The 251,460-nt window shown below is 38.5% G+C and overlaps 2 protein-coding genes across 5 annotated transcripts; one reads left to right on the top strand and one right to left on the bottom strand.

The window, feature by feature from the left end:
* Window positions 1-43,848: 43,848 nt before the first annotated feature.
* Window positions 43,849-162,123, bottom strand: ATP11A (ATPase phospholipid transporting 11A). 4 transcript variants are annotated; one of them, XR_014616996.1, is made up of 31 exons: window positions 161,778-162,123; window positions 104,891-105,013; window positions 93,886-93,975; window positions 92,682-92,762; window positions 91,089-91,196; window positions 88,212-88,340; window positions 87,596-87,699; window positions 84,895-84,945; window positions 83,357-83,421; window positions 82,891-82,972; window positions 81,450-81,600; window positions 80,056-80,253; window positions 77,494-77,667; window positions 75,952-76,115; window positions 75,600-75,671; window positions 74,017-74,090; window positions 73,679-73,782; window positions 71,818-71,999; window positions 71,102-71,353; window positions 69,059-69,233; window positions 67,729-67,831; window positions 67,327-67,472; window positions 66,293-66,352; window positions 64,577-64,704; window positions 62,706-62,841; window positions 56,902-56,967; window positions 56,512-56,615; window positions 54,583-54,748; window positions 53,053-53,141; window positions 47,887-47,993; window positions 43,849-47,252 (listed from the first exon to the last, which is right to left on the bottom strand). XR_014616996.1 is itself a non-coding variant. In XM_084226218.1 (30 exons), the coding sequence occupies exons 1-29, from the start codon at window positions 161,814-161,816 to the stop codon at window positions 53,064-53,066; spliced, it is 3,405 nt and encodes a 1,134-aa protein (XP_084082344.1). In that variant the 5' UTR covers window positions 161,817-162,123; the 3' UTR covers window positions 47,875-47,993; window positions 53,053-53,063. The 4 variants fall into 4 exon arrangements, 3 of the variants coding, with proteins under 3 accessions (XP_084082343.1, XP_084082345.1, XP_084082344.1); XM_084226218.1 differs by lacking the exon at window positions 43,849-47,252 and having other exon boundaries at window positions 47,875-47,993; XM_084226217.1 differs by lacking the exon at window positions 53,053-53,141 and having other exon boundaries at window positions 43,849-47,993.
* A 39,142-nt stretch (window positions 162,124-201,265) lies between these two features.
* TUBGCP3 (tubulin gamma complex component 3) lies at window positions 201,266-249,934 on the top strand. The gene is made up of 22 exons (XM_084224038.1): window positions 201,266-201,482; window positions 212,015-212,122; window positions 213,896-213,963; window positions 216,470-216,547; window positions 217,154-217,371; window positions 220,821-220,993; window positions 223,701-223,819; window positions 226,923-227,048; window positions 230,516-230,584; window positions 234,178-234,310; window positions 235,622-235,788; window positions 237,215-237,325; window positions 237,718-237,826; window positions 241,615-241,804; window positions 243,089-243,224; window positions 244,033-244,101; window positions 244,853-244,988; window positions 245,889-245,977; window positions 246,113-246,244; window positions 246,633-246,773; window positions 247,322-247,438; window positions 248,856-249,934. The coding sequence occupies exons 1-22, from the start codon at window positions 201,407-201,409 to the stop codon at window positions 249,012-249,014; spliced, it is 2,724 nt and encodes a 907-aa protein (XP_084080164.1). The 5' UTR covers window positions 201,266-201,406; the 3' UTR covers window positions 249,015-249,934.
* Window positions 249,935-251,460: the final 1,526 nt, after the last annotated feature.

Raw genomic sequence — 251,460 nt, 5'->3', positions numbered from 1 at the left:
ACAGACTGGTCTACAAGTTTGAAACTGATGCTTTTAACACTTTTTATTTCCAAAGATCATCTTGATGCCTACTAATCTCATTGTTGCAGGTTTTTGCTGATGGTGAATTTTGCTCAATTCTCCCACTCTTCTAATCATCCCATTGGTTTTATCCTAATTTTTAACCAACATTAATGAATTGTTCATGGCTGAAAGAAAAAGAGATGTTTTTCATCATGTTTAAAAGGACTGTGCTGTTATTTAAGATAACGTTTCTTTTTTACACATTGCATATAGCAGGTAAGAATAGCAGCCCTCCAGAGGGAAACAAGTGGACACCTGTAATGAGCTGCTCATAACTCTCAACAATACAATTAGAGAGGATATGAACTAAAAAAAGTTTTTAAGAGGACACAACAAACTATCTTGGCTTCCTCTGCCAATAAAATTAATTTAGATAAAATTAATTTAGATAATTCATTTACTACAGAATTTCTCATTATTTCCACTTAAAGTATGACAGGCCCACAGCAGCTCCATGTATTAGATATGACTAGAGTCATACATGTTTCCATTTCAGTATTAATAGAAATGACAAAATGAAGTCTTCAGTCAAGCTTTTCCATAACAAAGTATTACCACTGAAAAACAGGATCTGTAGGCACTTTGTATGCAAAAAGTATTTTGTTTATGTGACTGCCATTTGAGACTGCATTTATGCAAAGGAACAAGTGATGGGAAGCAAGACCGCAATTACCAAACCAGGCTCTTGCCATTCTGGTGGTGACCCAAGAGGAGCAAATGCATGAGAACAGATCTCTGCAGGTGCACTGGGATGGCTGAGGCTTGTTATCAAACAAAAGCTGTGTGACCAAATTGCACCCACAGACAGCCCAGGGAGAACTCCAGATGCCAGACAGCCAATGGGATTTGTTACTGCAGCAAGTTAAAGGCCTAAGGCATTTTTGCATATGCAGAACGGCAAAGCTCACCTCTAAGATTACACTGTTTCCTGGTGCAGCGAGAAGTGCAGCAAACATACTCATTCATAAGCACCTGCTGCAAGAGAAGATGACAGTTCAATCCCAGATTTCCCTGAGTATCCTGACTCAATTCAATAATAATTTCATGTTTTCCTTGGAGAATCAGCAGACTGCTTAAGCTTCCCATATATCCAAGGTCCATCTTTTCATGGAGTTTCTCAGTGAAATAAAAAGGAAGACAAAAATGTAGTGAAGAATTTTACCACATCACCCAGTCAACTTTCAGAATCACAAGCACATAATAACTAATACTTGTGCAAAATGAATGGAGAACCCTAATACATTAGCTAAACCTCAGTTACACCAACAATGCCACTTCATATACACTTTCTACACCTTCAAACAAATTCCAAACATGCAAAGTATGAGCACAGCATCCACATGAAAGGTTTAGTTAGCTGGACAGAAAGTTAGTTTTTATTAGCTAGCAATAAGTGGGTTATTTGTAATCACGTACTTGTTTAATAATTTTCTTTCATGGAAATCAGGCAGCCTGAGTAAGAAGCTTTGGCATAGCTTCTCTACTGAATGAAACAGAGAATATTTCAAGATACTTAACCAAATGTGGGATTACAATCTCTGCTGGTTTGACACAGGATCGTCCACGGCTTCATGAACAACCTTGAGTCAGACTAAAGAAACAGACTTCAAACTAACTAAAATCAATTCTTAACAGGAAAACCCAACTGAGCTTTCTTGCAACATGAAGCAATCCAGTATGTGACCATGAGCTATGTATGGAATCAAAACAGTCCTGAAAATACATGACTATATCTCAGGGAAGAGCTACTGCACCTTTCACTCATGAAGTTTTCACTTGATCCCCACACCCCTTTGGATCATCATGACAACCATGCCATGGAATTAAACATGCCATTTCAGTCCCACACATTTCATGCCTAATTAGAATTTTATAGTAAAAGGACTGATGCCCAGTTCTAGCACTGAGAGTCTGTAAATACAGTAGGATATGTTGTAATTTTTCAAATACAGTATTATTATTTTTTAAATTAAAAATTCAAGCTGCTTCTGGAATTCTGATTTTTAACTTCTGCAAATGTATTGTCTTCAGCAAAATATCTTCACCAGTCCCAGGCAAGCCCCTGCTGCATCAGAGGAATTCATAAAGACATTTGAGGAGTACACAGCCTTTCAGTTCTGTCTTAGAAGTTAAATGCATTGGAAACATTTTTTGTCTACTGGTCTATTTCAGTGAAACTGCAAAGACAATAAGAGAGGCACAAATGTATTTAATTTAATCAATCGATTTCCATTGCTGCATGGGTATAATTTTTGACCTGATTTGTATTGACTTTTTTCTAAACTTCTATTAGATTTGAAAGCTCCAACAACATTATTTTTTCCTTCGGTTCTCTACTTTACTCTGGTTTTGGCTATAGTTTTCAGCAAATCCTGCTCAAGCACAGCAACATCACACATATTTTATTTCCAAACAGTTTCACCTAAATACAATGACCTAGTTTTTCAAGAAATGGTGGCTATTTTGAGTGTTTCAGAAGTAACACACAGCTATCCACTCACATATGGGGGGGGGGGGGCAAACTGATAACCATAAGTCATTAACATATAATCATGTAATCAGTTTTGCTTGAGCAAATGATACTAAAAATTTCTCTGCTAACTTTATGCTAATCTTTGTAACATCAGTTATCAGTGAGTTCCAGAATTTAACTATGTGCTGTGTGAAAAACTGGTTTTGCTTAAACTACCTTCCTGGAAGTTTTCTATGTGCCCCAGTTTCTCTTTTGTGAAGCAGTGGAAAAGAAAAAAAACAAACAAACCCAAAAAAACCCTACAGGAAATAAACACTCTCTTTTCACATCCCCAAGCCATTCATGACTATACAGACTGCCACTGTAGGTGATATTATGTCTCCTCCAATTGCCTGGTTTCCAGACAGAAAATTTCCTACACTAATTAGTTCCTATTTGTATAAAAGCAAGCCCATACCTCTGACCGCCTTCACCGTTCCTCCACGTAGACCAATTCTACTCTAACAAAGGGAACAAAACTGGACATGGTACTCCAGAAGCAGGCACAGCAGAGATTACTCAGTGACATAAGGACTTTGTTGTTCTCGGTTTCCCTCTCAGGGGTTTGTAATGTTTTGTTTGACTTTAGGACCAACACTGGATGCCAAGGGAGCTGCTGCTGTTTTCAGGGAACTACCCACAGCCAGTCAAGGGCTCTCAGTGAGGGTAACAGTTTAGCTTACAGAATTGTATTTTCTTTTCTTGTCTGCATCACTTGTAAAAGCAATTAATTTCACCTTCTCTACTGATCACTTACTTAGCACCACCAACTTATCCTCCAACAGTCTGCACTCGGCACTGAATTCTACTATTTTGAATAAGTATTTTCACATATTTGCAAACTTTCTCTTTCCACACTTTTTTCCATTTCCAGTTCATTAAGGATTATGTTGAACAGCTGCAGCAACCCCTGCAGAAACCCCTGCTTTTTCTCCACCAGTAACCCTCCCCTCCACCCAGACAAAACTGACCACCTAAAGCAACTCTCTATTTCTTATTTTTCAGTCAATTACTAATCCACAAGAGGGCTTGCAATTTAACCCACAGAGCCTAAGAGTGGCTGCAGCATAAGGAAAATTCCGTATTGACTATAAAGTAGGGCTACAAGAAACGGAAACACACCGAGGTTTCCCTGCTGCCGCTTTGCACGGGCCCTGCCCCATCACTTGTGGCAGAGGGAGGAGGCAGAGCCTATGGATGGTTGTGCCTGTGCAGCTGAATGCCCTGCCAAACATCCCTTGCAGCTTTTAGAGATGCCACAGGGTCGGCAGCAGGCAGCCAAGCCTGGATGGCCCCACCCAGCACAACCCAGAACTCTATAGACTGGGTGGGTGGGCAGAGAAACTGCAGCACCCGGGGCACCACTGCTCTCCAAAGACACTGCAGACATAGCCAGGGAGACTTACCTAAGCTGGGCTCCTGCAGAGAGGGAAGAGACCCATTGAACGTGGTTTTTCATAAATTTAGGTCCTCTCAGATCCTACAAAAAACTGCCACATAAACCCGCTGCACAAGGGTGATACTGATCCCCAGCCTTAAATAAAAGGGAAAGAAGAGGGAAACAGGACAGTTGATATGAAAGATCCAAACAGAAAATGCATTTTTAACATTTCAACCTCCTCTTGGCATGAGTTCTTCCTCCACGAAGAAAAGGGATTTTTCCCTTTTATTTCCCTGAATGACTGAGTTCTCTTGGTAATCAGCCCAGTTAGGCTTTATTATGTAAAGCATCTGGGATTTGAAACTGGGATTCATAAGCAGAGATGGCAGTATTCTGCTTTTGGCAACACCTCACTCTTTCACAAGGAGAAAATTGTTCCTAGATTCACAATCTCAAGAAATACAGAGAACTTAGCAAATACATGGAGGAAGGAGGAAAAAAAAAAAAAAATCAAAGTTTTTCTCCTTAAAAACTTGACACTCAAAACACTCATACAAAGCCTTGCATATGGGCAAGATTCATTCATAACATGAACACAGACTAAAGAGGCTTTCAGATGTGCAGGAGCAGTTAATAGAATAGTTCCATCAAAATTATGCCTTGTCTAATTAATATATTAATTTACCAAATCTCCATCAAGTCCTCAGTATCTCCTCAAACTCAATAAATTTTTCTTTGAGAAAGTATATGCCATACAGCAGAGGTCCTAGCAGCTGCTGTCCAGGTTCCCTCATCTGGGATGTGTGACACCCCCACACAGGGACCTGGCTGAGGTGACACCCAGATCAAGTACTCAGCAGCAGGGGCAAAGCTTCAGCCTCCCCTTCCTTTTCCATCATTGCTCAGGCCCAAGGCTGGTGTGACTAGTGAAAGATACATGAAATGCAACAAACATACTCATCACTATTTGATTACCTTTTCTCCAATGTAGCCCAATCTTGCTACAATCCAGCTCCCTGTACTTTTGGTCTTCCCCAAACATCTTGCCTCCCCCAGCAGCAACTGCAATCAAGCCTCTCCTTAAAAAAAAAAAAAAAAAAAAAAAAAAAACCAAAAAAAAAAAAACACCAAAAAAAACCCCAAAACAAACCAACCCCCCCCCCCAAAAAAAAACTCCCCCGCCCCAAAAAACCCCAGCAACACAAAAGCAAAAAAACCCTCCACATCAATGAGTTCTTAAAGCTTAATTTAGTTACTAACTTTCCCTATTTTGTTTCTTTCATAACCTCTGTCACCTTCACACTAGAGAAGCATTCCTCATACTGCTGTGAAGTTTTGTGGTAAGGCTCCTCAGCCTGAATTAACTAAAAGTGATTGACCAGATCACAGGCTTCAATACTTCCTAGCATAACAGGCAGGATCTTCTTTTTCTCCAGCCTCCCTTGCTTGGATGAAGTGACATTTGAATCTCTTCTACTGGTCTGCTGTATTTCTGAAGAGTACCAAGTTACTTTGTAAGTGCTTCATTCAGATTTCTTCTTTGTCCTTTTTTGCCAGTAATTATTGCAGAGCCAACAGCCTTGAAAGAGTTTATTTAATGTAACACCTCCAGTTGCCCCTGCTCCAGCTGAGGGTGTTCCAGTCTTTTATTCTTCTTCAGACTGAGGAGCTAAACTACCCAGATGTGCCCACAGCTGCACTCCTCTAAAAGCAGGCATGGCAATAAATGAATGAATGTTGCCTTTTGCCAATGCAGTGCCAAGTAGGACCCTTCCTTTCTAAGTTTACTGAGATATCTTTACAGATGAAGGAAGTACTTTGTGTAGGAAGTGAGGAAGACTGAGAACAGGAAGCATAAAGGTGAGCAGGGAATGAATTTGCTGCAAAAAGGAGTAATATGGAAGGAAATGAAGCATCACTGTTATTTCCTTCACTGGGACACTTTCATATATATGTATAGTCAAAGGAAAAGCCTCACAAGGGAAACTACTCCAGCCCCAAAAGAAATGAAACCACAGTACTTTAAATGTAGAAAAATAACACAGTGGATGCCAGGGAGCTCTGATTTCAGAAGATCAGCTACTGGTACCATGATCATTAAACAGATGGTAGAGCATAGGTGCAGAGATGCCACAGCCATATTCTTCCACAGACTTAGTATTGTGTATGCAAATGCTGAAATTAAATGGATCCAGAAAACACACACCTTTTGTCTTCTGTTGTTAGGGTGATTTTCTTTTCAGAGGAAATGCTGGATGAGGGGTCATAAAAGTAATTTCTTCCCTCCAAAAGTTTCTGTCCAACATTTTTTTAGATCTCAAAACTTTGAGGTATCCTAAAAAGTACTGGGCTTTAAATGAAATTATTTGTATGTGTTCCAATTTTAGTATTAAAAGTCTAAATTTTATGACATGCCCTACTTGGTAAAAATCCCTATTTCAAAAGAACAAGCTGCACACATAAAAGTTCACCAGGTCTACCATTCAAGTCAGGATTGATTTAAAACACTCAGAAAATTTCTCTGTAACAGAAAGTGATATTTAACTGCCCCATATAATTGTTAATTTTACATACAATCAACTACATAAAACCTACTCAGAATAAAAAAGCAGGGTTTTCCCAGGACCATTCAATTTGATTACACAGACTAAAACTGAAGTGCTTACCCCTGAGGAACAGGCTGACAAATTTTAACACAGATAAAGGGCTCAGTAGAAGGATGTCAGCTTTAATTTGGAACTTTTTTTAAATCACGGAACCATTAGGTTGGAAAAGACCTTTAAGATCATTGAGTACAACCATTAATGCAGCACTGTCAAGTCCACCTATCCTCTGTGTCCCTAAGTGCCACCTCTACACAGATTTTAAATACCTCCAGGGATGGAATGGGATGGAACTTAAAATGTGATCGCCCTTTTTCATTCGTACATCTTAAAAAGCAGCATTCAGTACAGCTTTAGGGTGACAGAAAGCTTTTCCCTTTTTCATAAAAGGAAGTTATGCAATGCTCAGGGAATGCAGTGAGGTGGGAAGATTCAGTTTGTGGCTGGTCTGGCTGAGCCGCTGACCACCCCACACTGGGTACTGCCCTCCCTCCTGGAATGCACCTCAAGCACTCTTAAAGGACTTGGCTTTCTCTTAATGCAAAACAGGAACATTTAAAAAATCTTAGAGTAGGAAAGTAATCTATTACTCATCTAGAAATCTATTTTTATTAATCATCTAGAAATAGGAAAGTAATTTCCAACAACCACAAGGATATTTGATCTGCAGCCAAAGAGGCCATGCCCCAGACAAGATCTGTCTGGGTGCAGAATGTTCCCACTCATCACAGGTCCTGCAATGGTGCTGCTGTGTCCTTTACAACAGAGCTTGAAAACTTCTCTCTGTTTCCTTACCAGATCTATTGCCCTCTCTATTTTAATGCAAACAATCCTCAGTAAATAAAGTAGCATTATTTTCTTATTTTTGTTGGTGGATGCTTAATACAGCAGGTAGCATCAAAAGTGGCAGAAGATTCCAGGTAGGGAAAAAATTGCCTCTAGAAAAGGCATTGTTCATTTCTTGACAAGCAAAAACCACTATGTCCAATTTACAATGATTTGTTGTGTTGGGTGTTTTTTTTTTTTTATTAGGATATGAAATAGTATTTTCAGATCCCCTTTATTTTTCATTTAATATTCTTCATGGAATATGGTACTTCTCACACAAGCCAAATTAAACTGATCTTTCCTGGGAGATGATCTGCACAAACCCCTCAGCAGATGAGGGAAAATGACTGCACTTCAGTTTACAGTTACTCTGCTGTACTATGGTAGAACTGTCAGAAAGAAAAAAGCATCTAGATTTCTTTATATTGTAAGCTGAATCCAAACCACCATTTCATGCTTCCTTGAAACAGAAAGACTGAATTTTTGCTTCAACAGGCTTAGGGGTAAGCCACAAGAGATATGGAGTAGAGAAGTCCTACTGTTAATCTTCTCAAATGACCACAGTCAAACTGTTACTGCTTTGGAAAGAAAAATATAAGCAAGAATGTATACATATCCTTGTTTCTTTGACTACATACCGTTGCTGCTTTTTCTTCTTTTCCCTCTTTGACTCTTCAGAATTATTTCGAATCCAAAACAAGGATTTGCTTGCCAGTGAAAAACTTAATACAATGCTGGGGGTTTTTCACTTACTTAAAATGCAGTAAAATTAGGTGCTTTTTGATTAAAAAAAAAGGTTTCCTGGACTTCACTTTCAAATAATTTAAGCTTTAAAATTACTAGATACTTAAAAAAAAAATTATTAAGAGTTGGCCCATAAATCCACAAAAATTAATGCACAGGGACACACTAACAGATGCTTCCCCAGAATAGAGTACACCATTTCCTACTCTCCAGCTCAGGAGACATTTGTTTCTAATCCTACCCAGATGCTGTCAGGTCAGCTGCAGAAAGTTACTGGTAATTTATCTCCAGAATGACCCAAGAAGTGCAATCAAAGTATCTTCAATACTGATATTTTCGACAGTTGCTTTGTAATCATGCTGCTCCTGCACCTTATCTGTTTTCATTGAGTCATGTCATGTTTCATAAGACCAAAAAGTTTAAAGTGAGATTTTAAAAAAATTTCAGGTTATGTATTCTTGCCATTTCTCAAATGCTTCAAGTTTGTTTCTGCAAAATTTTGCTCTCAGCATTCTTCTCTTTAAAAGATCAGTTTCAACAGGCTGTAAATTACCCCTTCAGCTGCCAGCTCCCTCCCAGAGCCTCAAAACATCAGTGCCATGGCAAAGTCTGGATCCCTGAAGAAGAACACTTGGATCCTCTTCACCATTCCTACTTGTGTACCCAAGAGGAAGAACATTTTCAGGGTGGAATACTGTCAGTGCATCAGCAGAGCACAGACAAGCAGCATGGAGAACAGCGAGGTTAGTGTTATGAAATGTAATTTAAAAGAAGAATTCCAAAGGGCAGCATAAAGATGAGGCCTGAGGATACCAGATACCATGGAAGGCCCAACTTGAAAATTTACCTATAACAAGACCAACACACATGAAAAGAAGAGTCTTTTCAGCCCCTGGAGACTGATCTGCATTAGCACCCCCTAAGATCCATTTACTTCCTTCAAGATCTCAACCAACCCTTTAGAGAAAAACAAGACAGGCATTAAGGAAATAGTCACTTCTGCATCTGTAGTTCTTAGCATGGTAGGATCTGTCATTGCTAGCATCCCCTGTAACAGAAGCAAAAACCATTATGTAACTTTGTCTGGAAGGCCCTATTTTGTAAAACCAAATAAATGCCATAAACAATAACATAAACACAAACCAACCTAACATAAACCATAAACAACCTAACAACTAATGTTTGAAGTCATGTCACCAAATACAGGAATCAGAGATTCTTTAAGTATCCAAAAGCTTTCCATAGCACAAAATTACACGTATAAACTGCTTCAGCTTTCTAAGTGTCAGATTTGTCTTCACTGTCAGACGTATTTGCAAATGGATATGTTGTAATTATCCGTGGTGCAGTGGGTTGCAAGCAAAGAGCTATCAAAAGCAGAGTAGTTTTAGATGGTTCAACTTTTGTTCCCTCACAGAATGAGGCAACATGCTGTTCAAGAAACTAAAATGTTTGCTCTACAACAGAAAAAATATTTTCATTGTCTACATTTTTCAAAGTGAAGGGGAGTACAAATCTTACAAAGCAAGAAGGGGAATGATAGGATTCAGAAAACAGAACATGAATAACTGCATTGTAGAATAGTTATTTCACTCTCCTTTTGTCCCTTTTCTTTTTCCCTGACATTTGCAAGGGAATATTTAAAACTAATGCCTGCTCTCCCCACCTCCTCAGTCCCCCAATAGGCTCAGCTTGTACACACAGAGCTTATAGACCCTTCTGATGCAATACTAACTTAGAAGACCCAAAACAAATAGCAATAAAAGAAAGTACATGAAAACTTCAAGTCTTTTCTAGAGAGAGCTCTTTAGAAAGATATACCTCATTAATGACATTCAATGTTATCTGTGGGGGAAACACAGTAAAGTCTCAGATTCAAAGGTTGTTTAATACTCATGAATAAGACCTCAAATGCAAAGAGTTATGCAAACTCATACATAATTTCATGTGAACAGCTGCCTCCTTTAAGAAAGAAAAAGGAGTTTATGAAACATTTTAAAGCCTATTTTAGAAAGCAATCCCACAATGGAGTCACTGCCAGATGGCTATAATATTTGACAAGCTACAGACAATGTTTTGTCAACATGTGTTGGGGTTTTTTATACTGCCTAGTCTTAGTACTGTATGTTATTTTCCCAATAAATACAGGAAACCCCTTTACAAACAGAAAGGCAGTCACAAATGTGAGTTGTAATTCATGTACTTGTGATCCATGTACACACAATGAAGGGATGCTAAACGTACTTGCTGAAAAACAATCCAACTCTTTAACAATACTTGCTCAACAGAGTTTCTCTTTCTTAAAGTACAACAATACAGGTTTAAAATTATTTTTTTCTGGTATAATAACATAACCACACTTTTCCATAGATTTTTTTTTTTTGGCTCAAACAGTTGAAGCTAACCATAAGCATCACTAAAATCTTCTAACACAATATATGAAATCATACTCCTTTCAGTCAGAGCAAAAATACTCATCTGTGAGAACATATACACGTACCCCATATTGAATTACTTAGACAAATAAAACCAATGCCCTGCCAAAATTCTATTATATGGCACATGTACTAGCAATTCCTTTCAGCAGCTCTCTGATCTCCAACTCCAAAAAGCAGTTAAAACTCAACAATATGCAAACAATAGCACTGAGCTTTAAAAGGCGAGATTTTAAGTGTTCAGAAAACAAGATGCTGTAAGGAAATATTTACACACACATACAGAGGCCATGTTTAGACTTGTAAATACCAACCTTTTTTGTAGTTTTGTCCAAAATCCAAAACATGTTGCACATCTCCTTTAATTAGGTATTTAATGCAAGAACAGCATAAATGACACGGCATTTGAGAAACTCATGTATCAAAAGGTCCAAGTGTGCATGTTAAACTCTCCCCAAATGCAGTACAATTGACAGGCTTAGTGCAGTGCATTTAGATTTTGCAGTGAACTTGTTACCAAGGAAACCAGCAGCTGCAGGTGTTTTCCCATACACCAGGGAATGAAAATTCAGCAGTGAGCTTATCTACTTAGTATTTTAGTCACACACTTTTTTGGTCTCAATAACAAACTATTTCTCAAACTCTGTCAGATGACCAAACTGCATTAAAAAATAATTTAAAAAACCTTCCCCTACCCATGACCTTACTGAACAGTAAACAGCACCTTTAAACGTTTTTTTCTTTCTTCTCCTCCAGCCCCCTCTCCAAAAGTGCCCTACCTCCCTTGCTTTGTCTCCTTCAATAAAAGTGTGCAAAACCCACCCTGCGCAATGGGTTTTCAACCCAAAAAGTGCTCTAACAACTTGGCAAGGCTTCAGCTCCCAAGAAACAATGCTGACTCAGGAGAGGCTAAAGAAATGCCTATTCTGATCATAGCTTTTCAAAATTCACAGCATAGCTTTTCAAAGCTGCACCATGCTACAGAGATATCATCATGATTGGTATGATTCATGCTTCTTAGGATGAAGATGAAAATACAAAAACTTAGTAAAACCATAATGGAGATGCAAGGTACAAAATCCACTTTCAATGCAGCTCTTCCACAGGACACTGAATCAGTAACTCACACAATGCTTACTTCTCATTTATGATACAGATTGGAAGGCCAATATATATCAATTAAAATACAGGCACTGTATTTGTTTTTTAAGCAGTCTCTTTTCTCTGAGTAAGATGCTGGAATATTTATAAATCTTCTGAGATCCTAAAGCATTTTCCTACTTGTCCTCTTTCAGTGTTACTGAATCAACAGCAACATCTACTGGGCACAGAAGGGCAAGATTCAATTTCTTGAAAGAGATTAAAGGATCAGGTACAGAAGCATAAAATACTTACAGTATCTATTTCTGGATACTTTGGCATCTCTTTGGCAGTCACTGTGAAACCAGAAATGAACAAAACTTTTAAATATGCATTTGCTTTCTCTTCAGAAGGGAAACAAACCCAACAGAAAGATGGACAGAAGGATGGCACTGACTCCTGGCTGTCTTTGGGAACACCATATTACATAAGGACAGATATATGACAAATAACATATTACAGTTAGGAATATTAGATACACTGAGCTAACAGAACCAGTTGACAAGAATTCTGCCAGTAAAAGTATTTAAATATTCTTCAAGTTCATGCAAGGGAGAGTTTTATTATGAACCTTTTTGCTTTCTAAATCTGTTTTCCCTCTTTGCTTAATAATTACATGGATTTGCAAAATAAATAAATAAATAAAGCAGACCCCACCAAACTGATACCAAACAAAGAGCAATGACTAAAAACCAACCAAATCAGACCAAGCAGAAGTTCTTCAAAACTTCACAAAGAACAAGATGAACACATATAAACCTAATAAATGCTCAGAACAAGGATTCCAAAGAACTTTGCCCTAATAACACCCAGTATTCACCTTTCATAATAGAACCTACTGTGGGCTAAATTCCCTAACTAGAACATAATAACTGGAACCTTGTGAGAGGAGCACAGGACAATCCATATTTCTGACACGCTCACCTAAGCAATCCAAAGCAAATGACAATGGGACAAGCTCAGCTTCATCCCTGTGGGTGCCCTTCTGCAGGGGCTGGTGTTTCACCTGCCTGCTGAAAGGCACACACCTATCAGGGCTCACAGTCACAGCCCTTGCCTGGATTTTGACATCTACACAATTCCCTCTTTTAAAATGCAATCAGATGAGAACAGGATCTCTGCTCCAAGCACTCACCATGCACCACAACACAAGTGATTATTTATTAGAAGTGTAAGTGCTAGTGGAAACTGAGAAAACTCAAGACTTTCCTATTACAACTTGGAGCCGCAGTCAGCAGCGATCCAAGCTTCCCCTTGCTACCATCCCCTCTGGTCTAGTGCCTTCAATTCTTCAATTCAGTGTCTTCACCCAGGAAGAGCTCAGCAGCCAGACTGAGCATCCTCACAGACTTCCAGGCTGAGGAGGAAACTGGAGAGATTCTTTTTCTGGGCGAGTGCTCCACTCACTTTGCTGTGGTGCATGTCAGGAACCCCAATGCCATTGCACCCCTTCTGCATGAAGCTGACTGCCCTGCCATTTGAGAAACCAAATAAGGTGTGTGCAGGGCACATGAAGCAGCTCAGGAACACCACACACACCAAACTGCAGACGGCCTTCTCAAGGACAGCAGCTCTGTGCTGCAGCACATATCACAGTTGTGAGTCACAATACACAGGGCATCATCAAACAACTTCAGATGGCTTTAACCCAAACAGAGTAACATCACACCACACCAGAAGGCTGTAAGAGTCTGCCCTTCTTGTTCTTTAGCCCAGCCTTTTATCCCCCTGCTGTTCATGCATTGCACCTGTGTGCCCTCTGCTCCCTTTGGGGGTTGGTCAGTGCCCCTGGGCACTCCATGGCTCATTGCTGTCAGTGCTGTCACCTGCTGCTCACAGCTGTACCCACTGGGGATGAGGCTCAGCCACAGCCCCACTCCCAATCACCACAAACTGTGTGCCAACAGCTCTGGGCAAAGGTAAGAGGCAGTTCAGTCCTCATCAGAAAAACTGCTGAAGGAATTACTCCCTCTCAGACTTCAAACACTTGAATGCTACCAAAGAGCCCCAAACATTGGCACTGTTGTCCCACATGCTGCTGGGGAGCCTCTTCCTTTGCAGTGCAGGGAACAAAGTCCAGCAGCGCTGCTGGAGCCCCACCAGTCGGTAACACAGGAAAACCCAACTGCTCCACTTGGGACTGGTCCTGGCTGCACGCACAGATGTCACTTTGATACCTTCTGTAATCTTATGGATAGCCTTCCTATGTAAACATGTTTGCAACAGTAAAAAGGGCAGGCACAGGCCCTTTTCTGTGCAATGAGGGATGCCCAGGTACACAATACACCACATGAGACCATTGCTCTGCACTGAAACCACACAGAGGCACAGTACAGCACACCAACAGTCAATTTCAATACAGCATTACAGAATATACAGTCTGTGTCCTACAATGTGGTGTTTCTCAAAAGAAGCAATAATAGGGAAGGGAAAAAAGTACAAAAGCAAATATGGGTAATGTGGCATTTTTTCTGTATTTTTTTCCCTACTCCTGTGACTCCAAGCCCTGTCTGTGAAAAAAAGCAACAGTATTTCACCTAGAAAAAAATCTGTCCACAACACAAAGAATGCTAGTGAAGAAGATTTCAGGCAGCATTAAGAGAGCTGACTGCTTCTAGGCCTACCAGCCTTGTTTCAATTGGGTTTTTTGGCAATTCCTGACATCATTACAGAGGTCCCCAATATGTTCTTTGCACATACCTGACCTCATGCATGTATCCACACACCTTACTGCAAACAGAAGCTGCTGGCAAGACTGCCTGCTTCTCAAGGACTTGCTCCCTACCTCAAAGAAACCTCAGCAGATGCACCACTAATGAGTTCTCCCCAAAACCTTCACCTTTGGACAGGTTTCCTTGGCAGCAGTTAATCCCAGGTGCCTTATTTTCCACTGAATCCATCATTTTCAGTGTAGCTGTTTTTCCCCAAGATGATTTTCATATGGAAGTGACACATGTTGCAGGGATACCACAAGGCCTTCCCCTCCTTTCTCCACACACGTCGTAAATAAGTATATTTCCCCAGGTAAGTCTTGGCAAAACAGGTAGCACAAATTTGACAGCAGGAAATTTTCACTGACAGACTCCAGATACAACATCAAATTTACTTCCCTCTTCTCTGTATAAAGAGTTGTTTAGCAATGTCATTGGAAAACATATTAGTCTGATCAACAATTACTTAAGATGACATTTGAAGACTACAACAATCTAATTATGTACAACAAATAATTTTAAAGAATCACAATTTTTCTAATGATCAACAAATAGGCTTAAATAGATATAAGCTGAGCTGAGAAAATAAAACTTCTCACTGAACAACTTAAATTGCTTCTAGCTATAGCAGAAAGCAAAACTAGAGTTGAAAAGAAACTTCAATATTTGATTTCATTATTCTCAGCTCTTTCTGTTACCAAAGTTTCCTCCTCCTATGTAATGAGGGTTTGACTTCCTAAATGGCTGAGAGAGAGTGCACTGATTAGCCCCAGAAAATCTGTGCATTTGCATGAAACAGCCCTGAGTAATTCCTCAGTGCCAGAGGCAACAACTGAACCAACATTTAATCTGGGTATTGGCTAGAACTGAGGCAAAGCAATTTATTTCCATGACAAATGGTCCAGCACAAACAGTCCAGCTGGAAGCCTCTGAGTCTGGGTAACCCCATATTTTCCCTACAGATACATAGATGACACTGATATGATATTAAGGCAACATGTGTGACCTTGTCACTCAGATGGTTCCTACTGCACCTATCCAAGACCTAACATTTACATTCACAACTTCTACATCTTCCCAACCCAAGGAGCAAGTGCCAAATCCAGCAGGCAGCCTACCCTTACAGAACAAGCCAGTTTCTAACACAGAGTTTGGGTTTTTTCTGTTTACTTATTATAATCAAGCAGATTTACAAAGATATCAACTGCCTACAGATGCAGGAAAATAGGATTTACAGAATACCTAAGGAGGTTAGACATGTAACCCCTCTTGAATTTCAATTATGCTGCTGCTTAGACACTTTTCCAATTTCTTTGGAGCCACCTGAGGCACTGAAAGCACAAAGGTACTCATGTCAGGGACTGAACAGAATTGACAAAGCTTTCCTGCTTTAGCTTCAGCAAGCATCTATTGCTTCATCCTGCACTAAGAATATCTGAAAGGCAAAGCATAATTTAAATAAAAAGAGAAAGATTCACTACATTCAGATGTATCACAAAAGCTAGGAATTTTCTCAATAAACTAAATGTTACTGCTTTCCCTTCAGATTAAATGGCTATAGATTTTAAATAGATTATAAACCAAAGAACACCTATAACTTGTGCTTGTGACATCTCTCTGAAATATTTCTCAACAGAGTTCAAAGAACTTTGACAAAATAATTAAATATGCTTTCATGCCTTTGATAAGAGCTAAGAGCAATTTCAGGCAGGACCATTTCCTGAAAATGTTTTGTTTTTTTTTTTTTTCAGCAAGCAGCAGCTGAACTGAAAATCCATCAAGTGCGGCACTTACAAAGATAGAGACAGAAGACAGACAGATAGATGGACACATATACACACACACAGAATTTTACTTCTGACATTGCCAAACTCCTCTGCATAGCTCATTTTTAGCTGGCAATGCCTTTTTTTACACTAATGAGGCTTTTCTGCTCTAACTTCTTGAACTGAACAAGAAGTTATTTTTATATATTCCATATCTGCTGTAATTCCCAGGAAATAGGGAATTAGAGTAAGATGTTTAATATTAATTTCATTTAAGAGGGTGGTTAACTTGTACAGCTTAGAAGTCTTAAGACGAAAATCCTGACAAGACTCCTACTGATTTTAATCAGACTGGATTTCACTGCTCTATTACTCAAAGCAGCAACATGACACAGAAGAGGTTTACCACGCACAGGCTTTCTTTTCCACGTTGTTAGACAGATTATTCCAATTAGTTTTAAACGTGTCTCATTTTGAGGAGTAAAGCTCATAAGAATTTGCCAAATTCCCTCAGTTGAAACCCAGTTTTAATAAAAAGCAGCTCCTTTAGCTAACACATAAAAACACTGGCTCACAAACACATGCTGAGACCAGTACCAGTCCCAGAGCAGCCAGCAAAGGAACAGGCTTGTAAAGACATTTATAGGAAAATAGCCTCCAAAAATGGGAAATGGTAACTCTGCACACATAATATTTTCTGTATCTTACTTGGGCATGCACTTCACATCAATCAAAACACTAGTACCAAACAGAAAGCTCTACATGGATTTTCTTATAAGCTCCACAGCAAAACACAACCAGTCTTTAAAGGGCAACCCACTGATACCAAAGAGATAAAGAAAAGTGCACTGCAAAACAAATAGCCTTTTCTGCCAAAAATTTGTGCTGAGCCCAGATCTATGTTCTTAAAAAAAGAAAACAAATCCCAGGTTCCCCCTCCTTGAGCATTGTGACAGATGCCACCAGGGACAACAATAGCTCCCAGCTACGTGCTGGACCGTGTATCACTAAGTGGCTTGTGTATTATGGCTTAGAGACTCATGCCCTAGTTGGCTTGTATTTAAAGGTAAAAAAGGTCATGGGCTATTTAGCACCTGCACAACTGAGAAGCAGACTGAGGCTGAGAAGTCTTTAATGCCATCTGCATTCCACAGAAGATGTACCAATGTTAATGAAAGTGCATTGGTGTCACACCCATGAAACAAAATGCTCTTCTTGTAGACGCCTCTGGAATTCTAACAAAGAGGAAATCTTCAATTGCCTCACATATTTTGGTGTTGACACTTTATTTTTTTGTATATGCAAACAACCTCATAGAAAATACTCAGTATGATATTCATAGCCACCTTTTTCACACGTACCTTCTAACTGTACCAATCTATTTTATAAGTTATCCCCTGCAAAGAAAACTTTTTCATGAAGTTGTTAGTGGAAGCATACTGCAATGTACACAATTTTGCCAATTAAAATTAAACTTGTATTAAGACAAGTCTGATTAAGCTTCTTGGAGAATATAAAACAGCTCCAAGAATCAAGGAACTTACTACATATATTGCATAAATTAAAGACTTCTCCCCAAAAATGCAATAACACTTCTAGCTACCAATAAAAGCAGCTTCTAAGAGACAGACTTCAGTTTCTTCGTTTATAAGATTTTCTAAGGTTGCCTTTGTACACTATCAAGGAATAGAAAGGACTCGATCCAAACAGCACTAACTACTGTTTTTCAGATAAATCACTTAATTTAAAACAGTATAGTTATTGTAACAATGAATACCCACAATGTTAACTGGAAATCTTGTATTTACACATTTCTGAGGAGTGGAAGCGAAGGGCTAATACATGTAGCAAAAGTTATACTACGGGTTCTCAGTAAAACTGAAGTTACCAGCCATACAAGTGTTTAAGAGAAATGTTGTTTTTCCCCTCTTCTGATGCAGGTGATGAGTCATCAGTGGTCTTGATAATGTAACCTGAGCATCCTGTTCCAGTCATGTTGCAGATGTATATAATTCTTAAAGCTGTCACCTTCAGTAATGCCACTGAGAAGTACCTAAAAGGGTGTTTATGTATGGAAAACAATGCAATTTAACATTTTGAGATGATACCACGCACATTTCTTTCAAAGAGCATGAGTGTAAAAGACGAGCATTTCAAGTGCCTGTGAGTGCAACAGCTGATATTGTGCTTTGCAGCACTGCTACAAGTATTGGAATTGGTACATCACAGTCACTTTGCTGTCTTTTCAGCTGCCTTGTAATTTCAGATGCAAAAATGTCAACAATCAGGTAAATTGATAAAATGGCACACATTTTATAATTTCAAATTGTTAAAAAATATTTTCCTACTCCTTAAGTATGTCATCTTAGGTAAGCTTGGATTAAGAGAATTCAGACTTCAGTCAGTTGTCACCTGCATTCTTGGATTCTTCAAAACCTGGGCAGAGTCATGATAGTCCCTTAGTTTTGTAAAAGCTTTGACTGTAGCACCCTCATGGCTATTTCCTACTACTTCAGCAATTACAGCTCCCAAAATGTAACACTACCAGATCTTGAGCCCATCCAAAGTTTCCTCTGCTGCATCATGGCAGGAGGCTAAAAACCCCTGCAGTAAAAGATTATATTCCAAACAGACCTGAACTGAACAGGGGAAAAAAAATCCAAACAAATAAAGAAAAGGTGTCAACCATTTGAAGGGAGAGAGAAAATAAATAACAATTGGTGTATGTAAATAGGCCTCCGAGCACATCACTCCTCAAGTCTAATTCCACACAGGTAGAACAACATAACAGGCACTGAGAAAATACAGAAATATTAATTTTTAGTTTTTTAAATTATTAGTAGTAAAGGCTCATTACTGTCTTTGATGCCTCCATTCATTTCCAGTATCTTTCCATTTTTCAGGCTCTGCTGAAGACAGGAGAGGGAAGGCTGAATTACACACAGCATTTGAATTGAGCCAAGAGTACACACAAGTTGGTCTGATACTGTGATGTTCCCATCTCACTTGTGCTCTGCCCCAAGCTGAATTTTGCATGCTGGTTCATCTGTCCCTTTCAAGCTCGACTCTTAAAGCTTTCAAGATGCAGTATCTTCTCTGTGTGTGTGTACCCACAGACACAATGAAGACCTGATATTAATTATAACTTCTAGGAAGACACTGCAGTAAAAATATTGCTGTTAATAAAGTATCAACAGCACAGCAGATGAGTTCCTGGGGAGGGAGAGGGAATTAAAACTTCAGCAACAGCAACATATGGTTTAAATGAAAGCAGAAAGATGCTCTCCATCATACAGTATTATTAGTCTACATGGGAGACTAACACTCCTCACGTTTGCTTTCAGAAGTCAAAAATAACAAGAGAGAAAACTCCAACATTATCTTCCATGGCAGCATCTCTCTTTCCCATGGGAAGACTCTTAAGGATGAGTTTCACAGAACAAGGCACTATGGTTGCCTTCACCAACAGAAAAAATACCTCCTTGTTTTCTTGAAATAAATATTTGAATAAGTATTAAACTAGAGTAAAACATCTTCCCATTTTAAATGTTCACCACGTTAGCTCTTTTCAGACCAGACTCTTTATAGCAGTCCCTTGATAAAGTCAGAAAATCTTAACATAAAAATTGCATGAATTAAGAGCACTGATTTGTTAAAAATCAAACCCCAATAAAATATCCACAAACAATGATTCAGTCAATCCTCAATACTAGCAACAACATACTAAACATGGCACAGAAAACCTTTCTTACTTCATTTACTAAAGTTTACGAACTTAAGCAGAAAATTATCTACCACAAAGCTTCTCATGTAGTCTCTGCCTAGTTCTGGGAAAGCTCCTTTCCCAGTCTACACACTGTTGTCTTCAAGTCAAAATTAAACAAACATACCTTTTTTTTTTGAAAACTACATCCCACTTTTTCCAGGGATAAAGACGTGCTTTGCAGTTTCAATTAATGGTTTGCAATTCAGCTGTCAGGCCAGACATGGATATAATCCCCAATGAAAAATCTGCTACTTCTCAGGCCAGGAAACTTAGTTCAGAACTTCTTCCACTAAACCTCACATCCCTTTCACATACACTGCAGTGATAGAAGAGCAGCAGCCACAGCTAAAAGATGAAATTAGCATAGTCAGGTATGTGTCAGCTAATATGGGCAGTCTCATGCCTATGAAGTACAGCTCCACACTCGGCTCCTGGTCTGCCTTCACTGCTCTCATTTCAATCCCTGCAGTTTACTCAGCTTCCCTTGTCGATAAACCAGCCAAGCATTGATTCACTGACGCTTCAGCAGAGACTAAACATGCAACTTCAACCCAACACAGCTCTCCCCTGAATTTCTGGGGAGGGGAAGTAGCAATTTCCCATTTGTGGAAGCCCTCCAGATGACACAATAGAGAACCATCTTTCTTGTGACTTCCTACTCCAGGCCTGCCTTCCCGAGCCTTCTCTGTTTCTTCTTCTGCCACAGAAGCACAGTGCTCTTAGCCTGGCTTTAATCACTGAGATGGAATCAAGTACACCCAGCTCACCTCCAGCAGTGGCTTGTTTCACTAGAGACTTCATTAAGAACAAGCTAGAGACTGCACAAACTCTTTAAGTAGTTTGTTTAACAACTGCCCCAATTAGGTCTAAATCTTCTCTGCAGGAATCAAGTCCACATTTTCTTGCTCCTATTCTAATAGTTATGGACAACAAGAAAATTGAAACAAGCAAATATTCATCTTCCATAAGCAGCACAGATCTCCAGTAGAAAGTCAGAATATGTGTGATTTCCCTTCAGTTTTCTCTTGTAGTCTAGATACACACCTTATTTCCACAGAAATCATATCTGATCAGCCCTGACATCATCCTCTGGAATTACTGCAGGGTTTTTTGCATCTTTCCTTGTTGCCTTCAAAAGAAACCTCCTTCTGGCTGAGACATCACTGGTACAAAAGCAAAATGATTACTCTAATCACTGCTTCCTGTTAAGTCAGAGCAGACTATGAATCATTCTGCAGTAGCAACATCATTAGTTCGCTCCAGCTAGGACAAAGGAGTCATATCCTGTTTTATAATTGTGTATGAAATTTTAGTATTTTAGCAAATTCCACCTTTACCGTTTTGGAACATCTTTCCAGCTTAGAGAGGTTTGCATAAATATATTTAGGTATTTAATTACCTAATTAAATTTAATTACCTAAGAGGCTTTATAAAAACATTTTTCAAAATGAAATGAAGATATGCTAATAAAGACCAAATGTCATCAGATACAACTGCTGGTCAAATTATAAAATTACTGTCCACGTGCACTAGTACCACAGAACAGCTTCTATTCATATGTGACAACCTCCTGCATAAGTAAATGCAAGATCAGATGGTACAGTAAAAAAAAAAAGCATGCTTAGTCCCAGCAACCATAAACTAGCACTCACTACAGTTTTCTGCTTATGGTCCACAGCCACAAAAGTAATGTGATATGGCACAGCATATTCTCAGCAATTTCTCAAAACTGTGATTTTAAAACTATAGGAAGGTGTGCAAATAGCAAGTCCTGCCAACGGAAGGTAGGTCAGGTTTCTCTGGGATGGCTATTTTTTGCTAAACAATTAATTCGTGAAATGATTTTAATTTCTTAGAACAAGCATCGGTCCTCCCAAGTACAGGTTTTCACTGGCTGCTATTAAATGTTTGTTTTCATGGTGACAACCAGCTCCCTCCACTGAATACTCAGCTATTCCTTTCCTTGGGCTCCCTGTCCTACTCTCATTGTTAGAGATAAGATACAAATGCTAAAATTCTTGAAGCCATCCGTCCTCTTCTTAACAGTCTGGCAGCCAGCCAGCCAGTTTCAAAATATGCCATATTTTTCTCACCTGCCACAATTTCTGTCACCTCTTGCTTATCTTGCACAAGCTGCATGGTATCTGGCACCACAACCTGATGGTTGGTGTCTTCTTCTTTCTCTTCATTAGGCTGGTTGGCTGTTGCAAAACAGTTGCAGCTTCCAGTCTCTTTGCACAGGAGCAGGGTCCGATACCAGTAGTCAGACATGAAACCTCCTGAGCTGGTTTCTGAAATATAACAACAAACAGAAAATTGTTTTCTGCAAAACATCAGGAAAAAAACTAGCTACTTGAAAGAAGAGGCTCAAATGCTAAGGATAACAATTGCATATGAATTATCATGTCTTTGATTTTATTTGAAGAAAACATATGTGGCTTACATGAGTCACCCATGGTGACCCAAAGTAAAAAGTTTGAGTTCCCTGTAATTTCTCAAAATGTTTGTATCAAAAGTCAGGAAGCTAATATAAAAAAAACCCCCAGTATACAAGTATCAAATCACGTGTGATCTGCATAGGAGCAAAAAAATCATTATCACTCTGTATTTTTCACAGAACAAATCAATATTGATCTTAAAAGCCAAGTTTATCTAAAGCCAAAGTTAACTAGGTGAAAGAACACACCAGAACATGGATTGTCAAAAAAGTGAAAGAAAAAAAATAATGATAAAAAAGGACAAGATACTACAATTGCCATTATATGGGAGGCTGAAATTACAGTTCAAAGTTTTCATAAATAAATTAACTGAATGAAACCTTGCCACTTGAAATCTGTCAGGAAAAGAAGATGCTTTGATATCTGACACAGCACCCAGGTCCTTCACTGCTGCCCTCTTCCTGAGGGGAAGGAAGCAGCAACAGTTCCCTCAGCCTAGAAGGAGCTAGAAATTACCAGGCCTATTATATGTGTCGGCAGGTAAGAGAGCAAGCACATCCTTAAACACCTGCAAGCTTCCCAGTTTATGCTAGAGAACTACAGGGAGGTTTGTTTTTTAACATAAACAAAAATCACCCCTTCTTGAAATAACAACTAAAACAGCATTAACTGTGAAAGATTTTGTCCACATGAGGAAACATCTTGATCTTTCCAAGATGATCTTTCCCACTGTTAAAGGTAGCTGGGAACTCTGCAAAGTTGAATCATTGAACAGTTTGACTCACAAAGCCCAATCCACCCACAACTAGCAACTCAGTGAGGTTGCTCAGAACCCTGTCTAACCTGACCTTGAATGTTTCCAGAGATGGGACATCCACCACTTCTCTGGGCAACCTGTTCTAATGTCTCACTGCCCCATTGTAAAGCAAACAAACAAACAAAACCCAAACAAACAAACAAAAAGCTCCTCCTTTCCTACATCTAATACAAAATCAATCCTTCTTCAGTTTAAAAATATTATCCCTTTTTCTATCTCCAAATGCCCTTGTAGAAAGTCCCTCTCTAGATTTCCCACAGGCTCCCTTAGCTACTGGAAAGTGCTCTAAGGTCTCCCTGGAGCCTTCACTACTCCAGACTGAAAAACACCAACCATCTCAGTTTGTCTTCACGGGAGATGTGCTTCAGCCCTGTGTCCATCTCCATGGCCCTCCTCTGGACTCACTTCAGCATCTTCCTGATGTTGGAGACCCCAGAGCTGGATGCAGCTCTCCAGGTGGGCTCTCACCAGAGAGAAGGGCAGAATCCCCTCCCTCAGCCTGCTGCCCACACTGCTTTGATGTGGCCCAGGACTCAGTGGCTTGCTGGGCTGCAGGTGCACATGGCTGGATTGTGTCCAGCAGCACCTGGACACTGCCTCATCCACGAGCAAGCCCTTCTCAACAGGGCTGCTCTTGAGCAGCTCATGCCCCAGCCCAGATGGATACCAGTGGTCGCTCTCACCCACGTGCAGCACTTTGCCTTTGGCCTTTAAACCACATGAGATTGCCAGGGGCCCATTTCTTGAGCTTGTCCAGGTCCCTCTGGATGGCTTCCTGTCCTTCAGATGCGTCAACAGCACCACTCAGCTTGGCGTCACCTGCAGACTTGCAGGGAGTGCAGGCAATCCCTTTGTCATTGGTGAAGATATTCAGTAACACTGACCCCAATGCAGACCCCTGAGGGACATTACTTGTCACTGATGTCCATCAGGACTCTGAGCCATTGACACCACCCTCTGTCTGTGACCATCCAACAAACTCCTCATCCACTGAACAGTCCCCCATCAAATCCAACTCTCTCCAGTTTTGAGAGAAGAATGTTGTGGGCCACCATGTCAGAGGCTTTACAGAAGTCCAGATAAATGACATCTGTAACCCTTCCTTTGTCACTTGATGTGGCCACGCCATCACAGACAGCCACTAGGTTGATCAGACAGGACATACCTTTGGTGAAGTCATACTGGCTGTCCCTAATCACCTCCCTGACCTCCATGTGCCTGAGCACAGCTTCCAGGAGGATCTGTTCCATGATCTCCCAGGCACAGAGATGATGCTGACAGGTTGGCAGTTCCCAGGGTCCTCCTTTCTACACACTTTGTAAAGATGGGTACAATGTTTTCCTTTTTCCAGTCTCCTGGGACTTCACCTGCCATGACTTTTCAAATCATGCAGAATGGCTTGACAACATCAGCCAGTTCTCTCAGGACTCTGGGACACATCTCATCAGGACCCATACTTTCAAGCTCCTCTGATGGTCACAAACCTGATCTTATCCTACAGTGGGAGGAACCTTGCTGTCCTGGTCCCCATCTTGCAGTTCATCTACTTGAGAAGCGTGGGAAGCAAGGCTGCCAGGGAAGCCTGAGCACCTCAGCCTTCTCCTCATCCACTGTTACCAGTATGCCAGCCTTGCTTATCAGCAGGTACACTTTCTTTGACTTTCCTTTTTTTGGCTGATAAACCCATAGAATCCCTTCTTGTTACTCTTTGCATCCCTTGCCAAGTTCAGCTCCAGTTTCACCCTGGCCTTCCTCACCACAGTCCTACAACTGGACTGCATCCCCGTACTCTTCCTAGGATACCTGTCCTTGCTTCCCCTGTACTCTTCAGGAAATTACACCACATCCAGGGATGGGTTTGGTCCCACTCTTCGCCAGAAGGCATATAGGCAAGAAAAATAATGGTCCAAATCTCCAAGCACAAGGGACCTGACAGGTTTTTCCAAGTCCATCTGGAAAGCACCAGGCACAAGTAGGGGAGATATGCATCTCCCTGGGCAAATTTAATGCTTTTTAGAAAAGAAGCAGATGCACAATCTTAATTTGTCCTGCAAGCATCAGAATCCAAGTGTTTCTAACGTATCTGTTTCTAGCTGCTGATTAAATTGAGTAAAAGCATCACTCCAGACCATGGATATTAAGTCTGCATTCTCTGTATTACATTTCAAAGTGTCAGTTATAGCAAAATCCATTTTAAAAGTCTTAATATAAAAGTTCTATCTGTTTAAAAAAAGGCAAAAAAAGACACATTATTTAGCACCAGATCCCTCAGGAATCACCCGTGAAGAATAAAGTACTCTCTCTGGCACTTACTGCAGTGCTTCAACAGAAGAGAAGATTTCCAGATAAAACACCCTTCAAGTATTACAGCAAGGTGCACCTTCTCCCCAGCTTAAAGAGAGCAATTTTGTTTTATTTTAGACAACATACTGCCACTTCCTCAGTTCTCTTTGCTTATTTCCAGACTTTGGCTTTGCAGTGCTTGTCAGAGGGTGGGTAATGGAGTTAAAAGCAAATTGCTCAACTCTTTCTATAGCTGCTGTACTGGACAGGTTCATTGCACACATCCTCCTTGCCACACAGAAAGTGGCAAACACTTCCAGCTGTACTAATGCACATTCTGCTAGTAAATAATGTATGTAGCAAATAGGACACAGTTTTAAGCTGCTTCTGCTTCTACAACTGTCTGGCATGACAGGTGCAGTGACAGGCAAAAGTGTGCACAGGGGGTTTCATTAAAAAAGCACTTCATAGCAATTCAATTTTTTTTTTAATTCTGTGGGAGCAGGGGGAATTCTTTCAATTACCCTTACATCTGAGACACTAAATAGATTTTACTTCTTAAAGCCACTTAGTGAAGTCTAAATTTCTCCACTTCTTACCCCAAGAACTGGGGCAAAGATGGAGAAGTCTTCTCTGCAGGAGACAAGAATCCCAAAAACTGAAGTTTTTCTCCCTGCTTCTGTGCAAGGTGAACTGAAAAGCAGCTGGATCTATGCTTCAGAAGTCAGCAAATTACTCTAGGAATGATTTTTTTAATTTATTGCCTTTCTTTAAAGAATGGAAACTCCTGAAGATTACGAAAAATAATTATACACAAACAGTGCATAAAGGTGTCTCTATGCAGTTAAAGACATGCATTTATAACCTTAATCCTTAATTACTTTCTGATCCACTGATCATCTTGATTTTAAGAATGGTAATGTGAACTTAGATCTTAAGAAAACACTTTAGGAGCTCTAGGGGCAAAGAAGTTGGGGGAAAAAATATATGAGGGCTGAGAGACAGTCACTGTATATGTTTGTCACACTTCCATGAAGAGGGGCAGCTTGCATGTTCATAAAATTTTTGACCAAGATTACCTAGAAAAAGGGAAATATAAAAAAGAGAGGAAAAAAGAAACCACAAAAAAATCTTAACTTTTTCTTTTGGTTTATCAGCTAACACAAGATGTTCCAATAGTCAAAGCATCCCTAATGGAGGTACCTCCTCTTGGATCACTGCAGCGACACTGAAGACACAAGTAACTTTTCTTATTATTTCAAAGCATCCAAAGATAAAGTCATACCCTCAGTCAGCAAAAAACTGGGGTGATAATTATGGAAAAAGCCCAAGACTGAAATCTCCTTTTGACATTTGTAGATCTGAAAAACTGCTCCCAAACCTCAGTTTCATGTGCTAGAACCAATACTGCTTGAGAGTTTGAGTTTTTCTGTTTGCTTTAAATTAGATTGCAGGCATCAGATCTGGTGAAATACCCAAGGAAAAGCAGGGTCAGACTCTAGATTCATTTGTCAGGACACAAAGGCACTGGTAGACTTCACTGCAGACAGGACCTCTCTACCTGTAGGCCCATGAGCTGTACATAAGTAATAATATTCTTAATACCCTTAATTCCTAACTCCACATTACTCCTTAATTAAGGTGCAAATGCTTCCTAAAACAATGCTTATGAAACTCAGACAAAAGAACAGTTTTTCAAGGTAAGAATCCTATTTGAATCACTTTGCATACACATTTCATTGAATTTACTTCAGTTTTCCATCCAAAATCCCCCTTTATTCAAGAATAACATTGCAAAGGCAGTAGTTAATTATTATCTTCAAATGTAACCAGATTACATAAGGTACACAGTTATCTCAGAAACTTAAGTCCATGTTCTGCAGCCACTTTACCACAGCAGTTAAACCCAACTCCCAGGGTCCCCATCACTCTCAATCCATCATCATGCACTGTTACTAGATAACTGTTGCTGACACTTGATGTAATTTCTTCAGCCATTTCCCTGGTGAAGGGCATTATTTCTAGTCAGGTGTAACACAAACATTTAAATATATCTCCCTTCTAAGACCACTTGTGTGATATTTTCAGATTGTCCTGTGAATTAGCTCCCTCAGCATTTAATCGGTGCAGCATTTTACTGTGCTTTCGTCATTGTTCCATTTAAGTCACTGAGAAATAAAATATATTTGTGTGGGGGAAACCACTCCTAATTCAGCACCTACTAAGATTTCACACACTTATTTTCCATAGACACGATGACACTTAATGCCAATGCCCTTAAAGAAAAACTGTTTAATATCCAGCCTGGATGGCAGCTTTAAACTTAGTAATTCACCAAGCTCAGTACACCCACATCAACAGAGATAGCAGAGTCCAGATGATGGTGTAAGAGCTCATCCATGTACCCTGCAGGTACATCCAGGTACCCTGCAGGACAACTGGACTGGACACCAGTATCTGTATAATAATATCTCTCTATTTTAGCATGGATTAAAATACACTGAATGATATCTTAACCTGTTTTCTGTTGAGAATCAATCTTATTTCAGGTGTATGTATCTGTCTGCAGCCTTCTTCCCAATTTTTATGCTTTGCAATGCTGGCCAGCAATTCTTCCCATCACCCAATGCAAGGGGAAAGTGCAAAATTCATCAGACACACATTATGGCCCAGGTTCCTCCCATCTGAGATCAGTTATGAAACGGAAATGTTTAAGTTAAGAACCTACTTAACTCACATGACTTCAGCATTCCATGCAGTAAGAGAGATGGGCATCCTCTGAGGTTCATCAGCCCCTTACTTCAACTCCAGAGAGTCCAAGGCAACTGCAGATCAACCTGAGTTTTTATAATGAAAAGTCCCACTTTTGTATACACTACCAACAGAGTGCCACAAAGAATGAGTCACATAATAAAAACAATAAAACACTTTAGGATTTCAGTGAAGTCCATGAAATGACTCAAGTTCTTCCTATAGAGATATTGTATTTCTACTCTTGCCCTTCTCCCAGTCCTTTTACATTTTTTTTTTCAGAAAGATGAAGAGGAAAAAATCAGCAACAAAGCCCCATTCTAATCTCTCTCTAGGGCATGCACAACACCCTCACATGTTTTGAGTCAAAACCAATTTAAAGACTAATTTTTTTCTCATTTGGAATTGGACTGTGATCAACATTTAAGTTGAATACTAAGCAATCCTTCAAGATAAAGGGTCTCATTTTGTATTTAAAAGCCTTTCACAAAGCATTAAAAGTCATCAACAGGCTGATGTAGAAACCACAAATTTCAAAGAAAATGCTAAACTATTTAGCAAGAGCTAACCTGAGACCTCTACAAAGGAAAAAAATCAAATGTGCTTCATAAGAGAAATGCCTTCTTATTTATACAACTTTTTATCCTATAGGTAGCCACTTCTTTGAGAAATGCTTACAAATTTAAATGAAGTCACTAAGCTGTCTTCCTTCCTCGTTTTGTGGCAGAAAGCTATAAGAAGTTCATTTTTTGTTAGTCAACTCAGAGTTGTGCATTATATTTTAAGACCTCTAACAAAAGCAATAAAAAGATAAACCTAGGATGACAGAGGGTAGCTGAGTTCCCAAGCCTTGAGCAACCTTCCCTACTGCCTGACTCTACCCACTGCACACAGGTACAGGAGAAGTTTCAAGTACTCAGCCAAATTCTCTTCAGAGCTACGGGCCCAGGGCTCACCAAGCCATCCATGGACTGTCTGAGCAGAGCACGAGGACAAGGAAACAACAGCTCCATGCAGGAATTAAATGGGACATGGACAAAGCAACTGGCTGTAAGCAATATCACCTGAGCTGCATCCCATGTTCTACACAAACCTGGACCTTATACATGCCACACTTCCCCTTTGCAAACAGGAAAGAACAGCGCTTTCAACCTTTATACAGCATGGAATTTGAGAAGTGGCTTGTTGTTCCTTCTGTACAAATGTGATGCCTAATGCTGAATGCAAGACTTCCATATTTCCAGTGAGTATAACCAAAGAGAAGTCAGTCTGAGGAGTGTTAATGTAAGTGTGAGAAAACCTCCATATTATAGAATTCCAGTTGCCTGGAGATCATTATTAGCAAAAGCATAATTTTCTTAGCTTTAAAACTCCCACCAAACCACCTACATTCCTGAAAACTGAGCTTTTGGAATTAGATATCTAAACTTTTCCTCCTGCCCCCTCATACAGCCCCCACAACCCCAGCTTTCTTTCCCACTTATTTCTCTTTCCATCCATGAGACGTCAAATAAAATACTGGCCTGAACAGGGTGTCTTCTAATGCAGCATGAAGAGCAGCTTATACATCTCTGAAACAGTTCACTGTATCTATTTTCACTCAGATCACATTTCACAGATTTTTTCCAAGACCCCAGAGAATGACAAGCCAGGTTTCATTTTTAGATGAAGCCTGAAACACAATAGAAGCTGATAGTGCTGTACAGTACTCTGTGGAAAATGAGGTGGTTTCGTACTTGACCCCTTATTTCAAGGGGCTGACAAATCTCCCCTTGTTCAAGCTGTTGTCATGATAAACCCAAACTCCCATCACACCAATGCATTATTCCATACACAAAGCCATGACAAACACAAGATGCTGCCCACCAGAATGAGGACACTACACAAATCCCATTTGTTTAACTCAGTTTGCTGTGACCAAGCACACAAAACCCAACTCCCAGACTAATTCAGTTGAAAGAAGAAAAATACACGCTGCTTTCTGAAGGTTAGAGAGTACGTGGCACATTCTGCTTTTTAATTTATTTATCATGGGAACAAGCATCCCAGTATTAGCAGTTCCTCTTGAAATCAGAACTTGGAACATCTAAGATCTTTCTCTGCAGAAAGCTCCAAGGAGAGTGCCTTTGTTCAGTGACCGTAAAACAGGAGTACGTGCTCTGCTCAGCTTCGACGACACAGGTCCCTGAGAGATCACTTGGGTCACTTCATACCACCAACTTGCTGACAAACATATAATAGGTGTCCAGTTTCAAAGGGCCCACAGAACATCTACTCCACATGTCCCTTCTCTTCCTCCTCCCACCCCCACCCCTCACCAAACCCAGCTTGTGGCAGATCAAAAGCATTTTGCAATAACCCACCAAGAAAACCCTCAAGACTCGTCGCTTCAGCATTCAGTCTTTTACCATCACACACACAGAAGGAAAAAAAAAGACATGGCTGAGGTTTCCTAAGGCTCAAGAAACCCTCCCCAACTGCCTGCCTACAGAGATGGAGAGCACTGCCCATCCTGTGCCTGCAGAATTCGTTGAACCTAAGCACAAGGTAAAGGTAATGCTTTAGGAAAGAGGAGGCAAGTTCTCTTCCAATTTACTCAGATTTAATTTCCTGTTAAGTAACCATGATGAATACTTCCTAATGAAGTTGTTATAGGTTTACCCAACAGTGTAATTTTGTTAGAAACAGCAACAGACAACTTTAATTGTGAAAGGAGCACTGCGTTCAAAGTTTCAAGTAGATGTATGTTTTAAGACGATTAAATCTGGTAGCTATTTTCAAGCTCCTGCAAAGCCTCAACACTGCACACAGGTGGCTGCCTTCAAGACTGATTTTACAGACCTCCATCATTAAAAAAAAAAGGTCTTTCCACACAACTTCTGTAATTACTTTTGTATAGCCCAGTGCCAAATCAGTGAAGCATATCACCTCTGGAAGCCATCTGAAACCCAAGAATAACAAAGTTCAACACAAAAAAAAAATCATGTGCATGACCCAGACCTCCCTACAGAAGGGATAAGAATGGACAAGGGGGTTGTGTGGTAGCAGCCAGGCCCAAAACACAAGAAAAGGACATGCAACATCAAGTACAAAAACAATGCTCAATTCCCTACCCTACCACGGTGCCTTTATTAGACATGTGCTTTAGCACCTTCTTGCTAAAGGGTCCACAACAAATGTTCTTCCTCTCCCCTCTTACTAAAACGACGTTTACTTCTGTTCAGAAGAGCATGCTTTCTCTTTCAACACACTAACTAAACTCGCACAGGGTAAGTACCTTTAATAAGTACAGACCCTGCTACTGAACATTAAACTGACTGTTCCACTCCCCAAGGCAGAAAAGCTCTGTTTGTACTAATAAACTCCAAAAAAGACTTATGATTATCATTAAGAGGCAACCTACAAAAGATCTTAAAGAAAAAAAAAATTGGCTTCTATTTATTTGCTTTCTGAGTTTTTCTATTTCTCTGCTAGTCACAGCCTCAGTCATTCTGAAATCACTAAATCAAACTGGCTCTATATAGGAAATAAAGGGCTTGCAAGAGCAAATAGGTTCTTGCCATTGCCAAGTCTATCGAGATAAAGTTTTAAATTCCTTTTCAGGGTTTTTGGCTAAAAATATCTTTAAACAAACCTTTATTTCTTGTTTTTAGATTACAAACACTTAAATCTCCTTCCTCTTGTAGATACAAAAGAAAGTAAAAAAAAAAAAAAAACACACAAAAAACAAACAAACCCAAAACAACAAAACCATCGACAAACCTACAAACATAGCCAGCAAATTTATTTTAATAGTCCAGCCCCAATGAAATACCAAAGGGAAATAAACACCACAAGCGGCAGAAACATCCTCTTTTATAGCCCCTGTGATTAACCATTGCAGGTAACACCAGCCAACAACACCCCGCATCTAAAACACCTTCTTCATACCAAAGGAGCGCTTTGTTTCTCCAGTTCGGGGATAGAACTCGGGGATGCAATTCGGGGAAGCAACCCCAAGGGCACAAGCCCTGCTCGAACCACCGCAGGGCAGGGCAGGGGCAGCCCCCGCTTCCCCCACGCCCCTCGGGAGGAGAGGGCATCCCGTGCCGAGCGCCACGTTTTTCATTTGTCCGCTCGTTTTCAGGCAGGTTACCGTGCTTGCCTTTGTTCGGCTTCCTCCCCCAGCCCGGACCCATGGCCGCCGACACTGAGGGGGGCAAACCGGAGGGGCAGGAAGCGCACGGCGGCGGGCAGGGCAGGGCAGGGCAGGGCAGAGCCGCGCGGGGAGCCCCGGGGAGCGCGGAGCGGCCGCGCCGCCCCACACGCGCGGCTGCCCCGGGGCGCGGCCCGGCCCGGCCCCGCCGCTCCCGCCGGGCTCCCGCGGCCATGAGGCGCCCGCCTCACTCACCTCGCCGCCCTGCCCGGAGGACCAGGTGGCCGCTGCCGCCGGCGCTCAGCAGCTCAACCGGGCGAGTGGGGCAGCGCCTCCCGCCGGGCCCGCGGCGCGGGAGGGAGGGAGCGGGATGGGATGGAGTGCGGGGGAGGCGCCGCCGGGCCCCGCCCGCGGGCGGGAGGCGGTGGAGAGGGGCTGCCTTTTGTCCGGCTCCGATCCTCGCCCCCGCCCCGAGCGGGCTCCGCGGGAGGCGGCTGGGGCCCTTGGTGTGGCGGGGCGAGGGACCGGAGCGCTCACCTGGAGCACCTGTCAGGGCTGGGGAGGCGCCGCCGCTCCTCGGCGCCGGCTGCAAAGGACAGGTGCTCCCCGGGCGGGGAGGGCTCTCGGCGGCGAGGGGCTTTGTGTGCCTTCTGCCGTGAAAAGTGGTTGTTTCCAGGAAAGCTGTTGCTATCTGTAGGAGTATCGCCTCATCTTTTGGGGAGCTGTGGCGCTTCAGGACATGGTTTAGTAGCAGTGCTGGGTCTAAGGTTGGACTTGATGATCTTGGAGGTCTTTTCCAACCTAAACAATTCCCTGGTTCCTCAATAGCGGAGAGGAACACCGTGTGCCACGTGAAGTTTTGTAGCCTCCGTTGTGATGTTTCCTGGTGTTTCAGTGTTTGGCTCCCAGCGTTTTGTTTTGCTTTTACTGGAATGTGTATACGAAGGTAACAGCACTTTTTGTGTTTACATCTTGATCAGACAGCTGGAAGTGGATTTGTTTTCCCATTACAAAAAGAGAAAAGGAAAAAAAAAAAGGCAACAAGTCAACCAACAACAGGTTTTGTTTTTTTTTTTATTCAGGTACCCCCAAGCATTAAAACCTTTGCTTTTAAGCAAAACACTGCAGAGCTTGTGCTTTTGTGTGCTGCGTGTACAAGCACATGAGAAATGGGAGATGCAGAGATGCTGGTTTCATGGGGAGCACCTGAGGTGTGTCCCTAACTGGCCACAGGCTTTCCCAATCTCCACTCACGCAGTCAGCATCTTCAATGTTGCTCTCTCCATCCCTGCTGCAGCAGCAGATGTTTACGTTCATGATAATGCAACTGCAAGTTTCAGACACTAAACTTTTCAGGAAAAATATTTCAGAGCTGAGGACAAAGTAGGGCCAGCACATATTTTATGCACTTCCTTTCTTGAGCTAGAGGCTTCTGATTTTGAGAAATATACCAGATTACAGAGATATAGTGTACACTCGTCTTCTTAATAACCTGAAATGTTCTTTTTGAAGCCAAATGACCCAGAGTAGTGTCAGGAAATGGCTTACAGAAACAAGATTTTGGGATCAAGCATCTTCTAAAGGGAGCTTAGCCCAAAATGTGGATAAAACAGAACCTGAGATGCAAGCAGGTAACCAAGTCAACTTAGCAGTAGCCATGGTCTGTTCTCCATAAGATGTGCTCCAGTATGTCATGGGGAAGAGTGACCCTGTGACACTTCACTGTGAAACAGGGGACTGCAGACAGAAAGTGCAGATTCAGATGGATCACTGTTTTTTCCTTTTTTTTTTTTTCAGTACCTCGCAAGAACATTTTCATTCTGGTTGAAAATATCTGGTTGGTTGTCCAGGGAAAAGGGCCAATTAATGATGACATGAAAGAGCAGAGAGGATGCCTTAATTTGGAGATACTGTCAAAAATATCTTTGAAAGAAGTCTCTGAAGCACAAGGGCGGCAGCAATCAAACATACAATTTAGATTTCAGTTCTCTTTGGTGTTGGAGGCATTTTTTGCTCTCTATCCCTATAGCTACCCCTACAGCAGTAAACTAAATGGGTCTGGGGTTCAGGCTTAAAGCACTGCACTGATCATCCTCTGTGGTGTCCCTGGTGAGGTGCTGTCCTAGCAAACAGCAGTCCCTGTGGGTCCGTGTGTGCCAGGCCATTCCCAGCAGGCTGTCTGCCTGGAACTGACCTATTTCAGGAGATAAGAGTTTAGTTGTGTGTATGAAAGCCACGTTGTGCCAGCTGGTTCCTGTGCCAAAGGACGGTTCCTGACCTGCTTTTTTTGCTAGTAGAAACATGAGGTTTTTGACTTTTGTGATTCCTGCTGTGTTGTGTGTCAAACCAGAACTTTAGGAACCGGCTGGATTCAAGCAGTGAGAAGTCAGACTGAAGATCAGAGCATTTTATTGATTGAGCAGGATTTCTGCAGAAATCTTTGCACAAAGGAAGATACAGTTGCATTGGCTAGTAGTATCAGAGTTTATGGAATAAATGGGTCATATTATGAGTAGACTTTTATTATGAATAGACTCAGAAATGTTATTTCTTCTACATTAAGTAAAATATATTTATTAATACAATATTGGCTTTTATAAGACTGCTTACTCTATGGAAAATACTTTTGTTTTGACTAATGCTAAGAAGCTGGGGCGAATTTCAGTAGGACCAGTTAAGTTTCAAGCAAATGTCAAGAACAGATGGCATTTAGGTCTGAAGAAATTAATAAAGAAAGAAAGTAAGTCACTAGAGCAAATGTGTGCTTTCCTATTACAACAGATGAAGTTAAAAGTGTGTTGGAAAGAGGATGAATTTTCTTAAAATATCTGTCCTAAATATGAGGAGTAGTGTGGGATTCCTAGGAATTGTAAGTGCAGTGAAGTATTATGGCTCTAGCAAGTACTGTACCACAGAGCACCTCCTTCACACACGTGTACATGGTATTTCTGATGCTGTCAGTGTGAAAGTTTATAAATTAATATGGGGCTAGTGTTGATAACTCCTTTTTTCAACTTATACAAAAGCTTGGACAAGACCAGAAGGATCTAATGAGAACAGAGGGCCAAACTCACTCATCTCTTGCACAAATGGTGAGGATTATGGATAAACTCTGCAAGGTGTTTGAGACTCACTGGCATAGCTGTGTTTTGGGAGTCTGGCTGCAAAGGCAGAAAACAATATTTTCAGTGAAGGAAGGACCCGTAGTCCAGGAATTAACTTCTCCTGACCTAGTGCCCTGTGTCTGTTGCCAAAATTGTCCAGAACACTCTAGAATACACGTTTAGGACACAGTCTTAAGTTGCACTAGAGAAGGTTTAGGTTGGGCATTAGGAAAAAAGTTTTCACAGAAAGGTTGGTGGTACATTGGAATGGACTGTCCAGAGTGGTGTTGGAGTCACTGTCCCTGGAGGTGTTTAGGGAAAAAGCATAGTGGCACTGGACATGGCACTGAGTGCCATGGTCTATTTGACAAGGTGGTGTTCAGTCACATGGTGACTTGATGATCTCAGAGGCTTTTTCCAAAATGATTCATTCTGTGATTCTGTTACTTTAAATCTCAAGGAGTAAGAAGACATGTACCAAAGAATCTAAATAGGGAATCATTATCATGTGCACAAAATCCAAGTGAGAGCAGAACTAACTATGGCACTATGGCATGAAATTTTCTTAGTATCAGCTGTACCTGTTTCTGCCAGTTATGAAGTCTGGAGGGGCTGCACAATGACAACCAGTTGGCTTTCAGGAACAGATTACATTAATTGGGTCTATCAAAAAATCTGAGACCTTTACTGAGCAACTGGTCTGAACCACAACTTTTATTTGCAGAAGTTCTCCAGGGTAAGTTAGGGAGATTTTTGAAACATACCAAAAATAAAATAGTAATGACTGGATACAGGCAAGAGGAATTTTTTTTTTATTTTTTAAATTGAAAATGAGTCTTTTCTTTATAATTATAGCCATAATTAGTGAATGATGTAAATCAATTCTGATTAAAATTAAGGCAGTCTTAAAAAAAACCCAAACTGAGCAATAGAGATAAAACACAGGGCTGAAAAATTTTAGTGGCAAATATAGTGAAAATGTGAATAAACTGGGAAAAGGAAGAGTCAAGACTTTAGAGAATTCCATTGGTAAGCTGCACAATATCATGTTTTTACAAGATGTGAGCAAAATACGTTACTAAAAAATCTAGCCTGTCTTCTTATTACACCATGAACATTAACCTGACTCATAGGTTCAGGGAACACCATTGCTATCATACTTTGCTTTCTGATGGCTTAAACTATCTCCAGAAATTCTGCTTTCTCTGGTATGACATATTTACTTTAATGCAAATCCTAGGAACTCAGTAAACATAACACCAGTCTCTCCATAAATATTAGAAAGACTGTTGATTTCAGGGTTACTCTAGGGCTGAAAATTCAAGCTGAATGTGCTACAAATACCAGCAGAGGCCATGGTCCTCCTTTTAGCCTATAGTAAGTTAGATTTTATCCAAAGCCTGCAGTGGAACATTCAGCTTGTTATGGCTGGATATTCCTTTTGTGTACACCAGAGTTCTTGATGAAACACAGAACAATTGCTATAACAAATGGGAAAGGAACTGGCTTGGGCAGGAATCAAATGGACAAGACGCTCAAATATGTGTAGTGAATAGTAAGAAAGCTAATTAGCTACAAGAAAAAATCTTTGCACACCAACTGCACTTTGATGCCCTCCCTGAACTCTGCTTATTCAGAAATCAGTGTACAAGCTTGGGATTTAAAAACCAGATGGTCCAATGAGAGATTTCTTGTCACTATTTGTGTGAAGACACACAGGATTCTGGAGATTAAGTCATCTTTTCTAAATCTCCTACCATTTACTGCCACAATTCTCTAAACCAGTCACTGGAAAAAAAGTGGAGATACATCTTACAAGACTGGAGTGTATGAGGAATGAATAAAGCAGGACAACATTATCACCAGGGAATCAGGTAATAAAAGGAGAATCCTTTGGTGGGACCTTCCTATTGGAAGGTACTCAGAAACCCATTGCAATAAGAGTGGGGACCAAGGGAAACTACAGCTAATGTGGAGAAAGCCTCTCATTTGCATGGCTTTAAAAGGGCAGATTAAGAAACTCTTCTGATCTTATGAAATCTGGAAAGGTTATTTTTTCTGTGCTATTCCATTCTAATTGAACCAACACTGTGGACAGCAGTAGGAGCAAAAGGCAAGCAGAGTTCATGCAGCTGATGTGCCATAGCTACCCTGCACAGCAGAGCTTCCAGAAAGGGCCTGGAAGAGCAATGCAATTTTAAATGCCTGTCACAAGACAGGAAGTGGTTTCCTGCATGTATAGGGAAATCTCCAGGGCAAGCATTCCCCATATTTTGATTTAGCAAATATTCATTCTGGAAGTGGCTGTGGAAAATCTGTCCTGTTGTTTACCTGGGTGGTTGGCACAGAGTCAGACTCTTCCACCACTCCTGGAACATATCTGACTTGTGGAGCACATGATCCTCTTTCCTCTCCTCCCTTCCTTCCTTTCAGGGTAACAAGTCAGACGAGGTCTCCTGTTAGCAGTCCCACAGGTGTTAGAGGTATTGGGAGGACTGGGAGATCTGCCTGTAGCCCCAAGTGTCTAAATGGAAGGAGGAAGATTCCCTGGCTAGAGATTTGGGACTCTGAAGGTGCTTTGGTCCTACAAAACTCTACAGCTTCAAGCTGCAAGGTCCAGACCTTGTCAGCTAAATAAATTAACCCTAGAATGTGCACTGGGGACATGGCCAAAAGCAGCAAAATTCATATGGGAGGGTGAAGCTGTACATTCATCCCACTAATGGCTTGTGCAAGAGCCCCAAATTCTACCCTTGCTGTTCATATTGCAAAATTTCTGTCTCTGTGTCTTTGTTGTCATAGTGACAGAAAGCACCAAGAATATTCTATGGGTTTTTTCTTTGTCATGGATGCAGAATATCCTTTGGCATCTATGTTTTCTCTCCCTCCTGGTTACTTTTATCCTTAGCTTTCCTAAGAGCTAAAAAAAAAAATAAAATTGAAATAATTAATGGAGTTCACTATGCTTATTCCCAGTAAATTAGACAGTAAATAGAAACACATGCAAACAAATACAATAAGTACAATACATACTAAAGTACTTGGGCTGAATGTCATCATTAAAAACATGTTGTAGGTACTATTTGTTTTTATTTCACCCAACAGGAAATCTCCTGCTGGCTGTAATGGGAGCTTAGACACCTGCATTTAACACAAACAGCTGTAAGTGCCTGAACCTGAACCTCAATTTGGCTTCTTGGATCATATTTTGAGGTTGAGTTGTCCCAATACACAACTCCCACTTAATTCTGCTTCTGCAAAGAAGAAGCAGAGAGGGAGAGGGGACTGGAAAAGTTCCTGGGACTAGAAACATGGTGTGCTTTGGTCTGCAGTATGTGAACCAGGAATTTCAAAGTCACAGGTGCTCCTGTCTTGTTCTGTGGGAAACACAATCAAGGTCAGAATTTTGGGCTGTGCACCAAGGAACAATGAAATGAAACAATGAAGACTCACAGTAAAGGAAAGAAATTGTTTGAGATTGAACAAAAACCATGGACTTTCTTTAAAAATATTATTAGAGCATGTTAGTTTTGAGTACATCTGATGTAGTGGTAGAGAGAATAAATGGATTTGCAACCCATGAACACTATAAGAAGAGTGGTGTGACGTAGCAGAAAGATGAAATGTCTGTTAACAGTAATGTAAAAGGTGAGGTGCAGGCAAAGGTTCAAATGGACATTCATCAGATTTACAGGCCAATCCACATGAGAGGATGCCTGAACTCTACTGTGGATCAGTGAAATTTATTTTTATGCCACTCTAATTAACTTTCCTAACTCCCAAGCTGACATACTTTCATGTAACACCTGCAGTGTCCACACAGAGATGAGAAAACACAGCAGTGACAGGAGTACTGTGGGGTTTATAGTGCCTGGCAGCAGTAGCCCAGGCTTTTTGCACAACATCCACTTTTCTCCCTAAATCAGTAAAATTCCAAACTTAGTGTCTTGGCTTAATACCTGGATATAAAATTAATTACATCAGGATTGGTAAGTGCGTATCTTCATGAAATGTAAGGGGAATGTAAATCTTCATAGACTGAAACAGTTAAAAAGTTAATAGTGTGGTTGGCAGTTAACCTCATGGAAAACACAAGTAGCTTCTAGCAACAACTCTTAAACAATAAGTCAGGGTGGAGCCTCCTTGAATGAGAGGATTAGTTGCCAGTGAAATTAAGATATATCTCAACTTTCTGTATTTCAGTGTTCATACACATTTGGAAATAAAGTGTTGACAGATGGTTCTCATTAACTACATCTGGATATATAAGATGCCAAAGTTAAGTGCCTTATTCAGATAGGATAAGGAATAGTAATAACAATAATAACAGATATGGAATTCAGATAGGATATAGAATATCCAGATTTTCAGATAGGATATAGAATATCCAGATACTCATGGACTCAGGATAATGGCATATTTCCCAAAGTTGATTGAAGGATATAATTATGATTGATGCAGAACCAGATCAGTAGGAGATCAGAGTGAAATTTATCTTTTGAATATGGATAAGAATTTCCTGGGTGGCAGTGGTATTAGAATTTTAATAGCCATTCCATTTCTATTTTAGCTTAAAATCTTTGGGTATGTATGAAAACAGACCTTTTTTCTTGTCAAGACAAAATTGTAGGACACAGGTAGTTTGCAATAAATTAACTGGGTTAAAAAACCCTTTTTTTCCCAATACCTTCAAATCACAATTTTTTATGAGGAAAAAAATAAATTTAGTGAGTCCCATGAGACCATGGACCCTTTTGAAACAATTTGAATGAATGGACTCAGTAGGGAGAAGGTTAATTTCCCACATATGCCCAATTTCAGTAAAGAAAAGAACAGATAAGCTTACTTTGAAAGTTAATTTGCTGAGGAAGAGGCCTGGGAAAAGCAGGATGAAGATGAATGATTATGTCCCACATGAGATGAGGAGACACAGAGTTTGTGTGTTTATGTGTACATGATCAAGTACTTTTTGTGTAAAAGCAACCAAGGCAAGTAACCGTTGTGGTGGTGACCACTTTACTTCAGATCTGCTGGTTTGCCTGCTGAATATTCCTGAGAGCAAGAAGGAGAGAGATCACTCTTGTTAAAATGCATGGAACTATGTTTGCCCAATCATAAAAGGAATGGTTTTTATTCCTTTCAAAATTAGGCATGGTATGTTACACAGACTTCTAGGGGAAAGGGAGGTACCCCAGCATGCCAGGTAAGAGGCAAGGGGAAATGTAAACATATGTATGCCATTTTCTACCTATAGGGAGAACAAGACAATAAAGTTTGAAACTTTAAAAGTTGAACTCTAGGTGGACAGTTCAAGGAAGGTGGATTCCAAATCATCTGCTGTGTGTTGTATTTGAGAAGACAGAGAAGCCTGACTCATGTTCCAGTACAATCTACAGTGCAAAGATCTTCAACTTTTTTCCATCAGGATCAGCTCCTTTCAGCACAATGATGCACAAGCATGGCTTTTGTGCTAAACTAATACAAAATTTGGACTTTCTAAGAAGAGGCACTTAAAAGCCAAGTGAATCCAACTATTACTGAGCTCTATCACTGCACCAGTGTGTTAAGCTTTGTGATGTTGTGCCTGAAAGCACTCAGGAGGAGAAATATTTCTTTCCAGGCTATTAATTCGAATGAGATTATATACACTACCTCTTCATAGCTGGGAATAAACAATTAGATTTCAACCTAATTAATATTGACAAGTTTCTCTAGCGATGCAATTTTGTTCATCCTGGAAGCAGCCTGTTCAGTACTTCCTAGAAAAATGCTCCTATAGGCTGGCTACTTGGTTGAAAGGATTATCTGAAATAAAAATCAGCATACCACTTGATGGCTTGATCCATGGACCAGGATTTGTTTTCCTTCTCTTCTAGAGCCCAGTGTTTATTAGATGGCAAGATTCAGATCTTTCAAATTTGGTTAACATTTCACCATGAAGAATCTTTACAAAAGATGTCTGATATATCAAGGTAAGTGGTTGATCTACTTTTGAAAAAAATATTTACATTCCTTATTTTGTTAGGAAGAAAAACATATCCGTTTTTCTACATTAAATAAGAAAAGACTCAGCAGTTCTCCTTGAAATAGGAAGCCTCTGAACCTAGCAGGACACTGCATCCCATGTATTTTTAAAAGCATAATGCACCATGAGATTTCTTAACCAGAATGAATAATGGAAAACAACAAGCCTTTTGGTGGTTTAAAATTGAATACTGTTTGTCACCTTTAAATGGAAAACCAACACTTAAATGATTAAGACTCAACATTAATTTACTGCAGACTTGCCAGTTAACAAAGAAAGATCACACAGTGCAATTTTCTTTTAAAAAACCTTTTAAACCCAGATGGGGACATTAGGCACCTGATAAACTGATCTGTATAATGAAGGAAGTTAATGGATATATCCCTATCTTATCACTTCCTAGTGTAAATGAAGCCTTTAAACGGGTATGGGTTTTGCTTTAGCATTTGAATAAAATGAAAATTAATACACCTGTATGTGCAGTGGAAACACACAACAACAAAGCTTTAATAGAATAGTCAAATACTGTTTCTAAATTCCTGTAGAGTATCACTTGAGGAAATCTGAATATTTGAAAAACAAAACCAAGGAACTTCAGTCTGTCTCCAACCTACCTCACTTCACATCAAGATAACCTTCAGGAAAGATTTTATGGAGCACTGTTGCATATATTGCAGAAATATTGAGTAGCCTTACTGCAGAATATAAAAACCAGTTTTCAATCAATTCTATAATGTAGCTTACTAAAAGAGCATAACTTAAAAGATAATGGAAAACATATGGTATTTGATTGAGAATACCGTTTGTCACTTAAATTACTTTCTATCCTTTCTTCCTTTAAATAAGTAAATGTAATTTTATGCGCAAAATGAAGTTGTGTGGTAACATGTCTGTATGGGTACTGTGTTCTTCCTGAAATCCAGATACATCATCACTTTTTTTCTTTCAAAAACAGTTTCAAAGTAATATCCTATCTAATTGCAATCTATGCATTTTTTCTTCTTTGCATGAATAAAGGGAAAAACATCTTCCATATTTACACAGCCCCTTCAAACTACCTTCTCTAGGAGTTCATTCAGTAGAAGCACAAAATTTCTTGATGTACAAAAGGGAGATAGGTACAACATTCTTGTATTGTTTAGATAAAAATCTCATATAAATACAAACCCATTCCTCTGAAACCTTTATTATGGGAAGTGCAAAATCAATATAGAAACAAAGGCCTAAGCATTCTACATTATCCTCAGAGCAGCAGAAGGAGGGACCAAACCTGACACCCTGAACTGCTTTGTGGAGGCTTGTCTGGGATACCTTCACCCTGATGGAACCAATGTACTTTGGAGCCTGTAATGGTTTTGAAACTGAAGCAAGTTCTGTGAAATTGTATCACCAAATAAAGTAAAATCCTGGTCTTTCCATACACTCAGCTTCTTCTGTAAGAATATATGAACACTGCTACCAACTCAAGATGTCAGAGCACATTGTTTTTTACTTTAGCTTCTTTAAATTCACAACATTACAAAAGAAAAGAGAAATAGCTCTAGGTACCTCACACAGCAGAACTGCAAGGAAACGTAGCAGACTTTCTCAGGTGTAGCTTATGAGTTTACCTTGGAAAGAACTTTAGCACTTAATCTGTGCAGGAGAAACAAAGCTCTCCTGGACTGGTACCAATTTCTATTAGTTTTGGAACAACCCCCCATCCCCCAGCTCATATTCCAGCCTTCTTTGAATTTCTCTTTTTGTTAATTTGCTTTTTTTGCTGTCTACACACACTATGAAAATCACAGAATTACAGAACTGGTAGGGTTGGAAGGGACCTCTGGAGATCACCCAGTCCAATCCTTCTACCAATGCAGTGTCGCCTACAGCAGCTGACACAGAAATGTGTCAGGTGGGTTTTGAATGTCTCCAGAAAGGGAAACTCCACAAGCCCCCTGGGCAGCCTGTTAGTGCTCTGCCACTCTCAATGTAAAGAAGTTCTTCCCCATGTTGAGGTGAAACTTCTGTTTTAGTTTAAGGCCACTGCACCTCATTCCTATCGCGGGGGACTGCTGAAAAGAGCCTGGCGCCATCTGCTTGACATCCACCTATGAGATATTTATATGTATTGATGAGATTCCCCTCTCAGTCTTCTCTTCTCTAGACTAACAGGCCCAGCTCCTGCAGTCTCTCCTAAGAGAGATGCTCCAAGTCCCCTTTGTCATTTTTGTGGTGCTCCGCTGGACCCATGTATGGTATGAGAAATAAGTGTGAGTACAAACATATTCAATAACCAAATCAAACACTCATTCTGTTTTCTTTATGTACTTACATTTTATTACAGAGTAATATGAAACCATCTCATATTCATACTAGAATTACTGTAATTACTTGTGAGCAAACTTAAACCAGTCTTGAATGTTTATATTTATTGCAAGCAGATTTGTATCTCCTGCTCATATATTCTACATAAGGATCCAAAATGTGGCTGAATATAAACAAATTATATTTGGTTGTCTACAGAAATAAAAGTTAAAAACAGCACTGAAAAGAAACTTTACAGTAATGTATTCAAACACTGACTCTTCAAATCAAATGAATGAAATAGTATAGAATAATCTGAACATTAGATTTGAAGGCTGATTTATTTTCAAATAAATGCACCTAAAATTATTCAATTAAAGTAAGTGTCAGTATTTGGTGTGCTGATGACTACAGACATCTTTAATGTTTAAAGCACAGATAACTACCCCCAGCCCCATACAGCAACTTTCGCAGATTCTACTTTACATTAGATCATGAAAGAACCTCTAAAATGCAAAGTGTACATAGCACAGAATTTATGTCCAAGACAATGCAGATTGAAATCCTGTGAATTTTCATCTGGTAAAAAATTAAAGCTATATAAAGTGATTTTTTGATTATTCTGCAAAGTAGAATCATGTATGTTTTCACTTTTGTAATACTTCCACAAATTTCCATTAAAGCTTTTTTAACAGAGACAGTAGCATGAGCACAAGGATCCCACTGGCTTCCAAAAGAAAAGTAGTGCAGTTCCTCAATTACACTATTTTTTTCCTCTTATTTTTGCAAGCCAGCTGGTTCAAGACACACAGGCTAATGCAAGCAAGAAAGTAAATGGTAAGCTTTTACATTAAGTGGCTGAACAAACAATTATTGTACATGGTAAAACAAAAAAGACCTTTTGCCTCAAGCCACTGCAGGAATATATGAGCTTCCGTGGCCAAAAAGCTTGAAATACTTTCTAAGTCTTCACATACATTTGGTTAGTGCTTACCAGTTTCAAGACATTTATAGAAGCAGTTATGGAGACATTATGCTGTTAAAGCTGCAACAATTTAAATGAGGCAAGTTAGAAGGTTACATACATTTTTAGACTTTTCCTCTTTCTTTTTTTTTCTTCATACATAAAAATCTGTCTCCTTTCAGTGTCCCACCCATAATAAAACACTCTAATGGATTTTGATCTAATTTCTACTTTTTCATCTTTTATATATTTTGCAGTAAAACTCCCAGGTTAACACCTGCTGCAGTGGACTAGGTTTACATGGCAATAGTAACAGGGACTGAAGCAAAAACACATCAAGTGAAGCCAAATTGATGTTTTATGCTCATTTCATTAAACAGTCTATTTTAACAAACAAACAGCACCAACTTTTAAAGGTAAAAGTATTGCTAAATCAAAGCAGAAACTTCCACTTAAATTCAAGCATTCTTTCTCCTCCAAAAAATGACATGTTTAACTAAAATTTCTCAAACGTATACAGATGTTTCAGCCTGAACAATATTGTCAACAATATCTAAGTGCAGGGCTACATGAAGTTTGCAATGAACTGCTTTGTTAGTAGGCAGAACAGGAATGCAGCATTTTCAAAAATATCAAGCAAAAATTTCCTTATTTAAGGCTAAAAGATAGAACTCACAAAGTAAAAAAGCAGGAGGCTTTATAGAGTAAAAAAGCTAGCAGTTATAATATAGCACTGTAAGTACAGCGCTCTAATCGCTGCTACCACAAATCCCAACAAAACTTCAATAACTTGGGTGAGACTCATAGAGCAACAGACCTGTATTCTAATTTGACATTCATTAGAATTTCAACATTCAGCCACAACTCCACTCTAAGCTAAATTTAAGTGGCCAAAACTTATAGTTATAAAAAAAGCCTTCAAAACATATACTTAAAAAAAATAGAAATGGTGTGTTAACAAATGTATGCGTAAAACAGATTTATAAATAGCTACAGTATGAAAAATATTTCAGTGCAAAGGCAATTTTAAGATTTCTAAAAAATACATTACAAATAATTTGTTAACTACACACAAGAAATTTGTCACTGCTACTGGTATAAAATGTATACCCATATTAACTTTTTAAAAATATATACACCAGTGTTTTATGTAGGGGACGGTTCTAACTGACCAACATTCAAGTCTGCAATGGCAAGTATGTGTACACACACCCACACATGTGTATGTATTTCAAAATGCTACTGCTATAAGGATATTCTTTGAAACTTAAAAGTGCTATATGTTAAATTATAAAAAAACCTTTATCTGTGGTGCTCACTGTTAGACTTTGTAAAATTCTGTTATCTTTGGTATACTGAAAATTTCATAACTCACAATCTCTGCTTGACCCAGGGCATTTTAATAATAAATCACTGTTTAATATGAAAACTACTCAGAATACTGTGAGGGACATTTCCCAGTAAGTTGATTTTTCTTTTATTAAAAAGTAAAGTAGTAAGTAAACTTATTTTGCCTCTGTTTTCTCTTGTTAAAACATAAAAAGGGAAATAATTTTTCTCTGCCACCCTTGACCACATGAAAGACAACTAACAATGTCTTGGCCAGGTCTGATTCCAAGTATTTTGTTTTCACACTGAAATACATTTTTAGGTAATGTCCTCCCAGAGGTATTGAATGAGGATGGCCATTAACCAGCTGTAACCACCAAGGCAAAATTGACTGAAATCGCATTACTGCTTCAGATATTTTTGCACCCCAAAATAAAACACTGGACTAAAGAAACAACACAAGGATGCAGCTAATAGTTGAACTACTGCAAGGTAACATAAATGTAGCAGAGAAAACAGAAGTGCAAGTTGGCTGTCATTCTTAAGGGAATTCAAACAGAATCCTTGCAGTCAAACTAGTTTCTCTATCCCACCTGTGGTTCAACTGTTAGTGAGCAGTTGTGTGCCACCTCGTGGTTTGTTTGCAAAAGCTAACAGTTGTGTGCTTTGTAATACATCTACCAAGCCCATTAGCCAGTATCTAACCATACACGCACACAAAAAAAATCAGAATTAAGAGTATGAATCAAGATAGCAAAAGATACTCATCCAGAAAAACAGCTTTTATTTTTTTAAGAAAAAGAACCCAACAAACTGTGTCAAAAAAAGCTTAGTAAGTAATACTTTCTGCTATATGTATTTTACAATCATAGGGACAGGAAGTGAGAACACAAGGTAATGTGCATCTTTGACAAAGTCGAAGATGTTTTAGGCAAAATGCTTACATTCAGTTTATAAGTAAATACCAACACTGGTGATATTTACCTGTTTAACAGCCAACTTGACTTCATATTGTGTGTGCATACTCTACACAAGGATCGTTTCGCCTATCTTTCTACAGGGAAAAACTAACCAAAACCATACATAGCCCTGATTTGGCCACTTACAAGGAAGTGAACATTAGAGAGTGTTTCTTGAAAGCAGATTTGCACAGAGGAAACACCAGTTTGTTCTACAGAAAGAGCAAAGAAAGAAAAAAGGACAGAGGAAAATCAGAAACAGCACTTGTTAAATATGCTTTGGGAGAATTTCATTTGAGATAACTGAGACAATTGCTCCTGGCTGAAAATTAAAACTGTTGATCTCAAAATGTAGGTCACTGACTGAAACTGCACTTCAAGTAACAAAGAAAATCACTAAAGATGACAGAAGTAGTAAATACACAGAAGTCTTGACACAGGATGAAGAGAAGTTTTAGTGCTACCAGTCTCACAGTACCAGACTGTGCAGATTGTTCATTGCTCCAGTAGTTCAAAACATAAAAAGAGGCCTATTGGCCTGGAAGGGTTCATACTTCTAGCTCTTGATCCTGTTTTCTCAACACTACCTCAGACAGCAAAAGCCACATATAGTTTAATATGTCTCTGTGACACATCTCTTTCCTGAAAAAATAAATAAACAAAACCAGTTTTTAAAGGCTTGACTTGGTGTTCTGTCATATGGACGTTTCCAAACCTGACCCACTGTAGTGGTAGCCTGCACTGGAACGCCAGTGCTTATTTGAATAGCCAAAGACAGATGGAAGTACTGAATAATCAATGCCTCTCCACTGCGTAAACATCACTTTTTTAGAATGAGAATTAGACCTTCTTGCTGGGGAATTGCTGCAGTCACTGCTCCTGTATCTTGGGCTTTTCAGACAGGCAAGAGGTGTGAATTCCGAGATGTGCTCCCGACAGTGCCTCGATGCCTTCTGTTAAAGGGAAAAAAAGAAACAAATACACAGTAAATAGACAATCTTGGAACCAAAAGTATATGATTGTTTTCTTTCACAGGACCACTGTCCCCTTGGTATAATAACACCTTTCCCCAGATCACCACTCTGGATATTTGTTTCATGTCAAAGTATAATCCCTCGTGTTGCTTTGCAATCAACCAGTTTCAACATGATTAGTTTTATACTAAGATCTACAGAACCAGGCATGATTTTACACTTAACTTCTAAACCTGACAGTGGGCTCTTCAGAGAAGAGATGAAGACACAGAGGCCTGTCTTCAAATGAAAGTGTTTTAAATCAAGGTTATGTTTCATTTTGAAATTTCTCCTGGTACATCTTTTTATCCCTGCACTTCTTATGTAGAATTTTAAGACAGGACAGATTCAAGTACTTTGCCCAGTAGTTCCAAAGAGAGGAAATCCTTTATGGTCAGTTTGTGCTAACAGATGAAGGTTCCAGAGTTTAATGCACATGCTTTGTACTTCTAAGCAGTACTGAATTTTAGACTTGCTTAGGTTACATGTACCATCCATACAGGCAATTTATACTGTACATCTCAGTACTATCTTGGTCTAATTGCCCATTAAAATTTATCTTTCTCACATAATCACTCCACACTCCGGCAGAATTGGCACTTCCACTCAGGAAATGCTCAGGACTACAGAACACCCACAGCTGCATGAGAAGAGCCTGGATGTGTGCACAAACTGAAATAAAACTAGCACAGGCCTTCCCCCAACGAGTTTATGAAATTCTTTTCACTAAATGCACATATAATTTCCAGGTATAGAGGTACAGAGGTTTTGTGATGGTATCTAACATATAAATGCATTATAAACATGGTTCAAAGCAATGTTATTCTTCAATCTCTCCATGAATGCAATATAAATCAGTTAATCCTGTATTCTTATCACACCCTTCTTCACTGTTAATCAGAACACAATACCAAAAGGACAAAATCACAAAGTAAATATTAATGATGTAGCTTATAGAACTTTGGCTGCAATGTAACATGACACTTTAATGCCAATCACAAGTTTGAAACACTAGTCTAGCATAACCTAGAGTAATCTGAAAGCTCTCTTGAAAGCACACTCTAGGAAAGGTCACAAAACTATCCTAGACTGATCACCACAGTGAGGCCTGGGTTCTTTTAAACACATATAGACCAAATAGTAACATTATTACATAAACATTAGCAGATTTGGTTTGGAAATGTAAGAGGGAGTAGTCATACAATTTGGTAACTAATTTTCCTATTCTTTCAGCTAGAAAGTGAAGCATTTTAGTTACCATAGATAGTTCTAAAAATAAAATGTTTTTTTCTACACATGACTCCGAGACAAGAGCCTTTACCAAGCCTGAAGCTAGTCAAGGAAGTTGGTGTTTTCTACTGCTACTTGTGCAACAGTCATTAAAAGCAAATCAGCTACTTTAGCTACCTTCAGCTACTTTAAAGTTAAGTTCTACAGTACACGTGACATTTGTCCTTTTCACATACTGCTAACTTTGCACTTTCACTTAGTTCCTCATGTGCTGCTTCTGGGGTCAGGAGAGTATGAAGGTACTGGAACAGTCATGGCATCCAGGTGGGAAACATTAGAGTGTACCTTATTTGTTTGTCATCAGTGGCATAGCAAGGATATAACTTAAAGCAGAGAACTTCATTCTGCTGGCCTTATGTTTGGGGAATTTAGTTCACTGCTTATGCTGCTGTCTCAGATATTCAGCTGAACTATCACACTTCTCTCTTCACCTGAGGGAGTAACACAGCAATGCCCTGGTCTGTACAGAACACAGCACTGTGGCAGATGCTGTCAGATGCACAGCCCCAGTCTTCTGACCCAAGGTCCTATTCACAAGTAACTTGCTATGATTATCTCCACATGTTAGCATCTGCACTTGGTCTATATACGTACTCAAGAACATGAAAGATGATGGAGAAACTGCTCCTGGGTAGGAATTACCTCTGACTTTATGTATTCTACACTGTGGTGTAATGTGAGTACACACTGCAATAATGAATGCAGCTCTTATAGAAGAAATGTCACACAACACCTATACATAATACACTGTATTTATAGGACATGAATACAGGTATATCGATTTATTGGTTTGCTTTACATGATTAACTTTCTGAGACAAAAAGATCTTACCTGTAGCATGGAACATCTCTTGCAAAAACTAGGCTCTCCAAGTAAAACATAATGATTTTGTATCAATACTGATAAAGTACATCAAAAACTCTGGAGGAAACAGTTGATTTGTAAATAGCACCAAAAGAAATTAATCCAAATTGGCAACACGTACAGTACTGTTACCTAGCTTTGATCTAATTATGGCTCGGAAGGTGAAAGATTTCCTTCAAGAAGTGGCCCATCGCAGCTCGGCAGTGCATTTTGGCCTGTTTTATGTCTCATACTCTTCTGCAAGGATGAGGAAAAACAGTGAGACTCTTGATGAATACAAGAAATGTGAATGAATTTGTACCATTTGGTAACTCTTATAGCAAAGTCCTGTAAAAGTGAGGGATTTTCTGACAGACTTAAAAAGGAAAGGTTATCCAGTGTAAAACAAGGTTTCTATTGCTGGATCCTGAGATTAATCATTTGAGGGTGTTTTTAATTCCATTTCAAACTCTGTTAAAAAATTACTCTCAAAAGCACTAAATTGACTAAGTACTGTGGGCTGTGTGTCCTGCCCCTCTAACAATAACCTGCACTGAATGGGAGAGGTGCCTGTGGTAAGAGGAGGCCAAATTGATCCTACATTAAGGAGTGGACATCCTGTTTCCCTGCTCCCTGGAACAGCTGGCACACTGAGGGCAGTGCCCCACACAGAGGTGATGGGGTGGTGCTCATGAAGGCTGACTTACAACTTCATTACGCTATGGGCAGAGGGGGCCGGGGAGTTGCCAAGGACACTTCTTCCAGAGCATTCCAATATTGCAACAGCAAGATCTCTTGCTTTGTTCCCTCAGAGGAGGAGCCTGACACGTGACAAGGCAGCAGTTTGCTGGTGAACACTTGTCTGAGCACCTAGGGCAGTTGTTCTACAGCAGCTAAGCCCATTGAGGAACAGAAGAATGATGAATCCCCAGAGAAGCTTCCCCAGGCAAAAGGACCACTTTGGGTTTCCCCAGGTGCAGCAAAGGGTAAAGATCTCATAACATGGCTGATGGCCCATGCTTGTGACTGAGTGAAAGCAAAGTAAAAAAATCATCAGTCAAAAACAAAGAGAAAAAGAAAAATATTTCTTTAAAAGGGATGAAAGTACAGAAGTCATTTACAGCTCAGAAACTAAACACCTGATAATTCAACTACCAAATACTTGGAATTGCTGAAACACTGTCAATCAAAATGAAAATTATAAAAATGAAAATAGGATCATTTAAATTGAATTTATATTTTCCCTAACAGAGAGGCTAAAATTCTGCTAATAATGAAAGAAAAATAAAGAAAAAATAACCAATGTAGATAGGCTATATTAAAAAAAAATCTCCTATTGCTTTTTAAAAGTAAAAGCTGAAAGAAACCTTGCAGCTGTACAGTCACCAGTTAAAGCACAAAATTCAGTCTGTCATTGAGCCAGAGTTGCAGAGACCACATGTATAAGAAAAAAGCAGATTTTGACCAAAATTACCAAAAGGCAACAGATTCCTCCAAAGCTTTTGCAGAATTAATGTTTTAGCCCAAGAAAGACAACAGTTCCTATGTATATATATTTATATCAATATCCATATACATGAACACATATATATATATATACATATACTTGTATGCACATATATGTATCTGTATACACATATATGTCTGTATGTATATATATTTATCACAGAAAAGCTCTCTGAAAAAACCCCAGAGCTATATGAGGAATGTTTAAAAACATCCAAACGTTAATGATGGTAAACAATCACTCACCACACACTGGAGTGACTCTCAAATAACTGAAAAATCTGGAAGTATAAGAACTGCTTCAAAGGCTTTATGCATTCTTATTGCCTGAGTAGAACTAATTTAGTAACCTGGGAAATGGTCACTAGTCCTATGTTTATCTTTTCAATTGTTCCCGAAGCCCTTTTGTTATAAAGAAAGCAGTATCACTTTTAGGAATGCAGTACATTTAAAAATACTTATTTATAAGCTCAGTTCAAACCAATCTTAAGAAACTTAAGAGACAATTTTAGTCAGAATTTTCGATAGTGAAAAAAAATGTATTTTCCCCCTGATTTACATAACTAAACTTTACTGACTATATATTTTTGAGGGGGAACGAAGGAGAAAATACATTTTTTATCTTAACCACTTAAGAAAGAAAGATATAAAATCTGCAATGGAAACCAACAGTCTCTGAATATTAAGTAAAAAACAGTTTTCTCACAGACTGGAGGGGAAACAAGATTTACTAGCATTTCTTCTACTTTTACATTAAATAATGTTATGAACTTTGAGGCCTTGAGTTGTTTTCTTTCTAGAAAGAGCACAGAATTTCATAAAAGGGAACATAAGGAAAGCTCAGTTTCAAAATGCATGCTTGGAAAAGAAAAAAGTGCATTTTCTAGCAGCAGAGAAGATACATTAATATATTCCAAAGACTGCTTAAGTGGCTTCCAGTACCACATTTTCTGTATGATGCTAGCAACATCAGCCAAATCAGAATTATCACTTGTTTGTGTGGCCACTATCCTACTTATTCAGGTACAATGCAAACACAACATGCATTCATCTACAGACAGACCAATGATTAAAATGGGAATAAAAGAATCATAGATTCCTGAGGCAGAAACATTCTGTAAAATGCAGCAAGAACAGTGACAAAAATTGATAGTGACAGTGATGGACTGTGACAACAATTCATACAATTTTTCAGATACTCAAAAGGAAAAACCTGTACTACTAAATTGCATTCCTCAAAATATAGTTGACATGAATCACAAATGGAGATAATGAGTATGGTAAATAACTTCTGATGATTAACTTTATAAAGTCCTTTGAATGAAATGGCCAAGCATGCAGAAAGGCAGAAAAAAGTCACCTTTTGTTCCATTAGAAACTTAGACTGCTTGAAGTCTGAGAAAGCATAAAGATGGTGGACTGCTCAACAGAAAGGCACTGATGTTTAGTCTGATTTCCCCAGAAGATTGTAGGAAGCAACCGAGCACATCATTTATGTTTAAAGCAAGGTAGCAGTTATTTAGACAAAGTGGATTGGAAGACAGGAAGAAACAAAGAGAGGAAAGAAGAAACACAAGCGATATAACTGGTTAAAAGTCACAGATCTTTGACTTAATATTAAAAAGTGAATATTGTCATTGTTGAGCCCAAAGTCTGCTTTACTACTGATTCATTTTCCAGTACTAATATACAATGTCTGTAAGAAATGCTACAAAGCCTTTGGTAGGGGTTTTTATTTACTAGCTTGTTTCTTGACCTTAACCCTTGCTCATTCTCTCTCTTTAGACTTTCAAATTAACTATTCAGAATCTATACTGAGGGCAACTTCTTCTACAAGTAGTACATATGACATCTAAGATCTCTGAATGAAAAAACATTAAGTACTGATCTGCCTGGGAATGCTTTCCTGCTATTCTTTATTCTTTCCTGAAGCAAGGCATTATTACACCTGTACATTCTAGGAATACAAAACAGTGGCAGAGGGTTTTACATTTACCACAGGGATATTTTATTTTCCTTGGTAGCAAAGTTCCTTTATTCCTTTCCTCTTAATGCAAAGAACCTTTTCAATTAAAAAAAAAAGCTACGTAATCCCTTTTGTTGATGGGAACTCATTCTTGTAACCTACTGGTGGCAGCTCATGGGCTGAAAAGGGCAAGGGCAGTAACATTAAGTTTAAAGTTCAGCACACTTCCACTGTCCTTCACATTCCAACATATTTAATAGGTAAAAGTTTACTGGGTTTAAAATACAGGAAACCTTTTCTATTCATGTCCCCAGCACAGCACCATGGTTCCCACAGAACCTGGCTTCCTCTCCACCCTCAGAAGAGATTGCCTGTATTTACACAGTCATTTCTCCTTTTGGGCTGATCAGATGAAAGGAGAGAATAGATTTTAAAATTCTCTTCTCATGGGCACAGCAAGGCACATTTATGTACAAATAATGGATCAGAGTCGGCAAAATGTAAGTTGAAATATAAAAGAGGAAAAAAACTATAAATAGGCTATGAGTAAGTTTTAATACATGTGTTTTTGTAGCAGGCATCAGCATGTTATCAGATATAAGTGCCTCTTATCTACCCTTTTGGAGATCCCAATCCCCCTGCCTTTCTTATATCCTCAAATCAGAAATCATGTTGAGCCATGTAGCTGTCTCCCACCATCCTCATCAGCTGATTTCCCTGTGGTTGCTGGTAGGGAGGCACAAGTGTTGCCTCAGGATTCAGGTTAATGCCACCATGTAAATAACAGGCAGCATCTTTCACCATATTGCACAGACACCACAGATGGGAAACCTCTGCTTTATTCTTATCTCTGACCTTGGCCTAGGTGATTAGACACTTGTAATACAAAAAATACCTAACTTCACAATGAAAAAGATTATTTACCTGGATTCTTTCTGTTGCTGTAGGCCACAACTCCCTGTATAAGACCTTCTTCAGAACATCTGGAAGAAGGCTGACAGTTATGAGCAGAATTATACCCAGCCACGCAGGACCACTGGACAGCATTTGTATGAACACGTAATACATCCTCTGATAATTGAGAAAAGGCCTGGAAGGAAAAAAGATAAAATAATTATTACATTTCAATACACAAAAGAAAGGCTGACAGTATTAAATACAAGAATTATGCTAGTGGTGAAATACTTCAGGTTCAGTTTCCCAGTTTGTTCATCCATCCCAGTCTTCTCAAAGGGAGCTGGTGCTAACCATGCACTATCTGGAAATAACTACCTTCCTTCTGCCTTCCAGGCTGCAGGAAATATTATGCTGTCCCCTCCCTGCCATAGTGTCTCTCCCTTGCAAAGATAAATTAAGTTCATTCTTAATGTGTTTATGCTCTTCCATGTATCCTTATCTTGCCCCAGGTACTTTCCACCTTTCTTGTTAGTATCCCACCCACCCTGGTCTTTGCTAAGGCACACTCCTTTGTATGTATCTTCAGACTAATGCTTGTTAACCACACTTCTTTTCATACTTCTCAGGCTCCCATAAGTATCTCTAATACTTTCATGTTATGCTCCTCATCCTATGCACCACATACTTATCTAACCACACTATTAATACCTTCTCTTCCTAACCTCCCTGTATCCCATGCAGTTGGATGATCATTAAAATGCCAGCACTGTATGGTACTAGGAACCAGAGGCCATAATCACTGAGAGCCAAGATCAAGAGACAGTTTGCAGCAACATTGCAGTGTAAAACCAGCAGGGCAGTCTCCTGACAGTTTTCAAAATTTGATAGTATTTGCATACTAAAAAGGTAATTAAGCTGATATACACTTTTATGTACACACAGACACATCTTGAATACACAGCAAGGCTGGTTGGAAAACCATTGGGAAAATGTCACTTCTGCAAACTGATGCTGAAGGAACTGAGATCTGATACTGCTAGAAAAAAAGAAGAGGCAGCTAAATATCCAAGGAGTTAAGAGGTAGTTACTCATTTGCAAAAGCCATGCTAAATACAAATCCTTTATCTAAATTAAATGGCATCTTAATCACCAAGCAACAGTTAGCCCCCTCCTTCTCTAGTCCATCAAAATATTGTGAATACAAAGTAGAATTGTAGTTAACTACTAGCAGTAGATAAAAAGATGGCCTTGTAACTGAGAGCTCTACAAGCGTGAAACAAAATTTCCAGCTCCTGATGGCAATCAGGCACAGTAAGGAACTGAACTTGTTCCAACTTGATTTCCTTTCCAAAAATTTCAGTTTCAAGTACGCAGAACTTTTAATAGCAAAACCCCCCAACACTTTAAATTGGCTGTGCACAAGAGCCTACAAAGCTTCTTACCAACATGAATAAGTAGGTGATCAGACACCTACAGTAACTCCACTTTGCTAAGGAGCCAAAACAATGAGCTCAAACACAGGACTCTTGGACTTCCACATGACTTTGATATTGAGTTCTGCTCCCTGTCTCTAGTTTGACTGCTAGAGCAGTCAAGCCCAGCAGGTAGGTGGGTAGTCACCTACTGAACAGACATAACCTATTTTGTGACATTTTGACTCAGAAAGGCAATATCAGCTCCTTGAACCAACCTTTGGGCTGCTTTTGACTGACACTACTGAAATAAAACCCAGTGGTAGTCTGGGGTCTGATATTCTCCTTGCATTCTTCTTTAAGAAGATTTTAGCAGACATTCATTGACAGAAGAGATGAGCACTCTAGTTAGCAATTATGATGTGTTTAAAATAGAGTTCTGCATTATATAAAGGCTAAATTTAATTCTGTGACAAAAAGGTGAACTATAACAACTTTGTTTCTGAAACAACTTTTGCAATGCAATTAGTATTAGGGTTCATACCAAATAATTCCTCCCCAGAGCAGAGAAAAGACAATGTAGAATACCAGTGATCCCCAGATCACGAAGTGATTTATCCACGTCCAATAGTGTGTATCTATTGCAAGCTGAAAAAAAAGATATTATATGATGTTATTACTATCTAGACTCAACAGGAATTCCCAACAGGAGATAAAACAGAATTATACTCTTTGAAAATAGGGAAAAATTCTGCATAGAAGTAGTTAAAAACATCTTTCAAGTTTGAGCACAGTTAAGAAGGCACAGATAGCAAACTCTCCATTTAAAGTAATAAAAAAATGCATGGTGATATAAAGAAACCAATATAAATAAGCAACAATTAAAAAATAAGTTTTAAGAAAGTTTCAGTGGATAAAATACAGCATACCTTACCTTAAATGTAACCGTGAATACAAGCACAGTAAACACCACTGTTCCAAAGGTCCAATTTCCAAATATCTATAAAAAATGGTCCAAAGCAGTTATAGGCAATATTGTCCACTATGTTATGAATTGTTCAGAGTAAACAACTTAAAGCTTAGCATTGCTTTGTATCATGACCTGACACTTGAGCAAAAACTGAATTCCTACATGATCTATGCAGTGCAAAGTGCTCTGGTTTCTTGCTCTGTGTGGACACACCTCAGATTTCAGACAGACAGAAAAAGACCACAACAAACATTCTGTTCTGAACTTGAAGTTCACACATATATTTCCTAATAAAAATCAAGGGTAGCACGATTTACAAATCACTGAGATTGAAAAGCAAACTGCAGTCATTTCATCAGTCTTCTTGGATGTCATCTTTTCCCTGATTTCCCTTCTCTGTTGGACATCCTTGGCATCCAACAATTTCTTGGAGATTCAACAGCATGCTATACAGATAAGAATGCTATAACCATACAAGTACAAAAACGTCCACATATGTTTTAAGATAAACCACTTTTAGATTGTGTTTGATTTTCTTCCCACTTGCATAATGACATAAAAACACCTCTGCTTTTCAAGTGGGCAGAAATGACCATTAATGCTGACACAGGGAAGAACTAGTGGCGAATATTGTCACAGAGGATTGCTTGGCCTTCAGCAGCTACCAGATGACCAGGCTGAGGATCCAGAGAAATACTGGGAAAGTAAGCAACAGTTAGGATGCTGTATTTTAGAAGAGACTGTGTTTGATTCACGGCATTGCACCCATGAAAGAGAAGTGTCCAAGAGATCCAAATTACTTTGAAAGATAACTCTTGAGATCTCATTAACTCCCTTCAAGATCTCATGAACTGCCTTCTGCAGTTACAACTTCAGGAATGAGACAACTTCCACACAGGCATGGAATTTCAGCAGAAGATCCAGTTGGCAAATTAGGATGTTACTGCATGGACAAAAAGGCAAAATGGGAGCATTCAAGAGATGACAATATGGGCAGGCAGCAAACAGCATAAAAGCAAAAGAACCAATCAAATATAAAACTCAGCTTGAACTAGGATTACTGAGGGGTGTTGTGGGGGACAGAAAAGATATTTACAGATATCCTTGCTTCAAAGGAAGAATGCAAGCCTGCTGATGGAGTGGTAAGACAACCTGGTAGAATGTTTCAAAATGTTGAATTACTCAATACTCTGGATAATAGTCTTCACTAACAAACCTCCTCCTTCCATTTAGCAGCAAAGCTTGGGAAGAAATGAAGCAGGCAACAGTGTGGGATCAACAGGTTGAGTCGTTTTAAGAAGGAAAAGCAGTAGATGCGATGTATTTTGAGTTTAACAAGGCATTTGACACTTGGACAATAACGAAGCAGGGGTTGGCTAAATGGACTACTAGTACAGTTTAAAACTGGTTGAACCACTGGACTCAAAAGTCCTTGATGGATGGTTGGCTTCTGGTAATCAGTCAACCACACTAGGAACAGTGACTGGGCTGGAAATCGTGGAATATCCCTATCAGTAGCTGGATGGTGACAGAATACCATGAGCAAACTACCAGGTGGCATAAAAATAGAGAACAGCTGAAATAATGAATGACAGAGTTTCAATCCAGAGGGACCTGTGCTGATTTGAGAAGCAGGCTAACAGATACCTTATGGAATTAAATAAGAAGTGCAAAGATTTACACCTACGACGGAGTATTGACTGGCTGTGCAATGGCCCTGCTGAAAAGGAAGTGGCAGTGGGGTTATGTGGACTACAGGCTGAATACAAGCCTATACTGTGCTCTCTCTATAAATAAGGTAAACTGCACAGCAACTGGAAGGAACATGGCCACTGAAGAAAGGTTATTATTCCCATCTACTCAGCTACAGTGAGGTTCAACCAGGAACACCGTGCTTGGTTTTGGGCCCCTCCACTCATGAGCAATGTAAAAAAAATAAGAAATGATTGGTGGCCTGCAACCAAGGTGTTTAGCAGCCTATGGCTCTTCTGCAAAGAGGGGTGGAGGAGCTTAGTCTGGTGAAGGGAAGGTTGAGAAACAATCTAGCACCTGCCCACAAATGTCTGAAGAACATACAGGTATGGTAACTACAAAAATGAAGAACTGAACAAATTTCTCTTCAACAACAAGAAATATTCTGCTTAGGTATTGTGAGAAATTTTTCCACCATGAAGACAGAAGAACATTGGAATAGGTTGCCCTGGAAGGTAATGGAATCTGCATCTTCAGAAATACTGAATTTGTGAAAAAAACTAGACAAAGCCTTCAGCAAATTGATTTTAATTAGCCCTACACAGAGCAGTGAGTGTAACTGGATTATGTCCAATCTACACTTTTCCATATGAGCTCACCCAATATTACATGACAGGGTATCCATGCGGGAAGATGATCACACAAATATGCTCTGTGTGAAAAATTTTGAATGAAGACCACAGCCAGCCACAGGACATAAATCAGTAGAAAGCTAGGCTAAGATAATGCAATCAACTGGGAATGGAAAAAAAAATTAAAATAAACAAATGACTGGCCAAAAGATTCATTATTCTCAGTAATCATTTCACTATTTTAAAACTACTTACTGTGTCACCGAGTCTATTGAACACTGGATAAAATTCAGAAAACCTTCTTTATTTGGATCTTTTACTTTGATATGTAATAGGCTCATGCCATCATTATATTTTTTGTGACCTAAAAAAGTCTGTGCATTCAACACCAGACAGGAATCTGGATCAGCAACTTCCAATCATGCAATTTATCAACTTTCTTCTTGCAGACAAATTTTACAATATTCTCTTGTCATATGTAGCATCTCTCAGAGAACCTAGTGTCAGTCTAAGTTCTTCATACTGAACAGATGTGTCCATACTTGCAATAAAAGTTGCTAGATGAAATAAAGAATTTGAAACAACCTTCCTATGTCTGTTTGTTAGGCTAGAAAGAAAGCATTGCTCTGCAACCAAATCCCTTATCCACCCATCTTATTGACTCAGAAACTGAGGCCCCAGTACAGGGACAAGATCCATAAAGTTGCTACTTTGGCACAAAGAAAGGTAAGCAAAGCAGTATGGGAAGGTGTCAGTTACAAAAATTTCACTATGTTTTTTTAGTATTGAATGTCTCAAGATACTACTCATGCCTTCAGGCAATGAATCATTCTTCTGTAAGTCTGTTTGTTAACATCTAGTTTATTTACAAGTATTTTTCTATGTTCTGCTCCCAGCCTATCCAAGACTTCCCTTCCTCCTACTGTGACTTTGTTGATCTTCCATGTTCCAGTTCAGCATTCCGCTCACCTATCTTCCTTCCTGCTGTTTTGTATCTCTCATTCAGTTATTTCTTTTAACTTAGTCTCTCTGAACCCAGCTTAATTGCATTTAATGTACTCTGTATCAAATGTGAAAATAAAGAAAATCACCCAGGAAATACATTTTATTATATGGGTAAACTAAAATGACATTTGCAATCTGCAATGACTTCTACAGTGCCTTCCTTTCTTCTTACCTTTTTTCTGTATCTGGTTTCTAACTCTATGTTTTTGCAACACCAACCATGATGTCCTATCCATAGTGGAACACCATACACACAAAGCAGTATCACAAATTATTAACAATTTATAGGAGATAAATCTTTGGCATCTTAGTTTTGTTTACTGAAAAATGACCAAGGGACGCATTTAAAAAGTAGATCTCAGTGATTAGAAGTACACTTTCCCATTATTCTATAATATCATACTACAGGAAGCAAATAGTTTCAAACTAATTTCTAAATACTGTGAAACATTTTGGGGGGAATTGTGTTTGGAAGCAAGCTTAATGGTACATTCATTTTAGTCTGACAGGCATCACTGTATGGGAAAGATCTTGACTTAGGTAATTTTTTTACTAGTTTTGCAATAACAGTGCTTAGTTCATTTGTGAGCGGGGGGGGGGGGGGAATCAAAATTTTTTGCTTCAGTATCCCTTTTAACAATCTGGAACCTGACTTGTATCACTATGTATCACTTATGGCATTAGTATTCTTCATTGCTTTCAACCTTTTCCCTGTTCAATAATAACACCTTGTTGCAGTAGCAAACCTTTCAAACCTTCAAATTCCTCACTGACTTTTTCCAGATGTAAGCATAATTTAAAAACTGGGAAATAACTATCAACACCTATTAGCATTCATGTGTGCAGGAACTCATGTAAGTGTCTCTCACTATTCCTAAACACTTAAAATTTTCAACCCTTTAAATCTAAAATTGCAGCTCAATATCTCTCAAAGTTTTATACATAAACACAGGCATGCATCTTCAAAATAATGACAAATTTTTTATCACAGACATTGAAGACTCAGAATGTCCCCTCAAGCAACACATTATCTTCAAGTGTTAACACGGGTATCTAGTTGTAAACTTCAACATCTGAAATGTGAGAATTAGGCATTAATCTGGCTTTCGAGCCTTAGAATTAGATTGAATGTGTGCAATGGAAGACAACTAGAATTTCAGAAAGGAACTGAGTCAGAATATTTGCAATACAAACTGTTTACAAAATTGGTACAGGTATGGTAACTCTAATTTTCAGCACCATAAGTACATGGTGATGAAGAATTTTGAGCATCTAACAGAGAACATAATGATACCAAAAAAAGCTATAGTGCAGTGTACAGTTCTGTCTAGTGGAAGCTCATTGTGTCCTTAGGAAAAATGCTTTTTAACAAGTGTTCTCTCTCCTGCTAGAAGTTCATTTCCCTGACAGATGTCACAAAGGTGGTTTTTAATGATATCTGAACACTGCATTTCTAGCAAATGTGCATTTTATATACAGGCATCAAAATTGTGTTGAGTTTATTTTCTCTCTCACTTTGAGGCCATTTTCTAAAGCCATTAAAGCACATTGTAGCATAAACTGTAAAAGATCTCTACAGCAGAGAGCCAGCAACAAAATATAGGTTACAGAAAAGCATACAACAGAATAACAAAATGCAAGGAAGCAAAAAGCTTTTTTAAAGTTCAGGGTTCTTTACCCCACCTCATATACCTCAATACACTTTGTATGAAGTTCCTTTTAAGTACTTATAGAGTAGCTATAAAGAACATTTTTAACTGTAGGTTTAAATGATATTTTACTGCTCTTTAACAGTTTAATTTAAGAACAGTGAAAGATGAAATGGATATCATGACAAATCCACAATAGTCTTACCATGTGAGTGCTGGTTGTCATTAGCTGAGGATAGGAAGAGAAGCAAGTAGCAAAAAGAAAAAAAGCACACAAATAAAATAGACCAAAGTATCAATGGATAAAATAAATAAAATGCAAAAGTTCATAAAATTTGCATTCATGTGACTGCAAAGCAAGTAGAGATAGATTATTTTAAGCTGCTATATGTCAAAAATAATTAAACCATTAAAAAGCTTGTTATATTTAAGATCTTTTATGATCATTCATAACTACTCTACTAAGAGTCTTTTGATATGTTAAACAGATTATTATCAGATGCATGTTAAGTATGAAACTGAAAAGTTACTGTATAAATTCAGAATATGTGGAATTTATGTTATATATTCCTCCTAATTAGTATCCAATCCTACGTCTCTGCTTACTAAAACACAGTATGCTTTATTGCCCAGTTCAGATTTTACTAAACAGATAACCCATCTATCCCACAGTAACTCATAAAAAAGTTATCATCTTGCATGAAATATTGAAGAAAACAATTAAAACTATGTTCATTTTGCAATTGACATTAAAAAAAATTACCATTGACAGATGAAATCCAACACTAACCTGTCCATTGCTGGTCACAACTGTGTTGTCTAACAAAAAATAGGCACCAAAGAAAAATACCACAGCATCAAACACTCCTAGGAATGTCCAATAAATAAATGCACGCCAGCGCAGCAAAGCATTCTTGGCAACATCTCTGTGTGAAACAAGAAATACGTATCCATTATCAGGTTTGAAAATCCCAGATAAATGAGATAATTCATATTGTTTCTTGAAAACTACCACATTTCCACATTACAACTATCTACCAGTTCAAATCTAACTCCTTCCTCAAAATGCCCTCTTAATTTATTTTTATTTAATTCTTACTAAACCCTTTTTACTGCTCCCTGTAATTCTGCTTATTTCAACAATGGCAAACTCCCTGTGGTGTACCCATTTACTTTTCAATCTTTCTAGAGAAGGTATCTCTTCTTCAGTGCCTGCTGTGTATGTCATGATCCACTGCAGATATTAAATGGAAACACTAGAGGTCTCTGGAGACTTTGCTTTATTTCCCCTAGGATACTTTTATACAGACTATTGCAACAAAATAAAACTTTAATTTCACGTGGAATTTGAAACAAGGGGTTTGTAGTTGGCTTGAAGCTTCAGGTCAAATAGAGTTTCTTGAATGTTTTTCCACAAAAAAATACAATATACAGGGATTTGTCAACAACAGAACTCTTCACTAGCATGCATTTTCTTACTACAAAAAATCTTAAATGTTAGAATTTGAGTTCTTCTCCACAGAAGGGGTATGTATCAACTTGGCATATAGTATAGAATGCATCAGAGTAAATCAGGACACAGTAAAATGAAAACCCTGAGTTACAGAAACATTTACTACCAACCAGTGCTTCCATCATATGAACTTCATAAAGACTGTCTGATGACCTTATAAAGCAATTTCTCCCCAGAGATTAACATTACAGACTGCAAACCCATATGTGGTCAACAATAGCCTCACCTGGCCCAGAACAACTACCATTGCCCAAAACAGCTTAGCAATAGGTTCTGTTAGGTATCAAAACCCAGAAATTTCTGACAAATAAGCTCTGCTAGCTTTCATAAACCAAAAAGAGGCTTCTGAACTACCATTTCTAAATTAAAAACATTCAAAACATCAAAGAGAAAATAAAAACATTACTGTTGAAACTCAACAGTAATCTCTTGTATTCCTCTTCAATTTCATTGGTAAAAACATATCCCTACATTGATTAATGTTTGGGCAGCTAATATTACTTCTTTCAAAGAATGTTTTCCTTTGATTATCTACTGTTACCCCTCCCTGAAATGTACTGCCTTTGCAGCTACAAGGATCTCAAACTAGACACTGTTCCTAATTTCGATGGCCAAATGCAGTTAATAGGCAAGAACTGTATTTCAAGTGGCTAAAAACCTAAACAAGTCAATTCCAATGCCCAGAAGTGAGTCAACAATGCAGGGGATAATGCTGGACACCTGCACAGAATACATACTCTGATACACTCTAACAATCTTTTCTTTCAGAATAAAACATGTATCTAGAAAAAAACAACATGCTTTTTTTAATAAAAATACTTGTGTTCTGCATGGTTCCTCCCCAAGGTTGGAGGAAATAAAGAGCACTAAAATAAGTCTCCTAATTTGATTTTGTTAAAGATGTGATTTCTATTTTATTCTCACTCCCTTTGTAGCAAGTGCATGGTGTGGTTTGTAAACGTGCATACAAAACTACATGTTTATCTACTGTACTTTGTAGGCCATGCATGTGGTCTTCAACCCTTCTGTTGCAGTTTATCTGATATTGATGTATCCTTGTGGTACAGAAATCCTGAGGACTTCCACTGTAACAGACACAGATCCCACAACTGAACAGTCAAACTTTGAGGTACAGTGTTTTATTTTACCTGTACAGGGAAGGCTCTCTCTTGAGTGTGTCTGGACTGACATGTTGTTCCATTAGACTGTACAAGAGGATAGGAAGGGAGGTGAAGCTGATATTGTACAGTGTTAGATACGCAGTATCATATAAAGTCTGTAGATGGAAAAGAATTAAATCAACTACTTTAAATTTAAAATTAAATCTTATTTTAAAATTAAATCCTCTGCATGAGACTTGATTTAAAATGAATACACGAACTTCTGCACACAACCAAAGTTATATTCCTTCAGAATGGAGGCAAATACCCCTGAAGAGCTGCTAACTGATATAGGACACAACTCTTCACTTGTATTCCTTTTACCTGGAGAAAAAATATCAGCAGAAAAATCCATTTCATGGACCAGTCTGGTCCATATACAGCCCCTCCTATTGTATCAGTGGGAATACCAACTCCAAAGTACCCAAACTGAAGAGCACATTGCTTTAGAGGCAGAAATTCTACCCTGACACAACATCCATGATATCTCACTTCCCTTTTATCTCCTCAATGTTTATAAAATATGATGACATTCAGAGAAGAAGCAAGAGCACTCCAGAGGTTTTTCAGCTGTGTATGACTGCAATGAGCTTCCCAAGAATCCCAAAGATGAAACATCCCAATGTGTCTTTGATTCTTCTTCTCACTGAGATGCTTTTTCACATATGTATCATCAGTGTACCCTCAAACCTATCATTTCACCCCACAAAGTGAGCTGTTTATTTCTCAAAATCTATTTGGTAATCATTTATTCTGGAAAAATTGCTATCAAAAACCCCTTTATGATTCAAAATTATATTTATCACTTAAAAGGATCAAAATTAAGTTAAATTTTCGTAACACATGCTTTCATATCTAAATCGTAATAATGCTTTATAAAAACCTACAAAGTTTTCAGTGGTCATTTGAAATGGAAACCAAAACAGAAGAAATAACTCCTCCATTTTAACTCCTCCTGGGGCTTTCTTTCAACTAATTCAAAGCAATAGCACCATTTTCTCCCAATTAAATCCAACTCTCACTCAATTTAATACTGAAAACATAAATCCTTTTGGTCTAAATTCAGTCATGCATTCCTTTGTTTTTTGCTCCCTCATTCAGAACAAAGAAGAGGTAGATCTTTTCTACACAAATTAGGTGAGAGCAAGGGAGAAAGAAACAAAAATTTAGGAAGGCAAATACTTGATCATCTCCTGAATGATGGCACTTTTCTGGTGAGCAACAGTTCACTTTTCCTCCATTTTTCAGTTTTTATATTTCCTTTTCAAATAATTGAATGCTGCTATTCATCTGAAATTTGTAATGCATAGCTGTTCGTGCTAGAGAAGACTAGTTTATTGTCTCATTTTCATTCTGGATTCTAAAAATGAACAACTGATTCAATTACTCATCTTTCAGGATTTCCTCTATTCACATCCAGTAGGCTTAAATCTAACTGATTGTACATTTCCCACAGACATTTCACTTTTCACTGCCATTTCCAAATATTGTATTTCTGTATTCCTTGACTTTAACGCTGCTTTTATGATAATTCATAAAACTGACTTCTGTAACTTAAATGCAATTGCTACTGAATACCATAAGAACCAAAAGTGATGTTGTTCTTTGTAAATTAACACTAAATTCTCAGGAAGATCCTTTTTTCTTTTGTTACGAAAAAAGCAAAAGAGATAATATTACATTGATAGAAAAAGATCAACTAACCTGTTGTGAAAACCCACAGAAGAACTGATATAAAAACTGAGGAAAAATGAAGCAGACATTCTGAAAAACAAAGTGACTGTTGTCAAGCGAAATGCAAGCACCAATTTATATACAATATGATAAATTTGCATATCACAGTTTTATAACGATAACAATAGTGAGCATTGCAGCAACAGTAGACAAAGCTACATATATTAAATCCCAACAGTCACATCTTGCAGTAGTACTGATAGAAAAAAACCCACTTAAAATATTTTCAAGACAATACTACAAGGCTACAGTTTGAAAATTGAAGGGCAGTGAAATTTGGGATCCAGGAACACAGTTCAGTTAAAGCAAAGCAAAAAAGGGACATTCCACAGGAGGAGATAAACCATGATAAGCAAGCATGGATGCTCATGGATTAGCCCGGTTACCAGCAAAGCAACTGTAACTGTAATTCTAGCTGTAACCTCAAATGCCATCTTCTCCCAATTATACCTATAGTCAAACACTAGAACCCTGAATTACCTTGTGACAGTTCCTTTCTATAATCTTTCATTGCTTACCGAAAGAACTTGGACTGGATGCCAACATTTTGAAATAAAAAAAACCTGTCTAAATAGGGGGATGCTCACTACGAACTTTCTCCACCGACACTATCCTATTGAATTTAGCATCACTTAATCTGCAGTGATGTCTAAGTTCTCAAATACTATTTACAATGTGCTTTAAAAGTTCACTATAGAGACAACTTGGAAGGTACTGGAAATAAGCAGACAATTCTGAGATGGAATTTGCAGGATATGAAAAAGTAAGTTGAGAATTTTGGTTTTAAATGTAACATCGACACAGAATCTATCTACATAAAAGCTATTTCACTTCATGTTCAGAATAAAACCAATAATCCCACTTCAGCACTACATCTGGTATTCAAGAAAATCTCTCTATGGAATTGTTCCTGGTTTGTACCATTAGCTGGAAAAACTGTATATAGTCAGATATTACCATTTATGTTTTTGAGGTGTATGTAATTGGAATAAGCATTCTCCTACCTTATAAAAGAAGTATTGCACAAGTTCAGATATCCTAATGTAATAAAAATGCCCATGAACAAGCAACATTTTTTTCAAATGTTTAAATTTAGGTATTGCATAGTCACTGTTCCTTGCTGCTTGACGACCTTCTTTGCCAATGATTCCTTTAAAAAACAAAAAAGAGGAGAAGCTATTGAATAACTAAAGAACTATTAAAAAGATACAATTAATTGCAAAATTATATAATAATGCTATGGTACTGATGTAATGGGAGATCACAACTATATCTCATACAATTCCTAGGATAAATACACTAAAAGTTGTCTATAAAATATATAAGCTGATTCTTTGAGATTGCCTATTTTCAAGAAATATATGGGTTTTGTCATTTTACTTGAAATAATATACTAGTAAGCTTACCTATACCAACATGTGCTTCTAGAATCATACTGACATCATTGGCTCCATCACCAATTGCTAATGTGATAGGACGTTCTTTTGATAACTTAATCAACTTTACAATCTGGAAAAATAAGAGTGTTAGAAATTCTCCTCTTAATGGTATGTTTATTTTACGTAAGTGTAACACTAAAAACAATTTACCAAGACAATTTTATAAGATATTCTCTGAAGGAACACAAAAGCAATGTTACTCAATGCAACAGCTAGGCATAAAGATCACCGTTTCTTCATGTTACAAAGAATTTGTTCCAAACATTTTTTAAATACTTCCAAACTACTTTGAGAGAGATGGGACAGGAGGAAGGAAGAGTGGAATAATGGAAGATGTTGTTGAGATTCCTTAATGCTGTGTCAGTGCATCAATAAATTAAGAGGGTTCCAGAGACAGAGGGCATCATTTCAAAGAAATCCTGAAATGAAAGACTAAAACCTTCTCTTTCTCATCTGTGTTGAACTTTTTTCTACATTTAAGAAAATATATTGGACTCTGTATACATATAAAAACCACTGACATAAAAATTATCCAAAAATTTGACTCCAAATCTCTCCATTACAAATTATCACCTCTGTAAATTTGGTACCAAGTCAGATGCAACTAAAAACTTCCAGATAGTTATAGTGCTGGCTAAATACATTTGTTAATGTGAATAAGGGTTACATATGCTGTACCTGCACGCTGAGAAAAAGATGATAAACTGAAAGAAAAAAGGAATGCATATTCCAGTACTTCTTTCCTTTAAAAGTTCTTCAGCTATCTTGAGAGGTTTCAGTAATGGAAGGATATATCTTTACTTGATACAAACAAGAAATGCAATAGAGTAAGGTATACTTAAACATGGTAATGGACACACTTTTTGTCTGGATTCTTCTTGGCTTTCCACTTAGGTTAAAAACAGAGAAAAAATATCACACTGCAGTAGTAAGTAACACAGGTTCTTATGGCATCATAAGAGTAGACTATACAAAGCTTGTTAGGCTAAAAAGAGATCAGTTAGTTCATTTATTAAATATATTCATATTAGCATGTACCAACCATAAAATTTGAATAGTATGTAGCTAAATCAAATTCAGATGCACAGCTGGCTGCTGTTTTAGCAACACCATTTAATAAACTGCTTGCCAGCAGAAATTCTGCTCTCCTTTTTTTTTTTTTTACATTTTTCCATTTTAGAAGATACAAAAATGAATGGTAGCATCTTAAGTTATCATAGTAAGTCATACAGAGTATTAACCTTCAATATTTACATATGTGCATTGCGAACAAGCAATTATGAAACTAAACACAAACCTGTGCTTTTTGCAGGGGTGCCATTCGACAGCATAACACTGCAGTGCAGTTCCTGCAAATATTAAGAAAGATCTCTCTGTAGTTACCAGAGCTCCCATCGTGTCTTGGTTTCATTATTAATGATAATGCTGCTCCATCAATAATTAAACCATAATCTTGAGTATCAGCTGAAAGTCTGTTTGGAGATAAAATACAAACTGTCACTATAAAATTCTCCAACACATTTAAAATCTGGCAATAAGAATTATGTAAAAATCAATTAATGAAAAAATAATGAGCATAGAATACCACAAAGTTAATACATTTCTAAAGGCAATTCCTTGTATAAGACTGATATTTACAACATCTTAAAGTTATGGATTACATTGAAAATATTCAGTGCTTCACCAGTTTGAATGCATAAATCTGATACCTCAGTGACTTGACCAGTGAGTATAAGTGTACAACTAATGACTTTTCAGTTTGGTTTGAAAAGGTTCCAAGAATTGCAGTGAGGTAAACCAAGCTGCAGGAATAAAGTTAATTTTGCAGCACACTCCATAACACAGAGGAAAAATAAGTTAAAGGGAAAGGCCTTTGGTACTCTGATGAGGAAATATTTTTTTCTTACAGAAGTAAATTGTGCCTTGAAAGAAATGCCTAAAAGAAACCTGTTGGCCCAGATGGATAAAGCCACTGTCTACATCTACAGTATGGATATTTTGCCTTTAGAGTAGTCACTAAGTCAAATACAGGTTTACTTTTATTTGTAATACTAAAATAATTATTTAAATTTCCTACAATATTACAAGATATTCTTACCCATAAAAATCTATTACCAGTATGCCTGTAGTAATTTGAGCACTGCTAGAAGTGTAACCACAGTCACAGGAAGTAGTTTATTCACTACTTTATCATACTCTGAACAATAGGGAAGATAAGATGGTCTGGACTGCAAGAACCATTTTCTGTGGCATCCAGACAAGTTATTTCAGAGCACCCTTGCATCTGCCTGCATTACACAGCAGCCTCAGGCTCCAGGTCAACAGTGAATGTTGTATAAATGTACACTGAGGTTTATTTTTACTCTCTCTTCAGTGTTCCAAGGTTATACACTACTGTGCACGGGATTTCAACAAACATGGTTTCACCAACACCAGTGTTTGTGAGAAAAACACATATTTATTATTATGTATTTTAGGCATCTCCATTTTTTTTATTAGAACAGAAGCTATTTTTGACAAGTAAGATAAAATTCTGTGAAATACATTTAATAACAGTTGCCAGATATTTTCACCACTTTGCTACCATTGGCACAAATAGGGCATTGCTGCTGGGGTACAATGATATCAAATGAAAATATTTCATTATGAAGTTCAAGCAATGTACTGAATGTTTGGTGTATTATAGTGAAATAGTTTTAGCCTGAATTTGAACATATAGGTAGAATCCTGCTTTTACTATCTTAGTACTATTCTCTAGCTCTGGAGATAAAGGCAAAATAAAAAATATCCAAAGAGCTTTAACATGTAGAATTTGGCATTGCACCAAAAGTTAAACACACATGTTTGATCACACCTTGTAAGACCAGTGGTACTTAAACAAAATGGTACAGATGACATGGAGAAAAATTACTTATTTAACTGAATAGACAAATGTTCTTGATTAGATCAATGGGGTATAAATTGTAAGGAGAGCTAAGAAAAATTACCTGGTCCAGAGATTTAAGTTGTAAGGCTATGAGTTATAGAAAATCTCTGCTAAAATAGTATCATAAATGCTTGTTAACTCATTGCTAATAGTTTTATGGTGGAAAAATTATTACAGTATCAGTTGTGATTTTTCTTTTAATAGTCAAAATAGTACCAGAAATGAGATAAAGAACCATGACTGAAACCCTAAATTTATCTAAACAAGCTTATACTTAATTGCCGCACAATAATTCACACATCAGCAACAGAAACTGAAACATACTGCTGTTCTTAAGGTAATTGGTCATAATTCCATTGTTTGCAAAATGCCCAGAAGCCCATTTCTGGCCTGAAAATCCAACTTTTTCCTTACCCTGAGAAGGTATCCCTGGTTAAGCTGCCATTTTGTCTTATGACAGTTTTGTTTAGGTCAAAAAGCACATCGTGTAAACTCTGCTCCTCAATTTTCTTTGTGGTTAGCTCAAGTATTTGTGTGTTTCTTCGGAAGAGTTTGCAAGCGTAGCAAGTAGCTGCAGCAGTCTCCATTTTGTCTCCTGTCAGAACCCAAACTTTAATTCCTGCTTTCTGGAGTGCTTCAATAGTGTCAGCAGCTTTTTCTTGTAGCCTGCAAAGTCAATTGACAGCATACATTGATGGATCGCTTGGAAATGAGAAAGGTCTTTAATGAAAGATTTTCATAAACAAATAAAAAATTTCAACAGAAGTTATCAGATCTAAGAATTTTCCCCAAAGTAGGACTTCAAAAATGTTTAGGGGACTAGTATATGTTTTTGAATCTTTTTAAGATGTAAAGATTCTTCCTTCATTTCCTCAATACCCATTTTGTAGTCCTTCCCTCTGAAACTTTTGCCTATAACTTGATCAATAAATTATTACATGGTTCAAATACACTTAACTATTATTAGTTGCTCACTAGGTTATAAAGTTACCAGGTGTAACTTTAGTAAGCTAAGGGTGAGGAATCAATTAAAATAAGGGGTTTCCCAAAAGTTCTCTAATGCAGAAAAAGTCTTCAATTACTTTGTCATCATCACTGAAGATAAGAAACTAAGAAATAATTAAACTAACCGATCTTCAACAGCTGTAGCACCAAGTAATATAAAATCTGTTTCTATCTTCTCATAAACTTCTGCCAATTTCTTATCCCGCTCCTGAAGGGCCAACTTGGCACTCTGAAGCAGCTTCTGTACATTGTGATATTCTTCTGTTGTGAGCTTCTTATATGCAACACACAACGTTCGCAGTCCCTCCTAAAAATCACAATCAAAAGAAAGAAAATGCATTTTACAAAACTTTTCTTAGATTTCTTGCTGGTGTTTATGCTGGAGGATTTGAAAAAGGAACATGATGAAGTGACTAAGTACAGACTAGTTCAGTATAGTATAGATTAGGATATGGTTCAGCTTAATTCTGTTTTGCTCTAGAAGCAGTTACAACCTGAGGGACCAACTTCAATCTCCAGAAGGTAAACAACCCAGTGATCCAACTGGATATATGAGATTACAAGAGAAGGCAAAGTCAAGGTAAAGGTTTCTTTCCCTCTGTGTATAATTAGGCAGGATGAGTCAGAATAAATAATAATAATAAAAATAGTAGCTCTGCAGAGTCTGATTTTGATGCTGTGCTGCAGCAGATCCACAGACAGGGACCAAACATCACAAAGAGAACTGAAAGTGAAAATCCAACTGTACCATTTCAATCAAATGAAAACTAGAATTTAGCTGTGGGTGTTCCAGACTGCATCAAACTTCTGGACTGAGTGATGAATAAGAAAGGGAGTATATAGACTGTGTAAGGCGGGGAGAAACACAGTAAGGTTTTGCCACCTGAGTTATATATTGCTTCTCACAACACCATTTAATTGGCACTTCAGCTTCCTTAACTTTAATTCATCCAGAAGGTCTTTGTATAGTCACTTATTACCAAACCAAGAATGACAATTATTAAAATATCTCCCTGCCTCTTGAAATTTATAAAAGCAGGTGCCAGGTATTTTCTTTGAGAGGCTTGTGTGTGTAGGAGCCAGTCCTATTTCCAGTTATGCAGGAAGAATAAATAGGTGCTGGTCTGGATTTCTTTCTTGACAGACACTGAATGGATATGATACGTAAATACTTTTCAATTTCATTAGCCTCTTTTATTTGTAATTATCAGACAGCTGTCCCATAAAATGAAGCTCAGTAAAGCACTTTGAGAGCTTTTTTGCTTCAAAACAAAAGCAGGTGGCACTGTAGCGGTTTTTTTTCACACATATTTGTAATAATACTTTGTTTTCAGTTTGAGTACTGAATGCCAGCAAATTATATTCTATGTAAGACTGGCATTTGTCCTGCATTGCAATGAGTTCTGCATATTTTTGGATAGAAAAAAAATTCAATACTTGACTACTCCAAATACTACTTTCAGGTAAAACCAAGTTCTAAATTTCTTTTGAAGATGATCAACCAGTTCATAGCTGATTTTTAGCAAGCAAAAATATAAGATATTGATGATCACTGCACTGTCTCCTCAGAGTTTGTAAAGCAATCAAAGGCAGCAAATCACAGCTGCTAAGGCTGTGAAACTAGCAATAGTTTTTACAGAGATTTACTGTTTTTCACTTTTCTTCCGTTCAAAAATTAATTCAAACCACAATTGTGAAACTGCCATACTAACGAGCTAACTGATGACCTCTGGTTTAACATACAGTTGGGCATATCTAATGTATTCATATTGCACCACAACTGACATTTGGAAGATGAGATAGAGGACAGATGCAAATAAAGGAGTTAGACAGACTGCTAGCCACAAAGCCTAAGCGAACCTTGGCATAGAATAACCTTGGCTCCTGTAAAAACAAATCTGTTAGCAGAAAAAGCAGGAGGTCAGAACACTTAATTTCTTTTGGACACTGATATCATGCGAACAGATCAATAAAATGGAATCTTACCACTGCATTGCGTTGTACTCGGGCTCGTACTTGGTCAATTTTACCTTCTTTAACCCTAGGAAATATGGAGGAATCTGCTCCCTTACAAAACAGAAATATATCACCTAAAAGAGACAGCATATGGAATTCAAAATGACCAAATATACTTTCTTCAATAAACATCCAAATTAATAAATCTTCAAAATGCTTTCTTCCAACTTTTTGGTAACATTGCACTCATGCTAGTACATGGTCCCTTATTTTATAAAGAAAGGCATACAGACTGTGTTTAATGCTTAAGTCTGATAAATCTGAAACAAATTCAAGTGGGACAAAAAAATTGAACAGAACAGCCCTACCTGTTGAAGATCTAACGATTACACTCATTCGCCGTCTCACAGAATCAAAACTGAAAACCTCCAATAATTCAAACCTGAAACATAAACAGAACTATTTTCTACACAACTCTTTTTTCCGATTCCTAAAGTGGTTATTATAACTTCAGGCATACAAATAAAACATTTCTTCTAACATGGAAGATTATGTTGAGTACTAATGGAGTATGGAACTAGTACAGAATGAAACAGCAGGTTGCAAACAATAAGTAAGGAAAGCCCTAAGCTCCTAGTTACTTGAAACAGAACTTGTGATGTCCCTAAGTATCCTCAGAGGTATAGCCCCTCTAATTTAAGTAGAAGACTAGAAACCTTGCAGCAGAGCACAGTACTGATTATAAAGTATGTTTCTATGTATAAGACTTAGACATAGCCTTAGAATTTGAAATGCATGCTTACACCCAAATCTTTATTTTATATTTTTTTATTTTTTATTATTCCTAATCTCCCAAAAGTGCTGCACTAATTCCATAATCTTGCTCAAATGTTGATAGATTATTTTTCCAAGTTAAAAAAAGGTATTTCTTTTTACTGGTTTTATACTTGCCATTATTTCTATTATTGGATGTTATCACATGTTCCTTTCCTTTTTAAGAGGAAAAATTAACACAAGATCCTGTTGCACTGTTTTGGTTTTATCAGTTTGTATCCTTCTATCATTTACTCTCTTCCCTATTTCCCTCACGAGAGCCTCCCTTTTTCCAGAGTAAACATAAGCAATCCAATCATTAATCCCAACTTTTTCATCTCTGTCCAAATCTGCTTGTTTAATTAAGTACTTCAGTCCTAAGTCCTTTTAGGACCCTAGAACTCAGACCTGTGCAAAGCTACATCAGGCCTATGTCTACAAACTGTGATGCATTTGGGAGAAAATTCTCAATGATTACAGTGATTTCTTCTGAGTCACCAAATGATACTGATTCCAATTCTTATGAGCTGATCCTAAAAAGTCCCCATATTATCCTAAAAGGAGGTAAAGTAACAGCAGGGTTCCTATATTTATTTGTGTCCAAGAGTCCCTGTACAGTCAGCAGAGGACCCAAGCAGGAGGATACAGATATACCAGAGAATTAACCATGTAAGGTAAGGTAAACCAGCAGACATCTAGAGACATGTAAGGTAAATTTTCAAGGGTATGCACATACCACGGAACAGCTGTACTATTTTAATGCTATTGAAAGTTTGACTCATATTTATGTTCCACAAAATTTATTCTACAATATTACCCTCCTGTAAATTCCACAGATTATCTGTGAACAGCAAATTGGGCACACAGCATTTTCTATTAAGAATATATAAAACCATCAGGAACTATTAGATTAGGTCATGAATCTCAAATCACACCTTCATTGTGTTGTATCAATATTTTATACTGCATATAATGTCAAAAAAAGTGAAAGTAATTAAAATTACTAAATTTTCTTTATTTTTCTACTAAAATGCAAGGTTCTTGGCTTTCCTGACTTAATTCATCTGTAAGGAAACAATGGTTCATTAAACACATCAACAAAAACTCAGTCTGTCTTGTTATATTTTTAACCACTCACTTTTCTATGTTATTTTCCCGATTTAAGATTTCCATGTAATTTTCTTTCAGCCTTAGATAGGTGTAACCAAGTCTGTAAAATGAAACACAGAATAAGAGAATTAATGCAACAAATATATAATTATCCAGTTTAAGGATTGTCATAAGGATTTAAGACGGAGCCCACAACAAAGCAACACCAAAATCCCAAACAGGTTTTAGGCTATGAGTATTCATGAATATTCACGTCAGGAAAGCAATCAGCTGAAGATTACTTGGCAATTGTTACTACAATTTTTGTTCCGAAAACAAATTTGAGATTCAGTGATTAGATCTGTAGTTTAGAAAAATATAATACCTAAGTAGACACATACCTCTGTATTCCTTCGACTAAAGCAACTTCATCAGGTGATGATGATATATATATACAAGGTTTTCTTGGTACCTGGTTTTTCTTCAAACCATCTACGCTATCATCATCCTTTACCTGAACAGTGTGGCAGAGACAAAGAGCTCGGAAAAATAGTTCCTCTCTCTCCTGAGAAATAAAAGGAACGGTTATCATTACGTGTTATCACTTGATAACTCTTCTTTTTGGAGGTGATTGATATTACTGATTACTGCTGATTATTAATCAGACAAAGGCAGGCTCCTTGAGGGGAAGCCAGGTCCTTCCCTGTGGTAAGCACACAATTGTGTCACAGTCGTCTGTACCCTTAGGACTGCGATACCAGTCAAGCTAATGATGCAAAAAACCCCAAGCGTGCATCTTCTACCTCCTCTGAATGCCTATATGTAGCTAAAGATGTTTTTTTCTTTACTTTTGCTTAAACTTTAACAACTTGTATTAAATACTAGTCAAGGTATCATTTAGAAGTCCTGAGCTCACACAGAAGGATGGTAATACCTGGAGCACAGGGCTTACCAGGGCTTACAGATTTCAATCTCTTGAGCAGCTTGAACACCCCTCGGAACTAAATAAATTACTGAAGTGCACATACCTGGGCAGCTCCAGCCAACCACCTCTTATATAATTTCAGATGATTTGGTAATGACAGCTCCTGACACCAGAAAGAGATCTCTATTACATTGGTACCTGTGTGTGTTACACCTTTATCTTTGTGCCTGAAACCTATTCTTCTGTGCTGTTAAATACAAACTGTCTGTGACATTGTGATTCCAAGATAAAAACTCAGCATACCTTGGGACCACATTCTGAGGATCATGGGTGAGACACATAAGGCTGCAGAATTACACCAACATATTTTAAAAGACCTCATTTTATCACAGTGAAGGGTATGATATGAAGTGAGTGTGAATATGATGCTATACTAAGGTAATAAAAAATACATTGTACTTTGCCTGTGATTATCCTGCCCATATACACCCTGTTCACCTGTTGACATGTGAAGATTCCTGAACTTTCAACTAATTTTCAACTTTCAACACAGCAAATAGCCACAATACATACATGTGGCAGGCAGCACACCTCAGATGTGGCTAAATTAAGTCACATTTTAAAGTAATTTAATTTGATCATAAACCATTCTCTGGTCACATTTTCACTGAGTGATGACTAAATAAGTGATTAAGCTCCCATTTTCCTCTTTGAGGATTTTCCTGTCTTGCTTTCTCAGTTTTAGCTAAGGTTAAATGGAAAACAGTTATTTGTGTCTGTAGCTATTAACCAGACAAAGTTCTATATTTGGGTTTTAACTCAGCTTAATAACTGCATTAAAATGAGAAACTTCCCATTAAGACTTAAATCTTAACTAGGAAATTAAAATGTCAATGCAGTTATCTACTTTGATTAGTAAAATTCAAGACTGTTAGAATTCTAACATTCCCTTCATCAGTACAGTTCAATTTTCATGTTTCATTGTAAAAAACCAAGAACATAGAAAGAGTTATCATACCTTTCCACTACTTCCTGGAGATGAATCAATCATATCAATGCCTGTAGAATCATGGAGGACTTGGCCATTGCAGATAACATGTGGTACATAAACATGTCCTTCAATACAACATTCTACAAATTCCATATTATTCTCAGTTAATGTTCCTGTTTTATCTGTGAAGATATACTCAATCTGCAAATGAGCACAAAAAAAAAAAAAACAACACAGGAATGTGAACAGACTTTTCCAATGTCTCTGAACAAAACTGGGCTACACCTTCCTTTGAAAATCCTTATGCTCTTTTCAGAAAAGGAAGACAACAATTTCTTTTGGCAGTTATCTTCATAGAAATATAGGCCCTGAAAGATTTTATCCCACAAGAGTATCAAACAATGCTATCTTTTGCCTCATAATGGATGCAAATGATGTTTTTAACCTACTTCCATTCTTCTCTCCAGCTCCTTTCTAGTTTTTAATGTCTTTCTTGCTGCAAGACAGGTATTTATAGAAACAAAATGCATACAAATTTCATTTCCCAGGCATTATTATTTAATGCACATGCCTGGATGTGGATCAGTTACTGTCAGAACAGTCTTTAGGGTAGTATCAGAATTCCCCACTACAATTATGTTAGTTTAAATCAGGATTGTGGACACATACAGTTATACGCCTGGGCACTGTAATTGCCCTGGAAACGCTCATTTTGTCTCAATATTGAATTTTTCATTAACTTTATCTTTTACAATGAGCCCCAGTGCTTAAGTCTAACAACATTAAAACTAAAACCAAGATCATAACTATCAACTAGAAGAACTAGATTGGCTCAATTTTGGATCCTGGATGTAGGTATTGTATACATACTGGATGTCATATTTGATAAACTAAGAAAATTAAGTAAGGTAAGGAACTAAACACTGAAAATAAGGCTATTATTTAGAGTTCATCAGATTGTTTATCAAACTTCACCATTTATGTAGTGCACTGAGCAAACTGAAAACCAAATAAATTTTTGCTCAGTCTTCAAAAACATCATTAATTATCCACATTTTCCACTGAGATTGACTTTTATAAAATGCACTAATCTGAAAAGGCAAATGCCAAATTTTATGGTGGCTTTTTATCTGTGGACAAAATACACTCAATTAAACTTTTTTCTGAGTGGATAGGATTTATATGGATTTTTTTCATCTCAATCCCTACATTCAGTTTCGTCATTAAATTTACAAAATGCTATCAATCAAGTAATTCAGTGTGTTGTCTTGTGTTTCCTCAAGTTCAGACAGACCCTCCAGTTTCAGGTTGTGCCCACTGCCTCTAGTCACAACTGAGAAAATCCTGGCTCTATCCCCTTAGTACCCTCCCATTCAGGTATTTGTATAGATTGGTAAGATTTTTCCTGAACTTTCTTTTCTCCAGACTGGACAGTTCCAGCTCTCTCTACCTGTCTTTGCATGAGCCATAGGAAGTCCAGCCCATTGGCTGTCTTTGTGGCCCTTCACTAGGTTCCCTCCAGTATGCCCATGTGCCAGTACTGGGGAGCCCAGAGCCAGACACAGCACTCCAGGTGAGGTCTGGAGAGGGGTAGGATCACCTCCCCTGACCTGTTGGCAACACTTTGCCTAATGCAGCCCATGATACCCTGGCCCTCTTTGCCGTAAGGACACTGCTGGCTCATGCTGAACTTGATTTCCATCAGGTCACACAGGTCCTTTCCTGCAAAGATGCTTTCCAGCTGGATGGCTCCCAAATCATTCATGATCAGGATGGGAGCCATACTGACCCCCAGTGTACACTGCTAAATACTGGCCTCCCACTGTGCACTGCTGACCAGCACTCTCTGAGCCTGGCTGTTCACCCCCTGCTCCATCCACCTCACTGTCTGCTCATCCAGGCTGTAATTCAGCAGATCCTCTTTCAGGATCTTATTGGAGGCAATGTCAATTGTCTGCCATAATAATGAAATACCTGGTACCACCCGTAATCCAAACAGATATGTATCCTTAAAACCTTTATTACCTGCTTGACTAGAAAAAAATACATCTTATTTATTTATTTGAAAAACCTATGAAAACATTTTTAACTGAGATCTTAAATACTTTCTCAAACAAAATTTATCTGTATCTGTCTCAAGGTGATGATTTTCTCAACACAGAACAGAATTTCTTTCCAAAAATGAGGCGGACAACTGATCATTTTAATGGATGAAACTTGTGTCTGGAGATGCAGTGTCAGTCTAGTCAGACAAAAAGGGATTTTTTTTTTTTTTGCATCTAACTTTTAATCTAAGGAAGCTAGATGCTTATATAGTTTCCCTCTATAATCAACAGAGAGGAAGTGTTTATTCCTTAATACTACCGTAATACTGATTGAATGTCACTGACTGGGTGAGAAATCAGAATTTTTGATTTTGAAAACAAAACATCTGATTTTATTTTTAAAATTAATCAGCACTAAAGAAAACGCACACGTAGCTGCAAAAAACCTCAAAATAAAACAGTAAAAAACCTTGAAGTAACAATTTTAAAATAAAAACTTACAGTAGAAACAGTTGAAAAAAAAGTATAATTCAACAAAATTTACCTGTCCCAACTCTTCATTGAGGTCAGAAGTGTTCACCAGTGGGCCTTCACCCATACCCTCATCAAACATTTCCTCATCCCATGCAATGAAATAAGAACCAAGAAATTTCTGCATTTCCACAGTGACATACATGGACACAGGAATAATGTAGTTGAAAAGAACCATGAATGCAAGGAAGTCTGTAAAAGCTTGAAGAAACTGACAAAGAAACAAGATGGAAATATTGATTTTTCATGTACCATTAAACACTGCAAGATTACTACATGTATTTACAAATCAGTTTTTTCAAATAACTTTTGAACAATAAGAAACTTCTTTCATAGCTCACAGTTCAGCACAGGATGTAAACCTTCATGATTTATAACATCACAACTGGCATGCAATAGAGCTTTTCCTCTGAAATTTGCATTTTTCTTTACAGATATACAGGTGTAGAATGCCATTACATAGCATTATTGTAAAGTTCTGGAGCAACCAATGAGCATGGCGAAAACTTTCTGGGGAACAAGGGAAACATTAACATGTACATTCAAAAATTACCAAAAAAATAGCATAGTTCCACAGAAACTCCTTCAAGGATTACCAAATTACATAACTTTCAGGAAGCATTTCATAAATAAAGGGCTTCCTTTCCCTCTCTCAACACAAGCAGAATGTATGCACATAACCTGGGTTCAATTTTTCAGTGGGGGTGACTTGGTGGAGCTACAGTCAAGCCGCTGAGCAGGCTGAGACAGTGCTACTGGTGCTAATGAGAACTCCAGAATGCCTGCCTAGCATGTGCTCCTCATGCATTTAGGGTAAGGAAGCAAATTTTCCCCTAGTCTGACTGGGAGGATTTAGTGAAATAAATATTGTGCTTTCTGTAGGGCAGGGTTCAGTTCGCTGCTTCAGATCCTCTGGGTATCCATTCAGGACAATGTCCTCATTCCTGTAAGAACATGTGGCACTAGTGACTGATGCTCTCTGATGCCTCAAGTGCTCATAACAGAGCAATATGAAACCAAGCTTTTGAGGGCCATTTTTATGGAGATTCCCACAGTGGATAATTTTGACCATGTCTCTTACAGGACTGCCAATGGCTGTGGGATTCCTTCCAGCCCTTGTATCTTGGTGAGAGGTCAATTCTTTAGTAATTTATATAAATAACAGACAGCTCCAAAACACTTTCATGAAAATTTCTATATTAAACTAGAGATTTTCTCATCAGTTAAATTCACACATACAACTTAAGGGTAGAAATTTAACATATAAGCTTTCTGTAAGAACACTATCACCACTGTCAGCAAAAAAGCATGACTGGTAAGTGAGCAGGCTGTATATACTTTTCAGTAGAATCTCTATTAATAAAGGGTTTTGGGAAACTTTCTTGGTATTATAATTTATTTCCATACCAAATTTCTTTTCTTGTCATGCTCTGTTTTCTGATTGTACCATGGCTCATCACGAAATGGTTCACTCTGCCAGGCGTACTTCAGAACAGTATTTATTAGTGCTTTACTGACGAGAATACAGAGGTATACAACAAGAAATACATTCATTGATCTAAAAAAAAAAAAAGGGCAAAATAAGAACTCCATTAGCATATCAACTACAGAGTTTATTAGAAAATGTTATACTCAGTCTGTTATACATTAGTCTAATATTTGCTGCAAGTCTAACAATGCTAAGACGTTAAATAACTCTTCCAAAGCGCTTTTCCAAAGAGGAACAATATTACTGCATTAAAATTTACAACTGCAGTATTTCCTATTTTTAATTTTTTTTTTTTTTACTTGTTTCCAAAATGTGTGCGTGTTGCTTCCAAAATTACCAAAACTACTATATTAGTGAAAACAACAGTACAGATAGAAGCATAACAGAATAACTGGGCTTGAATCTGCAGACCTTCTCACGTCACTTCGCTGAATCATTGTCAGATCACTCACATAAGTACTTTTATAGAAATAAAAAAACCAAAAAAGAATGTTTTGCTACATAGTTTTAATGCTTTAACTCAAGGTAGATCTAAAAAAAGAGCAAGAGCACTTTGCATTTAAGATTATATTTTCATTTATGATGGGCATGAACTAAAAGCCATGGGTTATACACCAATAACAATAGAAAGAGACACAATATCATTGCTCAGCCACTGTGTAAGAGAAAGGCTGTCAGCTGGTCAGTACATTTTGCCTCAATCAATGACATCTTGTTTTTCACAAGGCTGGACACTTTACTCAGAGCTGGTGATTTCAGATAGAGTAGGAATAGAAAAAAGTAAGCAATCAATGTGAGCTCACGCCTTAAGGATAGCACTGTCATACTTTCCCATCATATATGTCTGTCTGGAACGTGTTAATTTTAGCTAAACCATGGAAAACATGTCACAGCACTGTAACACAAGCACTGTTACTGCAACTGATCCAAAGTGAAGTGCATTAAAAAAGTTGTTTTTACTGAATTCAAGACTTAATTGCAATGAAAAGCATTGAATGCTAGGATAATAAAAACCACAACCTCTGAAAACTGCCAGTAAATGTACTCTAAACAGTGAAAGAAAAGTCTTATAGAACAACAAAACATCATACATTACAGAGCTAAGCATTAAATCAAAATGTCTGTATTTTTTGAACATCTAACAAGAATAATTCGGTATTGAGGACCTCATTTATATAGTGTTATGTGACTTACATGATAAGTAAAAAATTAATTAAAAATAAGCAAATTTTAAGTCCCTTTACCTCTTTTCTTTCATTTAAATGAATGAAACATACACTTTCAGAGAAAAAAAAAATCTGATTTGCACTATATAAACACGCAGCTTTCAAACCCCAAAATAAGTATTACATATTTTACTTCTCTACAGCAGATCGCTTCTGTGATTTTGATTGGTAATTTAATGCCATCTTAGTTTCCATGCCAGTGTAGATAGCAACACCTGAAATTAGACAACTTGTTTTACTAAAGATTGCACAGTGTAGTAACTTCAAAAGAGCACAATTCATTAGATTATTATACTCTGTCATTTCTTTAATCCTTTAGTCAGAAGAAAGAAACCACAGATTTGGATGACAACCCAAAATTAGAAATGGCTTAATTATCTTGGTACTTGGAAATTTTAAGCAGCATTTACATCCCATTCCAGTCACAGTTTCCAACTGCTAAAGTATTTCTATGTAACAATGTTAAACATTATTAAAAAGTTGTAAAACAAGTGATGCAATAGAAATCATAAGCTCAGTAGTAACTGTAAGCTTGTAACCTTGTTTGATGTTTGCTTATTACTTCAGGGTCCATTAAAGTAGTCAACAGAAATATTTACCAAAGATTTTTTCTGTGTTCTTTAAAGTGGCTCCTCTAAGAAGCAGATTTTCAGATCCTAATGGCCTGCAAAAGGTTAAGTATTACAAAATTTAAACGTTTACAGAAAACCATCAGACCTTAGTGGAAGTCACATAAAACAGGAACCTTGTTATACTAAAAACCTTTTATTTTAACAAATTACAAGGCATATTTAAAATTTTTAAGTGAAAATTAAAACTAGATAAACATGTGCCTAAAATTAAGATGACAATTTCACAATTCAAATCTTAAACCAATGCACCTAAACCCCACATATATATTGGTAGGTACCCAAATAAAGACTCACCATCCTAATTGTACAGTACTTATTTTTAAAAATATTAGTTCTATTATTTTTTAGGCTTATATAAACTATAGCGTCCTATATGTTAGAACTTTCTAAGGACAATACACTCCTCCATTTTATTTTAAATGGCATACAAGATATTTTTGATACTTGCTGTAAATATTTTTCAAAATGCCGATAAATATAACTAAAATAATTTATTGAAGAGCACAGGAATTAATGTAAGGACCTCAATGAAGTTTAAATAATATTTTGGAACATGATATGTACATTAATCATCATATGAGTTCAAAGCCAAGGACTACTTCACAGACAGACTGCATGCAGAATTGTCAGATTCTATCTATACAGCAATGAAAAAAACAAACCAAGAAGTACATTCAGTGTTTTCCAATGTCATTCCAAGTGCAATTGTGTGCAAACTCCCAAAAAAAAAAAAAAAACCAAGAAACTCCAAAGAAACAGGGGTTTTACATCAACAATGCTGATGTAAAACCTGAAACTACTTTCAAGAAACTAGGGGAACAATGTTACATGAATGACCCAGATCAATCGACAGTTTCCATAGCAGACTGTGACAGAAAATAACATATCTAAAGACATGCTAAGGTTAGGAAGGCAATTCCTACTCCCCACCTGCTGGGATCTAGGATATCACCCCAGCAAGCAGCTTTTCTCTCCTACTGCTTTGCCTCTTTGTGACAAGAATCAGAACAAAATCAGGTACAGCAAGTTGGATGTTGCCTCTCTTGAACACACAGGACTATGGACATTTTACACAGAAGTAAAAACATACCTAGTAAAATTACACAAAAAAAATATTTGACATGTTCAAACCCTTAAGAATTTAAGAAAAATGAAATACACAAGTGATAGTATTTATATTGTTTAGTGCACTACCAAGATCTCACACTAATGGGGCAGTATTGTATAAGTGCTGTCAAAATCCTATCAACATCATTTACCAACTAAATACATTTCAGATAAAATTGAAGTTGCATAAAGACATTAAAATACTTAAGAAGAGAAATATGATTAGAAGATAAAAATATCAATTATTTACGAAATAGCAGTCTGGAATTTTTTAAGAGAAAAATATTTTATCATTAAAACATAGCAGCACAATGTTGGTGAACCAAAGGTAATTCTCATTATTGATACTTATTGAACTGTGAAATATTTAAATGTGCAGAAACTCTGGATTTCCCCACCTTGCAATAGGCTCATTCCTATCATGGTAAACATTTATTCGACCAACAAATCTGAAAGGGAAATATACAAGTAGTTTAACAGTACTGCTAATATATTATTTAAAAAATATTTTCTAGAAAATATGTATCACAGAGAACACTTTCCAAGTGAACAGGCTCCAATTATCCAGAACACAAACAAGAACGTAAGAGATACATCTAGATATACACTTAAAACATGTAAATACAGAAATACAGAGAACAGTAACTTGACAAATTTTGCAAATAAATAGGTGTAAAAAATAGGGATAAATCTTCTAAGTAGACTCATGAAAAAGAAATAAAAAGTCTTATTCCTTAAACTACCTGAGATAAGTCAGTGCAATTACTATATTTTTCAACATCTAAACCCCACAGCTAAATTAAAACCAAAGCAAACCAAAGCATGGAGCTAGTAAGTAATTCTTCCTCTTAATATCTGTCAGCACATTTTATCTGTATGTGGTGGCTTGACCCTGGATAGCAGCTAAGCACCCATCAGCCTCTGGCTCCTTCCCTCCCCAGCAGGACAGGGAACAGAACTGGAAGAGCAAAAGTAAGATCTTGACAGTTTAATAAGTGAAGGGAAAAAAACAAGTGACACAAAGGCAACTACTCATCACCTCCCAAGAGCCTGCCAATGTCCAGCCAGTCTCCAAGCAACAGCTGCTTTGGAAGACTGCCTCCTGCCCCTGGTTCTATTGCTGAGCATGACACTATATGGCAGAGACCCTCTGGTCAACTGCGGTCAGTCATCCTGGCTGTGTCCATTCCCAGCCTCTTGCCCACCCCCAGCCTATTTGCTGGAGGGGCAAAATGAGGAACAAAAAGTTTGACACTGTAAAAATTTGGCAACAATAGCTAAAACCATGTTGTGCAATAAACACTGTTTTAGTCTCAGAGCAACAACACTACACTACACTGGCTGCTGTGAAGGGAACTGACTTCATTCCAGCCGTAATCAGTACAGTGTATTTGCAATACCACTGTCCAAGTGGATAACCTAATGCAAAAAGGATTAAGCTGGACATCAGGGTTCTCAGTGGTAGAGGAAACTGTGGGCAGCTGGTGGGCCTGTTACCCCGACATGGACCCTCTGAGGCTCACAGGAGTGGTAACTTGTGTGCTTACAGAACATACAACATGGCAGGGCCACATCTGAAGACAATAATGTACAGTTGGTTATTATTAACAATAATGCACAGTTATTTTGCATCATGATGCAAAATAACCACATGCCTTTGGAAAAGAAGATTCATCACTGTTTTGCTGAGAGGTAAAATTTCAAGTTAGAATCAGCAGAGATACAAGCTGACTACCAAGAAACATTTTCATTATTTTGTGTCAACAGCTATATCCCACAGAATTTCACCATCTATAATAGCATGAGTTTCAACTTGCAGTCATTCACTTTGAGAGCCAAGTATTTAAAAAAAGCATCAAGCAAGTGATGGACTTGACACTCTGAAAAACCTGTTCTCAAGCAGATTTCTAAATCAGCTTCTTAATCACCAAGATCACAGAAAAGAGATGCCTTCACACCTCAGAAATGAGCAATGTTTTTTCTGCATCTTCCAACAGTATTTACTACCAAAAGAGTGCATTTTAGCTTGACATCATATTGTTTTCTGTGTATTATTTCAGCTATTTTTTCCTGTGGCAGAAAAAAACAAGTGTTTTCTCAGTGGTATAGGATTTCTTGTATTACTATTAAGAAATAAACTTCAAAAGGGGCTTCTCAAGATTTCTCATTAGGTTTAGTGGAATTGTGTACAGTTCTTTTTGTAAAATACTGAGTATTGTATGACTTTATGCAACTCTAAACGTTTTTCTTCATGTACTGCATTGAAGTGTTTCCCTAATCATAATGGCTTCATGCTGTCATTAGCCAGTATTTCAAAGCCTATGGTATGAGGCTCATGGTTAACAACAGCAAATGGAAATCTGTATTTCAAATAGTCTTGACAATTTAAATTTTTTGTGGCTGACATCCTTTCAGATCTGATCAGATTGACAGTGGCTTTACTTTGTAATGTGACTGATGAAGTTCTGTACCAGGACTAGAAGTGCTCGTCATTTACTTACTGTGCATTTGTGCTAGACTGTTACTATAATCTTCAATCTGCAATATCTTTGCAAGAGTCTTTTGAAGCCACTTCATTTTGTGAGTGTTATTTCAGTCAAAACTAGATAATATAATCTGTAAATCCATTTAACTGGGTACACATAAATAACAATACTTTGCAATATGCTGAAAGCAAAGGAGTGAGTGCCACAGGCAACTTCTCCATATTGTGGAACACCTCTTCCTCTGGAGAACCTCAAAATTGTATGTGACATACAGAGAAGGTATGGGTGCCAATATCAAGAAGTATACTAAGTATTAGTAAATCTTAACTTCTTCCTTTTTTTGTATTGAAAAAAAAAGAAACTGAAGTTCTAAAATTTTCACTACATTCCTCAGTGGACTGCTTTGTGCCATCCCCTTTGGAAATCACTACCCCAGAGCACACCTAGGGAGCTACCTCCACAAAAGGAGCATGAATGGAAGACATACCTGACTTCAAGCTCACTCTGGGGCTCACTCTAACCAGAGAGATGCAGCCAGTACACTTTCATTATGATTTTTTATGATTTATTGCTCAAGAACCTTAAATGAAACAGGTAAGAATTATTGTCTTACTTATAAAGGTCAGGCTGAGGTTGTTCACATTCAATGGTAGCATGTAGTGCATCGATTTCCTGTTCATTGTGAAACGCCTTTGTGTCTTGAACAGCATAGTAAGTCTGGAATCAATAAAAACATGTAAGTAAAATAAAAAAGAACAGATACACAAGACATTAATCTGTACATACACTGCAGCTCAGCATGAAATTTACTAACTTATGTAAGAGCTCATAATTCAAATATGAAGCATCTCTAAATGCTCCTATTTGGGCATCTTCTTAGATGGTCTTTCCCAACCTTTTTTTTTTTAATGATTATACAGTAATGCAAAAGTACCTTGCAGTGTATTCATAAATCAGGTCACTATGAAAGCATATAAGTACAAAACATTTGTGTATTACCACTGTAATCTGCATACCTCTACTGGACACAAACAAAATCACAAATTAATGTCTTAAAACTTTTTATAAAATAATATTATTTTAAGAGAAATGAAGTCAGATGGTAGAAACATAAATTACACAAATTAGTGGACCTGCTTACATATATAAGCATGAAGTCATATTGTGGTCTGTGTCAAAAATTGAAAGCAAACTTTGCCTTAGAAAGAAAACGTAGAATATTTAATTACTTTGTGACTGGATTCACCATCCAAACTAGTTGTTGTAACAAAACATGTTCCATCTCCTCTACTACTCGACAGGAATATTAAATCACATGGGAATGTTTCATTTTCTTTTACCATTACAATATCTCCAACCTAAGGAAAAAACACAAGAAAATAAAATGCATGTATGTAGAAGCCCCAATTTCAGATTTCTTAGATTAACATAAATATTTTGAAAATTCAGCAATTTTCATTTACACCACCATTTTACCACAAGAGTAAAGAACTACAAAGATATCTCTGGAAAATTGAATTATACCTTGTAGAATGACCGAGATCTACTGTTTCTGGCTCTCCTCTCAGGATAACCACCCTGCAAGTACTGTCTTGTTAAGTTTTGCAACATTATTTGAGAGATGGAAGATATTATCCTTGTTTTAAGACTAAATACAAAAAAACAGCAGGAGATACGAGCTGCTCTTAGACACAGCTGAAAAAGTGTCAGAAAAAGCCAGCAATTTAATCTGCTGATGAAAACAAGATACATTCTTAGCAGAATTTTTGACTAGAAGTCCATCCTATTCTTATCCATGTTTAAAGGTGAGCAAAATAATTTTGATTCATGGAAACACAGGCAATATTTTACAGTATGTTAGAATATTGCAACACAACAGCCAACCAATTACAAATTAAAAATATTCATGCAAATCATTCAAGAAAAATGAATTTTTCTACATTTCTGGAGATTAAACAAGTGGCAAAGACACATTCCATGTTCTAAGAATATCAGGGTTTTAATAGAAATCCCATAAAAATACATAATTTTTGCAATTTTTCATGTAGGTCAACATCTGTTCAATATACTTTCATGCCATACTTTATTATAATAGGACCCAGCTTAATCATTGCTTGTTATATCCTTATAAAGCTAAATTCCACTATCCTTGCAGTTCACAGGAGTCACTTAATTCCAGTTAAGCAAAACAGTCAGATAAAAATCAGCAATAGTAGCATCTAAAAATAAAATTTTAGAATCATTATAAAAAATTAGATTTATCTAACTGTAGATATGAAAAAGGCTTTTTTTTTCTTAACCAATAGCCATGAAAAATTGCAGATTGTACACATGGCACAGAAAAACACAAACTCTAAGCATACCTGCAACAATCAGGTATGAAATTTTCATTTTCCTCAATCCAAAGCAAATAAAAGCACTAGTAGATAGCATCTTAATAGAATTTAAAAGCTGTTCCAGTATTTGCCAGCTAAGGATGCAAAGGGGACAAGGACAGGTTCTTTCTGGTGGAAAGTGACAGCACCTGAGGCACAACCTGGAAGGTGGGAGGGTCCACCTCATTTTTATCACACTGGTGGCTGAGCACTGGAACAGCTGCTCAAGGGAGGCAGTGGAGTCCCCATCCTTGGAGAGACTAGGAACCTGTCTGGAGAGGATCCTGAGCAAACAGCTCTTGGTGGCCCTGCTGGAGCTGGGGGCCGGACCAGAAAACCTCCAGTAAAATAAAGTAGAGCCACTGTCAATGCCAACCTCAACCATTCTCTGATTTTGTGAAAAAGAACTCCATTTTTTAGCAATCCTTTTTTCCCTTCTTTAATGAAGTGTCCTCAGGCTTTAGGTGCAGAGGGCCTACTTTTTACAACCTAGTCTGTTTTCTCATGCAATATAGATCTGAGAATTTTACCCATTTACAAATAGACACAGATATCCCTTTCTATCCAAGTGTTTTCAAGGTCTGTCTCTCCTATCATTTAGGGGAGAAATTAAGAAAATATGGGTGACATATTAACCACTAAAATTCAAAATCTAGTTGCATGGTACTTGACTATTTTTGTTTGGAATATTTAACTGGTTAGCTAACACACCTGAAATTCTCAATGTGATGTCCTAATTTTTTTTTTTACTAGGAAGCCCCAGGCAGAAGCTATCGCACTCAAATGGAAGGTCACAGCAGAAAGGCTGTGAACACTGTTGATACACTTATGCCCAAAACCAGCAGAGCAGAGAAACAAACATCTTAAAACAAACATATTAAAAAAGAGAAAATTCCAAATAAATATCTATCAAATTTTCTGAATTCTAAAGAAAATAATGTTAAGAGGTTAATCTGCTCACCAAAAAAAAAAAAAGGCAAAAAAGGCAGCAAAATTAATTTCTGAAAATATGCCAAAAGGGGAATGTAGCAGCATTCACAAGGTCAATGGAGAGACTGTGATTTGATGGGTTTTGAGAAAATATTTAGAATGTGTTTTGTCTGTACGTATGCATATATCTCTACACATAGCACTGACTGTCACAATCTGACTTAAATAAACTATTAATGTGCATAATTGTAATTATACCCCATCCCAAAGAGTGCTTAAGGCCAGGTTGAATAAGGCTCTGAACAACCTGGTCTAGTGCAAGGTGTCCCTGCCCATGGCACAGGGATTGGAACTAGGTGATCTTTACAGTCCCTACCAACCCAGAGCATCCCATGATTCTGTGATAATCACAGTGGGCAGAAAATAGAGAAAAGATAAATCATGACAGAAATTTTAAGTTAAAAATGGAAAATGAAAGTAACATTTACGGAAGGAGTTAGTTAATTCCAGCTAAGCAAAATAGCCTGATAAAAAACCAGCAATAGTAATATCTAAAAATAAAATTTTAGAATGATGTTAATAAATGAGATTTATCTAATCTCATTAGGAGTTTAATTTTATAAAAGTATTTCATTCAGAGATATAAAACTAAAAATTAGTATACAGTAGATCTAATCATTAAATGCAATAAATGCTGCACCATCACAGTACATTTCTGTAAACCTTGTTTTATGGGTGAAGTGTACAAGAAAGGTGAAGTAAAATCTGACTCACAAAACCTGTTAAGTCATAGTTACTTACTCTTAGCTTTCGGCTTTGCTTTCTAACCAGTTTTCCATGCTGAATGAAATGAACAGGGCAATGATTTATTGCATTGTCAGCTTTATGTCTCAGCCAATCTTCATAACCCTAGAAAAGAGTGAAATGGAATGATGCAGCGATGCACACTTGCCTATAAAGACACAGATTAGCTCTAACTTGTAAGAAAAATTTTAAGAATTATCCTTGATCACTGTAAGGGAAAAAAATATTCTCACTATTACAAATGAAGTTGTGATCCATGTCAGGACTACAGCTGTGCTGGAAATCTATGAAAAAGAGCATTCATGGTTACAATTAGTCAAACAAAACCACATATTTCAATAAAGACATCTGGATGAATAAGGGTTTCGAAAGTGTAGAACAGTTTCTGGTATTTAAGTGATTGTCTCTTGCTCATGCTCTCTTGACTCGAGTAAGTGCACAGTACTCATAAAAGCAGTTGCCAAGAAGGCGGTAGTGTAGGCAATACATTTTGGAAGAATGGGACTTTATCCTGTAAGATGATAGACATGACATGACAAAAGGTTGTCATATTTGATGACTGTCTTACATTTAAGCCAAACCTTTTAACCCTATATACAATATATAGTTGCGAACAATTTTGTTCTGAGAAACTTTGCAGAGCACCCTATTTTTAGTGCTCAATTACCTTATGAATTTGTGTTTTATACAAGCAGACAAACTAAAGGATAGGGAATCTGCAACTTTCTATTGAAAAGGTCCTGCCATATGACAAAGATTGGGATTGACAAAGTCATCAGTGGTTAAGTGATGGAAAATACCACTTGTAGTCCATAGCATTTTTAGATCTAACTCTCTCGATCACATTTGAAAATTCAATGCAGAACAAAAGTATCACTATCTTGGATGCTCTGAAAAATAATCTGGGAAAGTATAGAGCCTTGATAATTTTAGTGTAATATACTTCCAGGGGTAGGTATAGCTCCTCAAGAAGATCCCAAAATGTACACAAGTTGTTGGGAAGAAAAATCAAGGCAATACACAGAACTGCAGTAACTGGCACAGCCTGTCATAACCCAGGCTTTGGTAGGTCACTACTAACAGCAACACTTTAAAGTGTAACATTTAAAATCTTAAGAGTGGGAAAGTCACACTAAAATACTAGCTCTTGCAAGTACCACAACTTTTGCTCAACAAGAAATGCTGAATTCAACTACAGAACGTACTCAATATGCATAGTTGTCACCGTAAAGAAAGAGAAACACAACTCTCCATAGCTTCTTTGAAGACCCATGAAGTCTGCATTTAGCATAAAGACTGTGAAGTTATCTATTAAGGGACAACTGAAATTATCCTCTGTTTTGGGACCATCTGGGGTGGAGTTAACTTTCTTCACAACAGTCCTGTGCTGCTGTGCTTTGCTTGGTTACACCCCAGTGTTTTGGCTACTACTGAAGAATGTCAACATCAAGGCTTTCTCTTCAACCTTCTCCCACAGCAGACCAGCAGGCTGTGGTGGGTAAGAGGCTGGGAGGGGGCACTGCTTGAACAGCAAACCCAAACTGACCCAACTCTCTCTTTGGTTTTATTTTTGCTCCCTACATTACTCACCTGTTTGATAGCTGTGACAGTGATGACAAAAAAAAGTGGAAGTCCACTTGTAACTGGACTAGTAGGTGTATCAATAATTAACTGCAACAAAAACAACAAGTATTTTCTGGTTATATTTTTGTGAATGTAAGCAGTCAATCTTTCAATTAAGATCTTTCAAGCAATTTCATCAATATGTTACAGGACACCAAAGAATTTTAATGAAAAAAAAAACAGTACTTCAATAAAACTTGAAGAATGTGTACTGTACTGGTAAAAGTTTGAAAACTGGATTCTGTAAGAAGATACAATACTGTAGTTAGATCACATTAATAACAGATGTTAATGCCTCGCAAAAATATTTGCTAGCAAGGGAAGTGTTAGACTGGAAAGCTGCAGCTTTGGAAGCAAAATTACGGAGCACCATTAGAAATTAGCATGGCACTGGCTTTACATGCTATACAATAGAGATGTTCTTATGCACACAAAGACTAAATTCTGAAATATTGAGCTGGGCTTCTGCAACTATAAACAAAGAGGCAGAATTCACAGAGGGAGTGCAAATAACAAAATCTAAGTTGTGCTGAGAATCTGCACTGCTTTTTTTCTACAGAATCTGGTCTGCAAAGTAATACAGCTCTTCACTTACTAAGATTTTTATTATTTAACACAATAAGTGACTGTGACAGGTTCAGAATTAAGACGCCTATAAAGCAGCACACTAGGTAATCATGGAACTCATTTCAAAACCAAGTATTTATGTACCTGCCTAAGCAAGCATCATATCAATACCTATTATTTCAGTTCTGACAGGCTTTGATCAGAGTACAGTTAGAAAACTGCAATCAAAACATTATTTTGTTATAAAATATAGCATTTTTGCCGCACAAAGAAAACTTTGTCATGAACAGAATTTATAGTAACAGTTTTACTGATCTGGATGTTTATGACAAAATAAAAAATACAGACATTCGTTTCAATTTTTTCAAGATATAGGTCTTGCTGTCCAGCTAGCGTGGCTGTCAAATTCTCTTCAGATTAATTTCAATTGACAACCTTGAAATTAAATAAAACCCCTTCTGTCATTTCATCAGTATTTAAAAGGTTTTCTAGGTGCAACCATTTACCTCCATGGTCATCAAAATCAGGTAATTTTAAAACTTTTTTCAACTTCTTCCTATTTTAGAAAGAGCACAGAACTTACTGGGAAATGAGGAGCACTTACCTGAACAAGGAAAATGATGAGAAAATAGAAGTTTGCTATTCTTCTGAATTGCTCAAACAAATTTTTTGGTATAAAGTTCCAAAACGTGTACTGAAAACAAATGCACAGATTATAAGCGTTTGTGAAGAAAATATCATTCACATTCAATTTCATAATTCACATTTCAAGATTAAACTAAACAAGAAGCAGGAGTGTTTTTGTTACTTAGTTTAATAATTTACTGAATATGAATCTTAACTGACAATCATGTATTCTTAGAATAGTACTGTTTTCCTGAACTGTGATAATCTTTGTACTAAGGACTGTAATAATTTTTTAACTAGCAACAAAACTTGTCCAGAGTTAGCTAGTTATGGAATGGTTTATTTAAGCTGTTAATGGATTTTAAAAGCACCTTTGTAATTTCAAAGAGCACTTTTAATTCACTTTTATGTTGTGTTCATGACTCCAGATAGGTGGCACTCAGAGTTAGCTACACAGTCATAGCAAGACAGCCAAATAAAAGCAGTCAGCTCTTTTGTTCCTTGGCAGGGACACAAAAATACTCAAGATAAACTACAGTGGTGAATAAGAGTAAGTGGCTGCATATTTCTGTACTGATCTTACAAATTACCTTAAGTGTTGTAAAATGACATAAGAAACAGTACATGAAGCTGCAAACAGAAAATGTGAAAACTTCAAATTTAAAAAGTCGTGTAAAAGTGATAAAGGACCTTAACATCATCTAGTCCCCATCCACTGTCCTGAAGCAGGTTCAACTACAGTGTTTTTACACAGCTCACTTTGTAGATCCAGCAAAACATTGCAAGGATTGCTTATTGGAACACATGTGAAAAAATGTCAGCTAAAATTGTGTGAAAAGGTTTGAAAAATGGCTTGAGAAAACTAGCACTGCATCATCTTATTATCCAAATTATCCTTTGACACATAATAAAATGACAACTCCAATAAAACTTTCATTTCAAACGAGATGGGGTAAGAAGCTTATCCTAATTTATTTGCTCTGTTACAAATGTGCCTTGTCTCCTCTTGGCAGACTGCACTTATACTTGCTGATAACCAAATTATTCCATGAGCTAGACATCTTCTGAATTTGGCCCTGAAGGCAAAGACAGAGCTCCAGAAGGAAAAGTACTCTTATTACATCTAGAGACAAAAAGTATCCAGGAGAATTATGCTTTAAATGTATACGAAACCCTATTATATACAGCAATCTTTGTACTTCTTGGGTGTTAAAGCCTGAACATGTGCAAGACAGAGGAATGAAATATTCTTCTTCTGTCGTGTGCCAAAATTCAGTACCTATCTTAAATATGCCCTAAGTTACCACTTAATCCTGTGTAATAGCTAGTTCAGTATTAAATCACCCGTGAGCAAGCCAAAACTCAGGCATGCCGACATGCAACAGCTAGAAAATCAAGTGTTCTAGTCTTGCAATCAGAACACTTTTCATCAGACAGGAATGTAGTTTGCACTACTCATTATCCAGCTACATGGAATTTTCAGAGACAATGAGTTAGACTTGATTATTTTTCCTTGCACAACAATGCTGATCATTCAAAACTCCTATTAAGATAGATGACCATATGGATTGTATTCAATGACAATAATTGCATATTTTCATCATTATCAGGAAAGTTAGCTCTGTTTTTTAATTTTATCAATTTATTTTTTTAAGAATCTCTGCCTGCTGGGAAAGAAAAGTGAAAAACATTTGTTTCCATTTTTCTGTTTAGCTCTCTTGATAGAAACACTATTTTTTCCATGGTGAAGGATCTTCTGACCATTAAAAGTTCAATGATTTACACAAGCCCCCCAAATGACCATTCATTAAATAAAAATGTAATCTCTTATGTAATAACTTCCACTTAAAATCTCCTAGAGGGTTTTTTGACAAAATGCCTGGTAATAGCATTTTACTGTTGGACTAGATAATTAAAATATCTGATTGAGGAATCAAGTAAATAAATTGAATCAACAACCCAGAAAAAGGTTTTTCACCTTTACCTTTAGTTTCCAATTCTCCTCATATTCCAACCTTAGTTCACTCCTTTCCCTGCCAAGCTGTGGTCTACCACAGCTCCACCTTTGATCAGCAACTCTCTTAGGTGAATAGAAGTGAATAACATGGGAACAAATCACTTTAATGGTTGAGAAGTGCTTCCTAAAATGGATGATGCTTTAACACAGACTACTTCTTAAAACTTTATTTTCAATCTGACAAATTTTTAGCACTTTACGACTCTGGGTTTCAGGCATACTAAGTATGTCTTTATTCTGCCCATTCATCTTCAACAGAGAAGTAATGATTTTTGCAGTTTAGGCAAGAAAGAACACTAAGATATCTAGACAGACCTTCCCCTACCCAAGCCATCAGTAGCTCAGAGCAGTATCTACAGATGGGCAAGTAATGTTTAATCAACACAATCACTCCTCAGAGAAACCACCGAGGGGCTGCCACTCAGAACAAGATTTATCTCATGACTGCTGCAGTCAAGGCAGTTTCTCTACCCTAGCTAGGCAGGAACAAAACAAAAATTTTTAAAGGAAAGTCATTAAAACCGACCATATTAAATCCATCGGATTACTGTGCTGAGAGTTAGTACTATCATCTCTCTTCTTCAGATAATTTCTAGTCATGCTCTTTGTAAACTCTTAAAAAGTGGTTTGTGTATATTTAACGACTTTTTTTTTCACTATAATTCACTTGAAGGAAATAAGTTTATCCAAACAGTTACACACTATTTAGATAAGCTTTCAAGTTGGAGATGGCTTAAATTATCTTTTCCAAATGCTACCGAAGACCCACAGGCCAGAGCGCGTGGGTGTTTTTTGCTTACAGGAGGTAACACATCAGACACAAAGTAGTAGTAGTAGTTATGCATCCAGCCAAAAGAAGAGCACATGGTGCCAACAGATGCATCTGAAGCACTGTGCAAAAGTCTGTAAGATAAATCTGATGTCAAAACAAGTAGATTTTCTTCCCATTTATAATTGCAGTAGCACCTGCAGTGCTGGTGTATTTCTGCACTCATGAGCATGTCCATAGTATTCCCACTCATGCCTCTGGCTCCATCTTGCTCTTTACTAATACCATCTTGCTTTCAGCACCTCCAAGGTCAGTCACACAAATTTCAAAATGTAAAATACAGTGTTCTTGACACTGTACTTTGACCTTTCCATTTGGTATCCACATGCCAGAATTTTGGCTCATATTTCAAGCTTCTCTTTCCACCCTAAGAGGCATATATTTTCTTAAGTAAAAGTAGGGTTTCTTAAGTAATCACTTTACATCAAAAGCTGAAGCTGTAAGAAAAAGCACTTTGCACTGAGTTTTGTCAACACCTGTTTCATACTGATTATTTGTTTTAAATAGTCACTACCTCTCTTCTAACACACCCTGATTTCACTCTTTTCACTCAACCTTTTTGACTGCTTCTTGTAAATGCTAAAAACTACTACAATAAAAACATCTACAATATTGATTTAGCCCTAGTTCACAGACATCTTCCTATGATGATTCTCATCCTTTTTGCAAAAAGAATCCATCCTGAGGACAACAAAATCTGACTAGTGTAGAGAAAAGCTGATCTTGCATTCATTTGTGTCCATGGTGACTTCAGTATTTTTAATGAAAACATTTTTATATCAATTACCAATAAATAATACATGCTTAAAGCTGCAGTTTAAAAACTAGATTGCAGGAATGTGTGCATACCATGGAATGGTTTTGGTGGAAAACAACATTCAAGATCTTCTCAAGCACCTAGCCCCAACTGCCCTGCCATGGGCAGAAACATGTTCCACTTGACCAGGTTGTTCCAAGCCCCATTCAAACAAACCTTGAATGCTTCCAGAGATGCAGCATCTACAACTTCTCTGGATAACATGTTTCAGTGCCTAACCATCCTCAAGGTAAATCTAACCCAACCTCTATTAAGCTTCAAGCCCTTCTCCCTTGTCCTTTCACTTAACACCTTAGTAAAAAGTCCCTCTCCAGCATTTTTGTAGTCTCCTTTTAGGTACTGAATATAACACTTTACATATAACACCACCTTACAAAGTGTTACATTACTAAAATGACATAAATATTACATATATTATATATGTATAGGTAACCCTCTTCAACAGAATAGCTGAAAAATCTGACACAGTTTCTTTAAAGGTAATTTTATTTATAATAATATTACTTTTTTTGAAACATGATTTGTCTATCTATATAGAGAACTGGTACAGAAAACTATTGCAAAGGGTACAAAAAAACCCCAGGAAATCAGTAATTATCTGAAATCATAAGAAGTGAGTTGAGTGTGCCTTGTCTAAGTCAAGTGACTTGCTTATAAACATATAGGAAGTTTATAGCAGAACTCACCTATATTCGTTGATGTATTAAATTAATATTAAGACTTTGACTCAAAGCAAAAAAAAAAAAATAAGATTTCTGTGCTTATATGCTACTCAACAGAACTGGAATATTTTGAAAAGTGTTGTGCCATATTTATGACAATTCGGAATGAATGCAGAAAGACACAACAATATATTAACAAAAGCATTAACATATGCACCATCTGCACAGTGTTTATCACTCCACTGATTGAGGGACTAAGGCTTCTCCACATCACAAGGCCATTCACAACACAAGAATCAGTGAAAGCTCTGCTACATGTAGGGCTTTTACAAGTGAATAACAACCACCAGTACATTCAGAGAAAGTGAAAAAATGAAAAACAGATTTGGGGAAGTTACATCAAATGGCACACTTGATAACTAAGATACATATTTTGGCATAGGATTCCTTAAAACCAGTTGCTGATAAAACAGGATTTCTATTACAAACAAGTCTAACTTTAGCAGTCTCTGTTCAGCAACTCCCAGTCTTATCAAATAGAAGCTATTAACTCCAGGAACTCCTCAGACTAAGAAATCCTTCAGCATCTATAATTATGTAATTATAATTTGAAAAAAGAAAAAAAACCTTACAGCAAGGATGACTGACTGAAGACAGAAGTCACAGAGAATACTAGGAGAACAGAAGAAAGAGCATGTGAGAGCAAGAAAGCCTCAATTTCTCACTTGTACAGAGAGAAAAATTACGCCTGTCTTCCCTGGCATTAGGTTTGGATCTGTTGTTTTTCTTTCTTCTTCTGCTTCTCTTTCACTACATGAACATTCCACACTGCTACAAAAACTTTTTTAAAAGCTCTGTTAGGGGCAGTAGCAGGGCAGAAGATAAAATATTGCTAATAACCCTGGACTGAGCCATGGGAAGGTTAAATGGCTTCTCCTGGGAACGCAAGGGAGGTTGCAAAGAGCCTCTGACCTGGAAATCCCATGCTGAGCAGGATCAGAGCAGATCAAGAGCAAAGAGCTCTTTCTTGCTCTCTCTAGACACTGACAGTTATCCCCAGAAGGAAATTGTATTATTGTGCCTGGAAGAAGTGCACACTCATGCACTCCCATCACAGCTCAGGTACTGAAATCCCTCAGCTGGCCCCCTTGAGAGTCCAATTGATTCTGAGGCATTTAAGCTTTACTGCCAGCCAAGTCCATTTACTCTTCTCATCTCTAACAGCTCCTGCCCTGCTCAGTGTCTGGCAGGGCTGGGCACACCTGATCCTTCAGCCCTTGCAGCATGGGATCTGACCTCCTGCTTCCCCCAGAGTGCCTGGGAGGCAGGGGATTTCCCAGGCAAAATGGAAAGCTCTGTGTTCCAGCTGCATTCAGAGCAGATCAGTAAAAGGCACACACAGCGCTCCCTGCTTTAGTCCCTGTCCCATCCACATCTCTGTCTACCCAGCCTCTCTGCCCCCCGAGGGTATGCTACACAATCATTTATTGGCTTCACAAACACATGACCATGCCTCTTTCCACTGGGGGCTTTGGACACTCTTCTGGCTTTCAAATATCATTGCTCAGGGCTGTGTTTGTACTCATCTTGAAACTGCTACGTCATGACCCTAGAGAGGTCAAAGGCTTCCAGTTGTGAAGCAGTACCTTGGAAAGTGTGGGACAGCCTAGGTTTCTGCTGGGTTCCAAGTGGCTCATCTTGCTAGAGGTGGTTTAGTATTTCCTTAAGCTTCAGTAAGTATTAATATTCTAAATGTGGCAACAAAATGAGAAATCAGAGGAGACCCAGTCTTTGTATGTTTATATGAGCAAGTGCTGCAGGGAAGAGGTACAGCACAAGGGCATGAATTTCTGCTGAAAGAACGGAATATTTCAACAGCATCTGCTGAAACATGTCAGAATTACTTAACTTTATTAAACTATTAGTTATGGCAATTAATTGTGAGTCATCTCAATCAGATTAGCACTGAAGGTAGCTAAGTTTTGCCTGGCAATGTATAGGATTCCCAACACACAGCATTATTGTCTCCGGAAACTATCATAGAAACCAATGTTTAGAAACCAGTGTTTTGATCAGTATTTAATGAAAAGTCCTCAAACAGACAACTGAAGACTGCATTATTTGCACAGCAAAACCAGTATCACTTCTGATCCATGAATACAGCATACAGCATTACAAAGTAGGAAATAACAGTAGTCCAGTTCTCCCATGTGAGTTCAACTGACTGCTTTTCTATAAGGAAGAACAGGAAATAAAGCTACAGCACAAGTGAGCACTTTGTAATTTCATGTATCATTTAATTAGAGTGGCATCTCTTTAGGGCAAATTCTTCAAGTACTAGCTCTGCAGCCACTGTAGAGTCAATCTTGCATTTCATGCAAGAGTCATATCCCACTACTCTTCAGTATCATCTCCCAGGAGCATAAGCCTTGCTGTCTCCAGCTACATTGGTGACATAAGTGGGTTCTGTAGCTGTAAAATTTCTCTTTATTGAATGATGAAAGTAAAAGTTTGCAGCTGGACATGACCACCGAGGCAAAGCATTGTATGTTGATTATCCACAGACTGAAATGAAGAGTAGAAGCCTCTGTAAGTCTCCTTTACCCAACTTCCTCTGTGGGTAATATGGGGGGGTGGGCAGAATCTGTTCTCCTGCCTAAAGTTTGTGGATTTTTAAATTTTGTCAGGTGTCTCTGACACACAGGAAATTCTCTCAGCTGTCATTAAACAAGCAACTCCTATCCAGGAATTTTTGGCTCTTTCTTGTGGTTCTTTCTTTATGGGCTTGTGGGTTGTTCTGTATTTTTTTTTTCCAAAAGCCATAAGCAACTAATTAAACATGTTCCTATGAACTCCATGTTGTTGTATCAAAAAAGATGTTATTTTCAGTACAATTTTTCCCTCCGTTCAAGAGAAATTTACACATCCAATCAGTCTTCAATTCACTGATTCCAGTAGAACAAGAAGCAAATCCCTACTTTGTCAACAAATGAGCTCCTTGAGGCATAGCAATTCTATAAAAGTATTAGATTAACTTCAGGAAAAGGGAATTTGGATGTTGAAAAAAATTAATAACAAGCTAAAACCACCATCACGCCCCTACATAAATCCACAGTTTGCTATGTACTGAATGATCTGTGCATGATTCCACTGGTTTGGGAAATGGGACAGACCAAACCTGAGCAAAGGCATGAGGCAGCTTTTACATAATTATTAAATGGGCTCAGGGCTATTCCTTCCTCCTGGAAAGGAAATATGGTGGAAGACCACCAATAGGAACAAGATTATAAACCGGGGATAACTGTATTCCAAAACCTTGAATTGGACAATGACTAACTCAAATTAGCAGGAAGTTCTAAAATGAAGGCTCATAGCTTCTTTTGGCAAACATTTTTATACAGTTGAACTGTTCTTTATTCTGAGAATTCACATGGGCTTAAAAGGTATTGAAGGAATTCACAGAGGAGAAATTCATTCAAGACTACTAAATACACAATCATATTCCCAGCACAATATCATGAAGCCTGAACCTTAAGGAAGTTTTGTACTAAAAAGTTATTTTATAAATTATCTGTTTTTTCAAAAAGTAAAATCCTGTTTCAGAAGGAAATGCAATTGTTTCTTACCAAGTTTTGGTAGCTGCTGTAGCTGCCTAGTTTAACTTAGTTTCTTTTTAACTTGTAAGTTCCACAAAAAAGTAAATAGTATCAAAAGTGAATAATTTTTTTTTTTTTCAGAAAAAGGCAAGTCACCTCCCTGCCAATTCAATTACTTTCTTTCTTCTATATTTGAAACATTGGAATTTTTCTACTAGCTGATATTTTTCCACGATGAAGCACTGTCATGTGACAAATTCAATCAAGGGCATATAACAGCCACTTCAAAGGCCAACACCCAAGGCAGCTGAAGCAGCTAAAAGTTAAATCAACAAAAGGATACATGTTATAAAGGTCACTGTCTGTAGAAAGTAAAAGGAACTGCATGTACAATCCAAAAGACACAAGTTTTTGTCTTTGACTACTTCAACATCCACCTTTTGCAATATATTGTTAATATCATAACTGAATTAACACATCGAACCAACAGAACACTTTTGTCTAGACAAGGTCTTTCCCTGTACTATTTTTCACAGTCAGGAATGTATCATTAGGCAGAGCATTAATCACATTCCACAGCAACACTGCAATGTACACAAACTATCCCTCTGCACTTGAATCAAAGTATTATCTTGCTGACACCAGGAAGCCTCTGGCGAAGCATAGCAAAGTGTACCTTTGGAAGGACCAGTAAAGCCTAAGGTTCGCATTACTGCAAGGTGATGTCTTTTTCAGGGCATTATGACATGACATTTTTAGTAAAGCAGCATAGAGACAGACAAATTGATGTCATTTCCTTATGCTTTTCAACTATCCTTTTTAGAAACTAATTTTATTTTAAATTGGTAAAGTCCGTACTTGAAAGTTTAGAGTTTCTCATGCTTGAAGAGCAATCGCAGACCTTCTTACATAAGCATTAAACACCTATAAAAGCCCAGCTGAAAGTTACTGTCTGTCTTGCTGATGAAAGATGAAGGAAGCATCCTTCACGGTTGAGGTAACATTATACAGTGTGCTTGTGAGCATATACCTTTACTCTTAACAATTATGGATTTGCAATCTTAATTATGCACATTTGAGCATTTAGTAGGAATGTAATGTCTGCATTCCCTACAGTGTAAGAGGTGCCCCCTTCTGAGGGTCCATAAGCAAGGGGTAAGGACAGGTGAAAGGGCAAGAGGAAGCAGCTCACAGAACCAGAATGAATGCGAGTCAAGCCACAACAGTGCCTTATTCAGCTTGTCTGGGATGGAGCGTGGGAATAATAGAGCTCACTTGAAAGGAAGTTCTCATATACACAGGAAGTTCTCGTATACAGGCAACAGCTTTCAGCAGTCTGACAAACTCCTCAATATTATAAAGCATTTACATGAATTCTCTTTCCTCCTAAAATATCACTACTGCATTTCCACAAAGACAACCTACATTTTATTTTTAAATGAGATAAGTTTAATCAATAAACAGAAAAATTGAGAAACCTCTTGTATATATAAAATGGATTTCTACTAATACTTTTTATTCATGAAAGGCTATTTACAAATACAGTTCACAGCTAAATAGTTTAACATTTAAAATATTTAACTGAATATGCTTTATATTCAAATAAAAATATAGTAAAGTCTCTGTCCTGAACTGGTTGAAGTCATATATGTTTACTAATTGCTGGCAAGGATTCCTTAGTTCAATGCATGTTTAAGTCAGACTTTAAAAATCTCACTCAGCAAAGCAAAGCAACTTGTAACTTCCACTAACTTAATATGTCAAACCATAGTTGAACAGGATGTTATTCTTTCAATACAACTACCAGCAGTAACTTCAATGGCTTTATTTACATACATCTCAAATGAGATTAAAAAAAAAAGGAAAACGTCACAGGAGCACAAAAATTTGCATTAATTGTGTTTACTCTTCCATAATTCAAAAGACAATACAAACCAATGTGTGGAGCACAGGCTTTCCCACTGTACCAGTCTGACTGCACTTCATCTGCCTTACCATTCAAGCATTCTATCTAATTAAAGATGCCTAAATATTACACTGCTGCTTAGTACACTTTGTACACTTCAAAAGAAGTATGGTAAGAATGTAGCAAATAGAAAATCTCACATAAGAACTGACACACTTTCATTATGTTAACGGCTGGCAAGCGCTCAGGTCCACAAGAGTAATCACTGAGTTCCTTGAGATCACAATGCTACCAAGGTTCTTAAAATGGCTGAGGATTTGAGACACTATTCAAAAACAAATTATCAGTAAAGGAGATATAATTTTTAATTTATTATTTTGTATTAGCTGAAAGTGTGAGCTCATGAAGATTAAAATCTAAGTATACTGCAAACCTGGGAGTTCTTAAGTTGTTAGCCATACATCACCTGCAAGCATTCAAATTTCTATGCCACAGCAGTAAAAACCTTTGGCTAAAGAATGCCAGCTGGAAAGCACCAACATCCCAACTGCTCACAAAAAGCTGCTGGAGCTTATAGAAGTTAAAACTAACAAATTGAGGTAAGTGACAACTAGAAGATTTCTAAACAGCACAAATGTATTACACTGCCAAGATTTTAAGTATGATGCACTTTCATGTGAATAAAGAAGACTGTTGACAAAATCCCACAGGAACAGTAAGAGCTTTTGAAGGGAATGACACTTAGAGTAGACGGAGTATGATGAATCTAAATGCTCAACAAATTAAATTACTTCTAGTACTTTGAGGTATTGCTTTCGAGTACAAAGGATGAAGTCTTTCTTTAGGAAGATTTTTTTACTCCAGGATTGCCTCAAATGAAAATTGGTTTTTTTCCTCTGTTGAAAAGCTCATTATTACTCAAAGACTGCACTATACTAGGTACTACAGTAAACATGGGAGAAATTATTCTATTTATATTCATTTTAGAGACAAATTAGCAATTAGTTTCACCAGAATAAATCTGAGATATTTTCATTTTATCTTTTCTGGTTGTGGAAAGGAAAAATATACAGGAAGCCTAGGAAAAATCTTGAAAAAAAAAATAAAAAGAACTTCAGCTGATTTATCTAAATGACTGAAAGAAAATATAGGTACCTTTGATGAGACTATTCTATTATCTGGAAATCTCTGTGGAATGTATGCTTCAGCGCCTGGAGGTGGCTCACGATGCCCAACATAAATAGTCCGACTGTCCACCCAGTTCTCTTCTCCAGCACACTATGGGAGAAAAAAAGAGTTACTGTGTCAGTTCACCCAGTATTCCTGCAGTAACATGAGTCACACACTGAATTAACTAATCACATGCCTGACCCTCTACACATATACAGTCAGCAGCACATGATCCCTCACACTTTTCTCTATCAGCTCAATACCACCAAAACACCTAAAGCCAAGTCAAATGTCAAAACTCGGCCTTAACTGCACTTCACTTTCCCACAACACAATGAAGGAGTATCCATGAAAACCACTGTTCTTTTTCTGTTTATAACTGAAAAAAGGGTGAATCGTTTAAGACCCCCAGTCAAATTAGGTATTTAGTAAGTATTTATGTTTGTTATGCTTTTCACCACTAATAAAAATCTGTGCTAATCAAAATATTTTAATATATGAAGCACTTCCTCTTCTATGAAAGCTGTAGAAAAAAAAAAAGGTGTACCAAATTTTCACATTCACATCAAACTCTAACACACCTATAGCTTCCCCAAAATTACTATTTCTGTGTTCTATTAACTGTAAAAAAAGTACTTACACAAAACCAAAATAACCAATTTTTAAAACTTAGAAGTAAATTTTTTTGGGGAACATAGATATAAAATGACCATCCCGTAGTCAACAGTCTAATTCACATCCACCTTATGAAAAACATTTCTGAAGCACAGAACACATCCCTAACACTTGGAGAAGCCCAGGCATCAGCAACCTTGACATCATCATATGGTCAAATCTGAAGTAATTTAAATGCGTCATAAGTTAAACTCAAAACCTCTGCTTTATGTTGCACTGATGCATTTACACATTCTTTCACTAAGCATATTCGAGAGAAACTTCTTTTCAGCATCCTCAACAGGTACATGGTATTTAGTACAAGTGCTCCTAGGCACCCGTGCTTGTCTGCCTCTAGAGCAAACTAACCCCCAACAGTGTGACTTTGTTAGTTTACACAGCCAAGGCATCATTTCACACAGCAGCTGGATGTACCTGTGCAGTTCTTGACAGAGTTTAGTCATACAGACATGGTTCCTTCTTTTTTACCTAGTCTTAATGTCAATAGTTATAGGTCCATTTACTTTACTAATACACACTTGGATATTAAACCTGAAACAAAATTTAGTTCTCAAACTTGAAAAACATTCACCCTAACATTTTCTTCATCAATTCACATCTGTGATATTTTTCCACTGCCCTTAAGTGCAACAGAGCTGAAGATCACTTTCTACATAATTTACTGGGAATAGACATATAAAATCTTGCAATACTCCGCACATTTGGAGCAGTTAAGCTAATAAAACAATTATCTCTGTGATGTGCATGACTTTCTTGAGGTTGGAGGGAACATCAAAAATATAAAAAGAAAACCTATTGGACACAGACTATTAACCACAAAATAGCTGAGCAGAAGTCATCAAGTCAAATGTAAAGTGAAGTAGAAGGATTAAAGAAAAGCAACTTCTGCCATCCCAGAAGTAGATACTAGAAGCAGACACAAAGGACCTAAAAATCATTACTTGATTCTTACACATGACAGAAAAATTAAGGCATTATCTTCAGAAGACGCCAAAGGACAAAATTTCAATACTGGGCATAAAACTAAAGCCAAAAGTAAACCCCATGTCTTTCTTATGTGTTATTCTACTTCCAGTAACTTGAAAGGGTCACTCAATACATTATATGAAGCTGTTCACAAAGGAAGTAAAAATGACAGCCCCTCAAAAGACATACCAATAGCACAGTCTGGACTTATGCTAAGCCCTGTAACTGCCCCCGGCTCAGTGGGAGTGCACACACATTTCTCCCATGCCACAGCTAGCACAGGCTCGAAACTAGGACGTGAGTTGGTATAAAAATTGCATTGATTTTCCAGTCAGACAACTTCTCCCTTACCACCAAGTGGACTTGTCAAAAAGTCAAGTGTCATTCGGCCCGCTCCTGAAGGCCAGATAACATTCTTTGAGCAAAAACATTTTGGAAGGAAGTAAAGCCTGACAATGTTTCTATACTCCACCTTACTTCTACGGCAATAACAAAACATGGTATCTTTACCATTTTATCAGTACACAGTACTTTTTTTATCTTGTCAGTGCACTAAATGTACAGTGCACACAAATTATCTACTGTCACTTGCGTCACTTAATACTCCTAGAAATACAAGGGAATGTGAGATATTCCTGTAAAATACATCAAATTGTACAACATTTTTTAGTTTTTCATTAGGAAGGACATTCCAGACATAAACGCAGCACAAAGATCACTCCTGATAAGTGAAGTGCTTAAGTTCAGAGATGATTACCTAAACAACTAATGGGAATACCACACGAACTTTGGAAACAAAGAAGACATCCCTCAGCTTCTACTTTCCTCTACAGAGGTCCGGCTTGACAATTTATCTCAATTATTATGAACCAACCCAAACAGCATGACAACAGTCTTACCTCAAAAAAGCATTTTTTAAAGTTTCTCTGCATACACTGAGTCTTCATCATGACTCAGTTATAACAGGCCTCCAAAATTACCTATAAACCTGGGAAGACAGAGCTCTAAACAGCACCCTCCTGCCATTACTGTCAGTATTTACAGGTCTGATAGCCCTGAAGTACTGTGTCAACACTAAGTAAGCCAACCACTCTGGAATTTGTGTCCCTAAAGCAAGGCATTACTTTAAGCATCAATATAAAATAAAGACAATCTCTTCTATTAGCTTAATTTCATCTGGTTTTATCACAGATTGATAAATTTACCACAAATGTATAAAACCATATCTAACTTCAACTATCTGCTAGCACAAAACATTTTTTCTTTTTCACTATGTTAATAGGTTATAGAAAATAAATGCATTTTACCAACCTAATTCAACAACTTCAAACCCCCAAAACCACTCCCAGTACAAGCGTTAAAAAACTAAGCATGGGAGAGTAAGGCTCTCTTTGCCAGTGAGGCAGAACTGCAATACACAAAGTCAGATGCACTGCTCATTATGGCAAGACTTGTGTGAAGCAGGAAAAGATACTTTTAGAAAAGCAGCACTTGAAGCCAGGATGTGGGCCACATAGAGAAATCAAACTACAGCAACTGAATGTCCTGTAATGCCAACCTCCAAAGCCAAACACCCTGGTCTGACAGTTCTTTTAGTGTTCTGGTATTACAACTTACAGAATGTCACCAGAGTCACTGATAAAAGCAGTCTGATGCCACTGCCAGAACAACAAACTACATTAACTTCTATTTTTAAGTTTCACTGCTTAAGCCCATTAAGAATATGTTCAAGAAACAATAAATATACCTTAGCATTATCTGCTTCTATTTATAGTGTAAAGCTCAATGTACTGAGACCTAGTTTTATTGGCACATCAATGAAATGTTACATAGCTTTTACTCTTTCAAGCAGTGTCAGCAACCATGAAAGCAAAGACCAGCAAAAGACTAAGGCACAGAGACAGAAACTGTTAACGGGATTTTACGTTAAGAGTTTAAGCATTTCTGCAGCTTGGTTTTTTTTCTGATTTTAAAAAAATCAAACTGAAACTAGCTTGAGATTCACCTTCATGCTACTCCAGTAATTTTTATCTAGATTTAATTTAAACAAATGTATTGCCTGAAAAGACAAGGGGCTTGGTATTCAATGGGTGACAGCAAAAAGATGACAGGAAGATGCTAGTGCGTAGTTGCTGGAAAAGTAACTGACTTGGAAAGATTCCAAGTCGTTCCCCATATTTTTACTAAAGAGATTTAACATATGATTTTGAAATCAGTGGAAGCACTGAATGACACTTCCTGACTCTCCACTTGAACTATTAACTCAGGCATAAGTACCAGCAACAATCTTCAATATTTTATTTTCTCTCCAAATAATATTAATGCAAACACTACTCAAATAAGTTAATGTGCACTAAGTACAGCTGAAAACTCAATCAATCTGCCTTGGCCAAGCTCAAAGTACATTTCATTGAACAGTATTCTCTTCTACTTTTTTCTAAATGTTTTTTGATTAAAAGAGATAGTGCACTCTAACCACAGATCTGACAGCAACAAATTCTCAGCATCAGCTATATCCTTGTTCATCCAGGCTATGACTCCTTTCCTCCACACAGAAGCACTTTACACCAACAGAGGCAGGCTTTCCTAACAGCCTGGTGTTTTACTCAATCACGAATATTTGATGTCAATTAAGCAATTAGCACCACTGTTAAAACTGCACACTGAACACACAGCTGCTCAACCACTTTGGAGTTTTAGGATAACAGATACTGACAAGCCATTATCACTCAGAATCTACAGGAAGAACTAATAGTGCACAGTGTGAAAAAACATTCACACATTACAACAGCTCTGCACTGTTGTAATGGCTCTCAGTTTCCAATTTTTCATTCAGTGAAGAGAAACAACTTCAATATCTCAAGGCTGTAATTCATTAAAGTGAAGAGAAAAAAAAAAAGTTGTTTTCCTTTCTAATACTGTAAGGAAACTATGCTTATCGTGCAGTATTTACCAAGCCATGAGACCACATACTCTCATCTTTGTCTCTGTCAAATGTTCTGATACCTGCTCTTTTACACTTGACACCATTTTGCAGGAAGAGTGCAGCCATCTCCCTTCGCAAACAATGGCACAGCCTACAGATTTTAATGTCATCTTTCCAAATCCAGTCCTTTTAAGGTTATATTTGAACTATAGATAATAAAAATCCACATAAAGAAATAATTTTTAAATAATCTATATTTCCTAAAGTTGCTAACCAGTAAAATTGATTAAACTTTTAAATAGTCCACTTCTATAAAAAAATTCTAATTTGTATGTATGTATTTGTGGAGATAAAGGATGAAATTCTCATCCATTTAAAGGTTCTTAGATTTCAAATGATAGGTCAACTCACAAATACCTATAGAGAGAGCACTTAAGCTTTACATTTTGTCCACAGAATTATACCAGCCCGTCACATGAATTTGCCAAGCTCAGAATGACGAGTATAATATTGAAAGCTGTTCAAGTTCTCTTTCGTATGAATATAGAAGAGTACAGATAAAAGAATTCATATAATTACCATCAGATTTTATATTCTGAAAAAAGGCTACCTCAATATGAGACATTGTAAACAGAAAGGAAATTACGTCGAGTCAAGGACATAAGCCATTAAGTAACTAATTTAATGGAATACCAAAATGAAGTTCTTCAGATGCAACCACAAAAAAAACCCAAAAAAACCAACAAAAAAAAAAAAAAAACCCCAAAAAACTCTCCCAGAAACTGCTTTGACTAATTAACATATTTCCTACAGGTCACCCATAAGGGGATCTGTTGCCACAGATTATCATAGCATTTCATTTCAGCAAATGAATTTTAAATCCTTGGATGAGGATTTTTGTCAGAAATAACATTTGAAGTCACAGAATACTGGATTTAAGTGTATGCAAAGGGAAAAGAAAGAAGATATTACATTCTTTAACTGCTAATAGATTATTTTATTTATAACTCTCAGGGAAAAGTTGTGATTAGAAGCAAAGGCAGGTACATCTTAACTACAGAAAATGGTGCCAGGCCCTCAAGTTTCCCAACCAAGCCATATTCTCCACTACTTGGTGCATCCTGGTTTTCTGATCTTTCCTTCCACCTCCTGCAAGGGTCTTGTGCATGCAGACAGAAGGGGAAATGGATTTGTAGTAATAGGCTGAAATAAGTTTTTGTGACATTTTTGAAGAGGAAATGGAAAAGTAAGATGACAAAATGATGCAAAATTCTGTAAACCACAGCTGTTAGAACAGACATTGTTACAACAGCAAATGTTCCAGTTTCTGTAAAATACCTAACATTTTTACGTCTGTCCTTAATATAAATTTTATTTCAGCCTTCCAGTTCCTGTCTCCTTGAGCACCATACTTAGAGTACCACATTTCTGAAGCTATCCTAATAAAACTATCCTAATAAAACTATATTCCAGTTGTGTCACATGAGCTGGCAATGGGACACTGCAATATAGCACTCTGAAGACAGTCCAATTCTCCCTTCTGATTTCCAGTTTGGAACATGATTTTTATCTAAATTCTCCATACTCTGTACTTTGAATGGTTGAATAATTTGACCTCCTAGATGACAAAGCCAGTGAACTGCACTCCTCCTAAAAAAGGTAACAATAATTCTTTGTTTCACATACATAAAAACTCACCTTAGTTACTCAAAGAAGACAGATCTTTTCTAAGCAGTAAATTTAAATTCCAAATACTGCTGATATACTGGCCAGTTAGGTATAGCTATTTCTGATGTCTGTGCTTTCTCTGCAGGCAAATCTTTGGTTTCCCTGTTTCTTTTCATGGGAAGTAACAATAAAAGTGGTAAGGATAAGAGTCTTCTATTCCATCCTAAAATACCATCTTCATCTAGTTTCATAGAATCACTGCAATGATGGTAAGAAACTAGATCTGTGATGTACATGAGTTACTGGACAGTGGGAAAAATGCTTTTACTACTCTTTTCTTTCCTGTCAATGTACCAGTTTTGACACATTGTGCCCCTTGTTGCCAGTGGGACAGGGACACTGTGCGCCTCTGGCTCTTCTGCCCAGGCCCAGTCAGGGACTGCCTCTACATGGAAATCCTTTAAAGGGTCTCACTTGCAATTAGAAAGGCAAATGAGAAAAAAACTACACTGCAAAGTGCAGTGGTAAGAGAAACTAGAAGGCAAAGTGTCACATAAGACACAGGATATTTTACAGTCTTAGTACTTAAATTAATTAAAAATCAAGTTTATTTCTAAGCAGCTCTAGACTAACATCTGAAATTAAGCTTTGCAGAGGAAATTTACAGCTTCCTTAGGTGCCAAGAAAAGCTGTAAAAGAAGAGCAATTTAATTTTTTTAAAGCAACTGAAGGCCACTAAGATCTACATGCAGTGCCAGTCACTCAGAGTATCTACAGAGATATTTTCAAGAGAGTTGTGTAGATAATTCAGAATGCAGAATTTCTTCTTTTACTCTTTGTTGCCAATAGCTCATTCTGTTCGCAGTAATCCAACAAGAAAAGCTATCAAATTTTCAGGGCAGAACACGGAAATTATTTTTTAAATTATATTTACAGATTCTAAAGAAACAGGATGGAGGGAAGCAAGTAGCAGATTACTTTCATTCATTCAAAAATAAGTAATAAGCCTACAGATATGCCACACTAGTTCTTTTCTTTTAAATTAACATTATTAATTAATTATTAAGTAACTAAATTATTAAGAAAAATCAAGCAAGAATACCTGTTGTGATTTTTTTTCTGAGGAACAACATAATGCATAGAGACAGTATGCATCAGCAAGATTTACAAGATCAGATGCAATGAAATCCATTCCTAAATGGTATTCTTACAGGAGCTTCAGATAATTCAAAAGAGACTGTACCCTAAAAATATGCTTTCTATTTAGAACAGTAAATTACCATCAGACATGGTCAGAACTAGCCAGAGTGACACCACCTTCCACTAGGATTTTAGCAAACAAAAGGGCAAGAGTCAAATTTCCCATGTGAATTCCAGGACAAAGATAATTAAAATATATGGACTTCTGCATTCTTCTTTATCCTTAGTACAAGGGCTGCGAAAACACCTCATCTACATGTTTGCTGGTCTTTACATTGTTCAAGTAAACTATGGATGAAAAAATAAATAGGATAGTTAATTATTGCACTATGCATTCTATTGACACACATCTGAGAAGCAGGCCTCTATTCCAACTTCTACTAGAAAAATATAATGTAGTTTTGATGTCAAGAAAACACCTCCCACCATTATAAACCTTTGTCATCACATTTAAATCTGTAAAACACGTTCACTGCCAAGTAGCAACTACTGAGTATCTTAATGACCAGTGCCTGTTAGACTTCCAAACTATTTTCATTCCTAAGTGGACACAGAGCTAGTGAAGCTATGATTCTAGCAGAGAGAAGACGGGACAACCTTCTTGTATTATATTATGATTATGATACCTGTCCTGGGTTGTAAGACATGTGTGTATTCTATTTGCCATCTGTCAGAGGTGGGGCAGTTATCTTCTGTTAACTGGCCAGTCTTCTTTATCTCTTCCACAAACCAATCCTCCTTCCAGGAGATATCTTCTGTTAAAGGGCCACTGAGCATCACTGCATGACTGATAAAATTACATCATCTCATTGTGAGATGCCCAGGGGGAGGAGCCAAGCATTCCTTCCTGCATATAATCTCAGATTTGGAACACCAGAGCAGCCTTTTCCCACTGCATTGCCAGAGGGGTAGCTGTCTTCTCCAGTGGAGCCCCAAAGGAAGACCAGGCCCATCTACACCACGATGGGACCTTCAGAGGAAAACTACACCCTTCTACAGAATCACTGCGCCAACAGAACCACACCTGTCACTGCAGGAGCACTGCAACCACCATATAATCAGACTGCTACCAACACCCTGACCAACAGGCTGTCAGGTCATTTTCTGATTCTGCTCCTTCATTTCCATGCTTTCTGTTGCACATAAGCACCAAATCTGATGTTATGCAAATTCAGCTTGGTGAACGCACAGACACTTTGATAGAAGGAAGGACCCTAATTACAGATGGCTATAAGGTTAATGAAACATTTATTTGGACCTATTTCAAACACTTTCAACAAACTTCAAACTCTTACAAATACAATAGTATTCAAGTACAGCTCTCAAACATTCAAGGAATATAAAATTTATGCTATAACTTCTTCCTATATTGCAAAGCAATGCCACGTGTTGAAGTACTTCAGGGGAAAAAGCCAAAAAGCCATAAGCTGATTGAGGTACAAAGTCACAAACTATTTTACAGTTTTACCTCCTAACACATAGGTGTTACTGATGAAATGCCACATTCAATCCTCATGCACAATAGTGAAGATCTTTTAAATTTTCCAAAATTAGTAGGCATCACGATGATAAATCTGACTTCAGATAAAGCCGACATTGATGAAAGACAAGAATTTTAAACTTATAAAATGACAAAGAGGACATTCAGTAGCTTTGAGTGTTCACATCAGGACTATAAGTAAACCTACTTATGATGCATAAGAAGTTTATGACACCAATAACCACAAGATTTTAGAACCCCTTTTGTTTTCACTGCACTTAAGGAATGTGAATTCCATTAAGATTAAACATTACTTTACAACTCTTTTGATGCAGTAAGCTTTTTAATATTTACTTTTACTCTCAAAGAATGGATTTAAAGACTTGCAACTGAACAATCTGAAGTACAATAAATATTTCACAACTCCGTTCTTTTACAAACATCAGAAGACTTCAAGAACTTCTACAGTAATCAGTCAAGTATTTACAAAAAATAAACTTTATTAGCATTTGCTATTAGCTGTGTTTTAGAAGTTGGATATTCATACAAAATCATTATTTTACATAAGAGCTATTTCTTTTGTCATATATAGTCACATATAGAATAAGATATATATATAACATTTAAAAAAAATCATTACAATACTGACTGCTTAGTTAGAAGCTAGTTGCCAACTGCTAGTAGAAAAAAACCAAACTAGAAAGTCCAGAATATCTATGACACAAGTAATTAAATCACAAACTCAACAAATCAAAATAGTGAATGCTTAGCATTTAAAACAGTGAAAATGAAGGTTTGTAACTAAACCCTTTGGGAACTGAAGTAGGAGAAACTCCAGTATCTAATTAATACCTGAACAAACAGGACACCAGAACTCAAGGACAGACTTTCAGTTTTTATCATCTTAAACAGTTCAGTGGGGACAAGGTGAATTTTAAACCAGGATACCATTAATAATTCACAGGAAATTCGTGATACAGCAAAGGTGAGGAACATTTATAAAACACTTTCTCAACAAATAGTCACCTGTAAGTTACTACAAGTTGATCTAAAACAAACAGCCACCCTGAGTAAACATTTCATATTTATAAAATATTGCTAATAAAAGCATTAATAATAGCCAGAGAACTCAAAGCAACATCTAAGTCAAGCTCCAGTATACTAAGCACAATATGAAAGACCATCTCTGGGTCAGAAGCAAAGGTGGTTCAAATTGTTTTATTTAAGCAAAACTGTAGCTACTTTCCATTTTAAAATGTTACTATGAGACTTCTATCAGTATAATTATACAATATCAGGGATGTTATTTTAAGCTTTCAGTGATCCATACACCTCCTTTTATTTATATGTGGAAGACAAAATGTCCACACTGCACTTCAATATATCAAAACTGCTCTGTGTCCTTCATGCAGACAAGGAAAGGTATTTTGAAAGAAAGATTTTTCTATCAAGTCTAGAACTGTACTGTAGGTCAAGATTAATATATTCTGACTTGCAATGATTGTGATAATAAAGGCAAAGGAGGTTATGCAGGTTTGTCTGGGGTGAGATGATAAGTGTAATCTCAACCTCCACATGTCTGTCATTCAGTGACACAGAGAAGAGGTTAAACAACCTTTTGATGCTGCTAGTTTCTATGCAGCAGCAAAAGCATACATAAAAACGTAAGAGGAGTCACTGACTTAGAGGCTTTGATTTACTGCTGTGACTTCTTTGATGTAGGAAGGGATGGAGGCAAGTTGTTACAATACATCATCCCCTAAAAACAACTTGTGACGGGATAGTTGCTTTTTGCCATAAAACTCTCTCAGGACTCTAGAATCTAAGAAAAATCACCATTTTTTTCCCCTAGACAAACATACTCCACAACACCAACTCACATCTTTAATAATCTTCCTGAAGAAATGTTTCTCAGACTTCAAAGGCTGATCTGCCATTCCTTCCCTTTTCAATGACAAGCAAAGGAAAAAAAAAAAACCAACCTAAACACATTTTCTTCTCAGTAAAAGGAGTCTCTATATCCCACATCTTGGGAAATGCAAACAGAAATAAGCTCCCAGTTCATGCTGGCAGGAAAGACCTCTATTTGGCAAATTTGAAAATGCATACATATACCTAAGGGCATCACAGGCCCTACAGCTCCTTCAGAAACTAAGCCGAATATACTTGGCTTTTGGACAGCCTATATGACAGATTATCTTGGGGAAAAAACCCAAGAAATTAACAATTCACCTTTACAATAGAAGAATAACACCTGAGAGATATTACTTCAAGTATCTGAACAAGTATCAAAAAAGTACTGAACCAGAATCATCAGGATTATCTATTTTAATCTGCTGTGTGTGATAGGCAGAACCTGAGAAGTGAAATAGCTAAAAAATCATAAAAAGCACATTTGCTAACAATTATTTTTGTTTCAAATGAATACACATAGTTCAGAAATTAAGATACTACAACAGCAAAGAAAATATTTAAGAGATTTTTCCTAGTGCTGTCTTTGAAAACAGTCCAATAGACAAATGTTCTTTTAAAGTTTCAGTTTTCATGCTTAATAAAACTAATTCCTAGAAAACAGTGTGCCCCCTCATATGTCTTTTCCTGTTGGACTAAAAATTCCTGTTATTAGTCCAAGTGAAAAAAAAACCCCAAACTGAAAATTCTCAGTTGCTGCAAAATTGGGCTAGGAAAAAGACTGGGGGGCTATTAAACTAGCTTGTATTAAACTAGCTTGTCATGCTGTGTTGGTTTGGTTTTTTTTACATCTGTGTGGAGGAAATAAGAATAAATTAAAAAGTGAATATCCAATACTGTTATTATACTGGAACATATATTTCCAATATTGCTTCTTTCAAAAGTACACAGCAGTTCTGTACTTTGTAATAATTTCATACTATCTACAAATAAGGAAGTGTGAATCAGATTTGACTGACTTCAAAGTTCAATGAACCAAAAACTGCTCATATTCTGAGCAGAGGTTTAGATCGAATAACTTCCAGGTATCAGCTGGTTGCATAAAGTAAAAGACAAATGCTTAGAATTCAGTGATGTTAGGAGAGGCAATTCTATACTCTCTCTAAACCAGCTAACATGAGGTTATTGATCACCTGGCCAACTTCAGTCACAACTGTGATTGTAAACAAAAGTCTTTCAGTCTGTTTTTGTAAACACAGGTCTAACCATTCATGACACTTATTCTATTAGGTAATTCTTTACCTTAAACCTTTAAAAATGCTGAAAGCAAAAGGCAACCCCTAAATCAAATCAGAATTCCTTGTTCTAGACTAACTTCTTTGTTCCACCCAAAACACAGTAAAATAAGATTCTAGAAATCCTACTTCACCCATAGACAGAAATACAGACTGTTAATTAATGAGGCATGTTTGATTTCTGCAGAAGAGCATGTGACCAGTTTTGTAAAATCCACATTTCCAAATGTGTTTTGACAACATGGGGCACTCTCGAGGACATGTATCCTACAGGCAGGATCGGCTGTCCTGGAGGCAACAAAAATGGGGCAAGATACCAAAAGGATAGTGCCAAAAATAAAACTTCAGGTGATAGCCCAAGGAATATTACTACAAATGAGATAAGTAATCCTTGGCAGTACCCTGGTTTGTAGTACAATGTCTTAGAGGAGTTATTTCTGTCCACTTACTAATACTTTACTTTTTTTCCCCTCCTTTAAATACAAGAAGAAACAATCCGCAAGCAAGAGAGAATTTCAGGAGGGGAAAGTAATTTACTTTTGCCATCTAGAAACAATCTTCCTTGGTTTTAGGAGGCATGCTGTTAGACAATTCCTTAGAAATAAAATACAACTACATTTAATAAAGACAGAGGGAATACCAGGCACAGACCACAACTTGAATCATTGTAGGAGACACAGTACAAACAGAAAAGGAAACTCAACATTTTTTCTTATAAATAAGCAGCCATGACTAAAATCAAGGAAAACAGAAAATATTTCCACATTTATTTTACTTTTTAGAATATGACTTCATCTGAGGCCTTGCCACAGCAGCCGTATCAGTTACCATATCCAACAAGAACACCACTGGAAGCAAATAGCTACTGTAGGTCTAGTGCAGAGCAAGATTGTGAGTCTACCAGTTAATCGGTTTGTTTTTTTCCTAGTACACATGGCTCCTAAGAGGTCAATTATACACTGTACACTGAATTCAAATGGACCAAGTGTTCTGATAAGAGGAGATAATGACTTACTTTGTTTCTTAATGTAAGTTGATTATGTGCTTATGCAAGAGGCTATCCGGTGGCAGCTGGAACATTTTTACTTCAGCTGAGCCACAGCCTCTCCTCAGTGGGGGCACTGTGAGGTTGGAAATGGCACTGGACCCACAATTAGAAGAAAGGCAATGTTCACACCAGTTTGACAAGCTCTGGCACATGCAAGGAGTAAGGGTATTATGCATCAAATTCATCACAAGTGAGTTAAATCTGCTCTCATTAAGAAAGCTTATAACTTTTAAGGAGATATATTATGGACAATATTCAAATAGTCAAGGACACTGTGGTTTAAATGAGGGGTTTTTTGTTGTTTGTTTTGTTGGTTTTTGTTTGGGGTTTGGTTTTTCAATGAAGATATAACATTACAAAAGGAAGAAGACTGCAAACTTCTAGAAACAAAACCTCCAGATGCTTTTGTGAGGACACTAGCAGAAAGCTATTAAACAGATAATGGTTTCATTTGCAATTTGGGTTAACATTTACAGAAAGAGTAAAAGGAAAGTACAGAAGCTATGCCGAAATGTATTTGCACTTAACATGCATACTTTCAAATGAGAAGTGTTAATGTCCTACAAAAAAATCGTATCAGAAAACTACACCTCCAAATAATATTAAAATGCTATAAAAATACTTCCAGGAGACAAATTCAGATTTCATTTGCACACACACCATACACATACACAGCATCCTCTCTTGACTCATAGTTCTAAGCTCTATTTCAAAGGTACAAACAGCCAAAACCACCATGATGTTATTCATATATATTAGTTTAAATCTTGAGTGAAAACAAAGCAAGTACTATAAAATCTGAGTATATATGTTAAATCTTCAGTATTAGAACCTATATCATCTCTCCCATATGCTCTATAAAGACCATAAAATGATGCCTTAGCTCTACATAAAACCAAACGTGTGTCCTTGTAACAAGTAATGCTAACACTGCACTGTTAATGGAGAGGAAAAACAAAACAATAAATTGCATGTTTTCACTTGTTCCAATAGAGCTATTGTGAAAAGAAAGGCTTGCTAACTCACAAATATTAAAGTTACAATGATCTAGTGTCCCTGTAAGAACTGTAGTAATACTCTTTTGTAAGCTGCTTAGATTTTCTTAGTAGTAATTATTTTAACAAGGCACTTTGCTATAAGGCTGTAAACTTAGTATCAAACTTAGCTGGTTTAGAAAACCTTGACTTTGGTCCTTTGAGACTAACTAGTGTTTCCCTCAAGATCCACAAAAAAAAAAAAATACAATGTCTCTACAACAGCACCGTGTTCAACTGATGAAGCTGCTCGCTTCAGCTCTACTGAGAGCACAGAGGTTACAATCACATTTTCTACTTTGCCTTATTGCAGAAAAAACCCTTACAGTACCCCCCTCTCAGAGAGCTCTTCTACATTTGTTCAGGAAACTGAAATACAATGAACTTTAGACAGTGTTTTCTCTTGATGTGTGCGTGCAAAGGGAAGTGAGCTAGACCATGGAGATGGGAGGGACAAATGCCATAAAGCTGGAAAATTCCTAACAAATACCCATGCCTTCCAATTAATGCTTAAGTAAGTACTTCTCCCTCTCCTTACTGCTATACACAGCTGACCATTTTAAAGGTCTCCATACTTTAATACTAGCAGAATCACAGAATCATTGAATATGCTGTGTTGGAAAGGACCCATCAGGATGGAGTCCAATTCCTGGCCCTGGTCAGGTCACCCCAATGGTCACACCCTGTGCCTGAGAGCATTGTCCAAACACTCCCTGAAGTCTGTCAGGATTGATGTTGTGACCTCTTCCCTGGGGAACCCGTTCCAGTGCCCAACCCTATTCTGGCTAAAAAACCTTTTCCTGATACCCAGCCTAAACCTCCCTTGACTCAGCTCCATACTGTTTCCTCAAGTCCTGTCACTGGTCGCAAGAGTGAAAATCAGATTTAATACCCAGCAACAATTACATTCAAATTCACTGTTTGGAGCGAAGAGAAGAAATACTTTGAAGGTTGTTTTTTTAACTCCTAAAGTATTTAAATCTCATAATACAGTAACACAGAAAATGTCTAAAAATTACTCAGATCTAGATTTAGACACAGCATATGAACTTTACTAGTATGAACGCTGTGAAGCAACTTGCTTTGGTTATCTATTTTATGGAATGTACCTTGCTTCAGTTGTCTATGGTTCTATAGCATGAAATACTCATTTCTATGCTTCTCTCAATTTAATCAGTATAAGGTAATTCTTCCAATTCTTAGACACTGTCTTTGTCAGTGTTGGAGAGAGAGCAATAAAAAGCCAGACTTCTTAAAATGTAGATACCAGAACAAGGAAGAAATAGCATACTGGTTTTCTTCTTAGTTGTGTATAGTAATCCGCCTATTCCTAATGTTTCCATTTTAATTTTATATACTTACTTGCAGTAAGTGAAATTTTATTTCTACATTTTTTTGTGGTTTGTTTATACATCTGCACATATATAAAACTGGACATATGGAAAAGTATTTTCCTTAAATGTTATGTTAACTGGAAACCTTATAGGTAAAACATAACAAAATTCCACCTCTTACATGTTTTGGTTTCAACTTTGTTTCTCTTTTAATCCCTCACCTTAATATCAACATCCTCATTGATGTCTCTACTGTGGAAGTCTAGGCATTTCTAAATATTATAAAGCTTAATTCAACACTAGATTTAGCAAATATTCAATAGTTAGGAGTACTCATGAAAAAAACATGTTTTTGTCTTGATGTCTTATGAGGTACAAGCTTGGTGTACCTCAGGTAGATCCTAGAGAGGAAGGGAGACCAAAGGCCACACCACGACCCTTGCAACCCTCCAGGAAATACCTACACTTCATATTTCTTTCTTACTTATTCATAATGGGATTTGTGAAGCAAATTAAACAGAAGACTGTCTGGTAAAACAGGTGATGGCCAGCAAGCAGAGAGCTACATACTGAAGGGGTCAGACTTACTTAACAGGGGGCAAAACCTTTGTGATCTGTAAAGACGCTGGACTCCATAATGCTCTTTTGTACTTACAATCTAAAATTGTAAAAAATAATTCTAGATGAAAGGAGCTGTTAAGAAAAAGAGAAAATTGAAAAAGGGAAGGAGCATGGAGGAAGTCCATACAGGCCAAAGGAGTGGAAAACAAATAACACACTAAGGCACAGGCTGAAGGAGGCCGAGGATGAACCCACCTGGGGATGAAGCTCCAGGCACGGGGCACGAAGCGGGCCAGTCATCATGGAAGTGCCGGGCCGGCCCCTCGGGGACCGCCGCGGGGCCTTGGCCCTGAGGGACATGGTGGCAGCAGCAGAGGGAAGGCAGAGCTTGGCTGGAAATGCAGGGCAGGAGCCACAGTCGCTGCCAGGCCTGCGCAGGAGGGTGCCCAGAGGCCGGGCAGCAGCCGGGGGAGGGCAGGCCCTCCCTGACCACCACGGGAACAGCAGGGCCGCACGCAGGTACAGCTGGGAGGGAGTGCTCCAAATGGCTGCAGGGCCCCTGCTGCAAGGCCGAGCAGGCCAGCCTCACAAGGGACCAGCCACACACCCCAAGCATTCACACTGCACTGACTGCAGAGTTTTTGAAGTGCACGCATTTGGTTGAAGGAATTTGATTCATATGATACTCAGTCTCCTTATGTTAAACATATTTTTCCAAACAACTTATTTTGAAAGTCTAGCAAAACTAAACCCTGTCATACCCACACAGCGACCACCATGTTTAGCAGAGCTCCTAAAATTGGGCCTGACAGACAAAGTGGAACATCACCGACATTTCCAGTCCCCAGGGCCACCAGAGTGCTGGCCACTGCTTTCCAGTGTCAGAATGCCATGACCTGGCAGAGTCTGCTGAAACCCTGGCCTTGACCCCACTTACAGAGGATCTAATCCTTGTTTGGCAGCCCCAAGCACACGAGTAACTTAGTCACCATTGCCTCAAACACGTGACAGATGCCAGCGTACAGGCACATTCATTTCATAAAGTCTGTCTCAGGGGGAAAAAGAGACACGGAAAAATTGCATCTTCAGTACAAAACTGCTGGCACACAATAAAATTCCCCCCGTGACAGTAGAGCCACCTTAGTGGCCTTTCTGTAGCTTATGGCGACATGGTAATGCCATCCCCACCAGAGCAACACAAATCAAGCTGCTTATTTCCATACCTTGGGAGATTAAGATTAGTATCAGCTAAAAAAGCATCTTCACCACATCTCCATAAGATGCTGTGAAAGCAAACAAAGAATTTCTAAAAAAAAAAAATATAGCACTGAAGAGAATGCATTTCAAATTTTATTCACAGGCATGGAGATAGGAAAGTCATCTACCTGAGAATACCTCATCTAGTGAAGCACAAAAAAATCTCAATGAGACAACCTGTACAAAAAATACTGATTTGCACTGGGGATGCAGTCTTGTAGAATGATTGGCACAACAACCTCTTGCTGCTGAAAGACACAGAAGTATCTTCTCATTTGCTATTCTGATCTTCTGAACACAGGTATTTTCCCGTATCTAATTCTTGGTATGACTTCATCTCTGGAACTCTATTTGCTCTAAATATGTATTCTGTTAAAATTAAGTTTATGCAGAGTTACCCAGGATAGACCTAACACAATCTAGTCCCTTATTGCTACCTCGTTAACCTCCTAATCTATCAATGTTTTAAGTTCCAAGCTTTCTTAATACTGTGGATCAGTTCACACTACTGAATCAGTTAAACTATCAGTACTGTAAAAGAGAACAATGGAAAACAATGAGCAAAAGAGAAACAACAGAGCAAAAAAATGAACAAAAGAGAACAAAAGGAAACAATGCAGCCCTTTCTCAGCACCTGAAAAAGACAATGCCAATACTAGCTGTGCACTGATTTAACCATTTTTTATTTTCTATTGTAAAACTGGGGGAAAATCAGCAACTACTACACTTGGAAAGTCCTTTAAGGAGAATCACAGTTAAGTCAACTGACAACTGCACAATTTGGTTTGCATTTTTAAAGCAACACATTTAACCTGTACTCATAGCCATTTAGAACTTCTGTACACTATTCTTCAACTACCTTTGTTTTTTGTACTGGTACTCAAATTTCCACAAGCTAAAGAACTCTCTCGATTAAGGCTTGAAGGTGGTGTTGAATTGTGTGTTACTTTGAAGTACTATGCATCTAACTGTGAATAACATCTTTGATCATATTGCAAGAATCTTGTATCTCTCCCATTTAATACAGAGCCAACATATGGCCAGCTTTCTGATTTGGTCTCTTCAACATTAGCTAAGTAGTTCCAGTGTCTCTGAAATGATCACACATCAGAAGATCTAAGAACACACTTATTCTTTTGAAATGTCTCCAAAAAGGCTATTCCTCTTTTAATGCTAGCTTGTCATTATTGGTTCGTGCCATTTCCTTTAAAAATTAGTGGCTCTAATGCTATTGATTTCAGAAGTTCCACTCCAGGGAGCTCACATTAAATTCAGTCAAATGATGTAATGTATTGGATTGTCCCATCATCTTAGCTCAAAAATTCTCTAGGTTATAGAACAAGGCCAGGCTAAGAAAAGAAATCACCTTGGCAATTCCTTGGAATTAATAAATAAATTAGAAGGTCCATACTTTCCCTTCAAGTTACAGCAAGTAATAAGTCAATACACATCAAATCTATTACTTTAATTATTTTTCCCATTCTCCTGTATGTCAATAAGAGAGCAGATCACAGCTCTAATTACAACAATTACTTCCAGTGATGCCAATAAGATCAAAGTTAAGTGAAACTGTTTTAAGAATATTATTACTACTTTTCCAAGACCCAAAACTGAAAAATCAATTAGGAGACATCTGTTTTGCAACATTTTAAAACTCACATCCTCTTCTCACACTTGCTTTGTTCCAGCTCTCTAAAAATGTTCAGCTTTTTCTTTAAACATCCCTAGAATGACATTCAATACCAATATCCCAGGATTACAGGTCAGCACTGTGTCTTGTGGGCCAAATACAATAACAAAGGTGCTTTCACACAAAAGCTATTGCTTTTTCCTTTCAGAAAAATGGAACAGAAAAAAAAAGGCACCATAAGGTATTTCAGTTTGCTCAGAATGACACTAATACACAAGGTAATTCTTTGCAGGTGTTTTCTATGATCATTTACACATCAATTCTGAGCTCTAGTAATTACTGTGAGAGTGGCAAACACATGGTAGCTTGTTTTAATCCTAGGAAAAAAACAATTTCATCATCACTTAGATCTGCCAAAGTGAACTTTCCTGTGTTTCTCCCACTCCTAGACAGAGCCAAGAACCAACACTGCATGTCAGCTTCTGACATTTAAAAAAAAAAACTTGTTCAACTCAGCCTATTATAAATGCTTCCTTCGATATAAAACCAAACAATCAACAAGAGAAATGAAAAGTCAATACAAAACAGGAAAAGAACTATACATGCTGAGCAAGTAAACCTCAGAGCAGGATCTAAAGGTTCCTGAGCTCAGGCTCTAGAGAATTCAAGTAGATCAATTTCCAAGGTCAGAAGACTTTCAATATCCAACTTTCAAGCATAAACAGAAACCCATCAGAAAAAGGCAAACGGGGAAAGGTCATCTGGTCACAGATTTCTACAAAAACACTACTAACCTTGTAAATTCAGAAGAGTGATGGATTTTGTAAAACTATGTCTTATGCTGCCTGGTAAATCCTGTCTGCTCAATGTGTCCATTTCTATGTAAAGCTTTGAAGGTTCTGAACACATTAGGCATAACAAATGTATTTGAAGTTGACAAAATGTGGGTAATCTTCTTCAAAATCCATTGAGAATTAAGACCTACCATACATAGGGGGAAGGACACGTTAGGTCATGCTTCCCTAAGTCCTTGCATTTGGCTTGTTCCTATAAGCTGGAAAGGAGCAACAACAAAGAAAAGCCCAAGGCACAAAAAGCCTCAAGCACAGAAGAAATGTTTGCCTTCCACTTATCAGCATCACTTCTGACTACTAAGAGGAATCTATATACTTCTGGAAAAATTAAATCTGTTACTGTTCTTCACTGAAAATTACTGTAAAGCCAGTCAATGACACAATATTCATCCTCATTCCTCTGTGGACCAGAAGCCATCAGAATGACTTACCTATGTAACACCATTTCCACAAACCAAATCTGCATAGGCAACTTTCCACTGCACATCAAAGGCTTGAAACATAACATGTAACCGATATGTTTTTGTACATCTAAGTTAATAAGCTAAACAGACAAAAACCAAGTAATTTTAGGATAAACAGTGACTTGACAACCCCATAATCATCACCAAAACCTTCCTTTTATGTAGGACACATACCAATCAGGAAAACTACTTCACTCTTGAAGTCAGGTATTTAAGGCCTTCAGAAATCTTACACATCTCAATTCGTTTACATAAAATATACAATTACCACATCAACTTCCCTCCATCATTACTTCTCTCTACATAACACATGGTTACTCCTAACCGTAACAATCTTCATTTAAACATGGTATAAACAAGCAAAAAATTAAAAAAAAAAATCCTCTAAGATTCTCTCAATGTGCCTAACCTGACCCATACTGATACAAAGCAATCTGCATCTCAGATTTTTCCTGCTATATACATGAATAAATTCCTCCCTCAACAGTTCAACTACTAACTGTGAAGCAGTAAAGAAGACATAGCCCATAACCAAAAATTTTTACACTGTAGCAACTGACTTTCATATATTTGCAATGATAATATAGAAAAAGCAATGTTCCTTCTGAGAAGTTTTGCTACCATCCTATGCCCTACCATCCTTCACTCACAACACCGTAGCTTGCCTTATGAGTCCAAAAGGCACAAGACTGTCTCATTTCAAGATACGTGATTTTATTGTGTATACAATTCAAGATACTATTATTTTATTGTGTATACAGTATTTCTGAAATATTGGTCCAACTAGAAAACTAAAAAAGTTTCTACCCCTACTCACTTTGTTGACACAAACAAAATAAAAATGCTTTGTTATAGGACTATGCTGGCTTTTTTCTTCTTGGGAACACAAAGTACTTGGAATTCCAAACTTCAGTGCCTGTGTTCTGCTAACAAGAGATTAGAAGTTAACAATGCACCAAATGTTACAGAAAGTAAGATTTACTTGCTGGAACAAACAAGACATCTACTAATATCCACTAATATTAAAGGCTTAAAAAAAATCTGCAAACAGAAGAAAAGCAATCTACTGATCTGCAAATTGCGAATACTGCAGGTTTTACTCTAGGCATCACAAAGGAAAACGTGAATCAGATTGTTATATTAAATATAGTGCTACACACTGTCAAGTTAAAAAAAAAAATCAGGGTTTGAGGTTCCTATACAGCTTTATTCTTAACTGTATTCAAAACAACATGATCTAAACAACTATGGTGGGAATGATACAGAATTATTCTAGAAGAAAATGCTTTTGTTCCATGAAGGAAAAGTAAGTCATAGCAGAAGTTGTTAAGTCACCCAGACATAATATAAAAAGCAGCATCCTCTTATGCAATGTGTCTCTTGCTCCACCTTTCACGTAGTTTACACTGCCACAACCTGGATACATGGAAGAGGAAATAAAACAAACACCATAATCTAACAGAAAAATTGTTTCTTTTGTAAGACATATGACGAGATCTTTAAACACTTCATCTCTAAGTTTTGTTCTCTCAAGGCTGTCATACAGGAGAACTTTTTCCCTAAAATGTATCAACATTTTAATAAGATTCTTCTCTGCTGTTTCACTGTTTATATTACCCATTTCAGCCATGAAAAGTTGCTTTCTATTGTCTTCCTCCTAGGAAAGCATTTTTTCACACTGACACTGACAAAAGACTTCCATCGAAAAATCAAGTCTCACACTGTGCTCTCGAAACTAAGCCGGCTCATCCTGTTCTTTGCTGACACACAATTCTAGCAAAAGAACAAAAAAAATCTGATCATAAACACACCTTACCTTGAGAACCTTCCCAACTGAGACTGGGGTGAGTCAACATGAAAGTAGCTTTTAGGCTATTCTTTATTAAAGAATAGCACAACCATCAGCTAGGTCCAACATCAACCCAGCAGCAGGACCACACACTGCACTGCAGCTCGATGTGTTATTTCTGTAACAGTCCCCCAAAAAATTAAGAATGTTACATGACCTGGTGTGTAGAGAAATGTGTGTGTGTAGGCAGGGTGGTGTTGATATTCACAGAGTCTGTTCTCAAGTCTGTTATCTTTTCCTTTGAACCAGAATAAAAGAAATACATATATACAATATTATGCAGTGCTGGGTTAGTGTGGGACTTTACAATCTTAGATGTCATTTTCAACCTAAACCATTTAATGATTCCATTATCCTGCAGGAATCCATTATTCCTTACAGGGAACCAAATAAAATTCAGAGTAGAACAACAAATCTGCTTTTTTGTGGAGAAGTGCCAGATAATGAAAGCATGGAAGCTGCAACGTGTCTGGATGACACCCAGCACAGCAAGCATGAAGCCTGGCCAGTAAAGCAAAGCAGGCCTGCAGCTGGGGACTAAACAGGACTAAGGCCTGGGCAAAGTGAGGATCACCTAACACCATTGCACAGAAAGAACCACAAGAATGTTTTACAGAGTAGTGGTAAACTTTGAGGACAACACAAAGCAGGACACCAAAAGAGGACTGGGATATTGCACTAGAGCACCTTGAGAACTGTAGTAAAAAAAAGCAGTAAAATTTAATCATACAGCGTATAAGCTGAAGCACCTCTAAGGACTAAAAGCAAAAGCTGTGCTATAAACCGGCAGTTCATCAGCTGGGAGAGGGTAAGAGGATGGGCCTGTAGAGAAAGAAGTGTACTGATACTATTTTACAGGGCATGGGTGGCATCAAAAAAAAAGCACTATTCCAGCCTTCCTTATTTTATAACAGATCAATCTAAATCAAACCAGGCACACAGCAGGTCCATATCAATAATTGGACAGCCTTTGTGATGAGAAAAAACTAACCCTTCTTTGTTTAGGAAAACCTAGGAATCCATGACATTCAAGTGTGAAAAACACGTGTTTTCTTCTAAAATAAAAATTAATAAATAGGAATCAGTACTAAATAAACGTTTGGTTTATGAAGAGATATGCACCATTTGTCTGTAAAGTTTGACTGAAAATGAAAATTCCAAACAAAGTAGTAAAATTTTGGGGGTTTTTTTGGAAGCAGGGTAAGAAAAACTTTCCAATAGGAAAAAAGTTCCAACAACTCTTAAACTTGGCAAACTGATGACATAAATGCTGGCAGGCTGCCTGGAATATGGAACTTTATATGAAAGAATAAAAGCCAAAAGGCATCTGGGAGAGGGAAGGTACTGCTCATCATATGCTCACAAAAACATGATCTCTCACTGAGGTTTTTTTTAAGTCACCATCAATCCACATAATTCTTCCACTATTAAATGTGTTAACATTCCACTGAAAAATGTTAAGTCCTAAGGTATTTTTCATTACAGAAACATACTCACTGGAAATAATATGAGACTTTATTTTACTAAGTCTATACACAGTATTCCCGAACAGGGCTTAGAAAAACATCACCTGCCATCTGTTCTACTAGAAAGTTTCTAACAACCATAACATTTCTAATTGCTTACCTAGTCTATACTTAAAATGTTCTTCCACCCCAGAAAACTTTCTGCTGACAAACATGACAAGACAGATGACTACACCTATACATGTGTATTTATAGGATATACATATATTGTGCAGTCAACAGAACTGGCAATAGTCAGAACTGAAAACTAATGCAGTTGTCAAACAAATGGAAGAAGCTCAGACTAGGCTTATTTCAGTTATCTAAGGCTAGCAGTCTGTAGCCTCAAAGCTGAAGATCACTACCTACACTAACAAAACCTCAACACTAAGAAATGGAATAGCCTTTTCTAATTGCTATGGATCAGCTTTGGAAACAAAACCAGCAAAATATATTAAGAGAATAGTACAATCCTAAAATGCTCAAGCCTTCAACCTGCAGTACAATAACTACTGTCATTAAAATATCACTGCCTACCATTGAGGATACTCTACTGGAATAAGAGCCACCACACCTAAATTTAACTTTTTTATAGAGATTATTTTTAACTTAAACTGGGTAAGTGTCAGTACTTAACTGAACAACAGAGCCCCATGTTAAAAAATCAAGTGGCATGGCTGTTCTTTGCTTAAACAAAAAACCTGTCCATAAGGTACCAGCAGACTCCTGCCCAAGAAAACAGTGCCTGAAACTGGGAGTATCCCCATAGTATTATATGGGGATGACTTATGATGTCAGAAGTCTCATAAACATCCTCCTTAATTAGACTTACACTGTAATTACCTTAGTTTTGCAATAAGATTTCTACAAAACATATTTAGGGCTAAAAAGGTGACTAACTAGGAGCAACATGCAATCAATCATCCCTGTCTGTAAGGCAACCTGTCCTTCCCTCCTAATTCCCTGTTAATAGGATTCATAGCCTGTAACACAGGTAAGAGAAGCAACTTCTGTTCTCACTTCAGTATGATCGAGTCAACATTATGTCATAGTGTCAGCACAGACAAAGTTATCTTGCTGCTGACTACACAGCTGCTGCCCCAAGATACAGATAAGAAATAGGAAGCTGAGAGCAATTCCATACAAGTATCTTCTACCTTAGAAGGTGATGGTGCTTCTTGGAGGCACTTGGTGCGTGTTGTACTCACTGAATTTTTTAAGTATAACAGATGAAGAGAGCCGCAGCAAAAAACTGGCACAGCTGCCTAAACTTCCTAAACTATGGCTGATGGAAAGCCATCTACTTCAGCCTTGGAAAGACCCATAAATAGTATTTGGGGGGTTGTCATACAATATTAACATATTCAACTTCCCACAAAAGCCTCCACTATAATAATGGCATAACTGTAAGCAAGAGATATAACCAGTGTGCTAGAAATATTTATAGCTGGCTTCGAATAACAGAATTCCTACAGCTGGAAAGGACCTCCAAGATCAAGAGTCCAACACCTTTGGTCAACATCTTGTCAACCAGACCACAGCACTAAGTGCCACATTGAGCTGTTTCATGGCTTCTAACAGTATCTGACTCACAGAGCAAACACCAGCTATCTAGCACCTGCAGGCAGTAAGAGCTGAAGCTTTAGTGAGCCCTAAACTTTAGAACTTGGTAAGTTCTAACAGAATCACAGCTGGGCACCCCTGATGGCTCCCTGGCTATAATGAGCCCCATACTGCCAAAGCTGAACTGTGTTCAACACTGAAAGGCAGACAAGCCTTGGGTCATAGGAAATGAGGGGACAAAAGGGACAGGAGATTAAGGAATGTGAGTTTACACCAAAGGATTACCTAACATGAGGCTGACTGCACACAGGCTCCATAAAGCAGCTGTGTCAGAATTTATCTTGTATAAATAAGGCTCTAAAAGCTAACTTAACTGCAAACACATGTATGTAAGGCACACAGACTCCAGGCATAGTACTAACACGTATGACAAAGGCAGCTGGGAAGACAGCAAAACCACACAATTTACTGTGAGGACATGGCAATAAATATAAAAATTATCTCAACATATTTCTACGGAAGCTTATTTAGTACTCAACTCAGACAAAGTTCACAAAATCCTGCCTGATGATATTACCACTGTAAAGCACTCTTCAGACATGAGTGTTCACCAGAGATAGACATCAGAAGAAAGAATTTCACTCTTCTGAAACAAGAAGAAATAGATGTGACATTCAAATCTAGGTTCAACAAAATACATTCTGAGCAAAGAAAATAGGTTAGCATGTGCACAGGAACAAAAATACATCATGTGTAGAAAGACAAAATAATTAATATCAAGGAAAAGAATAATCTCAAGAGGTGAAATGTGCCCTGAGCATAAGAAGATCAGTATATTCTCATTTTCCACACAACTCCTGAGCCCTTCCGGGCAACACTAATATCTGCAAGACAGTATCATATAACTGAGTACAAGAAGCAAGAGAGGCTGGAATGAAGAAAGAAAAAAATTACTAAAGGAAAACAGGAGTCATGAAAATGAAAAGAAGCAAATAGGCAGAAGACCTCTGAAAAAAACATGTTTCTTCTGAACTAAATCTGACACACTTCAATGTCACTAAAATGAAGTTCCTGGTAAATATGACTCCACATTCAAAAGGGAGCTACACACAACACAAATAGAGAAGCTATTCTATTCCTGACAAAAATCCATTTAAGAAAGACATGCTCTACTAGCAAATTGCTAAGCAGCACTGACACTCAAACAATACACAGATCAGGCATTTATTTCATACTTCATGAGTATCTCTAAGATTATCTGTCATTTTCCATAGGCATTTTCTGTTTTGTGGAAATAAGCATCTAACATGATTTTTGCCACAACTGGAGAGCTTTTTCGTAAGTACTGATACAAATACTGCAATCTACTCGTACAGATGCTTCTGTACCTTAATTTTAAAAACAGGCCCAATAAGCTCCCCAAAAAATCTGAAACCATGTTCTTTCCACACATTAGAGAATAATGATTTTACCTTTGAGATTACATTCTCTAACCAGGAAATACTAATCCTTCTATGAACTACACAATTCTCCAGACAATTTCTGCTGCACTGGCATGAGCAAAACACCACGCAAACCTCCTTCCTCAATAATAGAGCCACCTAAACTTGAGATAATCACATAAAAAGAAAAGAGAAATCTGAACCTTGTCCTTACAGGAAGGTATTTTAGGTTTAAATCTCAACTGTTCAATGTATGCAATGTCTTCAGGAAAAAAATCCCAAACATTAAAAAAGCAAAAACTGACAAACCCAAATTTTCAGGAAGTATATCAGTCTTCCCCTCCTCATATTATTCCTTCTGTTCAGATAATTGAGTAGCCAGTGACCCACATTACACAGCATTAGCTGGTTTAACAATACTTAAGTAGAAAAAGGGCTTAAGTAGCTTAGTATGTAAATGGTAAACCACAAAAAAAGACAAAGTTAACAGAAGCAATTTAATGGTCATGTTTCAGTACACTGTCAGACTTTGCAAATAAAACAATATGAATTCTAAGTATTTAAACAGATTCGGGCATTTCCAAAAAATGAGGCATTATCAGGGTTGATTAAATGAAGAATTTTGCCTAGAGACAAGACTGGCATGTGCATACAAATTGCAAATGAAGTAAAATATTTTTACCTTTAGAGAAATTATTTTCAACAGTCATAGTCCCTAAAGCAGAACCTGTTCCTTCCCTTTGCAGACCTAATCCTGTCATAGCTCATTTCCACATGAATTGCACAAACGAACAAAATCTTCCTATAAGAATAATTTTTGACGTTGTAATTGCAGAACAACAATGAGTTCTTGAACTTACATCCAGAAATACCCATAAATCTTTTCTGCAATATAAACAACCAGGACTAGAACTGCAAAACTTCATCCAAAAAAATCTCGATCTGGTATGGATTAGACCATTTTAAACTGGAGCTTAAAAATTCCTTTCTACAGAAAGTCTTGAAGAAATTTTGTAAGTTCAAACTCTTAAGAGCAGCGCTGTGGCAGTACTGTTCTTCAAAATGCTCTGAAAGTCCAATCATGACTACTAACAGGAAACAATTGACAGGCTTTTATAAAAGCTGCTTTCTTTATATAGAATAATCTTCACAAGAGTCCACAAAAAATTTTACTTGAGATAGCTTCAGTTTTAGTTTGCTTAATATTCAGGTGACTTTCACTATCAAGATAGAGAGTCCAGTGCATCAGTCATTAAGAGGAGAGAGTAGTCAATTCTCATCTCCATATACAAAATTTGACTCTTCTCTCTGTTCAACAAAAATTTAAGTGAAAAAAACAGGTATACAGCATTAAACAGACATCTGATTTAGCAACATTAGGCCAGAAAATTATGCTAACATTTAAAAAATACGTAAAATCAAAACCCCAGGTTTTACTGCTAAATGATTTATTCTACATGGAGAAAAACTAGTATTTCATAGAATTTCAGATAATTCCCAGTTCTAGTAGATTCAAGCATACCAGAAGTCTCAGCTACAATTTTTTTTCTACATGTTTTAATTTGAGGACCAAAACCACAATCTTTCAAAAGCAGTTGTCTTGTGATACAATTTATAACTCAGTAGTAAATTAAAAAAAAAAATCTCAATTTCTATCTATTTCCCTTTGTAATTCTGTAGTGTCTCAGCATAAATTTTTACAATAACCAAAAAACCCACCACCAACAACCACTGTGCAAAACCAGTGAACTATTATAGCAAGACAGTCTCTGACAAGGTAAAACTTACTTCTGAGCTTTTTTCCCACCCCCCTCACTTAAAAGTGACCCCCATTTTATCTCCCTTTCTACGCTTCACTAAAAACTGTTCAGAAATTTCTATTAGCAATTTGGGAAATGAAAGGAAGGGTTAATAACCCCAGTCCTTTACATCAAATTTAAAATGAAAATTACTCCTGGCAGCTTACATTGGATGACCAGTTTTTTTCTTCTACTACCCATAATATCTGACAGCAATTTAAGTAGGTGGTCATCAAACACCACAGCTCACACAGAGGCAACTATTCTGCTAGTCCATTAGGTGAGTCACTCAGGGGTGACACACAGGAATATTTTCGTAACTCAATTTGTAACACTTGCATTCTCCACAAAAGCAGCAGGGCTTCAGCCATCAACCTGACCCAGAAACACTCACCAAGGTCTCTGAAGAGGAGACCAGAGCTGCTACGCTGGGCCTGGAGGAAGGTGACTAAATTAAAGCTGCTCCTGTTTTAAAGAGTTGTCACTACTGTTTCTCCTCAAGTAGATAATCAGGGCTGTAGGTGATTAACACCTCCATTAACAAAGTTGTTTTTCAGGTTTCAAAGTTCACGTGCCCAAGTTAGTCCACATATGTAGTTAATAGAACCCCAAATTTCCTAAGTTTTATACAGGACACAATCACTCAGAGACACTCTACATGACAGCCTTGAAAAGTCAGCTGTATTTGCAGTGCTTAATTTTTTTATGTTTAGCATTAATTCTTAAACTGATCAGGACTCTTCTCTAAGGTCTTCTGCGACCTTCTCTATAAAATCTCCTCTGCAAAGCAACTTTTAGTATCATACAGTAATCCATATAATGGAGATTATCTTGCAATAAAGTGGTGAGACTTGCTAGAGAAGGGGAAAAAAAAAAAAGGCAGAGACACATCCTTCAGGTTCCTTTTCCAGAAGAACCTCATGTTTCATTTTCACCCACAAACTCTCCTCTTACTGATCAATCCTACTTAGCCTTCTCTCAGAAGCCGGACCATGGTGATTATCCCAGTCACCATTATTAGTTTTACTCATGGACAGGAACCAAAGACAGATACAGCACACCAAGGAAGAACAAAATGATCTCTTCTGTTCTACTTCCTATCCCTTGCCTAAACATTTCTGCCTTCAAAGTTTATACTTTGAAAGAACTGACAAAAAACCAATAACATTTCTGCCAAAGGTTCACAACTAACTAGGATTTTCTTAAAACAGGCATAGAATCAGAACTATGTTCATCCTCTTCCTGCAGTAGATATCATTACAATTAGCAGATACAAAATCCCAGCAGCTATTTATTGTCCAGTATCTGTTTATTTTGAAATTCTGGAACATCTCACAACTAACTTTGGATTGTGTGACTTTGCATTCCTAGCTGGATGTCAGCACACTTTGTTCCTTTGTCTAGAGTATGTACGAATTTGCTGAGGGCACATATCCTTGAAGATGCCATTGGAAAGACCTCTGAGGAAATTGATCATTTAGTCTTACATTTTTCTCATCTTCTGGTCAGTTATTAATACAACAGGAGGTGGTTCCTCTTAATCCACAGCAGCTGATTTCCCTTAAAAGCCTTTGGCAGGAGGTCTTGTCAAATGCTTTTTATAAATCGAAGTGCATTACACCAGCCATATACTTACACCTCTCCCTCCCTGCACCCTCCAAGGATTCTAACTGCTTCATGATGCATGACTTCGAGCTAAAAAAGGCCATTTTTTTAAACTTGATGTGTTTAAAAAACTTTTATAGTACTCTACTTTCTTATGGCACTCAGTTCCATGGTCACTGTGGTATCACGTCTGCAGCTTCCATTCCTCTGGTACACACAGCCTGTAGTAAGTGATGGATTACATACTTCTGACAAAAAAACTAGGTACTTACATGTCTGAGGTATTTTACACCTTGAGTAAATTTTAACTGGTTTGCATGATATCCTATTCATTTATACTGATTGCCTCTCAGCATATTAATTAAAAAGATCTTGTTGGCCATGCCTGTAGAAATTCTTCAGTTCTGAGAATTCACGTAGAGTCTTCTAACAGTGAACACTTCTGCAAAAAACTCCTGTGGCTTGTCTGCTATAATAGCACCTTCTGTAAGATTTCCCTGATGTGCTGGCCACTGAACAGACCACAGCTTTCCTCACATTCTCCCCACTGTCAGTGATGTCAGTAATAATCTTGGGCTTTTAATTTTAAACCTGCCATTCTTCTAACAGTTCTGCTCTTTGAAGGATTACTACCATCAGCTTTTTTCATTCTATTTAAACTGTTTGGTTTAGTTTTTTTAAATTTCTTGACACATGTTACTTCCAAATCACCTGTTTTCTTGACATGCAAGACTCACCTTCACAGCTCTACCTCTTAATTTCTTCTTACTTGGCTTCACTGGGTCTGAGGCTTGACTTAGGTTTTGGGAAGGAGAAGAATAAGGCTTATTAAAAATTTGGGAGTACTTTTGTTCATACAGGGATGCCATTTACCAATACAACACAAGTAATTTTCTCAAGATAACTGCCAAGTAACGTCTCAAATCAGACTTCCTCCATTGCCCAAGATAAACATTGCCTCTTTGTACATCAAGGTAGATGATGAAAAACCATCCTCAACAGCTGAAATAAGTATTGTCTCCATCACAATGAGTAGTAAGATTTGTTCCTCCTCGGTCCTGAGTAAATGAACTGTACTTCTTTTACCAAAACTTCTGCCTTTAGGTTTTTTTTTTCCATGCCTTCTAGCATTTTTGTAATTGTCAGTATTCTGATTAAGGGACTAAACAGCACAGCTACACTATCAATCAACAAAACAGCAACCATATTAACCTCCTTCTCCCTTTAAGATGTATTTCAATCCATTTAATCTATCTTACTTTATCCCATTTTCCTTAATAATATAGCATCTTTCTACTAAAGCAACTCATCTGTAATGCAATTCCTACATATTCACACCCAGATACTGCAGTCTCTTTGCTTATCTCTCTTCCATCAAATTTCTCAAAACACTTCTAGCATGAGTAAGCTCATTTTAAAATAGTGACTTCAGTCTACTACATTCTTCAAAAGGCACACAAGATCCCATGCTTTATCAACCTGTCTGTTTTTATATATCATTTTATATACCACTGAAAAGGACTTAATTTGGTAACACATTAAAATTCAGAAAAGAGGCAACAAGAAAAAAGGGACAGAAGTACTTTCCTTGGCCTTTCATCACTCAGTGAAATACTATCCAAAAAAACCCTTTTCTTCTACAGCTTTCAGTTTAAGGAATGATAAAAAATTTATTACAATAAAGCTAGTATACTTTTTAAATTTCATTACAGATTTTGACAACAGGCTGAGTGCATCTCCAATCCCATGGACTAAAAAGGAATCCTTGCATTTTTAATTCACGTGGCCATTCCTACACTTTCCAGTAATTCTCCACTGAAAAACCTTTTAGCCCCTCTGCCAGTTCCTGGGAGGTCTAACAGCTCACCACCATCATGGGGCAATCCTGCTTCTCAAGTACTGCCCTATGACGGCCCCTTCTCAGCCACATGCTTCATGGACCATTGCAGTGCCACCACCAGCTCACTATACCCAAGCACTCTGCATTCATCTTCTCAGAATGAGAATGCCTAAAAAGCTTGTTGCCCACCTGAGGCAGGTCTTTTGCTCAGTATTGGCTTCTTTCAACTCCCCTTTTCTATCATCACTACTTAATCTTTCTCACTGGCAAGCTGAGACATCTGTCTGCACATTGGTCTATATGAACTTCCTGGGCTCTGGAAATTACTAACAGCATGGCAATAATACAACCTGACTACTACAGTTCAGCAGTGGATTTGGCAGTGTAAGGTTACTCGCTGGACTCTGTGATCTTTTCCAACCTAAATGATTCTATCATCTCACATCTTATCATAATAGTCCTGAGAAAACCAGACTTGGTTGAAACAAAACAGCAGACAAAGCTACCTACACTGACAGTAGGTGTTAACAAATGCCCAAAGTTCAGCAAGAATATGGCAGATGGAAATCCTCACTTATGGTCTCAAACTGATTTTGGCTCAGATGGTCTGGGTGGGATATGCTTTCTACATATTTAGATATATGCTGCCAATAAAAATGTTAGCACACAGCAAATAACTGGCATTCTATTTATTAACACATCAAATTGAACTACAGTGCAACCCTTACATTCTGTTTGACATTTCTGATGTAGCTCACTAGCTGTCTAAGTCTGATGCCTTTTGTTGCCTCCTCTTGAAATGTCAAAGTTTCATAACCTGCAGCTATTCTGTCACTTCATCTGACTTTGTATATGAAATAAATGTAGTGGGCATCAGATCACTGAATTTGGCCTGCTTCAAGGGTGAAAAATTTAAGTCACAGCTTAGGAACAAAGTAATGTAATGTGGCAGCCTCTTATTAATAGCATGAAAGGAAGTAGAGCATGGAATAGCTTTCTTATTACACCAAAAATGACATATTAGATTACAGTATGCTCATTTTTTGGCAGATTATATAGTCATTGCTCCTAGAAGGACAGACAATTAGAGCCTTTGTCTATTTTTTTAAGCATGATAATTCTTCCAAGAGTTTGGAGGCTTCTTGGTTTTATTGTTTTCAAAACTATCATGACTTGCAAACTACCTTTAATAAAAATGCTGTTAAATAGAAGTAAATTTTTTACTCACAGTTTTTAATTTTTGTTCTATTTCAACTCTCTTGGGATGAGAAGAAATACTAGAGAATCTAAAGGTACAGAAAGCAATTAAACAGAACCCTCAAAATTAGAGGAGTTTCACTGCATTCTGACGCTGTGCAACTCTGCCAATTTCTGCTTCGCTCAAAGCGACGTCTTCACTCCTCTCTTGTATGGGAAATACACCTTTGTAAGCATAGCTGGTGATACACACACTTCAGCCTGCCCCAACATGTAAAACCTGCATTTGAGGTAGTGAAATCATGAACAGTCACAAGAAAAAAAGTGCAGTCTGAATAGCACCACCTAAAAGGTGAGTAAAGCCAGAGACTGCTCACCAGCCCTGCACAGTACCCACACAGAAGAAGCAGAGGACTGCTCCCCCATCCAGTGCAGACTCCTTTACTGTAGGCACTACAATTAAAACAACAAATTAGATTACTCAGGTGCTCACCTAGCAGGGAGCTGTCTTAAGGAAATCAAGAAGCTCAAAGATATACTGCTCCCCCAAATAAAAACAGCTAAAAAGTAGTAGCTTGAATTTGCTTTCATTTGCTAATTAACATCAACTACTTGATTTTCAAGAAGGGAAAACTTAGTTATTATCCATATAAGCATTCTCTGCTTTTACCAGTTTTTTTCCACATGACATTACAATTGAGCTGTGCATTACCTTCTCACCAACCACAAGAGGTATCACAGGCAGGTCTCTGAGTACAGCTGAAGACAGACAAATAATGTGAGATTAGAGTGGTGTAGTAACTTTGATACATTGATGCAAGGCAATAAGCAATTAGAGTATCACTTCACTCACCTCTGCAAACCTTGGGAGTCAAAGCTAGACATCCTAGGCCTGAACTGTCTTACATGCCTGAGCCTTTTAAAGAACGTGACAGTAGTAAACATGAGAAATGAGGATACATACAGCTGATCTGAGATCCCAGCCCAAACACACTAAGTAATTTTACAACATTAGGTAAAGATGTGTCTTTTCTTAACTTGTCTTCTAAGTACAGCCTTCTCAAAGCCAACATCTGGATAACTGCTGAATGGAAATCACACAGGGAGAAAGTGGTAGCAGGCAAATAACTGAATAGAGCTTTTCACTGCCACCAGAGCTCCACCCACCCTGCAGCACACCCAGCCACTTCTGCCAGCCCTCTCCACAGGCAGACCACCTGCTGCTGCCCTGCACAACAGATGGTGCTGAAAGATTAAAACCTCCATTTTAGGTTATCAGTTCTATCAGAAAGCCTAGTCTTACTGAGAGCATTCACTAGACAAATTCTAGTTTTCACTGTCACCACTATGCTTGAGGGACTCTGGCTAGGTTGTTTATCCTATCTAGGACTCTCTGTACACATTGCATATGAAAATTCCTCCAGCTCAACCAGATCTGGAAACAGAGACAGCAATTCACTGGCATTTATTTCCTTGGTAAGTCATCAAGCATGCCCAGCACTGACCTAGTTAATCTCCCAAGGTCAGAATTACAAGAATTCTTGAATGTATTAAATTATTTACATATTGAACTGGGGTGGGGCACTACACATGTCTATTTGTACAAAGCTTTAATTCATTTGATATCAACTGTATAATGGCTGGTCCTCCCACCAACCCAACATTAATAGCTAAACAGCTGCCTTCTTACAATTTAGACTATGAACTATGACATGCCAAAATAAAAATCAATAATCTTGTTTTGTAACAAAATTACAATTGCTACCTAAATATCCAACAATTTTATTCTCTTAGTTCCTCTATTCTTCAAGGTCTCTTGGGAAAGTAAAGCTATTAGTTGCATGCCGTTTTCAGCTCTAAGATGCCCAGGTGACCTAATGTAATAATTCAGTCTGCTTTTGTCATTTACTCCCAAGATTTAAACCAGTATAAGCTTGTTCTTGAGAAGTATAACCTGCATGCTAGACCTCAGTGAATGTCCTTCCTTCATTTTTGGTGTCTTGGATTTGTCTTAGACAAAAAAAAAAAAAAACCCACCAAAAAACACAAAAACCAAAAATTTAGGAACAACTCAGATACAGACCCAAAAATTTCAATGAACAAATGTTTACTTGCCACTGGGAGACACTTGTCAAGCTCCATTTTCTCAGGCCTGATGACTGGAAAAATGAGAGGAACACTAGTCCCTTGAAGCAGACTCAGCTAGTGTATAAGACCAGTTAAAAGGAAGGATGCTTCACAGACAGCATCGCTGCTGGAGAACACAAAGGCAAGGCCATTCCACAGGACATTAGAAAGCTGTCCCAGTAATGGAGAGAGCGAAGCTGCTTTCCACAATGCATAACTGCAGCATACAGGATGCTTTACAATATGAAAGCTTCAAACATGCTCACACAAGAAGCAGACATCACATCAAAGGCACATCCTGAAATCTCAGGAGTAAAAAGGGCATTTTTTTTTTTTCTTTTTAAATACACAGGAGTAGGGTAACATCTATAAGTACCATCACAATACATTTTGAGGGATTTATCCTCTAAGATTAAAACATGGGTGCTTTTTTCATAAGAGCACTAAAAGGGCAGTAACTGCCAAGAAAGTTAGCAAAACTCCATTCTAAGCTCAAATAATTTACTTAACCATATTGAGCAACTTTATACCTCTTACTAAATGACATGGTAGTTCACAATGCTACCAGATTTGGAAAATACAAAGGAGTGGAAAACTTGTATCGATTTTAGAAAATATTTTCTTTACACAGGCCACACTTCCTTCCTTCCTAATTTATATCCATCTCTACTGCAGCAATATCAGTCCAAGAATCACATTACTTCAGGTCATCAAAGTTATAAATATGGCACTGTAGGAAGGAGTCATTACTATCTGAGCAGTTGCTTCTACTGATTGGGCTTTTATCATATATCGCTGTAGTAGTAGAGGAGTCTAATGTTAGCACTGCAGTAAATGGCAATATTGCTAATCAAGAGAACAAAACACTTTACATCAGGGAGGCATCCTTCAAACTAACTGTGCTGCAACAGGAGCCTTCAGGGACTTCTGCAGAAACAATCAGAAAAACAATCCTTACTTCTCTTAGTTTCTCACACTTCCTGGTGCCCCAATACCCTCCTCACTCCCCAGTTTCAGAGTTGTCTTCATGTAGGGAACAGCACCTCTCACTGAGGGTCCTAACAAACAACCCGTGGAACTGGGTCTACGCATTTTCTTGGGTTTAGTTCTTAAATGTCTACTTAAGCTGATTAACACTGCCAAGTATTTAATTCTTGCAACATTTTAAATAGGTGAAGTATGAAATTGAAGTCCATGACATTATATGCTCTGATAAATTACTATTTTGCACCATTTTCAATGTTTTGCTCCTTCGCTGCTTCTCTTCCCTACTCAAGTGTAAGTCTTCACTTACCTAGTACTTTTCCATGACAATGTTTTTCTTATATCAGAACTGGTAAATGCATGACCCACATTAGAGCACAAAAAGCATGCAGAGCTTTCAAGGACAACACAAGTCTGCATGCACCTGTGACTAGTCAAAAATATTCAAGAGTACTAAGACATAGAAGAAAAGCTTTTGCTAAATGGACAATTATGTTTATAGCTTGAAAGCATGCTTTGCTTATTATTAACCATTTTGGAACAATCTATTCTCCTTTCTCTAGGATACTTTTTTAATCAGAAAGCTATCTAAGCTGGTAACTTTAACTCCTTGAAATAAGACGGGGAGGAAACATAGCAAGAACAGTATTGTATTTCAGCATTCCTTTCTTACCATCACCTTACACAAAAAAAGAAAACCCATAAAAACCCACACTAACAAAAACCACAAATAAACAATCAAACAAAAAACCAAACACCCAACAAAAAAATCCCAAAAGGTTCCACTGAAAGAAGAGCATATTCTGAAGTAATTCTGCAAAAAAGTAGAAAAACTCATGGGACTTATGTTCAGCTCAATATCATGAGTGTTTCAACACTTCATTCTCTACAAGCAAACCTATTTTGGCACTTTGTGTATGCTTGTGATTCTTCAAAGTTATGCTTTAACAAAAACAACCCACTTAAGGTCTTAAGTCAGATGATTTCTGCTGTTAGTTTACCAGGTGATAAATAGGCTTTGAGGCAGTCCTGAACAGAGAGGCTCCCACAGAAGAGACAGGCTTTGCCTTCAAACTGGAGGAAATAATCAGCCTTCCTACAAAAGCACCAAACTAATACAGTATGCTAAAAGCCAGGAAGAGGTCCCAAAATTCACACAAGAAAGGACAGCAGAGAACTGCAAACATTTGCCTATAAAAGACTCTTGAGCATGAAATCCAGGAAAGAAACAGGTTCCTCAGAAGCACAGACACAGAAGCAGAAAAACCCAAATGTGGATTCCACCAGACATGAGTGAGAAATTGGCTGTCTCTTTTGTTAAAGCCGTTTGCTTTTTCTGCAGTAGACATGGGAAGCAACATTTTTAAAAAATGCATGCAAAAAAAACCCAAACATTTTATCATTTGGGAAAGGGAGAAATTTCAGAAGCAAAACTGGTGAATCCAAATAAAGAAAATGGAAAAAGCTACTTAGAAGAGGAATATGGAGACTTTAAACAGTGACAGCCTTCAAATTTCTTTTTCTCCTCTGAACAGCTACACCCTTGGTATCTACAATATGCAACTTGTTTCCACAAAAAGTTTTATATGTTTCTATACACATACATGGACTCACAGTACACAATTACATCTTTATTGCCCCAAAAGGAAACAGCTTAAAATAAATTGTCAAGTCTAATTCATAGACTGTTTTAGAACACAAAAAGCCCATTAACTCTCTCCAGGTTCACCAGTACTAACATGAACACATCTAGTAGCATGTCTTTCATTAGAGGTACAGCATGCACAACAACTGCAACAGTTAACTCACAGGCTCTATTTCAATCCTCCCAAAGACATGAAGACCTTTTAAAGCAAACCCCAACAGATTTTAGTCAAACACTAGTGCTTCTAAAAACCCCAATCATCAAAGCCTTTTTAATGTTGCAATAGCATATTTTATAACATTAATAAATGTTTATAAAGATTCATCAAGACCACCTTATAATCTAAAATTAAAAAAATAAATCTCTCAATAGCAATCTCTCTCAATACTCTATCTTGCCCCAACTAAAAAAATAACATGCTCATAAAAGAGAGTAATTATCAACATTTTCAGAGGTGGCATTATTTGAACACAAATATAATGTTTGTGCCTTGAACTACTATTTTGAAAGCTCACCTTTTATAGAAGTGGAAAACAGCTAGCCAGATATAAGCACATACTAAGGGCTTCAGAATAGGTTTATTTTAACAGAAAACAGAAGAAGAGAGAACTGCAAACCCACTGAGATGCAATATAAACGCAGGAACTTTTTTTTTATGGAGCTTAACTTCCATGGGTCCAACTTTCAATCTCTTTCCTCATTTGCAAAGGAGTTTGGATAATTTATATTAAAAGTTGCATAAGATACTCATGTGTTTTTAAACATAATAATGAGTTTTCACTCCAGATACACTCAAGCTTGTAAAACACAACTTAGTTTCTTGTTTGGAGCATAATAAGCAAAAAATAACATTAATACTAGGAAGTAAAAGAAATCCCAACATCAAAAGTAAACTGCAAAGTTGAGGTATGTTAAAAAGCACGTTTGAGCTTTTCACTTTAAAGAAGTATTATTTCTCTCATGTACAGCCCGTATGTGTTTGCCAGGCAATCTTGCTCATTCTTTTTTTTAATGCTCTAAAAGCTACAGGAGCTTCTCACCAGATCAGCATAACATTTAAAGGTCTACAGTGAGCTGGGTAAAGGCCATCTCAGTACATGTCTCCCATCATTAGCACAGACTCAGTTTTGGAATAAATATTTATTATCCCTGAAAAGAGCTGTGGTCCCCAGGGAAAATGAACAAACAGAAAACACAACAGCCAAACACCTGTGAAAATGATAATGCTGAAAGAAAGCCCCCTCTTTCCAGAGAGCTAACTCCTCAAGTAGTGGGCCCTTACTGTGAAATCCCAGTAAGCCCCTACTTCATAATCTTCAGAAATTTTCACATTTCTCCTCTATCTTAACACTCCTCATTCCACACATCAGTAATCAAACAGTGATAGGGAGGGAGGGGAGAAGGGACAGCTACAGGGGGTCTCAACTGAGTAAGCACCCAAGGACTTGCACCTGAAGCTTTGTGTTTTGGCACAGAGGGGTACCCACACTAGTTTCTTTTTTTTTTTCTTTGTGTCTCCTTTACCTTCAACACCTCACTACTTCTGTTCAATTCTTCCCTAGTCACTTGTACATTTGAACAAAGAGGAAAAAATACTTCTTGAATATTTCCTTAGATGCTCAAAGCATCAACCACAGCTGCTTCACTTTCTTTCCTCTTACACTGATGTTACACATATACCAATAACCATTTCTCTTGTAATACTAGTAGAACACATGTTCCCATGAGAGTTGATAGACATGTCTGCCATCTTAAAAAATATTTTTTTTAGCACAAGTGACAGTTCCTTTATTAAGACTTTCAAGCAAACAGCTCATGCTTTTCAGATAAAGGGTTACAAAGCAAGGTCTCCAAAAATTGAGTTAGCTGAAGTATGGAGCGACAGGAGAATTTCCATCATCCCACCTGTAGTACAGCTACCATCTTGGATGAGGATATATCCCTCACAGCCATAAAAGTAGGATTACTTAGGTTTTTATCATGCTTAAAACCCACCCCCAACATTTATGTCTTAACTAAACTGATACCTTTACTCCTGCCACCTACATATAATAAAGCAAACAAACCATATCTCCTTATGTGCAGCATTTCATAAATGATTTAAAACAGCAATTTCACTTCCTTTAGATCAGAATTTAGCCCACTGAGAACAAGAAATCTTTACTATTCTTATTAAATATTTACTATATGGCTGTTCTGGCATCCTGACAAAAACCACCGCATACAAATGTTATGCATTAGAAAAATACAAAAGCTACATTTAAAACATTTAAAAGATGCTGGCAAGTGCACAATAGCTGGGAAATGCAAACAAAGCTGACAGCCTAACTTTCACTGCTGATTCTTTCCAGGACAAAAAGCAGCCTCGTGAGACAGCTTAACCCTTTGCTTTAAGGTCAACAATGCATGTTTTCCACAAAATGGTCATTTGTCACCACCTGAAAAAAAAATTAAGAAAACATTTCTAGTGAAACAAAAAGACAGCCAACGCTTTTCCAAGCTTTCCACTGGTGTATGTTACAAACCTAGAAAGGTCAAAAGTGTTTGCCAACTCCATGCATGCAATGAAAGTATCTATCCTCCTCTGCCAGCAACAGTTCTATCTTCAGAACAACAAACCTAACAAACCAAACTAGGTGTGTTACATCTACAAAAAAAGCCCTAAGATGAAGAATGCAGGAGCCTTAACATAACATTCCTTCCTCAAAAGCCCATCCCCTGTCACCCAAGGAAAGTTGCAGCTTACACTAAATCTGTTTTTTCACCACTGCCTTGGTCAATAGTCACATGTGTCAAGACAACAGGCACACAGAACTACAATCAGACTCAGCAATCCCACTGCGACTTCCAGATTTATTGCAATCAAGGAGATGCATCTTACATTGCAGCAATAACCACAATTCCTGGGGTTTGGCAGGCCTCAGCACACACTGCAATGCAACCATTTTTCCTTGTGAGTCTCTAGTAAGAGGCCAAAGGAACATGCTTCCCTCAGGCTTTTGCTGTCTCCATAAAACTGCAACCAGACAGCTTTATGTATCCCTGCTCCTGCAAACCATGTACCTGTGAGAACAAGCTTCCAGATTTTATTTGAAGTGACCCAATAGCAACCAGTGTCCTCACAAAAGCTTCCCAGCCTAAGTATCAGACCATTATTTAGATAACCCAAAATGTAAACCAGACTTGGACTGACCAAAATAATGCTGGTTGGGAAGGTTTTCAGGTGGTTCTCCCAAGTACTGAACTGGCTTCACAGCTAGGAGGCCAGCCAAAGTTCCAAAGCCTCAAGACAGCAAGGCACCTATTTCAAAAGATACCTTTATTTTCCAACTCCTTCTAGCAGCAAGCAGCCAGACTGCAACACTGGCCATCCTGCAATCCATTTCTCCGAGGGCACAAGGTGAACACCCTAACGTTTCCCCTTTATACAGAACAAAGTAGCCCTGAGCTACCATAAGCTAAACCCTACTGTGCTCAGCACCAGCTTTCAATCCTCTTTTGCTGCCAGGCTGAATTGCCACTTTCAAATGCATCAATCAGATACACACTAAATTAGGAACTGCACTTCTTCCTAGCACAGCCTGCCAAGACAGCTGCAGCACTGTTTTCTGTACTAATGACTTCGAAGGTACTAAAATAAAGTTCTGGCACTGATGTCCACTAAAAGAAGGTACTCCTGTCATTACTGGAGATAGCTATCATTGTGTTTTTCTTTTTGGTGTAAGAGTATCATGCAAAAATATATTTAGTAACCTAGTGTGGCATAATCATTTTAGTCATACACTTGAGCTCAGTTTGAGGGAGATAACAAAAGCATGCTTTGTTGGCTGTAGTTTTCCAAACACCCAAAGCAGTGGGATCTTCAAAGGAAGCAAGGGTCAATTTATCCTTCCTGTCTAAGGCCCCACAGTGCAGCAGCTGATCTGGTCAGCTGGGGATCAGATGAGCCAGAGCAGACTGTGGGAAGGGGGAGCCCATGTTCCTGTTAGGCCATGAGAACTCATCTGGAGTTCACTGTGCTCCTTCCTGTAACTTCTCAATAGGGATGCACAAAAGGGGACAGACAAGGTGGGCAAAGAACTGCAGAGACACACTCCTGGCACAGCCTGGGCTCAAGGAGGATAATAACTGTGGAACAATGAACCAGGAAATCTGAGCAGAAAAGACCTTTAAGAAAGCCTTGACAGAAGAAACAGGAACCAGGAAGATTACCTGAAGCAGCACCAAAGGTTAATTGAGGTACTGGACTAAGATGCATCTGGACAAAGATTAATTCATATTCTGACACAGTGGATGGAGCATCCTGATCCATCTGCAGAGGAAGCAAAAGCTGGGCAAACAAGCAAGCCAAGTGAGGCTGTTAGATGCCTTCCAGAGCAAGGGCTGTATACTTTCTGGGGTCTATTCTGAGCTTAGGCTCAATTTTAACCCTTTTCAGGGATGCCTCCAGTATTTTAAAGGCTAATGGAAATATCCATGAACAGGCAAAATAAGACCAGATGTTTTAACACTTTGCTAATAAAAATAAACATTTTTAGCAAAAATGGTTTTATGTAAACAGATTGTACTGGGGTCAGCCTTTCCAGAGGAGTATCATTAATTCTTCAAAAGTCTACTCCAAAGAGAGGAAGAAAAATCTTCTTCCTGGAACAGTCTACCAAAACTTTCAGATCCTCTTTTAGAACATGCCTCTTAAGGGTGCATCCCAATTTAAAACACTTTGCAGGAGCAGGTAGACTCACTATGCCTTTTTTTTTTTAAGAGTAGACTCAAATCAGAATCAGGAAAGCTGGCTTAATTTGCCAATTTAGTGGTCAAGTTCTAAATAAAAATTCAATCAAGCTTCAACTGACCACATAAGTGGAGAACAGAGAAGTATTTATAGCCTGCTCTCCGTCAGCCACCAGCTCAGAAACCACAGAAGGACACATTGCAACACGTGACTTCAAGCACATGATATCAAGTCAGGATGCTCAAGTTTCTCTTTCAGTCAAGGACTCCCACTCTTCTATGGAATATTCTTTTACCATTCTTCTCTCTTTAATATTTTAAAATAGACATAGAAACCCATTGCATTAACCCAAGTTATTTTAAGAGACTATGTCAACTGCACTGAAATCAAGGAGGTTTTACTTTCATATTTTCCTTCCTAATAGTCAAATACTCTTCACCACTCTTTTCCTCAATTTAGGGCCTGAGATCCTTTCCAAAACTTGTAATCTCAACCCAGTAAGAAGTCTTTCAAGAACAGCTTACTGCTACATGCCTATTACCATGATCCAGTATTTTTTCTATATTAATGGCATTGCATAAATAAGTCTATGACAAGGTCCAGAGTTGATGCTATTTTCTATCTTCTTTTTACCATTCCCACACTCCCAAAACTAAACACATGTAGTTTCAGCACCTAAATGGAGCTCCAGAGTAACTCCTCAGAGCACATGCACCCATCAGTGCTCCACGGTGACAACGATCTTGTCATGAAAGCTGAGACAGGCCAGCTTAAGTCTCAAGGGCACAAGCATTTTCACACTATTTGTTACTAATTAAAGTCTAGTAGCTTTTCTTTTCCAGCCTCTCAGGTCACACTTACACAACAGCAGCTTCCAAATTAAGTTATAGGCATGTAGCTCTTAAAGGGTTTCCCATCCACAGCTCCCTCTCCACCCAGCTACTCACCATCGTCCTTTTTCAGGCTAGGACCTCCTTAGATGTTATGAATATCTGAATTAAGATACATGAATCAGATGGCTTAACACTTACTACTTTGAGGAAAATCCATTTTTGAAGGAAAAAGCTTTTATAATAGGCACAAGAGTTAAAAAGAGTAGGGAAGGATGATAATAACCATGTACAGGCTGACTGCAATAATTTTTCTTTGACTAGAAGAATAGAAACCAGGACAAATACTTTAGCCTGGTCAGGTGCACAGCTGTGAAAGCCTCAGTTCCACCTACAGTAGTTTTCACTGAGCAGATGAACACAGGGAAGTTGTGAACCTCTGTTCTAGTGATCTTAAAGCACAAGTGCACAAAAGCACCACACAGTCTAATTGCTGCTGTGGAGACCCTGGGTTATCACTTAAGGGTGTAATGCAGCTTTATCCACAAAGCCTGTTTTAAACTTTAAGATGTCCTATTCCTACCACAGGCTCCAAGATTAAAACCAAGATGGCTGCAAAAGAGGCAAGAGTGTTTTTTCATTTAAATTAAGCAGAAGTCACTAGTTCTTATTTTACAATTACAGGAATGCATGTTAGAAGGGATGTCTCCAGATCATCTTGTCACTTTTTATTGAAAGAGAGTCAAAAAGCATGAAGCCTTTTCAGACTAGCCTGAATATTAACATTTTTTTTTTTTGTTGCTTGTTTTAGCAATGCTGAGTTTAAGTAAATATTTTCAGAATTAATTCATTCCAAATATCATTAGTGAAATAGATTGTGTACACCGTGTCTTCATGCAAAGAAAACCTTAATTTTTAAGCATTTGACACTGGTCTTCACATTAAACCAAAGATACCAGTCTCCCACAGCTGCCTGTGCTATAGACTTTCATAATCTTGAAGTATTCCTGCACTGGCATCCTTATTTCTATAAAACATGTTCTCAAAAACACAGGAGGAAACATTAGGCATTTAAGGGCCGTTCCATTTCCCCCACACATCATTATGTTTTGACTGCACTTAGAACTTAAGGTCAAGCCACATGACAAGTGCTGCAAGAGCATACACATCAGAGCATTAGTCTTGGGAGAAAAAGGTGGAGTTATTTCCCAGCTGGTTTAATTTTAAGTAACAGTCTCTCCAGTATGCAGTCCCCCACATACTTCTCCTCATTCTGTAAGTCCTCAAGCTTCTTGACATTTACACAAACTGTTAACTCCCACCCCTCTCCCAATTACTTCTTTTCTGATGCCAGCTGCTACTCACAAAACAAGGCAGCATTCCATGGATGTCAGCATCTTGCCAAATCAGCCCCTGACTCATCAGTCAGCACTCAGGGATGTCACCCAGTCAGAAGCACTACTAGAACTCTGGCACTTGGCAGCACTCCTTCTCCCCCAGCAAAACTTGCTACTGGTTCACCCATTTCAGCTTCAAACCCAGAGGAACAGAGCTGCCTCTCCAGGAATGCACCCACACACAGTCGCTGCCCAGTGGTTTGTCACTCAGCAAAGTGAAACAGATGTCTCTATGAGTGAGCCAACAGCACATCCCAAGAGGAAAAAAAAGCACAGACCTGTGTGTGCAGCCAGAGTCCCTTCTGTCAGCTCTTGCAAGGCTCCAGGAGCTACACGCCACTGCCTCAGCTTGCTTAATGCTTCTGCTTTGGTCTTTTCCTCATACTGCAGCAAACTGAAGGGAAGTCCAGATCACACCTTGAATCAATTTTAGGAAGAAGTGACAAGATGCAGCTGCCTGCAGCCAGCAGCCCCACAAACATGCTTTTTCACTCCGGTACTGACCTAAGTGCCCAGTGCCAGCTGGGAAGCTCCCTGTGCTCCAGTCCACAGGGCTGGAAAGACCACATTCCTCCCTTTCCACTCCACACCTCCGAGACATAGCTAGGAATTTGACAGTGCAGTAGCACTTTTTCCCTTTATCACAGGCTGTCAAAGATCAGCTACAAGCCACATAACCAAGCAGCTGCTATTCTGCAGCAAGATATAGTCATTATAAGCAGAATTAAGTGGTCTGACTGCGGGCAGAGGGAGAAAACAAGAAAAGCCAATGCCACTGCAGCTCTCTTCATAGGGAGCAAGCAGGCACAACTTCCCAAGGATATTTCCTGGGAATCACAGCGAGGAATCTCAGAGAAAGAGAAAACAATTCTTATCTCTATTCTCTGCTCCTGTTGTTTTTGCAGATGTGGAATGTGTTAGGAAGATCACCTGAAGTGGTTTATCAATTGGATTCTGCTGAGGATTGTTTTGTTCCCTTGGCCAATCACTCAAAGCTGTGTCCTGGCTGTCTTGAGACAGTCACTAGTTTTCTTTAGTATGTAATTTAGTATAGCCTAGCATCCCTTTAATATAGTATAGTATAATGTAATATAATATAGTTTAATAAAGCAATTTTTCAGCATTCTGAATCAATGGAGTCAGATGCTAATCATTCCCTACATCAGGGGCACCCTGTTTTTACTATATGCCACTGCTTTACTAGCCTTAAAGGTCTGCATGTATTTGCAGTTCTCTCAATAACTCAACCACTACCACAACTCAAGCAAACTTGGTTTGGCTTTTGTTACCATTTTTAACATTTAAGGAAGCAAATGCCTGTGTAAAAGCATTATTATTTTCATCTTAAAATACGTAAGAGCTTACAAGAAAATAGAAAAGGAATACTGATGTTTTAATTCCATATGACCAGCAGAAATCTAGCCTCAAGTAATTTTTTTAAGAACTTTTAATATATATGCTGCCATAAAAGGTCTTTAACCAAGTTACAGCAAATATCACTAACAGAGTAAAAATGCTGAAGGTAACCTCTTCACTTCTTAGGAAGTAAGTCAGAGGCTTAAGAACCTTCCTTTAAGACAAAAAGACAAGCCTTTTAAATTTGAGACCTCCTGGGCTCAAAGAGGCAGGAGATGCAAAACCATAATCCAGACTGCCCTTTATTAACCTGTCTTTATACCTGCCTGTGTTCACTGTGCACTGCTTCACAAAAGCATGTGAAGCTCTCCTATAGCTTCTGTGTCATTACAGCCAACGAGTATGGAAACATAACCTCCTTATGTCAGAGAAAAGCTTACAGCATCAAGAAGTCAACATATTCATATTCATGAATCAGCTTAAAGCAATCATGCCATTCTGGGCTAAGCAGAGAGCTTTTTCCCATTTTTCTCTTCATTTCTTCCCTCTTAATGCCAATACCCAGGCACCTCCTACCAAATTAGGCCATCTGGTCACTTGACAGCTGTAAATAGCAAGCAGTCAGTTAACATAGTTCAGGAGATTAACAATACCACAGCATTTGCAGGTGAAGTTTCAATAACCCTGAGCATTAGTTTTGTGCTGTCTTTTCGGTTTTTTTAATCTTAGAAGGTGAAAGAATTGGGTAGTTGTGCTCAATAACTGCCATTAAACAAATTTCTTAGCCTAGCTTTAGCCCACCTGCCCCCATCCTCCCCACTATGATATTAACAACCAACCATATAGTCAACTAGCTATGTATCTGCTGCACCAACAATACAGAAAGAGCTTAAAGTCAAAAATAAAGGGGATTTGTTTAGAACTCTTAAAACTGCTTGTTTAAGGGAGTCAGGAATTGAAAATCTGATAAAACTTCTGGTTAAAAAGATAAAAATACTAAATATTATTTTAAAAGAAACAGTATAAGACATTTTAAAATCTTTATACTGGATTTTAAACATGAAATGAACTTGATAATTTTTTTGTACTCAAGGTTACTTTTTCATTATTTTTTTCTTGGCCTAGGTGAGCAAAAAATTTGATTTATCAGAATTAAGCTTTCCAAAGTTCATACTGATGATGAGGAGACTAGAATATGAAAGATTAAGGTAACTCTGAACATTATCGTTACTGTTAGTGTAATTCCAATGGAAAAAAAAAATCAAAGAAAAAGGAACTACACAATTTAATAGATGTTTACAGCTGTTCTGTAACACACACCAATAAACAACAGCATGTCAGTGTATTCTATGTTTACAGAAAAAGTGTTGAGTATCAAAATCTGCTTAGAGTGTAAGGAGTCTTTTCAACCAAAGCAAAACCTCTAGTCTGAACTTACATTACACTTCTGCAAATATCAGCATAAAAGTTTACTTTTTTAGCCATGACTCAGTCAATAAACTGTTCTAAGCCGACATGTACAGTAACCTCTTTCATACATATTGTATTTCACATAATAAAAGAGTGCATATCTACACAAGCACATTTTATAGTAAGATTAAATGGAAGCCTGGTTTTTAAGAACTTTCATGCAGGTAAATTTTAAATAATGCCCTCCCCCTCCGAAAAAGTATTCACTGAATAAGTAGATGTCAAATTCCCCAACAATGTTTCTTCCACATTCCCAAAATTCATCCAGCAACTGGCATGCCCTCTATTATTATAGCCTCAAGCCCAAGCCATAGGCAAAGACACCAGATAGATTTCAACAGAACCCAATTCTCCTTGAAGTGAGCTTTAGGATCCCAGAGCCAAACATTCCTCTCATTCCTGAACCATGGATAATGCCAGCCTGGGAAATTACACTTTATTCCACTCACAGTAACCTCAAGAAGACCAAGTAAATAGACTTCAGCTTTTTCTCAACAACCCTTCTTCAGCTATATTACCAACCCAAAAAATAGGATTAGATTTGAGTCTCTAGTGTTCTGCAGGAAATAAACCTAAAGAACCTTTGAGTTTCCTTTGACTACCTACAACTGCTATTAATGAAATTAAGACTGTAAGTGCAATTTCTCAGAGGCAAGTGTCATTCAACTACCTTCTTTGTAGCTTCACAGGATACTATCCATGCTTCGTGGAAGGCAACCAGTTCCATCATTTACAGTATAAAATTGCAAGCCAACCTTCTCAAAAATACACACAGACATTTTTCCTTCACATTAATTCTTATACTGTCTTAGGCACATCATATATGTTCCACTAACAGTACCATTTTTCAGTTTTATTTTCTACTGACCCCTTGACAAATATAGAAGTTTCTTGCTAGCCATCAAATGCCACTGCTGATTCAGATTCATCTCAAGAGATGCTACTTACAATGAATATAACAAGCATAAATAATTTCTGCAAACAGCTCATTAACAGGACTTTGAAAAGAAGTGAAGAACTATGTAAAATGCTAAGCATGAACTTCAAGTTACTAATGCAATTCAGATAACAAAAAAATCCACTCTGGTTCATCTGCATGTCTACTCCACAGTGTAAATTCGAAACATTAGAGACAAAAAAAACCTACTGGGCAAACAGCTCAGTATTCTTTCCCTCTCCCTAGTCCATCCATACAATTATCTCCAGACAAGTACTTCATACACAAGGTTTGTTTTCTGCCTACAACTATTTTGATTATTAACATTAATTTTGCAAAACTTTAATGGCACATCAGCAGATGTTCTTTTCAGAGGATTTCACAACATCCCATCTTAATGGTGAAGCAGAGGAAGAGCCTAATTGTCCTTAATCCTCTATTCAAAATAGGTTAGATGAAATCCTCTTTGGACTGAAGCAAAGAGATTAGTGAGTGTCACCAGGAAAAAGAAACACTATTCCCCCCTCACCACGGCCCGTATCTAGATGAGCTTAATGATTAATGAAGGAAACAGATTCTCCTATTTCCAAAAGGGAAATTAGTCTACAGGCAAGAGCAAAAAGAAAATAAAAAATGTTTCTATAAAATCTCCAAACTGTTAAGCTTCCACGCTAGCAGTAACAACACAGATGATATAAATAAGAAGCACACCAAAACACACTTTCCCAGTATGCCTCAGTAATCAGAAAAGAGCTCATATGAAGACCCTTTTTTTTTAATACCAATACACATCTGTATCCCTGGTAAATCTTGGCATAATTTCTGACATTGCTAAATGAATAGCACATGATTTAAGGAAGTATACATCCACCCATCTGCACACGAATGCATATAAATGCACATGGAGAAATAAAGTGGGAAATAGGTGAGAAGCAATGCAGAACACTTAGGTAACAAGAAAAAAAACAACCCCAAAGCAGTCATTACAAGCTTGTATTCACACCCATTTTTCTTCCTGTGACACAGTAATTTTGTTATCTGGAAGCATTAAATTACCCTTACAACTTCTTGCAATGGGAAAGGTGGACGATACTCCCATCCCTGTCCCAAGGAAGGATGAATGCACATAGAAATTAACATGCACAAGCAGAAAGATATCTAGCTGATTTATAATTTTTCTTCTGTGATCTTCCAAACAAAAAACCTACTGGGCCACCGGCCCATCTCCTCAGTCTCTGAGAACAATCCAAGCTAGGCTGCCAGTTTCTTCCTAAAAAGAGGGCATTTTTTATTATAGTATCACAAATACTCAATACTTCCAAAATTACAATCAAAGTTTAATTGGAAAAAAAAAAACCCAAGAAATTAAACACTTTTAATGATGACTCAAGAGTCTGTGCCACAGGCTTCTAATTACCGAGAGAGAAGAAAACAGCTTGTGTACATATGATATAGAATAAGAATCCCTGGTTTGCCTTGTCTACCTGCAGCTGTTGCCATGGTAATTATAGCAGAGAAGATAATAGCATTCCAGTGTCATTTTACTTCACAGCTCAGGATGAACTTCTGCTGAAAAGTCCCTCAACAATTATAATACATTACCCTGTGTAATGGTAAGCCACCTGAATACACAGAATTATTCTGGAAAAAATATCTGTCTAAAAGACTTCTACGTGCAAAGGTATGCTATTTTGCTCGAATAACAACAACAAAAAAGCCCAACAAAAAACCAAAGAAAAACCAGTAAAGTTGAATCCAGTTGCATAACAGGTTCTAAAACATCTGCTCAGTCTTCTCTGCGACAGTTTTCTCTTGTTTCTGCTCACTGACACACCTGCACAGGACATGCAGCAGGCATCCCACAGTAAATCCTGCTGGAGCACCTCAGAAACCACAGTGGGTTTCTAGTCACACTTAAACCTAGTTAAATGGACTAAGTTTTATTATGCCCTTCTCAACACCCCAAACAGTAGCCAGCCATGGTATTTGTGGAATACTTCACTTGTCAGCCCAGTCACTGTTTTCTGAGTGCTGTATGACCACTACTGTAGGACAGAAGAAAAAGAATCGATGAGAAATGGTGATCAGAGATGTTAAACTAGAAACATGCTATGTGGTACTTTGTCCTCTTCCAATTTTCCCAAAAATAATTTTCAAAAGGCTTCCTGCTTGCAGAACTGCTACTCAGTGGTGCTTGAGAAAACACATAAAAGCAGAACAATATGAAACTTTTTTTAAGCCAAACAACATGTTATCAAGAGACAAAAGCAACAACACAGTTCTCATCTCAGGATTTTTGATGCTAAGAAAAGATCAAAACTTCTTGATCTATTTAAAGTCACTGAAACAGATTAGATGCTCCAAAAGCAATGTTTTCTACTATCATAGAACATCTGATGAGTGCAGATGAGTAATATTTTGTAGTCAATAGCAACCAGCATGTAATATGTACACTGACTTCCTGTAAGTTAACTGCTTTACATATGCAATGCCCTATTTTCATTTGTTTATTCTCAAAAGAAAAAGGAAATTATGTTTTTCTTGTGTAAATTAGTTAATTGATGGGGGGAGGGGAAAAAAAACAAAGCTCATGCAATTCTCTATGTTTATTGCTCTTCTGCAATAAATAAAAGATGGGGGAAGGGAGGGAAGGGAGAATATCTGGTCACTTTTTGAGCATCAGATAATACTGAGATATCTTTAGAGTACATTACAAGCCAGAATGAACACAAGACTCACTACCAGTGTGAAGAGCAAAATTTACAGGAGTGCTAAATTCTGTCAGCCACATTCAACAAAACTAACTTAAGTAAAGCTTTGAAACTTTGCCCTTTTTAAATAAATTGCTGAAAAGTCAGCAGGAAGCACTCCATACAGATAACCACCCCCAAAAAAATAAGAGAAAAAGGCAATTAGGCAAATAACAAAGCAATGGTGCTTAGGGAAACAGGAATTCAAAAGTTACTCGTGATGTTTGATGCCCTCTGTTGAACCTTCCACAGCAGGAAGAACTGGTACCTGCAGAGAAGCAGAGCTGAGAGATAGGAAGCATCTCAAGTTTCAAAAAAACATTGTGACACACAGACTTGCACAAGAGATAACAAAAATGGATTACATACCAGGAATAGACACAAATCCTTAAGAGGTGCAAGTTACTAATTGCTGACCCATGAATACATATATAGATCCTACAGAGAGCATCTTTTGTACACTCAGCCAGCAGACAAAGTCTGTCATATAGATGTGTTTATATACAGCTTAAAACAGCTTCAGATTTTGTCAAATTACATCTCTGAACTTAGAAACAAAACATAACAATGCTTTTGACGTACTTGCCTAGGAAGAAAACTAAACAGGAATGTTGACTAAGAAACAGCACCAGTTTACGCCTCATCTGCAAGACTGCAAAGGAGGCTGAATAAATTCAGAAGCAAAAGCAAGAACCAAGCACCTTCAAATGAATTAACTAAACTTAGACTAAAAACAATAGGTGATCTGAAACACTTGACAAGTGGATTGTGCTCTAAGACACAAATGACTATAAAGCACCAAGGCTTACAATTTCACCAACTTTCTGGTCAAGCCAGTTATCAACCTCTACTGCAGAGTTAGATAAATAAATAAATAAACTCAAGTTCAATATTAATTTATATCTACTAAGACTACATATACATGTAAAATACTTAGGAAATCTAACGAGAAAACAATTTTAGAATTATAATGCCAATCAGAAGCAACAAAATCATCTAAGTCAATGACAAAAAGTCACAGGCTGTCATGAAACTTAGTTAAGAACTTGCTAAAAATCCCTACCACAGCTTGCTGGTTAGGCTAGTCAAATGTCTTTTCAAACTACGATTAAAGTTGACCCACTTCTACAAAAGTGAAAAAGAGAGCATCCATTTGTAAACTCAATTTATTCCAGCCTCCCAAAAAAAGAGATTTTTTGCACAACTAATAGGCCAGCAGCTCCCCAGAGACCAAAGCAGTAGTAAATCACTGCTCCTTCTGGAAACACGTCTTACCCGCTACTACCTTCATTTAGAGATACTTACACAGGTAACAAATACTTAAGATCCAGATTTGTAATCCTAAAGTAACAGGAGAACCTGAAAGAGGAGAAGCAGTAAAGTAGCAAGATCTCTAAATATACTACGTAACACTGGCAAAACTCATCAGTAATACCCAGTAGCATTTACTGTACAACCTAAAGCCATCAACCTGGGCAGGAGCTTTTAGTGTCCAGGGCCAGCTGTCTTACAAATACAGAACAGACTGTCACCATAGGCAGCAAGATGTTCAGCAACCATTTAGTGTCCAAACAGGCATATGCTGAAGAGCAACATCTTCCCAGATTGCCCAGATACAGTCAAATCAACAATATTCAGGAATATCCAAATCCATGTTCAGCCATGAACAGCTACAACATGCCCACGTTTTATTAAAGAAAGTGTTCATTTGGTGAAAGATGTCACCAAAACCTTTTTAAACATTATTAACCAACTTTCGACAGCGATGGGGACAGACTGCAGAAGTCATAGCACAAGCAAAAAATGAGTGATCAGAGAAAACTAAAGCAGCTGCATTTACACAGGCAGAACAGATCACCTAATGATATCCACAGTGTCCCAAATAATTTAACTACAAAATAGAAGCTAATCTTGTATGGAGGCAGTTTTAATTGCCATCATATGCTTGTTTTTTCCTCTAAATAGTGTACTGCTTAATATTAAGTTAACAAGTTTCTCTTGTTACTAAGCAGGTTCTGCATGACACTTACAGGATATCCCATGCTAATTCTGTATTCTCTGGCTGTGCAGCTGCCCTCCCTGGGGTAGCACATATCCTCTGGGAAATCCAGGGAGAAGACAGAAGCGTTTTGTCTGATGCAAAAGCAACATCTATAAAAAATGTTCTATTTTTGTAGAGTATGTGACAAAGGGTATGGTCCCACCTAGTAATGTTCATACTACCCACACACAGCCATTACTTCCATTATTTGGGAAATAATAATTTTTTGGTGTCAAAATTTATCTTATTTATCTTAATGTAGAAGACTTATTCAGTTCCTATGATTCCATGCAGAAGCAAAGCTGTATATTAGGGTGCTTCTATTTTGTTACTTAAATATGCCTCTAATATAGATCATACACATTTTAAAGCAGTAAAATATACAGATTAACCTCAATATACACAAATAAGAAAATTACAATGCTGCTTATCAGCTTCCAAAGGATTTGGAAATCTGAACTTCATGTCAGCTGTTCTGCAGTGAAACAAACACTTTTTGCATAACAAAGTTATTTTTCACCATCAGTCCTGTAAATTGAGTATGGCTGCAGTCATGATTACAGGAACCAAGAGGTAAAGTGAAAAGAATTTAAAATTTGCAGGATGATCTTAAGAGCAAAACAAAAGAAAGTCAATTTAAAAATTTACTAAGATAAAGACAATTCCTTCTAAGAGACTACAACATCTCCTGGTGAAGAGATGTGAAGTACAGTATGATTAGCATGCTGAACACATATCTTATTCAACCCACATCGCTAAACTCTTCAATGCCTCCAAGATATAAAAGGGACACTCAATGCAGGTAAAAAAGCAAATATTTGAAAATGCTAACCAGGAAGCTGACAGCATCCAGTCATTGCTCTTCTTCCACAGGGCCTTAGAAATACGTGCGCTGATTTTGCACTGCTTCAGGACAGAAACTGTCCAGTACAGGAAAGAGAAATGGGAGGGAACTTCCCAACCACAACAAACCCTCGAGTATTTAGCTTATACCTTTGTGTCCTACAACAAATAGGACCGAGACAGAAAAGTAATGACACAGAACTATTAGAAACCATCCTATTAGCAGTCTCCATTAGTACATCACATCCCAACTGTTTATTTTCTTGAGATTGTACCATAAGAGCTCCCAGCTAACCCGGCATCTCCAGATGCAGCAGCCAAAGTTTTCAGCATAATCCAGAGACCAGTCCTTCTCTGGGAAGGATCTGAAGCTGAACAAGTCCAGGAGACTTGCAGAACAAAAATTCATAGTTCTAAGACCCTGATCATGAAACAGTTTTTGTATTGACTTTAACTAAAACCAAGTTTGAACTTAGTCTGGAATAAACACAAGATGTAACTGTCCACTCCAGCTCTCCCACAGAAGAGTCACTGCCTTGTCTCCCTTATTAAAAGCAGTTTGGAAAGTGGCAAGCACATCTACATCTGTGTGCCCGGCTGGTGCACACGGAGCTTTGGTGAACAGCTCTGGAGTGAAGCACCTGACATGCACATCTGCTACTCACACAGAGCAGTCAGTTTCAGGCCCAGGAGTCAAACTAGTACTTTCATTTTCACTGCTGTAGATGTACAAAAGTAGTCGAACCATGGAGATACAAAAGAAAAATAGACGAGAAAAACCATGCAACTCAAACATAACGTTGCCAGAGCCCAATGGTCTTTACTACAAATTTACTTACAGCACCTTCTCCTTGAAATTACCTTTCTGTGGAAGAAAGGTTTCAGAGTTAAGACACTGAACAAAAGCAAAATAACAAGAAGCAACAGGTGAAAATACACAAGGCAGCACAGACCATCCTAGGCAATTACCTAGGCATAGCCTGTCAGCATACACACAATACAGAAGGTAGTGGGACCTAGGCAATAGGAAGCCTTCTTCACATGGGATATAACAATATTTCAGTTATCTTTTAGACTGCTGCCTTAGTCTCATCAGCAGTGCAGGAGAGTGGTAACACTCCCCACAACTCAACAGCTCAAGCCCCTTAGTCTCAACATACTGTCTTCTCATGGATCTTTACTGCAGCTGCTCTCAAGCCCACTTCCCTCATATTTGATGCTTAAGCCTACCTTGGAAGAGATGACCAACAATGCAAGGCACATTGGATTTAACAGTGTGCTTGCTCTGTGCATAATGGCCACGCCATTTGTACAGACTGCAGATGTGAGCAAATACAAAGGAAGAAATCTTAAACTAAATCCAATAGTTAGATCAGCACTGACAGATCTCTACACCCAAGGTGATCCTACCTCTTTCCAAAGAGACCTCAGCTCAACTCACCTGGTCTTTACATCCATAGACACCATTGCTTCTCTTGTGCCTCATTATTAGTGTTGTTACACATTGTCTGGAGCATTATCTTTGTTTACTTAGGACCGCTTTCTAAAGATCCATACACACATAGCTGCTTTTAACGCTCACATCTCTACTCTCTCCTCATCCCACATATATCCTACTGTAAACCGGAAGAAAAAAAGAGTAACAATTTTCATCACCGCTACTTTTCCCCATTTATACTTCAGAAGGACAGACTTCAGCCAGTATTAGGTGGACACAGCCCTTGGCACACACAAAACTAAGTGTATTTACTCTAAGTGAGAAGACTTGAGTGCTCTGACCAAGGCAAAAGTACTTCCTGGATAGGAAGAAAAGTTATTTGTATTTAAAAATTCCTGTTATCTCCTCCTTGATCTTTTAAAGATTACTTCTACGCCCAAAAGCAGAAACTTGCCATGTCCTAGTACTGGTGGTCCCCATGCCTTGTACAACCCCACACAGCCAGGCATCTTGCTAATCTACTTAAACCATTATCCTGAGCATTTATTAGGGGTTCCACGGACCTGGAGCTGCACTCACTGACGCACCTCAGCCTACACTTGGACCCCACTCTGATGCGCTGCCCACTTGCTCTCTCGGGCGATGCGGATGGGTTTCCCACCGCTGACCAACAAGCCACGTCTGCCCTCTTTCCCCGGAGCACTTCCAAGTCTGGCGTGTTTGAATCTTACTAAGCACACCTACAAGAACTTGAGACCGTTCCGACCATTCGTCAGTATACTTAAATTGGACAATTCCACAAAAAAAAAAAAAAAGTCGCTTGACTGAAACAATATAGGGAAGAAACAGGTAATAATCAAACCAAAAGCAAACATATTAAAAAAAAAAGCAGCTGGAGAGCTGGAGGTTTTATTTGCCCTGCCAACTACGTATGGCAGCACACTGCGAATTACAGCGCTCTGAACTCAGGTCAAGCCGCTGAGGTTCAGCGAAGGCCAGTCCCGTGGGGCGGGCGGGCTGCGGGGAGCGCAAGGCACCCGGCGCCGCCGCTGCTGCATCCCCGCTTGCCCCGGGCATCACGTGCGGCGGCCCCGAGGTTCCCCGGCCGCCGAGCCGGTCACGGGACCGCCCAACTCCTGACCGAGCCTTTCCTGCGAGCCGGGGCCACGGCGAGGGCTGCCCCCCGCGCCCGGGGTCGAGCAGCACCGGCGGTACTCACGTATCGGCTCACGAGGGTCCGCAGGAGGCTGCAATCCATGGCGGGCGGGCGGGCGGCTCAGGACCGCGCCGCCGGGGGCTCGCCGGTGCCGCCGGGCTCCCTGGCTCGCCTCCTCCCTTGCCACATGCAGAGAGCCGCGCTCGCCCCGCCGGACCCGCTGTGACGCCGGCCCGGCGCTCGCCGCCGTTCCCCGGCTATGCCATGTGCTCGCCGCCGCCGCTGCGGCGCGTCGCCCCGCGGCCCCGCATGCCCCCCGTCGCCGCCGCTGCCGCTGCCGCCACTACAGTCCCGCCGATGGCAGGCGGAGGGGACTGCGCTGCCGGGAGGGCGCCCCCACTGCCTCTCCCGCCCCCGCCCGCTGCGCTCTGCCCACCGTGCGCGCCGCCCAGGGCTTTATCCGGCGGGCGGGGCCGGGGCCGCCCCCGCGCCGCTCCCCCCGCCCGTCCCCGGTCCTGGCGCGCGCGCGCGGGCCCGCCCGGTACCGGCCCGGCCCTCGCCCGGCGCGCGCCGCTCTGATCTCGCCGGGCGGCCCCGGCGGCGCGCACGTCACCGGCGGCGGGCACGCGCGCGCCGGCGGCCGTGCCCGCTCCCCGTCCCGTCCGTCCCGTCCCGCGCGCGGCTCCCGGAGCGGCCGGTACCGGCTCCCGGCGGGGGGAAGCGGGAAACCTGCCCGTGCCCGGGAATGGGCTGGGAACAGGGGGGTGAGCCAGTGCATTGTACCGGGAGCACCGGAGGGAGTGAAACTGGGCGGGAAGGGAAAACGTGGGGAGAAGCCAGAGAGTTGTATTGGGTGCGTTGGAGGGGAACTGGGAGCACTGGTGGGGAGCCAGGGAGTGGCACTGGGGTAGTGGGAGGGGAGCTGGGGGCGCTGAGGGTAGCCACGAAGCGATACTGGAAGTACTGGCATGGCATGAGAGCACGGAGTGGAAGCCAGGAATGATGCTGGGAGTAAACTGGGAACATAAGGGGAGTTAGTGAATGATGCTGGGAGTACTCGTAACTGTAGAATGGATTGGGTTGGATTGGAAGGGACCTTAAAGATGGATCTCATTCCAACCCTCCCCGCTGTGGGCACGGGGACCATGGGGGGACGGGGGTGGAGCCGGGGAATGTTGCTGGTGGCACTAGGGCGAGCCAGGAAGCGACACTGGGACTACTGGGAGGAAACTGGGAGCAAGGGAGGGAGACAATGAATGATACAGGGCGGACTCGGGGAGCGCTGAGGAGCCACAGCAGTGCAGGTGGGTGCTCCGTGCGCCCCGCCTTCACCTGCGCCGCTCCGCGCCCCGGGCAGCAGGGAGCGGCCGCCGCGCCCTTCCGGGGCGGAGGTGCCCGCGGCAGGACGGCGCCGACCCCCGCCCGCCCCGGCGCCTCCCGGGGACGCTGCCCCGCCGTGCCTCCTCCCGCCCGGCCGCGGGACGGGCTGCCAGAGGTGCTGCGGGCCGAGCGGTGCTGGAGGCGAGCCCCGCTCCGTCCGGCCCGGCGGGCGCAGCGCGGCGGGGAGCCCCGCACGGACGGGCGGGACCGACCCCGCTTGCAGAGCGCGGCAGGAACAGATTGGGAAACCTCTGTGCGGTGACGAGCGCAAACATCACAGCCCTGCTCAGCCCGCAGACTGTAGAAACTACTTGGTGAGGGAAAGGGAAAGCAGAACTCGGCAAAAAAATGCGCACGAAGGAGGAATAGAAGCATATTCCCTTTTTTCTTTTTTTTTCCTAGATGCCTAAAAACACCTTTTAGGTATTTAGGCCTTTGTTTTCTGCAGCTGTTGTTTTTTCATGCCAGTCATACCGAGGAACTCACTCAAGTTTGCAAGAATTTTGTACGCAGTCTCAGATTACAACTTCATATAAAATGAAGGCTCTAAACCAAATACTTTCTCAAAAATTTATTGAAATGTATTAATTTTATAAAAGTCAATCTTTTACTAAAAAAGTCGATTTTAATAAAATCAGAATTGTATGTTTATGTAAATCCATTCCTTTCTTTGGCAGCAATCATATAAGCTGTCCCTTATTGTCTAGTTCATGGCTAAAACAATAAAGTTTCTGCTTATTTTGGCTTTTGTTTTGTCACAATTACACAGCTCTGTGGACACCATCAGATATTCTACCACAAAGAACGCACAAATTTCTGGTACAACGAACACGTAGAAAAAATAGAAATTGAACTATTTGAGATCATTACATAAATACTAACAGAAAGAACGTATGACTGTTTCTTTACAGGTCACCTTTAATGTAGGTGCATTTTATAAATTCAGCAGTTTTTATTGCTGGTTAGATTGCAAAATGTATAATTTAATGCGCACTAAGTGCACTGTGGTCAAGCTAATGTTGCTGTTCAAACTCCAAAGGGACGTTGGTCTAAACCCCAATTTTCATCTTGGTTATGACCAATAATTTGTATTCATTTTGCAGCACCTCCCATTTTCATGCTCCTATTTACAGACCTAACACTTCTGTGATGTAGGTTTCTGTACTTGCATTTCAGCTTCAAGAAATCATCACTGAAATTGAAAGGTGAAAATAAAAAAAGATCCATTAAATAAAAGGAGTTATTTAATAACAGGGGTTTTTCTCAAAATTGGCAATTCTGCATGAATTAACACAAAACTTCTTTGTTTTCTGTTTATTTACAAGAACAGTTACATATTAAAATAATATGTGTGCATGTCATCAGTCTTCAGGAAACTAGTTTATTATCAAGAAAAAACTACAGAAGAACTTCATGAACATAAAGTGATAGTTTCAAAACAAACAGATTGCAAAGCTGTAACAGGAAATTGTTTCCTTTGCTTTTTCGCATACCTCTCTGTCTAGCTATTCCAATTTCAAAGAACTTAAGGAATATTCATATTTTGTTACATTTTTTCAAGTTATTTCACTTTTATTCAAACAGTACCATTTCATCAATCCAATACTTAAAATGACATTGCTTCTTACCTGGGTTTGGAGTGAAAGCAAATTTTAAAATTATGCACAAAGTTGCTTCTATAGTTTTCTTTCTTTTTATACTTTCAGTAGTTTCTGTCATCCAGGTGCCACAATCTATTTTTTTTTCACTTCCTTGAGTGTCCCTGTGTGCCATGCCCATGTTACTTGGTGCACCTCCATCTCTAAATGGTGTGCCTCAGCATCTCTGAAGGGAAGGAGGTTCACCTGCTGAGCTGGGAACAGTAACAATTGTTCAGTTCTAAACATGACCATCATGGAGATATTTCTGAGCTCCTTGCTGTCTCCTCAGCTTAGGTAACCAAGGTCAGGCTGCAAGAAGCATTTTCCTCACATCCAGAGCCTGGAAGCAACTCATAGGTGTAGGTTGGCTGCATTCCCTGAGGTGAAAAGGGGACCAAAAAGCTCCTGTCCTCACTGACATTTCAGTGCAGGGCAGCAGACGCACAGATCCAGCCATTTCCAGGCTGCTGCTCAAGCAGAGCTGAGCCGCTTTGCTCCCTTCCCTACACTGCCAGGAAAAAGAGAGAAAATGAGCACAGCTGGGTTCTGGGCACATACTGAGGTGAAATCCCACCTACATCTGTGCCCATATTTCCACAGAAGGCACCTAATTGTGCAGCCCAGAAGACAGCACTGGTAGGATGCTGAAAGCTGGCCCAGGACCTTGCCAACTGAGCCATGCTTGTGCAGGGAGGACTGCACAGCACATTTGATATTTGGGGTGGCAAGCATCTCCAGGGTCAGTGTGCAACTGAGGAGGGTGTTGAGGTCACCGTTTTAGGTACATCAAATCTGCCTAAGTCAGGCTTAAGGTGCCTGAGTCCTTTATTGGATCTATCCTAAAGTGACCTGCTGAAGGTCACGTTGTGACTTAGCAGTCAAGCCAAATGAGGAGCTTGATCTTATTGGTCATGGATCTGTTCTGCCTATTATGCAATGTTTCACTTTTAAACAATTTATTAAACTAATCATCTTTGTCTTTGAATATGCCATCACATTTATTTCACTCCTCATTTCTCATTTTAAAAATTCCTAAAATTACCTGTATGCTGTATTTTCTAAATTTCTTGTGTCTTTTCTGACTGCAGATTTGACCTCCTGTTCCATTGCTCTCTGTTTCTCCTTCCTATCCTTCTGATTGATTCCTTGTGATCCATTACTGGCCTTTCAAGATACTCCTACCTGCCCAGCTGAATTACCACATTCTCTAGATCTTACTACTTACACAGAATCTCACACCCCTTCTGATCTACTTACTATGTCAGTACAACTCTGCTTGAAGCATCCCACTCATTCTATAATAGCATTAGAAATCAAGGTGAATATGTTAGTGTGCAAAAAATTTACTTTTCTTATGTACAGATGTGTTTTCTGTTACTTTTTAATCCTTAGTAAGTCACTCTGTTTTATCATTGCAGTGAAAATGCTGAGACTGGTCCAAGGGCAGCAGCTCGCTACGTGCTGGATTCTCTTCTTGAGGCAGTAATAGATATTTTGCAGTTTAGCCTACCTTGATTTTGGAAGGTGGGAAGGCAGGATTTAAAGCTGGGCTCCAATAATGTGCCACAGTTCTGACAAGCATGCTGATGAAACAATATAAATGGATAACATGGTAGACATCAGGAATTTTGTTCTAGATTTTAGTTTAACATCTGTTTAGGTTCCTGCTTCCTATTATGGTAGTGACTATTTACCTCTAGTAGTTCTAGCCAAAGTTGGAAAAACTGTATGTAGGTGATAGGAGTTGACTCAGGCATGTGTGAGAATAGTGGGAGGAGTGGGAAATGGCAGAGATTGAAAAGCTGTTAATTGTGTGCAGCTTACCTGCTTGAGTATGTGCTCTGAGTGAAATTGTTTATCCTGCAGTGTTCCTGGCTTTTTCCCTATATCACTTCTTAATTGTGTCTCTCCATCTATTATATTTCTGAAAAGTTAATGAAAAGAACAACTTCTCATTCTTGAGTCACCATATATTTAAACTAGTAGATTGGTACTAAAAAGAGAAATTATTCCCTCAGTGAACAGATGTTTATGTTTTGATCTATTGAAATAGTATTTTTTCAGATCCTTCTAAATATTGCTTGTGAAAAGAGATACCAACAACAACTCTGAAATATGCTTTATGTTAAAAACATTTCACTGCCCGGAGTTTGGGGAAGATGTACTTCATTTGAAGAATATAATTAACAGTTATAGTGGTACTCTGACAACTTACCTACCCAGGAGAGATAACAAATTGAAGGTAAAGACAAAGCAAGTAAAAATGACCAGCATCAAACTGCTCTGATGATGATTGTAGTAGAAGTAGAGTAGCTCAGAGGACAGAGGGAGACTCAAGAAACTGCTGGACATTGAAGATCACTTCACTCTTGCTTGACTTTCTTTGTCTAGATATTTTTTTTGTTTGTTTTTCCAGAAAACATGTATGTGAAAAAGAGACACATTTCTGACTCTTTGACCTATCTGTTTCTAACTTCTGGCAATAATGCATAACTTCCCTTACAGTCAAAAGCTAAATGCACTGTCATTGTGACAACATATAATTCCCACATCCTTGCTAACAAAGGTGACCTTTGTTAAATAGTTTCTTAACAAAATCCTCTAAAAGAACAGAGGCTTCTAAACAGATGCAATCAAACAAATGTACATCAGTTGAAATAATTTGGCTGCCATCTTCTGCCAGCTCAAGCAGTCAACTGCAATTACAACCAAGATTTGTTCATCTGCTTTACCTGATGCAAGAGATCCAGTCCCTGGCTGCTGCAAAGTTATCCTCTTCATCAGGAAAGGCACAGGAATCAGGAAGGTCTTACTACTGAGACAGAACAGTCACATGGACCATTTGGAAGACTTGCCCCATCACTGTGAAACTATGAAACTCATTAAGAGGAAGCCCAGCCTCCACCAGAGGAAGCTTCTCCTGGGATGAAATGCTGTTGGCTGCTATGGTTACTAATGTGATTTTCCATTTACTTCCTTGTTCACTCACCTGCTTTCTCATTCAAACACCACGCACAAGTACCTCCAGAGATATTTGTTGTTGGAATAGTGACAAACCTCATTAGTGGCAGCCATGCACAATCAAAGAGAGAAAAGATACAAATGATCAGCAAATAAACAGAAGAAAGGAAAGTGCTGGAATCTATGGGTATTGTGAATAATATTCTGTCCTTGCTGCTTTGTGAACTTTGTGTTCTCTTCACTTTGGATTTGCATTAATGTTAGTCTTGCCTTATGTCTCTATTTTACACCTCAGTGCTTCGACCCAGCAGAGAACTCCCCACAGTCAGACTCCTGTGACTGTAGAGCTGAGTGCAGCATCAGGATTTAGATGAGCAAAATATTATGGTTTATTTTTGGTATCTTAAAGGGACAAGCGCATTATTTTGCTATTTTATTTTGGTAGCACTTCACAGGTCTTCCCAAAGGTGTTCCCACATTTACATACTTTTTTTTCACCTTTTACACATTTCTGATCAGACAGTCCAACTGTTTAGTAGTGCTACTCTATGAAACTGTCAAATTGCAAATAAATTGCATGTCTTGAGGCTACTTCCCCCCTGCCACCTCCCCCAAATATCAAGAAAAAAAGAGAGAACTTTTTTTAAAATGTGAAAATTCCTGTCATTTTCCATGGTAATTACCAGATAGACTAGTCAGTACAAGTAATCTTTATCATAATGCACTTCCAGGTTGGAGAATACAGTTTGAAAATACTTTAAAGCCATAAAAGCAAGCAGCTGATCCTCCAAAAGGGTAGTAAATAATAATAATAATGATATCACTTTCTGACTACTTTAATGTCATCTGTAAAATTATTTTTGTTTTGATGTAGCATTCAATCGAAGCTGGAAGAAATCGTTTAGTGGTTTGCTCTTTCCCACCAAATAAGGCACTAAATATAGCAATATCAGCATTCTGGGCTTCAAAAAAAGCTGTGGTTCAGGTTTCTCAAGAATATCTGCTTTTTTTCCTGACTGTGTTCAATTTGTTTTATAACTGTTTACTTAGGAAGCATGAGTAACTGCAAATCAATACATAAAGTACCAGAAATATTAAACACTACAAAAACAAGCCTTTCACTTAGATAATAATGATGCAGTCATACAGTCATCAGATTTTCCAGTTTGAGAGTTACTGCTAGCTGGAGGACAAATTCTTAAGAAAGGGACACAGCAGTGCAGCCTAGGGCATTCTGACTTGTCCCACTGCTCATGTACCTTTGTATCGTTCTCTCTTCCCTTCCCTTTGTGTTATTCTTGGAAGCTGCATGCTCAAGGGCTGGGAGTGGACATGGTAGTGGAGCGGTGGTGGCAGGAGAATGTCCAAACTAGAGTCCTTTCTTCACCCCTTCATGCCTCCTGACGACCCACCCCAGGCAGTAGGGATGGAAGTAGGATGGCTGCAGTCCATTATTTTCCTGTAGGTGAATCCCGGGTGACAGTGAGACAGACTGCACCTCTTTATGTCCAAAAAGCATCAGCATTTCCTCTCAGATTCGCAAAAAAATGAAGGATTCCAATATATATTTTCAAATTAATTTTTGGCCACGTGTTCACTATTAATGATCTATACATGGTTTTTTCATCGGCTTGTAGCAAGTATCAAAAGTGCTTTTATGGTGACAGCTTATTCAATTGAGAAATAGTTCTTTAAGATGCTGCTATGTTTTCCTGCAGCTCTGTCTGCCTCATCTCCTTGAGCACTGCAGAGGCTGGGCATGATGAGCATTTTGTGGACTGGGAATCTTGCTGTGAGGGAACAGAGTGAGACTTAGCATTTTGTAGATGGATTAAGTGAAGTGTGTGAGATCCCCGAAGCTTTCAACCATGACAACATTCAATTCCATCATGTCACTTGCTGTGAAACGTGTAATGGGACAGCCCTTGCTCTTTTTTTCATGTAAGAGTTTGCCTGTAATTTTAATATAGTTGCTGTTACCAGTTTGTTCCAATTGACATTTATATATTAAGAAAAATTGCTTTAGTTAAGCAGGTAATAATTCCAGGAAGAATGTTTCCTCCTGACAGAGATGTATTACCACAAGCCTTTACATCTTTACAAAAGGGCTCATAAAGATATAAATTAGTTGCATAAAAGGGCAAAAATAAAATTTATATTAGCATTTTCATTGTCTTATCTTTCCTCTCCAGAGCACAGCCTACTATCTTGTAAAATATCTCTATATTATATATAGTTACAGAAGTTTCAATTGCATGTTCTCCTTTAACATTCCACGCATTTAAATCCTCTAGAGGGAAGCAGGAAAGGGAGCCACACTTTTATAGAGGTGGACAGATGTATAAATTGGCAAATCTAGCCCTGGTCTGCCTAAGTTTTGTAAGCATGACAAAATGTGTGTAGCTTGCTGAGAGTGTGGACGTAGATTTTTGTGACTATGAAAGTAGCTTGCCCACTGACACAGTGTGTGCTTTTGCTCTACTGCAAGTTTGGTTTTTTTCTGTGTCTTCCTTTATTTCATGTAATGGTCATAAGGATTGTGTGCTAAACAGAAAAGGAGTAATAAGCAGTAGTGATGGCATCCGTGCCTTGTCATGATGCTTCCCAAAGCTGTCAGTTCTGAAAGGAAGCCCAACTGACTTACAGCAGAGTGGGAAGGAAAAGGAATCAACATCTACACAGGGTGAAAAGGCTGGTGAGGAAAAGATTTTATCAAGAGGCTGTAGTTAGCAAAGCAGCAGTATTTCCTGAGATGTTTGGACTGTGCAGACTGAGGTGGCTTGTTCTGAGGAAGCTCATGTTTCCATTCACTGGTTCTAAGTTCTGGTCAGCCAAACCAAAGCTCCTCCTGGCTTTGTGCTCTAACCTGAAAAGCCTTGTTGCTCCAGTAGGCTGTCCTGGCAAGGGACATCAGTTACCACCTTGTCAACAGGTGAAAGCCTCTGCTGGACCCAGGCACAAGCTGCTAACAGGGGCTTTGACTGACACTCTAGTGCCCAGAAATGTGGGACAGAAAAAAATATCCTTAGCTGGGAATTAATGCAGGGGACCTGATGTTTAGTAATAGTGGATTTACAGGGGAGATGGATAATACGACCAGAAACCATTTAAGAGGGATGTATTGGTAGTAAGCTAAGTACTAGGAGTAAGTGCCACCAACACTATTTGGTAATCTGTAACTAGACATGTCTACTAGGGCAGTCCTGCAGCAGCCATTCAGTGTAGACTGATTTTAACACAGTTAAGGCTGCTGTTGCTTTGCCCCATTTTGATGCTACATGTTCTGCAAAGCTGGCTGGTGCTGGAAAGGAAGGGTGAAGCTGTGACAAGTGCATGGTTGGTATCGTCTATAACTAGTGCTTTAACATCCCCAGGTGAAAGGAGAGAATAAAAACTGACTTTTTGAGTATGCCTCTTCCCTTTGCTTCCTAAAATAATTGTTTACTGCCTAAAATTAGGCCACCATTACAAATGATCTTCAGTGTTACTGCAGAAAGATCAATGTGATGAATTTTCCTGTACATTGAGATGAGCTGTAATTCAAAGCCACATAAAGTAGGAGTTCTGTCCCAAGTGGCACAGGCCTGCCCTGATGCATCTGAACTGGGGAGTGCATGTGCCTGTGTGACATTTTTAGAATGAGTCCTATAATGGGAATTGATTTATAGCTAGATAGGGGAGGGTTTGTTCATGTTTTCATTGTACTGTTGGAGTTCTACAATTAGCAACTGTCGCCCTGATTTTTTAAGAATTTCTAAGCCTTCTGATGTTGACATTCTTGTAGAGAACTTTCTCACACAGTTTCTGTAAATAACACATTGTTTTGCATTCTTTTATGGAGGAGGAGAAATTTGATGGACTGTTGGTTTGTCCAGTGTCATTGGGGAGGTGGCACTGTCGCCCTCCAATCCACTGTCACTTTTGGAAATCTATATATGTTGGAGTCAGAAAATAAACTTCCCCTTTTGCTCTTCAACTTGAGAGCAGTGGTGTGTGCCTGTGTTCTTTCCTGTTCCATAGTGACAAGCAACCACTTTGCCTCCTCTATACTGAGAAGCACGTGAGCAAAGAGGAATTTCAAATTTTTGCCTTAGTTTTCCATATTGCTTAGAGAGGGCAGTAAGGGAAATGTCAGTTTTTCCACTCTTCTCTGCTATGCCCTTCCTCCCCATTTGGAAAGAGAAAGTGGCTCAGGTTAATCATAAAAGGCAAGATATTAAGAACCCAGTAAAGGGAGAAGAGATTTATGAAGGCTTCCATGCTTTAAGGTCATGAGTCAGGGATTCCTTCCTTGAAATACTTGGCCCTTAGACAGCCTTCCCATCTTTGCTTGCTACTGTGCAGTTCCAGTGACACTGGTGGGCTGGCACATGGCTAACAGATGAATTTGCTCCTAATGATCATCCCACTGAATCAATCTGAATGGCTTCTTGCATTTCTGTAGGGCTGCTTTGAGCTTGAGGGGTGGTGACAGTGAAGACAGAAACAAAGTCTTATGAAAACATTTCACCAAGTCTTGGGCAACTGCTAGCCAGAGAGAAGAGAGATGAGGGTAAGGAAGTAGAGAGAGCAAATGTGGGTATCTTATCAATTAATTTCTGACATAATTATTTATAAATGTGTGTGTGTCCACATGCGTACAAACTCCTGTTTTCTGTTTAACAGCATGATTACAGTGAGGCCCTTTAGTACCAGTCACTGTATACACACACATAGACAGAGTAATACAAAATCATGGTGCCTTTCTAATAATGGATAGCATTTCTAATATGATGCATTACATATTTGTATTATACATATTTGTACATTTACAGGGTGATGCAATGCAGATACGTATGAATTACATCCTTTGTAGAGATGAACTTGCTGCTAAAAAAGAATTGGAATACAGAAGCTGAAACTGTATTACTACAGTGTATTACATATCCCTTAAGTGTTGCAGTTATGGGACATAAAAGCTAATTTTAGTCAAGAAGCAGCATATGTTGTCTGAGTTCCATGAGTAGACTGCTGCCAGTATGCTTTATGCTAGTGAGCATAAAGAGAATTTGGATGGCCCCATAACAGCTCTGTAGTTTTTAGAAAAGCTCTTAATGGCACTGAAACCCTGGATAATAAAAGCATTTGTTAAGTCATAGACTTTCTATTCAGTCTCATACCCAGCGAGCAAAAGAAGGCTGTGGGAATACTATGTTACACTCAGAAAAATTTTAAAAGCAAACAAACAACATTTTATCTCACAATTGCGCATCTGCTGGTTTCAGGATATATTTAGCTGTGTTTATACAGAAAGTAAACAGGTAATTTGGCTTCAATGAGAATCATTGATGGGATTTTTTAAGAAACTTTCTTTTACAGTGAAAGCATGGTTGGGCTTTTTTTACTGCATGAAATTGGAAACTGCTTGAAATATGAGTATTGGCTTGGTTTATTCTTGTGTTCATCACATAAACAAAATGCTATAAAATAACTTTACTAAATAATGCAAGAAAAGAACATTTACTAATAAAACTCATCTTCAAAGACCTACAGAACTACTGAGGTGCTGCATATGCATATAATGTTTTAGAAATGCACTAGAAAGCTTTGTCTAGAAGCTTGGATGTTTACTTAATATTAATTGGTGCAAAAATATGAAAGAGCAGATAGTGAGACACCCCCCCCCCCATTATCATTACACATTCATGATGCTCTTATTCCAATACACAAACATTACTTGAAATAGATACTACTTATTGCAGCTTTTACTCGAGTATTATTTTTGCTGAGAAGAACATAATTGTGCTTCCTTTTTGCCCAGCAATTTTCCTTTTGTGATATAATGATATGGTTCTGCATAGTGTCCTGCACTGTGCAGGGTTTCCAGGTGTTTCAGTCACTGCTTACAAAACCTGTCTCTTTTTTATGTAGCCTGTTATGTCAGTCAGGAAAAGGTGAGGACAATGAACTTTCTGCCATGACTAAGGTTAAAAAATGCTTTCTGATGAAACATCCTTTCCTTTTTCAATAAGCTTAAATGTTACTCTTCCTATGCTGATAGGTTGCCAAGGCTTTTATTAAAAGCTGGAAAATTTGGCATGTTTTCCCCTTTAGACCTGAGAGGATTGTTCATACATCTGCTGCAGGCACATATGAGGCAATCGACTTATCGTGCTTGAGGTTTTTGTGCCCTTGACATTTATATCTTAAAAATCAAAGCAGCCTGGAAACTGCTTTGCACATTGCAAACAGGAGGAGTATCCCTGCAGATTTCAGCTGCTTAGCATTGATTTAGTGGTAAGGGGCAAATAGATGTAAAGCAGCATAATAGTGCTCTTTTCACTTAGATGTCATATTTAGAACCCTGAACGTGTGTTCTTTGTGATAGGAAGGTATCAACAATATCATAATTTGATGTCTGTCCCACTCAGGTTACTTTTGTTATGATCTGCTCCAGGGCAGGATTCAGCACCAACCTGACAAGGGTGAGGTAGGGGGCTCCAGTTGTAGCAGCTGCAGAATATACTCAATAGCATGCTAATTATTTTTTAGCTTCTGTTCAACAGGTGAAAAAATTTTTAGACTGTCCTAAACTACAATGGTAGACTTAAATGGGAGGGGGAGGGGAAGTTGGGGCAATCAGATATGTCAAAATGGCTTGTTTTCTCTAAATCTGTCCAGTAAAAGTCATCTTTTGTATCAGCAAAATAATATGGAATGTTAAATAACAAGAAAGGAGACCCCAGAAATGCCTCGAAACATGATTTTGGTCCTATTTGTGGAAAAGGGCTAGAAAAAAAATCTGTCTCCACAGTAGGCAGAGGAATGGAGTAACTTTCTAGGATGCTCTTAGTTTGAGATCACAGCCCTTAGAAGCATTACAGAGCCAGGAATGCAAGCTCAATGAAACTTTTGGCCAGGTTTAGAGAATCACTTACCGAATGTAAATCTCTGATGAAAGGAAACAATAAGATGGGGATGGGAAGAACAGTTTTCTGGCATCTAGCAGGCACTTCATTCCCTGGAAAAATCATTCTTTGTGTTAATATGATTTATAGGATGCCATCATGATTGATTATGCTGAAAAATCTGATACTAAAGTTGTGAAGATTCTCATGTGAAAGGAAGAGGCCAAAATGAATATCTATATTGGGGACAATAAAAAATGCAAGAGTCAGCTCTATGATAATATTCTAGGAATACTGATGGAATTTTATTAATCCTGCATGGTGTTGCCAGTGCAGAAAGAGCATGGCTGGGAAGCTGCCCAGTGGGAAGGGACCCTGGGGGGTGCTGGTTGGCAGTGGCTGAACATGAGCCAGCAGTGCCCAGGTGGCCAAGAAGGCCAATGGCATCCTGACCTGTATCAGCAATGGTGTGGCCAGCAGGAGCAGGGCAGGGATTGTCCCCCTGTACTCAGCACCAATGAGGCCACGCCTCAAATCCTGTGTTCAGTTCTGGGCTGCAAGAAAGACACTGAGGGGCTGGAGAATGTCCAGAGAAGGGCAACAGAGCTGGGAAGGGTCTGGAGCACAAGGCTGATGAGGAACATCTGAGGGAGCTGGGGCTGTTTGGCCTGGAGAAAAGGAGGCTCAGAGGGGATCTTCTCACTCTCTACACCAACCTGAAAGGAGGCTGTAGCCAGGTGAGGGTCACCCTCTCCTCTGAGGCAGCCAGTGATAGGACAAGAGGAAATGGCCTCAAGTAGCACTGGGGGAGGTTAGATTGCATATTAGAAAAAATTCCTTCACTGAAAGGGTTGTCAAGCATTGGAACAGGCTGCCCAAGATGTTCAAAAGACGTATACAAAAGATGTATGGATTTGGCACTTGGGACGTGGCTTAGTGGGGAAGTTGGCAGTGCTGGGCTAATGGTTGGACTCAGTGATCTTAAAGGTATTTTCCAACCCAAATGCCTCTATGATTCTATGATTATTAAGGGACTGTTTTGTTCAAGGTAACATTTTGTAGTGTTTCATGTTGAGTCCACAAGTCCAGATGTACCAAACCCACAAATTTTGTCTGTACACAGTTTCAACTATATTTGACTAAAATTAGATCATTTAATTCAGAAATTTCTGCCTGTTCACCCAAACTACAGTTTCATGGAACTAATTTAAAAATAAGCTTACAGTACCATCAAAATGAGGGTGTCTTCCCTGTCCTGCATACTACTGAGGTTTTCCCTTTTTTTTCTGTAATTGAAACTTTTGTGACTTTTCTACATCATTCCTCTCTCAGTTGTGTATGATTTTAAATATTTACCAGTTTTCCATTGATGTCATACAGGACAGAAAGTCATCAAGAAAGTCAGGGTAATAATCCCTGCCTGGAATTTCCTTAGATTTATATGTCCCTTTGCAGTTTGGCTCAAACAAGCAACAGTTTTAAAAGTATTCTTTACCATAGTTAAATATGCCTGGTTTAAAGAAATAAACCCAAAAACACTACTAATGAAATTACTAGCCTCATTGTGGGTTAAAGCTCTTCCAGTTGGTTGCTCTTTGTTGGTTTCCACTGATAGGGAGGTAATTGGTTTATGTGCTAAGAAAGCTGATTATGTTTCCCAGACAGAGCAGGAGGAGGGTCTGAAAGAGGTAGAAAATATGTAGATCAGAAGAATCCCCACATGGGAAAATACCTATGACCTGTGCAAAATCTTCATTAGTTTAAATTCTGTCTCTCTTACATACTTCCTTGCCCTCCATTACTTACAAGTGCTGAAAGTGGCGTGCACTGCTGTGTTATCATCATCCAAAGAAAAGGAAACTGGAGGAATGAGATATGTACAGAGAGGTTGAAGTCACTGAGATTGAGCATGGGAACAGCAACCTGAAGCCTAGACAGAGAGATGGAGAATCATGGACTGCAGCCAGTGAAGGCTACAGGTACTCAGGAGGGGTCAGAGTTGTATTTAACCTAGTGCTTGTGAGAGCCAGAATCTCTCCTTTTCTGTAAATGATTGCCTGAACAAGCAGGACCAGGATCTGCTATTTCCTGCAAGCCAACATGACACAGAAGGAAACCAGACACACCTCTGCACACTAATTCAAGTCCCACTGGAAGAAATTTTTAAAGCAAATCACCCAGACGCTCCACCAAGTGGAGGAGGTCTAAAGCATTTATATCCTAGCCATTGCCCTTCTGTGGCTAAGTTTAATCTGTCAGTTCCTATCTAGTTAGGCTATGAAAGAAAATCAAACACTGTTGCTTCAAAGGCAGAGTGAGCTTGATACTACCTGGTATGTCAAGCCAGAATAGCTGACATGCAAATTAGGATCCAAAGCATTCACTCTTTTATGCTCAGCCAGGTGCTGGCAAGATCAAAGGGAGCCCTAAAACCTTTGAATTTATTGAAGGGAAATTGGGGAATTTGGAGCTTACAGAAGGGCAGAGAGGACCCTAAGTAGAGGCATGGGCAAAACTGCAGTGAGTAAAAAAATACAAACATCTTTTTTCTCATCCAAATGATAGCTCTTGGTCATCATTGCATTAGTGAAATTCTGAAGAATCTCTGATTGACATCTTTGATATGGTGATGTGGTCTCTTACAATTCATCTTCCAAATTATTCAGAGTATAAAGGACTGGGATAAAAGGGCCTTTGAATACTATAGATATACTATACATAGGCTTTTTCCTTTGGTTGAGACTAGAAGTCCTAGGGAATCTGAATACTGAGCCTGAAAGTTCCCTTAAAGACTGTTTTCTAAAATTGATAGCCCATCAAGAGAAAGACCCAGGGAAGTAAGTTAAATATTTCTGTGTAATAGAATATTCAATTTTTTTAACCACCTTCTCAAGTGATATGGAGCTCAGCACAGGTGTATTTTGCTTACTGTTTCCTCTAAACTAACAAGATTTTTGGTCTTTTAATAAACATTGTCTTGAGCAAAAAACTTGTATCATACTCTTGGATTTGGATTTACAAGTAGAACAGTTTCAGAAGTGAAAAAGCACTAAATTTCTAACAGAGTAAGACCTTAAAACATTAAATCCTAAAGCCTTAGATGCTAAACCTCAGTGTTTTCCAGTGGATGTTAAACAAGAAAGCAATGACAAAAAGTGCTTTCTTTTCAGTATCTTGTTACAAGCACATGGGCTAGAGGCTGTAATTAAAGGTTTAACCAGCATTAACACATGATATCATACTAAAACCACCATGCATTGAAACTGGCTAGCCTGCTTAGCTTTTTCTCTCCTAGCAGTGTCAACAAGAGCATCAGAACTGCTCAGCCTCGAGAAGAGACAGCTGAGAGGGGACCTCATCAATGTCTGTCAGTATCTGAGGGAGGGTGTCAGAGCACGGAGCCAGGCTCTGCTCAGTGCTGCCAAGCAATGGGACAAGAGGCAGTGAGCAGAAACTGAGGCACTGGAAGCTCCCCCTGAACATGAGGCAGAACTTCCCTACTGTGTGGGTGACCATGCACTGGAGCAGGGGGCTCAGAGAGGCTGTGGAGTCTCCCTCACTGGAAATATTCAAGAACTGTCTGGATGCAATCCTGTGCAATGTGCTCTGGGATGAGCCTGCTGGAGCAGGGAGGTTGGACCAGGTGACCACTGTGATCCCTTCTAACCAGACCCATTCTGTGACTCTGTGATTCTGTAACATCAGGCTCTACTGTAGCTGCCTAAGACTAGGCTTTTACTGGAAAAATTGATAAATGGTAAGCAACAGTTTTCATCCAGATCTGCATTATATAAATTTTTACATAACATGCAAGGACTAAGAAAATATACTAGGATTTTCAATGCCTTCCTAAAATATTTGTCCCTTCTATCTATAAAGAGGAAGTTTATTAGTTCACTTTTTTTTGTACCATTGCCTGTAATATATTTTGTCTTTCTTGTCATAAAGCAGCACTGTGAGGCAGAAGAAGTACTTTCTCCTCGCTTGCCAAAGGGATCTGAGAACACACATCTGTGGTGCATTTTGTGTGTTGTTTTATGTCTTGATTTTACTTCAGATTTACCAAATACAAGTGTACACCATGGCATGAAATCTAGGAGTGCAACTTCACTTATGTTTCAGTGTCTGCACTGTAAGAATTTTCACCTGAACAAAGTGAGCCCCTGCTGTAATCAATGAAGACCTAAGCACTGCAGGCAGGGAGTTCAGGGAGGCTGTCAGATCCCCAGGTGTGTTTCCCTGTAGACACGTGTCTATATGCAGACATTTCCGCTGTAGACACCTACTGGGGGAACCCCAAGTGCTACATAACCCCAGGTGCAGCTGGATGTGCTGATACCTCTGCATCCTGGCTGCGTCCACAACAATATCCAGCAACAGCCCTTCTCACAGAGTGTGGCTGATGGAGAATGGACATGTCAGCCAAGGAGTGTGTGACTGGTGTGGGAGTTGCAGTGGCCCTGTATCCCATGTGGCATGGACAGCTGGGGTCTGTAGGTCTCTGGAGCCCATGCAGCCTTATCCTTCAATCAAGGTTGTCACAGACCAGCTATTGAGTGAGGCAGATAGGGAACAAAAGTCTGTCAGGAAATATTCTGGCAGTTATCCCACCCTCTGTCCTAGGGAATAATAGAGATAAAACCAGTATGATTCAGGCCAGATCCCATGGGAGTCAGGCACTGAACTCCTTTGGGATTTTGTCATAATGAATTATTACAGGTTATAGAGAAAGTCTTTGAGGCAGAATATAAACAAATCTCGTATGGCAAATCTTAGGCTAACATTTTACATCTAAATAATCCATCTTGATGTATCTCATGATTATTTTTTATTTTTCCTAAGTGCATTAATTTGAAATATGAGATGTAGAAATAAATTTGAACTGGCTGTTAACTCTTTACATCTGTTTTCATTGAAGCAGAAATAATTTTGAATCCTGCCATTTTATTAAGGAGCACTGACATGTCACAAAAGAAGAGACAGAGTGGTGTTACATGTGCTTTGTGCCTCTGAGGAAAGGTGCTAAATTTCCTCAGTCTAGGAAAACCTATTGTTTTTTGCAACATATTGTATGCTGGTCTTAGCACACGTAGACAGAAAGAGGTATGCCTCTGACTCAGGTTGGGAGGGGTATGGAAGGCTGACTGTGATGGGATGTGTGCATTCAGTGCAGCCAAGGATGACACAGGTGTTTCACGAAGTTTAGTTTGTGTATGTTAAATCATGAAAGGCGGATGTAAAAACAGCTTTAGACTGTGCAGTGATGTGTATATAGACGGTTATTTTATACAATCTGTGTTCCCCAGTGTTGCACAGCACCTTGGGCGCCTTCCCCTCTCTCCTGCTAAGGGTTTTCTGTTGACCCTTCTGGACTCTCCCTTTCCTCCCAGCTGGGTGCTCCTGGCCCCAGGCTGTCCCACAGCCTCAGTCCTTTTCCCTTGCTGGCCCCACAGGGTGGTTGTCCCGCTGTTACTCCCACAGCCTCACCCAGCAGGCACTGGGGTGTGCTGGTGGTGGTGCTCCTGAGCAGTGACCATCAGTGCAGACTGACCCTTCCCTCTCCTGTCTCCCCCCAGCTGTGGTGCCTGCTGACCGAGACCCCGAGGGAGGGCACAGCAGTCAGCACAGAGCACTCCCTGCCCACCCTGATCACGCTGACATTGTCCACAGGACAGCAAATGGGACGGGGCCTGGGGCAGCTCCGAGGTCACCGGGGAATCCCCGCACGGAAAGGGGATGGCGGCAGGACCAGCTGCACAGGGGACGGTGCTCATCGGATGATCTGCCTTCCCTCCTCTTCTCAGCTGGCTTTTTTTTTTTTTCTCTTTTTCCTCTTCTCCTCTTCCCAAAAAGTAACACAACATGAGAAGTACTGTAAGCCACCCGCTGTGAGTAATTGCCCCTGATGACAACAGGTGACTCTGTCTCCGCATCCTCTGTGCAACAAATGTAACCTTGGTCAGAGCTTTTTAGGCCAACGTTCTTTGATCACAATGTATTTAATGATATTAATGTTATTGATGCCATAATTATTGAGAATGAAAAATGTTGCTTTTAAGCCTCTCATAATATTCTTTTATTTTTTTCCTCCTGCACCTCTGCAGAAATGCATCCCTGTTCTCAACATCAAGTCTAACAGATTTTGGTACAGGAGAAAAAACTGTCTTCACTTAACTCTAGGAACATGGAGCTCCCTGGCTTCAGTTATGGAAGAGATGTATTTATGGAATATGTAAAATCTGTTATTCCCTGGGTTGTTTGCCTGGCTGATATTAGAAGATCAAGTCTATCATGTTTACATTCCTGGCATTCCTTCAGAAGAAGCTGAATCCCAAACGGGTACAAACCTCCAGGGTAAGTATAGGTTAAAGCCATTTTCAAAGTAACTTCACGCTGTTGGCGCTGATTTTTCTACTTACTTAAGAAGTCAATAGATATTTAGATCACTGAAGATTGTATTTAAAATCAGTTTCATGTGGTAGAAGCTCTATAATATGCATAACAGGGAATTGCCAAACAGTCTTAGACTACGGCATCTTGATTTTATCTTCTCTATTAACAGTGATTTTTAAAATAGAGAATATTTATATTCTTGCTATAGGAATGTGTAATCTGGGCTATTATAAAGGCTGAAATCAACCGTATTTCAGATGGATAAGGTTATTTTCCTAATATTTGAAAACTATTACATTTGAAAATATATAATGTTATATATAATAGAGTAGAAATAATCACATCTATTGTTATATAATGTCAACTAGTTTTGTATCTAATATCAAATACAATTATTCAATAAAGTCAGATCAGTCCCGTACTATCAAATATATGCTGACATTTGAGAGAATGGTGGGGTTTTTAAGGACAAATAAACATGGTTATTTGGAATATTGTTTTTAGTAAGATAAAAATATTTAATTTCTCATCCAAGAAATTTTTTCTTTTCTAGAATATATTTTTTAGAACTTGTCATACTCATTGAAGAGACAACACAATGGCAAAGGCAACAAAAATAATATTTTTACGCAAAAATTTACTGTAATAAAATTATTCAAGGTTTTTATTCTGTCCACTACAGCTCATACACCACTGCCTAGCATAAATAATACTTCATAGACATCTGTGTTAGTTAAAAATATCTAGGAATTATAAAAGCTATGCCAAAAAGGTGAAACCTTTGGAGCCTGCTAATTCATTTTATATAATGATGCAATGACAAAAGACAATTTGACTGTGCATTTTGACTAAGTACTCGTTTTTACTACTAATTTATATAAATATCCATTTAAGCCTTTAAAGGAGACTACTGTATAGAAGAGAATTTCAAATATTTGCTCTGCTTTAACTGTCTTTTAAGGAGATTTTTTTCATCTTGCATTTTAAATTATGCTAAATGTCAATGTGGCTCCCATTGTTTAGCTGGTATTTACCACTTCAGCCTTTTTCCCTAACATAAATTTTATTTACCTTTGTTTTATCATACAGATATATGTTGTGTATCAAGCTGCATACAATCATACAGGTTTATCATCAAAATATTTGTATGTCATGTACATAAAGTTGGTTTACACCTCTTCAAGTCACTCCCTGATTTAAGGCATTCTACATATGCTGTGAGTTAGTGCACCTTCATGACATCCCAGGGCAACTTTTATTTCCTTGCTCTGAGAAACTCCTCCAATCTTCATCATCTTAAACAGTAACACAATCCAAGAAAATTTCTGTAAATCCTTGCACCTCTTAGAGGTAAGACTGTGCTACTCCAGGATGTAATCAAGCCACAGAATCATAGAATATTTTAGGCTGGAAAAGACACTTTTAAAAGTTCATCGATTTCAGCACTGCCAAGTTCATGACTAAACCATGTACCTAAGTGCCGTATCTACATGTCCTTTAAGTGCAAGTGATTGCAAGCTTGATTTAAAGTTGAACACAAATCATGCTGGAGTTATAACAGCATACCTGTTCTATACACCTCATGTCACAGAAGCATCTCTACTGACTTTTGCAATGCCTTTGTGTGAAGGGGAATAGGAAATCCTAGATATAATGTAAGAGGAGGAATTAAATTAAATGTTCAAGACCTAGCTCTGCTTGAAACCATTTAACACCTGCTACTAATGACAGCCACCACTAATCTTGTTAATTATTTTATATTCACATGATATGGTTCTCTTTTCCCCTCTTACACATTTTCTCTGTTTAGTACATGAATAAATCTGATTAACATAATTTGAGCATTCAAATAGCACTTTTCAGGATCAGAAGTCCTGTGCAAGAAATGTTGACTTTCTTTGGCAACAGGGCCAAAAAGGGTTTTCTCCTCTTTGTTAGGACTTTTAGGTGCAAGAGTTACCATAGTAACACTTATGGTCACTTTCATTTCAGTTCAGTAAATTCAGTGATGTGCGTTCAGTTTGCTGATAGGGAATTGTAAGACTATGAAACAATCCTGTAAAATGAATATGTGGATTTTTTTTGAAGCATGGATGCTTTGCTACTCATATATTGACAGTTAGATCCTAGATAAAGAACTGAATCTCAGGATATAATGATGGGCCAACTGGGCATGATTTACACAAATGATTAAATGTAGTTTTTCAAAGTCCAAATTACCTCATTGAATTAATCAGTATTTGGCTAAACTTTTATCATTAGAATATGGATTTAGAGGAAAAATAGAATGTGTTTTACCTTGTTCCTAGTACAGAGTGGACAGTGGTCTGTAAAATTGCCACATGATGTATTTTTTTCCTTTGAAATATTTTCGACACTGAGAAGTTTTTAAAAGCATGCAGTTATGCAGGTATCTATAGTGGACAGCTGGTACTTTTAACTATGCTTCTAGGTAGGAGTAGATGAGCAACAAGAAGACATCCAGCTCTTATAAAATCTTGCTGGGGTTCCACAGACTCCTGTGTAAGCTGAGAACTAGACCCTGCAATTCTGCTATTCCTTCAGAAAAAGGGATAAAGTATTTAACCTGGGGAAACTCCTGCAGGTAATGATTCCCATGACAGAATTTTTCCTTTAACGCAAAAGAACAACCTGGTCCTTTGAGGAATTTCCACCTGGTCTTACAAATAATCTGTGCTGTGTTGACAACTTCTTTCACCACATTTACAGTGATGTTAAATAAGGTCATTCAGAAAGTGGAATTGTACTGCTGTTAAGCTGAGTTAACCTTGATGAAGTACAATATTAAAATATTGCAAATTTAGGAATTATTGTTAGCTTATGTTTCAAGACAGAAAACCAAAATCACTGGTAGATTAGAAGAACTATGTAAGGTGCATTATATTTTCCTTCAGGTTCTAATAATAAAATACAGTTATTCTCACTGATAGGCTTGTTGTGAGTATTTCTAGACTGAGGTAAGTAGTTCTGAGTAATGTAACTCCCCTAGAGTGGTGTGGGTGTGTGTGTTCATGTGGCCAAGACAGGAAGGAATACATAGTTCAGGAAAGGATTTAATATGTTGTCTTCCAAAATAAATAGGATAGATATATGTTCTTTCAAAATCCTATCATAATAGTCATATGAAGGTGTTTAAAATTAATTTAATGCAATATCTTTCTATCGGGTTCAGACTTGTAGAAGCTGGAGCAGGACATTTTCATTGTGTATGAGCAATTCTCATTCTAAATTAATGGAATGTGGATCAGTGTTTCCATATTAAGAGATGGCTCTGCCACAGCTCATCTTTTCCATCAATAATAGATACCTGTCACCCCTGGCAGTTAAGAAATCCTAACTGGTACTGACTGTTTTCAGATGTATTTCAAAATGAGACTTAAGCAAAGGTTCTTCTGTTGGCAGTTCGAATCATTATTTGACTTTACTCAGTTTGCAGATGCGAGCAGGCATGTTATAAATACACATGCATTTTTACAGCATGCTTTCTTAATTCTTTAAGTTAGAGATTATTTGTTCATATCTGTCAGAGGTAGATTTATTGGGATGGGCTACAGGACTTTTAAATCTTTTCTTCTCATAGCCTACCCCATTAGCCTTCATCCTGATGGTGGAAAAAATATCTGTACAACATTTCATGAGAGTTAAAGCCTATCCATAGCAGTGCCTTGATTTACTCAAATATTTTTAATTTTTGATTAAAACCTAATGGTACTTCACCCAATCTTGTCTCAGCTCTGAAAAAACAGAAGCATGACTGTAGTTTACCAGCTAAGCAGTTTGTAGGAATCCCAGAAATACATTTATACGTGCTTGACCTTGTGTGTTGTTTTTTTCACTGTGCTGGATGTCTTGCTCCAAGGTTATTTTCTAAAGAATTCCCAGCAAACGCAAGCATATAATTAACAATCAGTTTTGCAAGCATTTTTGCTGCTCTTGGAGCAACTGAGGTATTGTTCTACCAGCCCCTAATCAGGGCTGTCAGTGAGCAGCAAGGGCCAAGCTGCAGAAGACAAGCATCTGTAAGGACAGGAATGCAAGTGGGGACTCCAGGACACTTGTCTATCTTAAGAGGTATTCCTTTCAGGAGGACTAGGTCACAGCAGAATTTTAATCAAACAAAATGTCCCATATCCATCCTTTGTATAAGGGATAAAAACTATGCTCAAGCACACAGAGTTGATTCAGGATTAAATGTAGACTGTGAAACAAAATGAGGTAGAGTCCCAGTGCCATAAAATCTTAAAATCAGTTTGTGTGGTATGTAGCTTTGTGGCAGCAGTTGTACATTCCCAGGAAAATGGCCAAGGACTTTATATAAAGATGGCTCTTGACTATGTGAATGGGATGAGAAGTTCTTCCTAGCAGTAAATAAAGTTGCTCATCTTGTGTCTGAGTCATCAAAACTGGTCTGTCCATGACCTCTAATTTAAGGTCTTTTAATTCTTTGTCCATATTCTTGCCTACTTTTCCTATTAGTGAAACATAACAAGTATACACAAATAGTTAAAATAATAAAGTAATACATATCCAGAAAAAAATGTATTTCTATTTTTACAGGGAGAATTTGAAGAAATAATTCCTTCCTGAACTTCTACCTGCAATGATGTTGTTGCTATTAAGTTTTTTTGCTTTTTCTACTGCATGAACACAATGGCTGTTCAGAACATGAAAATTTCAGACCTTAAAATAACATTTCACCTACGTTATTCAGCACAACAGTCTGAAAATTCACATGAGAAGAAGTACATTTCTAGTGATGTGGAATGCTGACACATTTTTGCTATGGGTTGGGATGCATGTCAAAAGAAAGGTCTGGGAAAGACAAAAGGCTGTTGTTGTGCTTTTTGATTTCTGAGAAATTAAATTATTAATCAATCCACACTTTTATATACTGGTGTATGTAAAAGATTAACATACCTCAATTGTAGTGATTAAGGAGAGAGACCATAAATCTTGTGGTAGAGAAGCTGATGAATGTCTAAAAGGACATATTCCCCAAGTACCTTGCAGATCTCAAGACTAAGACAAGGACACAGTATTTTACAAAAGGGAATTAAAATGTTCCTCTCTTTTCTGCCTGCTTCTCCAATTGGAAGTCAAAAATGTTTTTCAGCCAGAAAGTCTTTGCCTGCAGGGGAATAGAAGATTACAAACCTGTTTTGTTATGAATAGCCTAGGCAAAAAAACATGCATTTGCTAAAATTTCTGAAAATAAATGGTAATGGATTATTATAACTATCCATTTAAATTTGTTTTGTCACGATCACATCATGAACAACAGAACATTTCAGCAGAAACATACACACAGCAGATTGCCCAGACACATGGTGGGCTTGTTGAATACAAAGGAAGTTTGCTGTCCAGAGTCCTCAGCTCTGTGGACAGTGTGGGGTGTGAGCAGCGCTCAGCCTGTGGAAAAGGGGAGTGTTGCTGCTGAAGCTCCCTGGGACAACTCCTGTGCTGTCAGACAGAGCAGCCACACCCCACAGTGAGAAACAGCACACAGCTGTTCCTCAGTGCATGGAATGCATTCTCTGCACAGAGAACTGTCCCAGCACAGAGCTACACCTGACATCATTGCTGCAGAGGCTTCTTTGGACAGAATTCCTGTCGAGAATCTTAAGGAAGGGTTTGCTTGCAATCAGCTGATAGAACAATATAATAAATGATTACTTGCAGCAGGCAAGTAATCCATTGTGGAACTGTAATGGGAAAAGAAGATGGTATTTGTGAAGAGAATCTATGTATTAAATTGCGATGGTTCTTTATTGTCAAATGTTTGAAAAATTAAAGTACAAATGCTTTGACTGGAGGTGTTGCCTTTGATTGTGTTTTTTGTGGTTTTTTCAGTCATCGTTAAGCTATGTTTTTTAAATACAGGAAATATCATTAAAATATTGTTTAAAATTATTATAGATTTAATTTTGTGCATCATTGTTATGAAGGTGTGGTTCTATCTATACTAACAGGCAGTCTTTTGGTAAAGACTCAGGATATTAAAATAATTGCTACTTAATTAAAATAATATATACTTTTAAAAAAAGAGCTTGGCAAACCAGGCATCACAAAGAGTTAGACAACAAGTACATGCTGGGGCCTCTCCATCGTGTGGTCTGGGCTATATGGGAAGCATGTGCCCATACTGTGGAGCTCTGAGTTCAGACACCACTGGATGTGGGCAGATTAGAGTAAGATAGCTAAATAGTTTCTCCCCCTATGTCTGTTCCACTTCTTTCCTGAGGGCTTGTATTTCCATGATAAGGGGAAGTAAAGAGCCTAAAAGTGCCTTTAAAATTTCATGGGCTGCAGGTGGAGAAGGTGTCTGAGGTGTCCGTATTCCTTTGTGAAATGTGTGTCACTAGACAAAAGGGAGGAAGCAACTGAAAACCAAACGAGGTGTGGAGTTGTGCACAACCTTTGTTCCCCCCTCTGGTATAGGCCAGATCCTATTTCAAATATTATTAAACTCAAACTGAACTTTTGGAAAGTGATATTGGGGAAAAACATATTTTATGGGGAAAAGTGCTTAGAATACAAGTGAGGAGAACGTGACTGTGAAGAGCAGTGGGAGTGTTTTTATTTCATCTAAGTTTGAAATAGGAGAACACGATAGACTGCTGAAAGCAACTCTAGCAATGCAATATCCAGTATCCAGAGAACAAAACCCTTTTGTTTCCTGACCTCGGCCTCATCAAACAAACCAAGAGAAGTGTTATTGAGCTGGAGGAATCTGTTTACTGGAACAAATACTGAAGCTCTATGCTGGCATCTTAGAGCACAAAAGATGTTGGAACAGAACAGTACTATTCTGGAAAAGAGAAGCAGCAATCATGCACAGATAAAAACAAAACAGAAAATGAACTTGAGCTACAAAGAAAACTCTGTCAATAATTTTGTTTCCTTTATTTAGCTGACAGCTGTACCTAAAATTGATCTCAGTTACACTGACGTAAGATGTTGTAAGGACTCTTTAAGTAACATCTACATTTAATTCTGTTTGAAACGTTCAAGTTAAATCTGCTTGTCCCTTCAAAAATGCATGATCTGGTTGAGAGAATAATGAAAGTGAATAAGTGAAAAATATCTATCCAAAATTAATGTCAGTTTTCTGTATTGTAAAGTAAATGAAGGTAACTGTTGTTTAGTGCATTCTTGTAATGAGTTCTGGAAGCTCTTGATCAGCTTGCTGTAATATCAAAGACATTGTTTAGTATTTGTGTTTTGTTTTCTCTACCAAACAGCATTCAGTATATGAATATTTTTTTACTCTCTATCTTGATGTACATTCTCTGTACTAATCATGTATGCAACATGTTTACTACAGAGAATGTACTAATGTGCATATAACTAATCATCTAAACTCTGTAATTTGCTTCTTGACTGGATGATATGCTTTAAAAACAGGAAAAGTGTATGGCAAATAATGCATTTTTATGTTTGATTAATTGTACTAATTTCTTTATTTTTATTAAGCTTTATGATTTTCCTGCAATTTATGGCCACTTTTGAATACTTATGGATTAGTGTAAGTCATAGCAGACAAGTGAATTCTCTTTTTTTAAAATTTAAAATCACTTCTATTATTAGTAAAAATATAAATATATTAATTATGATTTTACAAGTTACATGCCAATATATTATCAAGATTATCAATGTTTCTAAGAAGTATGTACAAAAAGAATGAGACAGAAAAAAATCTTTGAATAATGGCCCAAAAGTTATAAAATGCACTTCTGGTTTTTATCTTTAGGAAAAAAATTGCTATAAATGACAAGATGAAACTTATAATCTGAAAGCAAAGAATGAACTACACACACCAAAAAATCACCAACTTCAACAAAACGTGCAGTAACTCCTACGACCCTTCCTCACACCTGCAGAGAAGAGCTGGGTAAGCAGTTGAATTTTGCAGGGTGTCCCGAAGGTCATCGCCTCAACCTCAGGCTCTTGTGCACCACAGCAGTGAAAGCAGGTGTCCTGCATGCCTCCTCTCGTTCACCCAAGGGTGACATTGTGCCTTTTTGATTTGACTTAGTTCCTCTGGCATGCTTGACAGTGTCATGTCCTCTCATGCACTTGTGGGATTTGTTCACCTAGGATTAAAAAACTAAAATCAATTATCTGTAGTTCCTCTGCGTATCCCCGAAGGACTAGGACATGATATGCTGATAGACTCAAGGGATCAATCTAGTCTAAGCAGCAAGTCATTTTATCAGGAATGTTAGAAAAGAAATGTAGGTGTACAGTTCTGTGTTTTCTACAGTTAGATCTGACTTCTGCAATCCCGTTTTCAGTGTCTGGATCTGAACATCCTCTTGCTACTTAAATTCTGAATGTTATTGTCTCTCCTGACCAGCATTGATATCCCGAGCTGAAATCTCACATACCTGCTGAAACACCCCTGATAATTTGTTGGATTCTGAAGAAATTTTAATTCTACAAAATTTATTTTTGTGTTTGCTCTCTTTTCACAACCTGTTCTCCTCCCCCACTGCTACAGAGTTCTGTTATTCTGGAGTATGCATGGCAAAAGAACGGAACGGCAGATGGGGCTGCTCCATATTTAATGCCTTCAGGGGGAAGAACGCAAGGGCATGCAGAGCACATGTGTGGTCCAACAGCAGTCTGTCAAGGCAAACCCTCAGAAATGTGGGAAGCTAGCGCCCTAAGAGTGAGAGTCACAGAGACAGAACAGCTCAAACCACACTCCTCTGGTGCAAGAAAGCTTCCATTCTCATATGAATTTATGAAGCATTCAGTCTGATATTTCCCAAGTCAGAGATTTTGCTCAGAAGGCCAGGGAAGTTTTGGATGAGAAAATGTGAAGAGGGGTACCATCACCTCCTGTTTCTCTGGGAGATGATAGAGTGGAGGGCACTAACAGTGCAAAAACTAGATCCTAGCTGGTATGACTCTTAGAAGCTGTACTTCATGTGATCTCTGTGCTCATTTACAGAGAGTAGCACATTTTGTATAATGACCTGCTTTATTATGTTCATGTATTCCTTATCCCCAGGTGGTGTTGTATTGCTTAGTGATCACCACAAAATCTGTCTTTTGCCTTAAAAGCAGTGTTTTGGCAGGAGGCAGAATCCTGAAGCCATACAGGTGGAAGATCTTCCCTTTTCCAATATACTCTTTCCACCTTTGGAGCAGTCTCACCGAACTTTCCCTGGACCTCAGTCTGCTCTGTCTGGCTAGCTTCAGTGGCTGTAAGAAATGGACGGGACTTAGCCATGAGGGGATGACAACAATTGCTCCCTTAGATGAACAATTGTAGAAAGGAAAGAAAGGCATCTGTTTGCTGCACTACACGTTTTTTTTTAACAGCTGAAATGATTAAGTGTAAACCTGCAGAACTGAACTGCTGCTGTGGCTTTTGCCCGAGCAGAAGTGGAAAAGCTTTGGGAAGAGCCCATGCCCTGGGGTGTGCATAGGGCAGTCAGTTTGGTTTCTGGGCAAGTCTGGACTGTCTCTAGAGTGTGCACTAACACCACCAGTCTCAGACAGCGGGCAGAAAGCAGGAATATGTGTTGAACTATTAACACATCCTGGGACAGTAAGGCAGAATTGAACAGCCCTCTTTTCCCAAGCGAGAGCTGCAGTCTACATTCAAACAAGGATACCGTAGAGGCCCTTTATTTACTAGGGGGTACGTGCTCCTCTTCGTCTCTGCCGATATGCAGTTATCTCTGCAGTGAGCTGACAAGGTGGCTGACGACGGCGGCCGCAGGGCAGAGCCACGGCGGCCAGGCTGTGGCGGCGGAGCCGGGCAGGGCGCTCACGGGGCACGGAGCGAGCGAGCGCGGCTCTGGAGCAGCGGCTGCGTTTCGGTGCCTTCTGCAGTGACACCTGCCGCCGGCTGCGGGCACCGCGGTGCTTTGCAAACCCCCTGTTTGCACGCTCTGATCTTTTGCGTGTAAGTCTTCTGAAGACCCAAAAGAAGGCCTCCGGACTGATAACTTCAGCTGGGTATTCCAAATAAGCTTGCTTTCATGCTCGTATGCCATTCTCCTTATTACAAAACTAATAGCAACGCTACCAACTTTACTGTTCCATGCTGACTAGCAGCAGAAAGCAGGTTTATAGCACAGCTTACTGATAAGATGCCGTGTCAAGCAGAGAGAAGGATTCTCTGAGATCAAACTTGAGCTCTGGCTTGTTTTAGCGTTGTTCTGCTCTTCATAGTAGCAGAATATTAGATTCAGACTCTGGTGCTTGTTTTACTACATGTCATGTCTCAGCATTTGTGTTTTACTTGTCTCGTTTCTGCTCTGGTACTCTTGTGTTCTCAGGTTGCAGTTGTTCAGCAGCATCTTCTGAAGCTAACACGGATAGAAATATAACCTGGAGAACTCACTGGGGGAGATTTCTCCCAACAGTTCTTATAATGCAGCCAAATGACCTCACTTTTAAAATTAAATTACAATGTAGAAGACCAACTTATTTTTATCAGAAATCCAGAGTTTGCTGATTGTTTTCTCTTTCCATTGTTTTCAGCTGAGAGTTGTAGTTTTAAACACGTTAACTTTCTCTAGACAACTTTTCCCATTTCCACACAGTAAGTAATTTATACTTAAAATGGAATAGGGGATTAAAATGACAGAAAATTTATGATTACCAGATGCACACAATGTATTTGCTGAGCCAGTACTTATTAACATAGATAGTTCCCTTATTATATTAATTTTACATGAAGATATGTGGAGTCTGTCATCTGGAATTAGAACTACAACACCCAGAGTCACTTCTGACAAGCATAAGCCTCCAAGTTTCCCAGCCCCTTACTTGAGCAAGCCTTGGGCATCCAATAGCCTCCTCCTTATGCCCCTCTTTCCATGTAGAGGTAAGCAACATGTGGGGCCCACCTGTGAGCAGTGCTGCCCTCCCAAGTAAACAGTAAAAATTGTGAAGCCCTCTCACAATAAACATGACTACTTTTCCCTTAGGCAAATATAATTAGGCAAATGTAAGTAAGCAATAATACTAAGGTGCCCATAACTGAATTTAGATGCCTCACATTGTATTAGACAACTGAGGAAAACCCATGATTTTCATCTAACACTGATTTTTCAAGCATTAACTTGTATAAGGTTTGTTGTTGAAATTCTTCCTCTATTCAGTGAAGCAGACTGTGTTGGAATGACTCAGTGTGATGGTTTCCATCTTAATGGTTTGATAAACAGTTCTGTCTGGTTTGTGTTGTGTTTCTGTCCAGCAGAGGAAGTGACTGGGAAATGAAATGAACCTGCAGAGTTTCCTGGACTGGACTCTGCTTTGTTTGCTTATTTGATCACATATTTAGATGTCTCATAGTGTCCCTATAAAGCAGGACAATAACGCTCACCATGCAGTTCTCTAAGAAATCAGAAACAACGGAAGGAAAATTTCATTTCTTCAGATTGCCAGCAGCTCATTTTGGAAAAAAGATATTACCAAACAAGATTATTAGAAGACTTTTACACAAAGATTATGCCGCTGTTATTATATTCTCTCCCTCATAAAGCAATAATGATAACTGTAATCATAATCCAGTGAATTCAAATTTTCATGAGAAAAAGTATTCTTTCTGAATTATCTGGAACACAGTGTTCACTAGTTTTCCTTATATTGAGGATAAGAAGGTTTTCTGACTTTTAACTCCATATTTGCCCTAGAAAGATAATAATGACTTCTTTCTTCAGGAGGCTGGAGAAACCTGAACAATCTGTTAACAAATACATGCTGCTGTTGTGCCTTTGAGAGAAGTGCTGAGTGTATATCCCTGTCTTTAAATAGAAAGCAGTCAAAGGATAATTGCAGCATTTAAAAACACTGAGAGCATTCTAAGTAGGAAGGAACAATAGTTACGTAGTTAAAGTATAAGAAAAAGAGAATATCTGTGTTATGTTCCTGAACTGGGCAGATTCTTTTCCTTATAACCTTGGGCAAAATGCTTCACCTCAGCCTGTCTACATTTCCATATTTTATTCAGTATAAAATGGGGATTATAACCCTTTTCTGTCTCAGAGAATACTAAAAATATATGTGTGGGGACAGACATCCTGAGATGGAAGGTGTTATCTGACATTATAAATGGAAACACAGGATATGGCTACACAGGCTCTCAGTTTAGAGCTGATCTAATCACACAGAGGAAACCCAAGAAATAGAGTCAACAAACCTCATTCTCAAAGGCTCCAGTTACTACCTGATTGTATCGCTCATGTGTATTTATTTCTGTCTCTGGGAGCCTGATTCTCCTAGAATATGCTTTTAACTTCAGGAGGGAGGAAGTGTTGAGATTAGTTTCCAACCCACTAGAATTTATATTTAAGAACAGTTTGAACAGTATAACACATAAGAAGTTACCTACATAAAAACTACCCTGCCTCAGGACAATGAAACGCTCCTGCACATAGGAACCAAATGTGGTTCCCCTGATAAAGCACACCTAAGAACTGGCAAATCTTTGCAGCTCCAGTGCTGCTCCTTTTGTCCCTCAACTGCTAGCAGTTCAACTCTGGTAGTGATAAGCTGCACTTGGAAATTCCACAGCTTCCTCTAATCCGAGCATCTGGGATCATGTAATGTAGGCTTGGGTTCACAGACATTTACAAGCCTAAAACCCACCAATGCTTTAACAGCAATAGAGGCATGTATTCCTACATGCCTTTATAAATTTAAGCCTTAAAAGTCACTTGGTTAGGCCTATTTATTGCACCTCTTAGCCTAATCAAATATGGTAGTCTTTTAACCAGGCATAGAAAAATTATTCAATAGTTTAATGCAGGAAACAGAAAAATGCCATATCCACTAATGTAGATACATGGGATAATAACCATCAGGCTAGAATGTGACAGGCAGGAACACTAGGAATTGTTCTTATTTTCTTAAGAAGGCTATGGATTGAAGTCTGCTTGTTTTTCCTTAAAAATATATATAGTTGTATACAGACTCCTCCCAATAGTCTGAACAAAGTCAATAATCTTCAAGAACTGTAATGGAAAAAGCTCGGGCTGGTATGAAGCGGACTTTAGGAGATGGATAATCAGCTTCATAAATACAAAGAGTTCACTAAAGTGAGTAGCAATTTTTCTTCTAATATTTGTAGGAAGATGAAGTTCAAGATGTATTCTGCAGGGGATATTGTTACCTTGAAAGTAATTTTTGTCTGGAAGTATGGTACACATTGTTACGAAGTGACTAATTGCTGTACTGCAGGAAAGAAAATTAAAATGTATCCTTCTATTTTTAAAACTGTTTACTCTATATATTTAACACAACTAGGGACACAGCTAGTACATAATTTTCTTGACTAGCTCATTGGAAAGGAAAAAATGAGCATCAGGATAAACTCTCCAAACACAGAAAGGACAGCAGAAAAATCAATAAACACTCTAAAAAGCATTATAGAGTGAAATCTTCAGACTGACCCCTTAAAGACCACACTGTCAGAAAACTGCCTAAATACAGGTAGCTCACGTACAATCACAAGATGGCATTTGCTTATCAGTTCATTAATATTTTTGACATTTAAAACAAAAGCACATGGTTGGTTCCTCCATTGGTTCCTCCTTCACCACCTGGTTACTTTCTCTTCTTCCTTGTGATGTAAGGAAAAACCCAACCCTGACCTTGAGGCTTTCAGCTCACATAGACATGAAGAGTTGCTACTGGAATGAGAAATATGTGCCCAGGGAAATGACTAAACAAAGTAAGGTTCTTAAAATAAAATAATACTGTAAAACCCCCAACCCTGACTTTATTGCTTTAAAGTGAAATAAGATAAAACAGCCACCAAAAAAAAAAAAATCAGAAATGCCAATTATTTTGTCATTTCTGCTTGCATAGTATCACAACGCTTTGTAGAGCTTTATTATTGACTTATGCTGTATTTAATGAGTTATGTTTGCCTAGTGATATTATCACATTTATAGAAATAATTTCCTTATAAATACATTAGCACATCTTGTTTTACTGGTTTCCTACATTCCATTTTTTAAATTCTATGTCTTATTTTGATAGTTTCTCCCCACACACCTTTTTCTAGGGCTGATAAAAATCAAAAATCTTTGCTCTAAAATACTGAAGCCAGTATATGGTCAAAACTCCTATTAAAAAGATGATGATCTGTTAAAAATGAAATAGATATATTTAGAAATATTAACTCAGTTTTATTACAAGGCTTCATTCCAGGCTCCCTTCCAAAATTATTGCTCTGATTTTTAAAATTAAATAATTGTCATAAAGTTGCTTTAACTTTCAAAAATATTTTGACAGTATTTTAGGGAGTTTTGACAAAATAGAAGTGTTCTTGCAAAATATTTTTATGGAATCACTTGCTGGCAGAAGATGATTTGATGTGATTTTTTTACTGAAACTCCATATATGTAACATGACTGTGATATGACAGCACAGGACTAAGAAAATGTCAGGTAGTGTTACTGAGCTTGTTAGAGTCTGTTTGTTGGCTGCAGCTACAAGGTTCTTTAGAAAGATATATAACGGTGTCTACTCCTGTGGGATCAATAGCATTTAATGTGGAGTGGGCTTCAATGTGCATCTATCTGGTATTTTCTGTTGGAAAGAAATTCTGTTTATGACTAAAGACTACTGGAAAAAAAAGAAACTTCTCATATAGCCAAGGCACCAGCAGAAGAAAGACAACTGTGCCAAGATGTAAAACATCAGTACTACTCCTAGTTTATAGGAGAGCTATTATTATTCATCTAGATAGTTAGTGTTATTCATCTAGATCCTGCCCCTCTACTCAGCCCTAGTGAGGCTCATCTGGAGTGCTGTGCTCCGTTCTGGACTCCTCAGAACTACAGAGACATGGAGCTCCTGGAGCGGGTCCAGTGGAGGGCTACAGAGATGGTTATGGACTGCAGTATCTCTCTTATGAGGACAGGCTGAGGGAGCTGGGCCTGCTCAGCCTCGAGAAGAGACAGCTGAGAGGGGACCTCATCAATGTCTGTCAGTATCTGAGGGAGGGTGTCAGAGCATGGAGCCAGGCTCTGCTCAGTGCTGCCAAGCAATGGGACAAGAGGCAGTGAGCAGAAACTGAGGCACTGGAAGCTCCCCCTGAACATGAGGCAGAACTTCCCTACTGTGTGGGTGACCATGCACTGGAGCAGGTGGCTCAGAGAGGCTGTGGAATCTCCCTCACTGGAAATATTCAAGAACTATCTGCACACAGTCCTGTGCCAAATGCTCTAGGATGATCCTGCTTGACCAGGGAGATTGGACCAGATGACCTGCCTCCATGCTGACCCATTCTGCGATTCTGTGATCTAAAACTGCTATTTTTACAAGTATTGAATAAAAATCCTAAAGAAGAAAATTAAAATGTCCTTTGTTTTGCTCTTATATAGCTTAAATCATAGTTTCTGGCCACTCTTTAAGTATTGGGAAACACAAGTTTCTTTTTTGATAGAATAGCACCAATTCAGTAGACTTTCTGTAAGTATATGAACTACATTCCATAATGCACGCAGGCTCCTGAGTCAACAGGGGAAAAGCTGAAGTGAAGAGTATGAAAATGGAGAGGTGGTAGTAATATTGTGAAAGCCACAACAAATAGGCTGCAGTGCAGAACTAACATGAGCAGAAGCATTAAACTGGATTAAATGCTCTCTTCATCTGAGCCCCATTTGTGCACAGGGACATGCATCTGAAACTGAGTCACAGAACATCATCCTAAAACATATGGCCTTCCAAAAATTAGTTCTGTTTAATACCCTTTTAATGCTGCAGACTCAGCATAGTAGGGCTCTAGGCCATTATGAGATTGCCTATGTGGAAAATACATGCTTAGGGGCAGAAGCCACATGGTGCTGGAGCCAGAAGAGGCCCAGCTGCTGTACTTCCAGGGCTGCCATATGCTAACTAAGGCACAGACAGTATCCATCCCTATTTCCAGCCACTGTAATTCTTAACATTGGCTACATGAAACATAAAAAACTCTGTCCAGCACATTGAAATGCTGGAGGTATAAAAAATTATTCCCTGCTGCTTTTAGTGTGTCCCATGAACAGCAAGAGCTGTCTAAGGTATTGTGCCCTGTAGGCTTAACCAAAGAAGAGTTCACAAATTAACCTTTAGCTTTTTTGTAAGGATAAGATTTTTTTTGCTTCGTACTATTGATTTGATTTAGATGATTTAAGATTAAAAGGGACAATGATGCCCTGCAGACCGATCCTGTGCAGAATGGAACTGCAACTCAGTAGCTCCCATGTCAGTTCATATCTGGTCACTAGGCCTGTACCAGAAGGGTGATTTAAAATGTTTCAGATATGAATAAAGTGCCATGCTTTTAAGCATCTATCTCTAGTGAGTGAATATCCTTATTGAATTAAAACTGTCATTTGTTTCTAGCCTTACTTTGGCAAGCTTCAGCTTCCACCTCCTGCTGGATCTCATTGCATGTTCTTTCATTATAAAGCTATTTACTATCAGAAATATGATCTTTATGTAGCAGATCTGAAACACAAGTCCCTTTAACCTTCTAAGGATGAGCTGATTTTCTTGTAAGACACTATCATAATTTTAAAAGCACACATTTAACTCTGCTAACTGATGAACATTCTGTACTGTGAAAAATCTGAGCAGCAATAACTTTTTTTTTATTGTCCAATGCTGAGAGACCAAGCAGCAAGGTGAACCAAGCTTATAGCTATATAGTAAGAAAATAGTTTATATTTTTTCTTTCTCATTGGCAATGAGATTTTTTAAGCTGATTTAAGCAGTCATACTTGTACTGGAGTTGGTAAAACCACAATAATGTGCATGTGCTAGCAACCTTCTTTATCAGAATTAGCATTTCTAAACAGGATTTTAGGATTCATTCTTTCCATTACAAAAAAACCAAGGAGGTCTGTGAGGAGTGACACTAATGAAGCTTAGTTTCCCTCCATTTTCCATCCCTCTTGTCTCTTTCTGACTACTTTCCACATTATTTCCAGAGTTCTCTGTCCCTTCCCCCTTCAGTTCTTAAATCATCCATCCATCAGGCTGGGCAAGCAGAGCTGGTGCTGTAGGAGGCTCGGAGCTAGGATGTGTCTACCTGTGCAGGGTGTGTGCACACCAATCAGCTGCTTTGCTAATGGCAAACACAGCAGGGAGAAGTAAGTTCCCCTTACCTTTCTTTTCAAGGGGGGACTGACTTACGCCTTAGTACTCTCAGCTGCTGAATTCCACTAAATTTTACTAATATCCTTAAGAACTCTATCCCGCTGCTGAATTTGTTTAAACTTGGTGATGAGATCCAGGAGCTATGAGGAGGCATTGACATACAGAATAACTGCATTAAGCCTCATTTCCTTAGGAAAAAGAGACTAGAAATGAGAGAATACATTGTCAGTAATGTAACAGAATGGTTGGCTATCACACTATTTCAGAAGCATAAAGCATGTGGTTGTGCTGACGTTGAAAAGCTTAGGTTTGTGTTTGTACTGCTGCTTGCAGGAAGCCTGAGTGCACCCATTTCAATGGCATGTTCTCACTGTGCTGCTTTGTAGTGTGTTCTGATTTCAGACCAGTGACACAATTGCCTTAGTTAAAATGAACTAGTGTGACCAGTAAGTAATATCCACTTAAAAGCAGTAACAGGATATTTGTGAGTGACTGGATTCCCTTGGAATGTTAAGGTTTTATAAAGGGACACCACTTCCAGATATAATTGCCAAAGTTATTTTTTTGCCTCATGTGAGAACCATATTTGGTGCTTGCTAGATTAACACCTTCCATGGTGGAATCTAAATCTGAAATGACTAGCAGCAGCGGTGAGTCACCAGCTTTGTAGCACAATTGTGTTTGCTTTGGGCAAAAAAATGGAACAGAGACTCTTCTGCTGTTCAGCAAAAAAAAAAAAAACAAACCTCACACCATCTTTGAAGTCCTTACTTCAGAACTATTGAAAATTAAGCTTACAACCCATATTTACATGGGATAAAGTTTTGTAATTCATTAGTTTTGGGCCCTATTTTACTTCTCAAAAAAAATCTAAAGAATGTGTCACAAAGAACTGAAGAGTTACAGTGTGAGTGATGAGACTGAAGGTTTCTACTAGAATACTCCAAGCAATGACTTGCCATGCATCCTCAATGTGTTTCAGTTCTTGGTTTGCCACTGTGATTTGTTTCTAGCAGTAATGCTAGCAATGAGCCAATGTTTACATCTGTAATGTTCCCATAATGATAGGCCATGTGTACGTGCCTGTAGAAAGCATACACACAAAATTGTGGCTGTGGAGACAATGAAGCCAACAGGGGCTGTCAGAAAACCACATGTTGCACAGCAGGAACAAATTTGTCCACAGCCAGCAGTGCACCAAGCCCACCTGGCTGCTGCTGCTGCAGCACTTCCAATCACCCCGTACAGGTTACGCAGGACTCCAGCAGCACAAGGGTAATAACTATTTCCTAAGTATGCATTTTGGGCTGGACACAGCATGAATTTACTGAAGAGACAGAACTCAGACACCTGGTAACATCAGAGTCTGAGCTAGGGTGACAACCAGAGGAGCAGGTCCCAGGGAGCAGCACAGACCAGCCGTGAGCGTGCTGTCCCTGGTCCCCAGGCTGCCCAGCAGCCAGAGCCCAGGCCCTCCGCAGGGACTGAGCACAGCCAGCTGCACGGCACAGCAGGACATGCACACGTGCGTGCAGCATCCTCACACATTCTTCCAGACCTGCCTTGCTTCGTCATTCCTTTGTGTGAAAAAGCCACAGATGAGCCTTGATGCCCAAGGCAGCACATCACAGAAATGCAGCCACACCACAGCCTGCTCTTCTCTGGGGGGTGTAAGTGAACCTGACCTGCCCGTAAGTCATTCACTGTGTACAACTACTTCTGTGGAGTTTGGGGGCAAAAACCTTAGATACCTGTGATATCTTCAAATTCAGTTGGGAAATTTCTAGTAAAAATTCCTAACAAGGTGAAAATCTTCATCTTAAGCCATTTGTGTAGATAGCCTGCTTTGAATGTAAAATATACGGTTGTGATGTAATTGGACAAAATTTAATGGGTGAATAACAAAAAATAATTTTGTTTCTACAATCTAATGGTTGTTCCTGCCTGTACATTCCCTCAGTTTGTACTTCAGAATTTTTCTTCTCCCTGGCTGTGTTCCTTTTCAGCATTTGTTTGTAAGGAGCACTTATGGCTATTGTGGGATTGTTGCAAAATGTGGAATATGTAAATATTGCTGAAGAAAGTGTGTTCTCAGATGTTTGATCTTAGCATACTTTCAAGCCTAAACAACAACAAGAAAAGGAGATTTAATCTGTGAAACCTAGAGCAACTAAAAAGCTGTAAGTGATGTCCAGGTGTTAGAAAGACAAATCAGTTGTTGGAAGAATTGCTTTGTTAAGGTTTAGGGCCCGATATGTTTCAATGACCTCAGACCGGGGGAAGTTAACAAAAGTTGAGATGAAGGATATACCACTGATGGTGGACACAAAGAATGCAGAATTTAGGGCCACAAGGACATCTAGCAGAACTTCCAATAATAAATAACAAAGCCAACTCAGCAACTGTGCTGAAATCAGCTCTGACTGGGTAAAAGGTAATTCTGGCAGGACGAGATTGTGACCCGACTCACGGCCACTGACTCAAAAGAAGAGAAAGACTGAGAACGTGGACTAATAAGGATGAGAAGCAATTGAACCATTAATAGAAGACAGAATACTAATTGAGGACTATGTAACTTGTAGCCAATAAACACTAATTCCTTTGCTTACTAAAACGTATAAATAGTAAAAAGTTTTGATAGTTGGGATGCTGGCTTTGTGAATCTGCTACCCAGCACCTCTTTTAGCCGAGAACTATAAATAAATCAAATACCTCGACTCTGCGTGTGTACTGGCCTCTAGCACACCGGGTGAAAGAACCTATTTCGGCAAGAGGATTACTCTGCATCCGTGCCTACAATCTGCAGCCTCACGTCTGAAGCCCTCTGTCCGCACTCCGTCAAGGACATTTTCGCTCCTGCCCGTGATGGCCTGAGAAGGCCTCCGCCTCCTGCACTCGGTAGAAGATCGGTGTTGCAGTGAACGCGAGCGGTGATGGAACATGACTTCAGAGGCTCTGGGGCTGGGGGAGAGGCGTTCCCAAGCAGGGAGGTGCCGATGCCGGGCAGGAGCCGGGGCAGGTCCCGCTCGCCGCCCAGGACCGGGGGCGCTCCCGCCCAGGCCAGCCCGCGCGGGGCGGCGCCTGCCCCGGAACCGCCGCGCGGGGCATTGTGGGTGCGCGGCCGCGGCTGCGGCTTTCGGCGGGTCCCGTGAAAATGGCGCCGTAGCGGGAGCGGGAGGTGCCGCCGGTTCCCCGCGCTGCCGACCGGGCGGCGTGTCCTCGCTTCCCTCCGCCACCCCGCCGTGCTCCGGCTCTGCCGCCCGCTCCCGCGCCACCTCCTGCCTCCCGTGCGGCGATGGCGACTCCGGACCAAAAATCGCCCAACGTTCTGCTGCAGAGCCTCTGCTGCCGCATCCTGGGCAAGAGCGAAGGTAACGGCGTCCCCCCGCCATTCCCCCGCCGGCAGCGCTCAGAGCCCGCGGGGGCTGCCCCGGCAGGGCTGGAGAGATGCCGGGCCCCTCGGCAGGGAGGGTCGGCGGCCTCCCAGCCCGGGCAGCGCTGAGGGGCCGGCCGGGCACGGCAGCGGCCCTGCGAGCCGGAGCCCTGCGGCGGGGGGCGGCTGGAGACGGCTCCGTGCCCTCCTCCTCCGGCTCCCCCGGAGCGTGTGGCCGGCTCGTGAAGGCGCTCTCCTCTTCGGGGAGCGGGACACCGGTGCCGGGGTGTTGGGCGAAAGGGGGCTCCGTGTACGGGTTGAGGAACCGCCTCCTCCCGCCGGTGCCTGCCCGAGTGGAGCCATTGACGTGCGCCAGGTCCGCTACAGGTCCTCGGTGTCTTGATGCTGCTTTGAGTCTGCAGCAGGGGAATGAATCTCTTGTCTGTTTGCGTTAGTTTCTCCCTCGCAGTCAAGGCGAAGACTGTTTTTAGTAAGCAGTCGGAGGGGTGGAAAGGAAGGCGTGCATCTGCTGAATCTCCTTTTTAAGTTGCTCTGTTTATCAGCATGGCTCAATAGAGAAACTCATGCAGAAGCTTTTAATGCATCTTTTTTCTTGTATGAGAGGTGACTTTCTCCCTTACAAGTAATGGCTGTCAAGTCCCTTATTCTTTTCTCTCTCCATGCCCCTTTCTTCTGAGAAATCCCTTTAGATATTTCCAGGGTAGTAATGAAGACTTTTGAGCATTACCTGTTATAAAAAATTACTAGAAAAAATGTAAAAAATGGCCTATATATGGATTATTGCTGTCTTAGAAATCTAGAAAGTGTGTAGCAAAGTGCAGATATATATGTTGTCTGTTTCTCAGACTTTGTTTCCATCTGTTGCAGCCAGCATGTCAAGGTCTCACACCCCATCTTTGTCTCAGTTGGAGAGCTATGGGTTTAATGGATGAACTGTTTGGTGAATGAGAAACTGAAACTAGTAGCATGGCCACATCTAGAGAGTTGTAGTCACTGTCTCAATGTCAAAATGAAGATCAATAGGAAGTGGTGTTCCTCAGAGGTCTGTATTGGGATTGACAATGATCAATATCTTTATTAATAACGTAGACAGTGGGCTTGAGAGTGCCTCTGGAAGGTTTGCAGAGGACACCAAGCTGAGCAGTGCAGGTGATGTGCTGAGGGAAGGGAGTGCCATGCAGAGAGACCATGACAGGCTTGAGGAACACACCTGTGTGAACCTCAAGGTTCTGCCCCTGGGTCAGGGCAATCCCCAATATCTATAGAGAGTGGGGGATGAGTGGATTGAGTGCAGTCCTGGGAAGGGTGTGGGGAGTGGATAAAAAATTGGATGAGACAGTAATGTGCATCCTGGAAGGTCAGCATATTCTTAGCTCCCTGAGAAGAACTATGGGCAGCAGGTAGAGAGCAGTGCTGAGTGCCCTCACTGCTCTGCTTTTGTGAGACCCCATCTGCAGTACTGTATTCAGCTCTGGGGCCCCCAGTTCTGAAAGGATGTGAATGTGTTAGAGCAGGTCCAGAGGAGGGCCATGGAAATGGTGAGAGGAATGGAGCACCTCTCCTCCAAAGCAAGTCTGAGAGAGTTGGGGTTGTTGAGCCTCGAGAAGGCTCTGCTCAGAGATCTCATTGTGGCCTTTTGGTGCTTAGAGAGGGCTTATAAGAAAGGCATGTTTTAGCAAGGCCTAAAGTGACAGAACAAGGGGTGGTGATGGCTTTAAACAATTATAGGGTATGTTTAGATTTGACACAGAGAAGTAAGTTTTTACAGTTGGGATTGTGAAGCACTGGAACAGGTTTCCCAGAGGAGTTGTGAATCCCATCCCTGGAAGTGTTCAAGACTAGATTGAATGGGGCTTTGAACAACCTGAGCAAGTGAAAGATGTCCCTGCCCATGTCAGGAGAAGTGGACTAGGTGGTCTTTGAAGGTCCCATCCAGCCTAAACCATTTTGTGATTCTGTGGTTCATCTGAGAACCTTGGTAAAGTTGGTAGGAAATTGGAATCTTTGTCTTCACTGAACTGTTGAGTAGGGACTCCTTCATAGAAAACACTCCATGTATCTCTAAGATATTAAGGGTCTTTTTCAACCTGAATGATTCTATGATCAACAGCTGTTGAATGCTGTGTTTTGTTTTTCAAAATCTTTTCCTTCTCCATTACATTTTTAAGTCTTCTGCAAGGCAGTATTTTTTTTTTCCAGAATCTATAGTATTTCTGTATCAGGAATTCCTGTTGTAAGATTTTATCAGGATATGGCAAATTTCTACTCTTCTCCTATCTACACCAAGTCAGCAGTTTAATGCCTCTTGTGTTCTTCTGTAACCACGTGTTTCATTTAGCAAGTGCTTTAACTGAATTTTAAAGGGTACTTCACATCAGACTACAATTCTAAGGTGCTCTTCTAGCTATTTTTTAAAAGCTCTTACTTGCTTTTAATGTTCTTTGGAAGCTTTTTTTCTGATACAATTGGTATATGTTCTTGTTTAGGAGTATTTCAAACATTTGCTACCAAAAATCTCAAATTATTGTGCTAGTTACTAGTTCTATTTCCAAAAAAAAAAGTTTAAAAAATTGGAAAATAGATTATATTGCTTTAGTGGATGCCTTTTCAAGGACATTATTTCTATAATGTCTAGTCCTGTTTTCTTCATGACTCCTTTTTGTTAGATTTGGCATCTAATCTAAACTCAGTCTAAGCTTGTTTCTTAGTGTTACCTAGGTCTGTGATACTTTAAAAAGTTGAACAGAAATGGAAAACTCTGAGTATCAACCAAAATATGAGTATTGAGGTGAGATAGCTCACTTCTAGCAACTTAGGATCTAGCTTTTTTTTGAAGTCATAGTGTTAATACCTCTCTGTATCTCCTGACTGGAATAATAATTGTATTTACAAGCAGTATGTGCAAAAACATGTAAGAGACCTGGGTATTTTTGTTTTTTAGATGTTGAACCTGTTTATGTGTGTTGGGATTCTGATAATGTAACTATAATCCTTTTTATGTTTGACTAATGAAAGTGGAAATTTTGGCCAAAATCACAGTAAGTTTCTGTGTGCAACCTGTAGTCTGCTCGTCTGCACACTTGAGGATTATCTGAGGACTTCTTTGAAGTGACAGCTAAAAAAAACCTGGGTTGTCTGCCACATTTATCACCCATGTTTTTATGCATGTGACAGATGGGAAGCCTGTTCTTACCCTGCTCTTTATTCCTTTGTTAGGAGGGATGCTAGCACTGAAACCTCAGCCTTCTGAGACAGGATTTCCCTTGAAGCAGTCAACTGTAGTACATGTGTTAGCTCAGCTATAGACTTCAAATGCATAGACACTGATAAATCAAAAATTCTGTGAAAGTCTCAGTATGAAACATGTGTAGTGGTTTTTCCCTCCACCCCCTTGATATCTATGTCCAAGGAATACATAAGACAATGAAGTAATTTTGTTAGCACTAGCATTCTCTGTGTTGAGGAAGATGCATGTATCTGAAGGCGGTAAGGAACCCACTGGATAAGCTATTTAGCATCTTGCTGTTTTTCAGGCTTGTAATTCTTGTTCCTTTCAGCCCAGGATAAGTTTGAAGTGAGGTATTCGTGTGTGGTTAGTGGTCTCTGGGTAGCTTCTCTGCTCCTTGTGTATGGTCAAGTTAGGCTGCTTTGTATATACACATCCTCTTTTTTGAAGCAAACTTTGCAAATGTTATCAGTTTAGTCTTCAGAAAACAATTTATGATGTTCAAATACTCCTACAGAGTTTAGGGGCAAAAACCTTAAACACTTAAGAGATCTTTAAATCTTTTCACTTTTTATTTTTTAAATTGTTAGTAGAGAAACCTCTACTAACAATTCAAAACAAGACGCTGAAAACATCCATCTTAAACCATTTGTGTAGTTAACCTACTGTGAATGTGAAGTACAAGGTGCTGATGAAATTGAGTGAAATTTAATTGGTAAATAATGAAGGAATTGATTGATGATTTAATGGTTGTTCCTGCTTGTGCATTCCCTGAGTTTCTATTTGAAAATCTTTTTGTTCTCTCTTTGTTCCTTCTCAGCACTTTTGTGTTATGTTTGTGAGGAAGCTACAGCTGGAGGAGGAGATGAAGGGTTCTGTTTATATAAAATGTCTGTGTGGTAATTGTTCACTTAAGGCTAAGGTGGGCTTACTCTCCTTCCAAGTCTACATTGTGCAATCCCCTGCCTGAAGTCTTCCATAAACCCTCATCAAGGGATTTTTTGCTTCTGCCTGTGATGGCCTTAGAAGGCTTCCACCTTCTCTGCTAGTTAAAGATTTATGTTGAAGTGAATTTGTGGTTTGATGGACTGTGACTTCAGGCTCTCAGTGGTGAAACCATCTTCTCTCTCTTCCCCCTTTTGGGATCATCCCCTAAAGTGGAGGGCTTGCTTTGTTTCCAGAACCAGTCAACTGCATAGGCCTAGTTACTGGGATTTACTTTTTTGCAAAAGAGTTCTGCCTCTGAGAAATTCATTATAGGGTCTGCTGAGTTATGTGGAAGAACTGTTTAGTTGTTTGTTTGTTTGTTTTTAATTATCTACCTAAACTTTTCTTTCCCTAAAACTAGTGTCTGAAAGCTTTTTGTTGCTGTGCTCTAGCCAGACCTCACGAGGGTGTAAAGCTTTGCATGGTGCTGTGTGTCTGCAGTCAGCCACTGGGATTAGTTGGGGTCTCTGTCCCTGCAGTTGGAGCTGCTGCTGACCTCTCTCTTCACATGTTCTCATAGTGTCTAAGAATTACTGCACTGGCTTTATATTATTTTCTGTGTTTTTCCAGGCTATCCACTCACTTTTATACTTAGACCTGAGAAACTATAGTTTCTATAGTTTTCTTTTCCTCCCCTGGGTTTGCATGCTCCAGCAGTTATACAGTCACATGCCTCTCTTCTGACAGTGATTTTAGTCCTTCTGACAAAGAACTTCTTGTTCTTAGCTGTCTTTCACAAACGTCCTGGTAATCTTAAAACTCTCAGAACTCTTAGTGCCTCCAGTGGAAACAAATGGTCTTGCTGTAAATATTCAAGCTAGATCTGTTTGAGTTTGAAAGCTAAGACTTTTGTGTGCCAAAGTACTATGGGAGGTGTGCATGCTCTAGAAAGTAAAGTAGTATTTCAGTCTTTGGGGAGCAGTTTGCTACCTGAAGTCCATACTGTGGCCTCAATTTAATCTCCAGAGTCAGTGGCAGTTTTGTTATGCTGTTTGATTTTGGGGTTTTAAACTTTGAATTATTGGAATAGATGTTAAAATTTCATGTCTGGGAAAAAGCATAGAGTTCATTCAAAGGGTGTTATGGAGGGAGTTTTACCTATGCTAATAACAGAGCATGGGAGTTGGCAAAAGAGACAAAAATTCACAGTGAAGGAAAGTTCTGAAAAGATTTATGACAGAGTATTTGATAGTCCAGTGGGACAGTACTTAAATCTGTTTACTAGCAATGCAACAAGAGCCAGCCATATTAACAGAATTAAAAAATAGTTATGTTTCCTGTGCTGTGCATCAAAGTTTATGGACAACTTCTAAGTAAGGAAAGATATGGGAGTGTGAGTGGCTTGGGCTTTATTTTGTGCTTATGTTGATTTATTTTCCTTTGTGGGAAAGGAGTCTGGAGACTAAAAAACCAATTAAATTAACAATAAATTTAAAATGCTTCAACTAAAAACTTTCATCAACAGATGAGAAGTTTAAGATAGTTGACTAAATCAGAAGACTGATGTAAAATTAATTTTTTTCAGTAATACTTCATAGAATCTATGACTCTATGAAGTATTACTGAAAAAAATTAAGGGCTTCATTTGGAAGGTATCCTAAAGGTCATCTAGTTCCAACCTTGCTGCCATGGGATGGGACACCTTCTACTATACCAGGTTGCTCAAAACCCATCCAACATGGCTTTGAACACTTCCAGGACAGGAGAGGATATCCACAACTTGTCTTGGCAATCTGCTGTGTCTCACCATCCTCACTGTAAAGAATTTCTACCTAGCATGGTGTTTAAATGTCTCTTTTTTTATTTTTAAATTGTTTCTCCTCCTTGTCCTATTACTATGCCCATGCAAGAAGTTGCTCTCCCTTTTTTATAACCCCCTTTAAGTACTGGAATGCCACAATAAGGTCTCTTCCCAGAGCTTTCTCTTCTCCAGGCTAAACAACCCCAGCCCTCTTAGCCTGGCTTCACAGGAGAGGTGCTCCAGCCCTTTCACCATCTTTGTGGCCTCCAGTGGACCTGCTCTTAACAGGTCCAAGTCTTTTTGTGCTGGGCACCTCCAAGCTGGATGCAGCACTGGAGGTGGGATCTCATGAGGCCACAGTAAAGGAGGGAATCACCTCCCTTGACCTCCTGGCCACCTTTCTTTTGATGCAAGCCAAGGTGTGTATCAGGCCTTCTGGGCTGCAAGCACATGTTGCTGCTTCGTGTCCAGCTTTTCATCCATGAGAACTCCCAAGTCCTTCTCTGCAGGGCTGCTCTCAATGGGTTCTGCCTGTCTGCAGTTTTGTCTGGGATTGCTTCAACCCAGTGCAGCACCTTGCATGTCATAACCAGGCTAGGCCTAGACTTGCACATTTCAAACCCAGTGTTTTCTACAGGAACAAGCAGTTTTGCTCACAATGCATGTAGATTCTCCTTAAGAACAAAATTGTAGTGCTAATGGCATTTCAGGTTAGTTTTCTAGTTTATCATTATATGCTGTGTTAATGCAATTGCCCTTTCCCCATGTAATACTTCATAGTAATGTAGAACATCTGATGAGTAAAAACAGAGGAGATATAGTAGCATTGCTGTCTTGGCAAACGTCATATGTACTCACGGTATGTAAGAGAAGTTGAAAAGTTTTCAGCTTTTCTTCCTGGATTAATTTTGTAACAAACACTGTTATAGGAAAGAAGTTTGTTGCTTGGGTTTTTTTCCTTCAATATGTGTTTTTGGCAGCATCTGTATCTAAAGTCATTGGCAGCAATAATTTTTCCCTGGTCAGTACCATTCCTACAGCACTGAATGCAGTTTAGTGTAATTGTTTCACAATAATTTTGTATTTGTTTTTAAGGAAAGTGGTTGTCTGGGATGATGGACAGCTGACTGGAGAGTTTGCTAGTCTTTGAAGTCTTTCAAGAAGGAAAGAAATAGATTTAGCTAAACTTTCTTTAATGTGGTCCTGTAGTTTAGAAATTGTTTATAGACATATTTAAATAACTAAACGTCTTCAGGAAAAAATTTTCTCACAATGATTTAGAGAAACAGTTTCAATTACTACTTAGGTTTTTCAGGACTTCCCCCTGCCCGCTTTTGAAAACTTAATTTTAATTTAACCAATAACCAACCTTATTTAAAGAAATAGGTAAGAGTATAAAGTGAATTTCAATTTACTTCCCTAAAATTATAGGTAATTCTAGAAGCTTCTTTATAGCAAAAGTTTGCTGAATTTCAGCATGTACTCTGAAATACGGCTTTCTTGCAAGTAATAATTGGCTAATTATCTCTTTGTCTCATGAATTTTTCCTTTAAATTTTATATTTAGTCCTATTTCTTCTTGCTTTCTTTACAACTAGAGCATTGCTTCTATGTATTTTTTTTCATGTGCTACGCTTGTATTTTCTTCAGCTTTAAAGTGCTGTTACCTGGCTTTTGAAGTAGTTCAATTCTAATACTGCATTATGTGTAGGAATGTTTGAATGGCTGTGTGGAGTATAGATCTTTGAAGGATTGATGGGTTGCTTTGTTCAAAGGAGACAGTTTTTAAATTTTCATATTTTTTTTTGTGATTCACAAGTGACAGTTCTCTGTTCAGCTGTGTGGCTGCTTATCAGTGTCATTAATTGTGTGTGTATTCCTTAAGGGATCTAGTCTGAAGAGAAGTGGCTGTTTCTGTCTGCATTTTCTGCTCTGATCGGACCTCTGGAAATCAAGTCTCGATCAACCCCTTTAGCCTTCAGACAGCTGCATCAGATATATTGAGCTTGCTGTTATGTAACAGAGTCATGCTGTAATCATTTTCTGATGAAGGCTGTTCAAATAGATAGATGGCTGTATATTTCAAGTATATCTGCTGTCATAATGATGATTCTTTGAGGAGGAAAGCAATTAGATGTGCCTGTTAGTTAAACTCTGTGAATTTTTATTGTACTGACACATATCTGTATTTAGTTGTGTTTAATCACTTTAGGTACTGAAGTTATTTTACGAATTTATGAGAAATAATCTGCTGAAGAAACACCCACAGCAGGATTTTTTGTTGTTAAAAGGAAACTGGACTTGATATGAATAAAACATGAAAATCTGAATTAAATAAAATAGAAAACCAGTCTTGCTACAGAACTGTTGAAATGCTGGTGCAAATCAGCAATGCATAAAGAACAGATAATTTTCCCTGTTTTCAGTAGTGCAACAGGTTTAAAAAGCAGGATTTGTTGGATGGAATTGTAGTCTTTCAACTAGAGATCTTTCTCAAATGCCTGGTTAGGGCAGTATGGAAAAGGCTATACTAAGCTTCAGTGCTTTAAGTAGTCTTGCTGTGGTTGGTGTTGAAATAGAAGGTTGCTACAGGTGGTAATAGATTTTCCTTAAAACTTCCCCATTACAGGAAAAGCTTGCCCCTTTCCTATACACTGCCAAGTACACAGTTGAGGAATTAATGGAACATATGCTGTTTGGGATAACTTAGTGCCAATATTTGATTTAAAATGGCCATGCAGAATACTTTTTAAAATCTTGAGTTCTGTTGTGACATGCATTTAACTTAAGAATTACACAGAAATGCTTCCTCATATTTAACTCTTCAAACCTATTTCATCGGTAGCTGGGCTATTACATTTTTATGTTTGTATTTTCAAAACCTTATTGCAGTTGAAATGTTGCTTAGTCTAACAGTAGAGGAGGCATTTGTCATAGACATTTGTGACCTTAGAGTAATAGTGGCATTTTCTTCTCTGACAATAGAACCAATACTCTTGTTCCTTCTCTAGGCCAGTATTGTCAAATACTGTTAAATGTTACTGATTTTGTCTGAGCAAACTGTTTTCCTGATTGTGTGAGGTATTTCTTTGTGTGAATTGGTTAATGCTTGCTGTTCTACAGTTATATTCTGGTGGATTTGGACCAGTGCATGACATTTATAGTACAATACAATATAAAATGGACATTCAAGAAGAATGTAGGGCATTCAAACACAATCTAGCACATTGTGACTTTCAAATTTCAAACCTCTTTCCATAAGCTTTTGAAGATTTTAATGCATTTAATCCATGTTTGACTCCTAGTATCTCTAAGGTGTTTTTTTCTTTCCAGTTGCAAATATTAGTTAAGAGATGGTAAATGCTTAAAATATTCTAGTCCTCCTCCAGTGGTCCTTTACCTTATTTAATTTTTCTGTTCCTTTTGTACATATTTGTCCTGACCAGCATCCTTGGCTGAACCTTTGCTGCATTACTTGGCAGTTTTCCCTGGGAGCTGACTGCTCAACTGACTAAATAAAACACACAAGGATGTGATGCATTTGCACACATAATGTTATATACAGAACAGATAATATCCAGCGTTGCTTAGATGGGTTTCTTTCCAGAAGTAAAAAGATTCAAGTGTGGCAAGCACACTTGGATATTTTCTTGTGTACCTTTTTCCTTGTGTTATTACAGTTGTTTCTAGATAAGGAATAAAAATCTATCTGACGTTTTGTAGGGGCACTTGACATGTCTGTAGGCTTATTGTTTGATTTTCAGGTTGATAAATGGGAATATGACTATGCTGTAGAAGCATTAATATTGACCTGGCCCTATCTTGGTGTTACCAGACTGTTAGTTTTCCCAGAAAGCGAGATACTTGAACTAAAACAGTGCTTTTCAACAACAAGATTAAAAACATAGTTATTGCATTAGTAAGAAGCAGTGGAAGGAGGTCACTGATTTGTGACCTCTGTGTTAGTATATGCAGTATGCATTGGGATGTGATGCTGGTATCTCTGAGCTGGCTTTGAACCAAATGGTGAAGCCATTCAAGCTGTTTTAAACAAAACCAAACCAAGATGCAAACTGGTAAAACCACTGTTGTGGATATCTGAGTGAGGATCCACGGGTAGGTGGTGAACATGAATGTATTGCTGTGGTGTGTGAGCTGGACTGTGTGACTGTGTGCCGGGTCCCACAACATTTCTGTCAATGGGGAGGGGCAGAGCCAGTTAAGTGTGCAAGTGCTCTCTAGTAACTGGGCAGAGCTGTCTCTTTCAGCTCAGAATAGGAAGGGCTTATTCACAAATTTTGATGCAGTTATTTGTGGAGTGTGTACAGGTGAGTGTGTTTGAAATATCACATTAATACTATAATAAACTGGACTTTACTGCCCTCTGGTTAGAAGTGTGCCTAAAAATTGCAGCACAGCGTTATGAGATCTAAGCTGGATATGTTTTTGCTGCTTTCAGACATAGCAATGTAATCTCATGTCTCACTTTTTTTAAAATTAGTTTTAATAGAACTATAGCTTTCTACTTAACTGACAGAGTTTTCTTTTTCTTTTAGCTGATGCAGCCCAGCAGTTTCAGTATGCAGTGAGAGTTATTGGGAGCAATTTTGCTCCCACTGTTGAGCGTGATGAATTTCTTGTAGCGGAGAAAATCAAGAAAGAACGTAAGTACATCTTGTTCCTTTCTTAGAAACACAAAATTCTTTTTGAAGTTTATCAGGTTATTTCTCCGAAAAGGGGACATCTCTGCTTCACAGATAGTTATCTAATCTATTATTAATGCTTTCTTTCTGAAAATCTCATGATGTAAATGCCATTAATTTCCTAGTAAATATTCCTGAGTGGCTATTTGTATTCACAGCTCAGATTTTTCTGAATACTCAGCTTAAACTTTCCTTGCTGCTTTGTATCTTAGCCATTGTGAAGACAGAGAGCAGTGACTTCTGCACTCCATTCACCTTAATAGTACTTGGAAATGATGAATTCATAGTTCCTCTTAGAAGAGTAAAAGACGGATATTTTTGAGATGTGCACCTCAGGAATGTTGCACGTTGGCACATTTAACTTCACGAGCACCTCTGTGAAACTTACTGAATGAGCATCCTGGGAACTGATGGAATGGTTTGTGACTTAGCTGACTTGCCTTCAGTTTCTCTACAAGTTTTCTGCAACCACCTTCTTAAAAACAAAATCAGACCATGACATTGTAAGGGATGTTACATTTCCAATCCATTGTGCACTCTGCAGCTCTTGAGTCATGTGTTGCTCTGTGTGTATTCAAAGGGGATGTGATGAATGCTTCTTGAAAAGCCAAATACTGCTTTCAGCAGATTCTGCTGCACAGTAGGATGTCCAGAAACAATTACTTGAATTGTACTAATGAAATTAAGACTTCGTATTTGAGCTTTGAATATTCAGAGATTGAATTAGGATAACTGACGTCAGTGGTTATAACTGGTTTAAGGTCCATGTGTATTTTTTGCTAATGCAGAGCTTCCGTGACTTGCTGACAGACAAATAAACCCATTAGAATTCCTCTAGCTACAACTCCAAAACACTGAAATCTCCAATATATACTTTCTGCCATAGTTTGGCTGTTTTGTAGACAGCACAGCATGTATTCTTTGGGCCTCTTTTCTGAAGAGGACTGTCTCCCTCATCCTGCTCCCCAACTTCAGCTGGATATATGTCCTTCCAACTTTACATTTATTTTGGAGATACCACACAAGTGATGACTTACCTGGCAAAGTGTACTTACCAGTGACATTTGATGCTAATTAACATTTCTAACATTTAATAGCTATTTTTCTTATCACTGAAGTTTCTTCAGATGTCTTTATTGTCTTGGTTTTCTTTTAACATGGCTCTTTCTGATGCAACATAGCTTTTTAAGAAATCCTAGTTGAAAGATGTCTCCTCTGAGAAGGTACTTCTGTAACTGGCATTGATTTGAGACTATTATTTTTGTAATACATGAGAGTTGTGTGACCCTGGAATTCTACCTGACTTGCAGCAAATGGCATTACTACTTTTTTCCTTGGTTTTATTGCCTAAAATAGGAACAATTACACTCTAGTTTTGGAGCAATTACATGTAGTTTGTTATAACATTCTTTAACGATTATCTACTTTCAGTTGTGTCTTCAGTCCCTTGGGTCCCTAAATCTGCTGAATGGCAGACTAGACTTTATCAGGACAAAAAATGTATCTTTTGATTGAATTAAGAAAAGCAGATACTTATACTGAGTCACTTTGATTGCAAGAATTCTGAGGGCTGGAATACAGATAAGATGGAAACAGTGTTTAAGTAAATACAATGAAACAGTCTGGCATCATGAAGCTTTCTTGGTTGCATTTTATAATTTACCTCAAGTATATGTTAAGACATGACTGTTACACTTCTTTCAAATTTTTAATCTACTTTTTTTTTTTTAATAGTTGTGCGACAAAGAAGGGAAGCAGATGCTGCTTTGTTTTCAGAACTCTACAGAAAACTCGGTTCACAGGTAGTTTAATAAATGTGTAAAGAGTAAAGAAACTGAAAGCACTCATAAGCATCCTTCTGATGTTAGAGTTGTTTTGGAGAGTGCTCAGGTCATGAGCAATATTTTTTCTGGGAGGATGGTTAAATATTCAAACTGCTTGCCTAGGAAAGTTGTGGAGTCTTCATCCTTAGAGACAAGTCAGAACTTGACTGGACACAGTCATGGGCAACCTGCTATAGATGACCTGGTTTTGAACAGGGGGTTTGGACCAGACAACTTCTAGAGATGCCTCTCAATCATAGCTCTATTTTTACTGTTTGATTCAAGTTATATAAAGAGGTACTTCATATGAAGAAAGGGACTCTATAAAAGTAAAGGGATCATTTTGTAGGTAAAACTGATGAATTTTCTCATAGTTTATTTTACAGAAATGCCTTGCAGTGTACTGATTTTACTAATCTAATATTCTCATGCATCTGAGTTCTTAAGTGCTCCAGGTCTTTTAATGTTCAAGGTTAAGGGTTTGCTGACTTGGATGGCTCTAACACCAGTGTTAATCAAAGAACACTGCATGCCAATATTCTGACTAAAGATGTTAGTGTGTGGAAAACCTTTAACATGATAATGCTAAGATTAAGATTACAAAAAAGGTATTCTCTGGGGAGTATGACTAGTCAGAACTTGGTTCTCTTCCTTCCCTCTTCCGTACTTGACTTGCCCTTTACTTTGTTAGTGTTTGGACTCGTTACTGAGTAAGTTGTCCTGGTTTCAGTATCCTGTGGGTTTGTGTATTAATTGCACTGGTTTGTACAGCAGAGCACTGATTGGCAGCCAGCTCTTAATACAGACTTTGTGTAACGTGTCTGTAGCTTATGTACTGCATTACCATTTGGCAAGCAAAGTGATGCAGAGCATGATGACTAATCTTTGGAACAAAATGCCTTGCCTGTGTTATATGTCTGCTTATTCTTCTGAATGTAATGCAAGCTATCTCCTCGTATTTTACTGCCTCCTCAAACATTTCAGGTTCTTCTTTTTTTTTTTCTCTGCTAACATCTTGTGTATGTGAAATAGTATAATGTCTTCTTTAAAATTCACACAACCAATTATTATTTAATCTGCTGTTAGGTTTATTGCTAATGGTGTACAATCATTTCCTTTTCCTATGAGCATAGGGAAGGGCTTAAAGGGATATATATGTTTTCTGAATCAATGAGGCTCTTCTTCCAACATTTCTCTTGAAAGCAGTTGGGAGGGGGAAAAAAAAGAGCGTGAATGTGTTTTAACTTTCTCATCTATTACTCCAAACAGGGCAGGAGGTCAGTGCTTATTTTTATGGCAGCCTGCCAGTTGAGCAAACCACTTTTCTTGGAGCACTTGGATTTATTCTGTCCTGGCGAGTAGAAGAAGCAGTTGCTGCTCCTTCTTCACCACTCGTTTGTCAGTTGCTGTATTAGTTACTTGCAGCAGATGCAGTACCTCTACTTTTGCTTCTTCTTGAGATTAAAGCAGAAGATAAGAGAATTGTGCTCTACATAATAATATAGAATGTCTTCTTTTATATAAAAATGTAGAGCTTTGGTAAATTATGTTGCTTCATAAGGGATGAAGTCTGTATTGAATCTTGATATGACTCAAGTTTCCCTTATATTCAACATTGCTCAGTATTGCAGATCATAAGCTGATCAATACTGTGAGGGAGTTTGTATAAGTTTCTTTGACTCAGCCTAATGTCCATCATAAGGTTCTATGTCCTTGGTAAATTCAGGTGCAAGTGTTAGTGTCATAGAACTATGGAGTAGCATATCTAGGAACATGCATATTTAAAATAAATCATTTCAGTGGTTGCTTTCATTTTAAAGTACTCTGTAGCTTGGGCTTTAACTGAAGTTGGACAGCATTTTGCTGAGATCTAAAACTGCAGACAGTCTTATTCTAAAAGTCTGTGTGTGTCTTTTTGCTGAAGACTATATTGTGTATTCCTCAAGTTTCATATTAACAGTGTCTCTGTCTTGAGTTATTAAAAAATTGGTAGCTCTCTTAAATGGCATTTAAAGTAATAGAAATCAAAACCCTCACTTTCGAGGCCTCCCTGTAAAGGAGAGTGGAGGGGAGAAAGGAGAAAAGATAGTTCCTTGCTTAAAACTTCACCAAGAGTTTTCCTTTTTCACAGTTAGGTTAAATTAATGGCTGCATCTGAGATGTTTTAAGTGGGTGAGAGTGTGTGGGAATTCTGGTAACAGTTCAACTCTGTATAAACCTCATTCTTAGTAGCTATGAATTTTAAATTGAGCCTGCTTGCTGATCTCAGAGCAGGTGAGAATGATTTGAACACAGTAGAAAAAATTCATAAAATTAGCAATACAGAGGCTGCACTGCACATTCCCAGTTTATTCAAAAAATGTGGCTCTGAATTATTCTTATTTATCTGGAAAGTTTATTTGTATGCATAGTTGGATAATTAAGAAGAATTTTGTTCTTATCAAGAGTTGAACTTATTTATGCTTGTCTTCATTTTTCTTTGAAGGGCATTTTGAAAAACAAATGGTCAATACTCTACCTCCTGCTTAGCCTTAGTGAAGATCCACGTAAACAGTCTAACAAGGTAGGTGAGGAGACTTTTGTTGCTTCTGAGAAATAGGAAATATGTGTCACTTATTAGATGTCTTCAAGAATCATTATCCAGACTTGAGCAATACCTCAAGGATGTTTTCATGATATCTGTGTGTGAGGCTGAAGGGAAGAAAACACTTGTTAAGTATCTGTAATATTTGGTGTAGTTTTCTTACAATATATAAATGTAAAAATATGAGCTGTCCAACATGTGCAACTGAAGTTGTGAGTGTATTAGATGGGTGGTTTTTATGTTTATTTTCTACTTGGTGGTGTGATGTCTGCTCATGTGATAGTGAGTTTTAAATGGAGTAGGGAAAGCAAAATGCAGTGCAGCGCTGCTGGCACCAAAGTGCTTTTTGCAGCTATTGCTAATGATTTGCAGGCAAAAAGAAGTTGTGTTGCTAAAATACTGTTGCTCACTGTAAGGCACTTTTTTATCATGATAATTGCATCAGCAAATTTTTCTTTGCATAAACAAGGTCTTCAGATATTTCTTGTGTGGTTGATATTACACGTCTATTAACTGAAGATGTAACTTAAAGCAATTCCCACATCTTTTTTTTTTATTATTCCTCCCTTTTCAAATCCTTTTCAGGTATCAAGTTATGCCACGCTTTTTGCTCAAGCATTGCCTCGGGATGCTCACTCAACCCCTTATTACTATGCCAGGCCTCAGACCCTTCCATTGAATTACCAAGACCGCAGTGCTCAGTCTGCCCAGAGTTCCTGCAGCATGGGGAGCAGTGGGATCAGCAGCATCAGCCTGTATGCCCTAAATGGGCCAACTCCAACTCCACAGTCACTCATTCCAGGGTAAATTTCACCTTTCAGATAGCTTTGGAGAAGACTTGCCTTTTTTCTTTCCTTCACTGTCTGTTTTTGTGTGCAATTGGAAATTCCACTTTAGGTGAAGAGAAACTAAGTTCTGAGCTGAGCAGTTCAGAATATCAAGTGCTGGCATATGACCATATGAAGCCATAAATGGCTGTCCAAATGTGTCCATTTTTAATCACTATCTTCTCGTCCTCTAATTTTCCTTCCCACCCCCAAGAGTTGTGAAACAAACACAAAATCACAAGATACATTTTCAGGAAGGATCAAAGCTTTTTTTTGAGTTGAAGACATATTTTTTTAGTAGAGTGTATTTGACATGAGTTATTAAATTCATATTATGGAATTAGTGCTGACAGAACTGGATTTTATTGTTGTTAGTAGGCTTTGCAAATGCTGCAGTAGTGATAAGATGAGGTAGTTCAGCATTCTGGAAGTGAAAGCATGGTAAAAGGCAGAATTTCATCCTTGGACTTCAAGGTAGGAGATGTGGGGCTCTTCTGGGATCTTCTTGGGAAGATCCCCTGAGAGGCTGCCTTGGAGGAAAGAGGGATTAAGGAGGGAACAGAATAGGATATTCCTGTTTGAAGGGAGCTACAATGATCATCTGGTTCAATGCTGGACTAGAACACTGGTTGGTATTCAAGGATCACCTCCTGCAAGCTTAAGAAAGAAATGGGCAAGGAGGAATTAAAAGTGGCAGGAAGCCTGCATGGAGAAACAAATTGTTTCTGACAAAACTCAGATATAAAAAAGTGTACAAAAGATGGAAGCAGGGCCAGATGCAAAGGAGCATCCAGGGGCAGAGGGACTGCAATGAAATCCTAAACTGACCTAGAGGTTCATCTGTCCATGAAGGAAAACAGCAGATATTTCTGCAACTACATAAGCAGTAAAGGAAGGCTAGAGAAAACATGGGCCCCTGTTCAAGGGGCATGGACTTAGGTGGCACATATGGAAGAAGTTGAGGTACTTGGTGCTTGCTTTGCCTTTTTGCTGGTAAAGTCAGTGCAGGACCCTGAGACCCTTGGGAAAGTCTTTGTTGCTCTGAAAGCATGTCCAGATGTGTGATGGACAAGAAGGGGGGCACTAGGAGTAGTCAGCACAGAATTCAGAGCAATCTTACAGCCTTCTTTGCTGAGATGACTGATTTGATGAACAAGGGGAAAGCAGTAATGGTTGCTTATTTCAACCTTAAGGCTTTTAATGCTGTCTACCTGTGACAGCCTTATTGACAGACTGAATAAAATATGGACTAGGTAAGGTGACAGTGAGGCGAACTGAACCTGCTAGACTCAAAACGATTACCATCAGTGGCACAAAGTCCAGTTGGATCCCAGTCCCTAATGGTATAACCAGAAGCTGCATCCTTCGTCCCACCTGATGGCACAGAGTGAGTCTTTGGCAACTTTGCAGATGATATAAAGCTGGGAGGAGTGGTTGTTAAAGGAGGTTGTTAACCTGCTTCTCAGAGGGAGCTCAGTGGGCTTCAGAAACAGGCTGACAGGAACCTGCTGAAGTTCAAAGTCTTGTACCTAGGAAGGAATAACTCCATGCACCAGTACATACTGTGTGCTGACTGATTGCGAAGCAATTTTGCAGAAAATGTCCTGGGATTCCTGGTAGGCACAAAGTTGAACATGAGTGTGCAATGTGTGGTAAAGAAGGCTAAGAGCTTCCTGGGTTGTGTTATGGAAGACATCACCAGTAGGGTGAGGCAAATAAAACTTCTCATTGCTCAGTACTGATGAGGACACATCTGAAATGCTGGGTCCAGTTATAGTATAAAGAGAAGATATAGGCAGGCTGGCAGAGTGTGGAGAAGGAAGCCCAAAACTATATAAGGGGTTGAAGCATCTGACAGGTGAGGGGAAGCTGAGTCAGACCTGGAGTTTTTCAGCCTGGAGAAGAAAAGTCTTGGGATCTTACATATATAATGGTATGACAAGGGGCATAAGAAGACTGAACTAGACTGTTTTGGGTCAGGGAGAGAACAAGTGGTAACTGGCAAAATACGTGAGTTGTGAATCACAGTTAATCAAAAGGGAAAAAGAAAAACCTTTTTATATTAAGATGGGGATGTATGTTTAAGGGTGGGAGCATATTGTGAAACACTGAAATGAGTTGCCCAGAGAGGTTGTTTAGTCTCCATGCTTGAAAATATTAAAAATATGACTTGAGCAATGTACCAGCTAGCCTTCTGTAGTTGATCTGCTTTGATCAGAAGGCTTGTAGGAGGTGATCTCCAGAGGTCACTTCTAGCCTCAATCATTGTATAATACTGATACAATACAGAAAGATATGTCAATGAGGTTATTTCTTGTATCTGCTCGCTTAAAAATATCAGCGGAACCTACCCTCTTTCTGGCATATTCTTGTTCTGACCTGCTCATACTGTTCCATTTTATTGCAATTTCACTGTGCTCTTTAGTCCTGTAGTCTGTGAGCTGAACAACCCCAATTAAAGCTTTCTGTAAGTTTCATTCCTCCTGAATTTCTTTGTACCTGTTTTTCTTTTTTCTAGAGCTACATTCTTCTGAACAGCCAAAATTCAGTGTTGTACTTTGAGGCCTTACTAATGCTAAACACAGCAGAGCTCAGTCTTCAGCACTGAGACCAATTGTTCTCAGGAGAGGTGGCTTCCTCGGCTGGCAGATGTGGTCAGGGGGCAGAATGGATCTACTGTAATTTAGGAGGGAGAAATTACAGACCTGTTGACCCACTTAGATGCTCACACTTGTGTGGGACTGGATGGCTTACCAAGATACTGTCCATCATTTAATCAGTCCTGGCTAACCAGGGAAGTCCTGGACGACTGGAGCTTGTCCAGTGTGACGATTTTTCACAGTTAAGACTTTCTTTGTGAAAAAAATTGACAAATTTGAAAGGAAGTGAAATTGGAAGTTGCCTGGATAGTCCCTCCTTGATTACATCTTCAGGCACTTGATACAAACTATCTGAAAGAATAGAGTAGCAGGAAAGTGAGCTTTCTCCTCTCTCTCTATTTTCCTTTAGTTCTTTGACATGTAACTACATCTGCAGGTAATAACAAAATTTAAATATTTAGGTTTTGCTACTATGACTATGTTTATTATTTTTAAAGTACCTTCACTTTTAACCTATTTCAGTGTAATTATGCGTTTCATCAAAGTTAATCTTTGATATAAAATCATGTATGTCAAACTTACACTTCCCTTTTCTACAGCTGGGGCCTTTTTTGAAAGTGTAGGCTTACAGGAAAAAATAAATTGCTTTTGTGTTCTCTACCCTTTTTTAAGGTTCCTTTATTAAACCACCCCTACCCTCCTCTCCCCCCCAACAAAACATTTGCAAAAAACTTGGGGCATCTTTCAGAATTTGCATCACTCCACACCATGTAATGGGTATAGAATGAAAGTTTTTAAAGGTGTTCTTTCCTTTTATCCTTTTAGACAATCCTATCAAGCTCCGGGTGTTGGAGATTGCCTCCGTCAGCAGCTAGGTTCACGTCTTGCATGGACTTTAACTGCAAGCCAGCCTTCCTTACAAAGCACTACCTCAAAAGGCTTTTCAAACGCTGTCTCTCGTGGTGTGCCGAGGTCGAGGCGAGAAGGGGATACAAGTGGTGAGCAAAGATGTGTTTGTTAAAGATAAGATTTTTTTACAGTCATTATCTATATCCTCCATTATCTTTTAGATTATTTTGGGATCATAGTATGTTGATTTTTTGAAGAGTGTTTTTCTAGGATGTGCTTAATAGAAGGATAGCAGCAAATGTGCAATTACTAGTGTGTTTGACCACAGTCTCTTTGGCTGGTTGTTAATTTCTTTCTGCACTGGTTTGATCTGGTCTTTTGAAAAGACTGAGTTCATTCCTGTGTTTGTCGTAGTTAAGTGATTGTAATATGTGAGCAATGATCATTCTTTTGATGATCAGAGAAAATGCTACTGTTTTTAGAGTCAGAGAGCTCAGTAAACAGAACGTGTTGAAATACTCATCTGTTTGTGGTTCTGTGTCTTTCAGAACTTGGAAATGTGAACTGGAATATAGAGCTCTTAAACCTCATTCTTCTTTAGATTAGCATACTGTATACAGTGGTTGTGTTTAGAACAAGTGACATAAAATATTATCAATAAAATTAAAAAATATAAATATGGACTTGTGGAATCACAGAATGATTTGAGATGGAACGTACCTTAAAGATCATCTTGTTCCAACTCTCCTGCTGTGGGCAGGGACACCTTCCACTAGACCAGGTTGCTCAGAGGGCCTTCCAGATTATCCTTGAACACTTCCAGGAATGGAGCATTCACACCTTCTCTGGGCAACCTGTTCCTATGCCTTATCAGCCCTTACAGTCAAGAATTTCTTCCTAAATTCCTAAGATTGCTAATTTACATCCATGATTAAGTGTGTGTAAACTTGAAGCTGATGTCTAAAGGATCTATTCTGAATTTACACAAGTGCAGCTAAGGAGGAATTGTTTAACAGGTGATCTCTCTGTCAACTCTTACTGTAAAACTAAGTTCTGAATAAGTGAGCTGGTGGCAGATGCTGTCATCCCATAGCGCCATTATTCTCTGGCAGAGAAAGATAAGAGATGCAGGCTTTTGTTTGTGGTGTTTTGGTTTTGTTTGTTTTTAACTTCTCTACAAGTAAGTGTGGATATTGAGGAACTAAAATATAGCCTGTCTGCCAGCCTCTGCATCTTTGAGTATCAGTGTACAAAGCAGTGGCTTATAGATCAGAGTTGTACCGGTGTATCTGAGGGCAATATTTGACATTTAGAGCCTAATTAACAAGACCATTATATGCAAGAAGATGTGTGTGTGTGCGTATATCTATATAATATAAATATGTGTTTTATATATGTAGTAGATTTAATATATACAAAAACAGAAAAAAGAAAAAGTAGAAAAAGGAGTAGGAAAAAACATAGGAAAAAGAAATAGAAAAACATAAAATCTAACACTGCCACTTATATATTATACTGATTGCTATAAAAAGCAATACTTCTTCTGTTGAGTCAGCCAGCAGCTGTGACTTTGGTTCCTGTGTGGGATGGGTATAAGGACTGACAGTTGTCTTAAATGTAGTCACTTGCTGGTGTAGAAATAGAAGTAGGACTGCATTCAGAATATAGAAGTCTATTGTCAAGATGATACATTTCTATGAATATTAATTCCTGTAATTAATTTTTTTCTCCTAAAGTTGCTTGCTTTTATTTTGAAGTTTTCTTACTCTTACATCCACACACAGAGTATAAAAAGGCACATTGTATGGCTGATGTTAATGCTTGTCATATTATTTATCAATTAAAGAAATGTGCGCTTCAATCTTTCACCATTTCACTACAAGTTTCTAAGAAGGACAACCTACAGTCATGCACTTCTTATTGTTATGAGGGGAGACTGAATTTTAAATGGTATCTTAAAGTGAAGACTACTTATACTGAAATAAGAGTAGAACTTAATTTTTCCTGAAATTTTTCTGGGAAAGTGGATTGTTGGGGAGGCAAACTAACAAGAGTAAGAGTACTGTCTAAATTGGGAGAAGCATGTTGCAGCATCTTAATTTCTGGATAGTTGTTGTTAAAATTGTTTCATTCTTGAAATCCTAAATAAATTTACAAAAGCAAGTGGTGACAGTTTGCCCAGAAGAGGTGGGGATAGTTTCAATGGCCTACACAATGCCTTTTTTGATTTTGTTTCCTTTAAATTCATAAATATCTTGCATCTCTAACACAATCTACCCTCTGACTAGAGATAAGTACCAGAAGTAAACTTTACACTTGAATATTTTCTAGCTCCATGGCTATGCAGTCTGATTTGATCAGTCTTCTCACTGAGCAGTGGCATATGTAATTGAAAGCCGTTATGAAACAAGCAGTTCTTCCTTCTGGGTTAACTGTTCTTTTTCTAGGTGAATGTAGAAGAGGTTATTCTATAAGTCTATTTAACAACTTGAACTATTTGTTCAAAGAAAGATAAAGTTACTGTGGTGCTTGCCTCAGAACTTGGTGTTGTATCAAAAGAGATAACCAAGTTTAAGAACTGCCAATGTGTCAGTTAAAATAGGACATGCCCTGTGCCAACTGCTCTGGGAGAACCACAGGTAGCATTAGAGGCAGGCAAAGGCAATCTTGGGCTTTCCTGTCAGACTAAGAGGACCTGAAATATTTCTTTACCGGTTACGGGCACAGGCTTTATAGTTTTTATAGTTTTGGGGTTTGTTGGCTATGCATCTAAATAGTTCTTCAAAGTTGTAATCAAAATGTATTGTCTCAACAAATCTAAATACTTGTTTTATTTTTGGTTTTTTTCTTTTCTAGGTTCTGTTGAAATAACGGAAGCAAATCTTGTAAGAGATGTTTTATATGTCTTCCAGGGAATAGATGGCAAAAACATCAAAATGTGCAATTCTGAAAATTGCTATAAAGTGGAGGGAAAGGTACTGTATGGTGACTTGTATTTCATATGTGAACAGAAAAGTATATAGGGGAAAAATAGCTGTGAGAAACATGTAAAAAAGTTAAAATATTATTCCCTCTACCAACTGTTTTGTGCTGGTTTTGTTTGTTTTATTTTTGGGGGTTCTTCTGTTAATACAACAGAGTAGTTTCAACATTAGTAGTTGAAAATCAATTGGGTAGATTAGGTGCCAGATAGAAAATGTAGCATTTCACAAGATGTGAATAGTCTCCCAACTCTTTATCCAGTAGAAGGACTCTTAAGTTATGGCTTTGAGGATGTCTGTCAACATTTCTCCTCTTCAGTGTATAAGAATTAGCATAAAGCAGATGCAGGTATTTTACTTCATTCTTATTAAATTAAATTTGACAGTTGAGATATGGAATGGATGCTAGCCACTTGTTGTTATAGACCTGATTACAGTTATAAGTGATCAGATGCAGGTGACCTAGAAAAGAAAGGACCGGTGGTAGAACAGAAGAAAGGTCTGATGTGAATTTGAATGAAGACATCAAATAGGGGATGAAAGAATAGCAAAGATGCCTGAGAGACTTTGCTTTAAGGTGGTTAGATGTTATGCCTGTCTGCAATTCAGGAAAACCCCAAGAATGTGATTGGGTCTGCTGACTAAAGAACAAAAAATGGTACTAGTTGCTTTAGTATCTTCACATTCAGTATTTAGACAGTACAGCTTCAGAGTTCAATTTCTGCTAATTGGTTTTCATATTCTTGTTCAGATGGAAAGACAACACTTTCAATTTTTACTTATATTAAAAACTTCCTACTATGGCAATATTACATAGTCCTTAAATGGCGGGGAATTTACTCCTGGGCCATTTCATGTGCCAAGAGCATGGTAGACAGGTCTTAATGTTGATACCTGAGCTAATTTCCTTTTTTCCTTCATGATAGTAGCAAAAAGTGAAATGTTGTAGTTGTTCACCATTACTTTACAATGACATTTACAGCTGCTTAATGGAGGGATAAATGGAAAAAATGAAATCATGTTAAATCTTATTAATTCACAGATTATTAATAAACATCCACGTGTAGATGCAAAGTTTGTAATTCCTCAGCACCTTCGCTGAGTAAATTACATTCTATATCTGAGATTATATATGGCAAAAGAAGGGTAGCATTATGTATTTTTCTAGAGGAATGTGAAGAAAACTTAGTCAGTGATTACAAAGTTGGCAATGGGTTTTCTGCATAGCTTTCATATCCAGTAGGCTGGTTTGAGGTCAGAAGCCGTTTTACTTGGAACTTGTAATTCAGGGAATTTAATTACTGACCACAAGCCAGTTGAATAATCTTTGCCTGAGAACTCTGTCTTCAATTATTTTTGTGAAGTCAGTCGTCTTCCATTCTTCCTTGTACTTGGTCTGAGCTACTGGACCTGGTGAAGGTGAGATTATCTGACCCACCAGAGCTGCAGCTGGAGCTTCTGAAAAGCAAGGAGGACAAAGATCATACCTCCTCTAGCTGTATTACTGCACATTAGGCAAAATAGTAGTCAAAGCATGTAGTTCTCCCTCAGATGACAATCTCATTGTACATGGTCTGGGTTGGTGGGGTTTTTTTTTCCCAGAAAGAACACTTTCTAGGGTGCTATTCTTGCTGTAATGCTTGCTAATCTTAGTGTTTATATTAGGTCTGGTGGTGACATTCAGCACAGTATAAGATAGCAGCTTCTGATTTGATCTAAGGAATACAAATGTAATAACACCAAGCCATTTTTGCTTGTTCCTCATTTAATTCCAGCGGATGTGTGTTGTGCTCAATGTTTGCCAAGTACTCTGTACTTGCAGAATTTTAAATAGTTCTTATGTCATCTCTTTGGTTTTAGTTGTGGGCAGGGTTTCTGTGTCCAATTATGCTTGTTTGGGCTGGAATTTACCCTACAGAAGTTGTTCAAGAAGTTAAAGCTGTACCTCTGTGGGTAAACAAGAGGGCTGGGGACTGAACTGCCGTCTTACAACCAAATGCTACAGCCTATTTCAAGCCCACACTGGTGTGGATAACACACTCTGACACTAATTGTTATCTTGGAGAATGCCTGTACTGTTAACTAAAAGGTTTAATGAAGGGGATTGATTTCTAGTTCTTTGGCAGTTTAGCTTCTTGGAAGAATTCCTTGCTTTGGTTTCAACTGTTCCAGCTGGCTGTCAAAGTTAAAATTGTCTGTAGAGGTGGGATAGGCCCAGTTGCTGTGGGCAGAAGTCTGTCTCTGTCTTGTGGTTTGTATTATCAGTCAGATAGTTTGGGGTTTTTTATTCAATGAAATTTTTAATGCTTGATGGTAGTGTTCTTGAGTAATATGGTGAAATGTGGAAGAAGAGAATCTCAAGCGGGAAGTGTCTTATCTGTTGGTAAATTAGAGGAAGAAATGTGCTGATTCAGATGAAAGTAGTAGTGGTAGCTAAATAGGGTGTTGGCACTAAGGCAGGATTGAAAGGTGAGTGACATGCTAGAAGAAAACCAGAAACTAGAAGAGTTCAGGACATATGATTAAATAAGTTATAAAATCTGGACTTAATCTTGGAAGTTGGGTTCCACAAGTTTGTGTTCCTGATGCCTGGTCAGGCATTGGGTCATTTATTTTCTGTTGAAGGTTTCTTTCAATTACTAATTATTTTGTCAAAGCTTTTTCATTAGTTTCAGTCATTAACACCTCTGCTACAATGCTCATATTTTCAGTCTTGCTGATTGTCAGGATAAGATAAAGAGTCTGATATTGCAACATGAAAATGCAGATTTCTTCCTTTTTTCTGAAGACCATTTTGTTATTGCCATAATTGCCTAATGTAAAAAGAGTGTATGAATATTGTTACATTAAGATTTCCAAAAGAGAAGGTCTCAAAGTTGCCAGTAGTTTGTTGCTGCTGCCTTTTCAATGCACGTGTTTATAAATATAAAGCTAATTACATGGTTGTCTGCTTTTCTGCAGTATCTGTACTGTAGAATGTAAAATAAATTGTTTCTGAAACTGGCTTTTTTATGAGAAAGGGGCACCTTTGCGAAGAAACCAGTATCGGCGTGGCAGATTTGACTTAATTGCAAACTTGTTTCTATTAACTTTATAGGTGAGCCTGTCGAAATCTCTCCGAGATACTACAAGCAGGCTTGCAGAGTTGGGGTGGCTACATAACAAAATAAGGAAATACACAGACCAGAGGAGTTTGGATCGTGCGTTTGGACTGGTGGGACAGGTGGGTCATCTAGATAAAACAGTCTAACTACAATACTTGTTCTTGTTTGGCTAAGAAACTACTGGGTAAATGCAGTGCTAGAATGATGCATAAACTTTGGAGCTTGAATCGTTTATCATTTGATTTACTCCTTTTGTGGATGCTGCATTTGATATGGGTCATAGTCAGAAGGCAAGGAAAAGGCATTTGCCCTTTCTGATCTTAAGGATTTGCCCCTGTAATTTATAGCTGGAAACATTCGTAAATTCCTTTTTTTAATCTCCATTTTTTTTAAAAAAACAATATTTTAAAATTATTCATGCATGTTCATAAACAAAAACATTTCTTAAATGGGATGGTGTCATCCCTGAGGTAATTAATCACCAATTCAGTTGTTAGTGACCTGTACAGGAGACATTCTTGTCAGCTATTGTTGATGTTCATGTGTTAGAACTGTACTAGCTTCCATAAAATGCAAGTAGTCCATTCTCTTCTGCCCTTTCTTTTGAGTACAGCATCAAAAGAATATTAATTTTTGTTTTCATAGGTTTCATCATCATGATTTATAGTCTACAGTAACTTCACTGCTGCTGTAATACCCAAAACCACATTTACTGCTAAGACATTCCCGTTTCCTCTCACTTGCTCCCTCTGTAAAACTGGATATTATCCCTTCTGAGTCGACAGAAATGTTATCCTTGCCTCTAGCCAAAACATCCTACCTAATCTGCCAAGAAATTGAAGTGCTTCTCCCTTCAATCTAATTTTTCTTAAGAGGTCAGTAGAGACACTGTAGTGCTTCCTACTTTTCTAATGTTTTATTCTGTTCCATTCTGTCTCTTATTCTAAGTAACCCTTCTAATTACATATAAATAATTATTTTTCTACTGATCCAATGCTGATTTCCATGTTTTATATGGCAGTGCTACTGTGTATGCATTTTCTTTGGACTCTCCCCCTTATATCTGGGTGAAATTTTATTCTTTATCTAGCAGCTTCCTTCTTGTGACTATTTTTACTGTCTCTGGCTTTAATCTTCAAGTTTACTGAAAGGGGAGAACTTTAATTCTTCAGTGAATTTAAATGTGCAGTATCTTGGCTTCTGTATGCAGGTTTCACATCCTGTGCAGAAGGCTGTGCAGTTAAGTTACCTGAATCTGCATAGCTCTAATGCTGCTAATTTTGCTTGAGGCAAGCACTTGTGTATATTTCTAGGACATAAGTGTACAAATAAAACCTTATATTCTGCTCTTGCTGTCAGTATCTGGGCACAGAGAGTATGCCTTCATGCTCATCATAGCTTACATAGCTGAGAATTTCAGGTGCACTGTGCATTAAGGAATTTAGCACAACAGTGTATATTGATATAAAACATCTTTCCCTTCATGTTCTGAAAGGATGATTGTGTAAACCCCTGTTTAAACCAGGTATACAATAAGATGTCGGTCACCTCTTCTAGTATGCTTCTGGTGACTGATTTTACCACACAAAATGTCAGATATTAGAAGTAGAGATGTAACAATATATTACACTTTATATTTTCCTACCATTGCTGATTAATATCTAAATTTTACTTTGTCCTCAGAAAATAAAAAGAATAATTGGCAGTTAATTATATTTTAGCTTGTACTTGGGTATTTTGCCCATTTAGATCCAGTTGAATTAATGGGCATTTTAATTTTTTTCTCTTGACCAAGCATTCTGTTTCCTTCCTCAATTCTCTTTTGCAGCAGACTAAATCAGAATTCTAGGGTAATGTCCAGTTTTTCTGTAACAGTTTGGGAAGCAAAAGTCTGTGGTTTGTGATGCAGGAATTGGTACTGGATTTAAGGCTTCTCTGAAAAATTGGTGACCAGTTAGAGTCTAAATCCTCTTGGCTGCTAAATTATTAGAGTCAGTGATTACTGTTCTCCTTTTGGACCAGAACAGTGTCTTTGATTGTTTTCTTAGAGGCTCTGCTCTGTCCTCTATCTTGGCAAGTGCCACTTTAATAGGTTAAAAAAAATTTCCTGGAGAAGCAAGTGAGAAGAAATGAAAAGTGGAGTTACACATAAAGGGATTTCTTTTTGCCCTTCAGTATCCTCTGGAATAAAAAGAATGTCAAATTTCTTTGCAATTTACAATGTTGAGTTGAAGAAAGGAACCTCCTTTCCTTAAAGATACAATGGCAGGATTAATGACTTTTTTTTTCTAGGCTTCTTAGCTGCTTAGGAGGAAAGAAGATTTATATTCTCTTTGTGCTTCTAGAAATGATTTCTGCCTTTTACATACTCTAGTGAATAAATACTTTAAGTTCTTGGGTTCTTTCTGTGAGTTTTTCTTTTTCCAAATTCTTTTGACTGTAATTTTAAAAGGTCTTGAAGGGAAAATCCTGGGAAGTTTCCCATTTTAAAAAAATCCATCAAAATAAATATTTAATTCATTAGCTGAGAATTGATTTGAAAGTTCTGAAGGATTTGTGTGTGTGCATGAGCATATTCTTCAAGAAACCAAACAAATAAAAAACTTCAGGCACTTCTCTGGGGGGTTTTAAAGTCTTTTTCAGTTATTCCCAAATTAATGAGCCATATTTTTAGTTCTATTTTGAAAAATGTATTGCAGCCATTTTTTTAATCTGTATGTTAGGTTAATAAGACCATTACAAAAGTAAAACAAGACCTCCCCCAAACCCTAAACTGTGGAAAATATTTATCACTAAACAAGTATTATTTCAGGAATTGTTTTCTAAAATTTATCTTAGTTTTTAAACAACCTAAAGTAGCCATGCTTTGACTTGTTTTACAAAGAAGAGTTTTTGCTTTAGTTCCAGCCTGAATTAACTTCTGCACACATTTTACAGATTTCTGAAGATGCACTTTGTGTTGTTCATTTTTTCCATATCAAGTGAACAATCATAAACAACAGTGAATTGATAAAAGGTCAAAATTTTATAGTTCTTGATCTGGCAGCACTTACTTGGAGCATTTTTTGAGCATTGTGTTTTCTTGTTCATGTCATATAGTCTATACTGTAAATATAATGAAAATTGCCTGATTTTTGTGTTCTGTTGTTAGAGGCCTTCCTGAAATTTAAACTGTTACTTCACTGCATACTGTATCTTAGACAATTATTAAAACAAAGTCTTCAACTGGGTCATGTTATAATTTGTACATCCCTGTGCTAATTATTGTTGCCATTACTGAGATGATCTATCTACTTGAAGAGTTACACTTGTAACTATGTTGATAGAGTTAAGGTAGCAAGAAACAAGGTCACTTGATAATGCCTATAAATTCCTGGAAAAGGTATATTCAGCTCTTAGCTTATGCAGCACTTATACTTTGGCCATTACTCTAAGAATTGGCTTTTATGCTGAAACTTGTAGAAAGATTCCCTTCAGGTAATTTCTGACTATGTTGGAAGTGTGGTGATAGAATTAAATCAGAAAGATTTCTCCTGATTACTTTTCCTTTTTTTTTTCTTTTTTTTTCCTTCTCTTTCTCTTACAGAGTTTTTGTGCAGCCTTACATCAGGAACTTAAGGAATACTACCGACTTCTGTCTGTTTTACATTCTCAGGTAAGTTAAGTGGTACATACTCAACTTCACTATTTTGTTCTGTGTTATCTAAGTATCTCCTAAGAAGGTAATACCTTGCTATTCTGCTAGAATGTAAGGGATATACAGCAGTTTCCGTTGACAGTGAACACAATTCTGTGTACATTTCTTGCTCTTTAAATCTATGTGCCCTTGAATAGTCTTCTCTTAAGAATTCACTGGTATTTGATATGTTACATAAGCAAAGAATACAGTGTGTATTTCTAAGTCTCTGCCCCTGTTTTGCATCCTTTTTGTCAGTTTCACCTTGCATAATATCTTTATCATTCAAATCCTGAACTATGTCACACATTCTTGAGTGGAGAAAAAACCAGTCCATATTTCCATCAGCGCACAATTTAGCAGCTAGTAATAACGGTTCCACCTTCTTTCCTGTGTGGGGCAGTTTGTACATTTTTCTTGTCCCTTTGTTTTCTGAGAGTAAAGACAGCTGTTCTGCAGATGTTTTGATGTTTTACTGTTTTCCTGTAACATACAGACCAACTCAGTGCTGATAATCTTGCAGTTTTTCCATAAATATTTGTAGGTATGTGCATCTAGATGCTGTCTCTAAAATAAAATAAACATTCTTCTGCTTGCCTTTTTTTGAAAGGGGTTTTCAAGAGGTTCATTACTTGTAATGGTGAAAACTTATTCTGAGAATTAACCTAAAGCTAAATTATACTGCCTTCTAAAACTCTTAACTTCAATAAAATCTTTATCATTTGTCACAGGCTTTTGTTAATGTTTTCAAAGCATCTGTTCTTTTAACTCACAGTTCTTGAACGTTCTTGACTTTTGGAATGCTTGTTATATATACTTTTTGCTTGATTTTCCTGGCTATTATCCAGTTATTCCTCTGTAATTACTTCTTACTCTGTCCAAAATGTGTTTTCTCTCTTGGTTTGCTGATGCTTTGATTTTTTAAATTTTTTTTTCCTAACTTCTAAAACTTCCTGACCATTAAAATATTCGACTACTTTGAGATGCAGTTTTGTCTACCTTCCCTGCCCCACCAAACCTTGCAACAGAAGAGATGAGTAGGGTAGGAGGGAAAGCCTGTAAAAAAAACCCAAAAGTTCTGGGGTTACTTATTTTCAAATTGCATTTGCCTTTGTGGGGTGTTGACCCTGGGAAGCAGCCAGGCACCCACCCAGGCTTTTGCTTCCCCCGGTCTCTTGAGGAACAGGGAGAAAATAGAAGGAAGACAAAAAGACAAGTCAATCAAGTTAGTGAGTCTAGAAGGGGAAGCAAAAGCTGTGCGTGCAAGCAAAGCAAAGTAGGGAATTCATTCACTTCTTTCCTTCAGCAGGCAGATGTCCAGCTGCTCCTGGCAAGCAGGGCCTCAGGGCACTTAACACTTGCTTGGGAAGACAGACTCCATTGCCACAAATGTTCCTATTTTCTTCTCCTTTCCCTGAGCTTTTTTTCCTGAGAAAGCTTTTTGTCCTCCATAAGCTTGGAAATGGTTTTCCAGGATTAGTTGCTATCCCAAGGAATGAAGTGAGTCTCACTGGTGTGTAGTTTTATGGCTTCTCCTCCTTGAGGAGAGGCATGACATTTGCTTTCTCAGGGTCATCAGAAAGTGCCTCCAATTGCTGTGTTGCAAAAATACTGGAGAGTGGCCTTGCAGTGACATTGGCCAACTCCTTCCCTCAACACTTAGTGCATCCCATCAGGTCCCACAGGCTTAAGCATATCCCATCTCTTTGGTGTACCCTAGCCTGATCCTTCTGAGCTCAGTCATCCTTGTTCCAGACTTCTCTCTCTTCTTATCTCCACATCTGGTGTCCCAGCAGCAAATCTTACTGAAGTACCAAGGCAAAAAAGGCATTGAGTACCTCAGCATTTTCCATTTTTTGTGATACCCCTCATGTGGTATCATTCAGTAGCTGGATACATTTTCCCCAGTCTTACTGTTACTGCTGCTCTTATTGTAACTCTTCATGCTCCTTGCCAGATTCATCTTCAATGTTAGAGTTCCTGAGTGCGTTGAGCATGTTGATTAAATGCCTTTTCATAGGGAACAGTCAGTGCAGTGTCAGCGATGCTTTGGCACAGCAGCAGACCAGAGTTTCTGGGGAATCTAGGTCCCTCAGCACCTAATTGAAAGGGGTCCTAGAGTCATGTTATGTTTGGATTTTCAGAAGCTTCTGGCAACATTTCTTCCCAAAGACATGAAAGAAAGGAAGGAGATCCAGCAGTGGAGGAGAGATTCTCTTGTGAAAGGTAGAAGGGCTCGAAGGTCACACTACAGAATGGACAAAAAACCTGTACCTTTTAGCCTCTTGAAAACATGTAGCAAATTGACTTGAAATTGAGTGTATGTGACATTTTTTGATTCAGGAGATCATACAGCCTGCCAGCTTAGGAGTTGTTAACTGCAATTCTAGAGAGCAGTATGGTCATAGCAAAACAAGAACCTTGTCAAAGGGTTCTATTCTCTTTATAACATTTTATTATGTCTTCAGAGCTTCTCCTGAGCATGTTTCTGCCCTTGAATGAGTGATCCTGAACATACTGTCTACTATTCCATAAGCGTCTCTGGTCTTTTTCTTGCAGGTTGTTTTCACATTGTCAGCCCATTTAAAAATGCAGTTCCATGATGAAGATGTACCATGTCTTCCCTAAAGTCAAAGGGTGGCTCATATATCTCTCTTGTCATTGCTGATTTCCAAAAACACCAAAGAAAAATCCCAGGCATGGACCCAGGAGAATTTGGAAGCAAATGAATTTAACTGGCTCTAAGGCTGAACTTAATGTGGATGACACTAGCCTTAAATTTAACTAGTATGTTGCATTTGGCTAAAAAAAGGTGCTCGATGGGAAAGCACAGAGTGGGTTGGTTGTCATATATCAGAAACAGAATCTTTTCTAAGAGATTGTCTCCTTGTACTGCTCCAGGAACTTGCTTCTGTATTCTTAAATTGTGTTCTTGTCCTGCTTTTTCCATCTGTTCTTGTATAAGATTTGCATTTGCACCTTGGATGCAAATACTTGGTTTTTATTTTTCATGGTGTTGGAAGATTCATGGTAGTCACGTTATGATAGGGTTTTCTTATTGTAGCTTTTAAAGTTTGGTGTTTTTCTTCAATGTAGCAATTCCTTAATCTCATTATAAGGTTAATTTAAGTTCTGATGGCTTCTGGAGGAAGGCATTGAATGGAATTTGTCACGTATTGAACTAAAATAAGCTGCATGTGCAGTAATGAAAAGTTTACTTCTCACAGCCTGCCTGTCCTGTAGATGTTTTTCTTTAGTCTTTGTCGAGGCTGTCTTTCAGGATTTCTTGTCTCTTCCTTTGCTCTTCTCTCTTTTCATGACTATTACCTTGCTGTCTTTAACTTTCTTGGTCTTCGTGCTTTGTCTACCTCATTGTGCTTATGCTTGTCTCTGTTCTTTCACCTGTGCTTAAGTCTGTTTCCACTGAAAATTTGCTCTCAGGTTTTGGCCCAGTGACTTGATGAGAGAATACATAACAATGGGTATTTCAAGTGTATTAGTAAAAATCTGACTTCCTGAGTTCTTCCTCAGTTTTGTTCTTTGACATGTCTTTTTGTTTCTAACTCGATCAGTTACAACTGGAAGATGATCAGGGCGTGAATTTGGGACTTGAGAGCAGTTTAACACTTCGCCGTCTTCTAGTCTGGACATACGACCCCAAAATAAGGTTAAAGACCCTTGCAGCACTTGTTGATCACTGTCAAGGTCTGTTTAACATCAATTTAATATTTCTGGGGATTTTATATAACTTTGAGTAGTTGTGCATGCTAGAGGTGGGTACCAACAATATTAGTGCTTGTTTTTTGGACTTTTTTTTTTTTTTTTAGAAAATTTCAAGTAGGTAGTTCAGATTCTCCCTCTTTTAGTTTAAGCAAATGATGACAAATTATAGTTCTGTGTTGACACATTCAGACTTCTTACTTTTCAAGACTAGAATGTGCTCAAAAAATTCAATTTTAAGCATGCACTTTTTATGCTATTTTCAGTTAATCATTTTTCAGAGCATGGTACACTGAAAAAGCTCTACTAATATGTTATGAAATGGTTAACTTCGTTTCTTCACTATATATGAGTATTATGCAATTTCTCTGTATATGATGGCATAGAGGAGTTATTAGTAACTTGTCTTCAGACTCATGTGAAACAACAAAACTTTGCAAATCTGCAGATATTGTGATTTTGTTGGCAATCCACAAGAAGATGCTGGGGAGAGTCATATCGGAGCTTACCAGAACTTTGGCCAGTAGCTGACTAAGCTGACCAGTAATTGATGCTTCTCCCTGATTGTACTTCAGATTTATGAGATTGTAGCCCTTCAGAAAGGGCATCTTAGCAAAAAACAAAAGCCTACAATACTTACTTGGCCTTGATTATTGGAATTGGTAGCAATTTTTTTTAAAGTGGGTATTACTTTTAAGACATTTATGAAAATTTTCACTTGCATGGCCTCTGCCGCAAGGAAGTGGTAAGCTGTGGAGCATAGCAGCAAAATCAAATATTCAATCTATTTTTAAACTTTTTTTTTGACAGCCTCTTACTTCACAATTGCAAGAAGACAGGAGATATCCCCTAATGGGGCTGTGAGGGCAACTATAACTGAGAAACATGAAAACTCAGTTTGTGTGCAGGTATGCACACAGGATATCTGAGAGTGTCAAGTACAAGTATCTGAGAGAAGGAAAACATTCTGAGGCTCCTTTAATGCTTCTCTGAAAGCATAACATCAGCTTCTGTGTGTGATCTGATGTCTTGAATTTTGCATTCCTCTAAGCTGCCATAAATTAGACTCTGAGAACTCTGCTTAATGCTTTAGTGGGATTAATAATTCATGCCTTAAAACCTAGGAATTCCCTGTTGGCAATAAAAAAAAAAATCTACTTTTGCTACATTTTAGAGTTGCTGTTTAGCAAGCTCAGTGTGACACAGAGGTAGCTAAAATCAGTGGCTGCTAAATTTAAATGGGGTGCATAAGGTTTTCCTTTAAATGTTTCTGTTCCTCTTCCTTTCTTCTTACAGGGAGAAAAGGTGGTGAACTAGCCTCAGCAGTTCATGCTTATACTAAAACAGGAGATCCCTACATGAGATCTCTGGTTCAGCACATTCTTGGCCTAGTATCCCATCCTGTCCTGAACTTCCTGTATCGCTGGATTTATGATGGAGAGCTGGAGGATACATACCATGAGGTAATGCTACAGTAAATACTTCATCTCTTTGCCTTGTGGTGTGATAACCTGTGGGAAGCTTAGAGGGGAATTTGAAAAGTAGAGTGATGAAAATGTATAACGTAAGCAATACATACAATAACCTGAAATACCACTCTCGTCATGAATTCTTCATGAATTTGATATTTGCAGGTTGCAATGTGTTGTCTTCAACTAATCATATGCTGAGTCTGGTTAGTAGAGTCAGAATGGTGTTCTTGACAGTAGGTCCTTGTATCTGAAGATGAAGTAATTTCTCTATCTTTTCTTGCTTACTGGAAGTAATTTCTCTATCTTTTCTTGCTTACTGTAACAACAGTAATGTATGTAGAGTTCTTTGTAACTGTTCTGAATGCAAGCCTTGTATTTGGAATGAAGCTCAGAATATTTTTCTGTTGCATACTGTTATCCTTGATAAATAAGCTCAGTCTGTCAAACTGAGTAAAAGAGGTTTATAGTTCCAGAATTGAAACTCTGCGGAGTTATTTGTTGTGACTTCTGTAACATCAAATTCCAGTAATTGTTCATTTTCTTCTTGGAAATACTTGGAGATAGGAAAGTGTTGAGAGAACTTAGAAAAGCATACACTTTCCTTTCTCCAATCAGTATAGTCAGTTTTAAGTGATTAGATTTTATTTCTTAATTTTTTTTTTTTTTTTTTGGTAAGAAGAAGCCAAAGAATTATTTTTTGAAATTGAGTGCTTCTGAGACAAATCTGAGTAATTTTACTTGAGAGTCAAATATGCTGTCTGTTTTCTTGGAATGTCCTTATTTTGGTCAAAATTTGAGTGACAGGGACAGCTGAACTTTAAGGTCAGAATTGTCTAAAATGTATATGAATCTTTTTTTAGAAGTGTAAAATGCTCTATTTTTTTATTCTCCCCAGATATGAGGATTTGTCTTTTTTGGATTTTATGTAGTTTGTTAGCTCTAACCTCTGTGTGTGCACCGGAAATGTGTTCTTCATTGAAAATGAAGAATGTTCTTAAGTGAAAATTATTGTTGGATGTGTTGTACTGAAAGCTATAATTTTCATATGATAGACAGTTTTGAACAAAGATGATTGGCCATTCTTGGGGAAAATGGTATTTGGAGACAGTGAAAAGAGTTCTTGTCCAGAAAATGGGTATATTGTTTGACAAGATGAGGACATAATCCATCCAAACTGCACTTCAACAAAACTAATAAAGTACTTTTAGTTTTTTACAAATGAGGGGATTCTCTTGGGTGGAGTTGAGAGACGGTAACATTTGATCACCATATCAATTGCAAAATTTTCTTAGGTTTTTGCATATCTTGTGGGTTTTTTTCCCCTTCTGCATCTGTTTAAATAGGAGGAATAATAGGTGCAACTATAGGTCAGAGTTTGCATTAATCTTTTGCTTTAAATATTTATTTCAATCTTCAGTTTTTCGTAGCTTCAGATCCTACAGTTAAAACTGATCGGTTGTGGCATGACAAATACACTTTGAGGAAATCAATGATCCCATCTTTTATTACAATGGAGCAGTCAAAAAAGGTATGGATCTAAAAGTTCATCTTCTGATGATTTGTTTGCCCTCAGCTGCTGCTTAGATTTCTATTGAGAAAATAGAGGCCAGATTTGACAAAAAATAATCTTCTCAAGAATTTTAGAATTGTTTGCTGAGGAAGGCTATAGGACTGTTCTCCGTTCCATTCTCTAACTGTTAAACTTGGAGGAGATCTCAAGTAGGGGGAAAAGAAGTTTTAAAATGCATTTAAAACCTTTTTATATTAGCATTGCTGTTCTGGATTGCTGTGGTTGGGATTGTGCAACTGAGAGCACAGAAAGATGACAAAATATCTTGTCCTTGGTGGTTGTGGATGGCTTTTTGGTTTTTTTTTTTTTCTTATAAGCAAATAATTTTTTTAAAATCCTGTTTTGTTTAGGTCCTTTTAATAGGAAAATCCATAAACTTCTTGCATCAAGTTTGTCATGACCAAACTCCATCCACAAAGATGATTGCTGTTGCGAAATCTGCAGAGTCTTCAAAAGATGGTAGAGTATTAATATTATTCAGTATCTCCCCTTTGAACTGACCTCCTGTATGATATGTGGTTTAGACTGTAAGCTGGATGGTGGGATGGAAAGGAGTACAAAAATCCCATCTGCCCTAAAGTATAGATAATTTAATGTATACTTGCTTTTTACAAAAGTTGTATGTTGATGCATGTGTATAATTTTCTTATTGGATAGGTTTACTGGATGATTGTTACTATACTGAATTTGTGAATGAAACCATTCAAAAAACAGTTTGCCTTTAGCTGCCTCATCTGGGGTGGGAGCAGGGATATTCTTGAGTGCTGCAATAAGAATTTAGTGTGTTTGACTTCTCATCAAATATATTCCATCATACAATTCTATAATACTGAGTTAATTTTGTGGTTGAAAAAATAAAAATTCTCAGTTAGTTGTATATAATGGAATAAGCAGTAAAAACAGAACAGAAGCCCTTCTAGCCTTTCTTTAAATGCACTATATCAAAATAAGTATGTGGAAGGTTAGTAAAATTCTTTTTGGGGATTACTTAAAAATGGGATTGCCAGCTGATGAACATGGAACCAAAACTTAAATGTTAAATTGCTTTCAGATAATTTTGTTTTATTTAGAATAGCTCTCAGTTTTAATGAATGAGAACTTCTATACTATTTGTGGTTATTTTTTGGGGCCATATTTGTTGCAATGAAATCAACATTGTTACGATGAAAGGTAGCAAATAGTGAACATCTAAACCAAGGAGACTTTATGTCTAAATGCTAAGCAAAGAATGTGTAGGATGCTGCTACATCTCTGAGAAAGAACAGATTGCTGCCTTCTGGTGGAATTTTGCTACTGTAACTTCTTTTGATAACTTGTTCAATATACCAAAGATACTCTAACTGTTGAGATATAGCTCACTGGGATAAGTTTTCTGATGCTAATCTAAATATATTGCTGTCAAATGGTTGTTTTCAAAGAACATACTTCTTAATGTTTTATAACATAATATTACTTCTATAAGAATTTAAAGCTTGTATATATAGGGTTGTTAGGTTTAGATTTGTTATGGTTTTTTCACCTTCAAATAACTTGGATTAGTTTTAATATTAACTCTTCATAGTGTGAACTTCTGACATTAATACCTCCATGAAAAATGTTCTAGTGATAAAATCCCATTCATATCTGGAAGAATATGTCTTCTAATAATGTGATTTTTGTACCATATCCAATGCTTGCTTAGTCAAAGATAAGCCTAAAGTGCAGAAAGGGGTCAGGGTTAAGTGAATAAGGGCTGTAAATGCATTTGAACAATCGTCTTGCCAGCTACTCCTGGAAAAAAGGAAAAAAATATTCTTTGGCTGCACTGCTTTCACCACTTTATACAGCATTTATGGCCGTGCTTTTCCAATATTTCTTTAAATTTGCACTTGTTTCTCTCTCTCCTTGATTGAATGGAAGATGTGCGCAAATACAGGTTTCCTATTATGTGGGGGATGAGAGCTTCAAAGCACACCTACATTATCCTAAGTGCTGAGAATAACTGTTTGAGACAGAAGTGTAGTTTTAGAAATATATTGCTCTATCTGCAGTGTGCTGAAGGCGTGCTGAGCTTATGGTTGGCAGCCTAATATCTCATGGTATTGCACTGCTTTAATTCTGCATGAAACTGCATTTGTGTTTAGGGCATTTTACCCATTTAATCCTGAAAGAACATTCTATGTCAGGGATGTGAGAAAGGGTTCCTTTTGTGTTTGTGCCATCTAACAGTATCCTGAAAGTCCCTTTAGATAATTACTTAAGACCATGGAAAGCTAGGATGCCAGCCTGAGTTCTGGATGCTGCTTCTCATTTTAAATGTGAACACTTCTTGGGTTTGGCTGTATTATTTATTTCTTTCATTTGCTTTGGAACCTTAACTATCATATTTTCCAGTTTCCTTTTGATGCTGAAATAATTGTGGTATGGAAAACTGTCAGAACATGTATTAAAACAAGAAATCTGACATAACTGTGTAGAAGTTCTCTGCCTGGCAGACAATTGTAGCATTTGGGAGAGAGGAACAGTGAAAAAGGCCAATAAAGTGACCTCAGCTCCAACATGTAGCTGTCTATAGTTTGGGGACTTCTGGACCAGGAATGACACTATATTCAGTAGCAGCTCATGGATCTGCCTGTCAGTGCTTTTAGTCTGACCCTTTCTTTATCCACTTCTGACTCTTCAGTGTTCTGAGATAATTTTGCACAATTTTCAAAACTTGTGCCTAGGCCTTGTGTTTGTTGATGTAAACAACCTTTTTAGCAGTTTTGCATGTCAGACAGGAATGCTGTGTTTTGCCTTTGCTGGGGGCTGTGTGTGTATGCAGAGGTGGTGCATTACAGCTAGAGATGTAAACTTGACTTTCCAGTCTGAGCTGAAGGGCTGTGGCCGGGTCACTTCCTTCAAGGCAAGAGGATCTGTACTAAGGAGAGGGGAAATGCTGCTTTTTCTGCTTGAGATAGTAAGAAGTTGACTGGTCTGTATATCTCAGAGCTAAACTGCTTAGACACAAACACCCCTGTGTGAGTGGAGACAGGACCAGCATGCCTGACATGTTGGGCTGGCTATAGACAAGCCAGGGAGATGCCTGCTGGCTTTGCTTGTGCCTTGAGCCAGTGCTAGGCCCAGCCTCTGTGTCCAGGGGCTGAAGAGATCAGCTGGTAACTCTTTCTGGCTTGGCTTGTTCCCTCTCTTGTTTTGCCTGCAAGGCTCGCAGCATCTTGAGGAAAGACACTCGCACTTACTACAGGCTGTATTAATTCACACATCCCTAAGGTTGATGTGCACTGCTTGACTAAGTAGTATTTCTCTAGTTTAAGGATTTTAAACACAACAATGTTTTATAAAAGTGTCATCTCTTTGACATCTCTTGAACTTCTGTGTCTTACGGAGAGTTTCACTGGTTACTGAATGATAGTTGGGAAACTTCCAGGAATGTCAGTGAACCAGGCTTTGAGACTTGCCTTCTTAAAGATGGTCTTTATTAGAGCTACTGCTTATTTCTTCTATTCATAGGCATTTTATTAATTGAGTAGTTAAAGTGGGATTATATCTTTTAATGCTGAAGAAGGTCTGAATCTTATGATAGCTGGCAATCCAGTATTTGGGGTATTGCTCCGTGTTGCCTGAAGAGGCCATAGTTCTTGCTAACTCATAACAGTTCTACTGGAGTCTCTTTCTTAATGAGCTTGTAGTTGTAGAAAACAGTGAAATAAGCTTCCTACTACTTTCTACTGCTTCCTGCTTTTTGTCTCCAAACTGCCGTGCATGAAAGATGGAGAGAAAATGTCAGGTTGCTGGCTGTCCCCCGGTAACTCCAGCATATTCCCTTTTCTCTCATTCTCTTATCTATGGAAGCTCTTTTCTGTTGAATGTTCTAACAGTCTGATTCTTTGATTTATTTTTCCCTGCACCCTTAAAAGTGCCTTCTGATTTAGATTCCGCCCATCAAAGGTTTTTCCTAATTCTGGGCTTTTAGAACTCAATAAACTATTTGATTTGTAAATTGCAGTATTTCAGCAAGCTTGAAAATCCCCAACTTTTTATATACATAACATGAGCTTCTACTGGTAGGTACAATCTGGGCACAGATTAAAAGTAATATTGTTGAAGTGTAGGCTGCTTTAGACTTGCTTTTGCTTTGGCTATGGCAAATGTATAACACAATGGATCAGAAGAAATGGCAGTTTTTCTGTTTGTTTCAACTCCAAAGCTTGTTTGCCTCAGTTTTTGAAAACTCTAATTTAATTTCAATTTTTATTTTCTTTTAGCTGCTGATTTGTTCACAGATCTGGAAAATGCATTTCAAGAGAAAATTGATGCAGCTTATTTTGAAACCAGCAAATACCTGCTGGATGTTCTCAATAAGAAGTACAATTTGCTGGAACACATGCAGGCCATGAGGCGCTACTTGTTACTTGGTCAAGGAGACTTTATCAGGCATTTAATGGACTTGCTCAAGTAAGACAATAGGAAGGGTAATTATTGTTGAATTTCTGATGATTCTGTGCATGATCAGCACAGAAACTGTTTTGCTTTTTGAAGAAGACCCTACAAGTACCTGTTCAATTAAATCTTTCAGTAATAACTTTTAAATTCTGAGTTTAATTTCTTTGACCCTGAGGATTAAAACTAGTTCTTCCTTTCTGATAAGTGGTACGTACAGTACTATTTGACAAAGTTTTGAAAAGTTGTACTAATACAGATATCTTTATGTTGGCCCTGTGACAGCCTTGAGGATGCTGGCACTTCTCTTGGTCCTGTCAGCAAGTTTAAGCAGAGACATTCTGCTTCTGATGATACTGATTAGCTAATTAATTTGGAATTATAAGTTCCAGATTATGCTGGAATTATTAGGCCTCTATATTTTGGAGGTGTTTGGTCTAAAAAAATGGTGTCAAAATCCTTCAATACAATTTTTAAAATCTATTTGGTTCTTCACCACCTTCTGTTTCAAGCACTCAGGTGCACCCACAACTACTGAATCCAGTTCTTAAAGAATATTTCCAAGTTCACTTTTACATGCTGGTGCTACTGATGGAACTTCTTCAATCAGAAGCATTAGCTTGCAAAGCTTTTCTTTGATCTATAAGGCAGGCTTTGTAATAAAGCTTTCATTAACTTGTTTGTAAATCAAAATCAACAGTATATGACCATGCTTTTTAATGTGAAGTTGAGTGAGGTTGATTTGTGGAGTCAGTGTTACATTTGAGGCAGAAGGAGTGAGAAGTTTTCCAGTCTTCTCCTTTCTGAGGGACAGAGAGGTATTACAAGAGTTGCATGTTGCAGCTCTTTGGAAAGTTGAAGTTACGTAGATGGTGTGGGTTTCTGTGTTCCTGCCAGCACTTCTGAGCCTGTGAGTTGGCTATCAGTAAGTTTTTCAAAACTGAAGTGGAATTATTGGTTTGATGTGCTAATGATGTAATCTGCCTCATTTAAAATCTGAAAGCAACTCAAATTACAGACTAGCTAAACTAGCAATCCTGGTAACTTCAAATTACTGGCATGAAATGAGGATTAAGTTGTTCCTCATGCCTATATTCTGGAGTGTAGCTGCATAGGAATAGACATATTCTGCTCATACTCTGCAAATATTTTGCTCACTGATTTCTTCATGATTAAGTCTGAAAGAGTAATAGTTTTGAATGTTGGTTAGAAAAGGGTTTTGCTGTGTGCTGCAGTTACTACTGAATTGCTGCTGCAGAGTATTTCAGTAATGTGCTATGACTGTTCCATAACCACCAGGCCAGAGCTTGCACGACCAGCTACAACCTTATATCAGCATAATCTAACTGGAATCCTGGAAACGGCGGTGAGGGCCACGAATGCCCAGTTCGATAATCCCGAGATTCTCAAGCGATTGGATGTTCGACTTCTGGAGGTCTGTTGCATCATGCATCGTGTGACTCTGATCTGAAAGATGCCTTTGTTTGTGTGTACACATGCAGACATCTGTATGAAACAAAATTTTCATATGTGAATACATTTTCCCCTAACTTTCCACTGAAATTTACTTTGAGTAATATATAGGTCATTTATTAAGTCATCTTTTTTTGCCTTCCCTGTCTATTGTCTATTTGTTTTTCAAGATGTGGGTTTACAGCCATTGGCAATGCAAGGTTGAGTATTTGGGGCCTAACAGAAATTGGTGCTGGTGGCGCTGATTTAAGGTCCTCCAAACAGCTCTTGATGCTGTTGCTCTTATAAGAATTGGGGCGGGATGGGGCAGGTTGGAGTGTGTGCCTCCTTCTTGCCTCTAGTTAAGAAAAAGGGAAACAATGAAAGCACATTTCATGGAAGAGGACTGTAGTAAGAAACTTGAGTTAATTTGAAAGCTTCCATCCCTGAGGTGAGACTTCAATGATGAACTGTAGCACCTGAAATAAATCTATTTCAGATGCCAAAGAAATTTGTCCTTACTGTTATTTTCCTTTACTAGGTTCAGTGGAGAAACACTGATGTTGCAAACATCAGTATTTGTGTGAGATCAGTCTCACCCTTGTATCAAACGGTTTGATCCATTTTTGCCTAATCTGCTACTTTCAGCAAGAAACTCCTGCATATCTTGTTGATGTGGATACTTGTTTGCTCATAGGCCCTTCAGAATGAAAGAGAAAGCAAGTGATGCTCATCTTCAGCTTTAGTATGCTCTGATTATACACTGACAGTACCATATCTTTTTAATACAGGTGTCGCCTGGGGACACTGGATGGGATGTCTTCAGCTTGGACTATCATGTTGACGGGCCAATAGCAACGGTAATGTCATACACTGCTGACTCTGAAGGTGTTTTGGGTGCTGAATTAAATTGCTAAAGGTTTTTTGTTGAAATAACCTTTTTTTTGTTCTGGAGTGTGAAATCAGAGATTTTTTTTTTTTGCAGCTAGAATGTACCCACTGTATCAACAGTTGAGCAAAACTCTCAATCCTTACCAGTTAGTGTGACTGCTGAAAAACTACATTTAAAACAGTCATTACTGAAAATCAGTAATTTATTTGTTCCAGCACAGTTTTTAGCAAGTACTTGATAAATTGAGTGCTCCTAGTCTTTTATAATTATTTGTCTGTAGATACTAATTTGGGAAAATTTGAAAGGAACTGAGGAATGTATTTGTGGAGAACATGTTTATGCTGTCTAAATGACATTTGATAGGTAGTTGCATTGTTTATCTGAATGTATTTAGCCTCTATAAAGAACTTGTAAAGAACTTTTTTTTTAAGCAGAACAAACTGTGACCAGCAGAAGGAATTTTCATATGCAGTTTCAAAATAGGCTTAGGTTTTGTTTTGTTTTGTTCACCCGTTCTTACACTTCCTGCAGTGCCCTGGACAGCCCTCAAGGGTAGATCTTTCCAAAAGCTCTGGGATTTCCTGGAAATTTTTTTATTTTTACAATATTTACAAATAAACCGCATGTATCGGATAAGATGAACTTTTAAGAGGCTTTTGGTATTTCAGGACATATGGTATGTTTATTAATTTGTAGTGGTTATTTTCTTTGTTTTGTAGGTGTTTACACGTGAGTGCATGAGCCACTATCTAAGAGTATTTAATTTCCTTTGGAGAGCGAAGAGAATGGAGTATATTCTAACTGATATATGGAAAGGGCACATGTGCAATGCAAAGCTTCTGAAAAGTATGCCAGGTGAGAGGTGTCCAGGTGGATGACATGCTTGTGAAATGAATACAGATGACTGCATCTTATTTTAAACTGCGTGTTAAGAGGGAAAAGAGTGTCTGATGAATTATGTTCAGATTAATTTTGCATTTTGGTGTTCTCTTGACTGGCTGTTTAATGGTAGATGATGGTAAGGATGATCAAAGTAAAATAACATAATTGTAAATAGAAGTTTCCTATCTGTTTTACTTAATCCTTGATCCCTGTCTTGAAAAGTTGCACTAATGTAAGTATCTTTGTGCTGGCCTGGTGGCGAGACTGTACCTCTTCCATCCCTTTGTATTCATCTTCCTTGATGCCTTCTTATTTGTACTCCATGTCTCCCTCTTTCTTATGCTGTCTGTTAACTATTAAGTCTCATGCATGCACAGTTCTGAATTTACTAGTTTTACCTTCACTTATTCCCTCTGCTTTTGTTTAGCTAAGAACAGAAGAGGCTTAAGAAGAGAAAGGTGTTTGAGAAGAAATAGGAAAGCTCTGAAATGTAGTTGCTCTGGTGTATGTTTCATGGACCAGGACTTTTGATCCTATTTCCCAGCTAGAGAATATAGCCATACTTGTGAGCATCTGTACTGGCTCACTCGTGAAATTTTTTTAATCTGTCTACATGTCTTTCAGTAAAAAATAACTATTGAGAGTTATACTTCTTTATGGCATAGTAATACAAATGTATTGGTTTATAATTAAGAACTTTTGGTGGGTGGAAGAGGACACCTGACCTCAGAAGGTCACTGCTGCTACCATCTAAGATTAGTGGCTATGTTATGAAGTATTCAATATGGTGAAAATAATTTACCAAGCTGATTTGTTGTTGGCTGTGCTTGTCCTTGCAATCTTTAACATGCTGTCTCTTTGGATTTTTTACAGAGCTTTCTGGTGTGCTGCATCAGTGTCACGTTCTGGCATCAGAAATGGTCCATTTCATTCATCAGATGCAGTATTACATTACATTTGAGGTATACTCTACCCACCCAATGAGTTACTTAGAAAATTGAGCACTTGCAATATTCTGTATGTGTTGTGTGTCTTAAATTTCAAAGAGCTTGTCATCTAGCAAATCAAAACAGCCCAGTCTTGTATCATTGCTCCAGGTGCTTGAATGTTCATGGGATGAACTCTGGAATAAGGTCCAACAAGCACAGGACTTGGATCACATCATTGCAGCTCATGAAGTTTTTCTGGACACAATCATAGCTCGGTGCTTGCTGGATAGTGATTCCAGGGTAAGTCATCTCCTTTGCATGTAATTGTAACTTTATGATCTTGGCATATATGTAAGGAACGACCTTCTTTAACATTGTAGGAATAAACGGAAAAGTCATTTTTATTCCTCTGATATAAGATTTTATAATGCTAGGTTCAGTACCTACTGCCCAGACATAGTGACACTGTGTTGATAATAAAGCTGTAGTGTGGGCCAGTTCTTTTTCATCCTGAGAAGCTGTGTGATCATGGAACAACTGACTTGCGGTTTTGAGAACAGTCTCTCCAGTTGTGTAAAAAATATTTTTTTTCTTTTACTTTTTTCTTTGCTCATTTTCTGGAGAAGGGTAGTAAGTTAAAACTCTTGTGTTTTACAGCTGTTTAATTATTTTGTTGCTTGTCTCACAGGTACTTCTCAACCAGCTTCGAGCAGTTTTTGACCAGATCATTGAGCTCCAGAATGCCCAAGATGCAATGTACAGAGCTGCTCTGGAGGAGCTGCAGCTGAGATTGCAATTTGAAGAGAGGAAAAAACAGCGTGAGCTTGAGGTACAAGAAGGATATTTCTAGAATGTGAAAATTAATTGAGGCTTTTGATATATGGAGGATTTTAGATACCACGTAGCGGTACAGTAAAAATGAAGAATGTAGTTGGGCAGATGTAAAAGTCGTCAGAAGTTTCTGGTGACTTGAAGCAAAACGGCTGAGTGGTGTTTTTTATTTCTGTCTTGCCCAAAATCTGAGTTGATTTCTCTAGTGGACTTTGGAGGATGAGAAAGTTAGGGGTCTTAGATGAAGTAAATGGAGCACTTTTGCAAAAAATGCCGTAGCTCCATGTCTGCCTCCTTGCTGCAAGACTGACATGCACAGTTGGTGTGAGACTTGCCTTGCTAATCAATCTCTTACTTCTTTTATGTGCCGTACAACCACCAACGGGGCGGGGGGGTCTGATAGTTTCCATTTTGGAGGCTCTGTGTTTGTCTTTCTTTGGCAATGGCTGTTCTTTATAAACCTGATGTAGCTGGGCAGAGCGTGGACCAGTTAGCAACTTGAATCATGTGATGCTTCACCTCTAAACTTGTTTGGTTTCGCTGTAGGGCAAGTGGGGTGTAACTGCATCAGAAGAGGAAGAAGAGAACAAGAGGATGAAAGAATTTCAAGACTCAATACCTAAAATGTGCTCACAGCTGCGAATACTCACTCACTTTTACCAGGTGCCTCTTAAATTATATCTTTCTCAAATATGCTGACCTTTGTGTAGAAATGAATTTCAAATCTTGAGTAGATGTAACTTCTGTATTCATATATGTGCAGTTTGTGGAGCTAGGTCTTTGTTTTTTCCTTCTCTACTTATAAGCCTGTGTTCACTGTTGCTTAGTAGTCAAAGGTTTTATGATCATTTATATTCCCCCCATAAAGGAGAAGAGTCTTTTCATGTAAGTTGTCTTCTTTCTCCAGTAGGGAAAGTAATAGCTATCTTTTGGTGTAGTCTCAGGGGGAAATAGATAGTATTCCTTCTGCATTCCATTTTTTTCCTCACAGTCTTTGCAAGTCATTGCTATTAAAGACTACAGAAAGTTTCTTATTAAGGGGGGTGGGGGGGGCAGTGGATAAAGTGTTTGGGGGAACATGTCCAGGTTGTCTTCTTTAAGTAATTTATTCTGGCTTTGTCTTTATTTGTTATATCGGATGCTAAAGCTACCATTCCCCAGAAAAATAAGTGTAGGCCTTTAAGTGTAGGTTGTAAATAAATTGTGGTTTTTGTGCTCTACAAGATTGCTTCAATTTGGCAATGTAGGTTTTGCCTGCTTGGACTGTATTCATGCTGAGCCCTATTAAGGATTTTCCAAACAGGGTTTCCATGGACAGCTTTGGTCACCTTTGGAAGTAATGGAGTGCTGTAGTTATGGGCATGTTCATGTTACTATTTACTGGAGATTAGGAATGAGCTCTTCAAATATGTCTTCCCATCCTCCCAAAGTCCTCTCCTTTCCTGTCCTGTGGGGCTCCTGCAGTGGCATGGCTAGAGCTGAATGGGAAGATGGGATGCAGAAGTGTACCTCCCACCTGTGAAGTGCAAATCCCCCCTCAGATTTCTCCAAATGCTCAGTCTAGTTGGGTCTGCAGCACTGACTGCCCTCCTGGGCACATGCTTTGCTGTTCTGGGTGTCCCGTGCTGCTGTACAAGCCATATCAAATGGGTATGTTTGAAGCCAGCAGTGCCCTAATGCTGGCCTGGATGGCATTGTGCCTGCAACACGGACTCAAGGTGAGGTTTCCTGTTGGCACAAGTTGGATCCCGAATGCTGTCCTGAGGCAGTGGCACACAGAGGCAGCTGTTCTGCAGCCTGGGAGCCTTCAGACAGATGGAGCGTCCCAGCAGGGCACAGGGAGTAGGGAACACCCTATAAAAGACCAAGCTGTTTGCACTGGAGACTGGCATGCATAGCAGATATTTGAACAGTAAAAATTGCAGAAAGAATGAATCCACCATAACTGTAGGATATGAACCCTTGTGCTTGCCTTTTCCCAGATTCTGTCTGCCTGTTAACCAGATCTGTGCCCCACCTGATACTCCTGTTCAAAACACACTGCTTCCTTAACTGTCTTGGGTTTTTCTTTCCTCTTCAGGGAATCGTCCAGCAGTTCTTGGTCCTGTTGACAACCAGTTCAGACGAGAGCCTTCGGTTCCTGAGCTTCAGGCTGGACTTCAACGAGCACTACAAGGCCAGGGAGCCGCGGCTGCGAGTGTCGCTGGGCACGCGGGGCAGACGGAGCTCGCACATGTGACACAGCTGCCAGGGCCACCTCTTGCTGGCCACGGCCACCAGCGGTGACATAGTGCAGCCAGACTGTGGGATCGGTGTCTCCAGTGCTGCAGGCAACATGTTGTCAGCCAGTGCTTGTGTGACACTGGATAGCAGAAAGCAAAAAAAGCAGGGTTTTTTACACTGATGTTTCTAGAATTACCAGACTGTATGGGCTGATTGAACCTCATCCAATCAACTGGTTAAACCATCCTTTTAAATAAATGCCAATTTTATTTGAAGCTTTCTGAGCTTTTTCCACTGTAACTTATATCTGTGTCAAAGAGTTCACAAGTTCTTTTGTTTATAGAAAGCACCATTTCCTTTTTTAATAAGAAAATAAGAAGGTTATTTTTTCTATATGTACTTGTTCTATTTGAAGAGAGCTTTTGTTAAAGCAAACAGATCAGGACCCAGACCTATTGTCCTTGTTAAGAAGCTATACAGCATTTCGTTATGCTGATTTTTCAGTGTTGTGATGTGTTTGACTGTGAGAAACTTTGTATCAGGAGACATAAAGTTATATTTAATTCTTTTGTTGTTTTCAAAGTTAACAACCTGGAATAAAAATTTAGTGGGGAAATTCTATGGTTACTGTACAGGAGCAAACTATAAAAGCAGAGTCAGGAGTGTATCTGTTGCACATAAGATCTAAAAATGAGGTTAAAGCCTCAGTACAGAAGGAAAGTGTTGGTTAATCTTGAATACTTAATGTTCAAAATCAGATATGTAGAAACAAACTGACTTGGCTAATGTTGGCTTCATTCTCTTCACTTTCCTATTTTTTCATTGTAAATATTTATATATTGCTGTCCAGATGTTGGGGAGAGGGGGATTCTTCTTTTGCAAAGTTGTCATTATTCAGGTCATTTATTATGTTCCACAAGTGTGAGCTTAGAAAAATAAAAACACAATTATCTTTCACACAAGTGTGTTGCTTTTTGTAATTGAAAGTTTATGATTTTTTCACAGGTTAAGAAAGGAGAAGCTTCCAGTTAGAATGATACTGATTTATAGAACCCTTCCCATTGCAGGATTTTGGTACTAGTCATATATGTACTGAGAGTTGTGTGCAGTTAATTAACATTTACCCTCAGATCAGCCAGGTCTGTAGCCTTTTTTGCCTTCTGCCCTTACTCTGCTGGAACCCTTGGAAGTCAGAGGCACCTGCCTGGCCATGCAGGTAAGCACCTGCTGTGAGTCATCATGGCAGTGAGCTCTGTTGGGGAGCATGTGCTGACTTGCAGCCCTGGACTAGCTGGTTTGCTCTCTGGACACTGGGATTCCTGTTGTGCAGACCTCAGAATCCTTGCTTTTGTTAACCCATGGAAGGCTTTTCCCCTTGTGGCCTGCTAGTGCAGGTGCTGTCACGGTGTAGTGTGCCAGCAGCCCTTCAGTTGTGAGCAAGGATGGCCTCTCTGAGCCAAGGGAAAGCTGAAGGATGCTGAGCTTGGCCTCATAAGGTCATGGATCATTGATAGGCAGGAGTAACTCAGTTTTTGCCAGTGTGGTGGGAACATATTGTAGAAAAGTCTGGAAGAGCAGCAAAGATTATTTGATTGTGTTTTGACCAAGACTTAGAAAAAAAAATTAGCTGCACGAGCGCTCATTTGGCCATTGGGTTGAGAGATGTTGCATTGATCACATCCCTAGACAAGTCAGAGGCCAGAGAGGCAGCACCAGTGTTGGAACTAGAGGACAAGTTCCAGAGGAAAGTTAAACTCTTTGCTCCTAAAATGAATCCAGCAGTGCCCAGTACTCACAGTACTGGCCATGCTGGGAATGATCATTTTGATGGGATTCTACAGCAACCTGTTGATCTAGGAAAGGTCTTCACTGCTGCAGGAGTTGTTGAGGGGACCAGTGGGGACCTGCCTTTTGGTCCCATGCTTCTTTATGGGCAGCCACCAGTCTCTTACCCACTAACCTGGCAGCTGATATGTTTATTTCAATTTACATGGGTTTTCTTGTGACAACCTCACCTCTGTCAACAATTCCTAACAAGTGTGAGAGGTATGATCTTACATTTCATTTGTGCCCAAAGACCAACATTGAATGATACATGAATGCACATAGTGACAGGCTCCTGCTGCTGTGACTGCACAAGTGGCTTTCCTTGCAGTGGGTGGCAGCAGCACCATTAAGGTAGATTTCTGAGGAGAAACGTGAGAGATTTTCACCTCTTTATTTTTCAACACTCTAGTTATATATTGCAGTCAGTGCTAAAGAATAATTCTTAGTAACACATTTACTATACAAGGATGTTCTTTATTTTTTAATGCACAGTTCTGACTGGTAATTTCAGTGTTTCTTTCTTAGAGTTACAGTGTCTGAAAATACAAGTACAGCTGTGTGTCTGTGTCTCCAGCCATGTTTCCAGGCTGGAACAAGTCCAGCTCCTGCTCACTGTGTCCTGTCCCAGGGCCATT

Source organism: Fringilla coelebs, assembly GCF_963513975.1.
Source record: "Fringilla coelebs genome assembly, chromosome: 2".
NCBI lineage: Eukaryota > Metazoa > Chordata > Aves > Passeriformes > Fringillidae > Fringilla > Fringilla coelebs.
The sequence above is the reverse complement of the archived record's forward strand: the minus strand, read 5'-3'. Positions and strand labels throughout refer to the sequence as shown.

Coding starts and splice junctions, on each gene's coding strand:
- ATP11A (XM_084226217.1), bottom strand. CDS start 161,816: ATGGATTGCAGCCTCCTGCGGACCCTCGTGAGCCGATAC. Junction 93,976..104,890: donor ATAGAATAGTCTCATCAAAG/GTACCTATATTT, acceptor ATTTGTTTTCAG/TACACGTTTTGGAACTTTAT. Junction 67,473..67,728: donor AGAAGCACATGTTGGTATAG/GTAAGCTTACTA, acceptor TGTTTTTTAAAG/GAATCATTGGCAAAGAAGGT.
- TUBGCP3 (XM_084224038.1), top strand. CDS start 201,407: ATGGCGACTCCGGACCAAAAATCGCCCAACGTTCTGCTGCAGAGCCTC. Junction 234,311..235,621: donor ACTTGTTGATCACTGTCAAG/GTCTGTTTAACA, acceptor TTCTTCTTACAG/GGAGAAAAGGTGGTGAACTA. Junction 235,789..237,214: donor TGGAGGATACATACCATGAG/GTAATGCTACAG, acceptor TTCAATCTTCAG/TTTTTCGTAGCTTCAGATCC.